This window comes from Aquarana catesbeiana, linkage group LG04, assembly GCF_042186555.1.
Source record: "Aquarana catesbeiana isolate 2022-GZ linkage group LG04, ASM4218655v1, whole genome shotgun sequence".
NCBI classification, from domain to species: Eukaryota; Metazoa; Chordata; class Amphibia; order Anura; family Ranidae; genus Aquarana; species Aquarana catesbeiana.
Genome location: NC_133327.1, coordinates 508,618,924 through 508,891,098, shown reverse-complemented (window position 1 = coordinate 508,891,098; position 272,175 = coordinate 508,618,924). Strand labels below are relative to the sequence as shown.

Here is a 272,175-nt window from a genome sequence, read left to right as displayed (position 1 = left end):
CAGCTCTCTCTACTGACGGCGCTGTGATTGGCCAAGCATGCGGGTCATAGTGCATGCTTGGCCAATCATCAGCCAGCAATGCACTGCGATGCCGCAGTGAATTATGGGCCGTGACGCGCCACACGAATTTAGCGCGAACGGCCCATAACGTTCGCAATTCGGCGAACGATCGAACAGCCGATGTTCGAGTCGAACATGGGTTCGACTCGAACACGAAGCTCATCCCTTTTATCCAGTAAAGCTATCTGGACCAGGAGACTTGTTCGCTGGGAGGGAATCGATTACTTTATGTATTTCTAATGAGTTGAAGGGTGAGTTTAATGACATTAGTTGTTCTTGAGATAAGTGTAGAAGAGACAATTTCTGTAGGAATCTATTGATCAGGTCAGTGTTAGGTTGGCAATTCCTTGCGTCATCTTTTAAATTGTATAAAGTGCCATAATAATGACTGAAGGTGCCTGCTATATACTGGGGGTGATACAATTTGTTATTAGTTTGGGGATGTATTATAGAAGGTATCTTAGTTTTATACCTTTGGCCACGTAACTTTTGCGCTAAAATTTTTTCTGCCTTGTTTCCATTAGCGTAATATGTCAGTCACGGCCTGCTTATCATAGGGGCTATTGGAGTTGCAGCTCCAGGCCCCTTACCTTAACCACTGGGCACTTAAACCCCCTTAATAACGAGACCAATTTTCAGCTTTCGGTGCTCTCACACTTTGAATGACAATTACTCAGTCATGCAACACTGTACCCAAATTAAATTTTTGTCCTTTCTTCACACAAATAGAGCCTTCTTTTGGTGATATTTAATCACCGCTGGGTTCTTTATTTTTTGCGCTATAAAAGAAAAAAGACAGAAAATTCTGTAAAAAAATGCATTTTTCTTCGTTTCTGTTATAAAATTTTGCAAATTAGTAATTTTTTCTTCATATATTTTGGCCAAAATTTATACCGCTACAAAAATAACCCAAATCGGTGTATATTATTTGGTCTTTGTGAAAGTTATAGAGTCCACAAGCTATGGTGCCAATCTCTGAACATTGATCACACCTGAAGTACTGACGGCCTATCTCATTTCTTGAGACCCTAAAATGCCAGAAAAGTACAAATACCCCCCAAATGACCCCTTTTTGGAAAGAAGACATTCCAAGGTATTTAGAAAGATGCATGAGGAGTTTTTGAAGTGTCATTTTTTCCCACAATTCTTTGCAAAATCAAGATTTTTTTTTCTTTTTTTCACAAAATTGTCATATTAGCAGGTTATTTCTCACACACAGCATATGCATACCACAAATTAGACCCCAAAACACATTCTGCTATTACTCCCGAGTATGGTGATGCCACATGTGTGAGTCTTTTACACAGCGTGGCCACATACAGAGGCCCAACATGCAGGGAGCACCATCAGGCATTCTAGGAACACCCAGGCCAATTCTGACATTTCTCTCCTACATGTAAAAATCATAATTTATTTGCTAGAAAATTACATAGAACCCCAAAACATTATATATATATATATTTTTTTAGCAAAGACCCTAGAGAATACAATGGCGGTCGTTGCAACTTTTTATCTCGCACGGTATTTGCGCAGCAATTTTTCGAACGCATTTAAAAAAAAACAAAAAAAAAAAAAACAGTTTTGTGCTTTAAAAAAAAAACAAAACAGTAAAGTTAGCCCTATGTTTTTGCATAATGTGAAAGATGAAGTTATGCCGAGTAAATAGATACCTAACATGTCACCCTTCAAAATTGCACATGCTCGTGGAATGGCGCCAAACTTCGCTACTTAAAAATCCCCATAGGAGACGCTTTAAAATTTTTTACTGGTTACATGTGAGTTACAGAGGAGGTCTAGGGCCAAAATTATTGCTCTTGCTCTACCGATCGCAGCGATACCTCATTTGAACACCATTTTCATATGTGGGCGCAAATTACGTATGTGTTCGCTTCTGCATGCGAGCACACGGGTACACGGGGAAAAAAAAAAATATTTTTTTTTTTATTGTTCATTTTACTTTATTTTAGTTTGAGGCTTTTTTCCAAAAAATAAATTTTTTGATCACTTTTATTTCTATTACAAGGAATGTAAACATCCCCTGTAATAGGAATATGGCATGACAGGTCCTCTTTACAGTGAGATATGGGGTCAATAAGACCCCACATCTCACCTCTAGGCTGGGAAGCCTGAAATAAAAAAAAAAAAAAAAAAAAAGATCCTGGCTTTGATCGTAGCAGTGAGTCGGTAGAAGCACCTGAGGGCGGCGAGAGGGGGGGGACATCGTCAAGGACGTCGTATGACGGCCGTCGGGCGGGAAGTGGTTAAAACACTTTCTTTTAACACAAAGTTGTCCATTTATACAATGTTTCTAACACATAGCATGTACATACCAAAAATGACCCCCCAAAATAGATTCTCCTACTCCTCCTGAGTACGGCGATACCACATGTGTGAGACTTCCACAGCCTGACCACATACAGAGGCCGAGTACATCCAAGTATGGCTGAGCATGGCAGAGTATAGCCGAGTATGGCTGAGCATGGCTGGGTATCACAGAGTATGGCTGGATATTGCAGGGTATTGTGGGGTATTGCAGGGAATTGCAGAGTATTGCAGGGCATTGCAGAGTATTGAAGAGTATTGCGGGGTATTGCAGAGTATTGCGTGGTATTGCAGAGTATTGCGGTTCATTGCAGAGTATTGCAGGGTATTGCAGAGTATTGCGGGTCATTGCAGAGTATTGCAGGGTATTGCAGAGTATTGCGGGGTATTGCAGAGTATTGCGGGGTATTGCAGAGTATTGCGGGTCATTGCAGAGTATTGCATGTCATTGCAGAGTATTGCACAGGGTATTGCAGAGTATTGCGGGGTATTGCAGAGTATTGCACAGGGAATTGCAGAGCATGGGGGGGATGGCTGAGCATGGAGGGATGGATGGATGGATGTGACTGCATATGTCACTGAGCAGCGCTGTGGGCACTACACATCCAGCCCACAGCGCGGCTCCCATCCGATCTCCCCCCTCTGTACCGATCAGTACAGAGAGGGGAGGGAGGAAGCGGCGTCATGACATGACGCCGGCTTGTTTACATGTGATTGCTCCGTGATTTTTAGGTCTCTCCAAAGATGCTCAATTGGGTTTAAGTCAGGGCTCTGGCTGGGCAATTCAAGAACAGTCACAGAGTTGTTGTGAAGCCACTCCTTCATAATTTTAGCTGTGTGCTTAGGGTCATTGTATTGTTGGAAGGTAAACCTTCGGCCAAGTCTGAGATCCTGAGCACTCTGGAGAAGGTTTTCGTCCAGGATATCCCTGTACTTGGCCGCATTCATCTTTCCCTCAATTGCAACCAGTCGTCCTGTCCCTGCAGCTGAAAAACACCCCCACAGCACGATGCTGCCACCACCATGCTTCACTGTTGGGACTGTATTGGACAGGTAATTAGCAGTGCCTGTTTTTCTCCACACATACTGCTTAGAATTAAGGCCAAAAAGTTCTATCTTGGTCTCATCAGACCAAAGAATCTTATTTCTCACCATCTTGGAGTCCTTCAGGTGTTTTTTTAGCAAACTCCATGCGGGCTTTCATGTGTCTTGCACTGAGGAGAGGCTTCCGTCGGGCCACTCTGCCATAAAGCCCCGACTGGTGGAGGGCTGCAGTGATGGTTGACTTTCTACAACTTTCTCCCATCTCCCGACTGCATCTCTGGAGCTCAGCCACAGTGATCTTTGGGTTCTTCTTTACCTCTCACCAAGGCTCTTCACCCTCGATAGCTCAGTTTGGCCGGACGACCAGCTCTAGGAAGGGTTCTGGTCGTCCCAAACGTCTTCCATTTAAGGATTATGGAGGTCACTGTGCTCTTAGGAACCTTAAGTGCAGCAGACTTTTTTTGTAACCCTGGCCAGATCTGTGCCTTGCCACAATTCTCTCAGCTCTTCAGGCAGTTCCTTTGACCTCATGATTCTCATTTGCTCTGACATGCACTGTGAGCTGTAAGGTCTTATATAGACAGGGGTGTGGCTTTCCTAATCAAGTCCAATCAGTATAATCAAACACAGCTGGACTCAATTGAAGGTGTAGAACCATCTCAAGGATGATCAGAAGAAATGGACAGCACCTGAGTTAAATATATGAGTGTTACAGCAAAGGGTCTGAATACTTAGGACCATGTGATATTTCAGTTTTTCTTTTTTAACAAATATGCAAAAATGTCAACAGTTCTGTGTTTTTCTGTCAATATTGGGTGCTCTGTGTACATTAGTGAGGGAAAAAAAAGAACTTAAATGAGTGAAAAATTTAAGGGGGTCTGAATACTATCCGTCCCCACTGTATATGTTATAATATAATAATGTATTATTTATCTATTTACTGTGAAATTACTAGTTTGAAGTTATAACTTCAAACTTCAGTAATTTGTCCATTTGCCTGAGGACAGTTTTTGAAAATATAGTAAATTACCTTAAAAACAATATATAATAATTATTTGTATATTAATTATTAATGGTAATTAACCCCTTGTCACTCAGGCCAATTCTGACACTTCTCTCTGACATGTAAAAATCATATTTTTTTTCCTAGAAAATTACTCAGAACCCCCAAACATTATATATTGTTTTAGCAGACACTCTAAGGAATAAAATGGTGATCCTTGCAACTTTTTATGTTACATGGTATTTGTACAGGAATTTTTCAAACGTGTTTTTTTGTAAAGAAACTGTTTCATGAATAAAAAAATAAATAAAAAAAAACACTAAAGTTAGCCCGATTTTTTTGTATACTATGAAAGATGATGTTACACTGAGTAAATAGATACCCAACATGTCACGCTTTAAAATTGTGCACACTTGTGAATGGCGCCAAACTTCAGTCCTTAAAAATCTCCATAGGCGACGGTTTAAAATTTTTTACAGGTTACATGTTTAGAGTTACAGAAGAGGTCTAGTGCTAGAATTATTGTTCTCGCTCTGTTTGCGGTGTATGTAACCTGTGTTTATCTGGCTCTGATACTAGAAAGTGTCCAACCAGCCACTGACCTCACCGCACGTTCCTGACCCAAATCTTAAAAGTAAATTTGGACAGGGCTGTACGAATGCCATAGCTGTGATGCTTTAGCTTTTTGTCATTTCTTTAGCTGCAGCATCTTTAACTCACCTTAACTGTCAAACTCATCTATTGATTTCAATAGGGCCACTCTGCAACTGCAAGCCAAAATCACTCGCAGTAGCAGCATAGTCCAACAATGTAAAAAAAAAACAAAAAAAAAAAACAAGGAGGCGGCAGTAGCACCTCATGACCGCCTGTCAGCTGCTGCTATACCACTCAGATATCTATACCACTAGATATCTATGTAAACAAGGCATTTCCCTGTTCTGCCTAGCAACATGACAGGTATCTACTGCTCCCAGTAATTGGGAGCAGTGATCTCTGTTATGTTCTAGTGAGCCCAGCCCCCTACATTTAGAACATGCTGAGGGAACATGGTTAACCCCTTGGGTTGCCCTCTAGTGTTTAACCCCTTCCCTGCCTGTGACATTTGCACTGTAATCAGAACATTTTTATAGCATTGATCGCTGTATAAATGTCAATGGTCACAAAATAGTGTCAAAAGTGTCCGATCTGTCCGCCTCAATGTCGCAGTCATGATAAAAATCGGAGATAGGGGGCGGAGCTTGCCACGGAGGAAGATGGGCGGTCAATAGAGAAGCTCCACAGCACTCAGGGATAAACCGGCACACATCGGGCTTCAAAGCTACCGGAAACTGCACCAGTGTAACCACCAGAGCTGAGGCATAGCCCGGGGAATCGACCGATCATGACACAGCGGAACAAAGAGCTCTGGAAGAGGCAGAAGCTCACTGAATACTACCGGCTGGGGCCTAAGCAAGATATAAACAAAAAAGTCAGTGCTACTACCTATACATCACATGTAGAACAGAGCTCTCGGGTGCTCGATCCACAGTCGCTGGCTGAGTAGAGAAATGAGGAAAAGATGATCCGCACTCCGGTGATTGCTCTTAAAATATGTTGTATTTATTGTCAAGCCACAGTGACCAACTTGCCTAAGCAAGATGGCGGCGGCGGACCAGCAGCACGAGGCATGTCCAGCACTCAACAGGAACCATCTAAAAGGTAATCCTAACAAAAGGAATGCCCCACAAAAGAGCCCACAGTCTCCTATCCACACCCCTACCTCAGGGAGCTCAGAGAAAGCGAGATTAAGGCTGGATGCAATGGATTCAAGCCATGAGCTAACCCAAGGCCTAGATTCAGGGGAAGACACCAGGAATCTCCCTGACTCGATTGATCTCTTCCCCACAAATAATCAACCGGTCCTGGATACATTTAAAGACATGTTAGTTTCTCTCAGAAGCTTGCTGCATGCTGACATGCGTGCACAAGTTTGGGGTGGAACTGAGAGAAACTTCATCCAGAGTAGATCATATAGAAAACAAGATGGGGGAATTTGCAACCACCAGCAATGATCTTGTGGATGCCCACGATAGCAATGCGGATGAAATGGATGCCATCAAGGCTAAATTGGCGGACATTGAAGACCGCTCCAGGAGAAATAACTTAAAAATAAGGGGGGTCCCTGAATCGGTCCAACAACCTGATCTGCGCACATATGCAGCCTAACTTTTCCAGGCCATACTGCCTGACCTGACAGACCTGGACATTACAGTGGACAGGATCCATCCCTTACCTAAACCAGCTCACCTACCAATCAACATAAGAGATGTCATACTCCGGCTTCATTTCTTTCAAATGAAAGAGCACCTGATGGCAGCTTCACGCAATAAGGATCTATTTCCGCCATAATATAAAGATCTGCAATTTTTCATTGACTTATCACAATTTACCTTGCAAAAACGTAGGAACCTGAACACAATCTCCAAGGCATTGAGAAATCATAAGATCACCTAGAAATGGGGGTTCCCTACAAAATTGATCATCACTAAGGAAGGTAGGGATCATGTTGTGGAAACTCTCGCCAAAGGGATGCATTTACTCCAAAAGTGGCACATTATCCTGGAAGATATGCCAAGGGCCCACAACTCACGGAGTCCTGACCGCATTGTGGAAGAATGGAACCTGGTCACCTCCAAAAATGCCCGCAAACACACATGAATCAGCCGCATCGTGTAAGGATAGAATCTACTATTCCCTGAGTAGGAAAAAACTGCTAAGCTGAACTGTTTTTTTGTTTACCCCCCAAATGCAATATGAGTGGCTGTATGTCACACCCAGGTCGCACTGACCTATACATGTTTTTGGTTAAAACAAAAGCGAACCAAATTCCAGATAACAGCGGTATCAGACACTGGACAATGATCCCATCAGGCTCCAACACCTTAAGCTGTAAAAGTGGACCTGGTTTTTCAATGGACGCAGGAAACACGGTATCTTTGGAAAAGCTGATATCCAATCTGGCAGCTCAAGGATAAATCCCAGAGCATAAAGGAAAAAGAGGATAGACTTGCAGTGTAATATATTTCAACAAAAGTTTTATTAAGACAGCACACTAAAAACTTACATCAAGGCAACCAAACATCAGCAAAAATAAATGCACATAAAAAAACAGAGCTTAAGGTGTTTCTGGTAAGAAGTGAATCTATGTGGTGATGGGATATTAAAGTCTTTGTGTTTTGAAGAGCACCAAAGTTCCCTTATATCTGGTTCGCCCAATTTCCCTTGAAGAGCACAGAATTTTTCACATATTTGGTTCACTCAGTTCCTTTTTGTATAAGGGTTTGTCATTTGGACATTTTTCATGCACATCTTTTTATGCACATTTTATGAACTGAATCGTATATTTTTCACTTTGAGTAATTTCATCCAATTTTTTTTATTTTTATACACTTGTTTTTGTAGGAGCGAACTTTATGCCCTCAAATTTTTGTCATGTGAATTTTTGCACTGTGAACATTCTTATAGATTAGCGCACCTGTTTCTTTTAATTATTATTATTATTATACAAGATTTATATAGCGCCAACAGTTTGCGCAGCACTTTACAACATCGGGCAGACAGTACACTTACAATACAAATCAATACAGGAGGGATCAGAGGGCCCTGCTCGTTAGAGCTTACAATCTAGAAGGGAGGGTCAAGTGGAAACAAAAGGTAATGACTGTGGGGGATGAGCTGATGGAAAAAATGAAAATACAGTTGTTAGGTGTGGGTAGGATAGGCTTCTCTAAAAGAGAAGGGTTTTCAGGGATCGTCTGAAAGCTAATAAAGTAGGAGACAAGCGGACAGATTGGGGTAGGGCATTCCATAGGATTGGAGAGGCTTTGGAAAAGGCCTGGTGGCGAGCATGGGAGGAGGTGACAAGGGAGCTAGAGAGCAGGAGGTCTTGAGAGGAACGAAGAGAGTGAGTAGGTTGGTATTTAGAGACTAAGCTAGTGATGTAGCTGGGGGGCGAAATTGTGGATGGCTTTGTACGTAGTTGTTAGAATTTTGAATTTAATTCTTTGGCCGAGCGGAAGCCAGTGGAGGGATTGACAGAGAGGAGTGGCAGACACAGAGCGATTGGTAAGGTGGATGAGTCTGGCAGCGGCATTCATAATGGATTGAAGAGGTGATAGACTATGTAGAGGTAAGCCAATGAGAAGGAAGTTGCAGTAGTCGAGGCGAGAGATGACCAGCGAGTGAATTAAGAGCTTTGTTGTGTCACTGGTTAGAAAGGGGCGTATTTTGGAGATGTTGCGGAGGTTGAGGCGGAAGGATTTGGACAGTGATTGGATGTGTTGCTTGAAGGAGAGTTCAGAGTCTAGTACTACACCTAGAACCTTGGCATGTGGGGATGGGCTTATAGTTGTGCCATTGATTTTGACAGAGAGATCAGGGGAAGAGGCATATGGGGGAGGAAAAATTATAAGTTCAGTTTTGGACAGATTGAGTTTGAGGAAGTGGTGTGACATCCAGACTGATATATCTGAGAGTAAATTAGTGATACATGAGGAGACAGAGGGAGTGAGCTGAGGGGTAGAGAAATAGATTTGGGTGTTGTCAGCGTAGAGGTGGTATTGGAAGCCATGGGAAGCTATCAGTTGATCTAGGGAGGCGGTGTAGATTGAAAATAGTAGAGGTCCAAGAAAAGAACCCTGAGGGTCCCCAACAGAGAAAGGAAGAGGAGAGGAGGAAGTAGAGATATAAGAACGCTAAAGGTGCAGTTGGATAAGTAGGAAGAGAACCAGTGAAGTGTATAGTCACGGAGACCAAAGGCGTGTAGTTTTTCTTTGAGGAGGGGGTGGTCAACATTATCAAAGGCAGCAGAGAGGTCCAGGAGTAGGAGTACGGAATAGGGTCAATTGGTTTTGGCCGTTAGTAGTAATTATCTATGCTTATGGTAGGGGTTCGGACCTTTTAGGTTTCGGCTTTTCTTTATCTATATATTTTCATTTATTTATGAGCTTGATTTCTCCATTTCAATAGTCACACTTCCCTTCACCAGGAGAGTATGATAAGCACAGGATTTTAACCCTTTTTTGACACCTTTACTACGTATATCACTCGTTGAAAAGCAACCCACCACAAATCACTTTTTAGAGGGCAGTAAGCATTACCGCAAATGTGAAAGAAACTTGAAACACATCATCCATTTCACACTCACCACCAATCAGGTCACTCCCCAGCCACTTCTCATATTAGCCACCTCCCTTCAACTTATATCACAGGTGACCATTTCCCAACCTGCAGATGACAGACCCTACTCCAAAAGATATCACTCCCAGTTACTCCCCCCACCCGCTGATTGATATCCCTCCATGACCACCTCACACCTCCTTGCTGACAGATCTCTCTCCCACACACCCTCCCACCTGCTGATCTGAGGATGGGGGAATCACTCCCGCAGTGTTATTGTATTCTGCCAGTGGGGATTCTTCCCTCTACCCACAGAATACAATGATCAGTTTTGCTAACTATAGCTTGCAGCATTGATTGTTTTGGGAAAACCCTGACAGGCCGGTTGTACTCAAGTTGATTAATAGATTGACTTGTGTACAACTAACTAGCCCATACATGGATCAACTATGCCTGGTTTCTGCTTAATTGGCTTAATTTCAATCCATGTATGGCCCGCTTAACCACTACGCAGTCCCTATACATCCTTCCACAAACCTTTACATTTTTCCTTCGCAGATTCCTTCATCCTTCTCACCTGTACATAATGCCCACTGTAATACCCTCCACACTCCTCTCTTGTACATACTGCTCACTGTCATACCCTCCACACTTCTTTCCTATACATATTACCCACTGTCAACCCTCCACACTCCTCTCCTGTACATAGTGCTCACTGTTATACCCTCCACATTCCTCTCCCTCACCTGGACATACTTTCCACTTTTATACCATCCATGCTCCTCCCTCATGCCTCTCACAAAAACAGTTCTTTAAAATTATATTGAATATCCTCAATGTTACCAGTTCTAGAATGGGCACACTTTTGTTAGTTCAACTAAAGGAAATCTTCTCAGTCCTCATATTCTTTTTGCCCATTATTAGTACTCATTTAATTTTGTGATTACTATTGTAATGTATAGAGGAGCATAGGGGATGCCAGTTACTCTAAATAAAACACTGGTAAAAAAAAGTGTCCCTGAAAATAATTTTGAAATGTTGGTAACTATGCACTTGGGCACTGCCCAAGGGCCACTCGGTCATGAGTGGCTCCTGGGATCCTGTGATATTAAAGCAGTATTAAACTTCCCTAACATTACTACTTTTTAGAGGCCCTGAGGTAGGTTATGCCATAATGTACAAGTATGCACAGCATATTAGCACGTTAGGGTACACTGACTGAGCCCGACTGAGCCCTCCAGCGCTGCGCTGTGATCAATCCGGGCAGTTCCATCTTCACCCGGTCTTCCTTCTGGGTTCTTTGCCTTCAGTCACTTGCCTTGGCCGGGCTGTGTTGATGTCACTCCCACGCATGCTCATGCGCATCCTCTAGCATCCTCCCTCCCTTACCCCTCACCCTTCTCTCATCCTCCCTCTCTCCATTTAATTTAATTTTGTTATAACAAAACATTATTTGCAATGTTTTTTTTTATAAAAAGCCCCACAAAAACATCAGCACCAGGCCCATGATGTCCTTAATCCAACCCTGATGTCAGTCATTCTTAGCCTTTTGATTGTTTTTTCAAAGTTCTCCAACAGGAGGAGTCTGAGATCGTATCTTAGTTGAGTTAACTTTTGGGACATTAAGGGGGAAGATTGTTGTTTATTTTTGGTCTCTAGTTGAAAAATTTTGATAAGATCTCGCATACGCATTTGCAGCTGCCTCTTGGCCTTCGCACCCAGTTTTTTAAAGATACCTCTGATATACGCTTTATGAACGTTCCATAAAACAAATTGATCTTGCACAGAAGAATCATCATTGGAGAAAAATTCTAGTATATGATTTTCGAGTGTCTGTTTATATTCCTCTTGTTGCATACCATCTGGATTGGCTCTCCATATTGGAATTGAGTTAGTAGCTGCAGAATCTTCTATTAAAAGAGTTAAGGAAGCGTGGTCTGACCACATTATACTATTTATGGTAGAGGAAACAGACCTAGATAGGATCTGTTGATCAACTAAAAATAAGTAAATTCGTGTATACACATGAAGTGGTGGGGAAAAGAAAGTGAAGTCCCTTTCACCTGCGTGTAGACACCTCCAGACATTAAATAAATCCTGGTTGTGAAGAGATGGGCTTGTGCGTTTAGCACCTGATGTAGAGTCAATAGAAGGGAGTGGTGTTAAAATCTCCACAAAGCACTAGAAGGCCCTTTTGGTGTGTGCGTATTTTCCACATTATTTTATGGAGACATCGAACTTGGTGCTTGTTAGGGGAGTAGACATTCACAATTGTGTATGTAACCGAGCTGAGATAGCATACTAGGATCAGGAAACGATCCTGGGGATCTTCGATTTCCTTATGTAGAGTAAACGCCACAGAGTCTCTGATAGTTGTGAGAACTCCTTTTGTTTTGGAATCTGCATTAGCAGTGAATACATGAGGAAAACTTCTGTGGGAGCAGATAGGAGGAGATTGGTTGCAAAAAATGCATTTCCCGTTGCATTTATTAGAGATTGCTTCTTTACAAAGGGATTTCCGCCTTATGGGTTGATTGAGGCCTTTTGAGTTTATTGAAAGAAACGCAATTCTCATTTTGATAGGGTTAGTGGTTTTGTGTTAAATGGAGTTAATATTTTCATTGCTATAACAAGTGCCCCCTCTTGTGGCCAGATTAAAAATAGCAGGAAGGTGGTGAAATATTTCTGGAAAGGATTTACAACATACTCACTGAGTGTTATGCACATCATGTATTCAGACAGGTAGGTGATCTTCCTGGAAGATGATACTTCAGATAACTTTGCTGTGATGAGCTTACCATAAGTCATGAATATTCTGTGGCTTTCGACTGTTAGTAAATTAAATAGAATAGAAAAAGTCCAGAAAAATAAAAGAGAAAAACAGATAACCATTCGACATATATAGAACAAACCTTTAGGGAAATTTCCCAAAACAAAAATGGGTAGGCGATACCTGTATGCAGCACTGTGCTTGTCAGGTCACCTGAGTCCAGGTGACAGATGCTCCCCATTGGGGTCTGGAGTGCACCACAAGGTATTGGACCCTATGGCTGACTGCTGCGGATGGAACTCTGGGTGGTTCAGGAAGGCAGGTCCACTAGAGCAGGGATATGCAATTAGTGGACCTCCAGCTGTTGCAAAACTACAAGTCCCATCATGCCTCTGGGTTTCATGCTTCTGACTGTCAGAGTCTTGCTATGCCTCATGGGATTTATAGTTCTGCAACAACTGGAGGTCCACTATTTGCATATCTCTGCACTAGAGCAACAACACAGATCCCACTGGGAGCTGGAGCATAAGATTCCCCATGGCGCGGAGTCTAAGAGCCAGTAGGTGTTCCCCAGAGCTTCTAGTGGTGAGGATGTACTGCGCTGCAACTGGCTCCAGGTCGCGGCCCCCAGCTCACAACAGGCTACAGGAGGACAGAGAGGAAAAGCAGCAGTCCAGGACAACAAGGTATAGTAAGGAGTCAAGCCAAAGGTCAGGGCGACTAGCAGACAGGAATAGACAGAGAACACGCCAAAAGGTCAGGGTCACAAGCAAGCAGAGATAGCCAAGAACAAGCCAAGATCAGTAAACAGAATCAGACGTAGGACACAGAGCAACGAGCACACGGAAGCCAAATCACAATATTGATCAGCAGAGCTGGCTTGCAGTGCACAGGTTAATATAGCGTTCCCTGATAGGGGCTGGGGTGGAGACATGCTCTGAGGAGAGATTTAAGCACCCAGGTGAGAGTGGCTGGCCTCTTAATCTGAACACATGGAGAGGTAAGCTGACAGACAAACATTACTGCATAACCATGACAATGCTACTCAAGTTAGGTGAGGGGTGAGTTCAAGCCTAGAGACTTTCCTCTGTCTCCTCTTAGGGGACTCATATTAACTCGCAATGCCCAGGTTTAGATGTGCGATTTGGCGTTTTTGTTCATTACTCTTTTCCAGTCAGATTCGACCTGTCGCACAGGTCTAGTGGTGTTATTGGCATTGATAGAATCAGGAAGGATCTTCCATTCTTTAAACAAGAAGAGACCTTTCACCAGAGTCTACAACATGCGTTTGGCCTTCTTTTGTGATGTTGATTTCAGTGGGGGTAGCACCATCTGTATATAATCTTGTGATTCCTGAAAACTTTAGTGACAGTATTCAAATTTTTCCTCTTTTGCAGGGTATATTGGGATAAATCTGCATAGAATTGCAGATTTTGGTATTGAGAGGGTATTTGATCTTGCTTGAGTATTACCATCATAAGTTTCTCCTTAATGTGGTAGAAGTGAAGACGCAATATCACATCTCTAGGTACCCGATAGGTACGTTGGTGTGGGCAGACGATTAATTCTGTCAATGGCTACATCTAAATCAGAAAGGTCAGGTAGGAGAGATTTGAACAGTGTTGAAGCATAGGATCTCAGGTCTGTTTGCTGAATAGATTCAGGGATCCCACTTATTTTCAGTATTATTTCTTCTTGACCTATCTTCCATATCTGCTCATTTACTTTTAATCCATTTCTGTCTTTCCTTCCTTTTCCTCATTTGCATCCACTAATTCATTTATGGCGGAGGCATATTCCCCAGTTTTATGCTCTATGTGCTCCACACTTGTGTCCATAGCCTGAATTTCACTGTTGAACCTGTGCATGCAAGTCAGCATATCTTTTAGCACAGTGTCCATAACAGGCTGATTCATAGTGGGATATAAAAAAAGATTTTTTAGGGTGCTCAGAGCTTCAGGATAGAACAGACAATGTCTCTGTAAAAAACAAAAGTCCAATGGTGATGCAATGGCAGTGATAGTGATGTTTCTTCAGTACTTAGGGCTGCAACTTACACATAGATGCAGTCTCTATGAAACACAAGCAGAAAAAAAGGCGCCTCTAAGTGTAGAAGTTAAAACAGTTTAACATCCCCAGTGGCATTAAAAACACTTACAAAATCAGAAGGCAATAAAAGCACATAATGACAGATGGCTAGATGGTAGGTTATTCAGCATCAGAAGGGTTCACAGCGGAAGAAAATCCCAAGGCTGTTTGTGTGTGGTCACACCGAATCCAGTCACCAGCGGAGTATCCAGGACACTGAGGCTGCCAACGGAAGTAACGTAGTCCGAGATCAGGAAGAGAGGACCCGGAAATGATGTCAGCGTTGATGGACAGCAACCAGCCTGGACCACAAACTGGACATGGTCATAAGAAAGGGACGCGTTTCGGAACTCTATCTGGTTCCTTTATCAACCGTTGCCTTCTGATTTTGTAAGTGTTTTTAATCCCACTGGGGATATTAACTGTTTTAACCTCTACACTTAGAGGCGCCTTTTCTTCTGCTTGTGATTCATAGTGGGGAATAATTCAATGGATTCAGGGAGCTCCCGCGTGTCATCCCCTAAATCAGTGACAAGACTCACTGCAGGGCTGCATCCAGCTCCATCCATCCGAAATTTTGCTTTAGCCGGGCTGCCTGATGTTGGGGTAGGATTGTGGACTGTTAGAAGAATCACCATTTTGTGGCAAGATGCAAGTTTTGGATGTTTTTTTTGAGCTTTACCTCCCGGGGTGGATGATGACCCGGCACCATCTTGCCTACCTTCATGCTGTGTGTGGATGAAGAAATCCATCAGGCGCTGTGACTTTCTGTGCTCCTTTCCTTTGTCATGATCCCTGGATGTCCCCGAGTCAGATCGCCAGCATAAGGGTGGAAAAGGTTTCCCGTGAATTATGTGCCGCTGGGTCCCTTAGGTGACTGGAGCTCAAGCTGCCATCCGACTCCGTAGAAGGCCGCGCCCCCCTGGCCAAAATGTATTCTGCTATATTGTCTTTGAAGTGTAGAATAATTGGTTTGTGTGCAAATTATAAAGTCTACAAACTATGATATATGTATCTATATAAATCTCTCTCTCTCTCTCTATATAGCATATATCTATCTATCTAGAGATATATATACCGTATTTATCGGCGTATAACACGCACCCCAAGTTTAGGAGAGAATTTTAAGGAAAAAAACTTTTAGGAGGGAAGTTTAAGGAAAAGAAACTTACATTAAAATGCCCATCAATGCAGCCTCATCAGTGTTCATCTGCAGCCTTTTCAGTGTCATTGCAGCCTTTTCAGTGTCAGTGCAGCCTTGTCAGTGCAGCTTTGCCCCAGTGCAGCCTTGTCAATGCAGCCTTGTCCCCAGTGCAGCCTTGTCAATGCAGCCTTGTCCCCAGTGCAGCCTTGTCAGTGCAGCCTTGTCCCCAGTGCAGCCTTGTCAATGCAGCCTTGTCCCCAGTGCAGCCTTATTAATGCAGCCTTGTCCCCAGTGCAGCCTTATCAATGCAGCCTTGTCCCCAGTGCAGCCTTATCAATGCAGCCTTGTCCCCAGTGCAGCCTTGTCCCTGCAGCCTTGTCCCCAGTGCAGCCTAGTGTCCATGCCTCCTGCCGCCGCCGCCATACACATAGAAGTAGTTTTAAATATGGCGCCGCGGAGTTCGGAGAGACTCGGCGCGGGCGGAAGTGAACGAACGCTGCCGAGATACACATAGCCGAGGGTTCTCGGCTCTTTCCGGCGCCGCTCACAGTCCCGCCCAGTCCCGCCCTATGATGGACATAACACAGGTCCAATGGCGGGACTGGGCGTGACAGTGAGCGGCGCCGGAAAGAGCCGAATACACCCGACTATGTGTATCTCGGCTCTGTGATTTCGGCAGCGCTCGTTCAGCACCGCCGAGTCCTTCCGAAGTCCGCGGCGCCATATTTGAAACTACTCGCTATGTAAATGTCGGCGGCGATCGCCGACATTCACATAGCGATAGCGGGGATCGGCGTATAACACGCACCCACGACTTTCCCCTGATTTTAAGGGGAAAAAAGTGCGTGTTATACGCCGATAAATACGGTATATATATATATATATATATATATATATATATATATATTTGAAAATTAATTAATCCTGATGTACAGAAGGCCTATCTAATTTCTTGAGGCTCTTAAAAATGCCAGGACAGTACAAATACCCAACAAATTACCCATTTTTAGAAAGCAGTCTGGGGTATTTAGTAAGAGGCATGGCCTCTTGAAAATTTGAAAATTTTTGTCACAATTTTTTGGATAATGAAGACATTTAAAAAGTTTCTTTTTCTTTTTTTTACATGCTGTCAACAGTGCAGTACACCGTCCTCATATGCATCATTTCACAGCATCACTATAGGAAACACAGCTGACATTCATACATAACAGCTTTGTTGACGTTGTCATGAGGTGATCCCCTGGCTGCTGCAATCCGCTATGTCCGGGGGACACAGCGTCCGCGGGAAAGGAACGATGCTATCCCGGAAGAGGTAGAACGACGTACATGTACGTGATTCTGCCTACCCGTGCCGTCCTGCCACAGTAAATGTACTGTGGCCAGGCAGCAAGTGGTTAAAGTAGTTGTGAACATACAATGTTATAAACACTTTCTAACAGTTATAACTATGCAGGTACCAACAGCTTTTGCTTAGTTTCAGAAATTATTTTTCTTTCACAAGGTTAAAAAGTTCTGTCATGTGACCATTCATCCATTCATCTCTTCTTCTTGATATGGGGGGGGGGGGGGGAGTTGCAAGACACTATGCAAACATACAGTGTGCCTGTATTCTATAGTGTGTTCAGCCTGAGGCAAGATACAGGCTGTGCTAGACAGGGGGAGTGTTCAAGAAGCAGGCTGTAATTGTTTGGGGTTGTGTACCAAAGGCGGGCTGTGATTGGGCAGGGAGAGCAGTGGCTAAACAAACTACCCCACTACAAAGTAAGCATTACTACAAGACACTGTTGATTATTCGGCATCAGCAGGATCTCTCTCAAGAAGTTTGTCTGCCGCTAGGGTAGCCCTAATGTGATGTTCAATCTCTCCAGCAGATGCACGAACTGGCAAGATTAATGACTGGCAACCCAGTTTGTCTGCCACAGAAACTGGCTGCAACAATGAATACATTGTTTACTTCTCATTTAAAATCAGATGTCTAGAATCACTATAGGCCTAGAAGGTAGTACAGTCCCTGACAAAAGTCTTGTCGCTTGTGTACAAATTGACCTGAAGTGCCGCTAAAATATATTTCTAATCAAGATTTTGTTACAAGAAATGGGTCATTTTAATCCCGACAGCTTTTGTAATAATGTTTCAGTGCAAAACGAAACTGACAAAAAGTATTCTAATATTCACAGCTTGGTAAAGCCCATTGAGTCAATTTTTGCCAAGACATAAGTGTTGTCGCCTTGTTATCTGAGCTTTACCTGTGACTAATAATGGATCAGTTAGGTCTCAGGTGTGTATAAAAAGAACACCAGTACACTAGACCTTCTCAACTGCAACTAGACCTCTGCAAACATGCCTAAGATTCACCCGGAGACTAAAGTGTTGATTATCAAGAGGCTGAAGACCAGATCCACTGCTGATGTGGCAGACACCTTCAATGTGTCTCAGTGTCAAGTTCAGAGGATAAAAAAAAGATTTGAAGAGACTGGAGACGTTTTGGACAAGACCAGGTCAGGCCGACCCTGCAAGACAACTGCTCGCGAGGACCGTTTGTTGGCTCGAAAATCCAAGGCCAGCCCATTTTCCACTGCAGCAGAGCTCCACGAGACCTGGTCACCTGAAGTCCCTGTGTCAACCAGAACAGTTTGTCGGATTCTGTCTCGAAATGGCCTCCATGGTCGAATCAGTGCCCATAAGCCAGCACTAAACAAAAGGCAATTGAAAAACCGTGTGGCATTTGCCAAGGGCCACAGCCTGCTAAAAGGATGGACTCTGGAAAAGTGGCAGAAGGTGGATTTTATAAGATGAATCTTCTGTTGAATTACACCACAGTCACCGCAAATATTGCAGGAGACCTACTGGAACCCGCATGGAGCCGAGATTTACCCAGAAAACAGTGAAGTTTGCTGGAGGAAAAATCATGGTCTGAGGTTACATACAGTATGGGGGTGTGCGAGGGATCTGCAGGGTGGAAGGCAACATCAATAGTCTAAAATACCAAGAAATCTTAGCTACCTCTTATATTCCCAACCATAAAAAAGGCCAAATTTTGCAGCAGGATGGTGCTCCATCGCATACTTCCATCTCCACATCAAAGTTCCTTAAGGCAAAGCTCTAGGATTGGCCAGCCCAGTCACCAGACATGAACATCATTGAGCATATGTGGTGTAGGATGAAAGATGAAGCATGGAAGACGAAACCAAAGAATATTGATGAACTCTGGGAGGCATGCAAGACTGTTTTCTTTGCTATTCCTGATGACTTCATCAATAAATTGTATGAATCCTTGCCAAACCACATGGATGCTGTCCTTCAAGCTCATGGAAGTCATACAAGATATTAAATTTGGATCTCACAGCACCACTACTTAATTTGCTGACACATTTTTGGATTTTCAGTAAAGTTGTTCAATTTCTGTATAGGCGACAAAACTTTTGTCTTGCCAAAATTTGACCTGTCTTGATTAAATGATAAATCTTTTTTTAGTGAAACTAATTTATTTCAGTGCATTAAACATCATTTGGGGGGCTTTAGCTTTTCACATATGCTATTTCTAACACCAATTGATTAATTAAAAGTCAGGTTAATAGCAGGAGTTTCTACAAAATAGAGAAGCGACAAGACTTTTGTCAGGGACTGTATATCCAAAAACAAAACATAGATGAATGTCTGCCAGATACAGTGAATCATATTGGAGGTTCCGTGAGTTTGGGCAGCATTTCTGCAAATTTGGTCACAAGTGATGGCATCCCCACTGTTAAGATATAAAGGCAGATTCTTAACCACTACGCAGTACCTCTGGGGGCTTAGGATTTGTCATAACTTCAAGCTGCAGTAAGAGAAAAGTCGTCACACAGAATATTGATTTAGTTTGATATTCTGTTTACTGTACTTTATAGAAAGTTCCTTATTTACTTAAAAAAAAATTGTCATGGGATTTCTGAAGACATTTGTACTTGGCAGCATTTTCCCCACAAATGCTTTAATGTTTTGCAAATCTCCTGACCTGAAAATTCAGTGTCACCATTATCAAATTTGATGTTCATTTCAATGTCATGTCAAATGGCACAAGTTGGGAAATATAGGTAATTAAAACACAGTAATATCAAATGGGAGAAATTGACAGATATACAGGGTATGGTGTAATATTTGTTTTCCCATACATGAGGGGTCCTATTTTTTTAAATTCCCTTAAATAGTTAGAACCAAAGAATGGAAAAAAAGAAACAAAAATGTTTGAGGTGTTTTTTATATCTATTAATATCCTGTTTGTTATTACTGAAATGACTTGAAATGAAGTCAAACTATTAATGTATGCACTTTAAACATTGCTTCATGAAAAATGTCACCCACTCTAGGTACATGACGCTTGAATAATCCATACCAGATAAAGTAGATCTAAATTCAAATCACTAAAATATCAAAATTATGTATATGCAAAAGCATAAATTAATCTTTCTAAATCTGCAGCTTTCATTAAAAGAATACCTGGTGATTCTACAATATTGGTCCTTACTCACACATTTCCAGTTATAAGGGGACAATGCTCCCCCAGTTGTGCTTCTGTACTGTCATCCTGTCACAAGTGTTCCTACAAGCAGTAGTACTGACATACAAGCATGGACCACCATTGTCACGATCAGTAAACCAGACCAGAAAAAATATGTGCCGCAAACACTGGAGGCTTGAGAGGATCAGCAGCACTGAGATGTAAAACAAAATAAAAATTTTATATAAACAAAAAACATGGAAATTGATTATAATACACAGGTCTTAGCAAATTGTGTCATCAAGTTTAGAATAAAGGTGAAAGCTTTGAATGGCATTTTTGTTAAATGCACATTGATTAAAGTAAATTCCAACAGAGCTGATGATTACTACATCTTGGCAAAGTGTAAATGAATGAGTATTGCCAGTTCTTCTGGAGAGATTTTCCCAATTATCTTATTTTCTAGGGATAAAGCACATTAGATCAAGACCATGAAAGAATCTTGGCATTGTATAGTTCTTTAAAGTGCAACTCCTGCCATAAATAAGAATGTTGTACTCACAGTAGTTAATTAGCACACACAGGATCTTCAATGTGTGGGCATCACTGCTGCCTTCAGGACAGGATGCAAATAAAAAAATGGGCCCAAACCCTCTAAGCGACTATATTCTACTATCCCTACTCCAGCTCAGTTGTAGCAAAAAGTAAAAGGAAACAGCCCATACTTAACAGAAATAACTTGAGAACAGGCAACCAATGAGAACAGGCAATATAAGAGTGCCCCAAAAGAGGGTAGCAGCTGGGTCTTGTAAAACTACTGGAGAAATTAGAAATCAAATTTGTGGAGTCCATTAACCACTTCAGCCCCGGAAGGTTTTACCCCCTTCCTGACCAGAGCACTTTTTACAATTTGGCACTGCGCTGCTTTAACTGGTAATTGCGCGGTCATGCAATGCTGTACCTAAACAAAATTTGCGTCTTTTTTTTCCCCCACCAATAGAGCTTTCTTTTGGTGGTATTTGATTACCTCTGCTTTTTTTTTTTGCGATTTAAACGAAAAAAAGACCGAACATTTTGAAAAGAAAATATTTTCTATTTTTTGTTATAAAAAAATACAATAAAATCAATTTTAGTGATACATTTAGGCCAAAAAGCATTCAGCCACATGTCTCGGGTAAAAAAAAAAATAAAAAAATTCAATAAGCGTATATGTATTGGTTTGTGCAAAAAGTTATAGTGTCTACAAACTAGGGTACAATTTCAGGAATTTACACAGCTTTTAGTTTGTGACTGCATATTTAATTTCTTGAGGTGCTAAAATGGCAGGGCAGTACAACCCCCCCCCCCCCCAAATGACCCAATTTTGGAAAGTAGACACCCCAAGGAATTTGCTGAGAGGCTTGTTGAGCGCATTTAATATTTCATTTTTTGACTGAAAAATATCAAAAAAACACAAAGTTGTCTCTGAAATGCTATATTGCTCAAACATGTAATGGGCCTCACTACCTATCACAGTTTTGGAGGCCATGAAATGCCCAGATAGCACAACCCCCCCCCCCCCCTCCCAAATGACCCCATTTTGGAAAGTAGACACCCCAAGCTATTTGCTGAGAGGTATGTTGAGTCCATGGCATATTTTATATTTTGCCACAAGTTGCGGGAAAATGACAATAGCTTTTTTTCACAAAGTTGTCACTAAATGATACACCAAAATTACCCCATTTTGGAAAGTAGACACCCCAAGGTATTTGATAAGAGACATGGTGAGTATTTTGCAGCTCTCATTTGTTTTTGAAAATGAAGAAATAAAAAGGAAAATGTATTTTTCTTTTTTAAAAACTTTGTGACAAAAAGCGAGATCTGCAAAATACTCAACATGCCTCTCAGCAAATAGCTTGGGGTGTCTACTTTGCAAAATGGGGTCATGGGGGGGGGGGGGGGGGTTGTGCTACCTGGACATTTCATGGCCTCTGAAACTGATAGGTAGTGAGGAGTGAAATAAAAAATGTATGCCCTTAGAAAGCCTAAAAGGCGGTGCTTGGTTTTCAGGGTCCTGTACGCGGCTAGACTGTCAAAAACTCCCACACACGTGGTATCCCCATATTCAGGAGAAGCAGCAGAATGTATTTTTGGGTGTAATTTCACATATTCCCATGGCATGTTTGAGCAATATATTATTTAGTGACAACTTTGTGAAAAAAATTAAAAATAAATAATAATTTATTGTCATTTTCCCAAAACTTGTGGCAAAATATAAAATATTCCATGAACTCAACATGCCTATCAGCAAATAGCTTGGGGTGTCTACTTTCTAAAAAGGGATCATTTGGGGGGTTTGAACTGTCCTGGTATTTTATGCACAACATTAGAAGCTTATGCCACACATCACCCACTCTTCTAACCACTTGAAGACAAAGCCCCTTTTGACTATTTTTGTTTACATTAAATTTTTTTTTTGCTAGAAAATTACTTTGAACCCCCAAACATTATATATTTTTTTAAAGCAAAGGCCCTACAGATTCAAATGGTGGGTGTTTCTTTTTTTTTTTTACACAGTATTTGCGCAGCGATTTTTCAAACGCAATTTTTTTGGAAAAGAAACACTTTTTGGAATTTTAATGCACTAAAACACACTATTTTGCCCAAATGTTGGGCAAAATATAAAAGATCATCTTATGCCGAGTACATAGATACCAAACACGACATGCTTTAAATTTGTGCACAACCGTGCAGCGGCGACAAACTACATGCATTTGCGCGCTAGGATTGCTTTTACATGACAGCAAACCACTGGCTGAAAAGAATGATACCAAGATGATACCTAAAACCGCAGGCATTATTCTGGTATAACCACTCAAAGTCCAGCAATATACCAGTACGTTGCTGGTCCTTATTGGGCATATATTATAATGTTCTTTTTTTTCCATGCAACCTGTGGGCTGAACGAAAAAAAGATTGATCGGTGGGTATGCCCACCATTAGAATACCGCCCTACACTCACCCACTTCCAATGATGGGCATACATGCACCATTTTTTTTTAACTGTGGTGGTGAAATCACCTCCTACAACGCTGGAGTCGCTGATTTTTGTTTCGTGAGAGCAAACCCTGTTGCTGTCAAGATAAATAAATCAGTGCTGCAGCTGAATGGCTTACCTACAAGGAAAATAATGGTTAACAATAAAACACAGTAAACAGTAAAGTATAAAAGAATTACATACCTGCAATGTAAACATAATAAAACATAGTAACATTAAAACATTGCAGTTATAAAATACAGTGAAACAGAGCAGAACAATAAAGAGAACAATAGAGATAGAATAGAGAGAGAACAATAAAAACGACAACTATTTTTGGCTTTTTTATTTTATCTTTTTTTTTTTACACTTTTATTTGTAACTGTAAAGGTTCCAGGTTCAGGTCTCTAAAAATGCGATGGCCTCTTTGGAGACCCTGTGAAAGTGTGTCCTATGACTGTGCAGTGCTGTACCCTACGCTAATACTCCACTAGTTTATGGTAGCGTTGGAAACATTTACTGATGCAGAGACCAGGTTGGTTAGGACAGGAGGGAAAATAAAAGCGGGTGTCACGCCTGTATCCGCATTTCCTACAGACATGGCATCTTTTTTCTTCTGGGACTTCTGGGAAGTGCCTCCCATGCAGCCGGCTCACTGCATTTGCATTGGGAAGTTGGGCCACAGCACCATCTGAAACAGAAGGGCTGTGATGATCTCTTCCTAGAATTTAAGCAAGGATCCAGTTCTCCTGGTGCCTTGTATAGCACATAAGCATTCAGCAGAGCCAATTGAAAGAGGTACACAGACACTTTTGTACCAGTGTCTGGCCTTCAGGCAATTAGCTACGGCACCAACAACTGGTCGTTGAGGTCCACCCCTCGCATATTTAGGTTGTATTCGTGGACACAGAGGGGTTTCTCCACAACACCAGTCGCCGTTGGAATTTGGACTGTCGTATCTGGGTGAAGGGAGAGACAGAAAACTGTGAGCTAGCCAGTACAGAATATCAGACAACTAGCATGTTTCAGTTTTGTAGAAAAATAGCACTGACAGCTTAATCATTAACAGAGACGCATAGGATCATGACCCTCAGTGGACTCACCATAAGGATTTTACCAAATGAGTACAAAACAACATGTTTTACTTCCCGTCCATTAAGGGACACAGGTCTTCTTAGGCTTTTGTGATGTCTGAAAACAGTCTACAAGAGGGGCAGGCAACAACTGGTAACAGATGGATGATGGTCTGCCTAAGTCATTTAGAGATGGTGGAATGAGAAGCTGGTGTATCTTTACATCATTTTTTTTTATAAAAATGAAGCAGACTTCCTGAAAAAAAAAGTGGAGGCTGGAAAAAAAAGTCTGTCAAATGCACAGATAGGGTACACTGGAGCCCTCCCTAGCCCAAAAGGCTTGCATCAGTCCTGAGGCTCTTCCAGAAGATGGGAAGAACAGACTTTTCTTATTCCAGAGCCAGATTCCAAAGCAATATTTTTTTTTTAAAGAAGTACAGCCAAAGCTTGTTTGGCTCTACTTCTCGTGTGGATAACAGGAGTGCAGTTCTTTCTGTGACCCATTTTCAGCAGACAGCAGGTTGAGCCCGCTGTCGGCTGAAGTCACAGAGCCAGTACAAGGCTGGGGCAAGATCATGATAATAAAGTTGGGATTCGCCCGCAACCCTGGACCGCCACATGACTCAGCCTCTCAGTGAGCCCGAGCCAGCTGCTCCCACCCCCTCCACAGCCCAATTTTTCAGTGAGAACGGGGGGGGGGGGCAGAGCTGAGAGACAGTGACTTACAGTCGTCAGTTCTCTGCTCACGGAGCTCCGAGAACCGAGTTATCAGCGGTCTTTCATTGCTCAGTTCTCAGTCGTAGAGCCAACGGGGGACTGATGTTGCATCCGCCTAGGTAAGTATGGTTTTGAAAATAAAACAAAAAACAAGTTGAAAAAAAGAACAACCCTTAAGCAAAAATAAGATTGGCTTGCAAAACTACCTTACCCTTGCTTTGAGGAAGGCTACATTCTGGGAAAGAGAGAAGGGAATCTGACAAACAGGTTAAAAGGAAAGATATACTAGAGGTGACTGAAACATGAACACCAAGGCAAAGATTTGTTCCTTGATAGTGCTTGAAACTCAGAGGTGGCCGTGGACAGGGGGAGGATAGAGGTGGTTGTGGACAGGGGAAGGATACCTAGGTGGCTGTGGACAGGGGGGAGGATACAGAGGTGGCTGTGGACAAGGAGGGGGGGATACAGAGATGGCTGCAGACAGGGGGATACAGAGGTGGCTGCAGACAGGGGGATACAGAGGTGGCTGCAGACAGGGGGATACAGAGGTGGCTGTGGACAAGGAAGGGGGGGATACAGAGGTGGCTGTGGACAAGAAAAGGGGGGATACAGAGGTGGCTGCGGACAAGGGGGGGTACAGAGGTGGCTGCGGACAAGGGGGGGATACAGAGGTGGCTGCGGACAAGGGGGGGGATACAGAGGTGGCTGCGGACAAGGGGGGGGAGATACAGAGGTGGCTGCGGACAAGGGGGGATACAGAGGTGGCTGTGGACAGGGAAGGGGGGGATACAGAGGTGGCTGTGGACAGGGAAGGGGGGGATACAGAGGTGGCTGCGGACAAGGGGGGGGATACAGAGGTGGCTGCGGACAAGGGGGGGGATACAGAGGTGGCTGCGGACAAGGGGGGGATACAGAGGTGGCTACGGACAAGGGGGGGATACAGAGGTGGCTGCGGACAAGGGGGTGATACAGAGGTGGCTGCGGACAAGGGGGTGATACAGAGGTGGCTGCGGACAAGGGGGGGGATACAGAAGTGGCTGCGGACAAGGGGGGATACAGAGGTGGCTGCGGACGAGGGGGGGGATGCAGAGGTGGCTGCGGACAAGGGGGGATACAGAGGTGGCTGCGGACAAGGGGGGATACAGAGGTGGCTGCGGATGGGGGGGATACACAGGTGGCTGTGGACGGGGGAGGGATACAGAGGTGGCTGTGGACGGGGGGGTGGATACAGCAGTGGCTGTGGACGGGGGGGTGGATACAGCAGTGGCTGTGGACAGGGAGGGATAGGGAGGTGGCTGTGGACAGGGGGAGTGTGGATACAGCGGTGGCTGTGGACAGGGGGGACACAGAGGTGGCTGTGGATGGGGGGTGGATACAGTGGTGGCTGTGGACAGGGGGGATGCAAAGGTGGCTGTGGACAGGGGGGATACAAAGGTGGTTGTGGACGGGGGGCATACAAAGGTGGCTGTGGAGGGGGGGATACAAAGGTAGCTGTGAACAGGGGGAATACAGAGGTGGCTGTGGATGGGGGGATACAAAAGTGGCTGTGGACAGGGGGAATACAAAAGGTAGCTGGGGGGGATACAGAGGCGGCTGTGGATGGGGGGGATACAGAGGTGGCTGCGGACAGGCGGGGGGATACAGAGGTGGCTGCGGACAAGGGGGGATACAGAGGTGGCCGCGGACAAGGGGGGGATACAGAGGTGGCCGCGGACAAGGGGGGGGATACAGAGGTGGCCGCGGACAAGGGAGGGGGATACAGAGGTGGCTGCGGACAAGCAGGGGATACAGAGGTGGCCGCAGACAAGGGGGGGATACAGAGGTGGCTGCGGACAAGGGGGGGCACAGAGGTGGCTGAGGACGGGGGGGATACAGAGGTGGCTGCGGACAAGGGGGGGATACAGAGGTGGCTGTGGACGGGGGGATACACAGGTGGCTGTGGACAGGGGAGGGATACAGAGGTGGCTGTGGACAGGGGGGTTACAGAGGTGGCTGTGAGCAGGGGGGGGTACAGAGGTGGCAGTGGACGGGGGGATACAGAGGTGGCTGTGGATGGGGGGGTTACAGAGGCGGCTGTGGACAGGGGGGATACAGAGGCGGCTGTGGACTGTATTCCTATTATTCACTCAGATTAACCGTGGCCGCCCGCGTAACATCATATGATATCGCAGAATTTGAACGGTGATATCTGAATGAGGCCTGCAGCTACAGGCCTTATTCAGATATCTTCTATTAGAGCTGGTGATTCCCTTCACCATAAGAACAATCATAGCTACTGTTCAGTCGTTTGATCGTTCTTACAGGCAGCGGGAGGGGACACCCCTCCTCCCGCTGCCCCTCCCGACTGGCCCCTGCGTTTGAACCAGAGAAGGTACCGTTCGGCCCTGGATGCTGACCATAGAGATTTCCAGGGGGCCAGATGGTCTCCGGAGTCTCTATGATCGTTCGGAGGCCAGGCGCGATATTAGGACGTCACATCCGGCCTCTGCATTTGAAAAATTGCCTCCGCATCGGCTGGGAGGCCAGGATCGTTTTTTTTATTTCAGACTTCCCAGCCTAGAGGTGAGATCCTATTCCTATCACAAGGGATGTTTACATTACTTGTAATATGAATAAAAGTGATCAAAAAATAAATAAAAAATGTAAAAGAGAAGTGTCAAAATTGAAAAATAAAAGTAAAATTAACAATAAAAAAAAAAAAAAAGTAAAGCGCCCCTGTCCCCACGTGCTCGCTCACAGAAGCAAACGCATACATAAGTCGCACCCACATATGTAAATGGCATTCAAACCACACGTGAGGTATCGCCGCAAACGTTAGAGCAATAATTCTAGCACTAGACCTCCTCTAACTCAAAATATGTAACCTGTAAAAAATTTTAAAGCATCGCCTATGGAGATTTTTAAGTACTGAAGTTTGGCACCATTCCACAAGAGTACGCAATTTTAAAGCATGACATGTTGGGTAGCTAATTTCCCGGCGTAACATCATCTCTCATAGCATACAAAAATATCGGGCTAACTTTTGAACCGGAGAAGGTACCGACTGGATCCGGATGCTGACCATAGAGATTTCCAGGGGGCCAGATGGTGCCCTGAGTCTCTATGATCGTTCCGAAGTTTGGCGCCATTCCAGGAGCGTGTGCAATTTTGAAGCGTGACATGTTAGGTATGTATTTACTCGGCGTAACATCTTTCACATTATACAAAAAAATTGGGCTAACTTTACTGTTCTGTTTTAATGCATGAAACTTTTTTTTTTCGCCAAAAACTTGCATTTGAAAAATTGTTGCACAAATACCGTGCGAGGTGCAATGACCGCCATCTTATTCTCTAGGGTCTCTGCTAAAAAAACATATGTTTGGGGGTTCTGTGTATGATTTTGTGATATGATTTTTACATGTAGGAGAGAAAATGTCAGAATTGCCCTGGGTAGCAAGTGGTTAAGAATGTAATCTTTAAAAGTGTCTCTTATATAATAAAAATGCAGCTATATACCTCAATAAGAGTGCCGCTCGGCACTCACGTGACCCAACGCCTATCTATTCCTCATCTGACAATTGCAGCAGGAGGGGCCGAGAAGGACATCAGTCAGGTGAGGGAGGAGAGGAGGCGGCGATTTACCTCAGCCCCAAGCAGTGCTCTTAATGAGGTATATAACTGCATTCTTATTATATAACACAGACACTTTTGCCGATGACATTTTTAAACAGACATCCACTTGTCTGTAGGCTGGGTGCCCATAAATTGATCACCGGCCGGAGCTGGCCTGCAGGTTGCCGCCCCTGCTTCAGAGCAGGGCACAAGGATGGCAGAACAATGTCCTCATTGAGATGGAATGCTGAAACCACATTTGGAAGGAAAGATGGTCTAGGGCATAATAACCTTGACATTGTGAAGTATGAGGAAGGTCTCTGTAAGAAAGAGCTGCTATTTCTGGAGTACATCTATCAGATGTGATGGCCACCAGAAAGGCTACTTTGGAAAAAAAAAAAACAAAAAAAAACCCACAAAAAACTAGGGATGCACCGAAATTTCAGCTATTTGCCGAAAGAGGAAAATGGTTGATAATGGAGCCTAAATGGGGCGGGGCCTGGGCACAGGGCTCCGCCCCCACCCCTGGTACCACCTATCACGGGGGCTTCCTATAGCGTAGAAGAGAAGCGAGCCGCCGCCGCCTGGTTGATTAGAGCGCCGGGAACATCACAGCTTTCATTTCAATAGCTGTGTTCCCCGCCGTCACATACAGCCCCTCCCACTTGTCTGGGGAACTTTGATAGACAGATCACCCATCCCAGGATTGGGCAGGTGATCTATCAAAGTTCCCCAGACAAGGGGGATGGGCTGTATGTGACAGCGTGCGGCGGGGAACACACAGCTATTGAAATGAAAGCTGTGATGTTCCCGGCGCTCTAATCAACCAGGCAGTGGCTCTCCTCTCTCTTCCCCTGCACAGGCTGGCTGTAATGGAGACACTGGCTGCAATGGGTGACACTGGCTGCAATGGGGAACCCTGGCTGGCTGCAATGGGGGACCCAGGCTACAATGGGGGACACTGGCTGCAATGGGGAATTCTGGCTGGCTGCAATGGGGAACACTGGCTGCAATGGGGGACACTGGCTGCAACAGGGGACACTGGCTGGCTGCATCTGATGGGCACTGGTGAAGCTGCATTGATCTCCTGTACCATGTCCCCAGTCTCTGACCATCTCCTGTACCATGTCCCCAGTCTCTGACCATCTCCTGTATAAAAATATTTTTAAAAACAGTCACTTTCGGTATCGGTGCTGTTTCGGTATCTGTTTTCGGCCTAGTGTATTTTTCATTTTCGGTATCGGTTTCGGCACCAAAAAAACCCATTTGGTGCATCCCTACAAAAAACACAAGTTAAGATTCCAGGGGAGCCCTGGGTGCTCCAAAGATGTGTATGTGAGTGGAGAGGCTAATACGAGAAACACTTTGAATAAAGAATTTTATGAGGGAATGTGAAGCTAGAGGCCTTTGGAAAAGGATGAATAAGGTCGCAACTTGCTCTTTTATGATGCCAAGAGCTAGATTCTGGTCAAGACTGGTTTGTAGAATGGCCAGAACTCGGGGTACAGAGTAATCTCTGTGCCTGAATTGAAGTAGGATTTCCAAGCATGATAATAAATCTTCCAGGATGTGGCTTTTTTTTTTGCCTTCATCAACACTAATAGGCTCAAGAGACCACTATCTTTTAGAACCTGGGTTTCAACACGTCATTAAAGCCAGAGACTATAAAAGCAGAACGATTAATAGGGCTTTGAGATAGTAGGTCCAGTCTGTTTGGAGGAAGCCAGGAGCCTTCTGCAGAAAGTCCAAGTATGTCTGCGTACCAGGTTTGCCTGGGCTAGTTTGGTGCCAGAAGAAATCACTGAATTCCTCTCCCATTGCATTTTGTGGAACAGGCAAGGTAGAACGCTCAGTGGAGGAAAGGCATAAACTAGCATGAACTGAGACCAAGGGATAACTAAAGCATCAGAGGCCAGAGTTAGATCTGGTGCTGGATACAAATAGAGGTAGCGTGTTGTATCTGGAATACCCCATTTTGGCATATCTGATTGAATTGGATCATTGCTCTTGGTCCTGGTGGTGGAGATAATCCACCTGCCAATTGTCCACTCCTGGGATGTGGTCCGTAGGAAATGCTGTACAAGGAGCTTGTCCACAAGAGAATCTGATTTACTTCCTTCAAGGCAGCCAAGCTCCTCACGCCCCCTTGATGGTTTATATATGCCACAGAGGCGGCATTCTCTGACTGCACCTGATTTGGGTGTCCCTTTAGAAGAGGGTCCAGTGCTGAGCTCCAAGATGTTGGTGGGGAGTTTGATCTCCTTCCATGTTCCTTGAATTATCAAGAATGAAAGGACTCCTCCCCGGCCTGACAGACTTGCGCCTGTTGTATGAACTTATCGGTTGTACGTGAGGAATGATTTTCACTCGTCAGAATTGAAGTGCTGCTCCACCAGAATAAGGAATTTCTTGTTTGAGGTCACAGAAGCATGGGTAGATCCGGGGAAAGAGCCTGCTTTTTTCCCCATGCTGAATGTAGGTTTTAGAGAGTTCTTGAATGGAATTGAGCAAAGAGTACTGCCTCGTAGGAGACCACCATTAACTCAGAACTGTCATAGCGAATCTCATTGTGGGACTTCTTTTGGATCTCAATTGTCAAGCACAAGCTCTTAGAGAAAGAACCTTCTTTTCTGTAAGACAGATCTTTGGTTGAGACCTATCTAGAATTAGACACAAAATACGGTGGGTGCACACAGGGCTGAAAAGCAGATGAGAAGCTGAAAGGCAGTGCGACAAACTAAAAATGGTCATCTGCCACTGCAAAACATAGAAAACACTGATGTAAACACTGGAAAATGGGAACTTGTAGATATGCATCCTGTATGTCCATTGATGCCATGTGTTCTCCTTGTCTCAGAGAGGCAATTACTGACCTTGCTGATTCCATACGAAATTTGGGAATGTAAAAGAATTTAAGGGATTTTAAGTTCAGGATAGAACAGATACTTCTGTTGGGCTTGGTACAGTGAACAGGTTTGAATAGAATCCCTTGAACCTGTTCTGTGGCCTTTTGCAAATCTGACTGCTCTTGGACAGCCTTTGGGTGAGGAGGTAGTGTTTAGAACACTATCCTATATCCTTTAGAAAATGCCGATTGAACCCACTGGTCTAGGATGAATGGGAAGGGATAGAAACTGCAACACTCTTAGGGGTGAGGGTGCCCTTTCATTGTTAAAAGTGCTTTGCGGAGAGTTTGGTGGCCTTTGTGAGCCTAGCCCTGTGCCGAAAGGAAGGGCGGAATATAGGCTCTGAAGTTAAAGCCTGGGAAGACCGTGAAGGTGCTCTGTATTTAGGAGGAGCTAGAACCACATGAACAAGAAGGCTTTGTTACCTTTCTCTCTGATGAAGCAAACCTTTCCTCCAGTGACCATTTTAATGATCTGGTCAAGTTCCTCTCCAAACACGTATCTTTCTTAAAAGAATATATGTGTAAGGCACCTCTTGGAGGCAGGTTCTGCTGTCCAAGCATTTAACCAAAGAATTCTCTGCATATGACAAGATGGGGACCATTCTGAATATTTATCTCATGCTGTGGTCCAGGACATCTACACAGAAAAGAGCAGATGGAAGTAGTTGTAACTGTTCTCCAACTGCCATATCCAGAAAAAATATGGCTATGTTGGTTGTTCATTGTCTTGGTCCAGTTAGCTTTGGTTTGATATACTGAAATAGCAGCAAGAGTTGGTTGCACGACTGGGCCTGGCAGGGGTAAAGAGCTTTTAAAAGCATCTCACATTTTCTGTCCAGAAAATCTTTAACAGATGGATTATTTTCACTGTGTACAGTGCAGTGTTTGTTTAGGACAGAGACAGCAGGGTCAATCACAGAAATAGCTCACTATTTTGTAAACTCTTTTTCAACTAAAGTTCAGAAAAGATTGCTGCTAGTGAAAATACTTTCAGGCGTGTCATCCTAGACTGCACATTCTGTTTGTGAACAGGGAAGGTTTTGCCAGACTTAGTAGGTCTCTTTGTGCCAAAACAGGGGTGGGGACATGCCCGTCGCGACAGGACAGGCAAAACAAGCAATTACTTGGGGCCCCAGCCGTGCTGCCGCTTCCTATAAGCTGCAGCCTGTAGTGTGGCCGAGCTCCTCTTCCTTCCTCCTGCAGTCCGCGCGGTACAGGACTCAGGAGATTCAGTTTCATGTTCCCATCCGGACTGACAGGCAGTGCACACACTGAGTGCTCACTTCCTTTCAGTCTGGCCGGCCGGGAACAGAAAACTGAATCTCCTATCGCGCGATAGCCAGGGAAGGGGGGGGGGGTTAAAAAGAACACGGGGGGAGTAGTAAGGGGGAGGCAGTCATCAAGACCCATTTAGTAATAAAAATATGGTAGCTTGCTGACCATAATAAAAACATTTAATTATGTTGGATTTAGTTATTGTGCACTTTTTTTAATATATATTTATTTGATTTTATGGTACAGTGGTGTTTTTTTGCAAATGTTCAATTGTTAAAAATGTTAAAATTTTATGCACATTATATGCAACAGCAGTATTTGCACTGTAAACCTTTATTTATATAAAGTGTTGGTGAACTTAAACTGTATCTCTATGCTGTGCGTCCTGTAGGCTTTGCGTGCATGTGGGGGGGCTCCATGTCCATTTTGTTTGGGGGCCCCAAATTCCTTCAAACGGCCCTGGGTGGGGAGACAAAACAGTATACTTTTTCAGAGGAATTAAGCTTTTCAACATTTGCAAGCATATTGTGGAAAGCTCCCTCTTCAATAATGCAGGGGAGAGAAACTTTTCTGCAGCTTCCTCCAACACTGCCTCTACATACTCTTCATTACCCTCTGAATTAGCATCCTCTATAACCAGCATTTTTAGGGACATGACTAAAAAACAGGAGTAGAAGAAGCCGTGTGAGAAAGCACGTTTGTGCGAAACGCGTCCACTGCGCACCTTATTGGATCAATGTATGTCATGTTCCTTGATTTTATGGACTGTCAAACTTTTTTGATTTTATTTCCGGATGCGCCACCATTTTTCTCTGTTTTAATTAAAAGAGGCGGGATGTTTTTGAGCTATGGACAAAGCTTGCTGAATTAAGGTCATAATCTGTCTGTGAATTTGTTATACAGATGCAGACATTTCTTCTTTTGTCAAATAGGCGGCTTGTTGCATGCCTGAAATAGAGCTAGGATCAGATACTAAAACCAATGTTAAGCCCAGTTTCTGCTCTGCTGCAAGGGATGCATCATTACGGAGTATTGTGCAGACTTTCAGCAGAGGGAATGTTTGCCTGCTGTTTGGAGTGGGCTTCCTTTTACCTGGTCTCCGCCCTATCTACAAGTGAAGGTATTTCCCTGTGGGATACTCATGAGGTAGTGTGTGGGAGATAGGGTAAGCCTGTCTAGTAGGAGTAGGCAGTAATCCAGGTGTAAACCATTCTGGAAGGGGTCTTCAGGGACTGGGTTCAATTGTGAACTGAATCGAACCATGTGGCTATCAACGCATTATGCCAAGGTGAGCATCCCACGCAGAATCCCATGGCAGAAGCAACAAATACAGGCCATCCCCCCCAGTGTGGGGTCCAGGTATGGCTTCCAAGGTTTTAACGAAGTTGCACTGATCTGGATACATGGCTTCAATAGACAGTGATGGTTGATTGAAGAATTCTTTAGGAAAATAATAAAGTAGTGAAATTGGTTTCTCTTAGAAGGAGAACATGTTCATTACCTACAAACTAGCAAAGAACTGAGGACCCTCAGAGTGGGGTAGGGTTATGGGGGGGCACTCCTCAAAGACTTGTCGGTGTTCAGTCACCTGAAGGTACAAGCCTTTAACTTAGGGTCTATGAGTACTCTGCCTGTGTCCTGTACAATTAAGATAAAATGTTTGCCTGGCTTTAAAGAAAAATCCACCAAAAACAGATAAGAGTTTTTGGCAGGATTGGGCTAACCAGATTGCTCATAGGAATTTGGGTTGGTTCATCCAACTGTGAAACTTCTTGCCCAGCAATAGCCTGGGCACTGGTAGCATCCTATAATTAATTAATTCTCAGTAGATTAGGAACAGAGGCTTTCTGCTGCTACATTAGTGCTCACTTTGTGTTATTAGGGCCTGGAACTACTGACCTACCGAGACTGCAGTGCTCATTTCTGCGGACTGCCTTACTGAGGCCTATTGTGAAGGCTGTCAGGGCAGTGCAAACCAATGACACTTGGTTTCCCAGGTGGCAGTGCCAATCTTCTGTCCTGCAACTATTTTTTATATATATATATATATATATATATATATATATATAATATGACACAGGCAGGCAAATGGGCATACCTGTACGTCCCTTTGAATTTGCCACCTATCGGGCACATGCATCCACCGCAGGATCGTGCCCGCAGGTCCCGCAAACTCGATGTTCGTCGGTGGCCCGCGACTGCGGTGAGGAGAGGCAGAATGGGCAGATGCCTAAACAAGGCATTTCCCTGTTCTGCCTAGCAACATGACAGGGATCTACTGCTCCCTGTCATCAGGAGCAGTGATCTCTGTCATGTTGTAGTGAGCCCATCCCCCCCCCAGTTAGAATCACTCCCTAGGACACACTTAACCCCTTCCCTGTCATTTATACAGTAATCAGTGGCTACTTGTAGCTCTGATCGCTGTATAAACGACAATGGTCCCAAAATAGTGTCAAGTGTCTGTTTTGTTTGGGTACGTCGTCGATCAACCGTGCAATTGTCAGCTAATACGTCGCAGTACAGAATCGTAAAAAATTCTCTGGTCAGGTAGGGGGAAATCCTTCAGGGGCTGAAGTGGTTAACAATAGAAAAGGGCTCTAAAGTGCAGCCTGCAAGTCACAGGAGGAGAGCCCTCAGGGACCAGGGTTTCCCCCCTGCTCCGACTTGGTGAGGTGAGAGGAACAGCAGCCACAGGTTACTGGGAATAGTGGAGAAGACTATACATTGCAGGGAAGAAAACATTGTTGAGAGGAAATAGAGGAGAGTTCTGGCTAAAAACGTAAACGCACATGCCCTTGTGTTGAAACCAGAGATGGACTTACCACATTATCTCTTGATAAGAATAGGAATGCAGCTTTCACTTTTCTGTACCATTAACAAGAAATAAAAGTAAATGAGACTATAGCCAGGCAATCTTTATTGCTCACCTTTCACACAAACAGCATACATTCAGCTAGCTTCCTTCACAGCTTAACATGGCTTATTTACACAGTAAACCCAGCAAAAAGCATAATGTAGCTCTTGGAAAAGATCACACGTCCACAAAGGTTTTGCTTCTTTTTAAATATTCCGGGCATAAACCCACTTTGCTCACAGAGTAGTGCATTCCTTGGGAGGCAGAAGAGGAAAAAATGGGGATAAAAGTGGTGTGAAATCTTGCACACACATGGGAGGAAAAAAAAAAGTTTAACGGTTTTCAAGTAATTTATCTGAAAATATTAGTGTTTTATGAAAGCAGCCGAGTCCTTTAAGGCAGCCACATTTGACATTTGAAGACCACAGCTATGACTTGCTTAAGCAGCGCTGATCCCCTTGAGCTGAATGTGATGTGCAATTGTTAGATGAAAGATGGAAGGCTTGATTGCCCTAAATACTGCCGTAGAGCTCATGTAATAATGATTACCTCATCAGAAAAACAATAGCAACACAATTAAAAAGAGTAAGTGAACTTTAAAATAAAGGGAGGTTATCTTTTTTGCCCCCTTTCCTTGACTTAACCTAATCCACACCCTGCCCCTCCAACACACGCATACTTAAGTCAATCTGATGGGCATGGTTTCATTGTTTGTTGGCATCTAGTCTTCCCTGCTCTGGTCGCACCTGCACATTATTTTCCCACAGACTTATACAGGACCATCTCAGGACTTGAGTAAAGGCGCTCAGGCGCAGCACTGCTAGATGTAAACAAACAGTGGAGCCACAGTCTTTAGATCAAGGTTTGTACACTTCTCTGAAGGGGGGAGGGTGGGTTAGGTCACGGTAAGTGGACAAAAAGAAAATACGCACTTTGTTTTAAAGTGTACTTGTACTTTAAAATAAAATGAAAAATCTCACAATTTAATGCATATGCATTTGAAGGCAGTGTAAAACGTACACATTCATCATATAAACATTATGTCAAAACCACAGAAGAAAAGCATATGGAGCTGCTAGTCTTTCATCTGTAATGCAAGAAGGAAAAACATGCTAAGGGCATACTTGATAAGTAAAACAACAAAGTGCGGTAACCAATGCTGATCATCTTTTTCTATTCTGTTAGGAAATTTGACTGTTATTAAACCTCTCTAACTGTCCTTTATGGTAGAATATGGTTGACATGGACACATCTCCTTTTGTTTTTATATCCATTTTTCATCATCATATGCATGTGTGAAGAGACTGGCAACATATTTTCATTGTGAAACTTATATGAAATGCTGGATACCTTAAAACTAAAAAAGGAGCTCAAAGAAATCCCAAACAAGGTTAAATATATTTTCACTTTACTTAGAAAAATATTTATATAAAAAGATAAAACATAAAAACAGCCCATTTATAAAAAAAGAATGAGAAAAAATGCAAACAGAAGTGGAGGAGTTGCCCATAGTGACCAATTAGGATGTATACTATTCTTAGGGAAAATAAAACAAGGAAACCTACTTGTCATTTTGGGCTGACTCCACATTTGTTACAATGTGTTCCCCCCTCTAATTTTTTTTCTTTTTTTTTTATAAAGATGCCCTAGCTTTGCAACAGAATATACTATTAGTACATTCTAATTTTACAGTTAACAACCATTACCATATTTACTTCAAAGAACAACTTTTTTTTTTGAGATGTAGGGTGATAATGGCATCTTATGTATAAAGTCACACTTACAGATCTGTGCTATGAAGTTACCATCCCAGCAAGATTATTTACTTGTATAGTGCTCAATAGGCTATCCTTGCCTAAAAAAATCAGGCTGATTTAAATTTTACAGACTGAAACAAGGAAAGGAGTATGCATTTGTTTTGTAAAGCAGATCTTTAATGGGGGTTGTAAAAAAAAGAAAAAAAAAAAAAAAGAAAAAAAAAAACTGTCCTGAGCCAAGCAACTTAATACACACATTTACTAAACAGGGCACTAATCACATTTCTGGGTGGAGCTTTTTATTTAAACTATGAATATTACCACTGTTTAGCCATCTCTGCAAACAGTATTTTCTTTGAGAATTTTGGAGTGAAAAATATAACCTCAACAAACCGCATCTGAATAAACCCAACAGTGCGAACACAATTTTGTTATGTCCACACATGCATCAAAGCTATGGGACAGCGTAAAACAAAACAAAACAAAAAAAAAAACAAGAAACAAAAATAAAAAAAACCTTTCTGATCAGGTTGTCACAACTATTACGTGAGCTCTACTTAAGGTGAAACTAGAATGATCTCAACTGGTGTAATGTCTTCCTTGTCCAAAACCAGACTGATTATATTGATAACCTCCATGCTGAAAGTGCTGCTCAAACTGACCACCTTGGTTGTATGTTTGTGCACCACGGCCACCCCAACCCCCACCTTGCCCTCCTCTTCCACCACGACCACCTCTGCCTCCTCTTCTATCTCCACGGCCACTTCCTCGGTCATTGTGATGGCCACCATCTTGAAATCTGTTGTCTTGTTGATAGCCTCCTCCTTGATAACCACTACCAGAGTAGGATGAACCTTGGTAGCCTCCATAGCCTCCTCCCTGGTATCCACTTCCACCTTGATATCCACCACCTCCGCCTTGATATCCACCTCCTTGATACCCTCCTCCGCCACCCTGGTAGCCTCCAGTTTGATATCCAGAATCTCTAAAGCCTCCATCTTGGTAATGTCCACCAGAACCACTGCCACCACCATCTGTCCAGCCTCCTTGTACTTTACTTCCTCTACCTCCTCTGTTTCCTTGATCATAGTTACCACGTCCTCGTCCTCCACCTTGCTCATAGCCACCACGGCTACCTCCCTGTTCATAACCACCACGGCCACCTCCCTGTTCATAGCCTCCTCGGCCACCATAGGACTGTTCATATCCACCTCGTCCTCCACCTCTACCACCACCTTGTTGTGGGCCATCTTGTCTCTTCTGCCAAGGTGGCATTTCTGGTGGAGGAGGTTCTATTTCATTGGGTCTACCACCTCTGTCAGGAACTCTTCCCATTAACACCTGTAAAAAAACAAAAAAAAACAAAAAAAAACATTGTTTGTATGAACTGTGCAATATTAAAGATAGTACAGCTCTCATCATAAGAAGACAACAAAAATGGTATGGCTTAATACACAATGCACTTTATAAGAGGGAAAACATGCTCAGCCGAAAAAAAAGAAACTTGGGTTGTATCTTGCACTTATGACTTTGTAGGATGCAATTATTAAGCATTCCAGAACAACAAAGTTCCTCAAACAGTGTAGATTCAATCACAAGTGCAGTAGCGACAAAATAAGCGTGGGAAGGGGTAGAAACTGTGCATTAAAGGAAGTCAACCATTGAGCTATGACTTGTATTCAGTAGGTCACCTTGTGTCTACTGCTGTGATTGAAATGCAATAAAACATGTTCTGCTGTAAAAAAAATTTCAGTAAAGACAAGCAAGAGTAATGCCCCGTACACACGATCGGACTTTCCGCCAACAAAACTGTGGATTTTTGTTCGAAGGTTGTTGGCTCAAACTTGTCTTGCATGCACATGGTCACACAAATGTTAGCCAACAATTACGAACGTGGGAATGTGGTGACGTACAAGATGTATGACGAGCCGAGAAAAAGGAAGCTCAATAGCCAGTGAAGGCACTGCCACCAAATATGGAAAAGGGTACAAAGGTACCAGTCCACACCTACAGTGCATTGAAGAAACCCAGGATTCCCACCTACATAAGCGCATTGGTTCTCTGTACCAATAAGCTACAATTTTAACCTTTTCACTGCCACCAACATATATCATAGTGCCATAGCAGCAGGGGGTTTAACAATACAGCAGCTTTAAAAAGGAAAGCCCCCCCCCCCCCAAAAAAAAAGAAAAAATTAAGCAAGCTCTGCCACTATGTGCATGCACATATGAACGCAAAGACACACGTATGAAAATGCCAATTATGCTACACATTGCATATCACCACACTCACACCAGTGTGCGAGCAATAATTCTAGGGCCAATATTCATTATTAACTCTAAACTGATGACCTGTAGGGGCTTTAAATGCTTAGCCCATGGAAAATTGTGGATACTGAAATGAATCCTAATTTCACAATTTCACAGAAGCATGCACTTTAAAGGCTTGACATTAACTACCGTATATATTGCCGTGTAACACGCACCCCAAGTTTAGGAGGGAATTTTAAGGAAAAAAACCCAAAAAAAACCCCTTACATTTAAATGCCCATCAATGCAGCCTTATCAGTGTCCATCTGCAGACTTGTCCATCATTGCAGAATGATCAGTGTCCATCTGCAGCCATGCCCAGTCTCATTGCAGCCTTATCGTTTAAAATTAGCGCCGCCGAGATACACAGAGCCGGATGTCCTGTGTACTCGGGGCCTCTCGCAGTCCCGCCCAGTCCCACCCCTGGCCCACCTTCTATGATGGACATAACACAGGTCCAATGGCGGGACTGGGCGTGACTGCGAGCGGAGCAAATTATTTTTAAACAGGAGCAAAAAAAATAAAACAAAACCAGGCTCTGGCTCAAGGGTTAAAATGCTTCCTGATATATTGGTATTGACAAAGAAAAAGTGATTAAAGACCAGGAATTTGTCAGAGAGGGTGTTACTGATCCCAAAGGGCCAGGTAAACTCAAAGATATTAATTTGCAGCGGCCAGTAACAGTTTGTACAGCAGTAAGTTTACATGCAAAAGACCTGATGTAAGCAGTAATACTTCTATTTGATTTAAATGTTGCCATGGTTTTGGAAGGCTCTTGATGAAATTACAGAGTTGAAACCATCCCCAAAAGTCTAGTGGTATATGTCTCTATTTAGCTCTTATTTCCAAAAGATAAAGTGCCTCGACACCTTTGTAATGTCATATAGTCCTAGCAGGCCCTCTGTAGATCAGTGTTGGAAAGCTCTCTCATCCAGACCTGGAGGGAACTGGGGATTGTCAGGTAGTGGCATGAGGGGATAAGTACTAACACCTTGGCTCAATAAATAAATCCATGAAAATCAGATGTAAACTCACTTTCTCATTACCCCCGTTGACTCTGAAAGTCCTACTAGATAGATTTTACCAGTTCTCCCAGAACGAAAATCTCACAATCCTTTTTTAAAAAGGAATATTTTATATATATTAATATACAAGGAAAGATATCAATGTTTATCAGACAGGTGAATTCCGAAGTCTAGGACTATCCGAGGACCCAGGATTATTAATAGTCATGAGATGTTGGCTTACAGACTAAATCATTCCCACCCCCAAATAATACAAGCTTGACAGTTCATCAATATGGTGACCGGATTGGCTTCCTTTTTAAGGTTTTTCTTTTTGCTTTATTTTCACCTGGTAATCCTACCAGCACTCACTTCCTGTCCAAGGAGGAACAGGATTGTCATCCTAAGTTGCTCTTCTGGTTTGGACAACAAACACCTCTAGGTTATCTAATGTGCACATGTACGCCATTTGGTTTACAGGTGTATGTTACATCAGCTTTCTGTGCCATACAAAAAAAGTGCCCCAAACTTGGGTTCAGAGGGGAGTGTAATTTACGTCAGTACATGCGTAAAGTGGTCTAAATGCACATATGAATGTAAATTTATTCCAGTGGCTAGAATTAATGAATAGTTTAGCCAACAGAATGATTTTACTCTCATATGCTTCTAGACACCATACGCATATGCACAACACACACACCAACACTTAGGGCACTTTCACACTGGCGCTGTGAAGTTTTCCCGTACCACGGGGGCAGTGCACCTGCGGGTTTCCTGCGCTATACTATACATGTCTTTTGCACTGGGTGGTTTTAGTGCGCTTTCAGAAAATGCCCCAAAACCACCCAATGCAATAGAAGTGTATGGCAAAGTGCAGGTAACCCACACAAAACCCCCAGGTACACTGCGGGTAAACTGCACCAGTGTGAAAGTGCCCTAATTCAGTAGCTGCATCTAGACTGGTAAAGTGCAGTAAATTACATTTTTATTAATAGATTTATACATGTCAACACCAAAAATTGGGTTCACCGATAAAATGGTGACGAACTTTGGTGGAGCAATTTTTTTCACAGGCAATGCATTAAAAGCCCCTACAGGTCATTAGTTTAAAAGTTTACTGTGAATAAATGTGCCTGGAATTATTGCTCTCTCAGACCTAGAGTGAACAGATGCACGCTATTCACCCATGAATTGAAGGGAGGCCTGGGGGTCCCAGATTTGACTAAATATTATCCCGCACAACTGAATCGTTTTTATTCCCAGCGGGTCAATCCTTTGTGGATACAGTTGGAATCTTCTCACCTCTCCTCTACTCCAATTAGTCACTATATGTGGCTGAAAGACAGACCGGGTATACCATGATCGATGCTGTCTTTTTCCCTGGGGCTATGGGACAGATTTGCAAAAGGTTACAGATTCTAATCCTCTCAACGGCCCCTTTGGTGAGCAATCCAATGTTTCCTCCGGGTCTCAGTCCTTCTACATTTGAGTGGTGGATGATTAAAGGTTTTCTCCATCTCTCAGATTTCGGCAACCATAGAGGAAGGCTATCTAGAAGTACATTATTGGAAAAGTGCCTCCTCCCTACCGGGGAGCTATTTAGATATTCCCAAATAATGCATTTTCTGAACACTCTCAAACTCTCTAGTGACTTGACCTCTTCAACCTCAATGGAATATTTGTGTAGCAGTGTGGAGTAAATTACTTGCAGTTCCTGAGTTACGAACACCCGAGTTACGAACGACTCCTACTTACGAACAGCCTCAAATGCCGGCCACTTGTGCTCCACGCTGGTCCTGGATACCTCCGGACACATCCCATACTGCAGTACTACATGAACTGTATGGCCAGAAAAGCCCCAGATAACATAACAAGCCCCCGGAACATCCCACATCCATGCACACTAAGATGTTACACTTACAATGCTGTGTTCCGACTGGAAGTTACACTTACAAATGCATCGTTGCAGCTTACGAACAACTTCGACTTACGAACAAACCTACAGTCCCTATTGTGTTCGTAACTCGGGGACTTCCTGTACTGGTCATATCTATGATATACACTATACCAGCCCTCAAAATTTTCACTCGTCTGCACGCATTTTGCGAGTGAAAATTTGCTGGAGGCGAGTGGAGAGGGGGCACAGAGCAGATGAGTGACACTGAGTGCCCAGCTCTCCAGCTGCCTGAATGATAGGAGTGACGCTGCTGTCACTCCTATCATTCCGAGCACCACACAGTGCAGGCTCCGATGGCTGCTAGAGGAAGGAAGGATTTTGCTCCCACTCCCTCCAGCTTCAAGACTGGCAGTTTCAGGCACTGGCTGCTTGTTGTGTGGGTGGGATGATGATGCAGCAATCTTCTGAGATCCCACCCACTTGCCTGACTCGTCCGCCTGCTGAGCCGCCCACTCATCTTTCCATCTGTCTGAACCGCCTGCTTGCTCACCCGTCCACCTGCCTGCCTGCACTCCTGAAAGAGGGAGATTTGAACTTATCAGGAGCGAGTGCGTGCGGAGGTAAACACAGCTAACTACTTGTTTCAGCTCCCTGTCCAGCACCATAGCATTAGGGCAATGGGACTGGAACAGGCTGAAATTGAAAAAGGGGTTAGCATTGCCATGTCCACCGATGCACGTGGGGGATGTGGGGGGGGTTGCAGTGAAATTTTAGCTCACCACCCCCTTCTGCATTTGTGGTAATGTCAGTGAAAGTTAACCCCCTCTGGGGTTCATGGGGGGGGGTTACATTTCAATGCTACAATCAATGTAGGAGAGGGGGATTTTAATACTGATACCTGTACTAGCGGTTATTAATGCATCCACTGACTTAAATGCTGGGAGTTACTAATGCATCCTCTGATACCAGTGTTGGGGGTTATTATGATGTCCACTGACATCAATGCTAGGGGTTATTTAGGCGTCTGGCACCAGTGCTGGGGGTTTTTAATGCATCCGCTGACATCAATGCTGGGGGTTATTACCACAGCCTCGGATACATGTTTTGGAGATTATTATAGCGTCCACTGACACCAATGCTGGGGGTTAAAAATTACATTGTAATTTAATTTGAGTTTAGGGGCGGGGCAAGGTAGGGGTTGGGTGGGGTAACTGGTGGCGAGTAACTAAGGGCTGGCTAGTAGCTCATGACTTTAAATTTTGTGCCATGCACTATACTAGATGAAGGGTCCACCACCAAACTGACTCAGGATAAAGTTTTTTTGTTTTGGGTGCAATTTTACACTTTTTTCCCTATTTAAAAAATATGATCACATAGGCAACAAAAAGTACCCTACATGATATAAAGTTGTGGTGTCAGGTTCTCTTTAATAAGACACCAGGACTCCTTTAGACCCCTGATGTCTCACCGCAGATTTCGCTATACTAGATTCTTCCCCAGCCACAGAGCCTGAAAGTGACAGCAGATAGACAATGTTATACAAGTTGCTTCCAGGTTCTTACTGGGTAGGGAAGATCAGCAAAAAAACATTCACTGGTCTCCCTTCCCTCTATCTGAAAACACCATATGGGTACGATGCTTGAAGGTGGGACAGCAGAACCCAGGATGCATTGTGGGGGGCTAACTTCCTGCACTCCGTGAAAGCAATTGGGCAGCTGTATCCTTTAAAGGATAAGTCCACCCTAACACTAAATTCTCTACATCTACAGACATCCATGATCTAACACTAACCTATCTAACCCTGTGAAGAAGAAATCAGTATATATATCTTTTTTTTTAAGCCGATCCTGTCCGGTCTCCAGCGGTGGAAGCTCTGCAGAGGACTAGGGCTGAAACGATTAATCGATATTATCGATAATAATCGATAATGAAAATCGTTGTCAACGATTTTTATTATCGATTAGTTGGTCCGCACCTTCCTTCTGTCCGTCCATTTTAAATCCTCCCTCCCTGTGTCCTCGGCGCCGCCATCTGTGACCAGGCACGTCTGCGCCGCCGCACGTCCACAGCGCGCCTCTCCTCCTCCTCATTGACGTCACCCCCCTGATCTTCTCGGCCCCGCCCGCTGCCTCGAGGGAACAGAGAAAAAATCCTCCCTCCTGTGTCCTCGGCGCCGCTGTTTGTGACCAGGCACGTCCGTGGCGCACCTCTCCCCCTCCTACTCTTTGCAGACGTCATCCCCACTGATCTCAGCTCTGCCCGCTGCCTCAAGGGAAGAGAGGCGAGGGCAAGAAGCGAGGAGAGCCGAGCTGCACATTCATAGTGAAAGGTAGCAGCTAATAATAACACAGTGAAAACAGCACATTTTTATGACCGGGCACCATCCTAACAGTATTACTGGGGAGGGAGGGGGGGAATGCCCCATCATTGGTGTTCTTGGGAGGGAGGGGAATAGACATAGTGCCCCATTGGTGTTCCTGGGAGGGGGGGGGGATAGTGCCCCATTGGTGTTCCTGGGAGGGGGGGGGAATAGTGCCCCATTGGTGTTCCTGGGGGGGGGAAATAGTGCCTCATTGGTGTTCCGGGGGGGGGGGGAATAATGCCTCATTGGTGTTCCGGGGGGGGGGAATAGTGCCCCATTGGTGTTCCTGGGAGGGGGGGGGGAATAGTGCCCCATTGGTGTTCCTGGGAGGGGGGGGAATAGTGCCCCATTGGTGTTCCTGGGAGGGGGGGGGAATAGTGCCTCATTGGTGTTCCTGGGAGGGGGGGGGGAATAGTGCCTCATTGGTGTTCCTGGGGGGGGGGGGGAATAGTGCCTCATTGGTGTTCCTGGGGGGGGGGGGAAATAGTGCCTCATTGGTGTTCCTGGGAGGGGGGGGGGGAATAGTACCCCATTGGTGTTCCTGGGAAGGAGGGGGAATAGTGCCCCATTGGTGTTCCTGGGAAGGAGGGGGAATAGTGCCCCATTGGTGTTCCTGGGAAGGGAGGGGGGAATAGTGACTCATTGGTGTTCCTGGGAAGGGAGGGGGGAATAGTGACTCATTGGTGTTCCTGGGAAGGGGGGGAATAGTGCCTCATTAGTGTTCCAGGGAGGGGCGGGGGGATAATTCCCCATCATTGGTGTTCCGGGGGGTGGCTGCCTGGAGTAGTAGTTCCCCATCATTGGTTTTCCTGGGTGGGAGGAGAATAGACATAGTGCCCCATTGGTGTTCCTGGGAGGGGGGGGGGGAATAGTGCCCTATTGGTGTTCCTGGGAGGGGTGGGGGGGATAGTGCCCCATCATTGGTGTCCCCGGGAGGAATAGCGCCCCGTCATTGGTGTCCCCGGGAGGAATAGCGCCCCGTCATTGGTGTCCCCGGGAGGAATAAAAAAAAGGCACATTACGATTTTTTAAATGATTTTATCCGATTAATCGAAAAAATAATCGGCCGATTAATCGATTATGAAAATAATCGTTAGTTGCAGCCCTACAGAGGACACAGCCGACAATGGCTGTGAAATGAATGGGAAGTAACGTCACCCATAGACTTACTTTGGGGCTTCTGTTGTCGGCTGCGTCTTCCACACCTGCCTCCACAGCGAAGCCACAGCTGACAGCTAAACGCGGGTTCAGGTTTTTTTCTTTACAGGGTTAGATAAGTTAGTGTTAGATCGTGGATGTCTGTAGATGTAGAGGTTTTAGTGTTAAGGTAGACTTTTCCTTTAATGCAAGAAAGATTATACGGGTACAGAAAATCTTATTTTTTTCCTCGTCTATTGAGGGACTGAGTCTTTAAAGCGGAGGTCCGCCCACTGCTGCAAAAATTAAAAGCCAGCAGCTACACAAACTGCAGCTGCTGACTTTTAATAATAGGACACTTACCTGTCCTGGAGTCCAGCTGATGTTTTCATCAGCTGTCATGTGCTGCTGCTGCAATTGCCAGTAAGGGAACCCAGTAGTGAAGCATTACGGCTTCACGCCGGGTCCCTACTTCGCATGCGCGAGGCACCCGTTGCGCTCTCCTACTAGCCCAGTGGCAGGGGAAGGAGCCAAGCGCTGACGTAATGCGCCGTGGCCGAGACCCCTGGAAGTGGAGACACAGGATACCTGGCAAAGACAGGTATCTGACCCCCCCCCCCCCCCCGAAAGGTGCCAAATGTGGCACCTGAGGGGGAAGGAGACAAACAAACTGAAGTTCCACTTTTGGGTGGAACTCCGCTTTAACCTTTGGAACATCCAAAAGTAGTCCAACTGAGGAGTATGCAACACAGCAAGCAAACGCTAAAAGGCCCAAGAAAACAGGGGACTGTCTGCAGCTCAAAGCACCACCTGAAGGACCTTATGCTCGAAGTTGTCAGCAGATGAGGATGAAAATGCTGATCTGGTAGAACTAGAGACTGCGTGAACAGAAGACCAGATGGCAGCCTTGCAAATCTGGAAAATATTTGCTTGATGCCCAAGAAGCACTCACAGATCTAGTAGAATGTGCCTTAGCAAAAAGGTTAACAAAAAGTAAACCAGATAATTCTGCGCTGCTCGCAAGATTAGCAGCTAACACACCACATTGAAAAAATGGTATACAAAAACAAATAAAGTGTAGCGCTAAATGATGCATCAGCAGCAGAGAGAGATCAGCCCTGTGCAGTGCCCCGGGAAACCTGGAGGAAGCAGATTTTTCAGCTTCTGTCTGCCTGTGGTACTACATTTCCCATGATTCCATCTGGCTGCCATCTGTATACACCTGTCTGACGACACTGATCCAGGGTCCATCCAAATATACTCAAGCCTGTTTGACACGCAGAGCGTATGCTCTAGCGTGTTCAAACGATCTGGTAAGCCTCCCCTATATTTATATAAATAATTTATATATAATAATAATATTAATAATAATAATATTTGGTGGTGATTCTCTTCACAAGTGTATACATTCACTGCTAGATTTCCTCGCACTCAGACTGGGAATAGATTCGTATCTACTATTATTTATGGAATTTTTTTCATTTTAACAGTATTGATTGTGCATATTATTTTATTTTAGTATATTTATGCTGTTTTTCCAGTGTCATTTTGATTTATGTATGGATTGCACTGGGCACAACATCATTTAGCGCTACACTTTGTTATATTTAACAAAAAGGTTAAACCCGATCTTTGAGACGATAAGCTTGGATGATGATCTGCCTAAGTCACCTAGAAATGGAGGAACAAGAAGCCTGGAGTATCTTTGCAGGGTCCGTCTGGGATAACAAAAAAAAAGGAAGAAAATCAGTCTGAAGGAAGTACAACTAGATCCAAACAATAGAGATAGATTTATTTTGGGCGAAGATGGACAGAGGAAGGGAAGGACAATATCCTGGTTGAGGTGAAACACAAACTGGTTGAGGGAAAAAGGAAGCCCTGAGGACTCAAATCTAGCAGTTCCTAGTAGGATATAGCTGCCAGTTCAGATACTCACCCCATAGAGGGGGAACTACATGTGAGACCTCTGTACAAAGGTCTCAGGGAGAGAGGCCAATGGTCTCCCTCACTAAAATGTTAAAAAAAAAAAAAAAAAATCGCAAAGGGGACTCTATGTAATATAATGGTATTGTGACAGGTTTTTAATAATACATCAGGGGACCCTGATGTCTCACCTGCTCTCCGCTGAAACCAATGCTGCAAAGATCATGCTCCATTAGCATCTTCCCCTAGCCACAGCTAAACAGAAATATCTGTACACCCAAAATATATTTGTAGACCTACTTTCATTTCTACCAATATCCCATAACTTAACTACAGACTGTAGAAAATGACATCAGATAAAAGTAGTGAGGGGAGGTACATGGGGGACCCCGTGTACAAGAGCTCCAGGGAAGTGAGTTGAATGGCCTCTGAAAAAGATAGAAAGAGCATAAATGGACTATCTGGAGGAGCCTACAAAGCATCCATCAGAAGTCTTGACAGGTGGGTGTATGGCATCAATCTGGGCCAGTCTGAAGCCATGAGGATCACTGAAAATTCCCTCAAAAGCAGACAAGGAATACGTTTCAGGGGAGGGAAGGCATAGATCAAAGTGTACTGGATCCTACAGAGCCATAGGAGCATCCACATCCTCTGCTTTAAAAACTATGCTTGACTTATTGCTGAACACAGGTCCTGGAACACTTCCAGGTATAGGGATCATTCCTGAAGGCCCAGGTGGATGAAGGAAGAAGGTTCTGTCTGCCAACTATTTGTACCTAGTACGTAAACACTGGACAAGAGATCAAGTTCTCCCCAGCACAGGATCCAATCTACCTCTTCCCTTGGTGGGACTTCTCCTTCCTGATGTGTTGTGACAATGTATGCCTAAATCCAGATTGGATGAACCTCAAGGAGGATGGTCCAGTGCTGCAGAATTCAAGAAGAAAGGTAATGAAAGATTTGGTGAATTCCAGAAAGAATTTCTGGGCTTGAATGAAGGTCTTCAGAGGTTGGAGATCCAAGATGGGGCGGATAGGAGGTGGCAGAGATGCAAGCGTCTGAGATCCAAGTTGTCCAAGCATCTGACATAGTTAATAAAGGTCCCCCACTCTTGAAAATGGAAGGTTGCCATTATGCAGAGGACAGCTTGTCTGAGGATTTGGCAGACTGAGCAGCAGACCTTGTGGACAGAGTGGGAGCCAACCTTGTGGTACCTAGACAAAGAGGTTGGGGGAGCAACATTCAGAGAGGACATTGCAGTCTGTTAGTTAGGCTGAGGAAAACGGCTACTCTTGCTACCTGTAGTGTCCTTGATAATATCAAAAATTTGCCTTAAGAGATGTTGTCCCTGGAAGGCCATGCCACTCAAACTCTGCTTGCACAAGGGTTTTCACAGCCCAGAACTTCAACCAAAGTGACCTACACATAAAACAGCATATACTGACATAAGGCTAATTTGATGCATTTAATAAGCCAGGATCAACTGCAGCAGTAGTTAGATCTCTGGTAGAAGCAAGAGGCTGAAAGATCGGGTTCCACCATATTCTGATAAGCCTGCTGCTAAGGCTGCAGTCTAATAAGATATGGAATCTACAGAAGAGGATTTGTACGCTTGGGGCCTCTGTGATCAGAGTCCGCAAATAACTGGATGATTTGGTCCCTTGCATAATTGTTTAAAAACTATAGCTGAAAGGGTAGAGGATGCAGCCAGACCTAACGGAGCTAAAGAGGACTGATGATGGAATAGATTCCAGGAGTGGATAGCAACACAACTCTAGGCTGCTGACATCAGCACTATACATAGGTGTGCTGCAAGCATCCTCAGAGCTGTTGGTAGCGTGTGAGCTGGAGGCTCACGTACAGCAGGACTATCCCTCCTCTGTCTAGAATCAGAGTTGTTGTGACCGTGTAGCTGCAAGACAATGTACAGGCTCAGGGTAAGGCTTCAGGTACTTACGAAACAGAGAGCTGGTAGCAAGTGAGGATCGGATGGCCAGAGGGGTTTACAGTACAATATGCAGCATTTTCCAAGAATTGTGGTTATGATGAAGCTAGATGTCCTAAAATTTAAAGTGGTTTTAAAGGCAGAAGCTTTTTTACCTTCATGTATTCTAAACACGAAGGTAAAAAAACCTTCTGAGTGTGGCATTGTACCATTTCTAAGGTGTGATGGCTGCCTTCATTTTTTTTTTGGCTTTCTTTTTTCTATTTTTATCTGCTGATTTGCTGTATAAAGTGAGAGCTAAAAGTTTGGCTTCAATTTGTTAGTGTACTTAAATCTACTAGTATATCTAAAACTCCTTACCCCCCCCCCCAGACTGACACTACTACTTTCCAAAAGGTGCCCCCTGTGCTCCTCCATCCAGAGTGGAGAGGCACTCATACAGCAGGTTTGTTACTGGCCAGATTATCAGATGAAAACAGAGGAGAAAAAGTCTAAGAAAGGAAAACTGATGCAGCCACCACATCTAAGGGTTGTAAAGCTGCAAAATTTTACACTTTTGGTTTTAGGTTCAATCCCGCTTTCAGTGATTTCCAGCAGCATCGGCCAGGTATAGCATAGTTATATTGGACATGTAACACTGGATTGGTTACAAGCTGGACCAATCTAACCATGTATACATTCCAATGTCTAGCTTTATTCTTTATTGCCATCCCATATTTTTACACTGTTTATTTTTATTTCACATATTTTGATACAAAAAGTGCTTTTACGGACGATGCTCGCATAAGTCTGTTTTAGAGACACCCACCACAAACCAAACTTTTACCATTAAATATTGGAAGACAGTGACTACATTTCAAATGTCAGTCAGTTGGCAATTACATGAGCTAGAGGATCAGTTAAGGAAATGGAAATTAAATGCCAAGTTCCTTTTTTGCAATAAGCTTTACTGCTTGATGCTCTCCAGGGCCTAGGGACAAGACTCTCAAGATATAAGCAGTCATTACAGGTCAGTTTTTCCACATAATGAAATATGAAAATTAGGCTGGTTGTTATGAATAATAAAACATTTACTCAGGAATTCACAGGCCAATTACACTAAAATGTGTTATCTTAGAATCATAATAATGCAGACTTGTAATAAAACCATATATTGACAAATAACTATGGATAGGCCAACTATAATGCAGTCAGATCTAAAAATATAATGGAACTGGTAAATCATGTTTTTTTTTCTCTCTCTCTCTCCTGGCTCAACCTCATACTGGATGTTAATACCAGTGTTGTGTGTAGTCCACAATGTGCCACCTTTAAAATCTTCAGTGAAACAAATGTCAACTGCATTCCATGACAAAAAGATCTGTTCAGCTTTTAATTCCATAGTCAATCTAGAAGATGAAATTGACATCTGGCATATACATTTACAGGCATCCTCATTCAAAACAGGAAACCATGTCACAGCAGTTACACTGTCCGGTTATAAATTCTTATTAAAAATGTTCAAATTAGCAGCTGGGAATTTTATTACTTAGTAGAAAATTAATTTACACTTGAAATGTCAGTTAGCGGGATGCCTTATGAAATCAAAATTAAAAATCTATTATAGTTTCCCTATTTTATCGGTCAGTAAAATGTATTTCAAGTTGTTTTTTAAAAGGAGATATTACTTTTTTTTTTTTAATTCACAAGTACAGAGCAGGTAGCTCAGTGAAAGGTGACTATATATTGCTCAGCCCAGCTTCACAGATGAGGAACTTTGACCTACCTTAAAGTTTCATATGTTAGAGTACAGTACAGGACATGGGCAGAGTATTCATACACCATGTTACAGGCGTTTACCTTCAGGGGATTGGACACTAGCAAAGCTTTAGAGGATTTGCAATCTTGATGAACACCCTTCGAGATGGCAAAGGGCAGGGCCACAAACTGGTAGTGTAGGGGCCCCACAGCAAAGCTTAGGAAACCCCAAATGCACTAAAAAAACGGGGACATGTAAACATGCATCCTTGATGTCCACAGGAGCCAGAAAGCTCCCCTGCTGAAGGGAGGTAATGACAAACCTGGTGAATTTTATATGTCATTTCTGAGCTTAAATACATTCAGAGCTTTAAGATTCAAGGTGTCCCCCTTTAGGCTCCATTCACACCAAGGCTTTTTGCCCTTTTCAGAAATGCAGGACATTTTTTAACATGAGTTCCTATGGAACATGCTCACATCCATGCATTTTTGTGCCTCTGCGTTTTTGGAAAGGGTCAGGGACTTTTTTTAAAATGCAAAACAGTGCATTTTTTGGTTCAATAGACTTTCAATGGAGAAGCTGCAGAAAAGCATGTAGTGCGTTTTTGCAGCAATTTTCTTTTTTAAATCTGCCCAAAAAAAATTTTACAAAAAGCATAAAAAACGCAAAACGCTGCAAAAAAAAAAAAAAAAAAAAAAAAAAAAAAAAGCACAGAAAGCATAGCAAAAAGCACTGTAGAAGCGCTCAAAAGCAACATGCATGAATGCTAATCAAGCCTTTGGAAGGTGAACCAGTTGGAATAAAATCCTTAACAATTTTGCCACAGAAGCATGTGCAACTTTGGTCCAAAAGAGCCAAGGGGGCTCAAACGAGATTTACCAAAACTGGAGCACTCAGAAACTGATTGACTACCATGCACAGCTGCACCATATTCTAACGTCAGCTTGTTCAATTAAGCTTTGACAAAAAAAACTGGAAGCCGATTGGTTTCTATGCAGAGCCAGACGGTGGTTCCATCTCTTCCGCACTGGCCAAAACTGCAAAAATAAGGTTTGCTTAGTGATGAGCATTTAAACCCAGAAAGTGTTGTTTACCAAAAGGTAACTAACCTTATTTATAGCACAAGCAGTCTTCTCCCGGATCGATCCACTGCTAGTCCTCAAGATTTTTGACAGATCATGCCGCGCTGCCAGAAGATGAGCAACAGAAATGGTGCTTTTGCTTAATAAGGATGCTCGCTTCGGCTGGTAAACCTTGCCCAGTTTGTCAGACTGACTCTGTTCAAAATGAAAAATACAGACATTACACAACAATCCTTCTGCTTGTGTTTTCTGTAGCATCCTTTAATCTCTTGTTCCTCTGTAATGTACCATTCCTCTGCACCATTCACTTCCTGTAACCTCTTTTCTAAAACTTGATATTTTCACCTCACCAAATTTTGTTGACTGCGCTCTGAGGTGTGTCATGATACACCAAGCCCCTTAAAGAATTAAATGTACTCTTCTGTCTATTACTTACCCTGACCAGCTTCTCAAGCATTGCGCCCTCTGCTTCCATTGTCCTGGTCCCACAATTGCTGTAGCACCAAACCTCTGGCCTGTGACGTCTCCCCTCTGTGCAGCCTGAGTACAACTGGTTGAAATGCACAGTGCCATATGAAGCACAGTCAGAAGGGGGAGTGACAAGTGACAAATAGAATATTAGCCTTTTCATGCCTAAGGTCTCTTTCACATGAACGATCCGTTCAGGTCCGCCTGTCAGTTTTTTAGGCGGACCTGAACGGACCCTCCATAGACCTCTATGGAGCGTCGGATGTCAGCGGTGACATGTCCGCTGACATCCAACCCGCTCCGATCCGAAAAAGTGTAACGTTGGAAAAACCTACTTTTCCATCCGTTTTCGGATCGGATGATGACGGACTCTACAGTCCTTCGTCATCCGATCCCCCATAGAGGAGAGCGGCACTGTGACAGGTCCGTCGCTGCACAGTGTGCGACGGACCTGTCATCTGCCTGCTCAGCGGGGATGCACTCCCCGCTGATCCGCTCCGTGGATCCCCGCTGAGCAAGCGGATGTTCACGGGCGGATCATCTCAGGTCCCTCCCATGTGAAAGGACCCTAAGCCTTTTTCTGACATTTGTTGCTCACAAGTAATTTTTTTTAGCAGAGACCCTAAGAATAAAATGGCGATCACTGCAATATTTTACACACTGTATGTACGCAGTGCTCTTTCAAACGAAATTTTTTTGGAAAAAATACACTTTTTTTTTTAGATTTATAAAACAGTAAAGTTAGCCCAATTTTTTGGATAATGTGAAAGATGAAGTAACGCTGAGTTATGCTTTGAAATTGCACACTCATGAGACAGCGGCAAACTACGGTACTTCAAATCTCCATAGGCGATGCTTTAAATATTACTACAGGTTACCTTTTTAGTTACAGAGGTCGTCTAGTGTTAGAATTATTGCTCTAACGATCATGGCGATACCTCACATGTGCGGGCGCAACTATGCGTTGGCTTCTGTGCACGAGCTCAGAGGGACGGGGCATTTTACATGTTTGATTTCTTATTTTTATAGCAAATCACAAGGAATGTAAACATCCCTTGTTACAGTAATAGTCAGTACTCTCACTTTTAAAAATGTGGCACCTTTAAGTCTCCAGTAAACCAGAAGTGATGTCATGACATCGCTTGCGGGTTACTAGGTCCGAGACCTGATCAAAGCAGATTCCGGCTTCGTTTAGGTCTCCGGCCAGCTGGTGGACGTGCCGGATGGTCGCCGGTGGGACAGGAGAGCCCCAGAGAGCCACCGAAGACACAGGAGGGGGGGACCCCCCTCCTGCTCCTTGGGATAACAGTCGAGCAGCTGCTAGCCGTATCGGTTGTTATCCCATAAAAGCCGACCGGTTTCTCTACAAAACGGTATAGGGGTGATGCGTGCAGCTGCATGCATCACCCCAGTACAACCCCTTTGTGCTGAGGCCGCATATTTGCATACGGTCGGTGTGAAGGGGTTAAGCTTTTGTAGCCCCAAAAATCCAGAGGAAAAGAAGAATTATTGGCGCCCATTGGTTTGCTACCTTACCTTAGATATGCCCTTACTCTGCAACCTTCTTTACTCTGCATACTCTGACCTGCTTTACTCAGTGTCCCTTGCTCTAGATCCAGTAAGCAACAGAAAAGTCAGTCAGTTCTACATGAATCCCAAATCCTCCTTATACCAGTTACTCTAGCCACTTGTTTAGCTCTCAAAGCCCCCTGCTGTCTCTGACATGGTTCATGATACAGTCAGCATTTTTAAGACTACCACTTAAGTATCTAAAATCATCATTTTTAAGGATTCTTCATCTTTCTCTGACTTAAGTAGTAATTAGCACCAATATGAACTGTGACAGCTGGGTCGTCCTCAGTCCCACTTAACAATCTGTCCATCTGATCTGCACTATAAACCTGAGCGCCCAGTCAACAACATACTGTTCAGCAACCCCGGTCTTTGTGAGATTACCCTGTCTGCCCCCTCTTAGAATATCCAGCCACCAAGACCCATGTTTTTTTTTCTTTTTACAGGGTATGTCTACCCATGCTTAACTATTTTCTGCCCAGCCTATAGTCAAATGACGGCTGGGCGGGACATTCGTTGATCCGGGTGGACGTCAATATGACATCCTCCCAAATCAAGCCACGCTGCAGCGCGATCTGTCACTGGCTGTGTCCATCAGACAAAGCCTATGACTGATCAGTGTACCTGCCCACTGCCGGTACCAGGTGACCACTGTAACCAATCAAAGCAGGTGATAGTTGTAAACAATGGACGGCTTCCTTTCATGCCATCCATTGTGTAGAATTGTGTTGCTAGCTGTGATTGGTCACACTGATCACATGGTACAGACAGGGCCAATCACAGTCCATCTGTACTATGTGATTAGCTGTGACCAATCACAGCTAATCACAAAAACAAAACAGATTGAGTGAATTTGTTTCATTCAGTAAAAACGGTTTCTTATACCAGTGAAATTCACAGTTATAAATGTGTAAGGTGTAAATTAAAAAAAAAAAAAAAAAAAAAAAAATCTGATCACTTCCCCAGAGTAGCACCAGTGTTACTATGGTAACACTGTATTGCTCTGGTCAGTGTGAAAAAAAAGTTTTTTTTTTTTACATACTGTCACAAGTCACTGTCCCTGATCACCGCCACCCCCCCCCCCCCCTTATATGATAACACTGTACTGCACTGGTGACATTATTTTCCCAAAATTGTGACAAAAAATTACAACTTCAAAACACTCACCATGCCTGTTACTAAATACCTAGGACTGTCTACTTTCCAAAAAGGAGTCATTTGGGAGTTATTTGTACTGTTCTGGTGTTTTCAGGCCTCAAGAAGTAAGATGTCAGTATATCAGGATTGATCGATTTTCAGATATAGATTCTATCTATCTATCTATCTATCTATCTATATATATATATATATATATATATATATATACACACATACACACACACATAAAGTGATATACACACTTCACAAAAGTGAGTACACCCCTAACATTTTTGTAAATATTTTATTATATCTTTTTCATGTGACAACAGTGAAGAAATTACACTTTGCTACAATGTAAGTATTGAGAGTACAGCTTGTAAAAAAGTGTAAATTTGCTGGCCTCTCCAAACAACAACACAGCCATCAATGTCTAAACCGCTGGCAACAAAAGTGAGTAACACCCCTAAGTGAAAATGTCCAAATTGGGCCCAATTAGCCATTTTCCCTCCCCGGTGTCATGTGACTCATTAGTGTTACAAGGTCCCAGGCGTGAATGGGGAGCAGGTGTGTTATATTTGGCGTTATCGCTCTCATTCTCTCATACTCGTCATTGGAAGTTCAACATGGCACCTCATGGCAAAGAACTCTCTGAGAATCTGAAAAAAAGAATTGTTGCTCTACATAAAGATGGCCTAGGCTATAAGAAGATTGCTAAGACCCTGAAACTGAGCTATAGCAAGGTGGCCAAGACCATACAGCGGTTTAACAGGACAGGTTCCACTCAGAACAGGCCTCGCCATGCTCGACCAAAGAAGTTGAGCACACGTGCTTAGTGTCATATGGTTGTCTTTGTCGAATAGACGTATGAGTGCTGTCAGCATTGCTGCAGAGGTTGAAGGGGTGGGGGGTCAGTCTGTCAGTGCGCAGACCATACGCCGCACACTGCATCAAATTGGTCTGCATGGCTGTCATCCTAGAAGAAAGCCTCTTCTAAAGATGATGCACAAGAAAGCCGGAAAACAGTTTACTGAACACAAGTGGACTAAGGACATGGATTACTGGAACCATGTCCTGTCGTCTGATGAGAAAAAAATAAAAACTTATTTGGTTCAGATGGTGTCAAGCGTGCATGGTAGCAACCAGGTGAGGCGTACAAAGACAAGTGTTTCTTGCCTACAGTCAAGCATGGTGGTGGGAGTGTCATGGTCTGGGGTTGCATGAGTGCTGCCGGCAATGGGGAGCTTGAAGACAAGCAGACTAAGGACATGGATTACTGGAACCATGTCCTGTGGTCTAATGAGACCAAGATACATTTATTTGGTTCAGATGGCGTCAAGCGTGTGTGGCGGAAACCAGGTGAGGAATACAAAAACAAGTGGGTCTTGCCTACAGTCAGGCATGATGGTGGGAGTGTCATAATCTGGGGTTGCATGAGTGCTGCCGGCAATGGGGAGCTTGAAGACAAGCAGACTAAGGACATGGATTACTGGAACCATGTCCTGTGGTCTAATGAGACCAAGATACATTTATTTGGTTCAGATGGCGTCAAGCGTGTGTGGCGGAAACCAGGTGAGGAATACAAAAACAAGTGGGTCTTGCCTACAGTCAGGCATGATGGTGGGAGTGTCATAATCTGGGGTTGCATGAGTGCTGCCGGCAATGGGGAGCTTGAAGACAAGCAGACTAAGGACATGGATTACTGGAACCATGTCCTGTGGTCTAATGAGACCAAGATACATTTATTTGGTTCAGCTGGCGTCAAGCGTGTGTGGCGGAAACCAGGTGAGGAATAAAAAAATAAGTGGGTCTTGCCTACAGTCAGGCATGATGGTGGGAATGCATGAGTGCTGCCGGCACTGGGGAGCTACAGTTCATTGAGGGAACCATGAATGCCAACATGTACTGTAACATACTGAAGCAGAGCATGATCCCCTCCCTTCGGAGACTGGGCCACAGGGCAGTATTCCAACATAACCCCAAACACACCTCCAATATGTAAAAGGAGAAAAACCCTGATCATTTTTTATATTTTATTATATCTTTTCATGTGACAACACTGAAGAAATTACACTTTGCTACAATGTAAAGTAGTGAGCGTACAGCTTGTATAACCATGTAAATTTGCTGTCCCCTCCAAACAACACACAGCCATTAATTAATGTCTAAACCTCTGGCAACAAAACAGAGTACACCCCTAAGTGAAAATGTCCAAACTGGGCCCAAAGTGTCAATATTTTGCGTGGTCACCATTATTCTCCAGCACTGCCTTAACCCTCTTGGGCATGGCGTTCACCAGAGCTTCTTCACAGGTTGCCACTGGAGTCCTCTTCCAGTCCTCCATGATGACATCACGGAGCTGGTTGATGTTAGAGACCTTGCGCTCCTCCACCTTCCGTTTGAGGATGCCCCACAGATGCTCAATAGGGTTTAGGTCTCGAGACATGCTTGGCAATCCATCACCTTTTCCCTCAGCTTCTTTAGCAAGGCAGTGGTCGTCTTGGAGGTTATTTTGGAATACTGCCCTGAGGCCCAGTCTCCGAAGGTAAGGGATCATGCTCTGTTTCAGTAGGTCACAGTACATGTTGGCATTCATGGTTCCCTCAATGAACTGTGGATCCCCAGTGCCGGCAGCACTCATGCAACCCCAGATTATGACACTCCCACCATCATGCCTGACTGTAGGCAAGACCCACTTGTTTTTGTATTCCTCACCTGGTTTCCACCACACACGCTTGACGCCATCTGAACCAAATAAATGTATCTTGGTCTCATTAGACCACAGGACATGGTTCCAGTAATCCATGTCCTTAGTCTGCTTGTCTTCAGCAATCTGTGGGCTTTGTGCATCATTCTTTAGAAAAAGCTTCCTTCTGGGACAACAGCCATGCAGATCAATTTGATGCAGCGTATGGTCCGAACACTGACAGGCTGACCCCCCACCCCTTCAAACTGCAGCAATGCTGGCAGCAGTCATACATCTATTTCCCAAAGACAACCACTGGGTAGGACGCCGAGCATGTGCAGTCAACTTCTTTGCTCAACCATGGCGACGCCTGTTCTGAGTGGAACCTTTCCTGTTAAACCGCTGTATGGTCTTGGCCACCGTAGTGCAGCTCAGTTTCAGGGTCTTGGCAATCTATTTATAGCCTAGGCCAGTGATGGTGAACCTTGGCACCCCAGATGTTTTGGAACTACATTTCCCATGATGCTCAACTACACTGCAGAGTGCATGAGCATCATAGGAAATGCAGTTCCAAAACATCTGGGGTGCCAAGAATCACTATCACTGGCCTAGGCCATCTTTATGTAGCGCAACAATTCTTTTTTTCAAAACCTTTAGAGAGTTCTTTGCCATGAGGTGCCACATTGAACTTCCAGTGACCAGTATGAGAGCGCGATAACACCAAATTTAACACACCTGAGACCTTGTAACACTAATGAGTCACATGACATTGGATTTGTCACATTTGGACATTTTCACTTAGGGGTGTACTCACTTTTGTTGCTAGCAGTTTAGACATTAATGGCTGCGTGTTGAGTTATTTTGAGGGGACAGCAAATTTACACTGTTATACAAGCTTTACATTGTAGCAAGTATTTCTTCAGTGTTGTCACATGAAAAGATATAATAAAACATTTACAAAAATGTGAGGGGGTGTACCCACTTTGGTGAGATACGTTTTTATATATACAGTATCTCACAAGAGTACACCCCTCACATTTTTGTAAATATTTTATTATGTCTTTTCATGTGACAACACTGAAGAAATTGACACTTTGCTACAATGTAAAGTAGTGAGTGTACAGCTTGTATAACGGTGTAAATTTGCTGCCCCCTCAAAATAACTCAACACACAGCCATTAATGTCTAAACCTTTGGCAACAAAAGTGAGTACACCCCTAAGTGAAAATGTCCAAATTGGGCCCAAAGTGTCAATATTTTGTGTGGCCACCATTATTTTCCAGCACTGCCTTAACCCTCTTGGGCATGGAGTTCACCAGAGCTTCACAGGTTGCCACTGGAGTCCTCTTCCACTCCTCCATAACGACATGACGGAGCTGGTGGATGTTAGTGACCTTGTGCTCCTACCCTTCCGTTTGAGGATGCCCCACAGATGCTCAATAGGGTTTAGGTCTGGAGACATGCTTGGCAATCCATCACCTTTTCCCTTAGCTTCTTTAGCAAGGCAGTGGTCGTCTTGGAGGTGTGTTTGGGGTTATGTTGGAATACTGCCCTGCGGCCCAGTCTCCGAAGGGAGGGGATCATGCTCTGCTTCAGTATGTCACAGTACATGTTGGCATTCATGGTTCCCTCAATGAACTGTAGCTGCCCAGTGGCGGCAGCACTCATGCAACCCCAGACCATGACACTCCCACCACCATGCTTGACTGTAGGCAAGAAACACTTGTCTTTGTACTCCTCACCTGGTTGCCACCCCACACGCTTGACACCATCTGAACCAAATAAGTTTATCTTGGTCTCATCAGACCATAGGACATAGTTCCAGTAATCCATGTCCTTAGTTTGCTTGTCTTCAGCAAACAGTTTGCAGACTTTCTTGTGGATCATCTTTAGAAGAGGCTTCCCTCTGGGACAACAGCCATGCAGACCAATTTGATGCACTGTGCGACATATGGTCTGAGCACTGACAGGCTGACTCCCCCACCCCTTCAACCTCTGCAGCAATGCTGGCAGCACTCACACGTCTATTTCCAAAAGACAACCTCTGGATATGACGCCGAGCACGTGCAGTCAACTTCTTTGCTCGACCATGGCGAAGCCTGTTCTGAGTGGAACCTGTCCTGTTAAACCGCTGTATGGTCTTGGCCACCATGCTGCAGCTCAGTTTCATGGTCTTGGCAATCTTCTTATAGCCTAGGCCATCTTTATGTAGAGCAAAAATTCTTTTTTTTCAGATCCTCAGAGTTCTCTGCCATGAGGTGCCATGTTGAACTTCCAGTGACCAGTATGAGAGAATGAGAGCAATAACACCAAATTTAACACACCAGAGACCTTGTAACACTAATGAGTCACACGACACTGGGGAGGGAAAATGGCTAATTGGACCCAATTTGGACATTTTCACTTAGGGGTGTACTCACTTTTATTGCCAGCGGTTTAGACATTAATGGCTGTGCGTTGTTATTTTAAGGGAACGGCTAATTTACACTGTTCTACAAGCGGTGCACTAACTACTTTACATTGTAGCAAAGTATCATTTCTTCAGTGTATGAAAAGATATAATAAAAAGTTTACAAAAACGTGAGGGGTGTACTCACTTTTGTGAGATATGGTGTGTGTGTGTGTATATACACACACACACACACACACACACACACACACACACACTATCTATTATGGGTATCTGATCCCCTGCTGATTTTGTACATTTACACACTGACAAAGAAAAGATCAGTCTATAATAATTTTAATGGTAGGTTTAATTTTAACAAAGAGACAGAACACCAAAAAAAATTCAGAAAAAAGCATTTTAAAAAAAGTTATAAATTGATTTGCATTTTAATGAGTGAAATAAGTATTTGACCCCTTCACAAAACATGACTTAATACTTGGTGGCAAAAGCCTTGTTGGCAATCACAGAGGTCAGAAGTTTATTGTTGGCATACATCTCAGGAGGGATTTTGTCCCACTCCTCTTTGCAGATCCTCTCCAAGTCATTAAAGTTTCGAGGCTGACGTTTGGTAACGCGAACCTTCAGCTCCCTCCACATATTTTCTATGGCATTAAGGTCTGCAGACTGGCTAGGCCAGACCAGGACCCTAATGTGCTTCTTCTTAACCACTTGATATCCTTAGGCCGTCATGACAGCCTCGACTTTCCGGGGCTAAATCTGAATGATGCCTGAGGCTACAGACATCAGATACCAGCATTCAGGTACACCATAAGAACGATCATAGCGGCTGCTCCGCCGCTTGATCGTTCTTACGGGCGGTGAAAGGGGACGTCCCCCCCCTCCCGCCGCCCTCCGGTGCTTCTACCGACTCACCTCAGCGATCGGTGAGTCGGAGAGCGGATCCGCCGGCGCCGGATGTAGATCATAGAGATTTCCGGCGGACCAGATGGCCGCTGGAGTCTCTATGATCGTTCGGAGGTCGGGCGTGATGTTATGACGTCACGCCCGGCCTCTGCATTCAAAAAAACGGCGCCGCCTCGGCTGATCGTTTTTTTTTTTTTATTTTAGGCTTCCCAGCCTAGAGGTGAGATGTGGGGTCTTATTGACCCTATATCTCACTGTAAAGAGGACCGATCATGTCATATTCCTATTACAAGGGATGTTTACATTTCTTGTAATAGGAATAAAAGTGATCAAAATTTTTTTTTTTTTAAAGTGTCAAAAAATAAATAAATTTTAAAGCGCCCCTGTCCCCACGAGCTCGCACGCAGAAGCGAACACATACGTAAGTCCCGCCCACATATGAAAACGGTGTTCAAACCACACATGTGAGGTATCGCCACAAACGTTAGAGCGAGAGCAATAATTCTAGCACTAGACCTCCTCTGTAACTCAAAACATGTAACCAGTAAAAAATTTTAAAGCGTCGCCTATTGGGTTTTTTTAAGTACCAAAGTTTGGCGCCATTCCACGAGCGTGTGCAACTTTTGAAGCGTGACATGTTAGGTATCCATTTACTCAGCGTAACTTCATCTTTCACATTATGCAAAAAAAATTTGGCTAACTTCGCTGTTTTGTTTTTTTTTAAAGCATGAAAATGCTTTTTTTTTTTTAAAAAAAAAACGCGTTTGAAAAATTGCTCCGCAAATACCGTGCAAGGTAAAAAGTTGCAATGACCGCCATTGTATTCTCTAGGGTCTCTGCTAAAAAAAAAAAACATATATAATGTTTGGGGGTTCTATGTAATTTTATAGCAAAGTAATGATGATTTTTGACATGTAGGAGCGAAGTGTCAGAACTGGCCTGGATGCAAAGTGGTTAAACCCCACTCCTTTGTTGCCTTGGCCGTGTGTTTTGGGTCATTGTCATGCTGGAATACCCCATCCACGACTCATTTTCAATGCCCTGGCTGAAGGAAGGAGGTTTGACGGTATATGACCCCATCCAATGTCCCTTTGATGCGGTAAAATTGTCCTGTCCCCTTAGCAGAAAAATTAAAAGTTACACTTACCGGTAACATCTTTTCCAGTAGTCTCTCAGGACAGCTACAATGAGACCCTGGCTCCTCCCCTTCCTAGGAAACACTGCGCCAGCCCATAAAATTCCACTTCCCCCTTCTGGACTTCAGTTTTTTTCTAAGAGCACCTCCGGCCAGCTGGGGAGACACAACACCACATTAAAAACATACCACCACATATTACTACCGTGCCTGTGTTGAGGTCTTCCTCAAGACCCCCCATAAATTCGGGTGGGTAACTAGTGCTGTCCTGAAAGACTACTGGAAAAGACATTACCGGTAAGCGTAATTTTCCCTCACCGTCTTTCAGGACAGCCACAATGCGAGGATAGAAGAGCACTTATCACTTAGGGTGGGACTACGGCTTGCAAAACCTTTCGCCCAAAGGCTTGCTCATTTGCCGACATCAGGTCCACCCTGTACTGTTTTACAAAGGTGGCAAAACTGGACCACACTGCTGCTTTGCAAATTTGCTCTGGCGTCGCTCCAGCCTTTTCCGCTTGAGAAGCTGCCATAGCCCTAGTAGAGTGTACTTTTATACCAACAGAAACATTTTTTCCTGCTAACGTATAGGCCTGGACAATGGTTACCCTGATCCATCTGGCAATAGTGCGTCTAGACGCTTTATACCCCTTTCTTGCCCCCGAAAACAAAATAAACAAGGAATCTGACTTCCTTACTGCTTTCGTCAGCTCCAAGTACTGCAGGATACATCTCCATACATCTAATGTGTGAAATTTAAACTCCCTTTCTCCTGAGGGATTAGGGGAGAAAGTGGGTAAAACTATCTCCTGGCTTCTATGAAACTTCAAAGCCACTTTAGGCAAGAATGACGGATCCGTTTTGAAAACTACCCAGTCCGGAAATGCAACACAAAAAGGGGGGTCTTCTGACTGACGAGGCCTCTAATTTGCTGACCCTCCTGGCAGTTGTCGCTGCAACCAAAAATAAATATTGTCCTGAAAGTAAGATCTTTTACATAACAATTCTCTAAAGGTTCAAATGGGGGCTACGTTAGGGCTTGTAAAACCAAAGAAAGGTTCCACTTGGGGAAAGGTGGGCCTTGAACTGGCCTGTGCCTCCCTAGTGCTTGAAAAATCTAACCACCCAAGGGTTGGCGGCCAGAGGTCTTTCCAAATATGCACTAAGTGCTGATACCTGGCTCTTTAGGGTACTCATGGCTAACCCTTTATTTGCCCTGCACTGCAAAAACTCCAAAACTGCTATGGGGCTCTGCACCTCGAAGGAGTTTCCTGCTCACCATTCATTAAAGCCTACCCAGACCTTTTTGTAGGTCAGGTGCGTCTCCTTTCTGCTATTGAGGAGAGTGGATACCAGCCTTTCTGAAAACCCCTTGGATTTTAGTAACCCCTCCTCAGAAGCCAGGCAGCGAGGTTCCATCGATGCACCTGGGGACAAAGGACCAGGCCCTGCAAAAAGAGATCCTCCCGGAGCGGTAGGAACCATGGATGTTCTACTGCTAATTGTTTGAGGACCGAGAACCAGAACCTTTTGGGCCAATGCAGTGCCACCCAGATCAGAGAGCTGTTCTCTGTTTGAAATTCTCTCAGCTCTGCTGGTAGCAAGACCGGTGGTGGGAATTTTGTGAAACGCCAGCTCTGTGTTAGAGCATCCACCCCAATGCGTCTTCCCACCTGTTTAAAGAGAAGAAACGGGGGTTTTTGCATTGTCCTTTGATGCGAAGAGGTCCGCCTCCGGGGGTCCCCATCTTTTTTATACAAGATCGAAGACCTCTTGGTTGAGGACCCAATTGCCCTATCTCTGCTGTTTTCTGTTGAGAAAGTCCACCACCACATTCTTTTCCCCTTTTAGAATAACCACCGATAGGGACAGTGCGTTGGTCTTGGCCCAGCTCAGGACTTCTGTTGCCAGGGTCAACAGGATTCCGCTCCTCGTGCCGCCTTGCTTGTTTACATATGCGACCACCGAGGAATTATCTGAGGGCACTTGAATGTGGTGACCTTGTAATTCCCTCCTGAAGGCCCTGAGTGCCAACCCGATGGCTTTCAGTTCCTTCCAATTGGACGACCTTTTGAGCTCCTCGTCCCTCCAGGTGCCCTGTGCCCATAGGGTTCCTAAGTGCGCGCCCCAGCTTTTGCCGCTTGTGTCCGTGGTCACCACCCTGGAGACCGGGATGAGCCACAGACGACTCTGCGACAGGTTTATCATTTCCATCCACCACCAGAGGGATCTTTTACCTGAGGTGGAATATATACTAAGGTGTCTAACGACGCCTGACAGTGGTCCCAGATTTTTAGGACAAAGGTTTGAAAGGGACGAAAATGTAGCCCTGCCCACTGAACTGCTGGGATGGTTGAAGTTAGCAGACCCAGTGTTGACATTGCTGACCTTAGAGACCCGCTGGTTGTTCTGGAGGCCACTGCTTTGTCCAATTTCTGTAATTTTTCTGCCGGGAGAAAAACCCACAACCGAGTGGAGTCTAGAAGGTACCCCAGGTAGGTGCACTGATATGGACTCAAACTGGACTTTTCCAGGTTTAGCAGCCACCCCAGACCTCTCAAGATCCTCTTTGTCAGTTCCAGATTTCTGGTTAACTGTTCTGGAGATGCTGCAAAGAGGAGCAGGTCGTCCAGATATACAATTATTGAGACTCCTTTAAACTGCAGAAAGGCCATGGCTTCATGATCTTCATGAAGATTCGGGGTGATGAAGATAGGCCTAATAGAAGCTCCTGAAACTGTAGATGGATTGTGTCTCCTATGTTCACCGCTAGACAGAGAAATTTCTGGAATGCTTCTGCGATAGGGACATGGAGGTAGGCGTCCTTGAGGCCAACAATTCTGGGGTAGCAAAGCTCTGACCGTAAAGATCGATTCCATAGGGAACCTCTGGGTAGGATACGACTGGTTCAGGGGTTTTAGGTTCAGGATCAGTCTATTTTCCTGAGGGTTTTTGTACTACAAAAATGTGTGATTAAAAACCCCCACCTTCCTTCCCCTTTGGAACCCTGAGTACTATGTTTTGTTCCTCCAATTCTTTTAATGCCCCCAATAGGGCCTCGGCCTTCTCAACACAACTGGGAAGGTGTGTGCGACGAGGAGTCTTAGTGGGGGTGGTCTTGTAAATTCCAGGCGGTACCCCCTCCTTCCAATCCCCAAGATAAATTGACTGGAGGAGACTTCCTCCCACTGTGGGAGGAAGGCCCCCAGTCTTCCTCCCACCGTGTTTGTAACGTCATTGGCTTTTTTGGGGCTGTTCAGGAGGGCAAAAAAAAAATCACACCCCCTCTGCCCCCAAGCTTTCTTTTCCCCCTCAGGCTTAGGGACCCCCTTTAGTTTCTGCAGAAAAAACCCTTTGTTTGAACTAGGGGTTTGCATTTAACCGCTGTGCTGTGCGGTCTAGCACTGCTTCCAGTCCTAGGCCGAAAAGCAAATCTCCCGTCAATGGGATACCGCACAGCTGAACTTTAGAGGCACTATTGCTCTGCCAAGTTTTTAGCCACGAGGCTCTTCTGGCCGAGTTGGCTAGGGCCGCGGTTCTGGCAGACATGAGGACAGAATGACTAGCTATACAGTATATGCCACGCCTCGCAGAATAGTAGGGAAAGATGACAATATAGTTTCCTTGGCAGTTCCCGCTTCAATATGAGCCTGAATTTGGGAAAGCCAATGCTCCAGGTTACGGGCCACTACTGTGATAGCCATTTCCTGTTTCCTATGGTTGATTCCCAGGAATATATTCTTTTATCCATAGTATCTGCTAGAGCTCCCATAACTTCAAAGGCCAGATCTGTATGTCTGGAGACCTGGGAGAAGGCAGCGTCCAGTTTGGTCTTCTGAAAACAGAAACCTTTTCAAAGATCTAGAGAAAAAAGGTTTCTGTTCAGGATCATGCCACTCTTACTGCTTCCACCAGGACATCATGGACTGGGAATTTATTTTTTTCTGTTTTCCCATGCCCCTGTACATCTGGTCGTGGAGTGTCAGGGGTTTCTTGTCCGCCTGAATTCCAAGGGTGGTGTAAATTGACCCCAAGAGGTCCTCTACCTCTTCCAGGGAAAGCTTATATCCTGAAGAATTCCTGGACTCCCCGTCTCGGTCCTCCTCCTCCGATTCCTGCCGGGGATCCTGAGGTCGCACTATCCGGCCCCTCCCTAGTCTCCCCTCTGGAGGCCCCAGGAACTCCTTCCACTGTGGCAAGGGTGGCCGTTTGGGAAGGTGCAGAGCCCTGTGCTTGTGGAGGGGTTGTAATTTGGGGTGCAGGTGAAGGATTTGCAGGAATCTGAATCCCTTCAAAAAAGGATTTAAATGACTAAGGTGGAGAAAAACTCCTTCACTGAAGCCACTAATCCCGATTCCTGTCCTGATGCCCTTTCTCTGACTAATGCATCTATACAGTCTTTGCATAATACTTTTGTCCAAGATTCCCCTACAAGAGGTGCACTTTCTGTTAGAGCTATGTGACGATTAGTAGCTTTCTGAAATACATGTAAGAACAAATAAATAATATCACCTTTCACCCCCCCTCCATAAAGGTTACAAACCTGGGGAGTGCTGCAGGCTTTCTAAAAAGGTAAGTATCTGAGCCTTCCCCCCTCTGACCACCCAGAGGGACCCCCCCACACCTAGGAACCATCCGTGGAGGGGGGAAATCCTAGATAGAGAGGACCCCTCCCCAGGGTACCCTTACTTTTGGATGGACGGAGCTAGTATCACTGTGCACTGTCTGGGCATCCACTTCAGACATGGCCATGCTGGTGGTTGCTGTGGAGTCTCAAACTGCCTGTGCCGCATTCCCGACTCCTCTCCAGTCTGCGCCTGGCCCGCTATCAGCCCCGTAACCTGGAACCGGAAATCACGGGTCAAAGGCAAACATCCACCCTCCGCCGGATATGAGGTCACCTGCCGCTCGACCCGCCTGGTTCCACTGCGGCCTGCACCCGTGTATAGGCAGAGCGGAGCTGCCTCCCTGTGAATGCGATGGCGGGGCCCCCAGATCTTCCGCCCGCATGCGGCAAAGATGGGGTGTCGGACTGTGCTGTCAGGTATGTATCCCACCACGTTCCCTGGGAGGGCCCCGGCCTCCCCTACAGGACTTCAAAGCCACAGTCCCCCTGACTGTCTAGCCAGGTTCCTAACAGTGTCTCCCCACCGGAGGAAACACAAACAACTGAAGTCCGGCAGGGGGAAGTGGAATTTTAGGGCTGGTGCAGTGTTTCCTGGGAAGGGGAGGAGCCAAGGTCTCACTGTGGCTGTCCTGAAAGACGGTGAGGGAAAACACCCTCAAAGCATAATGTTCCCACCTCCATGTTTGACAGTGGGGATGGTGTTCTTGGGGTCAAAGGCAGTATTCCTCCTCCTCCAAACACGGCGAGTTGAGTTGATGCCAAAGAGCTTGATTTTGGTCTCATCTGACCAAAACACTTTCACCTAGTTCTCCTCTGAATTGTTTGGATGTTGATTAGCAAACTTCCTGTATATATGGGCCTGTATATGTGCTTTAAGCAGGGGGACCTTGTGGGCGCTGCAGGATTTTCATCCTTCACAGCGTAGTGTGTTACCAATTGTTTTCTTGGTGACTATTGTCCCATCTGCCTTGAGATCATGGACTAGATTCTCTCGTGTAGTTCTAGACTGATTCATCACTGTTCTTATGATCATTGAAACTCCATGAGATGAGATCTTGCATGGAGCCCCAGACCGAGGGGGATTGACAGTTACAGTGGGGCAAAAAAGTATTTAGTCAGCCACCAATTATGCAAGTTCTCCCACTTAAAAAGATGAGAGGGGCCTGTAATTGTCATCATAGGTATACCTCAACTATGAGAGACAAAATGTGGAAACAAACCCAAACAATCACATTGTCTGATTTTTGAAAGAATTTATTTGCAAATTATGGTGGAAAATAAGTATTTGGTCACCTACAAACAAGCAAGATTTCTGGCTCTCACAGACCTGTATCTTCTTCTTTAAGAGGCTCCTCTGTCCTCCACTCATTACCTGCATTAATGGCACCTGTTTGAACTTGTTATCAGTATAAAAGACACCTGTCCACAACCTCAAACATTCACAATCCAAACTTGACTAAGGTGAAGACCAAAGAGCTGTCGAAGGACACCAGAAACAAAAATTGTAGACCTGCACCAGGCTGGGAAGACTGAATCTGCAATAGGCAAGCAGCTTGGTGTGAAGAAATCAACTGTGGGAGCAATAATTAGAAAATGGAAGACATACAAGACCACTGATAATCTCCCTCGATCTGGGGCTCCACGCAAGATCTCACCCCGTGGGGTCAAAATGATCACAAGGACGGTGAGCAAAAATCCCAGAACCACACGGGGGGACCTAGTGAATGACCTGCAGAGAGCTGGGACCAATGTAACAAAGGCTACCATCTAGATATGCTGGGGGCGTGACCGGATGTGGGAGTGAGCGGGTGTGCGAGATCTCCTCTCCCTCCGCTCTGACCAGCTAAGCTACAGGCTGAGGAGACTACCGGTATGTCGGCGGCAGCGTAAGCAGCGGAACCCGGCTAAACTACAGCGCTACTGAGCACACCTGATCCCGGCGCAGACTCGGTGGATGGAGCTGAGGTGGGGTGTGAGAGACCCTGCCAGCGGGCCAGCGGCCAAATGAGGAGACGCTTCGGTGGCGGCTACAGCAGCTTCAGCAGCGGTGGTGTCAGTGAGTGTGGCAGTGAGAGAGCCAGGAAGACGGAGCCATAGGGGTGGTGTGAGAGGCCTCCCCCTGGCTGTCAGTAGCAATCGAGCAGGCCGAACACAGTAACAGCAGAAGCAGCGAACGAAGTAAGTCAATAAAACTAACAACGTAACGCTGTGAAACTGGAGAGTGACCAAGAAGACGCCAGATATAGGTGAAAACTTTCCTTTTTTTTTTCCTCATATACCATGTTCTCTGTGGATGACTTTCATTCCTGGTTCTTGGTTGAAGAGTTGGTTCTTGATTGGTTCTTGAAGAAACTTAACTGAGTTTGCAAGGTGAAACCCTGGTTAAATAGAAACTTGTTGCCTCATTACTTATTGATCTTAAAGAGGCAGCATTTGAAATAGAGGAAAATAGCAGCCCCAGTCCGAAGTGGGAGACGGACGGGGAGCTGGTGTATGAGGCCCCTTTTTCTTACAATATAAATAGAACCAGTGGAACGGTGGATGCAAGCTGCTTATTATAACATCAGCTGTAAGTGAAACTGTGTTGTCCATGTGTCTGTCCACTGCCCCATGAGCTATTGGGCTGATGTTGTGGTAACAGAGATAAACGGAGTGCTACCTTGGCGATACCATTTTTAAGTAAAATCAGCAGACCGGGACTGCAATAATTATACATTATATCTCAAATTACTAAAAGGAAAGGCTTTTTTTTGTTTTTCTTTCCCTCCTCCTATTTTTTTCTTCCCCAGGATATAATAGCATGGCTGGGAAGCGGGCAGCAGAGGAAAAATTAAACCAGCACCAGTTACAAAATCAGTCACAGCAAGTAGGAGGTCAGGTTACACGCTCTGCAAAAAATCAGACAAACCAAGTGAAAGTCGCAGCTGCAGCAGCGGCAGCAACAAAGTTAGAGCTTTTTACTAGGACCTCCCTATCACCAGTAAAATCCCAACAATCAATTCAAACAGGTACCTTGGCGGGTAGGAAAAGCCAAAGTAGCGGGTTAATATCGGCCGTAACAAGTCCAATCGCAGTGCCGCCCACAAAAGGTCACGGGGTGGGAAAACTTTATACTACAAGTGGTGACACAGAATTCAAAAGGCTATCTAATATAACCGAGGCAGATATGGAGGGAGGCCAAAGTGGAGGAGTGGAAGAGCCAACAATGAGGGACCTCCTGTATGCAATTACTGCATGTAAGGAATCAATATCTGGTTTGGCTACTCAGTTAAAAAGCATAAGGGAGGAACTGGTAGTGATGGGCAGCAGACTGAAAGAAACGGAGGGAAGAACAACAGCCCTAGAGGAAAGATTAAGTTCTGTGGAAGACGTGCTATCCCCACTTAGACAAGATATAATTGATATGAAGAAATACATAAAAAAATCAATCAGCTAAAATAGATGAACTAGAAAATAGAAACCGGAGAAATAACATAAGAGTAATAGGCATGCCTGAACGGAGCGAGGGATCTGACCCTATAGAATTTCTGGAGGGATGGATCAAGGAGACATTTGGGACTACATCTTTTTCTCTTTTCTTCGGCATTAAACGTGCCCATCGAATTCCCTTTAAACCCTGACAGGGCAAGGAGTACCCGAGACCTATAATTATGAAAATGTTCAATTTTAGAGATAAAGTATCTTTGCTTCGGAAGGCGATAGAAATGAGAGAGATCCTATATAGGGGGGTAAGAATTTCATTATATCAGGACTTTTCTCCGGACCTGCAAAAACTCAGGGCGGCATACATGCCGATTAAACGTGTGCTACAGCAAAAAAAGATAGACTATGCATTACTGTACCCCGCCCGCATGAGAATAACTACAAGGAATGGGACACTTTTTGTTGATTCCCCCCAAAATGTGGAAGAATGGCTGGAGAATAAAGAGAGAACAATACGGAATGTAGGAGAAGAGAGACTAGAGACTAATTAGATTTTGTTTTTTGTTTTTTTTCTCCTCCTGAGGTAATAGGGAGGAGGGAAGGGAAAGGGGAAACAGAGACAATAAGTAACACATCAAAGAAATAAGTAAATAACAAACCACAAGTAAAAATAAGAATCAGGGAGTGATGTAGGGACAGATTATAAAATAGCAAAGGTTAGAATACACTTATTAAAACACATTGAGTCGACATGATAAATTATTTTGCTTATGAACATAAAAAATTAAAACACATGAATAGCACTAATAAGGTTGAAGGAATAGGATTATAAATTAGCAAAAGGTTTGATATACACTCTTTAGAACACATTGAGCTGACACGATAAACTGCTTTGTTTATAAGTACAAAAAACTAGAACACATGAATAGCACTAACAAAGTCAGAGAGGGGGGGAGGGGGTGAGATAGGGACCCCTGGGGCAAGGGGGTATTGAAATGTATGGCACAGGTAAGGTATGCCAGTGCAGTTTGGGGAATGAGAGTAAGTGGGAGGTCAGGAACATAGCCCCTAGGGTAGGCCCAGTTGGGCAGGGAGGGGAGGTAGGGGGTGGGTGGGAGACAGGGTGGGGGAGACAGGAGGGTAAGGGGGGGGAAAGGGGGAGGAGAGGGGAGGGTGGTAAGGGAGGTAGGGGAGGAGTGGGTGGGAAAGGCACAACTCAAACAAATAGTGAAAAACACCACAAACATAAGTTTATTCACAAATACCTCTTATGTTTCACCACTGATGGTGGGGGGATTAGGGGGAAGGCTGATAGATATGTATTACACACTGAGGGGATCCAAGGGGTAGGTAAAACTCAGAAAGACAATTGTATTTTCACTTTTTGCTTATGTTGTTGTCTTATAATTATTTGAATTGGCATGATTCCCTATAAGAGTAAGGAAAAGGGGAAAAATAAGGGTCTACTTCTAATGACATGGAATGTGAGAGGGTTGAGGGATAGAGACAAGAGAAGTGCAATGTTTAGATATTTTGATAAAATGAATCCTCAGATAATCTGTCTACAAGAAACACATTTGTGTCCAGACTCTGTTCACTTACTGCGTTCAAGGAGATACCCGATACAGTTCCATTCCATGCACACCTCATACTCAAGGGGAGTTAGTATAGTGGTCTCCTCGGATGTCTCCTTTGAATGCATAGAACAGAGGGTGGATAAGGAAGGAAAATGTGTCTTTTTGCTATGTAAAATTAACGGACTAATGTGCATAATTGCATCTATATACATACCCCCACCATTCTCACCAGTTCCACTTGGGTGTCTATCACAATTTATAGCCTTACACCCGGATGTCCCGGTGCTAGCACTGGGTGACTAGAATAACATTTTAGATAATTCCAAAGATAGAATGTCCTTGACACCTAGAACTATGAGACAGACAGTTGGCAGGACGGCTTTTGCTGCCCTGCTTACGGAAATAGGACTCCGGGATGTATGGAGAGAGAGACATGAAAAGGACAGATGCTACTCATGTTATTCTGCAACACACGATGGTTTCTCCCGTATTGACCTGGGTCTAGGGAATGAGGCACTCTTGCAGCTAGTAGAGGACTCAGCATATTAGCCACGCCTACTATCTGACCATTCCCCATTTTGGGTACGGTTAGACACCACAGGAATGCTGGGGCGACCATTATGGAAGGTGAACCCCTACTGGTTAACTTTGTTCCCGCAGGTAGATAGAACAAGAGAGGCACTACGGGAGTTCCTGCAATTTAATAGGGGATCTGCTAGTGCTGTGGTAGTATGGGATACACTCAAGGCATTCTTGAGGGGATGTCTCATTAAAGAAATTGCGGGAATTAAAACACGTTCCAGGGAATGGGAGAACAGGGTACGGGAAGAACTGAAAGAAAGGGAGCAGGCCTTAATAAGAGATCCATCAAAACCTAATCAAGAATCCTGGAAGGAGGCACAAGCAGTATATAACTCGGTTTGGTTATCAGCAGCAGAGAAGAGAAGATACTTTCAGCAACAAAGTTACTTTGAAGAAGGGGAAAACACTGGCCGTCTTTTAGCTTATAGCTAGAGAGCAACGAGACTCTACTAATATCCTGGCCGTGAGGGCTAAATCTGGGGAGAGGCAGACCCTTAGCTCAGACATTCTGAGCAGCTTTCAACTGTTTTACAGGGATTTGTACTCCAGTAAAACTAGTTATATTCCATCTGATTTGGTACAGTTCTTACAAACCTGTCCGCTCCCGCAGATATCGGAGGCGGACAGGGAATTGTTAAACTGCCCAATAACATTAGTGGAATTAAGAGAAGCACTAGAGGGGACAAAACACCACAAATCACCAGGCCCAGACGGGATTCCGGCAGAGGTATACTCCCATTATAGAGAGGACCTCTTACCTATATTATTGCAGGCCATAAGGGAGGCTGAGGAAGTGGGCTACCTACCAGATAGCATGCAAGAGGCAATAATAACAGTAATTTTAAAGCCCGGGAAAGATAAACTCCTATTGGACTCATACCGCCCAATTTCGCTATTAAATGCGGATGTAAAATTGTTTGCCAGTGTTTTGGCTAAAAGATTATCTCGAGTGATTGGCAAGCTGGTCCATTGTGATCAGTCTGGTTTTATACCTACCCTCTCTACATCGGATAACATAAGGAGACTCTACATGAACCTACAGATGCCAGTGGACAATCCGGGGGTAGAGCCATTCTGTCACTGGACGCCTCAAAAGCGTTTGATAGTGTGGAGTGGCCCTACCTCATGGAAACACTGAAAAGATTTGGATTGGGAAGTAAGTTTGTATCTTGGGTAGAGATACTTTATTTTAAACCCAGAGCCAGAATACGCATCAATAATAATCTCTCGCCTCCATTTGAATTGTATAGGGGGACTAGACAGGGGTGCCCACTGTCTCCATTGCTGTTCGCCTTGGCAATAGAGCCATTAGCCATAATGATCCGGAATTCAACGGAGGTGGTGGGGTTCCGTAGATATCAGAGAGAAGAAAAAATATCTTTGTACGCAGATGATGCACTTATATATCTGGGCGATACGACCTCACCTCTGCGGGCAGTAATGGAGATAGTGGGAGAATACGGCAGTTTTTCAGGCTTTGATATTAACTGGTCAAAATCAACTCTAATGCCCATAGACCAGCTGAGGGACCGACTACCAGTGGGAGCGGAACAAATAGCAATAGTTAATAGCTTTAAGTATCTGGGAGTAGTGGTGTCCCCGAATCCGGCCGAGTATCTTCGGTTGAATTTGGAGCCATTGCTCTCTAGACAGAAAGAAAAAAGCAATAGCTGGTGTAGGCTCCCCCTATCAGTTATAGGATGAGCAAACTTAATAAAAATGGTGTGGGCACCACAGCAATTATATGTCTTACATAATTCACCGATATGGATACCAAAAAAGTGGTTTAAGCGAGTTGATACACTGAGGGAACTGATATGGAAAAAAAAGGCACCCAGAATTAGCCTGGAAACACTGCAATATGAAAAGGATAGAGGAGGGCTGGCAATACCCAATTCTAAGCTGTATTTCCTGGCATCACAGCTACAACAAATGGCAGGGTGGGGTCGAAAGGGGAATGAGGACCCTACATATAAACTGGTGACCATATTGGAACCCACGCTAGAAGCGGCCTCACATTTGGAAATGGACTTGCCAAGTATGAAGGGGGTAGAACCTATAAATACGCTTTTTAAAAAGGTATGGGGAGAGGTTCGGAAAGCGCTAAAAATAACAGGTGTGCTCCCATTCATGCCAATTTGGCATAATAGAAGATACCCTGAGATCCAGGAACTACAAGGGTTTACACACTGGAAAGAAAAGGGGATTCAGTTCTTCCCACAATTATATGAGGGAGAGGTGTTGAAGACATATGAACAACTATGCAGGGAATTCCATTTGAACCCGAGGGGTTTCTATCAATACCTCCAACTTCGACATGCGTTACAGGTACAACAAATAACACATTCTCAGACAGTACCAACAGTATCACTCTTGAGTGAGGTTTTTTTGGTAGACACAAGGAAAGGGTTAATATCAAAAATATATAGGGAGTTGCTGAGGTCTGTTCAGGATCATACTCTGTTAAAGTGCCGAAATAAATGGGTAGAGGATATAGGAGAGATAGAAGAAAAACAATGGGAAATGGCGCTTGAGGCTATTCCGGTGGTGTCGCTTTCCGCAACCCAAAGACTGTCACAATTATTTATTCTCCACAGGGCCTATAGGACATCAGTACAGCTTTATAAATGGGGACGAGGAGATTCCCCACTGTGCCCTAAGTGTAGAGTACACAGAGGGGATTTCATCCATCTAATTTGGAGGTGCCCAAAGCTGTATAGATACTGGGATGAGGTCTCCCAGCATATTTCAAGGTTGGCGCGGGTTCCCATCCCCCTAAACCCGACCGTATACTTGCTTGGAGCCATAAATGCTAAAATGTTTCCGTGAGGAAAGTACTTTTTGTTAACTAGACTGATGTACCTTGCCAGAAAACTTATTGCAAAGTACTGGATGGCCCCAATGGTGCCTACAGTGAAGCAATGGATTGCCTACGTCAATTCGCTTCTCCCCAGAGAACTACTGGCTTATAGCCGTAGAAGTGATAGGGGTAAATTCGATAAGATATGGCAGTCATGGTTGGGGGATGTGGACCTGGCCCCGCACCAATTGATAGTAGAAAGGCTTCAGATGTAGAGACAGGGGGGGGAAGTGTAGAGAGGAAGAGGGAGATAGAGACATCCGAGGGAAAGGAAGACGAGGAGGAAGTGTGCAGGGAAGGGGAGAAGGGAGAGAGAGACAGAAAGATGGCCTGTAAAATCAATGATAATACAATTAGATAATCAAGAACATTGGATAGGGGGGAAGTTAGTGGCAATTGTGAGTGTGGTGAATGAAACACCAAAGGTAATAGGAAAGTTTTGTTGTGATGGAGGGGGGGTACAGGGAGGGGAGGGGAGGAAGGGTGGAATAAAATAAAGAAAATGGAGTAATAAATTAGTAGTAGAGATACAATTTTGTATGGAATGAGGGTAGAAACACAAGAATGGGCTTGTATAAACCACACATTTTATTCTATGTTTTTGTATTATTAAATAATATGAATGATTGAACCTATGTTTCTTATGTCGCCAGTCTTAGCCCCTGCGTGGGCTGACTTGGCGCTTGTCTTGTATTACTGCAAATTTTCTGGTATATTTGCAATAAAAATGATTGAAGCAAAAAAAAAGTTAAAAAAAAACAAAAAAAACAAAACAAAGGCTACCATCAGTAGCACACTACGCCGCCAGGGACTCAGATCCTGCAGTGCCAGACGTGTCCCCCTGTTTAAGCCAGTACATGTCCGGGCCCATCTGAGGTTTGCTAGAGAGCATTTGGATGATCCAGAAGAGGATTGGGAGAATGTCATATGGTCAGATGAAACCAAAGTAGAACTGTTTGGTAGAAATACAACTCGTCGTGTTTGGAGGAGAGAATGCTGAGTTGCAACCAAAGAACACCATACCTACTGTGAAGCATGGGGGTTGCAACATCATGCTTTAGGGTTGTTTCTCTGCAAAGGGAACAGGACGACTGATCCATGTGCATGAAAGAATGAATGGGGCCATGTATCGTGAGATTTTGAGTTCAAACCTCCTCCCATCAGCAAGGGCACTGAAGATGAAACGTGGCTGGGTCTTTCAGCATGATAATGATCCCAAACACACCGCCCAGGCAATGAAGGAGTGGATTTGTAAGAAGCATTTCAAGGTCCTGTAGTGGCCTAGCCAGTCTCCAGATCTCAACCCCCATAGAAAACCTTTGGAGGGAGTTGAAAGTCCGTGTTGCTCAGCGACAGCCCCAAAACATCACTGCTCTAGAGGAGGTCTGCATGGAGGAATGGGCCAACATACCAGCAACAGTGTGCGACAACCTTGTGAAGAATTACAGAAAACGTTTGACCTCTGTCATTGCCAACAAAGGATATATAACAAAGTATTGAGATGAACTTTTGATATTGACCAAATACTTATTTTCCACCGTAATTTGCAAATAAATTCTTTCAAAAATCAGACAATGTGATTGTCTGGATTTGTTTCCACATTTTGTCTCTCATAGTTGAGGTATACCTATGATGACAATTACAGGCCTCTCTCATCTTTTTAAGTGGGAGAACTTGCACAATTGGTGGCTGACTAAATACTTTTTTGCCCCACTGTATATTGTGTTTCTTCCATTTGCGAATAATCGCACCAACTGTTGTCACCCTCTCACCAAGCTGCTTGCTGATAGTCTTGAAACCCATTCCAGCCTTGTGTAAGTCTACAATCTTGTCCCTGACATCCTTGGACAGCTCTTTGGTCTTGACCATGGTGGAGAGATTATTTGATTGATTGCTTCTGTGGACAGGTGTCTTTTATACAGGTAAAATGAGTGCTCCTAATCCCAGCTTGTTACCTGTATAGAAGACGCCTGGTAGCCAGAAATATTGCTGATTGATAGGGGGTGAAATACTTATTTCATGCAATAAAATGCAAATTGATTTAAAACTTTTTTCAAATGCGTTTTTCTGGATATTTGTTATTCTGTCTCTCACTGTTAAAATAAACCTACCATTACAATTCTAGACTGATCATTTCTTTGTCAGCGGGCAAACGTACAAAATCAGCAGGGGATCAAATAATTTCTTCCCTCACTGTGTGTAATTATAGATAGAATATATATATATATATATATATATATGAATATATATATATATATATATATATATATATATATATATATATATATATATATGAATATATTTTAGTAACATGGTCTTGAATTAATTTGTTAGGAAAAATTACCTTTTTTTTTTTTGTGTGTGCAAATTAACAAATCTTGGTTACAATCAATGGATTGCATTTGTGGGAGTATTTTGTAGTATAGTGTCCCATAGAACTGAATATATATATATATATATATATATATATATATATATATATATATATATATATATATATATATTCAGTTCTATGGGACACTATACTACAAAATACTCCCACAAATGCAATCCATTGATTGTAACCAAGATTTGTTAATTTGCACACACAAAAAAAAAAAAGGTAATTTTTCCTAACAAATTAATTCAAGACCATGTTACTAAAATGAAATACACCCCAATAAAAGTCTTAGGAGCAAAGCTAAATTTTAAACAAAATCCTAACTAACAAGAATTCAACTACAGACGAGTCTAATTATTCATGAAACAGGTGTCCAGCACACAGTTAATTATAAAAGGGCGTTGCCTAAAGAAAACCCCTTCCCATTTCATGCTGTCAGCAATTGCACCACATGGAAGAGAAATGTCAAGGCCTGAGAAAGTAAATTTCTTTACACAAAAAAGGTGAAGAAGATCAGCAAAGCTTTACTCATTAGTCACAATACTGTAGCAAAAGTGATACAAAAATTTGATGGAACTGCAACCATCTCACAGAGACGTCCAGGCTGTCCACGGAGATAAACACTTGACAGGCGCGTCTTCTGATGAGAAGGGTTGAAAGCCATGCAAGTTCACTGCAGTTAGCTAAAGAAGTAAAAAGCCAAACCAGACACTGCAGAGGAATGGCATGCATGGTTGTCCTCCACGAAGGAAGCCTCTCCTAAAGCCCATGCACAAAAAAACCTGCCTAGAATTTGCCAGGGCCCCATGTTGAAAAAGAAGACTACTGGGACTCTGTACTCTGGAGTGAGGAGACCAACATAAAAGTTTTTGGAACTGATGGCTTCAAAACTGTATGGTGTTGCAAATGTGAGGAGTACAAAGAAAAATGCATGGTGCTTACAGTGAAACATGTTGGTGGCAGTGTCCTCCTGTGGGGCTGCTTGAGTGCTGCTGGTGTCGGGGAGCTGCATTTCATTGATGGTATCATGAATTCACAAATGTACTGCTCTATATTGAAAGAGAAGATGCTACCTTCACTCAATGCCCTTGGTTGTCGTGCACTTTTCCAACATGACAATGATCCAAAACACACATCTAAGGGCACTGCTGAGGAAGAACAGGGTGAAAGGGATTCAGTGGCCAAGTAGGACTCCTGATCTGAACCAAATCGAACACCCATGGGGAATTCTGAAGAGACAAGTTGCGCATCAATCTCCATCCAGCATCCAGGCTCTAAGACCCCTTTCACACCGAGGTGCTTTTGTGCTTAAAAAAAAAAAAAAAAAGCTCACGAAAACCTATTTCCATTAAAATCAATGAATGCTTTCACACGGAGGCGGTGAAAAAAAGTCCTGCAAGCAGCATCTTTGGAGCGCTTAAAAAAGCACTTTAAACGCCCCTGTCCATTTAAAGGAATGGGAAGCGCTTCAAAAGCACCGCAAAATGGCTCTTTTGAGTAATGTGACCATAAAAAAGTGCCCTTCTAATGCTGCAAAAACGCCTGACGTTTTTTTATGGGCAGTTTGAGCGCCTCAGTGTGAGAGGGGTCTAAAAGAGGTCATTCTTGAAGAATGGAAAAAGATAGATGTTGCAATATGTTGCCAACTTGTTCATTCCATGCCTAGAAGACTTGGTGCTGTCCTTACAAATCATGGAGGTTAAACAAAAGTTTTTGTTGTGGTGTGTATTCATTTTTGCATAAATTTGAGTAAAACTGAAGACTTTGAAATCCGAGTTATATTATTAACCCTACTTTCATCTAATGAGCTAAACAAATGTTCTATAAAACTCAAAATTTTGGAAATGATTGTGTTAATTCAGAGATTGATTAAAATCTTACTTTTCAAAAGGGGTGTACTCATTTATGCTAAGCACTGTACCATAGTCTGTGGACTCTAACTTTTCTACAGACTAAATAACACACTGATTTGGGTTATTTTCACCAAAAATGTAGCAAAACATTTTGGCCTAAATTTATGGAGAAAGTTTCTTTTCAAATTTTAGAACAGAAAATTAAAAAAAAATAAAAAATAAAAAAAGTTTTAGTTTTCTTTTTTAGCAAAAAATTAAAAATCCAGTGGTGATTAAATACCACCCAAAAAGAAGCTGTATTTGTGTGAAAAAAAAAGATAAAAATGTCATATGCAGTGTTGCATGACTGCGTATTTGTCAAAGTGTGACAGCACCGAAAGCTGAAAATTGGCCTGGGCACGAAGTGCCTGGTATTGAAGTAGTTAGACACCTATTCCCATCCACACTCCCCTGGCAGGTAGAGGACTCATTCTACCCCAGTAATGCTACCCCTGAGCAGATATCCTCATCATCATGCAACCGGGCATCTTTACTGGGGTGCATCAACTCAGGACTGGCCTCTCTGACACACTTTTTCCTCTTTCCTGTATTCTAACTGTATCCCAGCTACCTACCTCTGGGTCCTGAACCTTCATTTCCCCCCTCTCCCCGGTGGGACACTGATGTAGGCTATGCGCACCCTGCTTGGAGATTATTATCTCTTAACACCCAGATCTGTCGGTCTGCATTTCGCACAGGTGATAAGATATCTGTGACACTGATATTTTTGAAGAAAGGACAACCTGCCAGTGTAGTGCAATTTGTGGTTGTTTGTTTCTGTTATTCCACTGGTGACATGTTCCTGGTTTCCAGTGCCCTGAGCTGACACTGTATATTAGGCATCTAGCTAAACATCAATATCATTTCTTCTACTCTTTTTTGACACCCTACTCCTTAAGAAGCTTGTTGTGAAACACAAAGAGGTGCCTTATCCACAATCAGAGCGATCCTTAGCACTATGACCATACATTTAAAAACCATACTTTGTAATGAAGGATTACATTGTAGCAATGCATGGCTGTTGCGGTTTCGCCCCATAAGGGTGCTTGGAATACTCAATGACATACTTTTAACTGGCTTTTAATATTCGTGATTTAAATAACATTTTGGGTTTTATATAATGTTTTTTTTGACTATGTACTTTTGTTGAGAGGTTACACCATGAAAGTCCCATATCTACCCCTATCTCTGTTTTTTGTGGGATACAGATGACATGTTCAAATTGTTAACGTTCCACAAGGTTACCAGATATTTCTTTGGCTCCAGAATCTGCGCTCCTAAACAACTAGCTCACACATGATTCTTTCACAGCACCCTAAAGACTTTTTTTTTTTTTAGTAAAAAAAACAAAAAAAAAAAAACAAAAAACAAAAACACACTATAAAATAAATCTACTTTTCAAATTTACAGTATATTTTTTTTTTTCATAGACACGTTTTTCTTTTCTACACAGAGAAATGCTAGACCTTCCAGCCACTGGGGTCTCTCCTTATTTACGGTGTGTACCAACAGGCATACTTTTGCTATTACATTTGTATAGGGCTTATTGTAAACTGAAGTACATTTCTACTTTCAGCCAAGGAAAAAAATAAATACAGCATTGCCCTCTAGTGGCCTGAGCTTGGACAGTTTTTTAAGCAATACAAAAGGTGTAAACATAAAAGGTTTGTTATAAGTAGGGAATTAAAGTGGTAGTAAACTGCGGCTTTAAAAAAATATATATACCCTGCAAGCATTGGCATAATGTGCTAATATATACCCATCTTCGGAGCTCCCTCGGCTACGGCACGGAGCTCAGAAGGTCCGGTACGGTAAACTGGATCTTCAGAACGTATGCACCGATGACATCACTGGCTGCATCCAAGGTGAATACTTCCTAAACACAGCAAGTTTAGGAGATATTTACTGTGCCTATAATAAGGCTTCCCTGTAGGTACAAGATCCAAAAATGTGTTTACTACCGCTTTAATGAGGCTACTAACTTCCAGGTGTCACTTTTTGCACAAGCTAAAAATGCTAAATAATCTGGCTAGTTACTACTTAATTTCAATGTAGACATTAATTCTTAGGAACAAAAACCTGAATAAAATGATAATAGGCTTTAAAACTAGACGTTCATTGACTTCGTATGTACATAAAAAGTCACTAACAGACAAATCTTACATTTGGTAACACTTGATTATTTTTATTAAAGAGAACTTCAAACATGTCTAATTACCTACAGAGATTTCAGTTACTATTTACCCATAAACATGGTTGTACTTTTATAGTAAGCCATTACGTACATGGACTTTAACCTTACTGAAATCAATCATACTGAGGTCAACACAAGACTATAGTAAACCAAAACCTTGCTGCTAGGAGTTACTTCATTCGGCACACCAACTGCTTTTTGCACAACTCACATTTACTTTAAAGCGTAGCTCCACTTTTGTTGAGAACAAAAAAACATTCCCCTCTGGGTGATCAATGTACACTGCAAGTATTATAACAACCTTTGTTACAAATTTCCACCTTTTGTTATTCTGAAGAAATCCTTGCATGTTCCTCTGTGCTGAGTGAGTCTAATGGGAGAGGTTTCATAATTATCTATCAAGTGTGCACCTGCAGAGCACTAATGAGGAAATCTGCTGGGCCTGCATCCCTTAAGACATGTTCCTACGGGGAGTATCTCACCAAAAATGAGATTTTTGTTGCAGGGGACGCCTGAAATGTGACTTACATCTTAGGCAGACTTCTAGGAAAATTGGTGAGCCAATCACACAAGCAGAAAATTATGTTTCTGGGTGGTGGTCAGTACACACTGTGTACAGAACAATTCCAGGAAGCCATATTGCATTGCATTTACAGAAAATTACAGCATCTGCAGATTGAAAAGGAAAGGTCATTTTTTAATAACATTCAATTAGAATATAACTTGTGTGGCATTTGTATACACTATATTTTTTCTTTATTTACTACTTTTTTTTCTCCACGAAAATGGAGTTACCCTTTAACTGAAATTTAGAACATCACTTCACATGGGCAAGAGTAACCAAGTGAGATGGTGCAGCAAGCCATAACTGCAATGGTATAAACTAGAGGTCGACCGATATGGGTTTTTCTCTGGCTGATGCTGATTTTTTTGGGCTGATATGTTAGGGCGATTTTTTTTTTAACCCCTTCCTCGGCCGCTAGCAGCTGAATGGCGCCGCTAAAATGACGATAAAGCGCCGCTAAAACTAGCAGTGTTTTAACGTCAACGCATTCCTGCTCCAGTGTGGGAGCAACCTTAAGTGATACAGAAATTTTTTCACATTTAAACATTAAACAAACCTCCAATCAGTACACGTGTATGTATAATTTAGATTAAAAAAAACAAAAAAAACCCCCCAAAAAACCCACTATATCTTAAATATTAAATACACAAAAACAGGTAATCAAAACTTTTGGATGAAAAAAAAATGGGCTAACTTTACTGCTTAGTTTTTTTTTTAAATCATTAGTGTATTTTTATAAAAAAAATTGCGTTTAAAAGACCGCTGCGCAAATACCGTGTGACATAAAATATTGCAACAACCGCTATTTTATTTCCTAGGGTCTCTGCTAAAAAAAAAATATATATATATATATATATATATATATATATATATATATATATATATATATATATAATGTTTGGGGGTTTGAAGTGATTTTCTAGCAGAAAATACAGGATTTTTACTTGTAAGCAACAAGTGTCAGAAAAGATTTAGTCTTTAAAAAGGTTAAACTGAGAGCTTCTACACACAGAGTTCAGTTTATTCATAAGTGTAAACATTGTATCTCTTCAGGTTCTTTTTATCAGATTTGGCAGGCTGCCCAGAGGAGGATAGAAGTCGCTTCACAGAAGTCAAGTCGTGCTGAAGTTATAATCGGCACAATCGGCGGATGCCGATTAAATAAAAAACGCCAAATATCGGCCGATATATCGGTCGACCCCTAGTATAAACTGCAACACTCCACAACTTGTAGGAACACTGTTTCACTAGAACGCTAACACAGGCTTGCTTGACCTATATTTAAAACAATAGGCTTACCTTTGCTCGGTCTGACCAACCAAATGACTGTATAGTTACATCCAAACGTTTAATCAACATTTTTCTCCGGACTTCATATTCATTACTTATGGCTTGGTTAATTGCTTCTATTTTCTCCTACAAAAAAGAAAAATACCTTTGTAATCAAATGCCAAGTTTAACAGGCATTGAAATTTAAAGCAGCTTTTAGGCTGGGTTGACACTGAAATCTGATGTGGCTCACAGCAGGGGTCTGGTGCATCCATTCTCCATTTCAGGGACAAAACAGGCCCAAATTTTTTGCCTGACTTCGGACCTGAAACAGAGCCAAAGACGCACAGGACCCCTGTGCAATCCGCTTCACAGCCACCCCAGGGATGTGTGAACCGGCTCCATTGAGAGCTGGTCAGTCTCCTGTAATGCTAATTGGATATGGGTAAACCTGCATCCAATTTGCGTAAGTGTGAACCCAGCTTTAATGTGCATAAACACACCTATAGCGTTAATGAGCATCTCAGATGCATTGCACAGGCTCCTCAGGAGCCCTATTTTTCTTTTTTATTTTAATCGGGAAGTGATCAATTGACTCTTTGCAACCATGCCTTAAGATGCACTTTTGATAGATGTGGTTGCAAAGCATCAACGCCAGAAAACTACGCAGGCAGCGTTATTCCTGCCTTGTCAACACGAGGCAACACCAACGCTGCTATGTGTACAACTCTATTCACTTCCTGTTTTACACAATCAGTATTTAGGAACACTGTATTCATGATTAGTCATATATGCATTTGCAATTTTTTTTTTCTTTCGATTTCCCTGCTTTATGCTTGCTCCTCATACTGTCCCCCAGCTGAATTGCCTATCTGGACCTATGGAGTCCTGCCAGAGTCTCCACCTCGTGTGCACTCCTGTTTTGAACCACAGGCTTACGTATAGCCAATCCCAGTGCCTTACATGCAGGCAGTGCGAGAGATACCAAACCAAAGCTCAGGAACTGCTGTCAATCACTGATGAGGAGAAGGAGAGGCATGGCTTTGGTTGTATGCCTGCATGTGGGACACTGGGAGCGGCTGTACATGAAGCTTGTAGTTAAAAGGGAGGCACCTACATATGTCAAGCAGGACAGCCAGGGGACAGTATACAGAAAAGATTAAAAAAATAATATTTAAAAAAAAAAAAAAAAAAAAACACACAAAACTGAATAATTTTGTCCAGAGACAAAATCATAGCGGCTACCATACATTTGCTTTTTTGTCTAGAGACCGAACTGATTTGTCCCACAATGAAAGAATATTGCACTGTGGAGGTCTGGGACAAAATTGGGCAAAGAAAACCTCTTGAAGGCTACCACTGGCTCCAAAACACTCCAGCAGAAGCACTGAGACGGATGACTTCTGAACTAAGTAATGTAAACTTGAGATTGTAGCGTCTTAAGTCCCTACTGAGGAAGGAGCCTTTTAGCCCGAGCAATGCCCATGAGAGGGCACAGATACATAAAGTGATGAGTCTGTTCTAGTGATAACTCCTGAAGCATTCAGGATTCACCCAAATCGCTGCTATCTCTGGACAGTCAGAGATACATTGTCTGACAGAGCCCTTGCTGATGGTTATCACAAAAAGAGGATGTCTATGTAACGCACAATTGAGATATGCATAATAGGGCCAATGCTAGAGCCAGCACCTTGATGAACACTCTAGGTGCAGAAGATAGGCTTAAGTGCAGGGCTACAAGCCAGTAATGTAGTAGTCTCACCAGAAAGCGTAGAAGGCATTGGTGTACTGGGCACATGTTAGTAAGCATCTTTGATATCCACAGAAGCCATAAAGTTTCCCTTATGAGGAAAAGCAATGAAACATCTGGTGGATTAAATCTGGAATTTTTGGACCTGAATGTAAATATTTATTGCCTTGAAGTAAAAGATAAGGGATAATGGGATGAGGGATGAGGGATAATGGCCCCTTTGGGTTTAGGAACAATGTTGGAGTAAAACCCCTGAAATCATTCTGCTGCAAGAACTATGGCAATGATGCCTTGATCCAGAAAACCCAAGAGAGTCTGATAAAGATATGTTAGCCAGCGTGTGGCGACACAGGTAATTTGGAAGTGAGTAAACAATGAGGTGGAAGAAAGCAAAACGTGATTTTGCAGGCCTGGGACACTCCCATCTATTCAAGCATCTGCAAAGGTCAACAGACATCCCTCCACTATGGAAAGTGAAGGCACACTTTCATACAGAGAAAGGCTTGTCTGGGGATTTGTAAAACTTGAAACTGCAGAATTTACACTTCTTAGAGAGGAGAAAGAGAGAGAGAATTTTGCAGTCTGCTACTTGGGCTTCTTCCACTGCGGGAAGATGACCTTTCTACCAGTAGCGTCACTGATACTATCAAAAACTTGTTCAAAGAGGCACTGGCCTCGAAGGCTATGTGGATCAAACACTTCTTACAAGAGAACTCTGTAGTCTAGCACTTTACCAAAACATGTAGCAGGAGGAGCATGCGAGAATAGGATGGGAAGCTTACTGTGAAAACTGTAAACTGTCACAAATGTAACTCTACAGCCATTAGTTTCACATGTTAAACGAGGAAAGGATGAACAACTGTGTTGGTTAGATCCATTTTGACCAGTCAGACAAGGTTTGACAAAGTATGGAAATAAATGAAGCACAGGATCTGATCTAAAGAAGAGCTCTGGAAGGGGCTTCCAACCGCTTATCATTTAGGTCAGGTGCGTCCTCCACTGGTATGGTAGTCAAATTGGTAAATTGAGACATGACCTAATCCTGGGTGGGAACAAACCACTTCTGAACTAAATCCTTGCTGAAATGAGAAAACTGGTCCCTGGTGAACTGGCCTAAATTTGTTCCACCTGTAGCTAATGTAATAATTGAAACATCCCCCTTTAACTTGGGAGAATTAGCAGTACACTGTGACCCCTCAGGGGTAGGTTCTTAGGTCTAGAATTTAAGTGCCTTAGAAACAAGATCTTCATGTTCGACGGAGACGGTATTAGAGCATGCTTTGGCCTTTACATTCGGAGTCAGTAAACAACTGCGTAATTTGGGTCACAAAGTCCTGAGTGACCTTGGTGAATATCCAAGCTAAATGAGCAGAAAATCTGGTCACACCCAAGAAAGTCAAGGATTCAGAGATAGCAAATGACATCAGAAGACAGCAGGATCCCAGGCTGCAGATGCTTGCATGATCAGTAGGCGTGCTGCATGCAGCCCCCCAAACCACTGAAAGAAATTGAACTGGAGGCACCTGGTACAGCGGGACTGTACTTTCTCATTGGAATCAGACATGTTGTGGCTACAGAGCAGACATACAATGTACATGCTTAGAGTAAGAGGCATGGCCATATGTATGTATAAACCCAGCCAGCTGATAGCAGGTGAGGTCCAGTGACTAGAGCGTTGGATGGCCAAAGGTGACCAAAGCCTCTCTAGGCAGGCAGCAGAGATCAAACTTTTTTCAACAGGTGCAGCAGCAGGGAGAGGTTACCTAAACAATATATGGAAGGAAAGAGAATGGAAGCATGTGCAATAACACTTCACCCAGCAGGTGACACATCAGCGCTCTGCTCCACACCTTTAACCCCTTCTACAGCAAAGCCTGCAACAAAATGGAATAATGGTGCCCAGCAACAAAAAAAAAAAAAAAAAAAAAAAGAAATTCTCAGTGCTCTACCATATCGGCCTATTCCCAAAGTAAGTTTGCAGAGGCAGGGCAATTGCAGATGTAATGTTGGTGGCTGTGGACATAAGTGCAGCTAAATTAACCAGGACTGAGTCTGGAAAGCGCCCCATGTGGAACCCAGTGCCAAGGGTCAGTTATAGGCTAGCCCGGCAATGCCCAGCCCAGCAGGGTCTAGTTGGAGTAGAGTTCAAAAACCAGACTAAGATTGGATAACTGCAAATCAGAGGTAAAATATCCAGCTGCAGTGTAGAGAAGAGACTCGATTGGAAAAAAAAAAAAAAAAAAAGTGAAAAAGAAAGAATGGTTTGAAAATCACGGGTCAGCCTTTAAAAACGGCAGAGCCTAAAAAGGTGATTGTAAAGTCAGACTTTTTTTTATCTTAATGCATCAAGATAAGCCGCCTTCTGTGTGCAGCAGCCCCCCTAATACTTACCTGAGCCCACTCTCTATCCAGCAATGTTGTAGGATTGTCTCAGCTGCCCGGGACAATCCTCCTCATTGGCTGAAACAGCAGTGTGGCGCCATTGCCTCCCGCTGCTGTAAATCAAAGTCAACCAATGAGGAGAGAAAGGGGACGGGGCCGGGACGCAGCTCCGTGTCTGAATGGAAACATGGAGCTGCAGCTCTGCTCAGGGTGCTCCCATAGCAAGCTACTTGCTGTAGGGGCACTCGTCAGGAGAGGGGGCCAGGCGAGCCCAAGAGGGACCCGAGAAGAGGAGAATCCAGGCTGCCCTGTGCCAATCCACAGCACAGGGCAGGCAAGTATAACACGTCTTTTTTTTTTTGTTAAATATACATCACTACATTACAATCACTTTAAGAAACGATCATCCTCCTAAATACTACAAAAAAATCAAGTCAAATAAAACACTGGTCTGGCCTACAGCTTGCCAGTGTCCAATCCACCTGAGGACGGAAAACTTTCTGTGGATGAGAGAGAGAAAGGTCCTCTGGTGACCAAAAAGTAGTTATCGATTGATGATTAGGAAAGACAAAGCTCAACTTGGTGGCAGTACTAATCCCAGTTGAACAATCCATTAAAATTTAGCATTTTCAGAAGAACCTGAATGAGTATTACAAGTATATGCTGAACTTATCCTTGAGCTCCAGGTAGTTGCTGCTCTACAAGCAATGATGGACAAATTGTCTCCAACATGACGCCAGTGCCGACTAATCCACAAGAGATTAAACAATGAGGCAAAATAGGAAAAACCCTACAACCTGCTCTAAAAGAGAAAGGGGAAAATGGGTCAGCTGGATTGGAGGACTAATTTTTTTGCCTTATATTAAAATTGAGTCAAATGGGAAAACGTACAGATAGCAGTTATGAACCACAAGATCCCTACCATAATAAGGGTTAACATGGAGAGACACCTCTGTTTTATCCTAATAAAAAATCCTATTTAGCATTCTAAAAAAAAAAGCAAAAAAAAAAAAACCCTATTATGCATGGAGATGAATGCAGGATGCTCTGCCATATCCCTAACACATGGTAGTGCTGGCGTTCAAATAAAGTCCATGTTTGAGAGAAAAAAAGGTGTGGAAAAAGTCCAGCTTGTCCACTTTCAGCTGTACTGACCCTGATAATTTCAGTTGGAGGACAAGGCATTGATAGAAGGGTTCCCTCTCCTTTAGCTTCTCTAAAAATGGCAATGGGAGGTGGCCAGAGCAACCACATCTTAGCACCTAACCGCAACAGCTTGCTATGAGAAGGAATATTTGAACACAAGCCTCACTTCTGTAGTCAAATGGATTAAACCCAAATACCACCATCAGAATTGATACCCAAGGAGCATGGAACAAAATTAAAAAGTTCACCAAGCTAAAACTGAGCCCTTACTTCTGGTCTAGAAGTGTATGATTCATAGGGGAGGAGCAAACACTTTTGTTTTTACATTTACCCAAAGGCCCAATGAGCATTCTAAGAAAGCCCATCTTAAAATAAACCTGTGGTTTATCCATGTACAGATGGCTGCTATTGCAAGCAAAGAAGGAAAAAAAAAAAAAAAAAAAAAAAAAAAGGAAGATCTAATGTACAAACTAAAATTGATCATTCAAAAAAAGGTCATGAAAGGTAACTGGAGGCTGAAGAAAAATGAAAAAAATATATAATTTCTGCTCTATATTCAGATGTTAACTACAGGTACAACAAGACTAAAATGGGCCAATCATTTGGAAATTTGAACAGATGTACAAATATTTTTGGCGACTTCTAAAGTACACATATACTTTTTAGGCTATGAAAAACTAGTTCAAGAAACCCAAGGCTAGAATTGTGCAAAACAAATTCACCTTGACAATGTGCTTGTGGGTAAGAACAGACATCTCGTATATAATTTAAATCTCAACTCATCAGACATTACTGTTTATGCTTCAGACGAAGCATGAAAATATAACTGGAAAAGCACGCTTAGAGGCATTCACTTTTGAGCGGGGAATAAAAAATCTATGCAGTAAAAAATTGTTTTAGGAGTCCAACAGCCTGCACAAACTTTCCTAACCAATATTACTAAAAAAAAAATACAAATTAAGAACTTGGATTGAGAGAAGCCCATATGCAATTCTGGGCATATACTTATGATAGTTGCAAAGTAAGGATCACGCAAAGGGATAAATAGCAATTAGATGCTGAGAAAGTCAATAGTGTCTACTAAAGATTTGTTTTAGGTATTCCACAAAATATGTCAGACTATATTTGAGGTACTTATTCTTTCACCAATAATGCAGGTAAAATTGCATCAGGTGTTCTACAATATCTCTGGTGACTGGATGATCTGGTAAATGTAATATGTTTAGGGACAGTTTTTTCTTCTTTTTAACCACTTCAATATATGGCACTTTTCCCCCCTTCCTGCCCAGGCCAATTTTCAGCTTTCACCGCTGTTGCGCTTTAAATGAAAAATTGAGGCATTATGCAACACTGCATCCCAATTAAATTTTTATATATTTTTTTGAGACAGATAGAGCTTTCTTTTGATGGTATTTAATCACCACTGGGTTTTTTTACACTTTTTTGCTAAATGAAAAAAAGATAGAACATTTTGAAAAAAGAAACAGATTGTTTGGGTTATAAAATTTTGCAAATAACTAATTTTTCTTCTTCACTGATATGTTGCACTGATGGGGCTGCACTGATTACCAGTGTAAATGTCCCCTGTAACTGGACACTGACAGCGCTGAGAAAAAGCATTGCCGATAACCAGCATTTGTTTATAAGTGATCAGCTGTAATTGGACACAGCTGATCACATTGTAAAAGAGTCTACATAATTGGCTCATTACACTAACCGGTGTTCATCACTGATCGGCGCTAGCACACGACGTGATGTGAAGAAAGCCATAGGACGTTCAGTCAGGATGGCATAGCAGATTGATGGCCAGGCGAGGGCTTTGCCATTCTGACTGGACATAAAGGTGTTCATTTGCAAGAGCTACAGTATATTAAAAAAAAGGAATAAAAACTTAAGGTTGGTTAATTTTGTCTTTTTAAATCAACACCAGGGACACCAGCCATACCATCACTTCCCGCAAAGAAAACGTTCCATTAATGGCAGATAGGAGTTTAAATTAAAGGTTGCCATTACCAAGAGGTATCACGCTACTTGCGGCATTTATTATATAACTTCCATGCAGACAAAGTGTTAAGAACTATGGTGGGAGGATCTTGCGGCTGAAAGAATCAAAGGCATTAGAAGCCAGAAGCTAACTCAGCCACCATGACCCACCTATAATCAACAGCGACAGCATCCAATCAGACGCAGTCAGTGTTCAGCAGTGCCACTGAACTCAGGCAGCTGCCACACTTGCAAAACACACCACTGTGTTGATGGTTGCGTGCGGAGACCAGATTTGCTCTTACAGCCTTATACATTTCTTCTGAGCTAATGCCCGCAAAAAGGCTCCTTTTCTAGTGCTCAATTAAATATCTTTCGCCAGGAGCTCATTTAAGTAGAAACACAGAACAAATAGTGCAGACCCAGGAGTACCACCTGATACTACATCATAAATACCTTACATATTTTTTTTTTTTTGCTGGGCTACCTCCTTTTCCTATAACTTTTCCAAGCATAATGGTCTTTTACAGTGAGCTTGTTTTTCTCCTTACAAGAAGAATCCATTTTGTTTGTTTTCCTTGTACCCATGAAAAACATTCTGGATGGAGATAGCTGTAACTTATCTCAATTAATAATCCAGAGAAGTTAAGAGGTCACATACATGAGTTACCTTTGCTTCCAGAAATGTCTTATGATATTACAGCTAGGGTTGCACCGATATCGATACTAGCATCGGTGCCAATAGCGAGCATTTGAGTATTTGTACTTGTGTAAATGCTCCGATGCTTAATCGATATAACGGAACGAAGAGGCATCACTCCTGGAAGTCAGTGGGCGGAGAGGGAGTCACTGCTTGCAGGTAAGCTGGCCCGGGCAGGTGTGCGGGGCGCAGCCGCTATGTTCCCAATGCCAGGTGTTCAGCTCAGCACAGTTCAGTGTACAGCAGCAGACAGGTAGGTAAGAAACTAATAAAATTCTGAAAAAACTACCGCGCTGATGTTTGAACAAAGCAACAAGCACCACAATTGACAATTATTGTGTAAAATCAGAAATATAAAAGGTGCTGCGCTAAAAAAGTGCAGTATGGTTATCACAACTTGCAATGTGAACCTAAAATAAATCCATACATATAAATGCAAAAGGTAGACTCGGGTGATGAGACTTTACTTTGTGTAAAAAAACAAAAAAAGTTCATATATAAATAGTTCATAAAGGGACAACTATTGTGTACCCGTGCAATAACGCAGTGCATAAAAGTGCATATAAGTGCATATAAGTGCTTAGGATGGTGATCTTTGAACATGGATGGCCACCAATGTGAGAATCACACCACCTTGGGTGATGAGGGTACGCTTACCAGAAAATGTGGACCCAAATACACTACAGCAATGAGTCACTCAGGCAGAGGTAAGTAGACATTCAACAGGCAAGATGGATCTCCCAGGTGTTTCTGCAGAATAGACCACTCAAATCCCCACAGCTCTGGTGCAAAAAGACTTGACCATGGACCTGCCGTTTCTCCCAGAACCGATGTACATGTGGAAATACACCAAGCATCATGTAAAACCATCTTCAATTAATTTATTTAAAAGTGCAAAAAACGTACATGGATAAAAGGTATACAGCGCTCATTACAATAGTGCAGTGACTTAGGCAGATAGCTGGACCCAGACACATTTAGTCAAATATGATGACATCCTCGTAGGGCTGAAAGCCCCCCGATCATTGCATTTATAGATCAGTACTAATAAAACAAATTACATTCAGCAGTGCACAGCGGTGTCCTAAGTTGCAATGGCAGCTGGAACTGGAGCAAGATGGCGACTAGCGTGCGCTCCAAGCCTTGCTCCAGCCGCCGCTAAGCAAAAGCACGGACGTGCAGCCAAACACAATAGTGCTGTGTGCGTTTCAGGGCTCGTTTCCGGGGTTAACCACCAACGAACGGAAGCGTGCTGCCATAATTCGCAATTTCCAACCAGTGCATATGCGATCTGCAGGTAAAAAAAACCGCCTACCTTGATAGCCATCCCCAGAATCGAACACAAAAATACAACCAGGCCTCCTTCTAAAAATACCCCAGTGTGTGCATGAGAAGAATGGACCGACCAATGAAAAATGGAGATCAAAATAAAATAAAAAAAAAAATCATGAAAAAAATTATTATGCATTAAAGGTGGAATGAAAAAATACTCAGGACATAAATAATAATAAAATGTGGCTGGAAACTGGGCAGATGTGAGTAAAAACAAAACACCTGTCATCGATAATGAATTACATATAAAAAAACAATAAAAAAAATAAAAAACATGAAAGAAATATATGCTGTATAACAAAATGCTCTTTATATAAACAAGTAAATGTTTAAGAAGCAGGTGAATGGTATACAATTACATGAATTTAAAAGGACAACACCCGGGAAAAAAAAAAAGAAAGACCACAACCTAAAACGGAGGGACAACCAGGAAGATATCCCAAATTGGCAAATCTATAATGGCCGTATGCACAAATCACCTAAACAAAAGAACAGTACCGCGAAAAAAGGAGGGGCAAAAATGTGAAAAATATGTAAAAAATGAATAAGTATGTAAAAATGAATAAGTAAAAAATATATAAACTGACAAAAAAAAGGGATTGAGCCCACATGGCATGCAATTTGACATGTCAAGTCGCATGCCAAATCGGTGGCTATTGCCGGCAATAGCACCATCTGAATCATTGCCACACCAACTCCCAAAGTTTTTGTACTACTTTTGGCAACTTCGGGTCAATTTGAATAGTTATCTGTGCAGGAACCCGCACAGAAGGACTTTAATTCATATATCAAAAAGGTCTCAAGTCTTGAAACTCCCTTCTTAGTAGAACCCCACCCCCTTCCATGGGGCTGTAAAATAATCTATTATAAGGAACTGTGTACCAGTGGGATCTCTATTATGATGACATAGATAATGTTTGGGAACACTGATTGGTTAGCCCCTTTTTGACATTGCAAATGTGTTCATTAACTCTCTGAATATGTGCCTGTGGTTCTACCAATATTCAAACAATATTCTTGGCACATGTAAAAAAACCTTGTTAGAATATGTACAATTAGTGACCATGGACCTAAAAGACTCAACCTTCCTGGCAAGAATAAATGTTATACCGGCATACGCTACATTTCTCATATGGATAATAACCAACCATGTTATGAAAAAAAACACGACTTAATTGGAGGGTTGATTAAGTTTGGGGTCACCACACCCTTAAGTGAAGGTGCTCCTCTAAAAGACACCTTAGCCCTATCTGGAATGACTAGACACAAAATCTGATTGTTTTTCAAGACATTCCAGCACTTATTGAAAATGCCTTTGATCTGTTTGTGTTGAATAGAGAACCCAGTAACAAAAGACCACCTGGCCAAATCACTGAAAAGGTCCCTCTTATCCAACTCCGACGCTCTAGCAATCTCAACATCGAGATCTAATGGATTATAATCTTTTGACAAAAATCTGTTTTAACACACAGGTGTCTTCGGAAATCGGAAAAATTGGTACAATTTCGACAGAGCCCAACAAACTGGCTACGAGGAACTGAATGGGGCCAGGCCTGATGGTGGACACTATCAGTAGTTAAAATAGAGTTACAGTCTGTATTTTTAAAGCAGGGGTCTCAAACTAGAGGCCCTCCAGCTGTTGCAAAACTACATGCCTCTGCCTGTGGGATCCCTGTTTTAAAGTATGTTTTAGTGACCAGTTTATTCTTTACCTTAATCTCAAGATCCAAAAAATGTATGGAAACATGGCTGGCCTCATAAGACAGGGTTATACCCCGATCATTTGCATTAAGTTGGGTCATAAAAGGTGTCCAATGTTTCCCTGCTACCATTCCAGAGGAGGAGGGTGGCATCTATGTGCCTGGCCCATAGGACCAATTCAGGTCCTGCCTGGACATAGACATCGTCGAAGTCATCCTCCTCTTCCCACTTGGCCATGAATAAATTGGCCAAGCTTGGGGCAAATTTAGCGCCCATAGCTACCCCACGTTGTTGCAAATAGAACTTCCCATCAAAATTATGGCTTGAGGCTAACATTAGTAAATCCATAATAAAACTCCCATTGGTTCCGGGGCACAGTCTCATCTTGAGAAAGGTAATACTCTACCGCCTCAAAGCCCAAAAGGTGAGGGATACAGGTGTAAAGAGGAGACATCTGCCATTACCAACAAATAATTATCCTCAATATTATCCTTTACAATAATCTGATGGCATCTTTGGTATACAGTGCCTTGCAAAAGTATTCACCCCCATTGGCTTTTTATCTATTTTGTTACATTACAGCCTTTAGTTTAATTTTTTTTAATCTGAATTATATGTGATAGATCAGAACATAATAGTCTAAGTTGGTGAAATAAAATATATACATAAAACTATTTTTCAGAAATAAAAAAAATGATAATTGGCATGTGCATATGTATTTACCCCCTTTGTTATGAAGCCCATAAAAAGCTCTGGTGCCACCAATTACCTTCTGAAGTCACATAATTAGTGAAATGATGTAGACCTGCCGCTCTACTGTAAGAGCGGCAAGGATGTAGAATTTCCTTCCACAGGCGGTGGTCTCAGGGGGGAGCATCGATAGTTTCAAGAAACTATTAGATAAGCACCTGAACGACCACAACATACAGGGATATAGAATGTAATACTGACATATAATCACACACATGGGTTGGACTTGATGGACGTGTGTCTTTTTTCAACCTCACCTACTATGTAACCTGTGTGCAATCTAAGTGTTACATGATCTGTTATTACATATACACACCTTTTTTGAAAGGCCCCAGAGTAAAGCTGCACGATTCTGGCTAAAATGAGAATCCCGATTTTTTTGCTTAGAAGAAAGAGGACGATTCTCTCACGATTTTCACGGCGTAACATCTTTCACATTAAACAAAATAATTGGGTTAACTTTACTTTTTCGTTTTTTTTAATTCATTGAAGTGTATTTTTCCCCAAAAATTGTGTTTGAAAGACCACTGTGCAAATACAGTGTGACATAAAATATTGCAACAATAGCCATTTTTATTCCCTAGGGGGTCTGCTAAAAAATATATATATTGTTTGGGGGTTCCAAGTAATCGAGCACAAAAATCTGATTTTTAACTGTAAGAAACAAGTGTCAGAAAAAGGTTTAGACTTTAAGTGGTTAAACTTCCTGCATATTCACACAGAAGTTTTCTCTCTTTGATCTAAGACAGAAGAGTTACAATGTTGTTAACAACTTAGCAGACTCCCAGAGTGAGTAGCGAACGCTATACTTGTTACATGAAAGAATCGGGAAACACTGCAATACAGTTCGTCACAGGGGGTAAATCGAGATCGCAATTTTTTAACGATTAATTGTGCAGCTCTACCCCAGAGGCTGCAACACCTAGGCAAGAGGCACCACTAACCAAACACTGCCATAAATACCAAGGAACTCTCCAAACAAGGAACAATGTTGTTGAGAAGCACAAGTCAGGGTTAGGTTATAAAAAAATATCCAAATCTTTGATGATCCCTAGGAGCACCATCAAATCTATCATAACCAAATGGAAAGAACATGGCACAAAAGCAAACCTGCTAAGAGACGGCTGCAGACCAAAACTCAGACTGGGCAAGGAGTGTATTAATCAGAGAGGCAAGCACAGAGACCGAAGGTAACCCCGGAAGAGCTGCAGAATTCCACAGCAGAGAATGGAGTATCTGTACATAGGACAATAAGCCGTACGTTCCATTGAGTTAGGCATTGTGGCTAGAAGAAAGCCATTACTTCCAGCAAAAAACAAAATGCCACGTTTTGAGTTTGAGAAAAGGCACGTGGGAGACTCCCAAAATGTATGGAGGAAGGTGCTCTGGTCTGAGGAGACTAAAATTTAACTTTTTGGCCAAAGAAAACGCTATGTCTGGTGCAAACCCAACACATCACATCACCCAAAGAACACCATCCCCACAGTGAAAGATGGTGGTGGCAGCATCATGCCGTGGGTATTTCGGGACTGGGAAACTGGTCAGAGTTGAGGGAAAGATAGATGGTGCTAAATACAGGGATTTTCTTGAGCGAAACCTGTACCACTCTGTGTGATTTGAGGCTAGGACGGAGGTTCACCTTCCAGCAGGACAATGACCCCAAACACACTGCTAAAGCAACACCTGAGTGGTTTAAGGGGAAACATGTAAATGTGCTGGAATTAACTAGTCAAAGCCCAGACCTCAATCCAATAGAAAATCTGTGGTCAGACTTAAAGATTGCTGTTCACAAGCGCAAACCATCCAACTTGAAGGAGCTGGAGCAGCTGTTTTGCAAGGGGAAATGGGCAAAAATCCCAATGGTAAGATGTGGCAAGCTCATAGAGCATATTTTTGTCCTGTTGTTTGCTTCACAATAAAAAAAAAAAATAAACATCTTCAAAGTTGTGGGCATGTTCTGTAAATTAAATGATGCAAATCCTCAAACAATCCATGTTAATTCCAGGTTGTGAGGCAACAAAACATGAAAAATGCCAAGGGGGTGAAGACTTTTGCAAGGCACTGTATTTAAGATATGAAGGCATCCTACCGACCAAAGGCTGGAGATGTAAACTTCTATCGCCCTATCTTAGAAGTAATGGAATCTAGCCCACAAACTATGGGACGACCTGGTGGTTGGATGGGATCCTTGTGTACTTTGGGAAGGTAGTACATATATCCAGGACCCTTGAAGCCAGGGTCACCAAATAAGCGTGCTCTTTTTTGTCTATAATATGGTCATTAAAACCTCTATTAAGTTTAAAGGGGTTGTAAACCCTCCATTAAAAAAAAACAAACAAAAAAAAAAAAAACATGTCATACCTCCACTGTGCAGTTCGTTTTGCACACAGTGGCCCCGATCCTCCTCTTCTGGGGTCCCTCAGCAGCACTGGTGGCTCCTCCCCGCATCGAGTGTCCACGTTGGAGAAGCGCTCTCCTTGGTGGACACCCGTGTGGGTGCGCTCCTGGGTCCCGCATCTGTGTCCATTCACAGAGAATGCAGGATTTGGCCCCGCTCCTTGGCGTTGCGTCACTGGATTTGATTAACAACAGCGGGAGCCATAGGCCGCACTGTCATCAATCAGGACACGAGACACCAAATAGAGCTGGTATGCTCGTTCTTGGCCGGAGAAAGATTGGGGTCAGGTAAGTAAAAAGGGGGCTCGGGGGGGGGGGGGGCTACAGCACAACAGAAGGTTTTTCACCTCAATGCATAGAATGCATTGAGGTGAAAAACCATGAGGTTTTACAACCTCTTTAACCAGCTCCCTCTTGTATTGCACTGTGGGATTACTTAAAAGTTCTATGTATGTGTCATGGTCACTTAGTATACATTTTAACTCATTGAGCTAATCGGATTTATCTAATACCACGATTCCGCCCACTGATAACAAGGTTTTTCCTTTCACAAACGGTTTTTAGGCCAACATTCACTAAAGGTTGTACTCGAGGTTTTTTAAGGAGTAAACATTTTAAATCTTTAAGGACTAGATCCCTAAACAAACTAACGGAAGGGGCCATTGGCCCAGGAGGGTTAAACAGTGAAGGGTTAGAAATCCCAGAGTGTTTAATATCAGAAGAGCACATTCGTGTAAAGTTGGTCAAAGGCTTAGACATTAGATACTTTTGGACATTCAATTTGCAGATTATTTATGAATGTCAATAAACGTATATAATTTTTTTTTTTTTTTTTTTTTTTTTTTTTTTTAGGGGGGGGATATATTTCAGCCCTTTATCTAATGTAATTTTTCCACTTCCGGTTAATTCCACCTTACTTAGATTAAAAATACCCTGGATGACCAAGTTGTTCTTTTTCCTTTGGCTCCTCCGCCCCACTCGGATGCCTCTCTTGGTTTTGGACCCCTTTTTCTGCTTTGGATTTCTCTGGGAAAATCCCAACCATTCTTGGGGCCAGGGTTACTCTGATTATAGTTGTAAGATGGACAGTCAAATTGTCATATTCCCTCCTCATGTAGGGGTATGAGCCATCATAAAGGTCATTATCTCCCAAAGGTGAGAATCTGTTATGAGTGTAAACAGAGTAACTCCCTCCCGCGTACCAATGAGGATCCCCCTCCATTACTGGAATAAGATAAAAAAGGAGTAGAGGGCGTTAGGCCTCTGTTTAGGGGGGCCATATACATGGGAAGTTAACATATTGTACTCACGCCCGTAGCTATAGGGGCCACCCCTATAGTTGTTGGCCAAGGGTGGATTCCTGTTTTGACAGCCAGGGGTATGAGAGCTATAGTTTTCCCCCCTCTGTTGGGGAACATTCCTCAGACCAGATTTCCCTGAAGTCTTAGAAGGTAATTGAGAAGCACCTTCCTGTGTATTGTAGGTATCGCCCATGTTCTCAGACACGTCGTTGGTCTTTGGTGGGGTACTATCATTCTTCTACCAACTAAATACTATACCATTTTTCGAATCCTCCACATTGCGGGAATACTTTTTTTGTTTTTTTTTTTATTTCTGTTCATGTTCCTCCTTTTCTAAATGCTTTTGTAAATTAGAAGATAAAGATTTATAATTAGTAGAATCTTTATAAAAAGGCAAAAGTTTATCTTTAACATACTTAGTCTCACGGTCTAGTGATACTAATTTAGCCCTTTTCCTCTCCACTAACAATTTAAGAAACTTGACTGCCACCTCAATAAAGTATTTGAAGAGTTGAGTTCCAACTCACCTTTTTAAGGGTGTACGTTCCATGTAGGCCGGACCACCAGGGCCCTTAATGTTAGGTTAAAACATATAGCAATATTATGAAAGGCTATCCAAATCATAGTGTTTCATGTCATTATGATATGGTTCATAAGAGGGATCCACATAGTACTCTATTTCTGGGGATAGATAATTTTGTCCCTCACTGGAGAGAACTCTCCAGAATGGATATTTATTTTCAAGAGCTACATTCCCCATGGTTTAAATGTAGATTGGGATGTGAATTGCTTTTTGAATAACTCCTAAACCTGCCTTTAATTTTATTTTGAGTTTATTTATCTATTATGATATTATTAATTTTGATCATGAATTGTTTTTATAATGTCTACATACCAGCCACGTCCTGTTTATTAGCCATAAAGCCACATTCATTAAAGTGTTATATGTACGTTTTTCATTAAGCGTTAATTTTCAGATTGGTTTATTTGATATATTCCCTTTATGGGGACACCGATATGGCCGGGACGTCATGTCCGGCGGTAGTAATTTATCTATTTTGACCCCGCTATTATAGGTAAGGCGTGAGGTTGTCTATTTATATTCAGAGTGAGGCTTGGTCGTCTACTTCTTGATTATGAACCTATAACTGAAAATGAGGCTTGGTTAGACTTCCTTCTTTCATCGTTACGAGTGAGGCTTGCAATTGCTTGTTGCTCATAGTGAGGCTTGTTACGAATTGACGGGTGAAAAACAAGGCTTGGCTGGTTATGTTGGACGTAAATTGCGGTGACAGGAAGTGTGCCTCATGCCCCGGAAAAAGTCCAATTGTGACAAAACCGGTCGGGTGAGGATACACTTAGCAGTCACTGCAAGTTTTTTTTTATCATTGTGCTGTAGCTTTTTTTAGCTATTTTTTATATAAGCACTATCTATCACCATCAGTTTGATTGCATCGCTCTCTCAATAAATACCCGGGTGTCCGGATGATCTATACTGAGTGTGGGACAGACGGCTGGAAAGACCTACACCATCTGCACTGCATGTTCCTGGGACACGTTACAGCTGATATTTCCCATTGCGCTTTTGACCTTCCATAATAGAGGGTCCACCTGTTGCGGTAAGGGCACATCCTAACTTTATGTTGGTGACGTCACATGGTGAAGGATTTCTCTGGATTGTCTACTCACAGGCACTTGATTCAAAACTATATTGTTTTTGTACCTTCTATCACTTTTTATTTCGACTGTTTTGAATACAATTTGGACTTTTATATTATTTATGGAATTTCAGCGCAACTTCTTTGTTTCATTATTGTTTATTGTGTTATTTCTCACATTTTATTGTTGCCGCTATTACTAGTTCACACACAGGCACAGTATTGTTTGTTGTTTTTTTGTACGTCCCATCTAAGACTCCTAGGAACCATTGCTTCAGAAATATAATGTTCTAAAAACACTGTATCCCATTCTGAGTGTATTTCTGTTACCATTTTTGAGACGCATTCCTCCAAGTTCCGTGTCAACACCTATAGGGATAAACACCCCTTCATTAAATTAATTGAAGATGGTTTTACACGATGTGCGACTACTTGGTGTATTTTCACATGTACATTGGTTCTGACAGAGGAGGGCAGGTCCATGGTCGAGTCTTTTTGCACCAGAGCTGTGGGGATTTGAGTGGTCCATTCTGCAGAAACACCTGGGAGATCCATCTTGCCTGTTGAATCCTTACCTCTGCCTGTGTGACTCGTTACCATAGTGTATTTGGGTCCACATTTTCTGGTAAGCGAACCCTCATCACCCAAGGTGGCAGAATTCTCACATTGGTGGCCATCCGTTTTCAAAGATCCCCATCCTAAGCACTTATATGCACTGCGTTATTGCACGGGTACACCATAGGTGGCCCTTTATAGACTATGCTGATGCTTCCCCTTCTTTTCATTTCCGTCAGCCCCATGATTGACATCCCTGCTTTCCAGTTTGCCTGTGTCTCTCTCATGAAACCCTTCTGTAGCCACCCCTTAGTGTACACTACAGCCTAAGGACGTTGCCTGCACAGACATGCACTGGCAGCCCAAGAGGACAGCATACAGAACATCTACCTCTGCTTCTCTTCCATGAAAAGTGATCGATCCTTTGAAGGAGGGGCAGAGGGGTGTCTACTGTGTTTTCTCCTTTGGGCTGCCTGTTCGTTGTGGCTCAGTTAGCATCCTCAGTCTAAATTTTCTCAAAGGAGAATGCATGTGCACTGGCTCTATACATGACGGCATATGTAGCCTCAATGAATCTGAATCTGGTGAATGGTAACATATGGTAAGTTATGTGTGTGCGTGCTCCTCAACAGCAGTTCATGGTGGTGGCGTACAAGAAACAAGAGTACACTGCTGTAAAATGAAAAGTGTTTATGAATTGCCAGTAAAGGAATCATTTACTGTAATACGCTCAAGTAATACTAAACTGTTGTTGTTAAAATAAGGTGAGGCTTTAGGACTACTCTATACATTATAGAATTAATCCAGAATGGAACATATGGAAACAGTAACATGGAAGCAAACAACTTACCCAATGAGTTGGCCCCAAAGTCTTGTTCAGAAGAGGCTTTCCTAAATGATTAGGTGGCACTTTTGCTAAGGTTTCTTTTAACTAAGAAAAAAGTATAATGCACCATTAACGCATAAAACTGCAAGAAGAAAGGATATACATTGAAGAACTGTTAAAGAAGACTGTTGAAAGTTAAAATATGCATGAAAACCTTCAAATCAATTATGGAATACTACTACTGATACCACCAGAAGCTGTACCAGGCATGTCTAACAAGGAGGAGGCATAAGGACTGTCTTAAAACACTTTGGTGGTATTGTATCTCTTATATCTGTAACACTACTAGCATTCCCCAGAAAACCTGGAGTTTGCTGCAAGACAAACAATATACATGAACAGAGCTGTTTAAAGTGGAACTAAGCTGTATCCACAAACTGAAAACGCAATTTAATTCATTTTTAATATTCAACGCAAACTCCCCCATCCATGCATATCTCTGGGTTTTATTTTGTTGAACAACAATGAAAAACACTCCCTAGCATTTCTAACTGCTGCCATCTTGAATAAGGGAACTGGATTCAAGTAGCATTTAGATCCTGGATCCCATCTGCCCTTACCACTGGCATGCAGGCAGGAAAGATAGTGTGCTTAGCTGAGAAAGCCCCTCTTCCCCATGAAGAAATGTTCATGAAGAGTCATGGGATGTATGACAAGGCTTTTCCTTCCTACAGAAACATTTGGGAGACTAACATATAAAGCACTATATAAAAGCAGAATATCTTACTTTTTTCTCTATTCCACTAAAAAACTGGAACATGGTTATATTGGCTGGGGGTTTTGACATTCCCAGAGTCATGCATATTGTCTTCAGTTCCTTAAAGACCTCACTGCCTCCTCCATCCTGTTCCTTCTTTACAGGTATATTTACAGTCAGCATTCGTGCAGCTTCAAGTTCTGATATCAAATATGCTGTAAAAAGATTGAGATGACACTTTAGAGACAGAGCATTTCCCACAACAAAAGTGTTATTTTGTTGCCTATGGTTACAGCACAATAGGATTTACTTTCAAAAACCCTACACCTCAAAGTGTCTGTACTGCCCACAGTAACTTACCACATACTTCCTTTTCATAAATTTACAATGTTCATTCTTCAATACACTTTAATACTGTACGTGAGGGCCTGCATTTAATGTCCAGAAAGCCTTTTCAGTGTGCTTTAGGCATAGTAGAGAATTAGTGTGAATTAACAATAACTAAATATTATAAGGTATCTACATTCCTTGAAGTTAAATTACTTTCACTTTTAATCTAGCATTGCATAAAAACAAACACAGAAGAGTGATGGCAGCAAAAAAAGTGGTCCATTTTGATATTATATAGATTTAGGTTTGTCTCAAGCATGTTTGAATCCACTTACCATTGACTGACTCACTACCTCTCTGCTGGAATTCTATTCCAAGCATCAACTCCTTTTCAGTAAAATACTACTTTCTAAGGCCCCTTTCACACGATCGGACCGTTCAGGTCCGCCTGTCAGTTTTGACGGCGGACCTGAACGGGCGCTCCATGTTAGCCTATGGAGCGACGGATGTCAGCGGAGACATGTCCGCAGACATCCGACCCGGTCCGCTAAAAGCGGACGGATGCCTCTACGTCCGGATCCGTCGCTGGCGGATCGGATCGGGTGAGAGCTGATGAAAACGTACATGCTGTCCGCTTTCGTCCAATCTCTCCATAGGCAGCAGCAGCTCTCGACAAGCCCCTCCCTGCTCAGTGAGCAGAGCGGGACCTGTCATCCGCCGGCTCAGCGGAGATCAACGGAGAGATCTCCCGCTGAGCCGGCGGACCGAGGTGGGCTCTGTGGAAGCGGAGTCCGCCTCGTGTGAAAGGGGCCTAAGACTAATTTTAAACTTACCTCCAGCTAGTTTGAGGTCATGTCCCTGTGTGCATTCCAACAGACTCTAGCCACTTCCTGATTCTAGATAAGGCATGAATTACACTTCATAGCAGCAAATGAGAGTGGAGGTGGTTCCTTGATCTGGTCACCTGTGTCACATATATACACACACACACACACACACACACACACACACACACACACATATATATATACACACACACACATATATATATATATATATATATATTCTATAATATTAAAAATAAAAAAGTGTACACACCCCTGTTAAAATGTCAGGTTTCTGCTATAGCTACGACGGCTCGTGCCGACCTGCCACAGTAAAAGGATGGAGGCTGGTCGGCAAGCGGTTAAGTGTGTGCACACGTATGCAACCATATTATTTTCGTTTTTTATTTTTACTTCCCTCAATCACAATGATTTCAGTTTGTAGTTAAACTGAGTTGTACAGTTTATAGGTCACATTAAAGATGGAAAAAAATTCTGAAATGATTTATCTTTGTCTCTTTTTTTTTTTTTACGTCACAGAAACCTGACATTTTATATCGCTCGTGCGTGTGCGCGTGTCTCTATCTTGAATATTTGTGAGAATGAAACTGCAGCACTCTACCCCTATGCGGGCAACTGATATGAAAAAATAAAAGCAATATAAAGGTGTGCTGTCCCTTTAAAATGCTGATCACAATAAATAATTCATTAGATTATAAATAAAAAAAAAGGTAACTTCATAAGTATAGTTATACATAGTATAAATACAGTGCTTAATAAATCATCAGTGTCCATCATGAGGTTGTTACACTGGTGGATTAATATCAGTTGCACAAAGTGCAACATATAATAGGGTGGGTTCACTCCCTAACAGCCTCAAGGTGTGAGTCTGATACAGCTCAAGGGACATCCATACAGCCACCAAAAAATGATACCAACCCCAGACCCAGCAAACTCCCAAATAAGTTGTGGTGGTAAAGTGATGCTAATCCAATCAGAGGGCATGAAGGTACAGAAAGATCCAAATTGGGCCAATAATTATAGTCCATAAAATAACATAACAGAGAGACTTAGCAGCACCATCACAAGATCCTATCTGTAGGCAATTTGGATCTTTCTTGATCTGTATCTTGACGTCCTCTTATTGGAATAGCACCTGTCAGGAGCGTGTAACACTCTTGTTCTTGATGAATCCTGATTTAAGCCAGCCAAGCCTGCATTCTCATGCTTGTTATATAGTGTTTGGTACACGTGCTCCAAGCTCCCCGTTTGCACTGCTAGATTGGATTCCCCCGTTGATGACCTCGGATCGTATATCAACCTGCCTTTTGACTACGTATTTGACCCCGACTATTCTGAACCTTGCCTGTCTTGTCCCTGGACTGTCATTGAATCACTCTGCATGTCTGCCAACCGCAAGTACCTGTTTGTTGTACTGAGTTTGCACCTTCCCCAGCATGGTAGCCATGCACTATAGCATTGTGTATAAGTCGTGGGTGCAACCGAGTACTGGTAGGCCTGCTTACCTTATGGGAAAGGGGGCTGCTATAAGTGAAGAACACAGAAGCCAGCTATAGTATCTGACCACCTGTGTTAGGTGTAAGCTTGACAGCACCACTTTACCACAACTCATTATTTGAGAGTTTGCTGGCTCTGGGGCTAGTATAATTATTTGGCGGCTCTATGGTTATCCCTTGTGCTGTATTAGACTCGCACCTTGTGTCATTGGGGAATGCATCCACCCCATTACATGTTGCACAACTGCTAGTGTAACAATCTCCTGAAGACGACTCACACCAATAAAAGCTTTGACAGCCATTTTTTGCACCAAGAATATTTACAGTGGGTATAGAAAAGAATCACCACCTTTAAAATAATCACATTTTGTTGCTTTGCAGCCTGAAATGAAGACAGACACAGTGTTTGTTTTATCTCAGTGCAACTTATAACATCCAAGTAAAAGATATGTCAGAAAAAACAAAAAACAAACAGTATTACAAAATTGGAAAAAGGATCACCTAAAAATGACTCAATCAGTTGCAGCTAATCCCCTTTCAATGGCACACAAAGCCATTTGACTCAATTGTGATCAGTAGTGGTCATTTTGATTAGCTCATCATACAAAGATCTTTTCTTGAGCATTTCAATACCTGGTTGTACAACTGAAGCAAACAATCAAATATAGGTGGAAAGGCACTGTCAAAAGTTTTCCGGGAAAAAAGTTGGACAGGCACAAGTCACGAGATGGATACAAAAAAAATTCAAAGGCTTTGTCAATGCCTAGAAGCACATTGAAGTCTACTAAGAAGTGGAAGGTATTTGGTACAACACAGACCCTCCCTGGATCAGGACGTCACTCCAAACTAAATGAAAGGGAGGAGGAGTAGTCATTGTGTGCAAGTGACAACAATATCACAAATTCTCCACAAATGTGGCTTGTATGGGAGGGCTGCAAGAAAAAAAATAGGATTTTTATAACAGCGTACACTGCGCCCAAAGGCGATGTCCTCATGCCTTTTACATCTACTTGATACAATCTGGTAAATGTATGATAAATGTCCATAATATATATATATATATATATATATATATATATATATATATATATATATATATATATATATATATACACATACACACATATATACATACACACACACACACACACACATACATATACAGGGCTTTTTTTCAGGGGGAACTTGGTGGAACTCAGACCCTTTGGTGCCTGCTCACCAGAATCACTTATAAAACACAGAAGTCTGGTTTCTGTGTTTACAAGCGACAGCTTTGCACTCTGTATGTAATGCAATCCTGGTATTTAATGCCCCTTCTACTGTTTTCGTGAAATTTGACTGAACATACCCACTATTTGATGTGATTTGGAAGGTGTGTGTAGGGGGAGGGGTTTTGTGGGGCTGTGGTTAAGTTCCAGCACCTATTGTTTGATAAAAAAAGCCCTGTGTGTTATTATATTTATATATACATACATACACTCACACACACAAAAATTATGAAAGATCCGGTGACTGTGATCCCTCCACCACAAATACAGATGGCCTCTCACCTCCAAAATTCGACCTGAAACAGGTCACAAAGCAGTACACAGATCACCAGGCAAAGCCCAAATCTCCACTCTGGTTGCTGTCCTCAGATCCACACTCAGTGAGATAATCAATCGTGTATGTATAAAACAGAACAAAGCAATCTAATGCTCTCCGTATAATATGTTTATTAGTAAAAAGAAATAACAAAATATGCACTTACATTAAGCTGCACTCAAATCCGAGTGGCGGCACATAAGCATGCAGTATTATCTAACCAACGAGATGGCCGCGGGTGACATCATACGTGACACCTGACCCCCCATACTCGTTACGTCCATAGGCGGGACTTCCTCAGCGCGGGGCAGGATACACGCAGACGGCCCACTTTGTATATATGTTGTCTTAGTAACCATCAATTAGCAAATGGGGTTCTAGGATACAACGGTCGAATCACCACTTGTATCACAAATACTGCCCCGTACAACCGCTAGCAAGGATACATAGGAAAAACAAATGCAAAGTGCATAATGTCCAAATAAATACATGGGACTGGTGCTAATTTCTAAAAATGACATAAAGGGAACCCTCATTCCTCATATGTAAAAATATAACAGAAAAAAAGAAAAAGAAAATGCGCCTCCATTTATATTCACATAAAACAAAGGGAAAGGAACATAGTTAAAGGAGCACTCTACTAATAATTCCCAAAATATATCTAAAAAATATATTAAAATATTGACGTCAATCCACGACCATCTTAAGGATTAAAAACTACAAAATATCAATTCCATAGATAATTGAAAATACATAAAAATAAAATGCATAAAATATAAAAATGAAAAAAATATACAAAAATAAAAATGGCAAAAAATATATAAAAAAAATGTATAACTGTGACAAAATATGACAAAAATAACATAGGAATAGATAAAAGACCCAAATAAAACCACCTATCTGTTGGAGATAAAGCAATTGAGGTCAAAGTCCACATTCGTCCCCGCAGGAAACATCACCTTGGTCTCATAGATCCAGAAGGATTCTCTGCGACTCAGCTGTCGGATGTAATGTCCTCCTCTCCAATGTCGAGGGACCTTCTCCATACCCCAAAACTTCAAACATTTGGGGTCCCTATGGTGACATGCTAAAATGCTTGGATACACTGAGTCTTAACTCCCCTTTTAATATTGCTGATGTGCTCACCTACACGTACACGAAGTGCTCTTGAAGTGCGACCAACATACTGTAAACCACAGTCGCACTCGAGCATATACACCACTCCTACTGATGTACATGTGATGAGACCCTCTATCTGATAACGTTTTTGTGTGACAGTTGGAATAAAATCTTTCCGCTTTTTAATATTTTTACTGGCTTTCCTGCAAGTGGCACACCTGCCACATGCATAAAAAACAGACAAAAAGCTAAATAGCCTATTATCCACCATTTTGGGTGGATTAACAACTCTTAGTGCCAGACGATCACGAAGTGAAGGAGCTTTATGGTAGATGAACTCAGGAGGGTCCGGGAGTACTGGACCAAGGTCCGATCATATTTCAAAATCAGCCAATGTTTGGCTATAATTCTCTCAAACTTCTTATACTGAATACTATAATCCAACACAATTTTAAATCCAGCAGTATTGTCCTGGACATCAGTATTCAAAGTCCTATCGGCCATGATAGTACTTCTATCGGTAAGCCTAACCTTCTCAATTTCAGAATCTATCCTGGACTGTGAATACCCTGTCTAAACCGGGTCGCTAAAACTTGAGATTGAGATAAAAACTCATCCTCCGATGTACAATTAAGTCGGAGCTGGATGAACTGACCTCTGGGGATATTGCACAACCATGACCTATGGTGGCAACTGTTTAATGGGATGTACGCATTGCGGTCAGTGGCTTTACAATGGTTACTGGTTTGAAAACCAACGTCACTCTTAAAAATTTCCAAGCCTAAAAAAATAATCTGCTGACGATCTATGTTCCAGGTGAGTTGTATATTTTTATTATTTAATTTATCCATAAATAACTGTAAACTAGACATATCTCCTACCCAGATCATTATTAAATCATTAATGTACCTCTTGTAACATGACAATTGGGGTGGGCGATCTTGAAATATATTATCTTCCTCCCAGTGGGCCATAAAAAGATCAGCCACACTGGGATAAAAATTTGCGCCTATTGCTACGCCGCGTATCTGTAAAAAATAGTCCTTATTAAACCAAAAATAATTATTCAACAAGCAGAACTTAATAAAGTGAAAGATATTCCTGCGCTACCCAGTTGGAAAAAGAAAAGAGGAATAGGTAAAAAAGATGAGAGCTGTGGAAGATCTATGCAACCGGACAGCTGCACACACCATAAAAGGGCCAAGCATGAACCCAAAAAAGCAAAGTAGAAGAGGGAGGGGTGCTGCGCTAACCAGAAAAGAGTGCTATAGATCTCCGTATGTGGTCATTTCCTATGTGCTAATACCCAACAGCACATAGAATCGCATAAATAAATAAAAATAACAAAGTCGCAGGGAAAAATCGCATAGGTTGGTGTTGGTTGCTAAAAACCTTGTGAAGTGTAAAAATGCTAAAATGTAATAATAATCCAGGGAAGTGATGTAAATAAACTGGTTGTGAACAGTACAACGTAAATATATCTAAAAATCATACAATGCATATATATAATCAATAGTGCAAAAAACCATATAATAAAGTGCTAGTGCTCAGGTGACCTGAGTGTAATTATTCAGACAAATTCGAACAAAGCATAAAGTGAATAAATAAATATTATAAATCAATATTGCAGTGAATAGTGGCCAAAATTGGTATTAAAATGCCTCAATACAGTGATTAAGAGTGCTAGATGTCCAAAGGTAATAAATGACATGCCAGTAATCCAGCAAAAAAATGTGCAAAAAAAAAGTCTTATAGAAGTGCACAGACAACAGTGCTCAAAAAAACAGCAGTGAGGTGTTTTGGGATGCAATACACCCTGTGTCCTCTTCGTGCAACATACACTAGTGTGGGTAATGGCGCCTTACCTAGCGGTGCTAGGTCAACCGCAGAGATAGTCGCTAAAAGCGCAGGATCTTGAGCCTCAATCACGTCCCTATGCCCACGCTTGCCAGCGTTCCAAGATCCTTATGGCAGCTGGATGTATATAGCTATGGTCCTAGCTGGGGTCCTAGACCAGTGCGGGTCTGTCTTCTGGGGATGAAGTCACGTGATCGGTGACATCACGCGTAGGGACGGAATAGGCTTGTTCATACTGCTGGAAGCATTACGAGCTCGCTGCTCGTAGGAGATAGGCATTTGATCTGTATACTGCTCAATTTGTGGAGGAGGAGCTAGGACCCGCACTGGTCTAGGACCCCAGCTAGGACCATAGCTATATACATCCAGCTGCCATAAGGATCTTGGAACGCTGGCAAGCGCGGACATAGGGACGTGATTGAGGCTCAAGATCCTGCGCTTTTAGCGACTATCTCTGCGGTTGACCTAGCACCGCTAGGTAAGGGGCCATTACCCACACTAGTGTATGTTGCACGAAGAGGACACAGAGTGTATTGCATCCCAAAACACCTCACTGCTGTTTTTTTGAGCACTGTTGTCTGTGCACTTCTATAAGACTTTTTTTTTTTTGCACATTTTTTTGCTGGATTACTGGCATGTCATTTATTACCTTTGGACATCTAGCACTCTTAATCACTGTATTGAGGCATTTTAATACCAATTTTGGCCACTATTCACTGCAATATTGATTTATAATATTTATTTATTCACTTTATGCTTTGTTCGAATTTGTCTGAATAATTACACTCAGGTCACCTGAGCACTAGCACTTTATTATATGGTTTTTTGCACTATTGATTATATATATGCATTGTATGATTTTTAGATATATTTACGTTGTACTGTTCACAACCAGTTTATTTACATCACTTCCCTGGATTATTATTACATTTTAGCATTTTTACACTTCACAAGGTTTTTAGCAACCAACACCAACCTATGCGATTTTTCTCTGCGACTGTTATTTTTATTTATTTATGCGATTCTATGTGTAGATATATTTACGCTGTACTGTTCACAACCAGTTTATTTACATCACTTCCCTGGATTATTAATACATTTTAGCATTTTTACACTTCACAAGGTTTTTAGCAACCAACACCAACCTATGCGATTTTTTTTTTTCTGCGACCTTGTTATTTTTATTTATTTATGCGATTCTATGTGCAGTTGGGTATTAGCACATAGGAAATGACCACATACGGAGATCTATAGCACTCTTTTCTGGTTAGCGCAGCACCCCTACCTCTTCTACTAAGCAGAACTTAAGACTTTCTAATAGTATATGATCACTAGAGAGGTCTGTGGCTGCTAAGGCCCATTCAACTAAAGTTGATGCTTCCTTGTGATCTATTATGGTGTACAATGATTCCACGTCAGCAATAATCAAAATGCTAGATGGGGTACATGGAAGAGTATCCAAAATTTGGATTATCTGCTTAGTATCCTGTAAATAGGCCTTGGTCTTAATAACAAGAGGCTGCAGAAAAAATCTAAATACTGGCCTAACCGTGAGGTCATGGAAGCAATGCCACCTGAAGGGAGGGAGACACAACAAAGTAGGGCACCAAGAGACTAGAGGACTCATACTGCAACTTGCAGTACACTGTGCCCAAAGGCGATGTCCTCATGCCTTTTACATCTACTTGATACAATTTGATAAATGTATGGACTGAAGACCAAGTTACGGCCTTGCAGATTTAAGCTATGGAGGCTTGGTGATGCACTGCCCAAGAAACACCAACAGTCCTTTTGGAGTGGGCTTTATTATGAAAAGGAGGAATTTTCCTCTTAAAAGCATAAGTTTGAACAATCACTTGACGAATCCATTAAGAATTAGTAGATTTCGATGCTGCCTGTCCTCTTTTAGGACCATCTGGCAAAACAAACAAAACATTTGTTTACGAATCTGAGTGGTCACTTTCAATAGACCTTGACCGCTCTCACCACATCAAGAAAATGTAGTGACCTTTCTTCCACAGAAAGGAAGTTCTGGAAAAAAATGAAGGCAGAACAATATCCTGGTCTAAATGAAAACTTGATACTACCTACGGTAAGAATTCAGGATGAGGCCGCAATACAGCCTCATCCTTATGAGCAACCAATACGGCTCCTAGAAAGAGCAGCCAACACTGATACTCTTCTTGCAGAAGATATGGCAACCAAGAAAATTATTTTTCCCCCCGTCAAGAGGACCCAGGGAATATCTCATACTGGCTCCAAAAAAAGGCTGCTTCTATAAGCCAACAGGACTAAAATTAAGTCCAAAGGGTTCAGGGGTGACCAAACTGGAGGATTAATCCGCATTACCCCCTAAATAAAGTTACGAACCAGAGAGAGGGAAGTAAGTGGTTGATGAAAAGAAAGACAGATAAGGCCGACATCTGGCCATCGATAGTACTAGAACTTCAATTCTAATTCTATCTGTAGGAATTCAAGGATCCTACCTATGACATATTTCCTGGGGTGCCCACCCCTGGATTTACACCAGGAGACATATGCCTTCCAGATTCTTGACTCTGGAAGCCGGCTTCCTAGCATTTACCCCAGTAGAACTACTGAGGCTAACCGCCCACAATCTTTCAGAATGTGGGTCTTAATAGCCAAACCACTAAATTTAGCGTTTGTAAGGTAGGATAAAATACCGGACCTCGCGAGAGAAGGTCTGACCATAGTGGTAGGGTCCAAGGGTCCCCCACTGCCTTCTTTACGATCATGGCAAACCAAGATCTCCTGGGCCACAAAAATCACCTCCTGTGAAATCCTGCGAAAAAGGCACGGAAGCAGGAGAACTGGAGGGAACGCATAAATCAGGAAAAAACTGATCCCACGGAAAAAAAAAAATCAAGGCATCTGTTTCGTATGCCATCGGATCCCTTGTCCTTGACACAAAATTACACATCCGGAACTCCCCATCTTCTGGTATATCAACAGAAACATGTTGGGGTGAAAGGATCATTCTCCCAGGAACAATTGTTGGCGACTAAAGTAGTCCGCCTGCAAATTCCTATTCCTGGAATGAAAATTGCTAATAGGCAAAGAATGTTGTTTACTGCCAAGATAGAACATGATTCACCTCTTTCTGAGCCACACGACATCTCGTGCCCCCTTGGTGAATGATAAAAGCCACAACTGTGGCACTGTCGGATTGGATCCTGGTAGGACAATTCCGTAGATTGGGCGTCCAGGCCTCGAGGACCAGGCGTATGAGCATGGTCTACTGGACAAGTCAGGTTTTTGTTTACAGAGGCTATAGCAGCATTAATTGCTGGAACTGCCCATAAAACCCTTCCTCCATAGAATAAAGTATAGAGAACTTTTTCAGAGGAAAAAAACTGTATCTGGGTGCTCTCACTCAGAATACATAAGCTTTCTTAGGCATGAATGGATAGAAAAAGCATGAACAGATTGGGGGGGGGGGCTTTTAGTGAACCCAAAGCAGAAGTGGGCTCATCGACTGACTGCGTTACTAGCAGTAATGTGGAGCGGACCAATTCAGTGAGCGACTGTGAACAATCTTTCCTGTGAGCTTGATACTTCGCATCAGGTTCTTCAGAAGAGGAGACATCAGCCTTTTCCTTGTCCTAGAGAGAAATTCGCCATCTCTCGCTCCTTTTTCTCAGTATAAGGGTCCTGAGCAATGGACGGGGACCTGTTACGCTTAGTCCCACTCTGGGACGCGATTAAAGCATCAAACTTTTACTTCAAGCTTAAAATGGTTGAAGAAAAAACCTCCTTAGTAATATACACAGGGCCAGTGTTTAAGAGCAGCTGCAACACTTGCCCCTCCTGACGGCTCACTGTGACCAGCCATATTACTCTCAGGGGAGGATGCCATCTTACTGGGATGGATCTAGGCTTCCGTGTGACTAAATAAGTCTTTCTAAAGCCCTTTATTGAGGTGTTTTTACCCCCCCTTCTGCCATAGCCTGATGCACAAAGCAGAGGTACTACCAGGAGGAATGGCTTCTGTGGAACTAAAGTCTTTCTAGAGCCCTTTATTGAGGCGTATTTACTCTTCTGCCATAGCCCGATGCACAAAGCAGAGGTACTACCAGAAGGAATGCATATACTGCTTGAGCTATAGTCGTCTAGCACAGTTGCTGCTATTAATGCCCAGCCTGACGCAGCAGTAAAAATGTGTCAAAGGAAATGCCTGTGTCACCAAACCTCTTAATGCCACCTTTGCTCTTGTGTCCCTCCACAGCCTGCAGCAACACAAAAGGTGCTTTTAAAACCTTGCCTCCTCGTGTTGGGCATCTGAGGACGCCGACGCCGCTAAGCCCCGCGTTGCCTACAGCTTTTTCCCTTTTTCTTTTTAAAGAAAACTTTATCCCGCGCAATCGGCAGACTACAGCTCCTCTAGGACCTACGGGAAAGAGCAGCATGGTGCGGGGGTCTGTAAGCCGCCAAACTGCGCACTGATCGCGCTAGTTTTCTTCTTCCTTTTTTTTTAAAGAAAAACTTAGAAAGCTTTTTCCCCCATGAAGAGGGGGAGACTGTCAGCACAGGGGGGCGATAGGTGGGGAGAAGAACCCCCCTCAAGCTTACCGGAGGTCCTGCTGTCTGCCTGGAGCAGGGGTCTTCAAACTACGGCCCTCCAGTTGTTCAGGAACTACAATTCCCATCATGCCTAGTCATGTCTGTGAATGTCAGTTTTACAATGCCTCATGGGACGTGTAGTTCTGCAACAGCTGGAGGGCCGTCGTTTGAGGATCCCTGGCCTGGAGGAAGAAGCATCTCAGCTCCCTGAAACAGCGTGTTCTCTCAGCGTGAGGCTGTGAATGCTCAATACAACCCCAAGTGGAGACACATAGGCATGACAACATTTACTAATCTTAAAAGTAGACATTAATAAGAAAATTAAAAAAAAATTGTAGAAAGCTCCACATACCTTTCCCGCTGCAGGGTTTTCTGTGGTAAACCAACAGACCCAATCTTCACCCTTCACGGTGGGTTCCGTCAAACCTTTAGGAGCTGGGGATCCTCAGGAAACGCACTATCCTGGACCTGTAACAGCACCTCCGCCAGTAAAACTTTATGGCTTTACTACCAAAAAGTACTGGATCCCGGGGTCCAGCTCTCTAAAAAGAGAAGCATTTACAGGCAAAACCTAGTTTCTTCGGATACGAGGCCCGGGTACCATACAATTTGGCCAAAAGAGACACTGAATGGATCCGGTCAGCATGGCTAGCCCCAGCAAGGATTGCTCCAGAGGAGCACAGAACATCTTTCCTCGTGACCAACACCTTAGACACTGGCAAAAAAACTGAGGTACTCCCACCAGTGGGAGGGGTTATATAGGGAGTGCAATTTTTAATTTAGGGCTTGCCAGTGTCCATCACCTGAAGGTGCCCTATAACCCACATACTAACTACTATGGATCTGTGTCCCATGATGTACGATAGGAAAAGCCACTCCTCAACATGCAGTCACGAATGAGCTTTGCCAAAATGCACCTTGAAGATTCAAAGGCCAATATGGACAAAAGGTGTTATGTCAGATGAGAATAAAATTTAATTATTTGGCCTCAGCAGCAAACGATACAATGCCTTGAAAAAGTATTCATACCTGTTGAAATTTTCCACATTTTGTTATGTCAAAAACGTAAATGTATTATATCAGGATTTTATGTGCTAGACCAACACAAAATGGCACATAACTGAAGTGGAAGGAAAATGAACAGTTTTCAAATCTTTTTACAAATAAATATCTGAAAAGTAGGGATGCAACGATATTTTGGTGGTCGAAAATGGTATTTTCGGCATTATGCCGAAAGAAAAAAAAAGTGCTGATAAGGCACCGATAATAGCACATGCTCAGTAGCGGTGGCCGCGCCGCCAGGTGCCACCCATTGTGCAGTGTCATTCTGGTGGCTCAAGGTTCTGTCCTCCCCTCCCTCCTACTACCTTTGCAGAGCGGTGATCTCCGTGTGTCAGGCAGCTGAATTGTCTGGGTGACCATAGTAACAATGTCCCGCCTCCTGTGAGAGATGGCACACTGATCCAATGCCGGGACATTGAATCAGTGTGACATGATCACAGGAGGCGGGACATTGTCACTGCGACCCGGGCAATTCAAATACAGCTCCGTGACACAGCAGGAGATCGCCGCTCTGATCCGGGCATTGGCAAGGCTGCATTGATCTCTTGTATCATGTCTGCAGACTCTGACCATCTCCTGTATCAGGTCTGCTAGAGGTGCAGCAAATGGAAATTTTGCTAATACTATTAGCAGTGTGCTTAAGTTTAAGTAAGAGAGATTGCAGACATGATACAAGAGATGGTTAGAGACTGAAAACTGCATTTTTCGTGAGCTTTTCTTCACTAAAAAGGTGCCAATAATGGCCAACAATAAATTCATATTAATTTAAAATTGATAAGATCAATTATATATAAAAATTAAAAAAAAAAAAAAAAAAACTGTCATTTTCTGTTTCCTGCATTTTCGGTACCAAAATTTCCATTCGGTGCACCCCTACTGAAAAGTGTGGCGTCCATTTGAATTCAGCCCCCGAGTCAATACTTTGTAGAACCACCTTTCGCTGCAATTACAGCTAAAAGTTATTTTGGGTATGTCTCTACCAGCTTTGCACATCTAGAGAGTGAAATTTTTGCCAATTATACTTTGCAAAATATCTCAAGCTCTGTCGGATTGGATGAAGAGCGTCTGAAGAGCAATTTTCAAGTCTCGCCACAGATTCTCAATTGAATTTAGGTCTGGATATGGACTGGGCCATTTTAAACACATAAATATGCTTAGATCTAAACCATTGCGGCTCTAGCTGTATGTTTAGGGTCGTTGTCCTGCTGGAAGGTGAACCTCCACCCCAGTCTCAAGTCTTTTGCAGACTAACAGATTTTCTTCTACGATTGCCCTGTATTTGGCTCCATCCATCTTCCCATCAACTCTGACCAGCTTCCCTGTCTTTGCTGAAGAAAAGCATCCCCACAACATGATGCCGCCACCACATTTCATGGTAGGGATGGTGTGCAGTGTTAGTTTTCCACCACACATAGCGTTTTGCTTTCAGGCCAAAAAGTTAAATTTTGGTCTCACCTGACCAGAGCACCCTTCTTTCACATGTTTGCTGTGTCCCCCACATGGCTTGTCGTAAACAGGATTTCTTATGGCTTTCTTTCAACTATGGCTTTCTTCTTGCCACTCTTCCATAAAGACCAGATTTATGGAGTGCACGACTAATAGTTGTCCCTGTGGACAGATTTTCCCACCTGAGCTGTTGATCTCTGCAGCTCCTCCAAAATTACCATGGGTCTCTTGGCTTCTTCTCTAAATAATGCCTTCCCTGTCAGTTTAGGTGGACGGCCATGTCTTGGTAGGTTTGCAGTTGTACCACCCTTTTTCCATTTTCGGATGATGGATTTAACAGCGCTCTGCAAGACGTTCAAAGCTTGGGAATTTTTTTTTAGAATTTAACTCTGCTTTAAACTTCTCCACAACTTTATCCATGACCTACCTGGTGTTCCTTGGCCTTCATGATGCTGTTTTTTCACTAAGGTTCTCTAACAAACCTCTGAGGGCTTTACAGAACAGCTGTATTTATACAGAGATTAAATTACACACAGGTGGACTCCATTTACTATTTAGGTGACTTCTGAGACAATCGGTTCCACTAGATTTTAGTTACGGGTAAGAGAGTAAAGGGGGCTGAATACCATGCACGCCACACTTTTCAGATATTTGTAAAAAAAATTTAAAAAAATTTGAAAACCATTTACCATTTTCCTTCCACTTAATTATGTGATACTTTGTGTTGGTCTAGAACATAAAAGGTCAATAAAATACATTTAAGGTTTTGGTTGTAACATAACAAAATGTGAAAAATGTCAAGGGGTATTGTGATAGACTCACCCTGGCATTTGAGGGAGCTACAAGCATTTAGGAAGATGCCATGTAAGGCAAGAGGACATAAAGGCCATGATGGTCTCTGCCAGTTTGGGACTCATAGCTGATGTCGATGTCATCAGCAAGCCACCTGTCTGGGGCCCCCGGCCATAATGAGTTTATTGAAATTAGGTCTCCTGCTATTGTCTGAAGGTGTTCTGTGTTTATACTTATGATAATGTGTATTGTACCTTCTGAGCTTGGAGCCGGCAAGTCTAACCTACAATGAGACCTCCAGGTGTCTAATTATCATACTGTTTATAGTATATGTCGGTTGTTGTAAATGTATTCCTGTGTGCAGTCTGTATTGTTCAGGTAATATGATCAGGAGGGGGGAATGTCCTCCTGGGGTGTATAAAAGCCTGTATTCTTGTTCAAACTGTTCTTATTGTGATTTACTCCAAAGTTCTTGTGCTAACTCTAGCCAGATTTGCTGGTCTGGGGTTCCAGAGCTTAGGAAGCAGCTTCTTGGCGAAGATACCCAGTCACGGTGTCCGGATTCCGTTACAGGTATGAGTACTTTTTTCAAGGCACTGCATGTCTGGCGGAAATCCAATACAGTTCACCATCTAAATAACACCATTCCTACAGAAAAGCATGGAGGTGGCAATATCCTGTTATGGGTGTGTTTCTCTGCAGCAGGGATCGAAGCACTTGTCAGGATAGAAGAAAAATTGACAGGGCAAAATACCATCAAGTTCTTGAGGAGAATCTGCTGCCCTCCAGCAGAAAGTTGGGAAGAAGGTTTACCTTTGAATATGACAATGACCCAATACACACAGCAAAAACGACCACACAGTGGTTAAACTAGAAAAAGGTATATCAAAACAACGGCACACTGCAGTGGGACATGTTGTCATGGTGATCCCAAAACGAAAGTGAGGCTTGGCTAAGAACCATAGTGAGCATGTGCAAGATTATATATCAGAATAGCAGGAAGGGCGGAAGTAAATTGCTAAACGGACTCGGAAGACAGCAGTTAAAATGGAGCTGCCTTTTCCCAGGAAGAAGCAAAATGATAAGAGACACAAGATTGGGGGTTATTATTAATGTGGAATGTGTTAGAATACATTGCTATACTATCTTATTTAAAAAAACAGCTTCATAAGGAGAGAGTTTACTTCCTCTTTAATAGACTAAAGGCTATCATTAAAGCAAAAGGTGGTTCAACAAAATACTGAAACAGGGCTATCCTTTTTCCAACTCAGGGATTCGTTTTTTTAATATAAAAATGTTGGTGTTCTATCCTTTACTTGGATGTTATACATTGCAGTGAGTAACTACAGTTGGATAAAACAAAAACTGTCTTCATTTCAGGCTACAACAAAATTCGATTTAAAAAAAGGGGGGGGGCGATTCTTTGCTATACCCACTGTAAAGGCAAGTAGAACATTAAGCAAGTTAAGCTCTGCCAAAGAGGGTTTATCCCATTAGGCCCCTTTCACACTTGTACGACCAGAAAGTCACGTGACTTTGCCGTGACTTGAAGCAATGCCTGTGTCATCTTGAGGTCTATGGTCCTCAAGTCACACTAAAGTAGTGCAGGGACTACTTTGAAGGCGCACAGATATGAACTGTACTCGTTGGAAATCATGGGGCAAGAGTTGGCATGCAACTTTACAGTCCCAAGTCGCACAAAATGGTGAAAGGGACCCAAAACACATTAGCATACCTGCTTTGTGCAATAGGTACTGCAAAAGATCTTCTCCAGGCATTAGAAGCGCCACAAGGCCCTGTCTTATAATTTATTCATGTCTGTAGATATACAGTTTTATTAATAAGTGGTCTCTGAGGAAATGCACTAGGCTGGTGCGCCCTTCTACATGGAACTGGCAGAATCGACCAGGCATTTATAAAAAAAAAAAACAAAACAGATGGATAATAACTTGCATATGAACAATATATATATATATATATATATATATATATACATATACATATATATATACACACATATATATATATATATATATATATATATATACACACATATACATATACACACACACAGTGGATATAAAAAAAAAAGTCTACACACCCCTGTTAAAATGTCAGGTTTCTGTGATGTAAAAAAAAAAATATGAGACAAAGATATATAATTTCAGAACTTTTTCCACCTTTAATGTGACCTATAAACAACTGTACAACTCAAATGAAAAAGAAACTGAAATCCGTTAAGGAAGGGAAGTAAAAATAAAAAAAATATAATAATAATGGTTGCATAAGTTACATATTAATTGAGGTTGAAGAAAGATACAAGTCCATCAAGTCCAACCTACGTGTACGATTATGTGTCAGTAGCACACCATTTTATAACTGGGGTTGTAGCTGTGTTCAGAATTAAAAAATCCCATTCAAACTGATGTTAAATAGGGTCAGTACACACTTGTCATCCTTTAGCCCCAGTTCACACAGGGGAGACTTGTCAGGCGACTTAGCCGCCTGACAAGTCGCGTCCCCTTCTGTACTACGGAACCGTTCTAATAGGAGCGACTCAAGTCGCTCCAACTTAGAAAAAGGTTCCTGTACTACTTTTGGGGCGACTTCAGGCGACTTGCATTGACTTCTATACAGAAGTCGTTTTGCAAGTCGCCGCTGAAGTCGTGTGCAGGTCGCCTCTGTGAGTTGACCTGAAAGTCGTGTTCCCCCTGTGTGAACCGGCAGTTAGAGTGCCTGTCAGGAGAAGGGTACAAAAGAATTTCCAAGGCATTAGATATACCATGGAACACAGTGAAGAGTCATCATCAAGTGGAGAAAATATGGCACAACACTGACATTACAAAGAACTGGAAAATTGATGAAAAGACGAGAAGAAAACTGGTCAGGGAGGCTGCCAAGAGGCCTACAGCATCATTAAAAGTAATTGGCTGTGTGGTACATGTGACAACAATCCTGTATTCTTCATATGTCTGGGCTATGGGGTAGAGTGGCAAGACAGAAGAGCTCTTTCTTACGAAGAAAAACATACAAGACCTGCTAAATTTTGCAAAAACACATCTGAAGTCTCCCAAAAGCATGTGGGAAAATATGTTCTGGTCTGATGAAACCAAGGTTGAACTTTTTTGGCTATAATTCCAAAAGATCAGTTTGGTACACCGTTTTTGCACATCACCAAAAAACACCATACCCACAGTGAAGCGTGGTGGTGGCTGCATCATGCTTTGGGGCAGCTTTTCTTCAGCTGGAACAGGGGCCTTAGTCAAGAGGTAGAGGGAATTTTGAACAGTTCCACATACCAGTCAATATTAGCACAAAACCTTCAGGCTTCTGCTAGAAAGCTGAATGCCTTTCAGCATCAGAACGACCCAAAACATACATCTAAATCAACAAAGGCATTGCTTCATCAGAAGATTAAAGTTTTGGAAAGGCCCAGCCAGAGCCCAGACCTGAATCCAATTGAAAATCTGTGGGGTGATCTGAAGAGGGCTGTGCTCAGGAGATGCCCTCGCAATCTGATCGATTTTAAATTTTTTGCAAAGAAGAGTGGGCAAAATATTGCCAAGTCAAGAGGTGCCAAACTGATAGGCTCATACCCAAAAAGGCAATGCCATAATAAAATCAAAAGGTGCTTCAACAAAGTATTAGTGTAAGGGTTTGCACACTTATGCAACCATATTATTTAAATTTTTATTTCCCTCCACCTAAAAGATTTCAGTTTGTTGTTAAACTGAGTTGTACAGTTTATAGGTCACATTAAAAAGGTGGAAAAAGTCGGGAATCTCCATAAATTGGAATAAGTCAGTAATTTTGCCATTGGACGCACTTCGTTATCCACTCCCGGAACGCGCAAGGGCAGTGGAGGTGGTTTCCAACTTCAAATATCTGGGAATACAGATCTCACCCGACCCAACCGAATATATCCGTCTGAACTTACTGCCAATTATAAGTATGTTTTGTCAGAAATGTTCGGTGTGGTGTAAGCTTCCCCTATCAGTGATAAGAAGGCTCACTTTGATAAAAATGGTGTGGGCCCCCCAGTTGCTATACACCTTTAACCACATGCCGACCGCCGCATGTAGATATACGTCGACAGAATGGCACGGACAGGCAAATGGGCGTACAGGTACGTCCCTTTAAATCTGCCGCCGTGTGGTCACGTGTGTGCCGCGAGCTTCGCGATCGTGCCTGCGGGACCCGCGGACTCAATGTCCGCAGGTGTCCCGCGATCGTGTCATGGAGCTGAAGAACGGGGAGATGTCAGTGTAAACGCAACATCTCCCCGTTCTTCCTAGTGAAATGTCACTGATCGTCTGTTACTTCTCATCGAGAGCAGCGATCAGTGACGTGTCACTCGTAGCCACGCCCCCTAACAGTCAGAATCACTCCCTAGAACACAAACCCTTACTAGTGGTTAACCCCTTCACTGCCAGTCACATTTACACAGTAATCAATGCATTTTTAATCGCACTGATCGCTGTATAAATGTGAATGGTCCCAAAATAGCGGCAAAAGTGTCCGATGTGTCCACCATAATGTCGCAGTCACGATAAAAACGGCAGATTGCAGCCATTACTAGTAAAAAAAAAATATTAATAAAAATACCATAAATCTATCCCCTATTTTGTAGACGTTATAACTTTTGCGCAAACCAAACGCTTATTGCGATTTTTTTTTTACCAAAAATAGGTAGAATACGTATCGGCCTAAACTGAAATAAAAAAAAAAAAAAAAAAAAAAAAAAAAAAACGGAGTTCGCCTTACCGGTAACTCTTTTCTAGGCGTCTTCCAGGACAGCCTCAAACATAGGGCTCCTCCTCCGGGACAGGAAACACGTATACCAATTGCCTTAAAAAGGTGGTCCTCCAGGCCTCCCTCTTCAGTTTACCAAAGAACTACTGGAAGGCTCTGAAAGACATAATACACTAACACCACATCAGTACATAACTCCAACACCAGTTAAATACAAAACACCGGGTGGGAAACCAGGCTGTCCTAGAAGACTCCTAGAAAAAGAGTTACCGGTAAGTCTAACTCCGGTTTTCTCCTTTCGTCTTCCAGGACAGCCTCTGAGATGATAAGCAAGAAACTTACTTTGTCAGGGTGGGACCACTACCTGGAGGGCCTTTCATCCAAATGTCTGCTCTTTGTCAGACAATAATTCCAGACGGTAGTGCTTAGCAAACGTTGAGTAGCTGGACCATGTTGCTGCCTTACAGATGACCTCCAGAGGCTCCGGCCCTCTCTGCCCATGAAACCGAGACTGCCCTGGTGGAATGTGCCTTAACTAACGGTGCTTGTCTACCTTCCAACTTATAGGCTTCTATGATTACCATTCTTATCCATCTAGCGATGGAAGATTTAGAGGCCCTGCAACCCTTGCGGGCCCCCGAAAAATTAACAAAGAGAGTCTGAGTTCCTAAAACCTCTAGTGACTTCTAAATAAACTAAAAGGCTTCTCTTAACATCTAATAAACTTAAAGATTCCTCCTCATTTTCTTCTGAGGTGTAACGGAAAGTCGGCAGGACAATGTCCTGGGATCTATGGAACGTAGATTCTTCTTTAGGGAGAAAACTGGGATCTGTCTTAATGATCCTGTCCTCCCTAATCAACAAAAATTGCTCCCGAATAGAGAGAGCCTGCAAATCACTCACCCTTCTGGCTGATGTGATAGCTATCAGAAAAACTGTTTTGAGTACCACCCATTTTAGCCCAGAATTCTCCAGGGGTTCAGAGGGACTACCAGTAAGTGCTCTGAGGACCAATGCTAGATCCCAAGTAGGGCAGGCTGTAACCCTCACAGGCCTCGACCTTGACAGGGATTTGAAGAAATTCCTAAAGAATCGATCTTGCTGAAGTGAGGTCTGCAAGAAAATACTCAAGGCCGTAGTCTGAACCTTCAGTGTACTAACAGAGAGGCCCAGTACTACACCTGTCTGAAGAAAATCCAGAACTGCCAGAATCCCAGGATGACTCAGCCCCTGCTCTACCAACCAGGAATTAAATCTTTTCCATACCTTGATATAAATTGCCCTGGTTACCGGTTACGGCACTCGAGAAGAGTGAAAACCCTTGAGCTTTCAACAGCTGTTCCTCAGATACAAGGCTGATAGCTTGAGGCTCTCCATCTGAGGGTGTAGAATTGGGCCCTGGGAAATCAAAACCTCTCTGGCCGGGAGGGGTAAAGGAGGATAGCCCACGCTTCTCCAGAATGTGGGTCTCAATGCCAAACTGTTAAATTTAGCGTTTATAACGTAGGATGGAATACCGGACCTTGTGAGAGAAGGTCTGCCGTGGTGGTAGGGTCCATGGGTCCCCTACAGCCATCTTTACGATCTCTGCATACCAAGATTTACTGGGCCACAAGAATCATAGACTTCCCTTCCTGCTTGATCCTGCGAAGAAGTCGCGGACGCAGGCAGAATAGGAGGGAATGCATAAATCAGTAAGAACCGATTTCACGGAAATAGCAAGGCATCTGTTCCACATGCTAGCAGATCCTTTGTTCTTGACACAAAGTTGTCGATTTCTTTGTTAAACCTGGACGCAAATAGATCTGTGTCTGGGATCCCCCATCTTTGACATACTGACATGAAGATATCAGGGTGAAGGAACCATTCTACCGGGAACAACTGCTGGCGACTCAAGTAGTCCGCCTGACAATTTTCTATTCCCAGAATGAAGACTGCCGATAGACAAAGTACATGTTTTCTGCCCAAGATAGGATATGATTCACCTTTCTCTGGGCCGTACAACTTCTTGTGTCCCCTTTGTGATTAATATAGGCCATTGCTGTGGCATTGTCAGATTGAATCCTGGCAGGAAAATTCTGTAAACTGAACGTTCAGGTCCTCAGGAGCAAGTGCTCTGCCCGAATTTCTAGAATGTTAATGGGCAAGGCTATTTCTGATCTGGGCCACTTCTCTGGGACAGTTGCCTCTTCTAGGACTGCTCCCCAACCCAAAAAGGTTGGCATATGTTGTTACCACTTCCCAGGTAACTGAAGAAAGGATTTCCCCTTTGCAGATTTTTGGTTATTAAGCATAAACTGAGGCTCAGGCGCACCCAGCCTACAGCACCTGGTATTTCCAGGTGGTCTCCCATCCAAGGCACTAACCAGGCCTGACCCTGCTTAGCCTCCAAGATCCGACAAGATCGGGTGCTTTCAGGGTGATGTGGCTGTAGGCTTTGGAGTCAGACACATTGGGAATCTAGAGCTTGAACCCTTTGTTCCAAGCCGATAGGATACTGTTTTGCAGCAGTCTCGAATGAAAGTGAGCATAAGGAACGGCCTAAAATGAAGCCACCATCTTTCCCAACAACCTCATGCAAAGCTGAATAGAAGAATTCATCTTGCTTCGACCACCCTTTTCTGGGTGTATCTATGATCAGACCCAAAGTATTTTAGCCTTCTTCATGGTTTTAAAGAAGATTTCTTCTAAGTTGAGAATCCAACCTAGATATTCCAGGTAGTTGAATGTGGTGACATGAGGCAAAAAGGAAGTTCTGGACAGCCGCACTCCAGAATATAGCCTTTATTAGTAAAAATTCAGACAGATACAAGCCCCAGCAAAAAAAAATGGGACAAACGAGCTGACGCGTTTCACACTTAACAGTGCTTAGTCATAGCTGCCCTACCACCAAAAACAGTGCAATATATATACTAAAATGTTTCAAATATGTGACTCCATGTGTAGTTAATTGAGTCTAATTACTCAATTAGATCTTCAATTGGAAGAAACCCTTGATTAACAAACGTGTTCAACGTGTGTGAGTTGGGGGAATACACACGAATATGTGAGTTCAGTGCAAAGGTGAAGCAAATGCTTTTTAAAGAATTAAATTAAATTTAAACCAACTAAAATAAAGTGTCTAAATAACTTATTTTGTTTTAATGAATTGTTCAAATGAACTGTAAGCTGTAAATATGTCCAATGAATATGTGAACACCTGAATAGTTGGTGAAAAAATGAAATAAAATAAAATAAAAATAAAATGTGATAAGAATTAAACATTTAAATAAAATGAGTGACTATATGATAATAAATCTGTATTAATGATAATAGTATATTATATATATATATCAAAACATACTTAATCACAGAGGTATATGTAAATGGATGAATGAATAAGTGCTGTCTAACACCAACTGTGTGTAAGGAACGTGTATATATATATCCCATTTGTAGACTTTTATATGGGATCCACCAGATCTCTGTTGTTGTATATGCAATAGGTATATCATGAAGTACCATATGTTCCAAAGGATGTATACATGAGCCTATGTACACATATATACACATATAAACATAATCCTTGTTTGCACAACTAACTGTGGACGTAGACTCCAAATATAAGTGAACACTTAAATATTTATCATCATATAAAAAAATAATTTCCTATCCAATTAAACACTTATTGAAAAATTCTATATGTTATTATCACAAAATTTAAAAAATATTTAATGTATATATGAAAGAACTGTATCATAGCATATACACCAGATGAATATATATATATATATCTATATATCTATCTATCTATCTATCTATCTATCTATCTATCTATCTATCTATCTATCTATCTATCTATCTATCTATCTATCTATCTATCTATCTATCTATCTATCTATCTATCTATGAGCATTCTAGTGATGTCCAAAAGAACTGTTGAGCAAATCCAGTCTATGAATCAAATGGTCATGGGGAGAAAGTATAGCAAGAATCCTCATTTTAAATATGACGACGATTTGGGAGATCCAGGAACTACCTTTAGCGAAAAAAATAAGTAATAATAAAGTAGTAAAATTGTAGCTGGTCAAATAACCAAAAACATAAAAGCCACCATACCACAAGTACAAAAAAATCAATAAAAAGGTAAAAAAAGCACAAAGAAACCCCCAGAAAAACCCTATACGGCAAAGGAATAGAAACCAAAGAGAAGTTCAAAAAGGAATTAGCATCGTAAACCACAAGATCAGAATTATACTGTAATGAAAAACCTCCATATACCCATATGTAAATATGACAGTGGGTATCTATATGTCCGCTTTCCAAAAATACCACAATTGTCCTAATATGTAGGGGCCGCTAGTGTTCGGCATACATGCAGCATTCTGCAATGTCGTCGATACCGCAACCATAGTGAAACTATAACTATTGGGGTGCTGGATAAGAAACCCACATTGTCATGCTATAAGGCTGTAAATGTATCTAAGCAAATGTGCATGCAGGATATCTATAGGAACAAACCTATGTAAAAAAAAAAAAAAAAAATTACATTACTACTCATATCAGACACGCAAACCACAGTCTAAACCCATGCCGGCATTGCAAGCCTCAAAGAATTGCAAGATGTCAGCTACTGGTAAAAACAGTTTGACAAAATATGGGACATTGTTGATAAGTGTGTCCAACATGAAACAGAATCCAATTATATAAATGGATATAAATGAATGCAAAACCAGATAAACTACTATACACTAGCATAGGGTAAAGGGGACAAGAAAAAAGGGAAACAAAAACCAAAAACCAGGCAGTAAGAAAAGAGGAAACGAGGGAAAAAAATATTGTTAATGAGAACAGACAGCGGAAGACATAGCTATGTATGGCCAATCACATTTTAACTAGTAGACATATCCTCGCTCAAACCTCCCAATAGTCCATGGTGTTTAAAACATGTACCGTTTAGAGTCCTGATGACTACCTAAACTGCCTACATGTAGGTAAAAGCCATCTAAATGTAATACTCCCACTAATGTCCACAACACTATGCGAACAGAGTGGTCAGTATCAAGACGGCCAAAGTATTGCCACACTTCCCGGTTAAAAACGGGCATACACATGACAATGTTAATTGTATGAACCATAGTAAACTGAAGCCTGAATGGCAAATCTTGTCTCCACTACAACCCATATACACCACCATGAATCTAGTCATAATAGTGAGAAACGTCCCACTCAAAGTTCAATCCTGTCGGGATTCTGGTGTGTAGAGGAAATATGCAGAATACTTTGCGATCTTTCACCCTACGTGTAGTACGGCCAACATACTGGATCTGACATTGTTCGCATGTGATAACAGATGAGAAATCTGGAATTACAGTCAAAGGAGGATGTGATGTCAAAAGTTTTACCGTTTACACTAGAGGTCACAACTTGGCCTCTTTTTATATAGCAACAATAGTCGCATCCTTTAATACCACATTTAAAGTTACCTTTAAAGTAAAGCCAATTGGAGGCCGATTGTGTGCTGGAGAACAAACTGGGTGAAAGGAATCTTCCCAGAGTAGGGGCTCTACGAGAAACCGATCTTATACCCTTTGAAAGAATTTCATTGTAAATAGGGTCATTAAATAAGACAGGTAGGTATTTAATTACTATATTACAAATTTTTGAAAATTCTGTACTATGGGGTGTAGAAAAAAAATAGGAACATTGCCCATAGAAAAGGAAAGTTTCCGTTTGTTGACATGATTTGTATCTTTATTCTCCTCCAGTAAGGGGTTTCTAGTGACCTTATTGGCTGCAGAGAAGACCCTAAAAATTACTCTCTCTGGGTACCCTCTTATCCTTGAACCTTTGGGTCATGTTCATGGCCTCTTTTTGAAAAGTTTCCGGTGTGCTACATATTCGCTTTAATCTGAAGAACTGGTCAAATGGTACACCTCTGATGGTGTGTCTCGGATGGGCAGAATCGGCTCTTAACAGCATTTCCGGCTGTGGATTTCCTGTATATACCCGTTGTCACCTCACCATTGATACCAGACAATTTCACATCTAAAAATTCAATGGAGCTCTCTTGGAGGTCCCCAGTGAACTTTAGATTAAGGGAGGAGGTGTTTAACCACTTCAGCCCTGGACCATTATGCTGCCTAAGGACCAGAGGTCTTTTTCCAATTTGGCACTGCGTTGCTTTAACTGCTAATTGCGCGGTCATGCAATGCTGTACCCAAACGAAATTTGCGTCCTTTTCTTCCCACAAATAGAGCTTTCTTTTGATGGTATTTGATCACCTCTGCGGTTTTTATTTTTTGCACTATAAATGGAAAAAGACTGAAAATTTTGAAAAAAAATGATATTTTCTACTTTTTGTTATAAAAAAAATCCAATAAACTCAATTTTAGTCATAGATTTAGGCCAAAATGTATTCGGCCGCATGTCTTTGGTAAAAAAAATGTCAATAAGCGTATATTTATTGGTTTGCGCAAAAGTTATAGCGTCTACAAACTAGGGTACATTTTCTGGAATTTACACAGCTTTTAGTTTATGACTGCCTATGTCATTTCTTGAGGTGCTAAAATGGCAGGGCAGTACAAAACCCCCCCAAATGACCCCATTTTGGAAAGTAGACACCCCAAGGAAATTGCCGAGAGGCATGTTGAACCCATTGAATATTTTTTTTGTCCCAAGTGATTGAATAATGACAAAAAAAAAAATAATATTAAAAAAAGTTGTCACTAAATGATATATTGCTCACACAGGCCATGGGCCTATGTGAACTGCACCCCAAAATACTTTCAGCTGCTTCTCCTGAGTACGGGGATACCACATGTGTGGGACTTTTTGGGAGCCTAGCCGCGTACGGGCCCCCAAAAACGAATCACCGCCTTCAGGATTTCTAAGGGTGTAAATTTTTGATTTCACTCTTCACTGCCTATCACAGTTTTGGAGGCCATGGAATGCCCAGGTGGCACAAAACCCCCCCAAATGACCCCATTTTGGAAAGTAGACACCCCAAGCTATTTGCTGAGAGGCATGGTGAGTATTTTGCAGCTCTCATTTGTTTTTGAAAATGAAGAAAGACAAGAAAAAACATTTTTTTTTCTTTTTTCAATTTTCAAAACTTTGTGACAAAAAGTGAGGTCTGCAAAATACTCACTATACCTCTCAGCAAATAGCTTGGGGTGTCTACTTTCCAAAATGGGGTCATTTGGGGGGGTTTTGTGCCACCTGGGCATTCCATGGCCCCTGAAACTGTGATAGGCAGTGAAGCGTGAAATCAAAAATTTACGCCCTTAGAAAGCCTGAAGGCGGTGCTTGGTTTTTGGGGTCCCGTACGCGGCTAGGCTCCCAAAAAGTCTCACACATGTGGTATCCCCGTACTCAGGAGAAGCAGCAGAATGTATTTTGGGGTGTAATTTCACATATTCCCATGGCATGTTTGAGCAATATATCATTTAGTGACAACTTTGTGCAAAAAAAAAAAATTTGTCTCTTTCCCGCAACTTGTGTCACAATATAAAATATCCCATGGACTCGACATGACTCTCAGCAAATAGCTTGGGGTGTCTACTTTCCAAAATGGGGTCATTTGGGGGGGTTTTGAACTGTCCTGGCATTTTATGCACAACATTTAGAAGCTTATGTCACACATCACCCACTCTTCTAACCACTTGAAGACAAAGCCCTTTCTGACACTTTTTGTTTACATGAAAAAAATATTTTTTTTGCAAGAAAATTACTTTGAACCCCCAAACATTATATATTTTTTTTAAAGCAAATGCCCTACAGATTAAAATGGTGGGTGTTTCATTTTTTTTTTTTCACACAGTATTTGCGCAGCGATTTTTCAAACGCATTTTTTGGGGAAAAAACACACTTTTTAAAATTTTAATGCACTAAAACACACTATATTGCCCAAATGTTTGATGAAATAAAAAAGATGATCTTAGGCCGAGTACATGGATACCAAACATGACATGCTTTATAATTGCGCACAAACGTGCAGTGGCAACAAAATAAATACATTTTTAAAAGCCTTTACAGGTTACCACTTTAGATTTACAGAGGAGGTCTACTGCTAAAATTACTGCCCTCGATCTGACCTTCGCGGTGATACCTCACATGCATGGTGCAATTGCTGTTTACGTTTGACGACAGACCGCCGCTTGCGTTCGCCTTAGCGCTAGAGCAGGGGGGGACAGGGGTGCTTTTTTTTTTTTTTCTTTATTATTTTTTTGCTTTTTTATCTTATTTTTAAACTGTTCCTTTCATTTTTTTTTTTTTAATCATTTTTATTGTTATCTCAGGGAATGTAAATAACCCCTATGATAGCAATAGGTAGTGACAGGTACTCTTTTTTGAAAAAATTGGGGTCTATTAGACCCTAGATCTCTCCTCTGCCCTCAAAGCATCTGACCACACCAAGATCAGTGTGATAAAATGCTTTCCCAATTTCCCAATGGCGCTGTTTACATCCGGCGAAATCTAAGTCATGAAATGCTCGTAGCTTCCGGTTTCTTAGGCCATAGAGATGTTTGGAGCCACTCTGGTCTCTGATCAGCTCTATGGTCAACTGGCTGAATCACCGGCTGCATTCTCAGGTTCCCTGTTGAGACAGGAGATCCAGAGAAAAACACGGAAGACGGTGGGGGGGGTCATTCCCTCCCACGGCTTGTAAAAGCAGTCTAGTGGCTAATTGGCCGCTAGGATTGCTTTTACATGAAAGCCGACCACTGGCTGAAAAGAATGATACCAAGATGATACCTAAACCTGCAGGCATCATTCTGGTATAACCACTCAAAGTTAACAATAAAACACAGTAAACGGTAAAGTATAAAAAAATTGCATAACTTAAAAACAAACGTGATAAAACATAATAACAATAAAACATTGCAGAATAGAATACAGTAAAAAAGAGCAGAACAATAGAGAGAGAATAGAGAGAGAGAGAGAGAGAGAACAATAAAACGACAACTTTTTTTTTATTTTATATATTTTTTACACTTTTTTTGTAACTAACTTTTATAACTGTAACCGGTTCCAGGTTCGGGTCTCTCAAAATGCGATGGCATCTTGGGAGACCCTGTGAAAGTGTGTCCTAGTCTGTGCAATGCTGTACCCTACGCTAATACTCAACTAGTGAATGGTAGCGTTCAAAACATTCACCAATGCAAAGGCCAGGATTGTCAGGACAGGAGGGACAATAATAGCGGGTGTCATGCCTATATCCACGCTTGCTGCAGACACGTCATCTTTTTTGGGGGGGTTCGCTGGGTAGGGGTACTCGGGAGGACATAAAAATGCCTCTCATGCAGCCGACTGCATTTGGTTGGGGATGTGAATGGGGGAAGTACGGGCGCTGCAGAAGTGGTGGGTTCCCAATTAGGATTGGCGAATGCAGCAGGAAGGGCACTATGGGCACGACGGGGCTGTGTTTGTCTTCTTCTCTGGGTGCAGCGGGACACTACTTGTGCTTGCCACCATACCAGCTTGAACTGCACTTATGGGACTCGCCACGTCACCAAGTGTTACTGCAGTGCTGGTTTGACTACGACCGGGGTGTACTAGGCCGCTGGTGCTTGCCAGTTCACCAAAATGCTACCAAAAAAACTGTTAGCGATCGCAGGGATCATGCCTGACTCTGCGAACGCTGCAGTTATGCGTTTAGTGTTTTGTGACAGTGATCGATCGATACTGCACTTGGGTGGGCTGGGCTGGGCGGAGGGGGCAAAACGCAGGTGCTAGCAGGTATCTGGGCTGATCCTGCTAACACTGCGTTTTTGGGAACCCTAACCTGCTGGGGACGCTAGTATAGATCTGATCGGATCAGATATTGATCCGTTCAGATACTATACCACTAAGGGAGGCGTATGCTGCGTGCGTGGGTGTTAACGGTACTGGCGCTAATCTGATGCTGCCTGGGGCGACGCATATCACCGCTGGGCGATCAGGGGGCTAAACCTTTATTCGGTAATAAACGGCGGGTGCCCTGACACTATAAAAAATAAACTAACCAGCGTCACCCGTAACACTTATACAGTGATCAGTGGTGAAAGGGTTAACTAGGGGGCAATCAAGGGGTTAAAACATTTATTAGATAGCATATGGGGGTCCTTGTCGCTATAAAACGCTGACGGCGAACCTAAATATTTACGTCCCTAACTAGCGTCACCAGTGACACTAATACAGCGATCAGAAAAATGATCGCTTAGCGACACTGGCGACAGGGGGTGATCAAGGGGTTAAAACTTTATTAGGGGGGGGTTAGGGGGGTACCCTAGACCTAAAGGGGGCTAACCCTAACTGCCCTAACATAGTAACTGTCACAAACCGACACCATGCAGTAATCAGGAAAAAAAAAAACCTGCTTGGTGTCAGTGTGACAGGGAGGGGGGAGGGGTGATGGAGGGGTGATTGGGGGGTGATCGGGGGGGAAATCGGGGGTGTTTTGTGTGCCTGGCATGTTCTACTGTGTGTTTGCGTTTTACACTCACAGTGATGTCTTCTCTCCTCGGCGCCGGAACGGAAAATACCGTTGACATCATTTCCTTTGCTGCTGTTTAGCATACAGCAGCAAATGAATGTTCTGATTGGCCGGCGGCGATCGCGAGGGGGGGGGCCACGAACGGATGACCTCCCCCTCACCTCCGATCGCCGGGGGACAAAAGAGGACCGCCTCTGGCACCGGGGGAGGTGGGTCTGATCGGACCCCGCGGGAGGCAGATCACGTACATTTACGTGATTTTGCCTGCCCGTGCCGCCTTGCCGACGTATATCGGCGTGAGGCGGTCCTTAAGTGGTTTAATAAGAAAGCCAGTTTTCTAATGAAACATTATCGTCCGATGTGATAAACAGGTCATCTATGTAGTGACAGAAAAAAAACTTATCCGAACGGCGGGGGCTATCATGTCCAAACAAAGAAGGCGGCTCCTCTCCCACCAACCCATATATAGGTTGGCCAGTGAGGGTGAAAATTTCGCCCCATAGAGGTATCACATCTCTGAAGATAATAGCCCCCGTCAAAGAAATGTGTTAACAGAAACTCTAAAGACAGTAAAATAAACTCCTGAAGTGCCAATGAGAATTTCCCAGATTCTTTTAAGAAAAACGCAACTGCCTGTATCCCCAGGACATGCAGAATGCTAGAATATAGGCTTGTCACATCACAGGTAATCCACCTGTAATTGTCTATTGTATACCTTTTAGTTTGTTGAGTAATTGTTTGGTGTCCCTGAGAAATGTGGTGACCATACTTTGGTCTAAGCGGGCTACCAACTGGTCTATCAAGAACAGATTGTCTAGGTAAACCATAATTGTTATACCTTGGACCCTTAATCTAAACCTTTGTAAACACTCAAGGTGCAGTAGCTAGACCGAAAAGCAGAGCTACACACTGAAAATGAAGATTTTCCACCTTGAAAAGTAGATGTTACTAGTGAGCGAGGAAATAGGCACATGGAGGTTTGCATCTTTGAGGTGAATTGACGCCAGAAGTTCTCCTCCTTGTAGGATGGAGATAACTGATTGGATTGACTCCATGCAAAAAAAGAGTGGTTATTTTCAGGAATTGAATTTAGATTTTTGAGATCCAGAATGTCCATTCGGTTTTGGAAAAAAAGGTTTGAACTAAACCCCAACCTCTGCTCTTACACAGGGACCACCATGATCATTTTTTGCCACAAGATGGTCCAATGCTTGAGAGAAAGACCTCTTTCTCTGGATCCTTAGGAACGTTTGATCTAAGAAAACGAGGAGACGGGAACCCTCGGAACTCCAGGTAATACCTTGGAGCGATTAAGGAAGTCCCCCATCTTTCGACACTCTTCCTGCCAGATACTTCAGAACTGCAGAAGAATTCCCCCCATTCGAGCGCGCAGGGGCGCCTCCTCAAAAGAGGCTTCAGTATTTGGTAGGTTCCCTCCCCCAACACCTCTTTTGTCCCTGGGGTTGACCCTGAGGATTACCTTTTGAACTTGACGGCAGAGGCCGTCGTTACTGCCTGGAGGCTGATGCCCCTGGCACAGGAGAAGGATACAGTTACTCCTTTACTTAAATGGCAAAGGAGTACTTTTTCCACTAGAATTTCTTTGGATGTATTACCAAAATCACCCCCAAATAGCTACCGCAAAAGGAAGACTTCTTGCATGGTGCTTAGCAAAGGACACAAGGCTTGAAGGATAGAATCTCTCATAGCAGCTATTGCAAACGTAAAGCTGCTAGTAGCTTGCCAGAACCTGAGCCTGCTGAGCAGGATAACCTTAAACACCTGTTTAAACTGGTCTCTCAATGATTAACCAATTACTATCAGTGCAGGCTGAGACACTCAATCTGCCAGAGAAAAAAAGTTTTGTTTTTTTTTAATAATAGGAATTCCAACTTTTTATCCATTGGATCCCTAAGCATTTGAGCACTGTCTGCCGGACAAGTCAAACTCTTATTTTGCAGAAGATATAGCAGAGTTAATTGCTGGTATACCCCAATTTTAGTGAACTTTCTCCATCATAAAGTGTGATAAAGTGTGAAAACTTTTTAGGAAGGGAAAAAAATGCTTATCTGGGTGATCCACTCAGATACAAAAAAGCCTTTCCAGCAATGAATGGACAGGAAAGGTATGCACAGTTTGAGGAGGCTTTAGCGAACCCAAATACTTAGTTAAGGGTACATAAATGTGCAGCGGACCATTCAGCAAGAAATTGCACCATCAATCTTACAGATTGTGAAAGCTGATCCCCCCCGCATTTGACACCTCAGTCATTAGCCTTACCACGGTCTCCTGAGGGAACTCATCTTCTCCTGCCCTTAGTTCCTCAGTTTGAGGGTCCTGGGTAATGGAAGAGAACCTGTCGCATTTTGTCCAACACTGGAATGCCATTAAAGCCGCTATCTTTTTTTTTTTTTTTTTTTTCAATCCTATCATGGCTGAGGAAAAAAAACTTTAGTAACATAAGCAGGGGCTGCAGTGTTGAAAACAGTTGAAACATTTCATGGCCCCGATGCTCACTCTGACCAGCCACCCCCTCTCAGGGGAGGATGCCATGGTAGAGAGGAGCAGGCTTTCCAGAGCTTGAGGGAGACCCTTTTAGCCCTTTTTTGGGGGTGCTTCAACCACCCTTCTGATCTTAGCCCAATGCACAAAAGCAGAGGTACTATCAGAAGAAATCGCATCCACTGCTTGAGCAATAGTACTGCCGCTGCTATTAATGCTTAGCCTGAGGCAAATAGTAAATGTGTCAAATAGGAAATGCCCGTGTCAACAAACCTCTTTCACGCCCCTCTTAGCTGTTGTGTCCCTCCGACAACTTGCAGCCAGCACAAATGGAGTTTTTACAACACAGCGTCACACTAAGCCCCCCCCTCCATTGCATCACACCGCCCCCCCCTTTCAAAAAAAGTTTTCCCGCGCAAGTGCAGGCCTCCGATCAGACGGGATCGGGTTGTGTATGAGGGAGGGATGGCATGGCGGAGACCTGAAAGCCGCCGCCATATAGGGGCGGTGAAAGAAAACGGCATCGCCTATTGTTTTTTAGCTCTCAAAATAGAGAAGCGTTGCAGGCAAAACCTAGTTTCTTAGGAAACGAGGCCCGGGTACCATTCATTTTGGCCCAAAAAGACACTTTGAATGGATCCCGCTGTATAGCTAGCCCCAGCAAGGATTGCTCCAGTGGAGCTCAGCACAGCACATCTTCACTTGTGACCAACCTTAGACACTGGCGAAAAAACTGAGGTACTCCCAGTAGTGGCAGGGGTTATATAGGGAGTGGACTTCCTGTCTTAGGGTGTGCCAGTGTCCATCACCTGAAGGTGGCCTATAACCCACACAGTAACTACTATGGCTCTGTGTTCTGTGATGTACGATAAGAAACTTATATTGACAGCACACCCTATCATAGAAGAGGTATTCATGGCTCCTGACAAGAAAGGCATGATCTTCCGGGCCTATTCTATGCTACTAGGTGCTCTGCAGGGGACAGCAGATATGCCCTGCAAGAGGGGTTTGGAGAGAGATGTGGGCAATATAAATGGAGAACTCTGGGGGGCTTTCCTAAATGCTGCTCCCTTGGTGTCTGTCTCAGCCTCGCAGAAGTTATCCCATCTTTCTTCTCCACAGAACTTCTAGAACACCCCAACAGCTGCATAAATGGGGATGTAGAGATAGCCCATTATGCCCGAAATGTCAAAGGGAACATGGGGACTTACTACATATGCTATGGAAATGCTCCAAGCTTTTTGGTTATTGGACAGAGGTTCTTATCTACAATATCCCAGGTTCATAACTACCAGTTGAAGAGAGATCCCATTGTCTGTCTGTTGGGTGAACTGGTAGAGGATACCCTGAATCCAAATGAACAAATAGCTATATTGCAGTTACTGTACATCACACAAAAATAAATTGCGAGGTGTTCGATTTCTCCCAGGGTGCCTACCAGGGGACAATGTATAGAACAGGTTAATATTACGATAGAGAATATTGACCTACCTACATGGAAAAGCCCCTAAAAAAATTCTTCTCTATTTGGCAACCATGGTTAGATGTTCCAGGCTTTGCACCACATCAACTAGTGTTGAATAGATTTATTGGAGGGATGAGACATATTAGGTGAAGACATAGTCAGATGAGAGGTTGGTATGCGCGACTGTTTTTCTATTCCGCAAATGTTCATAGTTAATAATAGTTCATTGTTTCTCCCTTTTCTTTTTTTCTTCCATTTTCTTTTTTAATTGTAGAATCTATTTACTCACTGAATAATTTTATAGAGCCTGAAAAAAATTTGTTTTACCTACCAGAAAAAAACATGCATATTTCTGTTGTATAACATCCGGGCGTTATTCATAGGTTGGACTTGATGGACTTGTGTCTTTTTTCGACACCACTTACTATGTAACTACGTATAACTTTTGTCGAATAGTTCTACAGAGGTTCTGTACTGGGGCGTATTTTTGTAATATTTCGATGCAGTCTTAAAATGCTATGTGTTTCTTTCACAATAAAACCTATTTTCTGATAAAAAAAAAAAAAAAAGTGGAAAAAATTCTGAAATGATTTATCTTTGTCTCATTTTTTTTTACATCACAGAAACTTGACATTTTATAGCCACTATGATAAATATAAATAAAATATAACCCTTCAATTGAAGTTTCAAATTAGTGTGAATACGATTCTTAAATTTTATTATGCACATCACAAAATATACCACAAAATTTGCAGCAATTCATGTTAACAAACTCCAGGAAAATTGTTTTTCGTCTTCCACCCTGCACTGCATGGGTTAACTGCTTGTTTTGTCCAGGGGCGCACGAAAAGCTATACTTACTCGATCTTTCGATCCTCCGGACAGCACTCCCTCATGTCCAGCGGTGGACTGTTCGTACCATCTTCACGTCCAGAGCTGGTCCTATGGGCATGACGACATCAGGAACAGTCCAGGCACAAGACCACTAGTGTGCGGGGAGGGGAGCAGGAGCGAGAGGAAGGATCGCATTTGGAGGATTGGAGGATTAGGTAAATATATCTCCACTCTTCTCACCTCTAGGCAAAAGCGAGCAGTTAATCCATGCACAGTCCCTCTGCATGGGAGAAAACCTCCCCCGAAGTTCTTTAAATATACTAACATAAGTGTCCACACAAATGAATAAATGTTACTTACTTAGCAAAAGTAGGCAGTTCTTCTTGTCTAGAAGGCGTTTATTGACATCTCCAGATGTCAAAGAGTTGTATGGGCAATTCATCTCTGTCAAAAGACCACTAACTTCTAGTTGAAACCCTTCTGCCTCTGTGGGGCCTATAAAAACACGTTAATTTAAACATTTTATTTATCTATTACAGTATAACAATCCTAAAGCCTATTTCAGCTCAAGAAGAAAAACCATGTAATCCTTGAATGCAGTGGGGCTGCCTTCCTACTTTTTTTAGGCTTCCTCATCTTCTCCCCCCTTTTTTTAATAGGCTAAGCCTACCAGTAACACTTCCTGTTCTAGGGAGGTGCTCACTCTATATATGAAGGTGCAGCACTATCACCCTAGCACAGGACTACAGAACACCTCCCCTTTGTCTCTATAATCTAGGGGGCATGTTTTTTAGTCTACAGACACGGCTAAGGGCTCCTTCATATTGGGTGCGGTGACTGGTGTTTTCCTGTATCATCACTGGTCACAAGAGCACACAGAAAACAATTGTTTTCTATGTGCCCCGTTCACACTCCAACAGAGCCCCTGGGTGCAGAGCACTGTGGTACAAAAAATACATACTGTATGCATTTATCTGGAGCTCACCTCACAGCTCTGTGTTTTTTGCAGAAGAGGCAGACAAAGAAATTTATTAGCTCAGAAGAATCCTGGCAGGATCAACAGGTATTGTTCTGCACTGATTGAACAGATAGGACACTTTCAATGGTGTATTTTCCAAAATAAAAGGGAGTAAAACAGACGTTAACCAACAGGGTTTATATATGCTACGGGGCTGATTTACTAAAACTGGAATGTGTTAAATCTGTTGCAACTATGCGCAGAAGCTTACCTGAACAAGCTGAACTGATTGGCTACCATACAGCTTCACCAGATTTTGCACTTTCCAGTTTTAGTAAATCAACACCTATGTCTTTTATAGACTGAGCATACTTTCTGCATATTTAAGTAACTTCTGCCTGTGCATAACAGTGTCATTCAACATGCATAAAGGGGCTCATTTCTTCTTTTTTTTTTTTTCTTAAAATATTTTATTGAGAAAAGGTAAGAGTAATGAACAAGTATACAGGTGCAAGTACAACTAGCACAAGATGTCAACTAGGTAAGAACATCACGCATAGAGATAACCATGCAGGATCAAGAAACAAGTAGTATTTAGCATGGGAGGACAATTCCTAACAAAGACAAAGGTACGGATACAAAAGTAATGTAGGTATTCAAACATGTGTAAGGAGAGGGATAAACCGGGGAATGGTTTCATGGGGGTACAAGCATGTAAGGGCAACCCAACAGGTGCCCAGCAGTTTGGCTCACCCCCTAGGGGGAGTGTCAAAAAGTCCAAGAATCCCGGGAGACTGTACTCTGGGGTGAGCAGTAATTAGGCACTCGGAGGAAGGCCTACCTAGGAGGCTAGAGCCAGGCAGAAAGGGCTGCATGGAGGCAAAACAAGGAAAGGATAGGAGGCAGAAGGAGTGTAATGGAGCAGTATGAAAGGAGGGGAGAAAAACCATCTGAGGGATGAAAGATGGGAGGACGACTGTAGAGCAAGAAAGGGGGAGGAACATAAAAAGGAGGGGGCAGAAGGTGTGTGTGTGTCACGGGCTTTGATGTGCAAATCAGGGTTTAGAGCAGAGGGTCCATGCGCAGTGGATTAGGGGAGCAGTAGGGTGTCATCAAATCTAGGGGGTAGGTAATGAGTAACACAGGGTCTCCAAAGTTTCTCAAATGTGTGCACTTTTGTCCAGGATGACTGCTTCAAGTTTAGCGTGAATCAGTGCGCGAGTAACTCTAGGTTTAGTAGCTAGTATGCATAAGGATGGAGATTTCCAGGCTGAGCTGTTTGGCAGCTCTAGTGATGTGGAGAAGAAGCTTAAATTGGCAGTGGGTTAGAGCCTCAGGTTTGCTGTTTAGGAAAGCTAGTTGGGTCTGGCAGCAAAGGTATGGTGAAAAGTTTTGAAAGACTTACAAACACCTCTGACCAAAATGAGCGCACTACAGGGCATTCCAATAAATGTGGAGGTGTGTGCCTGCCTCATTACAACCGCGAAAACAGAGGTATCGCGGGAGGAATTTGACAATCCTGACAGAGACCAGATACCACCTGGTAAGTACTTTATAATTCGTCTCCAAGGCAGCAATATTGGGAAAAGAGGATTTAGCAGCCTGCCAGATATATGACCAATCAGCAGGGTCTGTTATAATGTTAAGATCCTTTTCCCACTTACCAACGTAAGACAGGGGCTTGGGGGTTAGGTGAGCGTCTATCTCGGAGATTAATCCTCGTTTGTGGGGATCAGATTTGCACGTTCGTTCAAATTGCCTAAAGTCTGGATTCGTTGAGTCTAAAGGGCCTCTTTTCCAATTATGTTACTATTGTGATTATAGAAACCGGCAAGGTAGATTCTTAAGGAAAGGTTGCCACACTAACAGTCTTTTTTTTTCACAAGAGCTGCAGTAAATTGCTTGTACTACTGCTCTGTACTCATCAATTTATTACTCATCTTTACATGGACCGATGTTCAGATTAGTAAAAAAATGTATTTTTTACTCTCGTGTGCAAGAAGTAAGAAAAACGGTTCATCACTGGTTTACAATGTGGCTATTTTTTTCGGAAATCACAATCATTAATTTTTATTTTAAATTTACAATATTTAAATAGCTAAGACGGCCCTGGTTAGGTCACACTTTTATGACTTACTATTAGTGGCTTCCACACTTTCTTCTAGTTTGCAGAACAATTTCAGCTCCGCAACCAGCCATGCGCAGAGCTTGGTATATTCAGGAGAAAGGGCTCCTTGAGCAGCAGCTTGGATCAAGGCACCATCATCCATTAGGGATCCTTTGTACCTAAAAGAATAAAACTGTTGAATTGACAATTGAATTTGAAACATAGTGCTGTAGAAATTTTATCAAGATGTATTCAATATGTATTGTCACAGTATCTCCCAGTGTTAGTTCTACTTGCGGCTCGCTCAGAAGAGCGAACTGGTACCGGTGAAGGACCATTGGTAGTGAAAAGCTTCCTGTGGATGTGGAGAGATGTTTACCCTATGTCTGCCAGCGAGGGCCCCTGCATTATACGCAGACTTGTTCGTTTGGAGGGGATATGTTCGCTCTGCGAAGACATTATCGGTTTGATACCCATCTGCCTTTGTGGAGGGATATACGCTCAAGTCTTTCTATGTGTTGGGTCAGCACATGGAGGGACCATGAGCGTGTCCCTGCAGATAGCCTTGCATCCATAGGAATGGTAGTATAATCCGGCTATGCATTGTTCTCTGAATAATGCAGAATAAGGATTTGCATCAATGGTAGAAGCGGGACCGTGTGCGCACTTGGCCGGGCAGCATTCACGATTTCTGAGGCGCCAATCTCATTACATGTGGGTTCCCTTGTTAAACTGTAGAGCACAGTTTAACAGGTACAAAGGGTGGGAAATTGTACACACTGGTCTGCAAAGACATGCCCGGTCACTCCCCTAGTCATTGTTCCATTGGTTGAGCTTTGTATAACACCTACTGTTTGAAGGAATGCCTGGGCTTGATTGGCTGAACTGAATAGCCACCAAGCCTCCATTGTTACCCCTGTTCTATAAATAAAAATGGAGCTCCCATAATACAGGGCTGTCTGTGGAGCTTGCAACATGAGAACAACAATTGTGTCTGTCTTACTTGGCAAGCATGAGTGCACTCGAAATGCATTATCCAAAAGAGCTGGAAAGTGCGCTTAGTAGCGCAAGAAAAATTGATTACGCATACCGTATATATTGATTCCCACAACAATACAAACAGAGCCATATTCACAAAAAGGAATGTCCTCTTGCCTATACAAGTGTGGAATGTAATGAAATCTGACATTTATAACTGCACTGTAAATTCTACCACAAAGGAAACAATACTTGTTAATTAAGAGATCCCCGGCCATTCATTTAAAGCGGAGTTCCACCCAAAAGTGGAACCTTCGCTTTAGGTACTTGTGACCCCCTGACATGCCCCATTTGGCATGTCATTTTTTTTTTTGGGGGGGGGGGGGGGGGGGGGGGGGGAGCAGGTACCTAGTTTTCACAGGTACCCAGGTCCCACTTCCTCTCCTGGCGTCGCTGAGCGAAAGCTCACGTCTCCCCCCTCCCTCCCTGCAATCTTCTGGGACACTTCACAGGTTCCAGAAGATTGCTAGGCCATTCATAATGCGCAGTGCGCGCCCAGCTGTGAAGCCGCAGCCAGCCCCCACACTTGCACTGCCGGCGCCGCAGAGAGGAAGGGGGAGAGAAGCGAGGATCTGGGCGGCCACATCGCTAGACAGAGGGACAAGTGAGTGTCTGCTTAATAATAGTCAGCAGCTACACCTTTTGTAGCTGCTGACTTTTAAATGGCTGGAACTGAGCCTGGGTTCACACTTGTACGACAAACACTCTGATGTTGGGAGCTCATGTCGCATGACGTGTGAAAATCAATGGTTCCTTATGAGAGCTGTCTTAACTGGTCCGACTTTGAAAATGCTCCCTGCACTTCTTTGGTCCAACTTTGATCCTACTTCAGCCCATTAAATATCATTGAAGTCAGATCAAAGTAGGATCCTTGTCCTAGCAATCCGACTTGTGACATCTGACATGGTGATTACAGCAGTAGTAAAAAGGAATTTATGTCACACTGGGATTGTTTTGATTGGTCAAAGGACAAAATCAGACTATCACACAGTTGGATCAAAATAGTATCCTGTTCATTCAAGTCAGATGGATGTAGGACTGATGTTGCAGAGCAAAGTAGGATGGGGGGGGGGGGGTGAATGGGGAGCAAGTGTGTTAATTTTGTTGTTAATCCCGCTAACTCTTATACTGGTCACTGGAAGTTCAACAGGGCACCTCATAAGGATCTGAAAAAAATAATTGTTTCTCTACATAAAGATGGCCTAGGCCAGTGATGGCGAACCTTGGCACCCCAGATGTTTTGGAACTACATTTCCCATGATGCTCATGCACTCTACAGCACCATGGGAAATGTAGTTCCAAAACATCTGTGGTGCCAATGTTTGCCATCACTGGCCTAGGCTATAAGAAGATTGCCAAGATACTGAAACTGAGCTGCAGCATGGTGGCCAACACCATACAGCGGTTTAACAGGACAGGTTCAATTCAGAACAGGCCTTGTCATGGTCGACCAAAGGAGACATACGAGTGCTGCCAGCATTGCTGCAGAGGTTGAAAAGGGGGGGGTGATGAGCCTGTCAGTGCTCAGACCATACGCCGCACACTGCATAAAATTGGTCTGCATGGCTGTCAGCGCAGAAGGAAGCCCCTTCTAAAGATGCACAAGAAAGCCTGCAAACAGTTTGCTGAAGACAAGCAGACTAAGGACATGGATTACTGGAACCATGTCCTGTGGTCTGATAAGACCAAGATAAATTTATTTGGTTCAGATGTTGTCAAGCGTGTGTGACGGCAACCAGGTGAGGAGTACAAAAACAAGTGCGTCTTGCCTAATCAAGCATGGTGGTGGGAGTGTCATGGTCTGTGGCTGCATGAGTGCTGCCGCCACTGGGGAGCTATAGTTCACTGACGGAACCATGAATGCCAACATGTACTGTGACATATTGAAGCAGAGCATGATCCCTTCACTTTGGAGACTGCGCCACAGGGCACTATTCCAACATAATGACCCCAAATACACCTCCAAGACAACCACTGCCTTGCCAAAGAAGCTGAGGGTAAAGGTGATGGACTGGCCAAGCATGTCTCCAGACCTAAACCCTATTGAGCATCCTCAAATGGAAGGTGGAGGAGCGCAAGGTCTCCAACATCCACCAGCTTTGTCATGTCATCATGGAGAAGTGGAAGAGGACTCCAATGGCAACCTGTGAAGCTCTGGTGAACTCCATGACCAAGAGGGTTAAGGCAGTGCTGGAAAATAATGGTGGCCATACAAAATATTGACACTTTGGGCCCAAATTTGGACATGTTCACTTAGGGGTGTACTCACGTTTGCTGCCTGCGGTTTAGACATTAATGGCCCTGTGCTGAGTTATTTAGAGGGGACAGCAAATTTACACTGTTATACAAGCTGTACACTCACTACTTTACATTGTACCAGTGTGTCATTTCTTCAGTGTTGTCACATGAAAAGATAATAAAATATTTACAAAAATGTGAGGGGTGTACTCACTTTTGTGAGATACTGTATGTTTTAAGTACGGTGCATAAAAAAAAAAAAAAAAAAAAGTCCTGCATGTTCCACATATGATGTTCTTTCATCAAAACACATTCTATAAAGTTCAATGGTTACATCCCTAAAAAGTAACACACAGAGGAATCAGAAGGCAATAAGTATATAAGTTAGCTGATCTGCATAACTGATCAGTGGATCTAGAGAAAGGGCTATTTTAAGCCATGATCACCCTACTAGTTTTATTCAACCCGCTGGGTTGAACAAGAAAAAAAAAAAAACCTGACAGCTCAGGTCAGAGCCGCTATACTAACAATCTGATGTTAGTTCATAGCTCTTTAATGGTCGTGCGTATGGGGCCCACAACTAACTCATCTCAGTCATGTGAAGGGCATAACCACAGTGACCATGCCCCCCCCCCCCCCACCTTTTTCTTTCAGTTATAACATACACAAACTGTTAACTGATGTCAGGACCTTATGAGTCCATTGATCTGACACACATAGATGCTTTCCATTAAACAACCCACATTCCCATCTGGAAACACTTATAAAACTGTCACCCTTGCAAGCTAAGCAATCCAGAGAACTAATAGATACCGGTCGTAAATAGCTCAGTTGGAGGCAAATACCGATATCTGCAGATAGGTTAGCAGTTGTAACTCCTGAACTAATAATTGCACAGCCAGAATATGAACGTATTTACTTTCCTAGGTTAATTTGTAACATTTCAAGTCCAGACACCCCTATGTTAGACCATATGGGAGCCTGTGGCACCCCTTATCCCACCTAGGTAAAGTAGACACCTGAAACCTGCCATATTTATATTTATTTTAAGCAAAATTCACGCTGGACGGAGATAATCAGAGATATGAATACTTATCGAAAAAACTGTATCTGGGACATGGTCAAACATAGTGACCTTCCAGCAGCGCCCCTTAGACCAGCTGGTCTCTATGATCCCAGAGAAAAGGGAGATGCCAGGACTGTTAACCACAAGGACACAGCAAGTATTCTTACCTTTTCAGACCATTTTTAATTTATTTGTTGTTATATCGTCTCTTTATTTCATTGTAACACCATTTTGGCTGTAATTATTTTATTTGCACTGATTTGACCTTTTCATTATTAAACCTGATTTTGAAAAGCGTGAAAACTATCTTTAAGGATTTTAACACAAACTAAACTAATCCCTGTCTTTTGAAGAGTGTTACCGCACAGTAAAAGAACCTCTCTAAATACCTGTCTGTGGTGACAGTGTGTGTTACAGATGTTTATTCTAAAATCATAGTTGGTATTGCTAAGATTAGGAGTCCCTTCTCGGTCAAAAGGGGATGGTGATGGTTACTTAATTGATTTAACCCAGTGACAATTACTCCCAGGCTGATGGCACCTAGACTGGGTCCCGCAAGCTGGAAAATCTTTGTGCAGGGTGCAGCTGAAAGTGACATTGTTATACAAGTGACAGCGCGACGTGAGATTAGCCAGTCCTTTGTCACGAGTTGGTGAGGAGGACAGGGGTCTGATATCCGCTTCTGTCACAATCTCCCTTGCTGTTCTTTTGTGTTCTGACAGGGGGAATGGAAAAAGGTTGGGACTTTGCGTGAGGCCCAAGACAGTTACGTCAATTTGCCTCCATTCCTGTTGACACTGAAGAAAAAGGTTGGGACTTTGAGTGAAGCATGCATTTAGGAAGCAAAAATGTGATGTATAGGTTTGATAATGTCACTGTGCCTTTTATGTATATAATTGTGTAGTATGTATTGATGCACCAAAATTTCGGCCGAAAATGGCCTTTTCGGCAAAATATGAAAAGGAAATCGCCGATAACGGCGCCGAAAATGGGGGCAGGGCCTGGATGGGGCCCCGTCCCTGGTGCCGCCCATTACGGGGGTGTCCTTCTGGCACGGCGCGCCGCAGTCCTCTTCTCCTCCTCCCCTCCCTCCTCGCGATCTCCGTTGTGTCACGGAGCTTAACTACACAGACCGCAGTAACAACGTCCCGCCTCCTGTGACAGACGGCACACTGATCCAATGGTGGGATATTGAATCAGTTTGACATGATTACAGAAGGCGGGACATTGTTACTGCGACCCAGGCAATTCAAATGCAGCTCCGTGACACACAGAGATTGCCGCTCTGATTCAGGAACTGGCAAGCTGCATGACGGGCACTGGCAAGCTGCATCTTATGGGCACATGTGGGCTGCATCTGAGGGGCAAACGCAGGGCAGCATGACGGGCACTGGTGAGGCTGCATTGATTTCTTGTATCGTGTCCCCAGTCTCTGACCCTCGCCTCTACCGTGTCCCCAGTCTCTGACCCTCGCCTCTACCGTGTCCCCAGTCTCTGACCCTCGCCTCTACCGTGTCCCCAGTCTCTGACCCTCGCCTCTACCGTGTCCCCAGTCTCTGACCCTCACCTCTACCGTGTCCCCAGTCTCTGACCCTCTCCTCTACCGTGTCCCCAGTCCCTGACCCTCTCCTCTACCGTGTCCCCAGTCCCTGACCCTCTCCTCTACCGTGTCCCCAGTCCCTGACCCTCTCCTCTACCGTGTCCCCAGTCTCTGACCCTCACCTCTACCGTGTCCCCAGTCTCTGACCCTCTCCTCTACCGTGTCCCCAGTCCCTGACCCTCTCCTCTACCGTGTCCCCAGTCCCTGACCCTCTCCTCTACCGTGTCCCCAGTCTCTGACCCTCTCCTCTACCGTGTCCCCAGTCCCTGACCCTCTCCTCTACCGTGTCCCCAGTCTCTGACCCTCTCCTCTACCGTGTCCCCAGTCTCTGACAATCTCCTGTATCATGTCTGCAGTCTGACTATCTCCTGTACCACGTCCCCAGTCTCTGACCATCTCCTGTACCATGTCCGCAGTCTCTGACCATCTCCTGTACCACATCCCCAGTCTCTGACCATCTCCTGTACCACGTCCCAAGTCTCTGACCATCTCCTGTACCACGTCCCCAGTCTCTGACCATCTCCTGTACCACGTCCCCAGTCTCTGACCATCTCCTGTATAAAAATATTTTTAAAAACAGTCACTTTCAGTATTGGTGCTGTTTAGGTATTGGTTTTCGGCCTAGTGTATTTTTCATTTTCGGTATCAGTTTCGGCACCAAAAAACCCATTTGGTGCATCCGTAGTAATATGCATTAAAATGTAACATTATCAAACCTATACAGCGCATTTTTGCTTCCTAAAAGGCATGCTTTGCTCAAAATCCCAACCTTTTTCTTCATAGCCAGATACATCAGCACTGGCAATTTGGGCTGAAGTCCCTGCTGTACCCAGGAAACATTATAACACACGCACTCCTAGAAATGGGTCAGAATGTTTAGAATTTGCTTCAATGATAGGCAGAGAGAAACAAATGGCTGCAGGGCCTCACTGGGAGGCGAGAATGAGATTAGAACTGTTGAGACATAGTTCAGCACCCGTGTATGCTGGGACTGCTGGGAATTGTAGTTCCTTACTAGCCTTAAGATGCTATCGGGAAACCAAGTCTCCATCCTGTGCCCATGAACCAGAAGCTTCTTGTGCCCATCTGCCTGCTGTCGGCCCCTTCACGATCAAGAGACAAAAAAGTGAGTGGTCCACCCTCTACCCCAGTGTTAATTTTAATGTCAAATGTCGATTTAGTTTTAGTCATAGTCTTGCCTAAAATGCTAATTTAGTTTTAGTCGTATTTTAGTCAGCTGAATTGTTTGTCGTATTTTAGTTGACTACATTTTCCAGTACATTTTGATCAACTAAAATCTAATGGGTTTAGTTAAATTATAATGCATTGCAAGCATTTCTCTTGAACTTTCACATATTGCTTTGACATGCTGTGATTTCAGTCAATGGTTTTGGCTGAAACCTGCACAGAACTTTGTGTGCATTGGAACAGCAATTTGGCTGTTTCTTCTCCCTGAAAAGCAGAGAGAAAAAACAACCAGATCAGAAAGAAAAAGTAGTACATATCACACATTGTTCAGCACACAATTAACTCCTTGATTTCCCCTAGATGATAACCCCTTTCCAGCCAGTGTAATTAGTAGAGTTTACAGTATTATCACTAATCACTGTATTAGTGTCACAAAAGACATCAGTGTAAGTTAGTGACCCTTTCAGATAGTGTCTGTAAGGGTAGGGTGCAATCTGGCCCCATCACACTCCCACTATAAGTTGCTAATCACCACCATTACAGAATAGCTTCTATAGCTGCATACAGTGCCTTGAAAAGGGGAAAAAAAAAAAAAAAGTATTCATACCCCTTGACATTTTCCACATTTTGCCATGTTACAACCAAAAACGTAAATGTATTTTATTGGGATTTTATGCAATAGACCAACACAAAGTGGCACATAATCGTCAAGTGGAAGGAAAATGCCAAATGGTTTTCAATTTCTCTTTTACAAATATACGTGAAAAGTTTGGCGTGCATTTGTATTTAGCCCCCCCAGTCAATACCTTGTAGAACCATCTTTCGTCGTAATTACAGCTGCCAGTCTTTTTGGGTATGTCTCTGCCAGCTTTGCACATCTAGAGAGTGACATTCTGGCCCATTCTTCTTTGCAACATAGCTCAAGCTCTGTCAGATTGGATGGAGAGCGCTTCTAAACAACAATATTGCAACATTCTCAATTCGATTTGGGCCATTCTAACACATGAATATGCTTTGATCTAAATCATTTTATTGTAGCTCTGGCTGTATGTTTAGGATTGTTGTCCTGCTGGAAGGTGAACCTCTGCCCCAGTCTCAAGTCTTTTGTACTCTAACGCTGCATTCACACTACAGTATTTTGAATCATGAGCAGATTTGCCGCGGATCTGTCCGCGATTTGATAGCACCAAGGTGTGAATGACAAAAAGCGGGACTCGCATTCGAGATGCCATTCATTTGAATGACACCTCAAATCGCGGTGTGCGTCTGCAACGTGCTGCAATTGTGGGATGCATGTCACCCAAAAATAGTTCAGGAGCTACTTTGTAGCATCCCCACAACATGATGCTGCCACCACCATGTTTCACAGTGGGGATGGTGTGTTCGGGTGATGTGCAGTGTTAGTTTTCCACCACACATAGCGTTTTGATTTTAGGCCAAAAAGTTCAATTTTGGTCTCATCTGACCAGAGCACCTTGTTCCACATGTTTTGCTGTGTCCTCCACATGGCTTATCACAATCTGCAAAAGGAACTACTCATGGCTTTCTTTGAATAATGGCTTTCTTCTTGCCACTCTTCTATAAAGGGCAGATTTGGGGAGAGCACGAATAGTTGTCCTGTGGACAGATTCTTCAACCTAAGCTGTGGTTCTCTGCAGCTCCTTTAAAGTTACCATCTTGAATGCTTCTCTGATTAATGTTCTCCTTGCCCGGCATGTCAGTTTGGGTGGACTGCCATGTCTTGGTAGGTTTGCAGTTGTACCATACGCTTTCCATTTTCGGATGATGGATTGAACAGCGCTCTGTGAGATGTTCAAAGCTTGGGATATATATTTTTTTTTTTTTATAACCTAACCCTGCTTTAAACTTCTCCACAACTTTATCCCTGGCCTCCATGATGCTGTTTGTTCACCAACATTCTCTAACAAACCACTGAGGGCTTCACAGAACAGCTGTATTTATACTGAGATGAAATTACACACGGGTGGACTATTTACTAATTAGGCGACTTCTGAAAGCAAATGGATCCATTAGATTTTTAGATTTTTGTTAGGGGTATCAGAATAAAAGGTGGTAGAATACAAATGCAGGCCACACTTGTTGGATATTTATAAAAAAAAAAAAAAAATTGAAAACCATTTATCATTTTCCTTCCACTTCACAATTATGTGCCACTTTGTGTTGGTCCATCACATAAAATCCCAATAAAATACATTTACGTTATTGGTTGTAACATGACAAAATGTGGAAAATTTCAAGGGGTATAAATACTTTTTCAAGGCACTGTATGCATCGCATATTAGCACATTATTATAATAGAGGATTTATTCAGCACCAACTTTCTTTAGAACAAGCTCTCCAGCAGCGTGCTGTCACTGCTGACAGAGCTTCCTGTCTTCTGGGAGCCCTCGGCTATGGCACAGAGCTCTAAAGGCACTGTAAATTCCAGTATATACACCATAAGTTGAAGACACTATGACTTTCGCACAAATTAACATACAGGTACACATAAGCTTTATTCTTATACCAAATACATGTAGTAAAATACATTTCAGCCTACATTTATAAAAGAAATATGATTTTATTGACTATGTTTTATAACGGAAAACAGTTATTTTTTCTTCAAAATTTTCTGTAATATATTAAAAAATAAAATTCCAAGTGGTTATCAAATACCACCAAAAGACAGCTCAATTTGTGTTAGAAAAATTATATAAAATTTAATTTGCATGCAGTGTTGCATGACTGCGCAATTGCCAGTTAATATAGCACAGCGCTGAATAGTAAAAAATGTCCTGGTCATGAAGGGGGTTAAACCTTCCTGAGGTAACCTGTTAATTGTCTAGTGTCTTTTGGGATAAAAGGTATATACATCTCCTAGGTAACAAGCAAGGCTTGATTTACTTTAAAAAAAAAAAAAAAAAAAAGACTAAGCCCCATGTTTTTAATTTGAGCACACACAATTATCTATAGAAGCAAACATTTCAGAGGAGCAACATCTCCTTTGACGTACTGAAAAATGCACGAACTGCATGTTACATGTACACGCAAAAGTATATGCAGCTTTCCCCATCCCTTGAATGATTGGTGCTTTATTTTTTTCTTCATCTATAAGTACTTAATATAATGGCTTTTATCTTAAAAGCTCTCTTCATACTGTAGTGAGCCAAAAAAAGAATGTGACAATTCAGTAATTAATAGCTCATATATTTCAATGTCCTTGATTCACAAAAACTAAAGTTTAAAAGTTCAAAAACGTACGGCAGTTAAAAAAAAAAAATTAAAAAATTATATATACAGTATCTCACACTGGGAGGGCGTCCAGGCTGTGGAAGTCTCACACATGTGGTATTGCCGTACTCAGGAGGAGTAGGAGAATCTATTTTGGGTGTCATTTTTGATATGTACATGCTATCTGTTAGAAATATTGTAGAAATGGACAACTTTGTGTTAAAAAAAAAAAAAAAAATGCGTTTTAACCACTTCCCGCCCGCCATATGATGTCCTTGACTTTGCGCGGGGATATCCGAATGCCTGCAGCCACAGGCATTATTCAGATATCAGCTTTTTCAGCCGGCGATTCCCTACACCATAAGAATGATCATAGCGGCTGTTCCACTGCTTGAGCGTTCTTACGGGAGGTGAGGGGATGTCCCCCCCTCCAGTGCTTCTACCGACTCACCACTACGATCGAAGCCGGGATCGTTTTTTTTTTTTTTAGTTCCCAGCCTAAAGGTGAGATGTGGGGTGTTATTGACCCAATATCTCACTGTAAAGAGGACCTGTCATGCCATATTCCTAATACAAGGGATGTTTACATTCCCTGTAATAGGAATAAAAGTGATCAAATTTTTTTTTTTCTTTTTGGAAAAAAGTGTCAAACTAAAATAAAGTAAAATGAATAAAAAAAAAAAAAAAAAAAGAAAAAATTAAAGCACCCCTGTCCCCGTGTTCTCACATGCAGAAGAGAACACATACATAAGTCCCGCCCACATATGAAAACGGTGTTCAAACCACAAGTGAGGTATCTCTGCAAACATTGGAGCGAGAGCAATAATTTTGGCCCTAGACCTCCTCTGTAACTCAAAACATGTAACCAGTAAAACATTTTAAAGTGTCGCCTATGTGGATTTTTAAGTAGCGCCACTCCACGAGCGTGTGCAATTTTGAAGGGTGACGTTAGGTATCTATTTACTTGGCGTAACTTCATCTTTCACATTATGCAAAAACATTTGGCTAACTTTACGGTTTCGTTTTTTCTTTAAAGCACAAAACTTTTTTTTTCCAAAAAAAACGCGTTCGAAAAATTGCTGCGCAAATACCGTGCGAGATAAAAAGTTGCAACAACCGCCATTGTATTCTCTGGTGTGTGTGTATATATATATATATATATATATATATATAAAATGTTTTGGGGTTCTATGTAATTTTTTAGCAAATAAATGATGATTTTTACATGTAGGAGAGAAATGTCAGAATTGGCCTGGGTGCTCCAGAACGCCTGAAGGTGCTCCCTGCATGTTGGGCCTCTGTATGTGGCCACGCTGTGTAAAAGTCTCACACATGTGGCATCGCCATACTCGGGAGTAATAGCAGAATGTGTTTTGGGGTGTAATTTGTGCTATGCATATGCTGTGTGTGAGAAATAACCTGCTAATAAAAAAAAAATCTTGATTTTGCAAAGAATTGTGGGAAAAAATTACAACAACTTCAAAAAAACTCACCATGCATCTTTCTAAATACCTTGGAATGTCTTCTTTCCAAAAAGTGGTAATTTGGGGGGTATTTGTACTTTTCTGGCATGTTAGAGTCTCAAGAAATTAGATAGGCCATCAGTACTTCAGGTGTGATCAATTTTCAGATATTGGCACCATAGCTTGTGGACTCTATAACTTCACAAAGACCAAATAATATACACCAATTTGTACTTATTTTTAGATATGTAGCACTATAAATTTTGGCCAAAATTACGAAGAAAAATTACTAATTAGCAAAATTTTATAACAGAAACAAAGAAAAATTCATTTTTTTACCGAATTTTCAATATTTTTTCTTTTATAGAGCAAAAAATAAAAAACCCAACGGTGATTAAATACCACCAAAAGAAAGCTCTATTTGTGTGAAAAAAATGACAAAAGTTTCATATGGGTACAGTGTTGTATGACTGAGTAATTGTCATTCAAAATGTGAGAGCACTGAAAGATGAAAATTGGTCTGGTTAAGAAGAGGGTTTAAGTGCTCAGTGGTCAAGTGGTTAATGTCTAAACCGCTGGCAACAAAAGTGAGTACACCCCTGAAAAAGTGAAAATGTCCAAATTGGGCCCAAAGTCTCAAGATTTTGTGTGGCCACCATTATTTTCCAGCACTGCCTTAACCCTCCTGGGCATGGAGTTCACCAGAGCTTCACAGGTTGCCACTGGAGTCCTCTTCCACTCCTCCATGACAACATCATGGAGATGGTGGATGTTAGAGACCTTGAGCTCCTCCACCTTCCGTTTGAGGATGCCCCACAGATGCTTAATAGGGTTTAGGTCTGGAGACATGTTTGGCCAGTCCATCACCGTTACCCTCAGCTTCTTTAGCAAAACAGCGGACGTCTTGGAGATGTGTTTGGGGTTGTTATGTTGGAATACTGCCCTGCGGCCCAGTCTCTGAAGGGAGGGGACCATGCTCGGCTTCAGTTTGTCACAGTATAAGTTGGCATTCATGGTTCTCTCAATGAACTGTAGCTCCCCAGTGCCAGCAGCACTCATGCAGCCCCAGACCATGACACTCCCACCTCCATGCTTTACTGTAGGCAAGACACACTTGCCTTTGTACTCCTCTCATCTGGTTGCCGCCACACACGCTCGACACCATCTGAACCAAATAAGTTCATCTTGGTCTCATCAGACCACAGGACATGGTTCCAGTAATTCATGTCCTTTTTCTGCTTGTCTTCAGCAAACAGCTTGCGGGCTTTCTTGTGCATCATCTTTAGAAGAGGCTTCCTTCTGTGATGACAGCCATGCAAACAGATTTGATGCAGTGTGCGGCGTATGGTCTGAGCACTGACAGGCTGATCCCCCAGCCCCTCAACCTCTGCAGCAATGCTGGCAACACTCATACCTTTATTTCACAAAGACAACCTCTGGATATGATGCTAACCACTTGAGCTCCAATAGGTTTTACCTCCTTCATGACCAGGCCTTTTTTTTTTGCTATTATGCACTGTGCTACTTTAACTGGTAATTGTGAGATCATGCAACTCTCTACCCAAGTGAGATTGATGTCATTTTTTTTCCACACAAACAGCTTTCTTTTAGCGACATTTGATCGCCACTGGGTTTTTTGTTATAATAGAAATTTTAAAAAATGACCAAAAAAAAAAAAGAAGGTTGAAAAAAAAAAAACCAAAACAATATTTTTTACTTTCTGCTATCAAAACACATCGAATAAAAAATAAAGAAAACATCAAAATTATTTTTAAATTTAGATCAAAATTTATTCTGCTATATGTCTTTGGTAAAATAAAAACCTAATAAGTTATATTGATTTGTTTGTGTGAAAGTTATAGCATCTACAAACTATGGTATATATACTAGAATTTTATAGTAGTAATGGAGGTGATCAGCGATTTATAGTGGGTCTATGACAGTGCGGCGGGCAGTCAGGCACTTGGTGGGAACTGACTGACATTGACGTCAGCAGTGACACTACAGTGATCAGTGCGAATACTATAATAACACTGGTTTGGAAAGGGTTAGCATGTCAAGGTAAACAAGGGGTTACGTGCTTAACAAGTGTTAATGTGGGTATTATGTGCCGCTTTTTACTAAAAATCTATTAGTTCCTTCTCTCTGCGCGCCCTGTACCCAGAAGAGACCAGCGACATACAGGTACATTGCTGTGCCTGTAGCAGCTGCCCGTCTGCATTACAATGCCAAACTAAACAAAAATGCAGACACGCCAAGTTGAAAAGGTGCACCCCTATATTTACCACCAATTTAAATCCCTTAAGTTAATACTAAGTGTTCTAGATTAGGTGCCAATGATTAGAATCTCACTATGCAGGCAGATCTGTCTTGTTTAAACCTCAGATATCTAGAGTCTGATGTTATCTCTGCTATTGATGTGTGTGGGTTCAACCTACACAAATTAAAAGAAGTATTGCCTAGGTGGATGCAGCATCGGCCCAATGCTGCATCTGTCCCCGGCGTCTCTTTACTGAGATCCGAGCCCCTAAACATCACCAATGGCTCGGTTCTCATCTCCCCAAGAGGAGAGCTGCTGACTGTCAATCAGTATCACTCCTGCTCTGCTCCTCCATACTCATTGGAGCGCTGAGCTGTGGAGGGGCGGGGAGCGGCCGTCTCAGCAGCTGGCTGAGACTGCCATCAGTCCAGGCATCTGGCAGATCCAGACTTCGAGTCAGGTACCTGGTCTGATCTGTGTGACTTCACCAGAGAGCGAACTTCAAACTGCTCTCTGCTGAAAATGGGTTACAGGAGTGCAATTTTTTGGGATTTGAAAAAAAAAAAAAAAAAAAAAACACACAAATTGCCTAATTATTTAAAATGAATCATTCCACTGTAAGGAAGATAATCCACAAGTGGTGTATGACTACTATTTTGTCCAGGACTGGCCAGCCCAGTAAATTCAGCACAATAGCTGTCTAGTGCTAAACAGAACTGAACATTAAAAGAAAGACTTAAACACGATTTATGAAATTTCACCACATATATCTATAGTGTTTACTTAACTCACTCCAAAGACCTTAGTCACATGTCTTTCTGCTGTTTCGTTGCCGTTTTAGCCGCATGATAACTTCTGACAAGTTCTCCTATCAACCAAGCTAAAACCAGCCTGAATTTTGCGTCAGGGTGGGAGTTATAGTTTAGCAGATAGCCTGTCTCGTCACAGCACAGCTCTGCACAGTCCTTCCTTCCTCTACCTTAGTGGAGGGGGTGGGGTGTGACTTTCCTCCAATTAGCTGTCTCCCAGTGCATGCCAAGAATCCACTCCTACTGCTAAATGAGGAAGTAAAAATTCTAACCCGATATTAGAATTCTATAGAATATAGAAAGCCAAAGACAGCAGATATACATGTAAAACTTATGTAGGGAGATTTGTTTCCTCCCTGTGCATCATCTGAGGCTGTTCACTTCACTGGGTATATGTGAGGGTTTACATCTACTTTAATTTTAGTCTTTTAAGGCCTTCTGGACATGTTTGGCACAAACTGAAGACAGCATTTCAGGGGAACCTCATACCAACTGTGAAGCATGCTGGTAGAAATTGTTATGGTTTGGGGTTGTTTTGGAACCAGGGCACCTTGCAGTGAATTCTGCATCCTATCAATTGTACTTGATGATAATGTGAGACCACCTGTACAAAACATGAAGTTGAACTAGAAAGTGTATTTAGAACACAATAATGACCTGACAAAATTAGCAAATCCACCAAAAACTGAAAAAGGGAGTTAAGGCCTGGGCTAGTCAGAGCCTCAGTTTGAATCACATTGAAAGGTTAGGTGTTGGGGGGGGGGGCCAAAATTGAAACATGCAAGGAATCCCACAAACATTTGTAGAAATCCAAAATTTTAGAGTTGTTACCAGAACAATAAAAAAAGTTTTGGTTATACATACACTTTCATTTGTGGGGGGGGGCTCTTTTACCCTACATGTGAAAAAGTAGGTATTTAAACAGTGAAAAAAAACACAATTGATCAGCAGTATTTATATGAGTTAGGAAAGCTTTGACAGCATAGCTAACCTGAACACATTGCCAAAAATAGGTCGCACCATAAACAACAGGACAGTATAGGATAACCTTTGACACTGGATACCAAATGGTTATGGCCAAAAAAAAAAAACCAAAAAAAAAAAACCAAACACACATTCCTCTGTAATTACCTTGAGGGGTCTAGGATAGTCAATACTGAATTCCAGATTGAGCAAATATTATCTAAATACATTTGTCATGTGTATTCTTACTTTAATCTAGGTGTGCTTTGTGTATTTCTGTGCAGTAACCCTATGTGAAATGTCACCACTGTGCAGGAGCTTCCTGTAATAAAGACCAGTCATTGCTGCTCGCTTTCCTTGTGTGGTTACTAGTCTGGTCTCCCCCTCCTGTTTCGTACAGGCAGCCTATAGAGGATGGATGATACGGGTCCTTTGCACAGCTCTGCTCAGGCTATGTACAACACAGTGATGATGTATCTGCTACTTTCACAAGGCAATACAGTATCTGGGTTTACAAAGGCATTTGGGGCACACAAAGTGGACTTGTGGCTACTGATGAATTTATTTAAGGAAAACCTTTTGTGACCAGAGTTCCGTTTTAAAGAGTAACTCTACTTTTGTTCAGAAAAAAAAAAAAAAAACATTCCCCCTTTGGGTGATCTATGTACATTGCAAGGATTATAACAACCTTTGTTACAGATTCCTACCTTTTGTTATTCTGAAGAAATCGCTGCTCGTTCCTCAGTGCTCCTGTGCTAAATGAGTCTAATGGGAGTGGTTTCACAAATATCAATCAGCTGCAGAACCTGCAGGGGCTGCATCCCTTTAGATGGGCTTTCCTATTGGGAGTATCTCACTAAAAATGAAATTTTTGTTGCAGGGGATGCCAGAAATCTGACTTGTATCTTAGTACAGACTTCTGGGAAAATGAGGGAGCCAATCACACAAGCAGGAAATTATGTTTCCGCGGGGGGGTATTCTGTACACATTTTGTGTACAGAACACCTCTAGGTAGCCATATTGCATTTACAGAAAATTACAGCAGATGCAAATTGAAAAGAAAAGGTATTTTTTATTAACATTCAATTACAATATGACTTGTGTTGCAATTGTATACGCTATATTATTTTTTCTTTATTTGCTATTTTTTCCCCACAAAAGTGAAGTTATCTTTTAAACAAACACTAAACCTGAGTAGCTGTAGCTATATGCGTCCCTTCTAACATGGCAAGCACATAAAAACCCATTCATTAAAACTCCACCTACACAAACATAGTCTTTAGCATGACAGAGAGAACATGACCATATCAAGCAAATGGAGACGCATGCACTAGTAGGTTTGGCAAGTGTAAAGAAATTTGGGACAAATAGTAATAGTAGAGTGATGCACGTGAGTATAAGATATGTGCACTGATCACATACACAGATAGGGCATGAAGGTAAGGAAGACTGACAAACGATTTTTGAAAAGCTGAAAAAAACAAAACAGTATGTTAATAATTTACCAAGAATAACAGCGTCGAGATGGGTATAGTACATTGAGAAGGATTGAGATTTGATTTTAACAAGCAGTGTTTAGTATACCTGCATGTCATTGTACAGGGTGGACTTTCTGATGACAAGTGCATGTGACAGAAGAGCATGTGACAACGCAGGAGGGTAGTTGGGAGAAAATGTTGTCACTCGATTACAGAAGTCCTCATACAGAGTGTTTCCTCTAAAAAGCATACTTTTCACTTATATGATCACTCTGCAAGTACATTTTTCCCTGCACACCTGGCAGCCAACTCCAATACAGTGGCCATGTCCCCACCCCGTGTGCTCTCTGCCATTGTAAAAACCCTGACTGTGATGACACTGCAGCACCATCACAGTCTTGGTTTTCTGAATGACACTGCGGCGCCATCACAGTCTTGGTTTTCTGAATGACACTGCAGCACCATCACAGTCTTGGTTTTCTGAATGACACTGCAGCGCCATCACAGTCTTGGTTTTCTGAATGACACTGCAGCGCCATCACAGTCTTGGTTTTCTGAATGACACTGCCGGGCCATCACAGTCTTGGTTTTCTGAATGACACTGCCGGGCCATCACAGTCTTGGTTTTCTGAATGACACTGCCGGGCCATCACAGTCTTGGTTTTCTGAATGACACTGCAGCACCATCACAGTCTTGGTTTTCTGAATGACACTGCAGCACCATCACAGTCTTGGTTTTCTGAATGACACTGCAGCACCATCACAGTCTTGGTTTTCTGAATGACACTGCAGCACCATCACAGTCTTGGTTTTCTGAATGACACTGCGGCGCTGTCACGGAACGTCCCTCACTCCGCTTGAGTGCTTCCGTCAGTATACCGCTTCCTAAGTTCTGGAACACGAGCCCAATGGATCTGGCTATAGGAACCCCCAAGAACTAGACAACACCAGTCTTGGAGTACATCAGAACTAACTTTTTATTTGAGATCTCACACACATTTATACACAAGGCTGACTCAACGCTAACCTAATTAACATGAGCTCCAATAGGAGTCGTCCCGTCTCCTACATTGTATAGAGGACAATGTGATCAGCTCATTCAATTAACATACATTACCATAAACATCAACACAGGGTTAATTAGAACAAACAATGAGTTGAATACCCTTAGAACCTAGACTAAACTTATTTACATTAAACCCATTATAGCTGACATCAGACAGGTGAGTGGAGTTGATGACATTAGCATCTCCTCACAGGATGTGTCCCAACAGTATAATTCAGTCTTATCATTCTAATATGGCATATAACGGGTTCCAGAGTCTGTGTGTTTTGGGGGGACATGGAGCTGAATCCAAAGTAACACCAACCCCAGGGTCCCCAGGCATACAGCTCACAGAGAGAACCATTCCCCCAAATGCTAGGGCCCATAATCGGTGAGCAAGAGGCTTGGGTTCAGTCCCCTCCAATAGCCTCTGTCCCGGGTGAGTTTGTCACAGGCGCCATCACAGTCTTGGTTTTCTGAATGACACTGCAGCGCCATCACAGTCTTGGTTTTCTGAATGACACTGCGGCGCCATCACAGTCTTGGTTTTCTGAATGACACTGCGGCGCCATCACAGTCTTGGTTTTCTGAATGACACTGCGGCGCCATCAGTCTTGGTTTTCTGAATGACACTGCGGCGCCATCACAGTCTTGGTTTTCTGAATGACACTGCGGCGCCATCACAGTCTTGGTTTTCTGAATGACACTGCGGCCTCATCACAGTCTTGGTTTTCTGAATGACACTGCAGTCCCCATGCTGGCTGCGATTTAGAAGTAGTGCAGGGACTTCAAACGAATGGGCTGTCATGCCTGACCAAACAGGGGACGCACAAATGTGAACCTTGCAATGTAAAGGTTCACAGCCCTACACTGTAACTTGTGCTGTAGAGGGCCTGGCTGCCATACTGCATACTGACCAAAGCTGGTTGCTCGCTTTACAGAACACTTTACATTTTTCATGAACACAAGGCGTTCTCTGAGTGGACTAGGTGAAGATTGTAATATCACCACTGTGCTTCTCTACTTCATCCAATCAAAAGACGCTTTGCTTTTTATGAAAAGATACTAGGTGTTCTATGAATGGTGGTGGTGCAGGAAAAGTGACCCCCTGTGATCAGGATGCAGGGAGACAGACGCTCGGCACAGGACCTTAGGATCGCAACTAGCACTGTAGTAGTACCAAGTACTACAGAAAATGTCAGATTGAACAGTGGCATATGAGATATGAGATATGCATTCTTACGTGCCTGACCAATGAATTATGCAAATATAACAAGTAACAATTAAAGTAGAAGTCTAGTCAAATACTAAGTTTAAAACCTACTCCCTCCCCCATTCTATGCCCTATACTAACTACTCTGTAAAGGAAAGGTGTCTATACTTACCTATTCTGAAGGTGCTCCGGTCACATGATTGGCTCCCAGTCACCAATTTAAGTGTAGAGAAGGACAGCCAACAGATGGCCCATAGTAAGCCTATGGATGACGTCATCACCGAGGCACTGCAGTCGTTGTTGGCAATCTCTCCTCTGCACTGTACCGGACTCTGGGGAGATCATGTGACCGGACTGGAGCATCTTGAGAATAGGTAAGTATAGACATCTTTCCTTTACAGGGTAGTTAGTATAGGGCTTGGAATGTGAGTGGGAGTAGATTTAAGCTTACTTAGTATTTGACTGGACTTGAGTGTAAACCTCAGACAGCTGTATGGAAGAGAAGACTTTAGATAAATAGGTACAACTTATGTTAGCAGGATTTGTTTCATTCCAGTGCATCACCTGAGGCCAGTCACTTCACTGGTTATATGTAAGTGCTTACAACCACTTTAAAAGCAGAAATGTAGCTGTAATCTTAAATTAGAACTGCAGACAAACCGCTAAATGTGAAGATGCAATACAGAAATGTGATTGGTTTTTCCCTTTATTCAGTCCCAGGATCTATACAGCTCTTCCACACATTACAGGCCTGTCTAGTAGCAGTGAGGACCTGGTTTTTCTTTGCTGCAGTTTCACTCTCCAGCTTGACTGGACAGTGAAAAGAGCAGCAGCACACAGATGAGCTCACTTGTCACTTTGTTTGCTCCTCCTAACCACACACTCCTTGCACTGCATCACACCTGATTGGTTCCTTATGTTTCCCTTTCTCTGATTTCTGCTGTAAATAAACTGCAAGAGACTGATACCAAGTCATAATCAGATACTTGGGTTACATTCACACGGCTGAACAGCAGCGGCCAGGGGCAGCCTGCAAGAATCAGACTTTTGCTGGCGGTTATGAACACTGTCTGCATGCACCGTGAGCGGCAACTTTCAGATTTGTACTATATACAAAAGCAATGGCCGGGGCCGCTGCTGTTCACACGTAACCACTTATCTGAACCATTACATGTATGCCACAGACCAATTCTAAATGTTTATAGTGTGCATCCAGGGTCAGCGTTTCTGCAGAGTTCTGGCTGTACAAAAAATGAGCTGCAGCTAATTGAACACACAATTGAGCCACAATGGCTCAAAAGTGATATGGTCCAGAAATATTTAGACAGAATAAAAGGTGTATAAAGCACCTAGACCAGATGGCATCCACCCACGGATCATAAAAGAATTGAGCTCTGTCATTTCAAAGCCATTATATTCGATTTTAGGGACTAGTTAATCACTGGAATAGTACCACTGGATTGGCATAGGGCCAATGTGGTGCCCATATTTCAAAAGGGAACAAAGTTTTTACCAGATAACTATAGACCTGTTAGTTTAACTTCTATAGTTGGGAAGATACTGGAGAGTTTAATAAAAGACCACATAGATGAGTTCTTGCTAGAAAAAAATATTTTAAAGCGGGATTCCAGCCTTAAAATAAAAAAAAAAAAAAAAAAAAAAAAATTATTAAGTCAGCAGCTACAAACACTTTAAATAAGTACTTATGTCCTGGGTGCCCGCGATGTCGGCCGCCCGAGGCCGACCCGTCCCTCGGCACCGCCATCCTAGGTAAGGGAAACAGGAAGTGGAGCCTTGCAGCTTCACTGCCAGTTTCCTACTGCGCACGCACGAGCGGCGCTCTGTGAATGGCCCCGTGGTGTTCTGGGAACACACACACAGTTCCCAGAAGACAACGGGGGCCGCTCACCGAGGAGAAGAACACGCCACGGAAAAGGAAGAGGCAGATTAGGAAGACTAACAACAAGGATTTAGGTAAGTTTAACATTTTTTTTTTATTCAAATGTTTTTTTTTTTTTTAATTTATTTTAGGATTTTTGGTGAATTTTTTTTTCCACTTTAAATAACAGACAGCATGGATTCATTAAAGACAAAAGTTGTCAAACAAATCGGATTTCTTTTAATGAGGAGGCAAGTAAAACCTTGGACAGAGGGGTGGCTGTGGATGTGGTATACTTGGATTTTACAAACGCATTTGACACAGTTCCCCACATGACAAATGTGTAAGGTAAAGTCTACAGGCTTGGCAAGATCAGTTTGTAAATAGATAGAAAACTGGTTAAAAGACCGAATTCAGAGAGTAGTGGTTAATGATTCTTACTCTGAATGGTCTAAGGTTATCAGTGGTGTATTTATATTTATTTATTTTTATTTGTATTTATATTCGGTGTACTTCAATGCACTGTCTAATTGGGCGCCTGTGTGGAAGATGAGGTTTAATGTTGATAAACGTAAAGTTATGCACTTGGGGGCTAAGAATATGTATGCATCATACATACTAGGGGGAGAACAACTGGGGGGATCTATAGTGGAGAAGTATCTAGGGGTTTTGGTAGATCATAAGCTCAATAACATGCAATGCCAAGCTGCGGTTTCCAAAGCGAGCAAAGTCCTTTCTTGTATTAAGAGACGTATGGACTCCAGAGAGAGATATCATTTTGTCCCCCATACAAATCATTAGTAAGACATCTGGAATATGCAGTTCAGTTTTGGGCACCAGTTCTCAAAAAGGATATGGGGGAACTGAAGAAAGTGCAGAAAAGGGCAACCAAACTGATAAGAGGCATGGAGGAGCTCAGCTATGAGGAAAGATTAGAGGAACTGAATTTATTCTCTCTTGAGAAGAGGAGATCAAGGGGGGACATGTACAAATATATAAGGGGTCCATATAGTGAACTTGGTGTTGAGTTATTCACTTTACGGTCAACACAGAAGACAAGGGGTAACTAAGTCTAGAGGGGAAAAAAAAAGATTTCATCTCCAAATACGGAAAGGTTTCTTCACAGTAAGAGCTGTGAAAATGTGGAATAGAATCCCTCCAGAGATGGTTCTGGCCAGCTCAGTAGATTGCTTTAAAAAAGGACTTGATTCTTTCCTAAAATGTAAATATCATAACTGGGTACTAACATTTATAGGTAAAGTTGATCCAGGGAAAATCCAATTGCCTCTCGGGGATCAGGAAGGAATTTTTTCCCCTGCTGTAGCAAATTGGATCCTGCTTTTCTGGGGGTCTACACCTTCCTCTGGGTCAGCTGTGGGTGTGGGATTGTGTATATGGGATTGTATGATATTGTTTTTTATTTATTTGTTTTGTGGGTGAACTGGATGGACTTGTGTATTTTTTCAACCTGATTAACTCTGTAATTGGCCAGTTTGTTTGCAGCAAGAGCACACAATGCTGCTGTATCCTGAGATGGCATTTAGCCACCTCTGAACGCAGCAAACTATTTGCAGATATGCACCCATATGAATGCGTGAATGTAGCCTTAGGCTTGATTCACACCTATGCATGTTGCTTTTGAGCGTTTTTGGAGGTTTTTTTTTCATGCTTGCCACGTTTTTGAGCAGCGTTTTTGCGGCGTTTTTTTTTTTTTTTTTTTACAGTTTTTTTTTACAGTCTTAAAAAAAATAAAAAAAAAAAAAAAACAAAACAAAAAAAAAAAACTGCAAAAACGCTGCAAAAACGCTGCACTTGCGTTTTTGATGCTTGTCCATTGAATTCTATTACATGCAAAATGCTGCATTTTGCATGAAAAAAAGTCCCTGACCCTTTCCAAAAATGCAGAGAAACAAAAAGGCATTGATGTGAACATGTTCCATAGGAACCCATGTTAAAAAATTCCCGTGCATTTCTGCAAAATGCAACAAAAAACGCGCTAGTGTGAATGGAGCCTTAGATCCCATACACACTATTAGATTTTCTGCAGATTTTTGTCTTCGGATTTACCAAAAACATGTAGTGCAAGGGCCTGCGTGATTGCATACAAATTGAAAGGCTTAAGGTTTGACCTCATATTAAATGGTTTTGTTAAATCTAAAGACAAAAATCTGCAGAAAATCTAATCGAGTGTATGGGGCTTTAGAGCGCTTTGCAATAACCCCTTTAGGCTGTCAGGAGTTGGCACTTTAAACTGGAACTAAACTCTCCCATCCACTACAGCCAATGAAGTAGCCATCTAAGCCTCTGTTTAGATCTGCAGTTGCTGTATGTAATGCTGCTGTACATCTGATCAATTTTTCTAACATGAAGGATTTGATGACTTGACAGTGCAGTTGATAACTGTCAGAATTGGTTGTGCTCTCATTCACAACATGCCTTGAATGTAAAGGTTTTGGGAAACAGCCTCAGTTTACACCATGAACCACTTGTGAATCACACAAGAACTGCACCGCATTCCTGTTCAATTCACATGCAATTCAGTGCAGTGCGATTTGAGCCCATTAATTTTGAATAGGCTTAAATCAAACCACATCGCACCAAAGTTGTGCATGCAGCAATATTGGAACTGCACTGCAACTGGATCGCATGGCCATTTTGGGGTGTCGTTAAGATTGCACTGACACCCACTGCAGATCACAAGGGCAGAGCAAGAGATTTGAATGCGGTGAGGGAAACCGGTACGAATTATGGGGTTTCCACACCGCATTAGTGTGAATCTAGGCCTAAAGCAGAACTGAAGTCCTGCTGTCACAAACTATGAGCTTGCAGTGTCCTTTGGCATGAAAGCTGAGCTGTGCCCCCACAGCTCAACTTATATCCCTGGCACAGTCCCTGTGCCAAAATGGCTGACTCCTGCGCATGTACAAAGTGTGACATCATCCTGTGCTGGCCAATGAAGACAGCCGAAGACTGAAGAGGCTGGCGAGGGACAGGGACCATTCAAGTAAAAGTAAGTTAAAGTAATACTCAAGTCTAGTTTTTTTTTTTCCTTTAAAAATAACAGACATGTTATACTTACCTCCTCTTTGCAGTTGGTTTTGCACAGAGCAGCCCAGATCTTCCTTCTCAGGTCCCTCTGGCACTCCTGACTCCTTCCACCTGTTGAATGCCCCCTCAACAAGCAACTTGCTATGGGAACACCCGAGCCAATCCGCAGCTCTGTGTGTCCATTCAGACATGAAGCTGTGGTTTGGTCCCGCCCCCAATCTCTTCTGGGTGGCTAACTGACTTTGATTGCCAGCAGCAGGAGCCAATGGCACTGCTGCTGTGTCTCAGCTAGTCAGGAGGGAGAGTCCCAGACAGCCAAGGCACTCGTGCACATCACTGGAAGAGGAGGAAGATTAAGCTCAAGTAAGTATTAGTTGGGCTGAGGGGGGCTGTTACACACAGAAGGTTTTTTTTTATCTCAATGCATTAAGATAAAAAAAACCTTCTGACTTTACAACCACTTTAAAGCAGAGTTCCACACAAGTGGAAGCTCCGCTGATCTGCTTTCTCCCCCTCCGGTGCCACATTTGGCACCTTTCAGGGTGGAGGGCGGGGGGGGACGGGTACCTGTCCCCACACTTCCGGGAGACCAGGCCGTGGCGCCGTCCCTCGAAAGTTTGGTCCCCCTCCTCCTTCCCCCACTGCCAGGCCAGTTAGGAAGCACAGCACGCTTCATGCATGCACAGTAGGGAACCGGCAGTGAAGCCGAAAGGCTTTACTGCCAGTTTCCCTTGCAATGAATGACGGCAGCAGCACCCGAGAGCCAATCCCAAAATTGGCTGGGGTGCCGACATCACGAGCTCCCTGGACAGGTAATTGTCATTATAGTAAAAGCCAGCAGATACAGTATTCATGGCTGCTGACTTATTCCCACCCCCCCAGGAAGAACACCTGTTTTAAAGTCCCTTTATTTCTGCTATAAACTGGCTGTGACATCTGAGGCCAGTAGAAGGGGATCCCGATCATGCAGTACTGCGATTGGCTGCAGAGTACCGACGTCAATGGGAGTCTAGCCTCACGGCCCCCAAACACCAGTTATTGATCGTGATCCATCAGCGACAGCTCAGTCACAGTTCTGAAGGCAGCAATGGAACACACCCCACAACAATGCATATGTGCTGAAGCTGGGTGTTAAAGTGAATGTAAACCCGATTCGTGAAATTTGAGCTGGGCACAATCTGTAGTGTTTTCTTATCTCTCTCCAAAGCACTATGTCCTGTAGCTGTCTCCTGCTCTGTTATCAGCCTGATAACTTCTAAAAAGTTTTACAACACAGAATATAAAAGCAGCCTGAAGTATGTGTCATAGGAGGTTTCTATAAATAATAATGCTAATAATAGATTAGCAGGCAGCTTTACTTATCAGAGCTCTGCACATTCCTTTCTTCCTTTGCCTATGAGGACGGGGGGGGGGGGGTGCACCTTTCCTCCAATCAGCTATCTTGGCTTTATGCCAATAATTCACTCCCTTCCTAAACAAGAAGAGAAAATCTCTAAACACAATGTGCACATTTTAAAGAATACTTACAGCTGAAGACAGCAGATATACATGTAAAACTTATATAGGGAGATTTGTTTCATCTCTGTGTATTATCTGAGGCTGTTCACTGGGTATATGTGAGGGTTTACATCAACTTTAAAGCAGAACTTCGGGCACAGAAAAGGTCATTAAAATACTGTTTATTGGCTTATAACACGCACTATTTTCCCCTGAAAATAGAGGGTAAACAGTGCCTGCATGTTATACGCCGATAATATGTTTTACCAACAAGGGGCGGGGATCGGGCGGTCTGCCCCGGGAGCCACCCATTGGGGGGTGTCAGGCCAGCCGCCCCACCTTTCCTGGTCCTGAGACAGCTCTCCCTGCATAGTCTAAAGTTGAGAAAAAAAAAAAAATCACTTGCCAACCCCTTCTCCTACACTACTCCTCCTGTGTCAGTGCCATTGTAAAATTCTAAATATCTCAATAGTTCTGTTTTTTCTGGCTGCTCTCCTCCTCTGAGTGTAGCTTTAGATTGGAAGAGGAGATCGGTCACATGACTATCTATGTAACGTCAGAGGAGAGCAATCATGTGATCAGGTCAATAAAAAAAAAAAACAGAGCTAACGAGGTACATGGAAGCTTTGTTTTACAATATGAGTGACACAGGAGGAGCAGTGTGAAAGGGGCTGGCAGTGATTTTTTTCTTAACTGTAGAGTATGCTGGCAGTGCTGTCCCAGGAGACTAGGGGTCTCCTAGGAGTGCAGGGGGCTGCGTAGTGGATGGGGGAGGAGGACTGTGTACTGTAAAAACATGTTTTCCTTAAACTTCCCTCTTAAAATTGGGGTGCGTGTTATACGCAGATAAATATGGTATATTCCTCAATAGCCACAAAGGCTATAAATTCAGTTGTTTGTGCATCAAATACCTTTGCAAGCCCAGATATTACCTTGTAACAGTAGCAGCATCACTGTGCAGAGAGCAGAGCTGTGGGAGGAGCTCAGCAGGCTCCACCCACTACAGGTTGCCTGCAGAAAACTACAGGAGAGGCGGAGACAAGGCCAGTCACCCTGATCAAGGGGAGAGAGCAGTACTGACTGGTCTTTATTACAGGAAGCTCCTGCACAGATCTGGAAGAAACACACACAGCACACGGAGATTTAAGGAAGAAAACACAAGACTTGTATTTAAATATTCACTTATCCTAGAGTTCAGCTTTAACCCTTCTCTCCCTTACAGCCAAGGAAGCTGCCATGTTGGCCTCTGTCTGATCTGCACATGTGATCAGTTTTGGGATGATAAAGCGATTCAATGATATATTCCTGACAGATCTGCCTTCCTGTGTGTGCCTAGAGTTCAGCTCTAATGATAGTTTTACACCCACCATAAGCACACACTAGGATCATGGCTGTCATTTCTAACATGAGTTCTCTCTCTCACTGACAAGCAGTCACCCAATCAGATCCCACACCCATACCCTAAGTCTTCCAGGGCCTCCAGGACGTCATTTTCCATGTCACTCTCCATGGTGTGAGCGCTGTCTGTGCTGGTAGGTGATCCCCGGGGGAGAGAGGCTGACTGCGGCGGAGGAGAAGCTTGGAGTCCGCCCGGGAGTGCTGTACAGGACACCCGAAAGACCAACGTGGAGCCGCCCGTGTCACCCAGCTGTCTGACAGCAAAGCACGGCTGCCGGGCTGGCAAGTGCGAGGACCCCGCTTTCTCACTTTCCTGTCCTCTTCCACTCGTTGGGGTGTCCTTAGTGCTGCCTGCTCATTGTAAACCATCTAACCGCAAAAAAAAGCAATTTTTTCCGTTTGCACACTCTGATAAATTAAACATCTGAAGAAAAATTGTGAAATCACGCAAATGATCTGTGTTTTGTTCAGTTAAAAGAGAAATAGTTGGATCAGGCAATAGCATGATGCTCCTCGAGTGACAACCATATGCTGCGCTTTGTAACACGCGGAGAGGAAGTGAGTGCAGGTCACGTGGGCTTCAGGCAAGCTTTAGCCATACGTGAAGTGTGGGCAGTGCTGGGGCAGGGAACGTGTAGGGAAGGTTCTGATCGGGGCTGAACGATTCGTTATCGGAAATTACCAAGAGAAATAATGCCGGGGTGGGATGTTTGAGACTTGGTGTGTGACAGAAATCCAGCACATGCCTTTCTGTTCTTCTGCATGCAACAGCTGTGCTAATACATAGCCCCCAACTGTCCCTGATTTGGAGCAATGTCCCTCTTTCCTCCTCACTTGTCCCTCATTTTGGTCTGATCTATAAAGTTGTATATAAAACGCTCTTTTTATCCTTCAGAAAGTTTTCCATCGCTAAACCTTTCAATCCGATTTCTAAATTGCTGCATTTGTAAATTCCAAAAGTCAATATAAAGGAATAGTAATGGTAAGAAAAGCACTTGTGGGTTTAAAGCGGAGTTCCACCCAAAAGTGGAACTTCCGCTTTAAATCCCGGTTCACATTGATGCAATTTGACATGCCAAATCAGCGGCAATGGCAGCTGCCGAATCGGTGCGGCAGCGCACCAATACCCAAAAGTAGTATCTGTACTACTTTTGGCGATTCAGGGTGCGATTTACATTGACATCTGTGCAGAAACCTGCACAGATGTCTCTGAAATTGCCCCCAAAGTCAGGACTGACATGAGTGAATGAAATTGTGCAAGTTCATTCCCGTAGTCAGTGTGAACCAGGGCTAAAGGGTAAGTTCACCTTTACAGAAAAATCTGTAAGGTGAACTTACACATAACCCCCCCCCCCGAAGTCCTGCTAACCTGGAGCATGGCGATCTCCCGCTATGAGCCCTGATACAGCCGCGTCACCAGTCCGGGGCTTAGAAATGCTCTTGAGCTTAATCTCCAAAACGCACCCTAATAGGAGGTACGTTATGGGGCACTCTAATTGGTTGACGCAATCACATGGGGCAGTGACAACCAATCAGAACCTGCATAGCCCATCCTGTCAGCAGGGGAGAAGAGAGAAAGCAGAAGGGATTTCTATGTCCCGGACTGGTGACACGGCTATACCAGGGCTCATAGCGGGATATCGCCACGCTACCAGTCAGCGGGACTGGGGGGGAGGGAGACCTGTGTAAGTTCACCTTTTAAGGAGCCCTAAACCCCTGACACGTTTGGCATGTCATTTTTTTTTTTTTGGGGGGGGGGGGGGGGAGGGAGTGGGTACCTAGTTTTGACAGGTACCCAGCTCCCACTTCCGCCTGCGCTGCCTAGGTGACTTCTCCTCTCCCCCTCCCTCTCTGCAATCTTCTGGGACACATCACAGGTCCCAGAAGATTGCTCCGCCATTCAGGACAGTGCAGGGTGACTCGTGCATGCGCAGTGCGCACCTGGCTGTGAAGCCGCAAGCTGTGCCCACACAAGTGAGGCGGGGGGGAGAACCGAGGCTTCAGGCGGCCGCATTTCTGGACCATGAGACAGGTGAGTGTGTGTTTATTAAAGGATATGTAAAGGTTCCGTTTTTAAAAAAACAAACATGTCATACTTAAATCCTCTGTGCAGTTGGTTTCGCACAGAGTGGCCCCGATCCTCCTGTTCTGGGGTCCCTCAGCCACGCTCCTGGCTCCTCCTCTTCTCAAGTGCCCCATTGGAGAGACGCACTCCCGTTTCCTGCTGCTGCGTTCATTGATAAAGACAGCAGGACTCGGCCCCACCCCCGGCTCCCGCATCATTGAATTTGATTGACAGAAGCGGGAGCCAATGGCTGCGCTGCTACCAATCTATCCAAACAGGACCGAGACAATGGCTGGAGCTCGTGTGCTCGTCCCAGTCGCTAGAAAGACTGGGTTCAGGTAAGTAATAGGGTGGCTTCTGCATCACAGGAGGTTTTTCACCTCAATGCATAGAATGCATTAAAAGAGAAGTTTTTTGTTTTTTTAATTAAAGATTCATACTTACCTAGGTGGATGTAGCATCAGACCGATGCTGCAGCTGTCCCCCGGCTTCTCTTCTCTGAGAACCGAGCCATCGAACACCACCGATGGCTCAGTTCTCACAGATCCCTGAGAGGAGAGTTGCTGACTCTCAGTCAACGTCTCTCCTCTCTGCTTTTCGACGCTCATTGGAGCAATGAGCTGTGGAGGGTTGGGGAGCGGCCGTCTCAGAGGCTCACTGAGACTGCCATTAATCAAGGCAGCTGGCGGATCCAGACTTGGAAGTCGGGATGATGCGGTAGCTGGACTGACATTGGTGACGTTAGCAGAGAGCGGACTTCAGACCGCTCTCCTCTGAAAACGGTTCACAGGAGTGCAAAACAAATTGCACTCCTGTGACCCAGGGGAGAAGCCCAGCCTAAAAAGCTCAGGCTGGACTTCTCCTTTAAAGTGAAAAACCTTGAGGGTTTATAACCCCTTTAAAAGTCAGCAGCTACAATTTTTGTAGCTGCTGACTATTAATAAACTGAAAAACAAGTGGAACTCCGCTTTAATTAATTTTTTTGTATAATTCTCCTTTACGGGGGCATGACAGGGGGTGTGTCCTATGCCAATATACTTTTGCTAACAGGTGTCCCTCGTCTCAATCTCAGAACGTTGGAAGGTATGCTGATATGCAGATGGCATTAGGAGAGAATATGACAGCCACTGAGCAAGCTCTTAAAGCAGTATTCAACTTAAAAGAAAACATTTATTATATTGCAGCTTACCAGTTTAATTTATTTTAATCTGGTGATCTGGCCAGTAAGTCTATAGCTTCTCGAAAGAAAAAGTTCCTCTGCAGATGTACCAGTTAGAGGGATGAAACAAACCATTTATCACTGGTAGTGGTGATTACAATGATCAGTTATTATTTATTTATGTAAAACTTTTATCCTAAACACAACTGTTGCTGTAAATCAGGGGTAGGCAACCTTAAGGCTGGGTTCACACTGATGCGTATTGGATGGGAGTTTCACCGTATCCAATTTGCATGTCAAGAGACTGTGACAGGCTTTCTATGGAGCAGATTCACACATCTCCGGAGCGAATTGCACAGGAGTCCTGTGCGTCTTCTGCTCTGTTTCAGGTCCGAATTCAGCCAAATATTCGGACTGAAATCGGACCTGAAACAGTGAACGGGGAAGCACCGGACCCCTGCTGTGAGCCACTCCATGCGGCAGTGTGAACCCAGCCTAAAGAGGTGGAGATCTACTTGAACAACATGGGAGAAGTCCCAGATCACCCAGCACAGTGTCGCCCCCTGACACCTGATTTAAACCTCTAATTGCAGTACTACCGTGACGCAAAATCCTGCACTGCACGGCAATCATGGGTTTAATTCAGGTGGTGAGAAGGCAACACATCACCTCCTCACCACCTGTCAAACACACTTGGATCGCTTTTTTAGAGGAGCAGCAGTGCCTGCTGCACTTGTGAATGAGCCCTTCGTGGCATTCGGTAGCACATTAGTGTAAAAGCAGCACTATACTATTATGCCCAGTGTGTTGCTTTACACTGATCTAAAGATCTCTTCTTTCCTGCTGCTGGCACCACTCTGGGGACCACTAGCTGGGATAAAAGGTGGAGTGCAGTTGGTATAACTCTACATGGGACAGGAGCCAGCAGTAGAGGAGGCATCGGCTTACACAGCTCTTGCTCCCTACTACAGCTCCACACAGCATTGCATGTGGAGCATTGCGTGTGGCCAATTCGCAAGTACTTAATGCTGGGTACACATTAGGGGGTCATTTACTATAGCGCCAATAAGTGATCCTGAAGTCCCGGAAAATAGCGCCCAATTAAGACTTCAACTCTCAGAAACTGAGCTAATGCAAATGGAAAGCAGCGCTATTGCCAGGGAATATGCCTGTCAGATTACATATGCGGGAATAGTGGAAGTCAATGGGGCTCGAACCTGCAAAATCCAAAGTTCTCACTGAAGGCTTATATGCAAGTTCTTTGCATAAAAATTGTATGGGAACCTGGGTCCTGCCCCAGGGGACATGTATCGATGCAAAAAAAGTTTTTAACCACTTGAGCCCCGGACCATTATGCTGCCTAAGGACCAGAGGTCTTTTTCCAATTTGGCACTGCGTCGCTTTAACTGCTAATTGCGCGGTCATGCAATGCTGTACCCAAAACGAAATTTGCGTCCTTTTCTTCCCACAAATAGAGCTTTCTTTTGATGGTATTTGATCACCTCTGCAGTTTTTATTTTTTGCGCTATAAACGGAAAAAGACCGAAAATTTTGAAAAAAAAATGATATTTTCTACTTTTTGTTATAAAAAAAATCCAATAAACTAAATTTTAGTCATACATTTAGGCCAAAATGTATTCGGCCACATGTCTTTGGTAAAAAAAATGTCAATAAGCATATATTTATTGGTTTGCGCAAAAGTTATAGCGTCTACAAACTAGGGTACATTTTCTGTAATTTACACAGCTTTTAGTTTATGACTGCCTATGTCATTTCTTGAGGTGCTAAAATGGCAGGGCAGTACAAAACCCCCCCAAATGACCCCATTTTGGAAAGTAGACACCCCAAGGAAATTGCTGAGAGGCATGTTGAACCCATTGAATATTTATTTTTTTTGTCCCAAGTGATTGAATAATGACAAAAAAAAAAAAAAATATTTACAAAAAGTTGTCACTAAATGATATATTGCTCACACAGGCCATGGGCCTATGTGGAATTGCACCCCAAAATACATTCAGCTGCTTCTCCTGAGTACGGGGATACCACATGTGTGGGACTTTTTGGGAGCTTAGCCGCGTACGGGGCCCCGAAAACCAAGCACCGCCTTCAGGATTTCTAAGGGTGTAAATTTTTGATTTCACTCTTCACTGCCTATCACAGTTTCAGAGGCCATGGAATGCCCAGGTGGCACAAAACCCCCCCAAATGACCCCATTTTGGAAAGTAGACACCCCAAGCTATTTGCTGAGAGGCATATTGAGTCCATGGACTATTTTATATTTTGACACAAGTTGCGGGAAAGTGACACTTTTTTTTTTTTTGCACAAAGTTGTCACTAAATGATATATTGCTCACACAGGCCATGGGCATATGTGGAATTGCACCCCAAAATACATTTAGCTGCTTCTCCTGAGTATGAGGATACCACATGTGTGGGACTTTTTGGGAGCCTAGCCGCGTACGGGGCCCCGAAAACCAAGCACCGCCTTCAGGATTTCTAAGGGTGAAAATTTTTGATTTCACTCTTCACTGCCTATCACAGTTTTGGAGGCCATGGAATGCCCAGGTGGCACAAAACCCCCCCAAATGACCCCATTTTGGAAAGTAGACACCCCAAGCTATTTGCTGAGAGGCATGGTGAGTATTTTGCAGCTCTCATTTGTTTTTGAAAATGAAGAAAGACAAGAAAAAACTTTTTTTTTTTCTTTTTTCAATTTTCAAAACTTTGTGACAAAAAGTGAGGTCTGCAAAATACTCACTATACCTCTCAGCAAATAGCTTTGGGTGTCTACTTTCCAAAATGGGGTCATTTGGGGGGGTTTTGTGCCACCTGGGCTTTCCATGGCCTCCGAAACTGTGATAGGCAGTGAAGAGTGAAATCAAAAATTCACGCCCTTAGAAAGCCTGAAGGCGGTGCTTGGTTTTCGGGGTCCCGTACGCGGCTAGACTCCCAAAAAGTCTCACACATGTGGTATCCCCGTACTCAGGAGAAGCAGCAGAATGTATTTTGGGGTGTAATTTCACATATTCCCATGGCATGTTTGAGCAATATATCATTTAGTGACAACTTTGTGCAAAAAAAAAAAAAAAAAATTTGTCTCTTTCCCGCAACTTGTGTCGCAATATAAAATATTCCATGGACTCGACATGCAAATAGCTTGGGGTGTCTACTTTCCAAAATGGGTTAATTTGGGGGGGTTTTGAACTGTCCTGGCATTTTATGCACAACATTTAGAAGCCTATGTCACACATCACCAACTCTTCTAACCACTTGAAGACAAAGCCCTTTCTGACACTCATTGTTTACATGAAAAAGTTATTTTTTTTTGCAAAAAAATTACTTTGAACCCCCAAACATTATATATTTTTTTAAAGCAAATGCCCTACAGATTAAAATGGTGGGTGTTTCATTTTTTTTTTCACACAGTATTTGCGCAGCGATTTTTCAAACGCATTTTTTGGGGAAAAAACACACTTTTTTAAATTTTAATGCACTAAAACACACTATATTGCCCAAATGTTTGATGAAATAAAAAAGATGATCTTAGGCCGAGTACATGGATACCAAACATGACATGCTTTAAAATTGCGCACAAACGTGCAGTGGCAACAAAATAAATACATTTTTAAAAGCCTTTAAAAGCATTTACAGGTTACCACTTTAGATTTACAGAGGAGGTCTACTGCAAAAATTACTGCCCTGGATCTGACCTTCGCGGTGATACCTCACATGCATGGTGCAATTGCTGTTTACGTTTGACAACAGACCGCCGCTTGCGTTCGCCTTAGCGCGAGAGCAGGGGGCGACAGGGGTGCTTTTTTTTTTTTTTTTTTTTTTTTTTTTTTCTTTATTATTTTTTTGCTTTTTTATCTTATTTTTAAACTGTTCCTTTCATTTTTTTTTTTTTTTAATCATTTTTATTGTTATCTCGGGGAATGTAAATATCCCCTATGATAGCAATAGGTAGTGACAGGTACTCTTTTTTGAAAAAAATTGGGGTCTATTAGACCCTAGATCTCTCCTCTGCCCTCAAAGCATCTGATGACACCAAGATCGGTGTGATAAAATGCTTCCCCAATTTCCCAATGGCGCTATTTACATCCGGCGAAATCTAAGTCATAAAATGCTCGTAGCTTCCGGTTTCTTAGGCCATAGAGATGTTTGGAGCCACTCTGGTCTCTGATCAGCTCTATGGTCAGCTGGCTGAATCACCGGCTGCATTCTCAGGTTCCCTGTTGAGACAGGAGAGCCAGAGAAAAACACGGAAGACGGTGGGGGGGGGGGGCATTCCCTCCCACAGCTTGTAAAAGCAGTCTAGAGGCTAATTAGCCACTAGGATTGCTTTTACATGAAAGCCGACCGCTGGCTGAAAAGAATGATACCAAGATGATACCTAAACCTGCAGGCATCATTCTGGTATAACCATTCAAAGTCGTGAATGGCGTACCTGAAGACAAAAAAATGGTTAACAATAAAGCACAGTAAACGGTAAAGTATAAAAAATTGCATACCTGAAAAGCAAACATGATAAAACATAATAACAATAAAACATTGCAGAATAGAATACAGTAAAAAAGAGCAGAACAAGAGAGAGAGAATAGAGAGAGAGAGAGAACAATAAAACGACAACTATTTTTTTTTATTTTATATATTTTTTTTTTTTTGTAACTAACTTTTATAACGGTAACCGGTTCCAGGTTCGGGTCTCTCAAAATGCGATGGCATCTTGGGAGACCCTGTGAAAGTGTGCCTAGTCTGTGCAATGCTGTACCCTACGCTAATACTCAACTAATGAATGGTAGCGTTCAAAACATTCACCAATGCAAAGACCAGGATTGTCAGGATAGGAGGGACAATAATAGAGGGTGTCACGCCTATATTCGCGCTTGCTGCAGACACAACATCTTTTTTGGGGGTTCGTTGGGTAGGGGTACTCGGGAGGACATAAAGAAAATGCCTCTCATGCAGCCGACTGCATTTGGTTGGGGATGTGAATGGGGGAAGTACGGGCGCTGCAGAAGCGGTGGGTTCCCAATTAGGATTGACGAATGCAGCAGGAAGGGCACTATGGGCACGACGGGCCTGTGTTTGTCTTCTTCTTGGTGGCAGCGGGACACTACTTGTGCTTGCCACCTCACCAGCTTGAACTGCACTTATGGGACTCGCCACGTCACCAAGTGTTACTACAGTGCTGGTTTGACTACGACCGGGGTGTACTAGGCCGCTGGCGCTTGCCAGTTCAATAAAAAAGCTACCAAAAAAACTGTTAGCGATCGCAGGGATCAGGCCTGACTCTGCGAATGCTGCAGTTATGCGTTAAGTGTTTTGTAAGTGACAGTGATCGATCGATACTGCACTTGGGTGGGCTGGGCCGGGCGGAGGGGCAAAATGCAGGTGCTAGCAGGTATCTGGGCTGATCCCGCTAACACTGCATTTTTGGGAACCCTAAACTGCTGGGGACGCTAGTATAGATCTGATCGGATCAGCCTGGCATGTTCTACTGTGTTGTGTAGTGTTGGTGCACTCACATACCTGTCTTCTCTCCTCGGGCCGGAACGGAAATTACCGAGCCGAGGAGAGATGACATCATTTCCTTTGCTGCTGTTTAGCATACAGCAGCAAAGGAATGATGTGATTGGCCGGCGGCGATCGCAAGGGGGGGGCCACGAACGGATGGCCTCCCCCTCATCTCCGATCGCCGTGGGACAAAAGACGACCGCCTCGGGCACCGGGGGGGGGGGTCCGATCGGACCCCCCACCCGCGGAAGGCAAATCACGTATATGTACGTGATTTTGCCTGTCCGTGCCACCTTGCCGACGTAAATCGGCGTGAGGCGGTCGTTAAGTGGTTAAAACGGCCATTTTTTCAGGAGCAGTGTTTTTAATAATGCTTAAAGTGAAACAATAAAAATTAAAAATTCCTTTAAATATCGTGCCTAGTATGCCTGTAATCTTTCCCGTGTTTATTACTGTACCACAGCAAAATGACATTTCTAAAGGAAAAAAATGTCATTTACAATTGCTCGCGGCTCTAATGAATTGCCGGTTCCCGGCAATATAGAGTAATAGAGTAAAAATCAAAGAAAAACTACGGCGTAGGTTTCCCCCACCAGTCCATACCAGGTCCTTTGAGTCTGGTATGAATATTAAGGGGAACTCCATGCCAAATGTTTTTTTTTAAATGGCGTAGGGGTCCCCCCCAAAATCCATACCAGACCTTTATCCAAGCACGCAACCTGGCAGGTCAAGAAAGGGGGGAATGAGCGAGCGCCCCCCCCTCCCCCACCTGAACCATACCAGGCCACATGCCCTTAACATGGGGAGGGTGCTTTGGGGTCCCCCCAAAACACATTGTCCCCATGTTGATGGGGACAAGGGCCTCATCCCCACAACCCTTGCCCATTGGTTGTGGGGGGCTGCAGGCAGGGGGGCTTATTGAAATCTCAAAGCCCCCTTTAACAAGGTACATTGTACCCCTACACATTCACCTAAAAAAGAAGTGAAATGTGAGAAAAGACAATAGCCAGTTTTTGACAATTCCTTTATTAAAAATGTCTTCTTCTTTTCCCCGCTTCTTCCTCCATCTTCCTTCCTCCGGTCTTCTTCATCTTTCTCCGGCTTCTTCTTCCCCTGCTTCATCCTCCGGTGGGGCAGGGTCTCCTGCTGACGTCATCCGGCGGCCACGCCCCATACTTATATATGAAATCTGCACTATGGAAGCGGGCAGATCAGCTGGCTCAGCGTCGGAGGAGGTTCGTTGTTTTCATGTTCAGCAGGTCGGTGGCGGGAGCGGTGGAGGAGAAAGCCCGGAGGACGAAGTGGGGGAAGAAGAAACCGGAGGAAGATGGAGAAGACTGGAGGAAGAAGCGGAGGAAGAAGCGGGGGAAGAAGAAGCTGGAGGAAGAAGGAGAAAACTGAAGGAAGACTGGAGGAAGATGGAGGAAGAAGCAGGGGGAAGAAGAAGACATTTTTAATATAGGAATTGCAAAAAAACGGCTATTGTCTTTTGTCACATTTCACTGCTTTTTTAGGTGAATGGGTAGGGGTACAATGTACCCGATACCCATTCACATGGGTGGGCCGGGATCTGGGGGCCGCCTTGTTAAAGGGGGCTTCCAGATTCTGATAAGCCCCTCGCCTGCAGACCCCCACAACCACCAGGCAAGGGTTGTGGGGATGAGGCCATTGTCTCCATGAACATGGGGGCAAGGTGCTTTGGGGGGGACCCCAAAGCACCCTCCCCATGTTGAGGGCATGTGGCCTGGTATAGTTGGGTGGGGGCTTGCTCGTCCCCCCCTTTTCTGACCTGCCAGGTTGCGTGCTCAGATAAGGGCCTGGTATGGATTTTGGGGGGACCCCATGTCAATTTTTTTTAATTCTGGTGTTGGGTTCCTCTTAAAGTCCATACCAGATCCGAAGGGCCTGGTGTGCACTGGGGGGAACTCTACGCCGTTTTTTTCTTGATTTTTGAAAAGCTGGATTTTTGGAATGGAATGCCACACCATAATATTATTGAATAATTACATACTATTGCATGCATTTGAAGAGTTAAAATGATGGAATAAATCAAACTGATGTGCATTCGCTAATTATGCTGCTGAGTATAATGTACATTTTCAGGAGATGTGATACCATTGGTGGGATTCAAACCCATGGCTTAGAACCTTTGAAGGTAGCAGGGCAGACCACTACGCTATAGAGCTGAACACAGTCATATGTAGAAAATACTATTAGTAATGTTTGATTATTTTCATTCTATACAATAATGTTTTGCATTTGAGGCATTAATATTTTGGTACCAACCATGCTCATGTGCCATTGGCTATTGGGTAAGGATGAGGTGAACACCCCTGGTTCGGTTTGCATCAGAACTTGCGAACAGGCAAAAAATTTGTGTGAACAACGTTAAAGTCTATGGGACATGAACATGAAAAATCAAAAGTGCTAATTTGAAAGGCTTATATGCAAGTTATTGCCATAAAAAGTGTATGGGGACCCAGGTCCTGCCCCAGGGGACATGTATCAATGCAAAAAAAGTTTTAAAAATGGCAGTTTTTTCAGGAGCAGTGACTTTAACCCTTTCATGACTAAGCCTATTTCTGACATTTGGTGTTTACAAGTTAAAATCTGTATTTTTTGCTAGAAAATTACTTAGAGCCCCCAAACATTATATAGATTTTTTAGCAGAGAATCTAGAGAATAAAATGGAGATTGGTGCAATATTTTATGTCACACGGTATTTGTGCAGAGGTGTTTTAAACACAACTTTTTGGGAAAAGGGACACTTTCATGAATTTAAAAAAAGAAACCGCAAAGTTAGCCCGATTTTTTTGTATAATGTGAAATATGATGTTATGCTGAGTAAATAGATACCAAACATGTCACGCTTTATAATTGCACGCACTCGTGGAATGGCGACAAACTACAGTAAAGGAGACGCTTTACATTTTTTTACGGTTACCAGGTTAGAGTTACAGAGGAGGTCTAGTGCTAGAATTATTGCTCTCACTCTGACGATCATGGAGATACCTCACATGTGTGGTTTGAACACCGTTTACATATGGGGGCGTAACTTCCGTATGCGTTTTCTTTGCTGCGTGAGCTTACGGGGACGGGGGCGCTTTAAAATTTTTTTTTCTTATTTATTTTATTTATTTTTATATTATTAAATTGTATTTAAAAAAAAAAATGGATCCCTTTTATTGCTGTCACAAGGAATGTAAACATCCCTTGTGACAGTAATAGGTGGTGACAGGTACTCTTTATGGAGCGATCAGGGGTCTAAAAAAGCCCCCAATCCCTCCTTTGCACTTCAAAGTATTCAGATTGCCATTTTCGGCGATCCTGAATACTGTATATTTTTTTAAAACTGGCACCATTGGCAGCCGAGTAAACAGGAAGTGACGTCGTGACCAGGCCACATGCCCTCAACATGGGGAGGGTGCTTTGGGGTCCTCCCCCAAAACACCTTGTCCCCATGTTGATGAGGACAAGGGCCTCATCCCCAAAATACTTGCCCGGTGGTTGTGGGGGTCTGCGGGCGGGGGGGCTTATCGGAATCTGGAAGCCCTCTTTAACAAAGGGGCCCCCAGATCCCGCCCCCCCCCCATGTGAATGGGTATCAGGTACATTGTACCCTTACCCATTCACCTAAAAAAAGCAGTGAAATGTGAAAAAAAACAATAGCCAGTTTTTGACAATTCCTTTATTGAAAAATAGCTCTGAGTGGTCTTCTCCCTCGAGCCATGTCTCTTGCAGTCATCTTCTCCTGGTGCTGTCTCTCTTGCCGCCATCTTCTCTCGCCGTCTTATGTCGCCGTCTCTGCCTACTTCTACCGCTGCTTTGTTCTTCCTCGCCACAGTCTTCCTCCATTGTGATATCACCCGCTGTCTAGTGTCTCTTACACAGCCATGGGGCGTGACCTTCCTTTGACGTTACATGGAAAGCCCGCCCCTTTTTTTCCCCCAAAAAATAAAAGGGGCGGGCTCTCCGTGTGACGTTAACGGATGGTCACGCCCCAAGGCTGTATAAAAGACGCCAGACAGCTGGTGACAACACAACGGAGGAAGACGGTGGTGAGGAAGAACACGGCAGCGAGGAAGAACACAGCAGCAGAAGAAATCGGCCGTGGCGAGAGAGAGGCGACAGAAGATGGCGACAAGAGAGACAGCACCAGGAGAAGATGACAGCAGGAGACACAGCTCGGGGGAGAAAACCACTCAGAGCTATTTTACAATAAAGGAATTGTCAGAAACTGGCTATTGTTTTTCACATTCACACATTTCACAGTTTTTTTTGGTGAATGGGTAGGGGTACAATGTACCCGATACCCATTCACATGGGGGGGCGGGATCTGGGGGCCACCTTATTAAAGGGGGCTTCCAGATTCCGATAAGCTCCCCGCCCACGGACCCCCACAACCACCCCGGGCAAGGATTGTGGGGATGAGGCTCTTGTCCCCATCAACATGGGGACAAGGTGTTTTGGAGGGGACCAGGTTGTGTGCTCAGATAAGGGTCTGGCATGGATTTTGGGGGGGATTTTTTAAAAATTTTGGCGTGGTGGGTCCCCTCCGGGTCCATACTAGACCTGAAGGGCCTGATAAAGACCTGGGGGGGATCCCATGCAGTTTTTTTGCGATTTTTTTTTTTGGGGGGGCTGGCATTTTTTTTTTACTTTCAGTGGGGAAGCCGCTGACAGCTGATAACTCATTGGTTGTTAAGGATGCGGAGGCGGGCTTTCCAGCCCCCCGATTAGCAACCAGCTATATACAGTGTTAAAATAAGAACCGCAAAACACATAAAAAAATCGCATCACAAACGCAACAGTCGCCTTTCTGGTGCAGTTTCATTGAAATCAATTACCCGCAAATTGCAAGAAAAAAGTCCCCGACCATTTCCAAAAATGCACTGACCGAAAAACGCATAGATGTGAACTATGCTGAACTATAGATGTGAAACGCATAGGAAACCATGTTAAAAGGACTATAGAGTGTTTCTGCAAACTGCAAAACCCACTAAAAAGTGCATAGGTGTGAACCTAGGGTCAGGGCTAGTTCACATTGGAGCCATGCGGGAACCCTGCAAATCCAGTGCGGGTTCCCGCATCACATAAAATTCGCAGGGCAGTTCACACTGCCATATGCGAACTGCTGGGAGTGTCAGTAGAAAGCTGACACCCCCAAATCAGTTCACATATTGCAGAGCGAACTGCAAATTCAGACAACACCCATGCGATCCGATTCTACTGCGGACCAAAAAATGGTCCTGTGCGAGTTTGGTCTGAATGCGATGCAAATTCAACCATACAACCTGTATGGCTGAGTTTGCATTACACAGACATCGCATGTGATTTGCAGTGCAAGGCAAATCACATCTGATGTTGGACAGAACAGCAGTGTGATCCGGCCCTAAGGCCCCTTTCACACTTGTGTGACTTGTCCTGCGACCCCTGCATCCATAGACCTCAAGATTACACCGGCATTGCTTCAAATCACATCAAATTTGCGGCAAAAAGTGCTGCAAAATTGTGGGACTTTCAAGTCGCACAAGTGTGAAAGGGGCCTTATGGACCTCAAGTTGTATGAAAAGTCGGCCAAGTGTTAAAGGAACCTAATGAGATTCATTGATAACACCTTTGAATTAGGCCTCATTTGCACTTGTGCGATGAATGCCTGGGTAATCTTGCAGTATATGGACCTCAAGTCGCATCAAAGTCAAACTAAAGTAGTGCAGGGATGAATATGACCCACTTGCAGGATGCACAAGTGAGAATAGTGCCTAATTCAAAGGTATTATCCATGAATCTCATATAGTTGCCAACAGTCCCGATTTTCCCGGGACAATCCCAAATTTGGGACCCTCGTCCCGATTTAAGCTTGTCCCGATAATTTTCACGGGGTTTTGCTTTTGTCCCGAGAAAATCGGGAATGCTTTTGCTAACAAACGGCAGCGTTTACACAAACATGGCCACCGCCTCCGCCACGAGTGCTGTTTCCCCTTGTTTTCAGTGCAGAGGAGAGGGGCAGCCAAACGGCTTCTCTCTTCCTGCCATTTTTGAAGTCTCCGCCCGGAGCTGAGTCGCTGTGTCACGTGCCCGCTATGGCTTTACGTGTCCGATCTGGGAACCGACCTCCGGACAGAGAGGACCCTGGCACAGTGCAGCACATGGCTGAATGGAGCCGGACCCGAGCTGCAGTGCGGGAGCTGGAGGGGAGACTGCGCTGCTCTGAATGGTAGGAGATTCATTCCTGGGAAGGTCCTGTGTGTGATCTATACTATGGTTGATGCAGTCAGAGTGTACATGCGACCCCTCAGAGTGGACACTTCTCCCATACATCTCTGTGAGGTCACCGGGGATTGGAGGAAAGAGATCCTCAGATCCATTACACCCTGTCCTCTCTGCTTGTAAAACCAGTAGTGTTCCAGAGGTGAAGGAGGAATACTTCACCAATCATAGTACACATATTGGTCAGGACTCTGTAAGGCCCCTTTCACATGAGGCAGACTCTGCTTTCACGGAGTCTGCCTCGGTCCGCCAGCTCAGCGGGAGATCTCTCCGTTGATCTCCGCTGAGCTGGCGGATGACAGGTCCCTCTCTGCTCACTAAGTGGGGAGGGGTTTGTCGCGCGGCTATGGAGGGATCGGACAAAAACGGACAGCATGTCCATTTCCATCAGATCTCACCCGATCCGCCAGCGACGGATCTGAACGTAGGGCCATCCGTCTGCTTTTAGCGGATCGGACGGGTCGGATTGTCACCGCTGACATCCGTTGCTCCATAGGCTAACATGGTGCGCCCGCTCAGGTCCGCCGTCAAAACTGACAGGCGGACCTGAAGGGTCCGATTGTGTGAAAGGGGCCTAACACACCCTGGGAGGGGGAATACACAGCCAGAGTGTTGGACCAATTGCACATCAGGCTTTTCTGGCACTTTCTGTTTACATGCAACAATCAGTATTTTTTGCTAGAAAATTGCTTATAACCCCCAAACATATTTTTTTTTTTTAAGCAGAGACCCTAGAGAATAAATTGATGGGTTTTCCAATTTTTTATGTCACACAGTATTTGCGCAGCATTTTTTCAAATACGTTTTGGGGAGAAAGATACACCTTTTTAAAAAAAACTTTTAATTCAAAAAAACAATACATAACCCGATACTTTTTGTAAAATATAAACGATGTCACACCGAGTAAATAGATTTAAAATTGTGCACGCCCGCACAACAGTGACAAACAATGTAAATTTTACTATCCCCTTGCATCAGGTGTCCCCGTCAGAGCGCCCCCCCCCCCCCGCATCAGGCGTCCCCAATTGGCCCCTCCCCGCTCGCCACTGAACACAAGGATGTGATCATCCGCCGCCATTGCCGCCGCCCTTCCGCCCCATGTGTCAGGCGAAATTTTTTTTTTATGTACATTGGGTGCATGTGCTGCCGGGTGAGTACATTGCAGAGCCCGCGCGTTGGGGGATGTGTGCCTGTCCCTGTGTACCTGTCAAATTCGGCTGTGCAGGTGAGTCCATACAGCTGTCTGTCCATTCACAAATAAATAGGCCACCCGCACGAAGCCCAGTACTGGTACAAAAAAATGAAGTGTCTTCATGCTGTATGAGGCTCTTTACCTATGTGAATGAGCCCTGTGCGTTGGGGTGGTTTTCAGAATGAAAGCATTTTACCATGCTATGGCAATGTATCCAAATAAATGGACCCATACAGTTTACTGCTACAAAGCTACTACTACATCCATTTATTTATGTGAAGTTATATGGATGAAAGCACAAGGCACACCATGAATGCTTGTTGACATGAGCTGCATTCATCATATGAAAGGGGACAGATGACAGTGGTCACTGCACAGCAAAAACATCTCCCACTGATTGCCATTCCTTTTTATTTATGACAAGTGACATGTTGGTACATCCACTATCTGCTCTGACTATACACACTGTGCTGTAATCCATTATTGCTGCATATTGGTTACTGTTTATGCACTTTGTTTTTTCATTTATTACTGTATCACTGATTTATATCAGTATTCAGCACATACACTTATTGCAGGTTGTTGATAGCACAATTGTATGGTTTATATATATATATTGCTTTCAAAGTGGTACAATATTATATCATTGAATTACTGTTATCTAATCCAGTGTTTCTCAACTCCAGTCCTCAAGGCGCCCCAACAGGTCATGTTTTCAGGATTTCCATTATTTTGCACAGGTGATTTGATCAGCTTCACTTCCTTAGTAATTACCACAATGGTTTCATCTGAGGGAAATCCTGAAAACATGACCTGTTGGGGCGCCTTGAGGACTGGAGTTGAGAAACACTGATCTAATCCATTACAGGTTGTATGATCATTGCACATTTGCACTTTACTTTATAGCGCCCCCTTACCACCATACACCCCCACATTACAACGTTTGTTATTTATAACACTTTAGGGGAGCAGGTTTATTATTATATTTTTCTCTGACCGTAGCGCGGCGAGTCCTTTTTATATTTTACCATCTTCTGGACACGGCTCTGCTGGGTATTGCTGCGTAGTGGATAGTGTAGTAGTAATCAGTGTAGTGTAGTAATCAGTGTAGTGGTGTTGTGGTATTTAGTGTAGGGTGTGTTGTAGTAATTAGCGTAGTGGTAATCAGTGTAGTGGGTGTTGTGGTAATCAGTGTAATGGGTGGTGTAGTGAACAGTGTAGTGTAGTGCGTGTTGTAGTAATCAGTGTAGTGCGTGTTGCACCTGATGCAAGGACGGACTCTGCTGGGGAGGCACCTGATGCAAGGACAGATGCTGGGGAGGCACCTGATACAAGGACGGACTCTGCTGGGGAGGCACTGTATGCAAGGACGGACTCTGCTGGGGAGGCACCGTATGCAAGGACAGACTCTGCTGGGGAGGCACCGTATGCAAGGACGGACTCTGCTGGTGACACGCTCAGGGCTTCCACTGATTCTGCATTATGGTGAGTTGAATGATTTAATTTTATATTACGATGTAATAATAGAAATAATGTGCTTCAATCACCCTGACACCATAACAACCATGGTGCCGGGATGATTGAAGCGCTAACTCCAGGTGTTTGGAGTATCTTTATCTGCAGATTTGTTAAACTTTCTGGAATACACACATTTCTATTGTGGTTTTCTTTCTTTCTTTCTTTCTTTCTTTCTTTCTTTTCTTTCTTTCTCTTTCTTTCTTTCTTTCTTTCTCACACCCACTATTTTGCGTAAACGACGCCCATTTTTCGCATTTTCCTTTCTTTCATTCTTTCTCTCTCTTTCTTTCTCTCTTTCTCTTTCTTTCTTTCTCTCTCTTTCTTTCTCTTTCTTTCTCCATCCCTCATTTATTTCAGACTCTAACCACACCCCTTCCAAGACACGCCCATTTAAGCCACACCCACCATTTTGCGTAAACCACGCCCATTTTTCACATTTTCATATTGGACTATGCCACACCTACAAATGAATGCCCCGCCCCCTAATTATAGCAAGGCTCCGCCAACATGCAAAAAAGTGTCCCAAATTTTTTTTTTTTGCAATGTTGGCAACTATGATCTCATATACACTGCTGCGACCTCAAGTCACACCAAAGTAGTATAGGGACTACTTTGAAGTTGTTGCAACTTGAAGTAGCACAGATATGAATGGTTATCATTGAGAATCATGGGGTACAACTTGTCACGCAACTCGGAGGTCCAAATTTGCTGGAAAAGTCACCCAACTGTGAAACAAGTCATATATATTTTAATAGAAAGGTGCTCTCATTTATATTTGCATAGTCCTTACTGATTTACATCAGCAGAACAAATGCAGGAAGTGATGTGTGCACATGGGCTAGAAGCAAATGTGTGGTGATGCCAAACAAATCAATGAACTCCACCCACACCAAATCTAACTACCACACCCACCCCCACACAGAGTAAGCACAAGTACATATCCTACAGACCTACACTTACCCGGCAAATGAGCAGAACCTACTCTTTGCTAAAGAGGGAGATCCTGACCAGCACAGGAACTTCTGGGTGATTACAATGATTCATTTCCGGGTCATAAGGTGAAACCACGCTCTTTTGATTGCAGCTGCGAATATTTGATCGCAACCATGATTAGATTTTCTTTATTTTTGTTTATTTGCAGATATGCAAATCTGTATTTCTACATATGTTATTTGAAGGTAAACTTAAGGGAGTTCGATAAGAAATGGTGTCCCTGGGATAGCAGCAGGTGAATTGCAAAGACAAAAGCCCAGTTTGAGCCCTGGTTCACACTGACAGTGGCAGGAAATCGTGCAAGTTCAGCTGAACTCACACAATTTCATTCCCACATGTGAGTCCTGACTGCGGGGGAAATTTCAGAAACATCTGTGCATGTTTCTACACTAATGTCAATAAGAATCGCACCCCGAAGTCACCAAAAAGTAGTACAGAAACTACTTTTTGAAATTGCGGCACTGCACCAATTAGAATGGTGCAATTGACGCCGATTTGACATGTCAAATCGCAGGGCTGACACATACAACATTGCCTATCCACCAGCTGGAATAATTTGCTGCAATTCTCCACAGCAGTTTATATATAAAGATTCCACCTTCATCATTTACTTGCAGGTGTGCTGAAGAGATTAATTTTTTTGGTGCACAAATACATATAGAAATTATAAGGTATAAAAGAAAGATATTGCACTTCCCCAAAACCACTACCCTCAAAACGAATAATAAAGTAAAGAGAAGAGAAAAAAACACAACAAACAAGCTTAATAATGTCCTTTTATTTTGCCAGCAGAAACAAAATTATGTACATTCATTTACTAGCTTCGAAAAATATTCTACAGGATATATGGTCCTACATTTAGCAAAACAGTTAGCAAGTGGGTTTTAAGGACCCTGCTCATAGCTTACAATCTAAAATTTGTCTAAACCTTAGAGTGGAGTACAACTCACCCACCAGCCCACGCTTTTATCTGCAAGATTATAGAAACAGTCATTCTTACAAAGCATTCCAACATAATATTAAAAAAGGCACATATTCAAAATATAACACCCACCACCAGCCCACAATCCACACACATTGGTGAGTATGTTCTACTGGAAGCTGCATTTCTGTCACAGTCCCTACCATGCCATGCAGACGGCCAGGGATGGTCACGCCCCAAGTTGCTCAAAGATGTATTGAACCTATGACTGCCTGTTAGTGCTCCTGTTACTTTGCCTCTGAGCCACACCTCAGTTCCTTTCAGCCTGCTTTCCAGCTTTGCACAGTTCTGCAGGAAATACTAGGGCCATACTCTGGATCTTGTTGCAATTAGTACCTGTCACTCCTGGTTCAGCTGAGGCAGTTTATCCAGTCAGCTGGGTATAAAACACTGCCTCTCTCTGAGGGCTTTGTCAGTTCATTGTCTCTATCATTGCCAAAGGTTCCTGTGTCTCTTGTTTTGCCTAAATATTCCTGTGTTTAAGTTACAGTGTTCCAAGACTGACCCTGGCTTGTTTATCGTTTATTCTGACTTCTGGTTTCCCTGACTATGGCTTTACCTGGACAATCCTTTGGCAAATTCCTGTCAAGCCCCCCGTGCACAGATTCACAGCCCAGGTAGCTTATCTCTTTGTTACCGTGGGCTGTGTCTATTTGCAAGGGTAAGCGTACATCTCTGCGCCATGGACTCCAACCTAGGTAAGCCCTTACAATTTCTGTGTACATGATTAAGCAAAGAGTAGAAGATCAGCACATGCTCCCAAACCATGTTTGCTTGGTCAGACAGGAACAATACACACACACAACATTGACAGCATGGCCATATAAACCAATTTTTGATGGGGAAAAAAATGCACAAGAATTTCAGCAAACAGCCCTAATTGGATGTTTGTCAATATGCACAAAATTATTCCTTCTCCCCTACAAATCACAGCAAAAAAACCTTGCCTTCTCAGGCCAAATGACACCCCCCCCCACTGCAGCCTTTTAGATAAGATAGGTTGTATTGTTAGCACACTGACACACACCCAATAGAAGTACATGCCCACCAGTATCTTTCAATCTGTCTCTTCATGTACGTCTAAAGTGATTGCACCTGATGAGCAGGAACACATAATACTATTGGCAACTGTGTTAGCCCTTGGCTACGTGCTTCAAATCTCCAACTACAGGCCAAAGATCAACGTCCATTTGGATGCACCTAAACAAAGCAACAGTTTTCTAAGCATATGTACCTGTGCAGTGTAAACCCTACAATTTTAAATGTCCAAGTCCCTGGGCTTGATTAGTGCTAACAAACATTATCATCAGTCCCTGATGAGGCAGGTGTCCCAATACTTTTGGCTAGATAGTGTATCTGGCAAGATTTACAATGGTGGTGGAACATAAATACTACATTCAGACGTAGTTTCAGGACCTGAGTCAGGAGTTATGTTTAACCACTTAAGCCCCGGACCATTTGGCTGGCCATAGACCAGAGCATTTTTGCGATTTGGCCTTGCATCGCTTTAACTGACAATTGCGCGGTAGTGTGACAAACAAAATTGACGTCCTTTTTTTTCCCCACAAATAGAGATTTCTTTTGGTGGTATTTGATCATCTCTGCGGTTTTTATTTGTTTTACTATAAACAAAAAAATTGCAACAATTTTGAAAAAAATGCATTTTACTTTTTGCTATAATAAATATCCCCCAAAAAATATATAAAAAAACATTTTTCCTCAGTTTAGGCCGATACGTATTCTTCTACATATTTTTTGGTAAAAAAAATCGCAATAAACGTTTATTGATTGGTTTGCGCAAAAGTTATAGCGTTTACAAAATAGGGGATAGTTTTATGGCATTTTTATTAATATTTTTTTTTTTACTAGTAATGGCAACGATCAGCCTTTTTTTTTTTTTTTTTTTTTGACCGCGACATTAAATCGGACACTTTTGGCGCTATTTTGGGACCATTCACATTTATACAGCGATCAGTGCGATTAAAAATGCATTGATTACTGTGTAAAGGTGACTGCCAGTGAAGGGGTTAACCACAAGGGGGCAGTAAAGGGGTTAAGTGTGTTCTAGGGAGTAATTCTAGCTGTGGGGGGGCTGGGCTATGTGTGACACGACACTGATCACTGCTTCAGATTACAGGAAGCTGTGATCAGCGTCACTAAGCAGAACAGGGGAAATGCTTGTTTACATCAGCATTTCCCCATTCTTCCTCTCCGTGAGACGATCGCGGGTATCCCCGCAGACATCGAGTCCGCGGGACCCGCGATCACACTCGCGGAGCTCGCGGCGGGCACGTGTCCACAAACCGCTTCTTAAAGGGCAACATACAGGTACGTTACTATGCCTGTACGTGCTCTTCTGCCGACGTATATCGGCCTGTAGATGCTGGAATTATCTCCTAAACCTCCATGATTTAGGAGATATTTCCAATAAAGCCGTGCGCCGATGCCTACGGCGCACGCGCACTTTAGAAAGGGCAGATTGTGCCGTTTCTAAAGGGGTCATGCTGTGACTGGCGGCTCCCACACGCATGCGCGGGAGTCACGTCACGTGATTTCGGCCAGTCACAGAGCTGGAGTTCGCGGCCGGGAAGGAAGAGGGGTGAAGATGGACGCTCGCTGCTAGTGGGGACAGCGGTGACATCGCAGGCTTCGGTTTCAGGTAAGTGATGCTTTATGCTTTACCTTTGCAGGGAAATAAAACCCATCAGGATTTACTTCCTCTTTAACAACATAGGGAGATGAGACAACTTCTCTACATGAAGCAGCACGTTTGGGATTCAAACCCAGACACGCAAGGATGCTAAGCAGAAGTTCTAACCTCTAAGCCACGGAGCTGCCACATGTGAAAACCTCCTACACGTAAATACTGCATTTCTTTGGACAAACTGTACAGGTGATGGAATTACATTACTCAAGAGTAAAGCTATATACACACAATAGGATTTTCCGACAACAAAGCCGTGGATTTTTTTCCGAAGGATGTTGGCTCAAACTTGTCTTGCATACACACGGTCACACAAATGTTGTCAAATTCCGAATGTCAAGAACGTGGTGACATACAACAGGTACAACGAGCCGAGAAAAATGAAGTTCAATAGCCAGTGCTGCTCTTCTGCTTGATTCTGAGCATGCGTGGAACTTTGTGCGTCGGAATTTCCAACAACAAGTCTTGTTGTCGGAAAACTTGAGAACCTGCTCTCAAACATTTGTTGGCGGAAATTCTGCCAACAAATGTTCTATGGAGCATACATACACGGTTGGACTTTCCGACAACAAGCTCACATCCAACATTTGTTGTCAGAAAATCCTATCGTGTGTACGACCCATAATTCTTGATTTACTCTGTGATATTTGGTGGTTCTTTGTGAGTGTAGAATAATGATATTACCCTCAAATTTTGGGGAATTACATTTTGATTTCTGATGTTGGTACACATATCACATTTTTTTTTGGGCTCAAATTATGATTATTTGGAAATAATAAATAGCACGAAAATTGTGACTCATTATAAATTAGCATCAGCAATGTGGATTGTAAAGACACCTGTGTGAGTTTGGGTAAAGATTGTTGTGAGATGGAGAGTAACAAGTGAAAGTGACAGAGAAAAATATATTTTACCATAACATTCCACATTCCACAGTCTAGCATTCTTAAAAACAAAATAGATTAAGTAGAAGCAACAATGTTGCAAAGGAAAATTTATTTCAGCGAAAGATACATTTCATCTCAACATGAAAATGATTTATTTGGGGAATTTACACTTGTACCATTAGAATCAATGGCTAAAACTTGCATTGGACTATAATAGCGCAGATTTTCACTCCCAATAAATGCTCTTTAACACAGCGCTCCTTTTGGTATTTGCTATAGCGCCTTGTATAAAGGACATTGGAGCTAAAATGAGAGCTATTTGCAGGTCTGAGCATGCTTAGTGGTGTTGGCACCTAGTTGTACAGAGACAGGGAAATTATCTCTTCTAAGACTTTTAAAGAAAGTTCAGTGTAGAAATCACTTTTTCACAGTTTAAAAGCAGATTATCTTTAAACAATATACCGCATATTTCAGTACCATTTAGGCAATTATATCATGCTCTAAACATTATTTCCATGTGCACTACTCCAGGTTTTAGCAGAGTAAGGGTTTGGGCGCTGTTTGTTTTCAGGGAACTATAGTAAATTCGATTTTGGGAGTATTTTTTTTACTAGCGCTTTAGTGAATACCATATTAGCGCAATAAGCCCTAATTCATTGTAATTAGCTTAATTATCGCGGTGGCGCTATAGTAAATGACCCCCACTAAGTTTTTTTTTTTTTTTTTTTTGTTCTTTTCTTTTCAGTCAACCAGTGGGCTGAACAAAAACAAAACTGACATTTCCCATCAACACAAGCAATGTTGATGGAGGGATCACCCCAGCTCTACTATTGTATTCTGACAGCTGGACCCCCCCCCCCCCCCTGTTGGAATACATTGATTAGCGCTCCTGCTGCTGATCAAAGAGGTATTAAACTCAAAAGCAAAAATTTAATATATTGCAGCTTACCAATCATTAGATGCTGTGACTGCATTTGTTTTCTTTTTTTGGGCTTTCTTCCTTTTGTTTTCACCCAGTGATCTGGCCAGTAACACATCTCCTGCATTAGAGTGTCACCACTCTGGAAAAAGGAGCATGGGGGCACCTTTGGACGGCAGCATTGTCAATCTGAGGGGAGGGAAGTGTTATATGTGCTAGCAGATTTAAATACACTAACAAATTGAAGCCAAACTCCAGCTCACACTTTATAAGCAGTTACAGAAAACTGTTTTTTTTTTTTCCCTTTTGGGATAAAGGTTTTACATAAATTAATAAAAGCTGACCATTGTAGGCACCCATGTCAGTGGTACATACAACATACAGATAGGGGACAAAAGTGAGGGATGACTATTTATTTATATTTTTTTTGCACTAAAACGCCCCTCCACCTTAACTGATAATGCCCTCCATTATTGCATTGTATATTTAAATATAAACATTTAAAGTAAGGTGACCAGATTTTCTAAATAAAATTCGGTGTCCCCCTACTGGCCATACCTACGTTTAAGGGGGGTGGGTGGGGTAGAGCAGGGGGTGGGGGTAATAGCAGCACATGGAGAATGCTACATCAAATGTTGGGTGTGGCTAAATTGGGCTAACAGTGGGAGTGTTTTAAGAGAAAAATGGCCAAAGCTTTTGTGGCCATACTTCTCTTGTGGGTCACTTTTGTTTCTCTTTGACCCAAAGTCAGCTTATAGCAGGCTATTGCACTCCAGGCTCTGGAAGGATCCTAACAATATTTTCGCCATCAATTCAGCTGCCTGATTGACAGCTAGCTCTGGCTCTCAGCGTGCATCTGAGAGCCAAAGCCAGCTACTCTTCCCCCTCTCCAGCCTGGCGCTCCCATGAACGCTGAAGGAGCAGAGTGGTGCCTGACAGTCACTGCTCTGTGCTCCAAATGGACTGAGAACTAAGCGATCAGCGGTCATGTAATTGCTCAGTACTTGGGCTTAGAGCCGAAGTTGGATAGCTGCAGCATCACACTGATGTTGCATCATAGAGGTGAGTATGTAGGTTTATTTTTTAAACCTGTCTAAGCCTACTTTGCTCTGGGTTTAGAGTGCATAACACACCAAGTGTAGAGGACAACAGTAGGTAAAGCACAAAGTGCCTCCCAAACAAAGGTTCCCCCCAATACATTTCCCCCTTACCTCCATGACAAAACCATCTCCAGCACAAATTCCCAGCTCCTTGAATTTTACTCACTGGACCTTGGCATGGCGTTTTTAGTGAGTCCCCATAGTCCAACATCTGCTGGTGATTTCCATTGCCTCATGTCTAGGGGTAGCACCTGTTCAGCTGCAAAATGCACCATATACTTGCAACATGCATATATAACAAGCCATGTCACAGGCTGCATTTAGAGGTGGCTGCAAGCAGAGGGCTCTCCAGTCACAATCCATTTCAGTATAGTAACATCACAAAATGTCATTGGTGTCTGCTGCCAAGGGTTTACCAAACTTCCTCCACATTAAACACTGTGCATGGGGCAGCTGCTCCTCCTGGATAACCACCCACCCCTTTGTTCTGGCCTTGTATCTTAGTGTAGGGTTGACTTACTGGCTTCAGGCCCAGATGTGCACTGCAAGTCACCATCACAAAGAAGAGCAGGGGGCAAATAATCCATATTCTTACAATCCAAGAAAAAGTTTTCACAAGCCCAGAGGGGAGGGACCGGGTAGACCACGTGATATTGGCATGTTGCATCATCAATAACCCCAGACTTAAGCCAAAAGCAGATACACTACTCCCCTTCCTCCTCTTGCTTCAGACCAATCAGAGAAATGTTGCTAAGAGAGAATACCCCACAGCTACCTGGGCCAGGAACGCCTTTATTACTGCTTTTTAGGAATATGTGACTACTTCACTCAGCATAATCTGGCCAGAGGTTATATGCGACCAAATGCTTATCAATAATGCCATGGGGAAAGAGCATGAAGAGAGAATTTTTTGAAGATGCTTATTCCTCTTTCGTTATCATGAGAGGTGCTTATTATTTAACCCCTTCCCGCAGACAGTAAGCATATATGCGGCCTCACTGAACTGCCCTTTTTTCCATGGGGCTGAATATATGAGTATTTGTCTTTGTGCTGGTAGGGCACCTTACAGCGCACTCCCAGCACAGGGACCGGGCTCCTACATGGAGCCCCGGGTCACGTACTAATGATTGGGACGCATAACTCCTGGTTCTGGGTCACCTGATTGCCGATTGGCTATCACAGTAATCAGTCACTGTGCAGCTCGCCCCTATGGTTTTTTTTTTTTTTCTCTCTGAATGGATGGATCACACAATGCATATAGATTAAAAAGGTTCTTTATTAAGTTTATAAAGATAAAAGATGTAAAGCGGAGGGGGGAGAGGGATAGGAAGCACACAAATTACCACATGTACATGGTCAAATACATTAGATGACCAGTGTTAAACCTAAACCCGTTAGGGTATTGTTGTCGTAACCATAAGCATATAAATAAAGAGTGGGGGGAGAAAAGGGGGAAGGGATTTAGCCCTATAGAGGTGAGCTAAAAAAGGGGTTACTATTGGCATCAATTATCATTTATAAAAGTTTGCAAAAAATAACAGCTTTATTCGGATATCACTTGAAAAACTTATTTTAAAAAATTGATGGATAGAAGTGCAATACAATAACATGATTAGTTTCAAACAAACATTGAAACCGATCCCTCAAACAATGTAAACATACAGGACAAACATAAAACACACAAGTGCAACTGGCCAAGTCTGGGCGTATTGTTTTAGTCCTCTGCTACCCTACACCATTATATAATTAAATTGGATAGTATAGGATCATAATGTGTTCCAAATCTTATCGATAATTAAATGGATGATCACATATGTAATAGTCACTCAGTGGCATATATCTGAAGCAAATGGCGTAATTCAGACAATATAGCAAGCTAGCTTATATAGGTGTTTAACAGGTGTTTAGCCTGTATAGCGGTACATTACCACCTCATTCCGGGACTGCACCGTATGTAGTTTCCACGGCTCCTATGTGCGGTTAGTTCATAATCACTTCAATGATAAATGATATTATGTGGAGGAGAGGAGGTAAATCAGGCTCATCGCCTCCTGCTGTGGCAGCCAATATGTGCTTAGGGCTGATCGGTTATGGCTAGTTGTTGCTGCTATCAAAGTTGATAAGCTGTGTTCGTAGTCTTCTCACTCACACTTCTTACTTCGCATGGTGCTCCATGCCTGTAACGTCCACGGACTAGGCAGCATTGTGACGTCAACACGCCTTGCCATGTCTAATGGCGTAGCTTCATCTCGGACGTTCATTGGATTGGCTTCCACACACCCTTTTTATCGTAAGCTTTCTAGTAGTAGCTACCAATGGAATTTTGATGGTTTAAAAGGGACAGAGTCAGAGACAAGAGAAAAAACAGAGACAGAGAAAAAAAATATTTCTCCTTTTTTTTCCTTACTTTGAAAATCGCCTGACTTTCTCCTGGGGGGGACTTCCTTGATGCAAGCCGTTGTTACTTGTTGTTCAATGTCCACTCATCACAGCATGCGATTTTCCTAGCCTTTCCTCAAATTCCCCTCTATTTCCCTCACACCAACTCTATCTTGTTTTTACCCCCCTGCGTCTACAAAATATGACAGCCTTCTCTACAAGCTTTTGAAAATTAATCTCACACTGAATTTTGACTGAGTTACAATAGATTTAAGCCATAATGATGAACAACCAAGCAGACAATTTACTTTTACTAACAGGACTCTGTCCCTTTTTAAACCATCAAAATTCCATTGGTAGCTACCACTAGAAAGCTTATGATAAAAAGGGTGTGCGGAAGCTAACCCAATGAACGTCCGAGATGAAGCTACGCCATTAGACATGGCGAGGCGTGTTGACGTCACAATGCTGCCTAGTCCGTGGACGTTACAGGCATGGAGCACCATGCGAAGTAAGAAATGCGAGTGAGGAGACTACGAACACGGCTTATTAGCTTTGATAGCAGCAACAACTAGCCATAAACAATCGGCCCTAAGCACATATTGGCTGTCGCAGCTGCTGCAGCAGGAGGCGATGATCCTGATTTACCTTCTCCCCTCTGCATAATATCGATTATCATTGAAGTGATTATGAACTAACCGCACATAGGAGCCGTGGAAACTACATACGGTGCAGTCCCGGAATTAGGTGGTAATGTACCGCTATACAGGCTAAACACCTGTTAAACACCTAATATAAGCTAGCTTGCTATACTGCCTGAATTACGCCATTTGCTTCAAATATATGCCATTGAGTGACTATTACATATGTGATCATCTGAGTTTAATATTGGTGCACAGACCATCGCCGTGATCAGTGAACCTTTTGTATGTTTTGAAAATTAAGCTGGAAAGGATTGGACTTGTGGATAAACACATGAACACACTTGCTATTAGCCACAGTCAAACTTAAACCTGGAGGGGGCTACTGTATGACTCTATTGGTGCGCCCCCCTTGTCTGATCTAATCTTTTTTCCTCAGCCCCACTCAAAGGAAGACCGCACCACTTGACTCAGTCAGTTGCTAGCTCCAATCATCAATGATCATTTGATTTATTTACCAATTTTATTTATTCTTAATGACTAGCACACTTTCTCCTCCTCTCCTTACTCCACAGTTGTCTTAGCCCATTGCTGACCATTTAATTATCGATAAGATTTGGAACACATTATGATCCTATACTATCCAATTTAATTTGTATAATGGTGTAGGGTAGCAGAGGACTAAAACAATACGCCCGGACTTGGCCAGTTGCACTTGTGTGTTTTATTGTCCTGTATGTTTAAATTGTTTGAGGGATCTGTTTCAATTTTTGTTTGAAACTAATCACGTTATTGTATTGCACTTCTATCCAATCAATTTTTTAAAATAACTTTTTCAAGTGATATCCGAATAAAGCTGTTATTTTTTGCAAACCTTTATGATTGATAATTGATGCCAATAGTAACCCCTTTTTTTAGCTCACCTCTATAGGGCTAAATCCCCCCCCCCCCACTCTTTATTTACAGCTAAAAGATGCCTAATAGCATAAAAAATGCAGTTAATACCATACAGTGGTATTAGAGTATAGTGTGTATATATAATGAGAGCACAGAGGTATATATTCAATAAGAGCTTGGTCTGGTTGACGCGTTTCGTGGAACTCCTGTTTCTTCAGGACCATTTAAGCATGTGTAATATGTAACTCTTAACTTTAGTGAGAATATGTAGCGCCTGCAGGCATCATAAGAATAAAATAAAAGGTTGACATGAATCCCCAAATGGGGATATCGCCTACCGGCCCATGGGTATAGCTGTCAGGGATATGTCAGCACCAGACCGGGACATTTGCGTGCGCCTATGCGCCGGCGCACCCCTGTTCAGATGATGCAGCAGTCTCCAGCTGTTACTGTGCGTCAGCGTGGCATTCGGGTGTGCGGCGCGTGTGTGTGCGCGTTCACGTTAGCGCCGTTTTGGCGCCAAGGAGCGCATAAGAGTCCTCCTGCTGCAGGGGTGCACTGCTGTTTCGTCTCAGCTCTGTGAACCTGTTAACCTGCACCTGATTGATCGATTACCTTATTGACCCAGCTTGTTTGACCATTCCTCCTTCTCCAATCCGACCCGGCCTGCCTGACTCTGCTGCTCTTTCTACCAGTACCGTTGCCGACCTCTGCCTGCCTACCGACTCTGCTTTTGCCTGCCGTTACTACCTGTCTTGCCTGCCTGCTGATCCGGACTGTCTGACCTTGCTTGTGCCTGCCCTTCTGTGCTGTCTGTCAGCTCCAGCTCCAGTGATTTCTGCATCTGCATCTTCAGTGCTGCTGCCTGCTGCTCTCTGGTCACCACCTTACCTGCAGTCCAGCCATCCCTGGAGGGATCTCCACTCTGCTCCAGCATCTGAGACGTCTACCTCAACAGGCACTCCTACCCCACTGTGCTCACGAGTCCACTGTCCCCACTCCAGTGGCTCCTGAATCAGCGTTGTATGAGAGGTCTTATCCTACAGTCAGGCTCTACTACCAGGTACCTAACAATAGCCTACCACATCCAGATCTGTGGTAAGAGGTATAATATATATGGGACCGGAAATTCTGAACGCACAGAAGGCAGCAGACACAGGTATTAATCTGCATATATAGTCAGTAATGCTAACACTCCCAAAGTGGTCAGTGCCCTGTATCCAGGGGTCTCCCATGAATCACTCCATTAGCAACCAAAGTCCATATCAAGCAGATGGGAAGTCCCCGGATTACAAACAAGATAAGGTCTGTGTAGGTTTTTAAAGGAGTTGTAAAGGCAGAAGTTTTTTATCTTCATGCATTCTATGCATGAAGATAAAAAGCCTTCTGTGTGCAGCAGCCCCCCTTATACTTACCTGAGCTCCAGCTCTATCCAGCGATGTTCATGATTGCTTCGGCCGTCTGGGACTCCTCTCCTCATTGGCTGAGACACAGCAGCGGCACCATTGGCTGTCAATAAAAGTCAGTTAGCCAATGAGGAGAGAGAGAGGGCAGAGCCAAATCTGAATAGATACAAGGAGCTGCAGCTCAGCTCGGGTGCCCCCATAGCAATCTTCTTTCTTTCTTCTTCTTCCATTTAGTCACCATTATATAAGCTGTAGGAGCCCGGCCTCTATCTCCTGAGGAATTCACGTGACTGTGACGATACATGTGGAGAGCTGCCGGGTGATGTTGTTTACTGGCAGGGCCGGCCCTACCATGGGACCCAGTGGGCCCATGGTCCCAGGTGGCATTTTAAGAGGGGTGGCAGCCGGGAGTGACAAGTTGTACCTGGACGGTCACCCGTGCCAGCTGTCTCCCGAGATTTGCCTGTGGGACTGCTGTGAAAGCCTGCATCCAATGATGTCACCTGTCAATGCCAGTGTTTCCAATCAATGCCACCTGTCAGTGCTAATCAGTGTTTCCAATCAGTGCCAAACAATGCCACCTATCAGTGCCAGTGTTGCCAATCGGTGCCGCCAGTGCTTCCAATCGGTGCCACCGATTCCCACACCACAAACAAAAAAAAGTGCAGCGCTAACTTACTGATCAATAACTTAACAATAATGGTGGAATCCTCTAATGTATGGAAATCTCAATGGGCTTCAATATTATGATAATACCGGCCTCTGATATGCAACTTCAAATATAATACACATCAAACTGAAAATAAGACATACTGTATAAAATGAAACTTAGCAGGGATGGTGAAAACCCCTCTTATAGATTAGCTATATAGATTAACTTCAAGTACAACAACTTTTTAGTTGGGAGGTTCACACCATTATAGCACTTTTGAATTTTTATTTTTTAGATTGTTACACTTAATTTTGTGTTTTAGTTACTATTATAATGTGAATTTTTGCACTTGAAGTACATTTTCCCCCACTCTTGCCAAGTCCATGTCTTTATGGACCTTGTTTGTGCACTGGTGCGCAGTCATGTTGGCACAGGAAGTGGCCATCCCCAAACTGTTCCTACAAAGTTGGGAGCATGAAATTGTCCAAAATGTCTCGGTATGCGGACTCCTTAATGCCCCGTACACACGGTCGGCTTTTCCGACGGAAAATGTGTGATAGGACCTAGTTGTCGGAAATTCCGACCGTGTGTAGGCTCCATCACACATTTTCCATCGGATTTTCCGACACACAAAGTTTGAGAGCAGGCTATAAAATTTTCCGACAACAAAATCCGTTGTCGGAATTTCCGATCGTGTGTACACAAATCCGACGCACAAAGTGCCACGCATGCTCAGAATAAATAAAGAGATGAAAGCTATTGGCAACTGCCCCGTTTAGAGTCCCAATGTACGTGTTTTACGTCACCGCGTTCAGAACGATCGGATTTTCCGACAACTTTGTGTGACCGTGTGTATGCAAGACAAGTTTGAGCCAACATCCGTCGGAAAAAATCCTAGGATTTTGTTGTCGGAATGTCCGATCAATGTCCGACCGTGTGTACGGGGCATAAGAGTTCCCTTCACCGGAACTAAGGGGTCAAGCCCAACCCCTGCAAAACACACCCACACCATAATCCCCCTTCCACCAAATGATTTTGACCAGTGCACAAAGCAAGGTCCATAAAGACATGAATAGGCGAGTTTGGGGTGGAGGAACTTTACTGGCCTGCACAGAGTCCTGACCTCAACCTGATAGAACACCTTTGGGATGAATTAGAGTGCAGACTGTGAGCCAGGCCTTCTCGTCCAACATCAGTTCCTGACCTCACAAATGCGCTTCTGGAAGAATGGTCAAACATTCCCATAGACACACTCTTAAATCTTGTGGAAAGCCTTCCTAGAAGAGTTTAAGCTGTTATAGCTGCAAATGGTAGGCCAACTCCATATTGAACCCTACAGACTAATGCCCCGTACACACGGTTGGATTTTCCGATGGACAATGTCCGATCGGAGCGTGTTGTCGGAAATTCCGACCGTGTGTGGGCGCCATCGGACATTTTCCATCGGATTTTCCGACACACAAAGTTGGACAGCAGGAGATAAAATTTTCCGACAACAAAATCTGATCGCGTCAATTCCGACCGTGTGTGGCCTGTTCCGACGCACAAAGTGCCACGCATGCTCAGAAGAAATTCCGACACGGGACAGCTCGTTCTGGTAAACTTAGCGTTCGCAATGGATACAGCACTTTCGTCATGCTGCAATGTTCAAAATGGTTTAATACAGCGCACTCTCTTCTTCTTTATAATGTGACAAGAATATCTTAGTTTTGCTGCTCATATTCACACACACTTCTCACAAACTTATTTCGTTACTATTTATCGGGATTCCCTCAATATATTTTGATTTCTCACATCTGACAACATATTTTTGTATCTTTTTTTTTTTTTTTTTTTTTTTTTGCCTTTTTAATGTAGAATCTTTTTTTGTGTTTCTTTTTTTTCTTTTGGTCATTTTGATTTGTACTCCCGAAAATGTTTGTGTGTTTTTTGTGACAAGTTCCCACAACACCATTGATATGTTGTTCTATTTAATCTGTAGGAGATTGTTTGGTGTTGTCTCTTGTTAATTTCACATTTTATGTTAGAAATGTACCTGAATCGTCACCAACAAACTGTCCTTTTTGGATGAAAACACACACAGGAGAGTAGAATTTACCTTTAAAAAATTTTATTAAGGGGTCACAACTATAAAAAAACAAAGAGGGAGGCAACACTGGAGAAACTGCAGAAATTGGCGAAGCCTTGGACCCCCAGGGCAGACATCAATTATTTAAAAGCAAAATTGGTGGCCTGAGGAGTTCATATCTAAGGGAGGGCAGTCTGGTCTAGAAGTCCCAGAGATCCGGAAAGCAGCAGATGACATCTGTGTCCCCAGGATGTGGTCATACGAGAGACTGCGGTCATACGAGAGACTGCATCTTCTGTCAGACCAGACTGAACCCAGGGCCATCACTCTCTGGTCTTCTTTCCACGCCTCCTTCCACGCGGTGGCTGTGGTGGTGGAGTTGTGGCAGCAGGAGGAGGAGGAGGATCGTCGATCTCAATGACATCCGTCTTGGGTGTCAGTTCCCCACTCTCCCCCTTACGTAGGACTTTATAAATCAGGTCCTCAGAGATCCTGCATTGGCCCTCCTGCATGCCCTGCAATTTGGTGGCAGCCATGCAGGCAAAGGCCTCTGCAGGACTGGAGAAGGCTCTGAGGGACGCCAAAGCCTCCTGGATCAGCCTGTATGCTGAATCCTGCACAGGACTGGGAGTGGCCTTCCTGGCTCGTTTATGTGGCAGGCGAAGGGGAGGGACCTGAGACTCAGTCAGGCTGCGACTTGTCCCAGGCTTCTCTTGGCTGACACTAATCCCCGCCTCCTCCTGGCTGACACTAATCCCCGCCTCCTCCTGACTGCCACATTCCACAACCTCCTCCTGGCTGAGGTCTTCCTGTGTATGAAAAAGGGACATAGTTTTAGTATTGTTTTCATCAATCACACACAATTTTCACCTCCTGACTGCTGCAAATTTAATGTTAACAAATATAACAGACTATCCTTCTGAGCCCAGCATTTTGCATTCTTGTCCCAATTTTGGGTGCCCACTACTGTCTATTGATATGTAAAACACTTTTTTCAATCAGCAATTAGTGATCAATAATAACATCTAGTAAACATCATTTATTTATTGCCCAGAAATCTGTAGAAGAATGCTATACCTGACTCCAGCTGGGCTCCTCCACTTCTTCCTGGCTGGAAGTCCCAGGTTGGACATCAGAAGCCTCAGCTGGTATGGAAGGAAGTGTGGAAGGAAGAGTAGAGAGGGATTCCCTGACTTCAGTGTGGTCTGACAGAAATCGCAGTCTCTCGTAGTACCACAGCCTGGGGACATAAACGTCATCTGCTGCAGCTCCGGACCTCTGGGAATCTGTGACCTTCTTGCGCTCCCTAAGATACGTGCTCCTCAGGCCACCAATTTTAGCTTTTAAATAAGGGATAGTTGCTGTGGGGACCACCGGCTTCACCAACTCCAGCAGTTTCTCCAGCGCTGCCTGCCTCTTCTGTTTGTGATTATAGTGGGGGTGTCTGACCTGCCACAGACAGGGCAGCTCCCTGTACTTGTCTATGAACAGGGGCAGGAAATTGTGGTCTTTGAACCCATCCATTTTCTCTGCAAGACACAACACAAGACAAACCCTAATGTCAGGCCAAACTCCCCTAATCTTGTTACAATATAGGCTTCCATTTCGAAGCAGTATAGGCCCAAGTTTAGATCCTACCTTCGTTAGCACAATCGGCATCTCCGATGCTTCTTCCTCCGCTCACAGATCGTACGTAAGACGCGCGCGTTACGATTTATACACACTGCGCATGCGTATAACTCCGCCCGCCCCTGACGCTTTCTAGTCTATTCCCCGCCCCTTTTCGTTCGGCGCAGTGGGCGAAGAGCACATGGCGGATAGAGAGCAGGATCGTGCTAATTGTAGCAACGAGGAGGAGGGGGAGGAAAGGCCGGAGCCTGAAACGTCCCGATCCAGAAGGAGATTAAAGGACTCAAATATGTCCTTTGGGGAGATGTTGGAAATGGTGGACATCCTGAAGAAGGCCGACTATGATGGAAAGTATGGGCCTTACCCCAACCCCAATGTTCGAAAGGCCAAGATAATGGCAAAAGTGGTCAGAAGTCTGCAACGGAAATTCGGGGTACGACGATCGAAAGATCAGCTCAGGAAGCGGTGGTCGGACCTGAAATTACGAGAACATGAGCAGTACAGAAAGATCCGGAGAGTGCTGCAAAAAAGTAAGTATTTGTGCTGTGTTCCTATTCTTTTTGTGTTTATTACGTTCGTGCTGCTCCATGTGCTTTTAGGAACTGTTGTACAGTTTAAAATGGCAACTTTCATGTTCATGGGCACATTATTCGTTCGGATCACACATTTTTATTTCGGACGATAAAATACCATTGTTTAGGCCATATGCATTTGGCCACCATTTTGACGCCCTATACTTGGCTTCAAAGAATTGGGTTGTGTAGATGGGTTTGTTACTAGAATGAAATGCAAACTAGATTGTGTGTAAGGAGAGGACACTCAGCAGCTGTTTTCACATCTGGACACTGGAGCACTAGTGTGGGACCCCAGAACACCATTTTTATTAGGGGGCCACACAGGTGCTCCAGTGTATACCATCTGTGAAGCTTGTACCAAACAGGTAAAGTATTGCAGCTTGACAAAGGACACTAAAAAAGCTACATCTTGGAACTCTGCTAAAATAGATCATTGTACCCCACTTCCAAGCAATGTTTCATCTTTATAGTTCTGACATTAAATATCTGTGTGCTAATTATACCATTTTTGTTTTACATAGGGGAGAAAAGACTCGGAGGACACCCCTCATCCCAGGAGACCAGAGCCACCCCCCCCCCCCCCCGGAAGAAGGGGAAATCCCAACAACACAAGATGAGCAGGAGGATGAAGACGTGGTGGAACTAGTCACCACAACAGGTGAGTGTCTGCAACCACAGGCTCACGTAAGAGATGGATGGCGGCATTTTTTTGCAAACCTAATTTATTTTGGGGTTCCTCTCTTTTTAGGTGATCGTGAGGTTGTGGATGAAGATCCTTTCACATCCGAAAGTGCCCAGATCCTGATCGGGGAGATCATGGGGTGTAATTTACAATTGGAAAACATCAAGCAAAACATCAATGATATTCCAAAATATAAAAACATCATTGATGTTTTGGGGCGAGTTTAAAGCCCCTCCAAATCACTTTCTTCTTTTGTGTGCTACAATGTGCTAAATGTTTTTGTGATTTTTTTTTCCCAAAGCCAAATTTGGAGGATGCACACAGTGTGTCAACATGTGCTATCTGCCATCACGGGAGATCAATGGATGCGTTTTGGGGGTGCAACCCCTTCCTCAATTATAAAGTAGCGGTGAGGAAGGGCTTTCTCCCCCAAAACACGTCCCTTGATCCCCCGTGATGGCAGATAGCACATGTTGACATTGTGAAATTTGTGTGCATCTTCCAAATTTGGCTTTTCCTGGGGTGATTTCCCCCCCATCTGAACGCAATATCAAACACAGTTCCTAAATACTCATGTCTGATATTGCCTTCCAGTTCTACCAAATGTGTCTTTTCTTGTGGGTTTTACACAGGCCTGTTTTCTATAAAATGCACATTTTGATTTTTTGAAGGTTACACAATCACGACATTTTCTGGACTCCACACATTTCTGTTAGGGTCAGCTAAAACAAACACAAGCAGTAAATGTCCACAAAGAAGAGCCTGGGGGGAGATGCCTGTCGAGAACTTCAAGTCCTGCAGGCTTCTCCCTGTGGCCAAATACCGCAAGGTAGTGACCAACCTCTGCTCCGCAGTGATGGCTTGCCTCATGCAGGTATCCTGCCTGCTGATATAGGGGGTCAGCGAAGCCAACAAACGGTGAAACACGGGGTCCGTCATCCTGAGAAAGTTCCTGAAATCATCAGGATTATTCTCACGGATCTCACGGAGCAAAGGCATATGACAGAACTGGTCACGCTGAAGCAACCAATTCTTGGTCCATGAACTCCTCCCCACCCTGTTCATGGACTGGACTTGTGTCAAGGTCAGGACCCCAACACCAAGCCCCCGCACAGCACGAACTCTACGAGGAGTACGCATACGAAACATGGCTAGAAAACGGTCGGCTGCTCAGAACGAAGTAACAGAACGCACTGAAGAACAGCAAGGCCTGTGAAGAGCGACCTGAAAACCAGTAACGAACGAACAAGAATACAATGACTAAGTCACGCGGAACTTGCTTGCACGCACTGAAGAGCAGATACAAACCCACAAGCACAAACTGAACGGCAGAAAACGATCTGAAAGCCACGAGTCTGAAAGCGCGAATCGTCTCTCACCAAACTTTTACTAACACGAGATTAGGAAAAGGAGCCCAAAGGGTGCCGCGCTTGGTTCTGAACTGGCCTTTTCTAGTCTCGTCGTACGTGGTGTACGTGACCGCGTGGTTGTCGATCGGAAATTCCGACAACTTTGTGCGACCGTGTGTAGGCAAAACAAGTTTGAGCCAACATCCGTCGGAAAAAATCCGAGGATTTTGTTGTCGGAATGTCCGAACAAAGTCCGACCGTGTGTACGCCCTATAAGATGCAATTAAAGTTAATGTGCGTGTAAAGGCAGGTGTCCCAATACTTTTGACTACCTCTCTATCTCTCTATTATATAGTCAGGTGTTTGCTCCAAGTGTAGTGCTTTAAGGATACCATCACTCGCTTTTATCTGTTTCAGGGTTTGTTTTGCCTACTTTAATTTAAAAGAAAGTTCAAAACAAACACAGAGGATTCCCTCGCAGGAGTATTCAGTATTTCAGTCCTGCTACCAAAGTAAACAATTTTCAGTCCTCCTGGCTTATAAACACAGCTCTCTATCTCAGGCCTAATACTTTAGGGCAGGGATATGCAATTAGCGGATCTCCAGCTGTTGCAAAACTACAAGTCCCATCATGCTTTTGCCTCTGGGTGTCATGCTTTGGCTGTCAGAGTCTTGCTATGCCTCATGGGACTTGTAGTTCTGCAACAGCTGGAGGTCCGCTAATTGCATATCCCTGCTTTAGGGCCTTGGTCTGTCTCCCACAGACCGGACACTCAGCACCTCTGTGCGTACAGCAAGTAGCCTTGTGCTACACTGGCTCCCACCTCTCTCTCCTAGGTGAAGCCCTACTGACTCCCATGCCCAGACCTCCTGTCTGCAGGGTGAAGTCGTCTCCAACTGGGAGCCTAGAGCCTTGGTCTGGTGATTACTTAATGCCCAGAACACAGCTGACTTATTAGTGAACTGGCTGTTTATTAGACCTGTATCCTGGCAAGGTACCGCTCTGCTAGTGTGTGTGTGTGTGTGTGTATGTGTATATATGTATATGTATATGTATATGTGTGTGTGTGTGTGTGTGTGTGTGGTTAGATAGATAGAGAGGTACGTATGTATATATCTATATATATCTCTATCTCTTTTTTTTTTTTTTTTTTTCTCAGAGAATAGGTGCAAGAACCCTTCCTTTCAGAGTTAGCCCTTGTTTCTGCCTACCCACCTCCGAGCATCATTACTTGGTTCTACTCCCTATCCACCTCCCAATACTGCCCCTTTTAGAAAATACAGAACCAAGTAACATTTGTGGTACTAAGTATTTTGTATGAAATTTGTTAATGATAACAAGAAAAGCAGTATAAAAAAGATCCCCTGCAGACACCAATAGACCCCTTCTCGCCCACCCTAGCAACAATAGACCCCTGGCAGCAACAACAGATCCCCCCCCCCCCCCCACAGACAGCATCAATAGACCCTACAGCAGCCAGCTACAATAGACTGCTCCCTCAACAGTAAATCCCCTCAACAACTGACCCCCCCCCAGCAGCAATAGATCCACCACCAGCAACAACAGATCTCCCCCTGCAAAAGTAGATTGCTTCCAGTCACAATAGGTCCCCCAGCAGCAACAATAAACCCCTGCAAAAAAAACCCACCTCCAGTAACAATAGACCCCCCAGCAGCCAGCATCAATAGACACTGTAACACAATCCAGCACCCCTTGCCATTGCATACATTCGGTGCTGAAGGTGCCGGAACAGCGTTCCCCCTGAAAAAAGCTATATACACGTGTGTTTGAGCTTTGGAGTGCACGCCCTAATGTAATAGGCTGCCTGCTCATGCCTATGCCCGTACCTTAGCAGTTAGAATGGCCTGCCGCCCCGCGCCTACCAAGCAGTGATGTCAGAGGCCACGGCCGCCTCAGCATTCAGAGCGTTCAGCTTATGCGCCTAGTCAATTAGCTCCGCTTCCACCCACCTCTTCCATATTCCATCTTCTTCAGCGTGGCTCAGAGCCTGAGGGAAGGGAGCACGTCTGAAGTGAGCTGCCTGTGCCCGAGTGTGAGCTGAGTAGCTGTCCACAGTCCACCTGCATCACACCTGCCGCTGCCTGAGGTGTTGCAGCCTGTCACTGTGTCCATGTTCTGGAGGCTCGGCATTGATCCTCACCCTGTCCATTCTGCCACCAGTGAGTTCTCCATAGCAGCATTGTCTGCAGGAGTCCAATTCTGAGTACTGTAAGTACACTGTCACACATCACAAGTTGTATGAGACATGAGAGCCTGAGAGGAACGTGCCTTGCCCAGCCCAGATTAACCACTTCAGCCCCTGAAGATTTGCCCTCTTAATGATCAGACCATTTTTTTGTGATACAGCACTGCGTTACTTTACCTGACAATTGCACGGTCGTGCGTTGCTGTACCCAAACAAAATTGATGTACTTTTTTCTCATAAATAGAGCTTTCTTTTGGTGGTATTTGATCACCTCTGTGGTTATTATTTTTTGCGCTATAAATAAAAAAAAGAGCAACAATTTTGAGAAAAAATTTTGAAAAAAACCCAATATTTTTTTACTTTTTGCTATAATAAATATCCCCCCCCCCCAAAAAAAAGTCTTCTTTAGTTTAGGCCAATATGCATTCTGCTACATATTTTTTTTTTATAGCGTCTACAAAATAGAGAATAGATTTATGGCATTTTTCATCAGATTTTCTGATCAATTTAATTTTAGGTATCGTGATATAAAATAATGAAGTTGGGGGCTTTTGGTGGGCGTGATTTTTTTTTTTTTTTTTTTTTTTTTTTTGGGGGGGGGGGGGGGGGCAGCATTTCATTCTTGGGCCTAGGTAGCCCTGTTGACAGGCAATACCGGAAGTGGCGCGGGAGCCACGGACCTGCTATCATTTTGAAGTGCATTTATTTCTCTTAAGTGCAATTTTTATTATAATAAAAGCGATTTTACGTCATACTGCACTATGAGAGGTCCCTATGTCTTGTAAGCCTGGTTGCAGAGTGGAGGAGGTGATGAGCCCAATATCTTAAAGGGACCACACACCCTTAATTATGTACAAGGATCTATATACCAAGTCCCACCATTCCTGAACATGTGAGGAGGAGTATTATTAATATCAGTGATGGAGAGTGAGCAGGAGTGATCCCCAATGGGGAAGGCACTTATGACCTGCGTTTATACAGTTCCATATGTGAAGGTGAGCGTGTAGGCACAAAACTGATTCATCAAATATTTTTGTGGAGGATATATTTGAGCACGGTGTGAATTCACAGAACTGCATATTTATTTTTGTTTGTTTGGAACATTCTGATTGGGCATGGCTATGGCTATGTGTAAATTGCATGAAATATTGTGATCACATGGAGAGAAATAATTTTAGATTTGTTTGTTTACAACGTGTGTTTATTATTTATATTGATTTGTATTAAGTAGCATGGATTTAAGAGGTGGCGTAACATATTTATTTCTTACATTATGTTATACATATTATACATTATATGATAATTTGACAGCCCTATTTAGCAACTAGAAGGTTCCACTACTGATACAAAAAGTTTCCATCTACTGTACCTTTTCCATTTGCCATTTTATAATTCCTATGCCATCTATCACAAGTCCAAAAAAAGACCCACCTTCTTTCTCAAATTTCAAGAGGATACTATCACAGCCCTTATTTACCAGCATGGCCCTCCACCAGAAGACATTTGATGCACTGTGAGCAGGCTACATGAGTGATATTTCCAGAGAATATCCCACACATAGAAACAGGTTAAAGAGGAGTTCCACCCAGGGGGGCCGTCAAAAAAAAAAAAAAAAAAATTAAGTCAGCAGCTACAAATACTGCAGCTGCTGACTTTTTAATTGGACACTTACCTGTCCCTGGGTCTAGCGATGCCGGGGATCGAAGCCCCGCTCGTCCCCCCCCCCCCTCCGCTCGTCGGCGCCGGCATTTCAACTGTGGGCGCCGGGCTGTGGCTTCACAGCCTGGCACCCACTGCACATGCGCGAGCGGTGCCGCGCGCCGTGATTGGCCACTCAATCACCTGGGACCTGTAATGGGTCCCAGATGATTGACAGGAGGGAGGGAGCAGAGCGGAGCCCTTCCTGTGCCTGGGGGGAAGTGATGTCACCAGCCCAGGCAAAGGAACAGGCAGACTACGAGGGACCACCTAGCAACAGGCATTTAGAGGTAAGTGAAAAAAAAAACAAATATCCAAATGTTTTTTTGTTTTTTTTAGAATTTTTCCAGGTATTTTTGTTTTTTGGGTGGAACCCCACTTTAAAGATGCCCAAAAAAAATGTTGAGTATGCAGCAGAGAGGGAGTTAAGTAAGACATCCATTTTAATTGTTACCAATGTCCCTCCCAACCAGGTCTATGCTTTGGACTGTTTCTAATGTCCTCTGTGCTAAAGATTTGCCTACTGCCTCGATGGACCATGCCTCTGCTTGTCGCCTGAACTGACCTGTTAATCCACCATGGCTCTGCCTACTGCTTGAACTGACCTTGGCCTGTTAATCGACCATGCCTCTGTCTTTCGCCTGAACTGACCCTGGCCTGTTTATCATCAATACCTCTACCTGCCACCTAAACTGACCATGACCTGTTTATGGACCATGCCTCTGACTGCCGCCTTCATTGACCCTGGCCTGTTTACCAACCATGTTTCTATCTTTCATTTCGACTGATCTTGGCCTGTTAATTGACCATGGTTTTTAACTACCGCTTGGACTGACCTTTTGCTCTGCCACTGTAGTAGCGGGATTCAGGATAACACAAGGGTCTCACGTATGTGAGATGCTCCAGCCAGAGTAGTGTTTCCGAGTGGAGAAAAACTTCTTTTTTGTTTTCTCCAGGTTTTGTAATTCCTGAATCAGGGTCTGGAGTCCGAAGGCTTTAAAGAGCTTTGGGTGGGAGGAATCCTCTACCCCTATGTCCAGGTCTGAAGCCATAAGCCTCATGTTTCTGCTTGCTGCCATCTGACCCTGGCCTGTTTTTCGACCATGCCATTGCCTGCCACCTGAACTGACCCTGGTCTGTTAATTGACCATCCCTCTGCTTGCCTCCTGAACTGACCATGGCTTGTTAATTAACCTTTCATCTGCCAGCTGCCTGAACTGACCCTGGCCTGTTTATAGACTCCACCTCTGCCTGCTACCTGTACTGATCCTGGCTTGTTTATGAACCATCTTCCTGCCTGCTGCCTAGACCAATATTTTGGCTGTGCTGACCATGTCTCTGCCTGTTGCCTGTATTGATCATGGACTGTTCATGGACCATGTTCCTGCACACTGCCTGGACTAATACTTTTTCTGTGCTGACTATGTCTCTGCCTACTGCCTATACTCACCCTGGCTGGTTTATCGACCAGGCCTCTGCCTGCTGCCTGTACTGATCCTGGCTTGTTTATGAACCATGTTCCTGCCTACTGCCTGGAACAATACTTTGACTGTGACCATGTCTCCTGCCTGTTGCCTGGCCCAATACTTTGGCTGTGCTGGCCATGTCTCTGCCTGCTGCCTCTGCTTGCTGCCTGTACTGGCCCTGGCCTGTTTATGAACCATGTTCCTGCCTGTTTCCTGGACCAATACTTTGGCTGTGCTAACCATGTTTCGGCCTGCTGCTTGTATTGATCCTGGACTGTTTGTGGACCATGTTGCTGCCTGGATGTCAGCCTGCTGCCTGCACTGATCCCGGCCTGTTTATGGACCATGTTACTGCCTGCTGTCTGGGCCAATACTTTGGCTGTGCTGGGCATGTCTCTGCCTGCTGCCTGTACTGACCTTGGCCTGTTTATGAAACCTGTTCCTACCTGCTGCCTGGATCAATACTTTGGTAGTGCTGACCAGGTCTCTGCCTGCTGTCTGTACTGATCCTGGACTGTTTATGGACCATGTTCCTGCCTGCTACCTGGAAGTCAGCCGGCTGCCTGCACTGACCCTAGCCTGTTTATTGACCATGCCTTTGCCTGCCACCTGAGCTGACTATGACCTGTTTATCGAACCACACCACTGCCTGCTGCCTGTACTGACCCTGGCCTGTTTATGAACTATGTTCCTGCCTGTTGCCTGGACCAATACTTTGGCTGTGCTGACCATGTTGACCATGTCTCTGCCTGCTGCCTGTACTCATCATGGACTGTTTATGGACCATGTTCCTGCCTGCTGCCTGGATGTCAGCCTGCTGTCTGCACTGACCCTGGCCTGTTTATGGACCATGTTCCTGCTTGCTGCCTGGACCAATCATTTACCTCTACCTGTCGCTTAAACTGACCTGTAGCACCATAGCTGCAAAGGGTGGGCCAACTCAATATTGAACCCTACAAACTAAGACTAATGCCATTAAAGTTCATGTGCATGTAAAGGCAGGCGTCTCAATACCTTTGCCGCCTCTCCGTCCCTCCTCTGTACTCCTGAAATATGAAGAAAGATTTTAACACTTTTTTTTCTGTCCTTTTGAAGGGTTGTAGAGAAGACTGCAGATAAACAAACAAAACCTGTGTAGGGAGATTTGTTTCATCTCTGTGTATCATCCGAGGCTGTTTACTTCACTTGTTAAAAGTGGGGGATTACAACCACTTTAAGGCACGCTTTTTAAAATAAAACAATGTGCATGAACCCTAAATGTATAATTACATTTCTGACAGTCGAAGCTTAAAACTGCTGTGTTGATTATCTCCAGCCACAGCAGATATATTATGAGTCACTTCTGTTGTTGCCCACTTCGGCTTCCTGTCATAATGCTTCAACCACAGTGCATACATGCCCCCAACCATTGTCATTTTCATTCTTCTTTCTTTTATAAGCACGTTTCTAAATACAAAAAGGGTGCAAAATGTTGGATGAATAAAAGAAAGCATTAACTAGCACACTCTTAAAAAGCCATAAAATTGAAGTAAGGGCAGAGTTCTTTAAAAGCTGTTCAAAAATTCTATTTTATTTAAATTAAAATTGTAAAACTCTGAACTGACCTTATGATCACTGTATTATTTAAGTGGGAATCAGTGGGAGATGCTTTTTCCTGGACTCTTTTATGGAAAAAGATTCTTTTGTTCGACAGGATTACAGAATGAAAAGCTGTGATGTGACCCTAGTACATGTAGGGTTTAAAGTAATAGATGGATTTTATTTATTGCTAGATAATCATTTATTTTTAAGCTTAAAACTAGAACACACTAAATTACCTTAAACTCTTACAAACAGTATATTACAGTATAAAACCTCCTCCTCCTCACATGTCAAAGTGTATTGGGTGAGCGAGGAGAGGAGGAGGCATGTTGTGTGTTGCAGGAGAGGAGGAGGAGACACGCTGTGGGGTGTGGGGGAGAGGAAGGGGAAGGCTGTGAGTGAGGGTGCGGGACAGGAGAAGCTGAGGGCACTGGGTGTCGAGTCTGTGAGGGCATGGGACAAAGCTGTAAGGACTGACTGCAGGGGAGTTGAGGCAATTTGGAGGCTCTGGGAGCACTGAATTAGAGAGAGAAACTGAAGCACTGTGAGTAGCTTGGAGTACTGAGAGTAATTTGGAGTTTTGTGAGTATAGAGAGTAACTTGGGGCGCTGTAAATAACTTGGAGTACCAAGAGCAATTATGGAGTAACTTGGAGCACTAAGAGTAATTTGGAGTACTGTGAGTATAGAGTAACGTGGGGCATTGCAAGCAACTTGGAATACTGTGAGTAATCAGGAGTATCTTGGCGTATAGGGAGTAATTCGGGGCATCGCGAGTAACTTGAAGTACTGTTAGTGATTTTGGAGTATCGTGGCGTACTGTGAGTAATTTTGGCGTTTCCTGCCCCTGTTGAAGACTGTGTAGTCGAAACGCGTAGGGCTGGCGTTCTCAGCTTTCCACATTGCTATTTTTTATTCGCCTGTGATCACTTTTATCTTGTAAAGGTTTTTATTTATTAAAACCCCTCGTTTTGACCTACACTATGTGGAGTCCCCTTTTTCTCTTTCTCCATGGTTCCATTTCCAATTAGTTCCTCCTGACCCTTCTGTTCCGGAATTGGAGAGTGTGTGCGATAGTGGTTCAGCTCCCACCCAGGACAACTACTCCTCAGTGGTGACCGTGATCTACAGGATATCACTCAGGTGGACATCACGGGAGGTTAGCTCCTTATGCCTAAAAAGACGTACTGCTATATGGCAGATACGTCCTACGGATCCGGTAAGGGTACCCAACCTCTTTCATTGAAGATTTGTGTGGCTTGTTACCTGTGGTCACCTTCCATTTGAGTGTCAATTCATCTTCCAGGGTTTATAGTACCTCCTTCCTTTGAGAAGACCTCCACTGATCCTATTTGTATGGACTTTGGTCCCTTTGTTACCTCACATTTCACCATAGACATTTTGATTATACCTGTCTGGTCATTTTTTCACCTTTGTCATTTTATTTCACTTTTTCACTGGTGTATATAATTTTTCACCCATGTTTCAAGTCCATGCTGGGTGATCTTAGCGCTGCACTTAATTATTTGTATATTGAGTTGACTTGGTTTGTTTGTGTGACAGCTGCTTTTTTATTTATTTTGTTTCACTTGTTTTGAGGGCTAGAGCAGCATTTCCTATACCTTGTAGTAACTTTGGAGTACCTTGGAGTAACTTAGGGTATTGTCAGTATAGTGAGTAACTTGGGGCATTGCTAGTATCTTGGAGCATTGTGATTGACTGGGGCACATAATACACTCAATGACGCCCCAGGAGCAATGGGTGACTGAGTTGGAGAGGCTGGTCCAACAGGAGATAGAGCTGGACAATCGTTATCGGGCTCTGCAATGGCACGCAGAGCAGGGATATTTAGGGGAGACAACAGAATGCTCTCCGGAGGGATATGACTTTGGCGGCCCTGGATTGCTGTGGGAGAGCCTTACAGATCGTTTTGTGTTTGGCGATGAAGGGGAACCTACCTTTGAGGACCTGCGAGATTATAGAGAGGCTATGCTCGGTTTTGCAGGGGTTTCAGAGCTTAAACCTGATCTGGACCATTTGCTAAGGAAGGAACAGCATCTGGAAAGGGCATACAGGAAACTGCTAGAACACGTTCAGCAGCATGCCAGAGAATCGGCAGTGGAAAATCTGGAGATTGCCGTCCCCAAACCTGAAGTGCTGACAACAGGGCAGAGCTCTGCAGCTCATTAGCTGCGTAAAATAGTCATGGCTGCTATGAGGTCTGGCGGAACAGGGGGCCCTATTAGGGGGGTTGTTAAGGTAATTTAAACATAGAAAATTGATGCACATGTGAGGATAACACAAGCATTACTGCATTATTAAGGATTGCTAAGGTTACTCTTGACACTGACCCTGTACCCCCTGTTATCCAATCAAGAACAGCTGATATTAGACCTACAACAGGAGACATCAGAATGGCCATTGCTAATTACAAATTCCCTTTGCAGACTGCAGTAGGGACAATTCGTTTAGAGGTCCTAGTTTAGATTTATTGCCCCCAGAGCTGCTGGTCATTATTCACAGCACTGTTATCAACCCTGTATGCCTATGAGTCTTTATTAAACTAGAAATCCCAGAGTAACTCCTCAGCTAAAAATGACAGCTGTTTGTAGTTCTGCAAAAAAAAAAGCCACAACTGTCTAGGCCATTTTTCAGTCATGCAAAACATACTGTATATGCAATTAAATAATATTTCTTCTTACATTTAGGCCAAAATGTAGCCTGCTACATTTCTTTGCTTAAAAAAACACCCCAAAAAGTTTATATTATTTAGACTGTGTGAAATTATACAGTCTAAAGTAGTATAGCGTTCAAACTATAGTACTCAAATTTAAAATTTGTCAACCTGGATGCAGTGACTGCCTGCCTGAATTTTTGAGGCCCTAAAATTCCAGGGCAATAGAAACGCCCCAAAATTACCCATCTTTTGAAAGTAGACAATTAAGGTATTTATTAAGAAGCATGTTGAGATTTTTAAAGTTGTAATTTTTTGCCACAATTTTTTGTGAAATGAACAAAGTAAATAGAATGAGCTTTTATTTAAAAGAAAAAAAATGTAATTTTTTAATAAGTTATTTCTTGCACACATCACGGGCATACTTACAATTACACCACAAAAAATATTCTTATACCACTCTTGAGTATATGGATACCACATGTGTGAGACTGTTTTGCTGCCACCAGGGATGCCCACAAAGGACGCCCACCAGCTATGCCACCCTGGACAACCAGGCAGATGCCAATCAGTGCCCATCAGCAATGTCTGCCAGTGCCATCAGTGATGCCTATCAGTGCCGCCTATCACTGCCACCCATAAGTACCCATCAGTGTCGCCTATCAGTGCCCATCAGTACCCACCAGTGCCTTCTATCAATGCCCATCAGTGCTACATATCAGTGCCGCCTATCAGTGCCCATTAGTTCCGCCTATCAGTGTCACCTCATTGATGCTACCTTCTCGGTGCCGCCTTATCAGTGCCCATCAGTGCAGCCTCATAAGTGCCCATCAGTGAAGGAGAAAACTCCATGATCAAATACTACCAAAAGAAAGCTCTATTTGTGGTAACAAAATTATAAAAATTTTGGGTACAGTGTAGCATGACCGCACAATTGTCATTTAAAAAGTGACAGCGCTGAAAGCTGAAAATTTGCTTGAGCAGGAAGGGGGGTGTGACGGGAGGGCCCGTGGAACTCAGAATCCCTTGGAAAGTAGGGGGTGTCCTTGTTTCCGCTCCCCATACACCTCTTATGTCTAAGTCACCCTGTGCTATCCTGGCACAGGGTGAGTGAGAAAATATATCTTGGACTACTTAAAATGGGACAGTAATATTTGTCCACAATATCTCCCAGGATGTATGTAGAGACTATTATTGGTTTGTTTGATTCTGAACTCAACCTGTTAATTGAGTGAGCTGATCACATTAGCCTTCAGGACTGGCTAGGAGACGAACTGTTGATGACTAGGCTGAGGAGGGCGGAGATTGTTGTTTGTATTGTTAATTGTAATTAGCTCCTCCCTATTGTGTTTATACTACTGTGTGAAGCTCGGTGCCCACAAGTCTGTGTCCTACAGGTAATTTCTCTGAGTCATCTGGTCTGGGTAAATGATTGATTTAGTAAATTAGCTCATGTTAATTAGGTTAGCTTTGAGTCATCCTGCTGTATAAATTTGTGTGAGATCTCAAATAAAGAGTTAGTCCTGATGTACTCCAAGACTGGTATGGTCCAGTTCTTGGGGGTTCCTATAGCCAGATCCATTGGACTCGTGTTCCAGAACTTAGGAAGCTGTATACTGACGGAAGCACTCAAGCGGAGTGTGGGACGTTCCGTGACAGGGGGAAAGTGCCTGGTATTGAAGTGGTTAACATTAGTCCCGTTCTATGCATAGCCTGTCATTCGCAATTTAGCTATTGGCAACCTGATAGTTAATTGGCCAATTAACTTCCTTTTTGTGCAGAGCATATAAAACTCATTCCTTTCCTTTCCCCATATCACTTGAGAAAGGAGCGAGGATCACCTATCACACTTCATGAGGTCCTGAAGTGCCAGAACAGAAGAAACCCCTACAAAATAACCAGATGTTGAAGGTATAACCTTCAACATATTTAATCAGAGGCATGGTGAGTCTTTTCAAGACAAAATTTTTTTGTCACAAGTTTTTGGAACATTAAGAAAATGTATTTTGTTTTGCACACACGTGGAAGACCTTTTGCAGCCTAGCCACAAGGGGCCCAAAATCCAAGGAGCACCTTCAAGCAGCATAAATTAGGCATCTAATTTCCTAACTACCTATTACATTTTTGGAGGCCTGGAAGTAGACATTAGAAACATTCACAAAATGACTACTTTTTAAAGAGTAAACACCCAAGGTAATGTTTAAGAGGCATGGGGAGGCTTTTGAAGACTCCAGTTTGAAAAAATGCAGAAAGAATATACATTTTTTTTTTTTTTCCCACAAAGTTGTAATTTGATAAAATCTACCACACGACATGGACATAATTCAAAGTACACACTACACCGCAACACATTCTGCTACTTCCCCTAAGTATGGGAATACTACATATGTGAGACTTTTCGCAGCCCTTCAGGCTTTCAAGGGGTGTACATTATGCATCTATAGCTTAGTGCAGCATCACCCATAGCAGTTCCCATACCTAATAAGCCAAGCAAGCTTAGGCTACTGGTATGTGGCTGCCCCAAGGAATGCCATGTTTACTGGTCAGGAAGTACAGGGGACTAAACAAAGGGTGAACAAAATAGTTCCTGTGGTTCCAAAAGTGCAGTAGTCTGCAGGGGATTGCTGAGATCTGTGTCTAACAGGAATGTTATCAGTGGGATGTGCAAATGTGTCAGTTCAGGCAGCAGGCAGAGACATGGATCAGGAACATTGTTGCTGGCTTACACTACCCTGGTGACACTGGGACTGTTGCGGTGGTGATCAGGAACACTGCTGCTGGCTACACTGGTCTGGCGACATTTGGGCTGGTGTGGCGGTGATTTGAAACACTGTTATTGACTTACACTGGCCTGGTGATACTGCGAATGGTGTGGAAGCGATCAGGAACACTGTTGGTGACTGCATTGGTCTGGTGATACTGGGCAGGGCCGGATTTCCCACAAGGCCACGAGGCCAGGCTGCCCGTTAAAGTCCATTAGGGGCACCGGTGCCCGTAGAAAAGATGGCCGCGAGCTGACCACGCAACTGCACATGCGCCGTTCCAAAGCTGGCCGGGCTCGGGAAAGCTCTATGTGCTCAGCCACGCGGCGCATGCGCAGTATCGTGATTGCGCTGCCCGGCGCCATTTTTGAAGAGATCGAGAGTAGATCTCCAACCTGTGGGCCGCGGCACCTCTGCTGCCGGGCCGCGGAGGAGACAAGTAATGTCAGCGGTGCAGCGGCAGGGGAGAGATGACATCTCTCATTGCCCGCACCGATGTTCCTTACAGGGCCGCAAAGGCTGCTCTACACAGAGGTGCAGCTGTGACCCAAAAGAGAGAGAGTGACATCATCTCTCACCGCCCGCCCTCACTCTCATCTCACTCGCATGTGCCTGTGTTTCACTTGCAGCTAATGTACCCGCACTGAGGAGAGGCTGCCAGAGTTGTACCTGGCTGCAAGTACTCTGCAATGCTGGGGGGAGATTGATTTTACATGTAACTGAATTCATGCCAAACTGCTATTTTTTGGGTGGCAGCCAGGTAACTGTGGCAATCTCCATGATGCTAGCAGGCAGTGTGGCAAGTGACATCCCCATCTGGTGGCAGGCAGCATGGCAAGTGATATCCCCATCTGGTGGCAGGCAGCGTGGCAAGTGACATCCCCATCTGGTGGCAGGCAGCGTGGCAAGTGACATCCCCATCTGGTGGCAAGCATAGTGGCAAGTGACATCTCCATCTGGTTGCGATATGGAAATAAGTATAGCGCTGCACCAAACAAAATTAAAAAAAAGAAAAAAATATAGTGTACAATTAGCAGCTAACACACCTCTAGACACAGGCAAAGGCAAAAGATAATACAAAATATAGTGTAGCGCTATATGCACATGTAAACAGTGTATCAGTTTTACCTTAACAGACAAAAAAATGTTGTAACACTAAGTGATACAAGTTGACATAAAAAGTGACTATAGTGAATAAATAACGTGAATCAAAAATATGAAATTAGACAATGAGTCCAAAAAACATACATGTGTGGCAAATCAAATAGTGTAGTCCATAGAAAATTAACAATAATGTTAATGATAAATAGTGGAATAGGAAACCACCACCAAAAAGTCCATAAATATTAAAGTGCTAAAAAATGAAAAACTCCCGGGGTTTCCACGTAAACGGAATTGTTCACTTCTGGCAGAAGAATGGGTAGAAAATCACAGATGGGTGGAAGGTCAGAATAAGTGACAGGACCATCACCGGAGCATCAAAAGAGGCTTACCAGAATCAGATGACTTGAGAAGACATACGTCTTACAAGTCTCAGAAGGCTTAATGACCACCAGGTCTGGCGAGATGAATCGTCAAATAATCCTCAGCTTCCAACAGGGGGGGAGGGGAGGGGTCTCACCACAGCTTTAGTCGTCCCCAAAACAGTCCAACAGGCCCAGTGGATGTTTTCAAAAAATCATGCGAGGAAAAAAAAAAGCTCACATGGCATGATAACGTTTAAAAGCAACAATTTATTAAAATGGTAAAAATAGAACACTCACATGGTAGGAGATCAAAAACAGCTCATATAAAATCAGTCGCGGTAATCGTGAGGGGTCCACCCGACATGTTTCGGCGTACAAAGCCTTCATCTGGGGTGTGGAGCCCCCCCACCTCACCGCTATTTAAACAAGAAGTGACCCCCGCTGGGGGTGTCACGATACCGGATGATGTAATTGATATCAAAGGCGGTGGCATTGTTTTACTAAATAAATCCAGATTACATCAACGAAATGTATCGTATTTTAGGAGATCAAGAGACATACATCGAACTATCTAGTAATCCTACACAGAAATATAAGAAGGATTTGCATTGTCTGGTTTCTAAAGGTTTTAATTCTTGTATTTTAAATAAGAAAGAGAGATCATTTCTAGTTCCCCTAGCTGTTATGTATTACCTGCCTAAAGTCCATAAGGACCCCCTACACCCCCCAGGTCGGCCAATAATTAGTGGTATCGATTACTTCAAAAATCGGGAAATATATTGACTTTTTCCTTCAGCCATCTGTAATGAAGATGCCGCCTTATCTAAAAGACCCCAGAGATGTCATCAGAATACTTTCCAACGTTTCTTACTCTGGTGACCTCATTATGGCAACTGCGGACGTTACATCCCTCTACACCTGTATCCCGCACCGTCAGGGTATAGATGCTGTCAAATGTTTTCTTAATAGGGATGTCTCCCTCGCCTCACCCCAGGTGGATTATATCATCGAACTAATTGAGTTTGCAACTCAGCACAATTACTTCTGGTTCGATGGTCGATTCTACCGGCAACATAAGGGGGTCGCGATGGGAGCTAAGTTCGCTCCCAGTCTGGCTAATTTATTTATAGCTAAGTGGGAGGAGGATGTCGTCTATGCCATGAGTAACCCACACCTCTTGTTGTGGGCCCGGTACATAGACGACATCCTCCTCCTATGGACTGGTAGTCCAGACGATCTAGCCGATTTCATTGCGACCCTTAATAATAACAACAGGAATATTGTTCTGTCATTTGAATCTAGTACTACCTCAGTCCATTTTTTGGACTTGGTTATTGAAAGAAAAGAAAGCCAATTTGTATTCAGCACCTACTTCAAATCTACCGATCGGAACGGGTACATACCCACCGATAGTTGCAGGGCTGTGTTTTGGCCTAGGCCAACAAGGCCTAGGCCTAGGGCGGCACTTTGCGGGGGGCGGCGAAAAGGGCAGCCCCCCCGCATGAGAGGAAGCCCCCCCCACCCGTCTTGCCGATTCCCGGCTGCCGCCTCCCGCACACATGCAGCCCACGGCGGCCGGCTTTCTGTAACGGCGCCGCGGTGTATGGGCGTGCTTGGCAGAGGGTGGGGGCATGTACCTCACGCCCCCCCACTCTCTGCCAAGCACACCCATACACCGCGGCGCCGCTACACGCCGTGGGCTGCATGTGTGCGGGAGGCGGCATCTGGGAATCGGCAAGACGGGTGGGGGGGTTTTTCTCATGCGGGGGTGGGGGGGCGGCGTGTGTCACTCACGCCCCCATAAGCAGCAGGTGACAGGTGGAGCCTTAAGCTCCGCCTACCCTCCCCTGCAGTGAATCTTCTCCTCAGCCCTGGGGCGGGATCTGGCTGTGACGTCAGATGGAGGAGAGAGAGGAGCACGAGGGAAACCCCCATGACAGCAGGTATAATGATTAAATAAATTATATCAGTGTTATGGGCACTGGCAGTGGCAGCATTTGATGGGCACAGTGTTAGCATTTGATGGGCACAGTGGCTACGTTTGATGGGCACAGTGTTAGCATTTGATGGGCACAGTGGCTACGTTTGATGGGCACAATGGCTGCGTTTGATGGCACAATGGCTGCGTTTGATGGCACAGTGGCTGCGTTTGATGGGGCACAGTGGCTGCGTTTGATGGGGCACAGTGGCTGCGTTTGATGGGGCACAGTGGCTGCGTTTGATGGGGCACAGTGGCTGCGTTTGATGGGGCACAGTGGCTGCAATTGATGGGCACAGTGTTAGCATTTGGGCACAGTGTTAGCATTTGATGGGGCACAGTGGCTGCGTTTGATGGGGCACAGTGGCTGCGTTTGATGGGGCACAGTGGCTGCGTTTGATGGGGCACAGTGGCTGCGTTTGATGGGGCACAGTGTTAGCATTTGATGGGCACAGTGGCTACGTTTGATGGGCACAGTGGCTGCGTTTGATGGGCACAGTGTTAGCATTTGGGCACAGTGTTAGCATTTGATGGGGCACAGTGGCTGCGTTTGATGGGGCACAGTGGCTGCGTTTGATGGGGCACAGTGGCTGCGTTTGATGGGGCACAGTGGCTGCGTTTGATGGGGCACAGTGGCTACGTTTGATGGGCACAGTGGCTGCGTTTGATGGCACAATGGCTGCGTTTGATGGCACAATGGCTGCGTTTGATGGGAACAGTGGCTGCGTTTGATGGGAACAGTGGCTGCGTTTGATGGGGCACAGTGGCTGCAATTGATGGGCATAGTGGCTGCGTTTGGCACAGTGGCAGCATTTGATGGGTACAGTGGCTGCGTTTGATGGGCACAGTGGCTGCGTTTGATGGGCACAGTGGCTGCATTTGAGGGCACAGTGGCTGCATTTGAGGGCACAGTGGCTGCATTTGAGGGCACAGTGGCTGCATTTGAGGGCACAGTGGCTGCATTTGATGGCACAGTGGCTGCATTTGATGGCACAGTGAGGCTGCAATTGATGGGCACAGTGAGACCCCCCCCGTGATAGCATTAAAACTCAGCAGCTACAAATACTGTAGCTGCTGACTTTTAATATTAGGACACTTACCTGTCCAGGGATCCAGCGATGTCGACGCCTCAGCCGATTTTTGGATTGGCTCTCGGGTTTTACCACTATCATTCATGGTAAGGGAAACCGACCGGTTCCCTACTGCACATGTGCGAAGCGCGTTGCACTTTCTGAATGGCCCAGTGGAGGAAGGAGAAGGGGGGCAAACTTCAGAGGGGACAGCGCAATCTCCCGGAAGTGGGGAAGGGTACCTGTCAAACAGGTACCCATTCCCCCCCTGAAAGGTGCCAAATAAGCCTAAAGAGGAAGGGGCGTAGTTTACAGATGATAGGGTGGGTCTTAAACAGGAAGGGGTGTGACCTCGACAGGATGGGGTGGGTCATATTTAAATTAGGGGGGTGCATGCGTTTAGTCAAGCCTAGGGCAGCACAAAACCTAAATACACCACTGGATAGTTGCCATCATGCGCCTTGGATCAGATCAATTCCCAAAAGTCAGTTCCTACAATTACGTAGGAACTGTACTGATCTTAACACCTTTAGGATCCAAGCTGCGTCTCTTAAGGATAGGTTCCTGGAGAAGGGGTACAACCCCTCCGATTTGGATAAGGAGATTAACAATGCCTCTCTGATAGACCGCTGTGACAGACCTAGCCAGAACAGAGGCTGTTGGAGAGGACTGTATGCAAGCCTGTTGCCTTTTGATTATGGGCCCTGGATTCTCAATGGAACAATACTCTTTGTGAGGTGAATGAGAAATCCAGGCTGAACTGTACTAATCGGACTCAGTCGTGTATATATGTATATATTGTATGGGGACTCCTTACTGTAGATTTGTGTCCCTGAAGAGGGAGGGGGGATTCCTCCAGCAGCCCCCTGCTGATAAGACTGATTCATTCTGTTGGGACACATCCTGTGAGGAGATGCTGGTGTCATCAATTCCAACTACCTGTGTTTATGTTAATTGAATGAGCTAATGACATTGTCCTCTATACAATGTAGGAGACGGGACGACTCCTATTGGAGCTGCTATTGTGTTGATATAACTGTGTGAAGCTCGGTGACCACAAGTCTGGGCGAAAGGTCATGTCTCAGTCACCTAGGCTGTATAAAGGATTAGATAATTAGCTCATGTTAATTAGGTTACAGTTCTATTGTTAGAGGAGGTTCCAACGGCATATAAAGTCTTGTCATTTTGATTCTAAATAAAGTGAGTTCTTGGTAGCAACAAGCAAGTGTCGCCTTGTTTGTGCTCAGAGAGGTTGGGATATCTGTATACAGACTGGGAGGAAGTGGTATATGATGGAAGCACTCAAGCGGAGTGTGGGACGTTCCGTGACAACCGCCAATTACTACTTGAGGATAAACCTCGGCAAAAAAATGAGGACTTTAAATGGTCTTTTCTGACGTCCTTTTCCATCCAACATAAACATGTCAAAAAAATGTTCGAACACCATTGGGATGTCCTTAAAACTGATAAGGTTTTGGGCCCCTTGCTGCCCGAAACCCCTAAGGTGGTTTTCAGAGGCGTTCCATCTCTCCGAAATAAGCTGGCACCCAACGTTATCAACCCCCCGAGCAAACCTTCCTTTTTTCATAATTTGATCGGTTTCTACCCCTGTAAAAAAGGTTTGGTTTGTCAGTTTAACATCAGTGGCAGGAGGGCTAGTCACAGTTTCTCTTCTACTGTGACTGGCCGTTCCCACGAGATCAAGCGATTTTGTACTTGCGCTACCATGGAGGTTGTTTACCTCTTGACTTGCCCATGTGGTAAACAGTACGTGGGACGAACTATTAGATCGTTCACCACACGAGTTTCCGAACATATTAACCTTATTAAAGCAGGTAGCACCAAACACACCGTGCCTCGACACTATAGGGAATTCCATGACAGAAATCCTGAGGGTACGCAGTTTCTCATCATTGATAAATATGTTGCCCCCTGGCGGGGTGGTTCGACCCTTAGGGGTGTCTCCCGTCTGGAGACTTATTGGATTTACGAATTGGGGTCCCACTTTCCGCAAGGTATCAACGTGGAGTGGGACATTAATTCTTTTATCAATCAAGCATAGTTATCTAGTTCTTAGTCTCTCTTTCTCCCTTTTTTTTTTTTTTTTTTTTTTTTTTTCTAATTTTTAGTGAATTTTTGTTCATATAATTTTACATATTTAATCACCAGTATTGGTACCAATATTAGATCTGGATTTGCCTATAGATATATATTTAGATCAATACTTGGAATATTAATGTTAATCCATCTGATATTAGTTTTATTTTAGTACTTTCATGATTTTTATAGTCATTATTACAGGAAAGATGTCTCTTCATGTTGAGATCTTGTCATGTTTATGGTCTATTATGTACGCGGTGCCCCTCACTGGCGGTGTCACTCCTGAATTTCAATCCATATTTAATATCTTCAATTATTATTTGGCCATGTTTGCTGTCCCTTTTATCACTTTAACTAATCATGTCATTTAATTCACGATGTTATTATACCATTTAAACATCACTTTTTTTAATTCCACCTTTGCTGACACTTGTAATGCGGTCTCAGATCATCATGACCTCTTTCCGGCTCCCTCTAGCCTATCAGCGCCTTGTTTTCTATTCTAGGAAGCGTTGTGATCGCTGATATGAGAGAGAGGCTTGGTCCTAACAGTGGAGCGCACTGGCGCCGCAGTAACACAGCGGATGACGTCTTCGCGCATACGCCGGATCTATTGGTCGGCGCGGGACGGCGCTTCGGCCAATGAGATCCGGCTGTATCGAAGTAGAGGCTTGGCACGCACTTGGTTCGTTCCTGAACCTGAAGACCCAGCGTCCAGCCTAATTGTTTATCACACAATTTGAATTTCTATTTGCAAATGATAGCGGTATTATACCGCTTATTGCCCCTCTCACTTTGCATATACAGATGGCCAAATATCACTATCCTGAATTACCAGGAAGTGATATCAATTACATCACTTCCGGTATCGTGACACCCCCAGCGGGGGTCACTTCTTGTTTAAATAGCGGTGAGGTGGGGGGGGGCTCCACACCCCAGATGAAGGCTTTGTACGCCGAAACATGTCGGGTGGACCCCTCACGATTACCGCGACTGATTTTATATGAGCTGTTTTTGATCTCCTACCATGTGAGTGTTCTATTTTTACCATTTTAATAAATTGTTGCTTTTAAACGTTATCATGCCATGTGAGCTTTTTTTTTTCTCACATGATTTTTTGAAAACATCCACTGGGCCTGTTGGACTGTTTTGGGGATGACTAAAGCTGTGGTGAGACCCCTCCCCTCCCCCCCCCTGTTGGAAGCTGAGGATTATTTGACGATTCATCTCGCCAGACCTGGTGGTCATTAAGCCTTCTGAGACTTGTAAGACGCATGTCTTCTCAAGTCATCTGATTCTGGTAAGCCTCTTTTGATGCTCCGGTGATGGTCCTGTCACTTATTCTGACCTTCCACCCATCTGTGATTTTCTACCCATTCTTCTGCCAGAAGTGAACAATTCCGTTTACGTGGAAACCCCGGGAGTTTTTCATTTTTTAGCACTTTAATATTTATGGACTTTTTGGTGGTGGTTTCCTATTCCACTATTTATCATTAACCACTTGACGACCGCCTCACGCCGATTTACGTCGGCAAGGTGGCACGGACAGGCAAAATCACGTACATATACAAGATTTGCCTTCCGCGGGTGGGGGGTCTGATCGGACCCCCCCCCCGTGCCCGAGGCGGTCGTCTTTTGTCCAGCGGCGATCAGAGGTGAGGGGGAGGCCATCCGTTCGTGGCCCCCCCCCTCGCGATCGCCGCCGGCCAATCACATCATTCCTTTGCTGCTGTATGCTAAACAGCAGCAAAGAAAATGATGTCATCTCTCCTCGGCTCGGTAATTTCCGTTCCCGCCCGAGGAGAGAAGACAGGTATGTGAGTGCACCAACACTACACAACACAGTAGATCATGCCAGGCACACTAAACACCCCGACCCCCCCCCCCCCCCCCCGATCGCCCCCCAATCACCCCCCCCGGTCACAAACTGACACCAGCAGTTTTTTTTTTTTTTTTTTTTTCTGATTACTGCATTGGTGTCAGTTTGTGACAGTTACAGTGTTAGGACAGTTAGTATTACCCCCCTGTAGGTCTAGGATACCCCCCTAACCCCCCCTAATAAAGTTTTAACCCCTTGATCACCCCCTGTCACCAGTGTCGCTAAGCGATCATTTTTCTGATCGCTGTATTAGTGTCGCTGGTGACGCTAGTTAGGGACCTAAATATTTAGGTTCGCCCTCAGCGTTTTATAGCGACAGGGACCCCCATATACTACTGAATAAATGTTTTAACCCCTTGATGGCCCCCTAGTTAACCCTTTCACCACTGATCACCGTATAACTGTTACGGGTGACGCTGGTTAGTTTGTTTATTTTTTATAGTGTCAGGGCACCCGCCGTTTATTACCGAATAAAGGTTTAGCCCCCTGATCGCCCGGCGGTGATATGCGTCGCCTCAGGCAGCGTCAGATTAGCGCCAGTACCGCTAACACCCACGCACGCAGCATACGCCTCCCTTAGTGGTATAGTATCTGATCGGATCAATATCTGATCCGATCAGATCTATACTAGCGTCCCCAGCAGTTTAGGGTTCCCAAAAACACAGTGTTAGCGGGATCAGCCCAGATACCTGCTAGCACCTGCGTTTTGCCCCTACGCCCGGCCCAGCCCAAGTGCAGTATCGATCGATCACTGTCACTTACAAAACACTAAACACATAACTGCAGCGTTCGTAGAGTCAGGCCTGATCCCTGCGATCGCTAACAGTTTTTTTGGTAGCATTTTGGTGAACTGGCAAGCAAGCACCAGCCCCAGGCAGCGTCAGGTTAGCGCCAGTAGCGCTAACACCCACGCACGCACCGTACAGCTCCCTTAGTGGTATAGTATCTGAACGGATCAATATCTGATCCGATCAGATCTATACTAGCGTCCCCAGCAGTTTAGGGTTCCCAAAAACGCAGTGTTAGCGGGATCAGCCCAGATACCTGCTAGCACCTGCGTTTTGCCCCTCCGCCCGGCCCAGCCCAGCCCACCCAAGTGCAGTATCGATCGATCACTGACACTTACAAAACACTAAATGCATAACTGCAGCGTTCGCAGAGTCAGGCCTGATCCCTGCGATCGCTAAAAGTTTTTTTGGTAGTATTTTGGTGAACTGGCAAGCACCAGCCCCAAGCAGCGTCAGATTAGCGCCAGTACCGCTAACACCCACGCACGCACCGTACACCTCCCTTAGTGGTATAGTATCTGAACAGATCAATATCTGATCCGATCAGATCTATACTGGCGTCCCCAGCAGTTTAGGGTTCCCAAAAACGCAGTGTTAGCGGGATCAGCCCAGATACCTGCTAGCACCTGCATTTTGCCCCTCCGCCCGGCCCAGCCCACCCAAGTGCAGTATCGATCGATCACTGTCACTTACAAAACACTTAACGCATAACTGCAGCATTCGCAGAGTCAGGCCTGATCCCTGCGATCGCTAACAGTTTTTTTGGTAGCTTTTTATTGAACTGGCAAGCGCCAGCGGCCTAGTACACCCCGGTCGTAGTCAAACCAGCACTGCAGTAACACTTGGTGACGTGGCGAGTCCAATAAGTGCAGGTCAAGCTGGTTAGGTGGCAAGCACAAGTAGTGTCCCGCTGCCACCAAGAAGACAAACACAGGCCCGTCGTGCCCATTGTGCCCTTCCTGCTGCATTCGCCAATCCTAATTGGGAACCCACCGCTTCTGCAGCGCCCGTACTTCCCCCATTCACATCCCCAACCAAATGCAGTCGGCTGCATGAGAGGCATTTTCTTTATGTCCTCCTGAGTACCCCTACCCAACGAACCCCCCCAAAAAAGATGTCGTGTCTGCAGCAAGCGCGAATATAGGCGTGACACCTGCTATTATTGTCCCTCCTGTCCTGGCAATCCTGGTCTTTGCATTGGTGAATGTTTTGAACGCTACCATTCATTAGTTGAGTATTAGCGTAGGGTACAGCATTGCACAGACTAGGCACACTTTCACAGGGTCTCCCAAGATGCCATCGCATTTTGAGAGACCCGAACCTGGAACCGGTTACCGTTATAAAAGTTAGTTACAAAAAAGTGTAAAAAAAAAAAAAAAAAAAATATATAAAATAAAAAAAAATAGTTGTCGTTTTATTGTTCTCTCTCTCTATTCTCTCTCTCTTGTTCTGCTCTTTTTTACTGTATTCTATTCTGCAATGTTTTATTGTTATGTTTTATCATGTTTGCTTTTCAGGTATGCAATTTTTTATACTTTACCGTTTACTGTGCTTTATTGTTAACCATTTTTTTTGTCTTCAGGTACGCCATTCACGACTTTGAATGGTTATACCAGAATGATGCCTGCAGGTTTAGGTATCATCTTGGTATCATTCTTTTCAGCCAGCGGTCGGCTTTCATGTAAAAGCAATCCTAGTGGCTAATTAGCCTCTAGACTGCTTTTACAAGCCGTGGGAGGGAAAGCCCCCCCCCCCACCGTCTTCCGTGTTTTTCTCTGGCTCTCCTGTCTCAACAGGGAACCTGAGAATGCAGCCGGTGATTCAGCCAGCTGACCATAGAGCTGATCAGAGACCAGAGTGGCTCCAAACATCTCTATGGCCTAAGAAACCGGAAGCTACGAGCATTTTATGACTTAGATTTCGCCGGATGTAAATAGCGCCATTGGGAAATTGGGGTGGGGAAGCATTTTATCACACCGATCTTGGTGTCATCAGATGCTTTGAGGGCAGAGGAGAGATCTAGGGTCTAATAGACCCCAATTTTTTCAAAAAAGAGTATCTGTCACTACCTATTGCTATCATAGGGGATATTTACATTTCCCGAGATAACAATAAAAATGATTAAAAAAAAAAAAAAAAAATGAAAGGAACAGTTTAAAAATAAGATAAAAAAGCAAAAAAAATAATAAAGAAAAAAAAGAAAAAAAAAAAAAAAAAAAAAAAGCACCCCTGTCGCCCCCTGCTCTCGCGCTAAGGCGAACGCAAGCGGCGGTCTGTCGTCAAACGTAAACAGCAATTGCACCATGCATGTGAGGTATCGCCGCGAAGGTCAGATCGAGGGCAGTAATTTTTGCAGTAGACCTCCTCTGTAAATCTAAAGTGGTAACCTGTAAAGACTTTTAAAGGCTTTTAAAAATGTATTTATTTTGTTGCCACTGCACGTTTGTGCGCAATTTTAAAGCATGTCATGTTTGGTATCCATGTACTCGGCCTAAGATCATCTTTTTTATTTCATCAAACATTTGGGCAATATAGTGTGTTTTAGTGCATTAAAATTTAAAAAAGTGTGTTTTTTCCCCAAAAAATGCGTTTGAAAAATCGCTGCGCAAATACTGTGTGAAAAAAAAAATGAAACACCCACCATTTTAATCTGTAGGGCATTTGCTTTAAAAAAATATATAATGTTTGGGGGTTCAAAGTAATTTTTTTGCAAAAAAAAAAAAACTTTTTCATGTAAACAATGAGTGTCAGAAAGGGCTTTGTCTTCAAGTGGTTAGAAGAGTTGGTGATGTGTGACATAAGCTTCTAAATGTTGTGCATAAAATGCCAGGACAGTTCAAAACCCCCCCCAAATGACCCCATTTTGGAAAGTAGACACCCCAAGCTATTTGCTGAGAGGCATGTCGAGTCCATGGAATATTTTATATTGCGACACAAGTTGCGGGAAAGAGACAAATTTTTTTTTTTTTTTTTTTTTTGCACAAAGTTGTCACTAAATGATATATTGCTCAAACATGCCATGGGAATATGTGAAATTACACCCCAAAATACATTCTGCTGCTTCTCCTGAGTACGGGGATACCACATGTGTGAGACTTTTTGGGAGCCTAGCCGCGTACGGGACCCCGAAAACCAAGCACCGCCTTCAGGCTTTCTAAGGGCGTGAATTTTTGATTTCACTCTTCACTGCCTATCACAGTTTCGGAGGCCATGGAAAGCCCAGGTGGCACAAACCCCCCCCCAATGACCCCATTTTGGAAAGTAGACACCCAAAGCTATTTGCTGAGAAGTATAGTGAGTATTTTGCAGACCTCACTTTTTGTCACAAAGTTTTGAAAATTGAAAAAAGAAAAAAAAAAAGTTTTTTCTTGTCTTTCTTCATTTTCAAAAACAAATGAGAGCTGCAAAATACTCACCATGCCTCTCAGCAAATAGCTTGGGGTGTCTACTTTCCAAAATGGGGTCATTTGGGGGGGTTTTGTGCCATCTGGGCATTCCATGGCCTCCGAAACTGTGATAGGCAGTGAAGAGTGAAATAAAAAATTTTCACCCTTAGAAATCCTGAAGGCGGTGCTTGGTTTTCGGGGCCCCGTACGCGGCTAGGCTCCCAAAAAGTCCCACACATGTGGTATCCCCATACTCAGGAGAAGCAGCTAAATGTATTTTGGGGTGCAATTCCACATATGCCCATGGCCTGTGTGAGCAATATATCATTTAGTGACAACTTTGTGCAAAAAAAAAAAAAAAAAAAGTGTCACTTTCCCGCAACTTGTGTCAAAATATAAAATATTCCATGGACTCAATATGCCTCTCAGCAAATAGCTTGGGGTGTCTACTTTCCAAAATGGGGTCATTTGGGGGGGTTTTGTGCCACCTGGGCATTCCATGGCCTCCGAAACTGTGATAGGCAGTGAAGAGTGAAATCAAAAATTTACACCCTTAGAAATCCTGAAGGCGGTGCTTGGTTTTCGGGGCCCCGTACGCGGCTAAGCTCCCAAAAAGTCCCACACATGTGGTATCCCCGTACTCAGGAGAAGCAGCTGAATGTATTTTGGGGTGCAATTCCACATAGGCCCATGGCCTGTGTGAGCAATATATCATTTAGTGACAACTTTTTGTAAATATTTTTTTTTTTTTTTTTTTGTCATTATTCAATCACTTGGGACAAAAAAAAATAAATATTCAATGGGTTCAACATGCCTCTCAGCAATTTCCTTGGGGTGTCTACTTTCCAAAATGGGGTCATTTGGGGGGGTTTTGTACTGCCCTGCCATTTTAGCACCTCAAGAAATGACATAGGCAGTCATAAACTAAAAGCTGTGTAAATTACAGAAAATGTACCCTAGTTTGTAGACGCTATAACTTTTGCGCAAACCAATAAATATATGCTTATTGACATTTTTTTTTCCCAAAGACATGTGGCCGAATACATTTTGGCCTAAATGTATGACTAAAATTTAGTTTATTGGATTTTTTTTATAACAAAAAGTAGAAAATATTTTTTTTTCAAAATTTTCGGTCTTTTTCCGTTTATAGCGCAAAAAATAAAAACTGCAGAGGTGATCAAATACCATCAAAAGAAAGCTCTATTTGTGGGAAGAAAAGGATGCAAATTTCGTTTGGGTACAGCATTGCATGACCGCGCAATTAGCAGTTAAAGCGACGCAGTGCCAAATTGGAAAAAGACCTCTGGTCCTTAGGCAGCATAATGGTCCGGGGCTCAAGTGGTTAACATTATTGTTAATTTTCTATGGACTACACTATTTGATTTGCCACACATGTATGTTTTTTGGATTCATTGTCTAATTTCATATTTTTGATTCACGTTCTTTATTCACTATAGTCACTTTTTATGTCAACTTGTATCACTTAGTGTTACAACATTTTTTTGTCTGTTAAGGTAAAACTGATACACTGTTTACATGTGCATATAGCGCTACACTATATTTTGTATTAACATCTCCATCTGGTGGCAGACAGCGTGGCAAGTGACATCCCCATCTGGTAGCAGGCAGCGTGGTGGCAAGTGACATCCCCATCTGGTGGCAGGAAGCGTGGCAAGTGACCTCTCCATCTGGTGGCAGGCAGCGTGGCAAATGACATCCTCATCTGGTGGCAGGCAGCGTGGCAAGTGACATCCCCATCTGGTGGCAGGCAGCGTGGCAAGGGACATCCCCATCTGGTGGCAGGCATAGTGGCAAGTAACATTCCCATCTGGTGGCAGGCAGCGTGGCAAGTGACATCTCCATCTGGTGGCACGCATAGTGGCAAGTGACAAGCGATGGTGGCAAGTGACACGCTCAGGGCTCCCAATGATTCTGCATTATGGTGAGTTGAACTATTTCATTTTATATTACAATGTAATGATAGAAATAATATGTTTCCATCATCCTGACACCATAACAACCATGGTGCCGGGGATGATTGAAGCACTAACACCAGCCATTGCCCTGAAAAATTGCCCGTGAAAAATCCTTACCCCCGAGCGCTTACCCTGAAGTATTTTCAGTCTGTACAATTAAAGCCAGTTATTTTTAGTGTTCTCGTGTGTGGAGATTGGTTGTGTGTGTGTGTGTGTGTGTGTGTGTGTGTGTGTGTGTGTGTGTGGGGGGGGGGGGGGCGGGGGGTGGCATTGAAGGACTCGGCCTTGGGGCGGCAAAGGGAGTAAATCCGGGCGTGATACTGGGACTTCGGCCAGTGATCAGGAAAATGTTTGGCTTAAACTGGTCTTGTGACACTGTTCTGAAGTGGCGGTGAACAGGAACACTGATATGGCGACACTGGAACTGGGTTGGCGGCGATCAGGAACACCATTGCTGGTTTACACTGGTAATGTGGCACTGGGAGTGGTGTGGCAGCAATCGAGAACACTGTTGCCGGCTTAACTTGGTCAAGTGACATTGGAACACTGTTTCTTGCTGCACTGGTCTGGTATGTTGAGGATTGGGAACGCTGTTGAAGGCTTACACTGTTCTAGTGACACTGGCCCTGGTGTTGTGGCAATCGGGAACAATGTTGCCAGCTAACATTTGTCTGCTGACACTGTCATTCGTGTGGCAGCTATCAGGAACCCTTTTTTTTGCTTACACTTGTGGGTGACACTTATGCCCTGTACACACGGTCAAACATCGATCTGACATTCCAACAACAAAATCCATGGATTTTTTCCAACGGATGTTGGCTCAAACTTGTCTTGCATACACGCGGTCACACAAAGTTGTCGGAAAATCCGATCGTTCTGAAGCGGTGACGTAAAACACGTACATCGGGACTATAAACTGGGCAGTAGCCAATAGCTTTTGTCTCTCAATTTATTCTGAGCATGCATGGGACTTTGTGTGCCGGATTTGTGTACACACGATCGGAATTTAACCGATCAGATTTTGTTGTCGGAAAATTTTATAGCCTGCTCTCAAACTTTGTGTGTCGGAAATTCCTATTGAAAATGTGTGATGGAGCCTACACACGGTCAAAATTTTCGACAACAAGGTCCTATCACTCATTTTCCATCAGAAAATCCTATCATGTGTACAGGGCATAAGAGTGGTTTAGCAGCAATCAATAACACTGTTAAAGGCTGCACTGGCCTGGCAACACTGGCACTGGTGTTGTGGCAATCAGGAACACTGTTGCTGGCTGCACTGGCACTGGTGTAGCAGCGATCAGGAAAACTGTTGCTGGCTGCAATGGCTGTGGGGAGACTGGCACTGATGTGACAGTGATAAGGGAATACTTTTGCTGGCTTACATTGTTCTTGTGACACTGTGATTGGTGTGGCAGGTATCAGGAACAGTGTTGCTTGCTGCACTGGTCTGGGGATGCTGGGACAGGTGTGGCAGCGATCAAGAAAGCTGTTGATGACTTACACTGGAATGGAGACAATGGGACTATTGTGGCGACAATCAGAAACACTGTTGCTGACTTACACTGGTCTGGTGACACTGGGTTGAGTGTAGCTGTGATCAGGAACACTGTTGCTTGCTGCACTAAGCTGGTGTGTTGGTGATCAGGAACACTCTGACTGGCCATACTGGTATAGTGTGATGATGAGGAAGACTGTTGCCCACTGCACTGGTCTGTCGACACTGACTGGTGCAGTAGTGATCAGATTGCTGTTGCTGGCTGCACCAGTCTGGTGTGTAGGTGATCAGAAACACTGCTGCTGGCTGCACTGGTCCAGTAGGGTGACGATCGGGAACACTGTAGCTGGCTGCACTGGTCTGGCGACACTGTGACTGGTGTGGTGGTGATCAAGGACACTGTGGATGGCTACACTGGTATGTTGACACTGTATTGTTGTGGTAGCGATCAGGGACACTGTTGCTGGTTGCACTGGTCTGGTGGCACTGGGACTAATGCAATGGTGATCAAAAACACTGTTACTGGCTGCACTGGTCTGGTGTGTAGGTGATCAGAAACACTGTTACTGGCTGCACTGGTCTGGTGTGCTGGTGATCAGGAACACTGTTGCTGGCCACACTGGTGTAGTGTGGTGATGATGAGGAAGGCTGTTGCCTGCTGCACTGGTCTGCCGAGACTGTGACTGGGAAGGCGGTGATCAAGGACTTTGTGGCTGGTGGCACTGGTATGATGACACTGTATTGGAGGGGTGGCAGTCAGGGACATTGTTGCTAGCTGCACTGGTCTGCCAACACTTTGACTGGGGTGATGGTGATCAAGGACATTGTGGCTGGTGGCGCTGGTATGGTGACACTGTACTGGTGTGATGATCAGGGACACTTTTGCTGGCTGCACTGGTCTGGTGGCACTGGGACTGGTGTAATGGTGATCAGAAACACTGTCGCTGGCTGAATTGGTTTGGTGTGTAGGTGATCAGAAACACTGTTGCTGGCTGCACTGATCTAGTGGAGTGACGATCGGGAACACTGTTCCTGGCTGCACTGGTCTGGTGACACTGTGACTGGAATAGCAGTGATCAAGGACATTGTGGATGGCTGCACTGGTTTGTTGACACTGTATTGGTTTGGTGGCGATCAGGGACACTGCATTGGTATGGGGGCACTGGGACTGGTGTAATAGTCTGTTGTGTAGGTGATCAGAAACACTGTTGCTGGCTGCACTGGTCTAGTGGGGTGACAATCAGGAATACTGATGCTGTCTGCACTGGTCTGGCGACACTGTATTGGTATGGTGGCGATTAGGGACACTGTTGCTGGCTGCACTGGTCTGGTGGCACTGGGACTGGTGTAATGGTGATCAGAAACACTGTTGCTGGCTGCACTAGTCTGGTGTATAAGTGATCAGAAACACTGTTTCTGGCCGCACTGGTCTAGTGTGGTAGCAGTGAGGAAGACTGATGCCTGCTGCACTGGTCTGCCGACACACTGACTGGGGTGGTGGTGATCAAGGACATTGTGGCTGGTGGCACTGGTATGGTGACACTGTACTGGTGTGGTGATCAGGGACATTCGTGCTGGCTGCATTGGTCTGCTGGCACTGGGACTGATGTAATAGTGATAACAAACACTGTTGCTGTCTGCATTGGTCTAGTGGGGTGATGATCAGGGGCACTGTTGCTGGCCGCACTGGTCAGGTGACACTGGGACTGGTGTGGTGGTGATCAAGGACATTGTGGATGGCTGCACTGGTATGTTGACACTGTGTTGGTGTGGCAGCAATCAGGAATACTGAGGCTGGCTGCACTTGTCTGGTGACACTGGGATTGGTGTGGTGTTGATCAGGAATTCACCCCACTCTGCGATCTGCTGTGCCCGAAGGACATGGTGATCACAGGGTGCGTGACTGTGCTCACTAGAGATCACGTATAAGCGGTTTTAAAATGCCCCCCACCCTCAAGAGTGAGCCACCCAGCTTTTAAAGTACACTTGTCAGATGGCAAGTGGTTAAAGAAGCTTGTATTAGAGTTATGGAGTAATTATGTGCAAGGGTACTAACAATTATAATATAAAACATTAAATATAAAAAATTGTGATGGTCATTAATATTGCTAGTACAAACGTTTGTGTTTGTTTGTTGACCCCCTACCTCCTTATTGTGTTCTGTGACCAGGAATCAGCAGGCGGAACCAGAACGGCTAGAGGGGGTGACTTGCTACTTGACACACTATATATTAGTCAATTGGATTGGCAGCTGTGACTTGGATCTAGAGCAGACTTTAAGTGCAACAGCTGCTGAACAGGTAAGTATAACGTTGTTTTCTTCACCGGGTCCTGCTGATGTATTTTTAGCCCCTTGAAAAGAAAAGAAAATAAAGAAATATTTCTTTTAAAAAGTAGCATGTATTTATGAGAAACTGTGCTTTAGGAAACTAAATGTCATTTAGTTATGGTTTACATCTACATTTATTTAGTAGAAATGCAAGGGTTTTAGAAATATCACTTATATAATAATATACAGTATGCATATATAAATTGTATGCCAGGCATTAAGCCTATTAAAGGTTAATAAAAATGCACAGTAAAATCTTTTAGTGTTCTCTATTTTTAAAGCATTCCAGAGTTCTTTTAACAATGTGGCTCTACTATAAAGACTGGACTAATTTTCATGCATAAGAACTAGTGTGTGTTTTGTGCAGTTTACATACACGCTCGTTAGAGGGCACTTTATCACTGTTCTATGCAGTTTGATTGACTATTTTCCATGCACTTTCATCCTGGCAGCTGATGGAATAATATTTTTTTTAAAACTTGACATTTTTAAAATGTGAATATGCCGTACTGTCTTGTTGAAATTGCATATGCATGCCTGGAATAGCAAGGAGAGTTATTGATTTTTACAAGTTGGAATTTCTGTATAGTCTGCAAGGTGAGTATGTTAAAAATGCAAAGAAATCAGTTTATCCAAACCATAAGAGACCTAAAAAATGTAAAAAACTGCAAATATTGGGACTCCTTTCTTACACATTGGCTCACAAAATCAAGAACAAGGATCCTTAAACTTAAAGTGAAACTCCGCTTTCAAATGTAATGCATGGCAGGGCTAGCATGGGGTGTATTGACTCCCAGTCCATTAAGTTATCCTCTAAAATCTTCTAGATCTCTAGTTATAATTCCTGATGCTTAACAGTCAGTGTCGCACAGGTGTTTCTAGTCCCAGCAGACTGTCTTGTTATTTCTATAGTTAAAGCATTTGTTAACCCCCCCCAAAAAAATATGGATCCTGCTCCTTAAAAAAAGTTTGATACAGCACAGCGCTTGCTCTATGTAATTTGGCCCCCTGTAACACCTAAAAAACCTGTCGGATCCTGCCAGTTTCTCCCCACCCCTATGCAAACAGACCACGATGATCATGGCTGCTGAGCCCAGACATTGTGGTCTGTTTAAGTGCCACAGTCATCCGCAGCCTGCTCCCCTGTGTCTGTCTCCTCTATCCCCCCCTCCCCTCTCTGCGTGTCACCTAGTGACAGTGCCGCCCCATCCCCCTCCTGCTGCAGGAATATCCAATCTATTTGAATACTATCCCTTTTGTTTCCTAATAGAGGGCCCCCCTGTCTCTCTGTTTCTTTTTTAAAAAATCCAACTTTACGGTATCTCATGGCGGCTCCCGGCGGTCACGTGACCGGCCGTGTCTCCTCTCTCCTCTCCTCCTCGCGTCACGCTGACATCAGCAGGGAAACCTTAGCCCTGCCTGCGCTTATGTCAGACGGGCAGAAAGGAGACACTGCCAGTTACATGAGCGCCGGGAGCCGCCGTGAAATACGGTGAAGGAGGATTTTTTTTAATCAAACACAGATGGGGGCACTCTGTTAGGAAACAAAATTGATTATATTATCATGTGAAAGTGGTTTAACAACGACTTTAAAATTTTAAAACAAAAAAATTTAAATCAATTGAGTTTTAATTATTTTTAGCCTACTCCTAATTATCCGAATGCCATTAAAGTTTGTAAACTTAGTTTGTGAAGATCCCACACATTTACTTCCTTGAATTTTCTGACACATATTCACTCTGTCCTGTGGGTAGGCACTGCTGTGTCAGATCACAGAGCCTGCCTTCTGAACTATAGAGGTGCTGTAGAACCGGAATTACCGCTAGCAGGCATCAAGGTACCATGGCATACGTAGTCCTTAATTTTTGAAAGTAAACCAAAAGAATGAGCCGAGAATAAGCTGCAAAGTATGCAAGGAATTCAGGAAGTTATGGAAAGAGATGGCCAGCAGACAGGCAGCACTCATAAAATGAAAGGAGATTTTTCAAGAAAGATTATTTTGTATTTTCAAAAATAACTATTATTTGTACTGCTATTACAATGCTGATGTTAAAAAAAATGAAAGTGTATGTTGTGACTATAGAACTCCTTTAATGCCCCTCTGTCACTCTCCAGACAACTGATATCAGCACATTGAGAGCTCCTGCTCCCCCCAGTCCTCAGTGAACAAGGGGGAAAAGGATAAAAGTTATATGAACATAACTTTAACGTTTTTAAAAGATCAACTGAAAAGATAGCATACATTGACCAGAAGTAGAGATGAGCTGATGGTTTTGTCTGAACCCTGGTTTGGACTGAGTTACCAGCAATCAAAAAATTCAGTGACCATCTGAATTAAATAGGTGTTTGGCCCTGCTAAACCTCTGGCTGCAGCGGGGATTGATACACTCAGCAGAAGTTTTACTACAGCTGCTAATTGACAGCTTCCTGCTCCAGGTTGTTGGGGAGCCAGCAGCTGCCGACATCCTAACAACCATGATTCATCCCCTTGGCTTATTCAGCTGTTTGCAAGGGATTCCCGACTGACAGCTGATTGTAAACAAAGGGGGTGAAGATAGTGTAAAACAAACAAAAAATGCCATGTTGTCACCCCCAACATTCATACAAAGAACTTCTGATATGGGGCTTAAAGGAGAGCAGCCCCCCATTTTCCATTCCCCCCCTTTCCTGGCCTTTTAGACTGCATGCTCAGATAAAGGTCTGTTATGGATATTGAGGGGGAACCCCACAGAAGACAATATTAAAAAAAAAAAAAGCATCCCCCGCCCCCCAAATCTGAGACCTCTCTGGCACAGCTCCTTGGTGAGGAGAAGGAGCTCCCTGGCCCAATGATTGTGGGGTCTGCAGATGGGGACTTATTGGAAACTGGACCCCCCTTTCAAAATAAGGTGGTCCCTGAATACTGCCCCTATGTGAATGTAAATATTAAATAAACACAACACACTTTTTGATGTCATAGATGAAGTATTTCATGATGGATTTATATCATGGAACATTTTTTTCCTTTTTTTTATTAAAGGACTTCTCAAAAAGTGTATCTTAGTTTACTACTTAAATTTTTTTGTGAATGAATAGGGTACATCTTACACATTCACATGGGGGAGGCAGTATCTTATATGCTTTGGATAATCGCCCCCCCCCCCCCCCCCCAATCTGGCTGTTTAAAAATTAGAGTCCATTCATACGCTGGCATCCTGGTGCATTGCATGTACATGGTGCATCAACGTGCATTGTAGTATGGCAGTCCAAATGAATGGGCCCGCAATGCACCAAAACATCCAATAAGTCAACCATGCATCATTTTTTGTAACTTAACATACTGTAACACACAGTAGTGTATTGCCAGACATTACTGTGCACTGCAGCACATGTGCATTTCCTTAGTGTGTTGAGGTGCCATTAAAAATGGGTGGCAATTAACATGCGTTGCAGTAACACAACAGTGTGAATGGGCCCTTACAAGTAATTAGTTCCAACAAGATACAGCATTACACTTTATCACAATTAAGGATGAGCTAAGATTTGAAATGAGCTCAGTTCGGCCCAAACCTGTGTGAAGCTTTAAAGCCACCCTTTCTCCCTCCGCTCTATCCAAAATGAAAAAAAAAAATGTTGCCTCTAGTTACACTTTAAGTTTAGATATACTTTAATTTCCATCATATTGTAATGGGAAATCACTGATTGTGATTAGGCAAAAGCTTAGGTTTCAGCTGAACTCAGTTCATCCTGAACCAATGGGAAACTGTCATAGCATGTCAGCGTCCTGCTGTCATGTGACAGTTTCTCACAGGTTTGGGCCGAACCGAGTTCAATCCAAATCGTAGCTCATTCTTAACTGTGTGACACATGATTGCAGGATGCAGACATGCTATTATTTGACAGTTGGTTCAAGATGAACTGAGTTCAGCTGAAACCTAGAGCCGGCGGAGGACAGATACAACGGACTGGTGCTGCATCCTCCAGCTAGGTAAGTGTGATTACCAAAAAAAAAAAAAAAATTTTCTCATACTTCTCTTTTAAGTTGCTTTTGCATTCTCAGACCTGTTTAAGGAAAGAGACAGTTTTGATGTGAGCAAATGCTAGTTCACACGGGACCAACAGGTAATGAAATTAAGAAAAATTCAAACATGTTACTGACTGCGCTTCTGCTTGCTCAGCTCCTGGTGAGGCGATCTTGAGGACCGCCACCTTATACTAACCATAGCAAAACCCATCTCCACCATCAGGAGCCCTGATGAATACCGTTTAGTGCAAAGATCTTGCACCTCGGGTGATCCAACATCATCCACCAGGGTGACCTACTTGTATACTTATCCTACTGCTCGGTGAGAGCCTCTTTACTGCTATAGCTACTGGTCTCTGGGCCTGATCCGTGACATAGGGAATGGTGTTTTGTGTGTGTGTGTGTGTGTGTGTGTGTGTGTGTGTGTGTGTGTGTGTGTGTATATATAGCAAGTATAGGAAAAAAAATATGCTAATGATACTAAGGTTGGCAGAACTGACTCTTTTAATCATATATTGACAGCTAATTATTCTGGTTGATGGGTTTACCAGGGAGTTCATTTTGCTATTTGGGACTCTGGCATATCTTAGCTGGTATATTTTTAACACTATCATGTGATTATTTTTGCACTGTTTATTGAATCTGAAGTGTCTATTTAAACAGAAATTGATCCCATTGTATGCAAAAGCACACTTACAAAGGATGAGATACTTTTAAAGCCAAACCCTGGAAATAAAAATATTATTGAAATATTTAACATAATGGCCACAAACTATAAAAAAAAAAAAAACACTTTGCACAAAATTCCCTTGAAACCCAGCTACTACCTAGTAAAAATAGCAGTGACATTATCACTATGCTACACATAGCCTATGCAAATAGAGTTATAGGAGGGACCCAGCAGCCCATTACAGGCTGCCTGCAGAATATATATATATATATATATATATATATATATATATATATATATATATATATATAATTAGCCAAAGTGCAAATGTGCGTGTGAATCACACACTGTGATACATCCAGTAACTAATGACTGTAAAAAGTGACAATAGTGCAACAAATAGTTATGAACACTTAAAATGAACATATAAATGAAAATAAATAATCATACTAGTAAAAAGTGCTATAACACGCATCCATATGGTGATTGGTTGTATCAAAATTATTGTTCATAAACTCATAGTGTTCATAAAAATATATAATGGACTCAATCCACTGAAACATATAGGTGAATAAAAAGTGCTTCTATGTGCATATGTGTCATCCAATTATTTCAATTCAAAAGATCCATTCAAAGTGTCTTTTCAGGCCAAATTGAATGGTACCCGGGCCTTATGTCAGAAGAAACAAGGTTTAGCCTGTAACGCTTCTCTTTTTAGAGAGCTGGACCCCGGGATCTAGTGCTATGGCTGAAAAAAAAACAAATTTCCTGGCGTGGTGCTTTATGGGTCCAAGGGCGTGAAACCCCGATCCTTGAAGGTTTTCTAACGAAGCCCACCGTGAGGGGTGAAGTTTGGGTCTGTTTTGGTTTACCCTGCAACAGGATAAGGTAAGTGGAGATTCCTAAGGAATTTTTTAATTCTTATGGGTTTTCTCCTTTAAGTAAATATTGTCATGCCTAAAGTTGCCACCGGGGGCTGTCAAGAGCATGTACCTGTTCCATGCTTGTCAGTCTCGCTCTGTGTCAGTAGAAGCTGCAGGCTTCCTCCAGTTGCAAGCTGCGGATAAGATGTTGGAAGGGGGCTTTTCTTTTTAAACATCCCTCACCTGGACAGAAGTTTCTCTTCTCTCTCCACGAGGCAGAGGGAGCATGAAACAGTCTGCAGTATGCCGCGCCGCTCCTGCTTCCACCGCCATAGCACAGCGGTTCTTCTTCCGTCGGCCCTCCTCCACCCCGCCCTCCCCCCACATGTCGATCCGGTCAGATCAGAGGCCCGCTTACACGGGAAAACAGTCTCTTTTCAGAGAAAAAAGTGGGGGCGCGATGGGAAGTCGGAGGGAGGGGGCGGGGCTTAGCACAGCCTCGGCGTGCTTCAGCATCCACAACGAGGGGCTGTGTATATAGGTGCACCTTTTGCAGCATGTGACTGTTGGTGATGCACATTCCCAAGGCACGTTTACATAGCAGCGGCAGTTGCTGGACTATTTGCTCAGCAGTGGGTGCATTTTTTTGGTAGTACCTCTCCATTTGTGCTTAGCATTATGGTTGGCAGAAGGGGAAGTACAAATACCCAAAAAAAGGGATCTCCCTCAGGCTCTGAGGACCCTGGTCTTGCCTCTGTGACACCATCCCCCCGAAAGGCCTGGGGAGGCTGGTCAGAGTGAGCCATCGGGTTCATCAGAGGTTGCAACTGTTTCCAACATTTCAGCCCCTGTCTATATTGCTGAGGAGGTTTTTTTCCTCAGCCATGTGGGGGAAAAAAAGGTTAGCGACTTTAATCACATCTTCCCAGAGTGGGAGAAAATGCATTAGGTCCCCTTCTACTACCCAGGACCTTCAAACAGAGGAACAGTGGGAGGGGGAAGATGAATCCCCCTCAGGGGACTGCGAAGAGACTGATGACTCCTCTTCTGAGGGATCAAGTGGGGAGCGACCTTCAGCTTTACAATCTGAGAAATTGCTGGTGCAATCTCTTACTGAAATGGTCCGCTCCCAGTTAAGCTACCCTTAACTGAGTCGGCTGAAAAGCCCACTTCTGGTTTGGGTTTGCTAAAGCTTCTTCAAGCCTTGCGTGCCTTTCCTGTCCATTCATTGCTGGAAAAGCTTATGTATTCTGAGTGGGATCACCCAGATAAGCATTTTTTTCCTCCTAAAAAGTTCTCAACACTTTATCTTATGGAGGAAAAATTTACAAAAACGTGGGGTATACCAGCAACTGACGCTGCTATATCCTCTGTGAATAAAAGTTTGACTTGTATGGTTGACAGTGCACAAATGCTTAGGGATCCAACCGATAAATTGGAATTCCTGTTAAACATTTTCTCTTTGGCAGGTTCAGTAGCTCAACCTGCAGTGGCGGCATTTGGGGTATGTCAGTCCTTGAGAGACCACTTTGAAACCGGTGCTCAAGGTTTTCCCTGAGCAGCAGGCCCACGATTTAGCAGAACTGCCAGGGGCTTTGTGTTTTGCAATTGACGATTCTATTCTTCAGACCCCTCGCCTCAAGCTTGAGTTGGTGCATATGCGTAGAATCTTATGGTTAAAAAGTTGGTCAGCTGAAGCGCCATGCAAAAAGCTCCAAGCTGGTTTTCCTTTCTGTGGTGAAAGGCTGTTTGGGGATGATTTAGACAAATATATCCAAAAATATCAAGTGGAAAAAGTACCCTTTTTCCAGTTAAGAAAAGGAGTAAACATCCCTCATTTAAACTAGCTCCTTCTCCAGGGCCAGGGGCATCAGCCTTCAGGCAGTCTCGACGGCCTCCACCATCAGGTTCAAGAGGTAAACCTCAGTGTCAACCCCAGGGACAAAAGAAGTCCTGGGGGAGGAAACCTACAAGACAGAACACTAAAGCCTCTTTATGAAGGGGCGCCCCTGTTCGCTCAAGCGGGGGGCAGTTCTCAAGGGTCTGGCAGGAAGAGTTTCGAGACAGATGGGCGGTCTCCACAATAGCTCTAGGTTACAAACTAGTTCTGAGAATTCCCGTCTCCTCGTTTCCTCAGGTCAAACGTCCCCAAAGATCCAGAGAAAAAGAAGTCTCTCAAGCATCAGACCGACTTTTGTCTCAAAAAAGTGATGGCGGTCCCCACGAAAGAGCAAGGGTTGGGGTTTTATTCAAACCTTTTCACGGTGCCAAAACCAAATGGCGATGTCAGACCCATGCTAGATCTCAAGGATCTAAACAGATTCCTAAATATCCGCTCTTTTCGCATGGAATCAATCCGATCTGTTGTCTCCATCCTACAAGGAGGAGAACTTCTGGCATCAATCGACATCAAGGATGCATACCTGCATGTGCCCATTTTCCCCGCTCACTAAAAATATCTGATTCAAAGTAGAAAAACTCTATTTTCAGTTTGTAGCCTTGCCTTTCGGTCTAGCTACTGCACCTCGGGTGTTTACAAAACTTCTGGTCCTTCCTCTGGCCAGATTAAGGACTCAAGGTATAACAATTATAGCATACCTAGATGACCTGCGCTTGATAGACCAGTCGGTAGCCTGTTTAGACCAAAGCATGGTCACCACACTCAACTACTTGGAATACCTAGGTTGGGTCCTCAACCTAGAGAAATCTTCTTAAAATCCATTAAGAAGACTAGAGTACTTGGGTCTGGTCATAGATACAGCTCAGAAGAGGGTGTTTTTACCCCAGGCAAAGATCATCACCAAAAAAGGAGCTGGTTCAGGTGGTCAGGGCGAAGAAGGGTCCTTCTATTCGCCTTTGCATGAAGTTGTTGGGAAAGATGGTGGCTTCATTCGAACCGTTTCCTTATGCTCAGTTTCATTCGAGACTGCTGCAAAACAGTATCCTATTTGCTTGGAAAAAGAAGGTCCAAGCGTTAGATTTTCCAATGCGTCTGTCGCTAAAAGGTGCGCCAGAGCTTCAGTTAGGAGAGGATATCCAAGAATCTGCAGAAGGGGAAATCCTTACCAGTTACCTGGAAGGTGGTAACAGATGCCAGCCTGTCAGGTTGGGAGCAGTCCTAGAAGAAGCGACTGTCCAAGGAAAATGGTCCAGGACTGAAAGGACCTTGCCCATCAACATTCTAGAGCAGTGTTTCTCAACTCCAGTCCTCAAGGCGCCCCAACAGGTCATGTTTTCAGGCTTTCCATTATTTTGCACAGGTGATTTGATCAGTTTCATTGCCTTGGTAATTACCACAGCTTTTTCACCTGAGGGAAATCCTGAAATCATGACCTGTTGGGGCGCCTTGAGGACAGGAGTTGAGAAACGCTGTTCTAGAGATTCGGGCAGCGCGCCTAGCCCTAAGGGCCTGGACATTCAGGTTGCAGAATTTAGTCCGACAATGCCACAGAAGTGGCTTATATCAATCACCAAGGGGGCACCAGAAGTCATGCAGCCCAGGGAGAGGTAAACCATATCCTAGCCTGGGGAGAAAAGCATGTGCCATGCATACCGGCAATCTTCATTCCAGGAATAGAGGGATAGAGAATTGGCAGGCAGACTACTTGAGTCGCCAGCAGTTGTTCCCAGGGGAATGGTCCCTTCACCCCAACATCTTCCTGGCTATATGCCAAAGATGGGGGATCCCAGATGTAGATCTGTTTGCGTCCGGGTTCAACAGCAAAGTCGACAACTTTGTGTCAAGAACAAGGGATCCACTCGCATGCGGAACAGATGCGTTGGTGACCCCGTGGGATCAGTTCTCACTGATTTATGCATTCCCTCCTATTCTGCTGCTACTACGGCTTTTTTGCAGGATCAAGCAGGAAAGGAAGTCGGTGGTGCTTGTGGCTCCAGCGTGGCCCAGAAGATCTTGGTATGCAGAGATCGTAAAGATGGCAGTAGGGGACCCATGGACCCTACCACCACGTCCAGACCTGCTTTTGCAGGGACCAGTAATCCATCCTACCTTACAAAGCAAAATTTAACGGTTTGGCTATTGAAACCCACATTCTGAAGAATCGCGGGTTTTTGTCTCAGTGATATCTGGCTTGATTAATGCAAGGAAGCCAGCTTCCAGTGTCATTTATTATAGAGTCTGGAAGGCATATGTTTCCTGGTGTGAATCCAGGGGTTGGCATCCCAGAAAGTATGTCACAGGTAGAATCCTTGCCTTTCTGCAAATGGGGTTAGAGATGAAGCTGGCCTTGAGTACTATCAAAGGTCAGGTCTCGGCCTTGTCGGTATTGTTTCAACGACCGCATTCTTTGGTCCGTAGCTTTATACAGGGGGTAACACAGCTTAATCCACCGGTTAGGTCACCCCTGAACCCTTGGGACTTGAATTTAGTTCTGTCGTAGGGATGAGCCAAAGACCCCCCTGTTCGGTTCGCACCAGAACATGCAAAAAATTTGTTCGAACACGCGAACACCGCTAAAGTCTATGGGACACGAACATAAATAATCAAAAGTGCTAATTTTAAAGGCTTATATGCAAGTTATTGTCGTAAAAAGTGCCATTTTTTTTTTTTGGCAGGGGTTCCCCTTAATATCCATACCAGACCCGAAGGGCCTGGTATGGAATTTAGGGGGACCCCCCCCCCATGTTATTTTTTTTTTAAATTTTGGTTTGGGATTCCCCTGTGGGGAATTCCCATGCCGTTTTTATCAATGAACTTTTATGTGTATTGTCGGACCGGCAATTCATTAATAGCCGCGAGTAGTTTTAAATGACTTTTTTTCCTTTGAAATGTAATTTTGCTGTCAGACTGTTATAAACACGGGAAACATGCGCCCCTTTACAGGCATACTATAGACACCCCCCCGGGTACGAAATTTAAAGGAATATTACACTTTTATTGTTTCACTTTAAGCATTATTAAAATCACTGCTCCCGAAAAAACTGCAGTTTTTTAAAACTTTTTTGCATTGATCCATGTCCCCTGGGGCAGGACCCAGGTCCCCAAACACTTTTCATGACAATAACTTGCATATAAGCTTTTAAAATTAGCACTTTTGATTTCTCCCATAGACTTTTAAAGGGTGTTCCGCGGCTTTCGAATTTGCCGCAAAAACCCCAAATTGTTCGCTGTTCAGCGAACTGGCGAACAGCCGCTATTCGAGTCAAGCATGAGTTCGACGCGAACTCGAAGCTCATCCCTATTCTGTCGGCATTACAGAAACAGCCTTTTGAGCAGATACAACATATTCCCTTGGTCCTTTTGACAAGGAAGCTAGTTTTTCTGGTAGCCATATCTTCTGCAAGAAGGGTATCAGAATTGGCTGCTCTTTCTTGTAAAGAGCCATATTTAATTATTTACAAGGATAGAGTAGTATTGCGTCCTCATCCTAGCTTTCTGCCGAAGATGGTTTCAGGTTTTCATCTAAACCAGGATATTGTTCTACCTTCTTATTTTCCAGAACCCTGTTCTACGGAAGAAAAGTCACTACATTCTCTGGATGTTGTGAGAGCAGTCAAAATCTATTTGAAGGCGACTGCTCTGATTCGGAAAACAAATGTTTTGTTTGTGTTGCCTGAATGTCCTAGAAAAGGACAGGCAGCGTCAAAATCTACTATTTTTAAGTGGATTCGGCAAGTAATTATTGAAGCTTTTAGTTTGAAGAGGAAAGTTCCACTTTTTCAAATCAATGCGCACTCCACCAGGGCTGTTAATGCTTTGTGGGCAGTGCATCACCAAGCCTCCGTGGCTCAAATCTGCATGGCCGCAACTTGGTCTTCAGTCCATACATTCACTAGATTCTATCAGGTGGATGTAAGAAGGCATGAGGATATCGCCTTTGGGCGCAGTGTGCTGCAGGCGGCAGTATAGGTCCTCAGGTCTGATTGCACCCTACTTTTGTTTGTATCTCCCTCCCCTCAGATAGCATTGCTCTGGGACATCACATACTGTTATTACTGTGGTCCCGTCATGTACGATAAAGAAAATAGGATTTTTATAACAGCTTACCTGTAAAATCCTTTTCTTAGAGTACATCACGGGACACAGAGGTCCCTCCCCTCTTTCTGGTTACACGTGTATTGCTTTGCTACAAAACTGAGGTACTCCTGGTAAGGGGAGGGGTTATATAGGGAGTTAAACTTCCTGTCTAGGGTGTGCCAGTGTCCATCACCTAAAGGTGGCCTATATAATCCATACAGTTATTACTGAGGCTCTGTGTCCCGTGATGTACTCCAAGAAAAGGATTTTACAGGTAAGCTGTCATAAAAATCCTATTTTTATATCATCTAGCTGTAAACCTCTGAGTATATACAAAGGGACATACATGCAAAAAAGAATATGATTATTGAGCAACATTCTTGCTTAAAGTATGACATTTAGTTTACTAAAGCATTGTGTATTATAAACAAGTGCCATTTAAAATATTTTTCACCTTCTTCCATCCTTTGTCTAAAGCTGATATGAGATTTTATATATACTAACTAATGAGGACACAAATGTATGCATTGCTAAAAAGAACTATTATTAACAATTATTATTAACTATTATTAACTTTTATACTATTTAATACTATAAAAGAAGTATTATTGCACATTGCAAAGTATTAAAAATCATGCAGTAATAATATATTGTCAGTCAACAAATTAACTTAGTGGTGTATGTTAACATGAATAAAACAAATTTACTCAACCTGTCAGCAGTTCCATCATGCAATTATTTCACTTTAGTGCATGCAATAACCATATCTGGGGTCAAGTCAAACCATTTAGGGCCCTTTCACACTGGGGCGGTTTGCAGGCGCTATTGCGCTAATAATAGCGCCTGCAAACCGACCCCGAAACAGCCGCTGCTGTCTCTCCAGTGTAAAAGCCCCGAGGGCTTTCACACTGGAGCAGTGCTCTAGCAGGACGGGTAAAGTCCTGCTAGCATCTTCGAAGCAGTGAAGGAGTGGAGTATACACCGCTCCTTCACCGCTCCTGCCCATTGAAATCAATGGGACAGCGCAGCTATACCGCCGGCAAAGCGCCTCTGCAGATGCGCTTTGCGGTTTTTAACCCTTTCTCGGCCGCTAGCGGGGGTAAAACCGCCCCGTTAGCGGCTGAATACCGATGGTAAATCGCTGCTTACAATAGCGGCGCTTTACTGCCGACGCCGCCCCCGCCCCAGCGTGAAAGGGGCCTTAAGGGGCGGCACAGTGGTGTAGTGGATATCACTTTCGCCTAGCAGTAAGAAGGGTTGCTGGTTCGAATCCCAACCATGACACTACCTGCCTGGAGTTTGCATGTTCTCCCTGTGCCTGCGTGGGCTTCTTCCAGGTACTCCAGTTTCCTCCCACACTCCAAAGACATGCTGGTAGGTTAATTGGGTCCTGTCTAAATTGTCCCTAGTATGTATGATTGTGAGTTAGAGACCTAAGAGTGTAAGCTCCTTGAGGGTAGGGACTGATATGAATGTACAATGTATCTGTAAAACACTGCGTAAATTGACAGCGCTATATAAGTACCTTAAAGAACATAAATAAAATTAACACTGACATGGGTACTTACAATGATAAGCTGGAGTTTAACCTCAATTTTTTTGTGTATTTAAATCTGCTAATACATGTAACATTACCCTCCAGACTGGCAATGCTGCTATTTGCTGTGCCCCCTGTCCTCCTCCATCCAGAGTGGGGGCACTCTAATACAGGAGGTGTGTTACTGGCCAGATCACAAGGTGCAAACAGAGGGAAAAAGCCTAAAAAAAGAAAACTGATGTTACTACTACATCTAAGGATTTGTAAACTGCAATACATTACACTTTTGGTTTTAGATTTAATACCTCTTTAAGCTATCTTACCACAATTGGATCAGGTATAGGGATCACACTTTCAGCTGGGGAAGCAGAACAGGGATGGATCAAATTTGGCAAGTTGTCCCCCTATGGCTTTGGCAGCAGACATGATTTTTAACCGCTTCAGATCCGGGCCATTGCCAAATGACGGCAACAGCGCGGATCTAAATTGCCGGGACAACGTCTATTGACGTCGTCCCGTGCACGAGCAGCCTGCGCGCCCGGTGATCAGCGAGTCTATGAGACTCGCCTGATCACAGATCAGAGTAAGGGGTTGGTCCCGACCCCTTACCACATGATCAGCTGTCAGCCGGTAATCGGCTATTTTTCCTCCTCGCGCTGACAGCGTGAGGAGGAAAAAAAAAACCCGATCACCGGCGGCCGTGATCGGGACATTAGTCCCGATCACGGCAATCTTATAACACAAAGCAATAGGCAGCAGTGCTGCCTACCAGTGCCCACCAGAGTCACCCATCAGTGCCCACAGTGCCATCAATCAGCGCCACCCATCAGTGCCCACAGTGCCATCCATCAATGCCACCCATCAGCACCCACATCAGTGCCACGCATCAGCACCCACATCAGTGCAACCTATCAGTGTCACCTACCAGTGCCCATCACTGCCCATCCGTGCCGCCCATCCGTGCCGCCCATCCGTGCCGCCCATCAGTACCGCCTTATCTGTCCCCATCAGTGCCGCCTTAACTGTGCCTATCAGTGCCGCCTTAACTGTGCCTATCCGTGCCCATCAGTGCAGCCTATCGGTGCCCACCAGTGCCGCCTCATCAGTGCATATCAATGAAGGAGAAAAATTACCTGTTTGCAAAATTTTATAACAAACTATTAAACATGGTTTTTTTTTTTTCAAAAATTTCCATTTTTTTTGTTTGTTTAGCAAAAAATAAAAACCCCAGCTGTGATTAAATACCACCAAAAGAAAGCTCTATTTGTGGGAAAAAAATGATAAAAATTTCATTTGGGTACAGTGTTGTATGACCGCGCAATCGTCATTCAAAGTGCAACAGCGCTGAAAGCTCAAAATTGGTCTGGGCAGGAGGGGGGTTTAAGTGCCCAGTAAGCAAGTGGTTAAATGTAAGGAGGGGTTAACTAAAGTCAACCATTTCTCTATAGCGGGTGGTGAGGGAGACATCCAGTGTGTGGCTCTTATTTTTCTGATCATAACATTTAATTCAATGAAGAGAGTAATGTTGCGTGGGCCTGATAAACTGTAATCAAGTCTTACTTATACTTTATATATAAATTGGGTTCTTGGCAATGACATTTTTGGGACTGCCAGTCTCTCTTCCCATGCCTTTATATCCAAATAAGGGATATCCTGTCTTCACACTTGATATGATTTTGCTTTGGGTACTAATAACTTTAATTAAGCATGGCTTGGTAGTTTTATTAGGAATTAATAGCCATTTTTAGGTGTTTGACCAGGCTTTAGTGGAGCAGGGGAATTATAGGGTTCTATCTGTAGGTTTGGGCAGAACCTCAATCAGTGCTTTTGTCATATAGGAAGGCAAACTTTCCTCTGTTAATGCTGTGTTGTACATAATCCGCAAATGTGGGAGCAGGATAGAAGAGTAGTGCTTATAGAACTTTATGGGCAATGCATATACACCTGGCACATTTCTGTTTGAAAATAAGGCAGTGACGTTTAGATTTACATCTAGATTAAGTGGGGAATTCAAAAATGCTGTCTTTTTAGAATTTTCTTTCAAAATGGTCAGTGCTGACTGCATCTGTTTGTGATGTCTTGGCTGAGGTAGTAGACTGCTGCCTATAAGACCCCATGCACTCTATTAGATTTTCTGGAGATTTTTGTCTTCAGATTTACCAAAATCATATAATATGAGGTCAAGCCTTAAAGCCTTGTACATGCGCTTTGATTTTCGGACAACAAAACATCTAATTTTTGTGGCATGCTAGTCTCATGTCGAATATGAAGAGGTTACTAACAATACGAGAATTTTCATTTGACAGAATGTAATGGGTTGAATAGTTTTTTATGTATTCTTTTGTTTCTGAGCATGCGTAGTCTTGCTCTTATGATTTTTTTCGTACGAAAACCGTACTAATGAAACGAAAATCAAATGTTGAGTTCACATCCGCCAAAAATGTTATAGTCTGCACATCCAGCTTTTGTCTGAAGAAAACGTGAAATCGGCTGTCGAAAGCACCGTACTCACGGTAAGATTTGCGGATGATCGTTCGTCGTAACACAATTGACGTCCTAAAATCAAAGCGTGTGTACGAGGCCTTAAGGCCTCGTACACGCGATCCAAAAATCAGAAGGGAAAATTCGTAAGACGAGCTGTCTGCGGATTTTTGGATCGTTAGTACGGTACTTTTGACAGCAAAATTTCACTTTTTCGGCAGACAAAAGCTGGATTTGCAGGCTATAAAATTTTTGTTGGATGTGAACACAATGTGTGATTTTCGAATGGTCAGTACAGAAATCGTTACACAAGTCGAAAATGTACAAACACGCATGATCGGAATCAAGGAACGAGCCGGAAGAGTTTGGTCTTGTAAACTACCGTTCATAATCTAGAATTAACATTTGTGACGCGGCAATTGATGAAATGTCAAAATGCAGCGCACATTCTCATCTTCTCCCAGGGATAGATCCTCATAGGGAAGAAATAGGGCTCCCATAGTGTAGCAAAGGGTAATTTATTTAAAAAATCAGAATAAAAACAAAAAACAACTTCCCAACAAGTGGGTAAAACACCCTTAAAAACTGCTACAATCTACGGTCGATACAATGTATGCAGGGGCTGGTTCACAGCGTACGCTCCAACTGCGTTCCAGGCTCCCTGCTACCTTACCGGAAGTGACGTGAGTGCGTGGCTCCATCTTATGCGTTTCATTATTGATGTTTTCAAAAGCGGCGCCATCTTACTGCACCTCATGGCTTATAAGGCGAGCGGCCATGTGGGTACCTCCCCCTCATAGGCTAATTAGTATGCAACATTCATTGCCATGGCTAGAGGACAGATTCCCCCCATGTACAGCCTTAATAGGTAAGAGTAATGTGGGAAAGTATTGCACACATAATAGTGGTGTCCCCCTAGTGATAACAAATAAAAACCACTGTATCTTCGCTCGCCCCTACATATCAACAGACATGAATTTATAAAAAACTACATGATATTGCCAAACTGATATTTAACAAAAAATCAAATAGAATGATTAAATATTAAAACCGGATAAGCCCTATATGTGTTAGGAGCTCATCCCTAGCCTAAAGTAAAGTACTAAAGTAAAAGGTCAACCCATATTTGCCACCAGATCAGACCCAGACTCCATCCAAGAATTGGAAAAGATGTATATATAGCCCCTATAAATGATGTCGCTGTCGTATAGGGTACTAACCACCCCAAGGAGGGTAAGATGATATAATCATGGGCAAAAAAGGGCGGGGGGAGTTGGTTGGGTTGCTTTCAATAAGAAAAAGATGACTACGAGAGCATTAATACCTATGAAGATCCACTACCCCCACCAAGGGACCCCTCCCCTTCTGTGTATATAAAGGATAATAATGTACAGAGATGAACTCTTCTACTAGACCGTCCCATAAACATAAGTTATGGGTTGGCTATGAAACAGTTTAGATCTATGTCAAGATTGAGACCTTTAGGGGCAAGAGACCGCAACCGGTATATCCAGCCTGTTTCGTTCCTTGAGATGAGGGTTTGTTTGTTCCCCCCTATCCAATGATCTTCAACAGTATCAATTCCATAAAAGATAAGGCCAGTAGGGTCCCTTTGATGTACTTGATCAAAGTGTCGTGATAAATTGTGCTTAGGGACCCACTTCTAATATTGTTAATATGCTCCCATATCCTTATGAATAGGGGGCGAGTAGTTATACCCACGTACTGAAGGTGACAGGGACATTCAAAAATGTAAGTAACATGGGTACTATGACATGTGATTAATTGTTTAATCTGATACTCCTTATGATCGGTATAAGATTTAAATATTTTCTTTTTTCTCGGCTGTTTTTTACTAACCCTGCACGCCAAGCATCTTTGGCACCTATAAAAGCCCTTCATATCGGAAAAGATTTTGACCGGTTTAGGGAGATCGATCACATTATGTACTAGATAGTTATGAAGGGTAGGCGCATTCCTGTACACAAATTTCGGTTTTGCAGGCAGGATTTTGGATAGAACACTATCTTCTTTCAGGATGGGCCAGTACTTTTTCATAATGCGCTCAACAGATTTATATTGGTTATTAAACCCTGTAACAAAGGCCATCTCCATTTGATTATCCTTCATCCTGATTTTTTTGTCAAGTAGAATATTTCTCTCCATTTGCATGATTTTTAGCTTGAGCTTGACAAGATTATCCCTTTTCTTGGAATCTTTGAATTAAGACATCAGCCTGTACTTCAAAGTCCTCAAGTGTATCACAGTTCCTACATCTCCTTAATAATTGGCCTTTCAGTATGTTACATTTCCACTTTGGATGATGGCAACTAGAAGTAAGTATGTACCCGTTCCAATCAGTTGTCTTATGCAGCATACACACGGTCTGACTTTTCGACCGGACTTGTCCGACGGACGCCGACGGAACAAATCCGGCGAACAATTAGATCGTGTGTGGGCTTCACCGGACCTTCAGTCGCAAATCTGACGGACTTTAGATTTGGAACATGCTTCAAATCTTTACGCGTAACTCCGCCGGACCCAGAAATACGCTCATCTGTATGCTAGTCCGACGGACAAAAAAACGACGCTATTGGCTACTGGCTATCAACTTCATTATTTTAGTCCGGTGTACGTCATCATGTACGAATCCGTCGGACTTTGGTGTGATCGTGTGTAGGCAAGTCCGTTCGTTAAAAAGTCTGTCGGAAGTCTGTCAAAAATCCGTCGAAAGTACGCTGGAAAGTCTGTCGGACAAGTCCAGTCGAAAAGTCTGCCCATGTGTACATGGCCTGTAAGAATGTACAGGTACATAGAGCTTCCCTTACCTTGAAGATTTCCAGATCCAGATAGTCAGTCAGTCTGTTGATGTTCCATTTACCCGTAAAGGTAATCCCGTATCTATTTGTATTCAAATCCTCAAGGAACCTTTAGAATGTTTCAGGTGTGCCATCGTAAAGTATAATGAAATCATCTATGTACCTTCTGTACAACTTGATTTGGGGAATCTTCTTCCTATAAACATGCTCATGAAGAGGTTCGCTACACTAGGAGCATAGCGAGCTCCCATAGCAACCCCTTTTGTTTGTACAAAATAATCCTTGTTGTACCAGAAGTAGTTACACTCCATAGCAAGTTTTAAGGCCTTCGAGGATGTAGCTAATCTGTTGTTCTTTCATCCCTGTGTTCTCATGTAGTGCCTTTTCAACACCAAGTAGTCCATCTTTTTTGTACAATGCTCATTATTCCAGGTTTCCCTATCTGCTGAAACATTGCATGTTTAGGGAAAAATCCTTTGGATTTTTGAAGTGAGCTGTGCATGCCTGTTGCCAAGCCAGTTAGGTTGGGGTGGAAAGTTTAAAGCCTCATACACACGGTACGATTGTTGGCCAACTGAGCGTCTGATTTTTGTCAAAAGGGCGTGTGCCAGGATCTTGTCTTGCATACTAGAGGCTCATACACACGGTACGATTGTTGTCAGGGGATTGCCTGTTCAGACTGTTGTCCTAAAATATTACCGTTAGTACACTCCTTTCGACAATCCAACTTTCGGCCAACAAATGTTGGATGGCAGGCTAGTAAATTTTCGGAGGACAACGGTTTGACATCAGATTTTCGTATGGTCAGTACACAAATCCATCACACAAAAGTCGAATGTACAAACACGCATGCTTGGAATCAATGCTCACCAAACACGAAATTAGCAGAAGGGGCCCAAAGGGTGGCGCACAAAAGCTGAAATTCCTCGTAGTACGTCACTACATTCATGTTTGTTGCATGACAATTATGTACCGTTAGTATGCAAGACAAGATCCTAGCAACCCTTTTAACAAAAATCAGACGCTCGGTTGGACAACAATCGTACCGTGTGTATGAGGCTTAATGGTACACAATTGTCGTGCAACAAACTTGAATGTAGTTTTCAATGTTAGTAATTCACACAGTTCTTTTTAGACTGAGGAAAATACAGAAAACAGGACCTGGTGGTGCACCTAGAGGAGTGAAGAAACACTGAGTTCGGACATTAAACTTTCTCATTTAAAAGTCAGAAAAACATGGTAATATTAAAAGTGCAAACAGGAGCCAACAAGTGGAACAAGAAACTTCCGACAAGAGGAAATTAGAATTTGGCAAGTGTGTCTACAAAATCACGGATTCTTCCCTGTAAAGTAGTGGTAGTCTCCTTTATTTGCTCCAGATCCTTCAAACAATGCAACATATCTGCACTCATTCGGCCAATTGTGCATCTTGGAAGATCATGACCTAGTAACTTGACAAAAAAGGGAACGATGGTCAAGTGGCTGAGGCCCTACATAGTTAGTTATGGTCAAGTTACTAGTCAAATTCAGGAAATACTTACCTACCCAGTCTATTGTTGCTTGCAACCTGCTTTCCTTTCAGACATCTACACTACTAGGAATGTACACACTGCAACTACTCAGTAATCTTGGCCCTGATGCCTGGGTCTCCAAAACTCGGGTACCTAGCAACACTGACAGCTCCTTCCCCCTCTTCCTTCTCCATGCTAATGTTAAGGCACTACATACTTTGCTAATGTGTGGAGTGGGTGTTTTGTTTGTTCAGCTAAATACTCGACATGTATACACATTTGAAGCCAGATTCCAAGAATACTTAACTTGTGCAAACAAGAGGCTCCCGAATACTTTCTTCCTCTTCAGGGTCGCTGGGTCCGGGAGTCAGATCTCATGCCTCCAAACCAACATCCTGCGTGAGCTAACCACACTCCCTTTCCTCTAAAAAGAAACCATACGCCATTCGTTAAGCCACTCCTTGTCTCATCTGTTTCTAGCATTCATTTTGCTACATTAGTTGACCAACCTTGCACTTGGTCTGATGACAATGTTTGCGCCTGACTAGTGGACTCCACCATGCTGCACTGTGTTTTTTTTTTTTACTTTGAAAAATGCATAGAAAGGGGAAGGTGATGTCATTTTACTGAGGGCAAACACTGGACAAGTGCCAACATTGAAAAAGTCCTGCAGTTACTCCCCACCCCTCTTGTCTCCTATGGGATTGGGGTTATATGATGATCATTCTAGTAGGCGTGACTCTGTGTGACTGAGATCCCCGGGGCCTCTCCTCTACCCATGTCTACGCTGGCAAGGCTGCATTAATGGGCACTGATGTGTCAGGCAGCAACCAGAAAGTGTTCTTTACCTGTTAAGTTCTGCCCTAAACCCATGGCCTTTGGCCCACCTAGAATCACCCCTGTCGGTAGCTAAATGAGTGTGTCTGAAGTTGTCACTTACATTTTTGGTGGGAAGATGGCTTCATACCCAACACGGGAGGCCCGAGGGAGGGTAGCCTCCCTTCGTCCCTTCTGGTGGCTTGGCTGTTGCCTCATTTTTTTGGTGCCTCCCTGTTGAAAGAAGAGAAAAAAATTAGGTACCAAAATAAAGAAATGTCAAAAAACAGAACCAAATAAGAATGTTCATATCTGCTTTCTATTTTAATTCATCTTTAAAATAACAATTCAGACAAAGATTATAGAAAACATTATATATAATTTTCTCGAGCTACTTGGAGAAAGCACATATACAGACAGCTAATTTACACATATACATATTGGTCAGATACAAATATTGCTTACTTTTTTTTGATCTTATGTATGGGCTCCATCTGGTCTTGCTCACGGTGTTTGAGATCAGACCATCGCTTTCTGATTTGGTCCTTTGTTCGTTCCAATTCGCCCTGCAAAACGGCGGTGCCCTTATCCAAAATGCTGTCCTTTTGGCTGTTGGGCCTTTCGTTATTGCGCAGCTTGCAGTCCTAGTCGTGCTTCTCTAGGATGTGCACCATCTCCACCATCTCACCCTTGCTCATGGGGGTTGCTTTGTGCCTCTTCTGAGCTCCACCACCGCAGGGATGCCTGAATTCCGCCGATTCCTCCACGTTGTCCCTCCCAAATGTTCTGCCATGTGCATCGTATGCAGAAGAGAGATGGTCACGCCCCAGCGTCATGACGCACTGAGAGTGCAGTTTGCCGCATGCGCAGAGTATATAAAGCCAGAATGCACGGTCGATGGAGCGGCCATAGGAACGATCTTGGAGGAAAGGAACTTCGCTCGCAAACGCAAGAAAGGAGCCATAAAACAAAGGGACGATTTAAATTTTGGGCATAGGTGGTTAGTGGTCTATACTGCTTAGATTAAGGCCTATATTGGGACCAGCTTATGAGTTAAGCCAGACATTATGGTTTGTCTTGTGTTCTGTCTTTCAGGCATCATATCATTTAGCATGGTGGATAAATTTATAGCGCCTGATTTCTTACCACAATTCATCGACCTTTACCGGGAGCTGCCCTGTCTCTGGAAGGTCAAGAGTCGAGATTGCTCCAATAAAATCTTGAGGAAGGCAGTACCCAGGCCATTGCTGTCTATGCTCCCTTCGACATCTGCTGGGGCCACAGCTCCAGAGGTCCACATAGGTCCTGCTGCACAGGTGGAGAAGCCTAGCTTGACCCAGGTATAGCATTGTTGAACATATTTGTATCCAAAAATACAATGATGATAACTAGACTTTATTGTTCAAATATTTCTGCCTTAACACAGTGGCTTCCATATCAATAGACAGTAGTGCCCAAAAATGATTTGAACAAGAATGAAAAAATATGGGGTCAGAATGATAGTCTTTGCTATTTGTCCACATTCAATTTGCAACAGTGAGGAGATCAAAATTGTGTGTGATTGATGACCAAACCCTAAAAAAAAAAATCAAATTATGTCCCATTTTCATACACAGGAAAGTGTCAGTCAGGAGGAGCCTGTGGCCAGCAGCCAGACGGAGTCCCAGATCCCTCCCCTATGCCCTCCTGCTAAAAGGGCCAGGAAGAGCAGGAATCTGGACGAAGCCACAGCTTCCTTTCTCAGCCAGGCCACAACCGCCATCCATACTGACCCAGATGAGTGCAAGGGATTTGGCGTGGTGACAGTCAATGGGTTAAGGGGGATGGCCGGTGACCAGAGGAGAAGGTGCGAGGAGCTCATCCTGCAGCTCCTCAACAGGGGGGCGACGGGCGAGATCTATGCCACCACCCACCTATGTGATTTTGTGGGCCCACATACACAACCTCCACAGCCAACCCACCCACCACGGCAGCATGGTGGTCAATGGCAATACCAGCCCCTAGACCCCCAACAAGGACGCTGGTCTGGGGATTTTCACCCCTTCCACACTAACTAATTATTATTTTATTTTCTGATTGAAAAATGATTTGATTTGTTATATTTTCTATATTTTTGGATGCATAGAATGCATTTTTTGGTTAAGTTCTATTGGCAGATAGCATGTCTAATTTTATTTGTTTTCTTTTTTTAATGCACAATAAAAAAAAATTGTGTAGAATAATACTTGGCTATGCGTTTTACTTAAAATGACAGTTTGGGAGTAGGCCAGTACATTTTCAAAAATACAATGTAAACTTAACAAGGGACAAGAACATAGTTTTATCTTTGAGATTAAAAACTACAGGATAATAGTGTTGTGGTAACTTGGCCAAAAAAACATAATAATATTATTGTTAATATCACTAGAAAACAAAAGAATTTTCAAATACGTTTGCCATAACTCCATCAGTATCACCAGCAAAGCAGCTTCATTATTATCCCATTAAAGAAGAAGAGAATTGTGCGCTGCATTTTCACAATTCTTAATTTGCCGCATCACGAATGTTCAATCTCCATTACGAACGCTAGTTTACAAGACCGACCGCTTCCAACTCGTCCTCGCTTCTGAGCATGGGTGTTTGTAATTTAGACTTTTGTGTGCCGGATTTGTGTACACACAGTACGAAAATCTGACAACAGACCGTTGTCCATCGAAAATGTACTAGCCTGCCATCCGTTTGTTGGCAGGAAGTTGGACAGTACAGCAGTACTAAGAATACTCCAGATAGGTCAGTCGCAGTTAACAATCAGTCTGCTGTAACAGATAGATGAAAGTACATAGGGATTGGCGACATGACAGCCGAGGACAATAAGTCCAAAGCATTGGCTGACAAATAGTTACACGTTACTGAGTGCGCAGCCACCAACCACCACCATAGTGGAGGGTGCCGCTAGCATACATCACAGTTTGTGTGTATTTAATAGGAGACTTACCACAGCCAGCCACTCTGCTAGACTTGCCCCCGGATGCAGCTGTCTGACTGAGGGCTGCTGTATGCGCCCTATAAGTGTCTCCGACCCAGCCCACACCAGTGGTGCCGGCTGACAACGGCATCTGACGTCGCCGGGTCCATCTATCCACACCGCGCATGCGCGGACGATGCCACGCACACATGTGACCAAGAGAGGAGGAGACTGAGAGCCGTCCCCCAAGGTAGGAGGGGAGAGCCTCCCCCAAGGTAGGAGAGCAGAGCCTCCCCCAACCGACATGGAGGCACTCCCCCATCCTGGAGAGACGCATGCCCACCAAGGGGGAAATAGTAAGCCTCACACTGCAAGCTCACCCAGGGATTGTACAAAGGCGAAAGTAGGTAAACATAATACCAGGAAGTTACAACAAAAGTTTGGATGTCGAACGGTAGCTGCAAGGCATAACACATTGCAGTAGCGTTACGGCATCCTTACAATACTACAAGTAAAAAATACATATAGATTAATCCTCAATCACAAAATCTCACCGCAGAGATCACATATAATAGTCATACGGACCCTAAATGAAAAAAATGGGACAAAAAGCTAATCGGAATAGATACTATACAGAAAGTCACTGCACATAAAGGTAGGTATAGATTTTTTCTCCCACCTCTTTTCTCCCCCCCTTCCCTTTCCCTTTCCCCCCTCCTTTATTTATTTTTTTTTTTTTTTCCTCTTTCGCCTATTCCCCTGCCCCCCCCCCCCCCCCCTTCCCTGTCCCTTTCTTCCCCTTTCTCTTCCCCCCTACCTCCCCCCCCCCCCCCCCCTCCTTTTGTACCATCCCTTTTAGTGTTGTGTCCACAGATAATAACACAGACCCATTGAATGAACAAATTGAAATGTATCATCACACAGAGTGGTACTGTGGATACAAAAGGTACAAGAGTGCCACGTACTATAAATTATTTGTATAGATGAAGGGAGGGGCTATGGACTTTTTAGGCACAGTCACGAGAAATTATTACAAAAATATTTATTAAGCTCCGTACAAGGAATGGGGGGGGGGGGGGGAGAGGATAGTTGTAGCAATAGAGTGACCTTGTCAGGGAGCGAGCTAAGATAATCCAGCAGTGTCAGCTCAGCTGACACTGCTGATTGTCGCTGGATTATCTTAGCTCGCTCCCTGACAAGGTCACTCTATTGCTACAACAACTATCCTCTCCCCCCCCCCCATTCCTTTTTACGGCGCTTAATTCTCCTATATGTATACCCTAATATACTTACTGGACTACCTATATAGGACTAATTGTCCTTATTATGACTCCTTGTGGGTCTCCTGGTATCACCTTCCCATTCCCTCCTTTTCCTCTCGTCTCTACAGTATCTGCTGTTTATTTGAATCCACCTTCTAAAGTGGTAGCGATTAATTAGTGCTTATCCTGGACCTTGCACTATACATACCTTCTTCACTACCTAGCGCCTCTGCAACCGTTTTTGTAGGCGTCCTTGACCTATTACTTGTTTTTAAAATCTTCCCACTTAATACTCAACATATACCACAATACTCTATGCTCCTGAAGAAGCGTGTACACACGCGCAACATGTTGAGCACACTTCTATGTTGAAATACCTTACTGCTTGTCTGCTGTTCAGCCACATTCTCGGATTCTCTTCTACTATGGAATGATGTCCACATTTCCGAGCTTCTCTATAAGTACAGTGGGGCAAAAAAGTATTTAGTCGGCCACCAATTGTGCAAGTTCTCCCACTTAAAAAGATGAGAGGCCTAGAAACAAGCAAGATTTCTGGCTCTCACAGACCTGTATCTTCTTCTTTAAGATGCTCCTCTGTTCTCCACTCATTACCTGTATTAATGGCACCTGTTTGAACTTGTTATCAGTATAAAAGACACCTGTCCACAACCTCAAACAGTCACACTCCAAACTCCACTATGGTGAAGACCAAAGAGCTGTCGAAGGACACCAGAAAAGAAATTGTAGACCTGTGCCAGGCTGGGAAGACTGCAATAGGCAAGCAGGTTGGTGTGAAGAAATCAACTGTGGGAGCAATAATTAGAAAATGGAAGACATACAAGACCACTGATAATCTCCCTCGACCTGGGGCTCCACGCAAGATCTCACCCCGTGGGGTCAAGATGATCACAAGAACGGTGAGCAAAAATCCCAGAACCACACGGGGGACCTAGTGAATGACCTGCAGAGAGCTGGGACCAACGTAACAAAGGCTACCATCAATAACACACTACGCTGCCAGGGACTCAGATCCTGCAGTGCCAGACGTGTCCCCCTGCTTAAGCCAGTACATGTCCGGGCGCGTCTGAGGTTTGCTAGAGAGCATTTGGATGATCCAGAAGAGGATTGGGAGAATGTCATATGGTCAGATGAAACCAAAGTAGAATGTTTGGTAGAAACACAACTTGTCGTGTTTGGAGGAGAGAGAATGCTGAGTTGCAACCAAAGAACACCATACCTACTGTGAAGCGTGGGGGTGGCAACATCATGCTTTGGAGCTGTTTCTCTGCAAAGAAAACGGGGCGACTGATCCGTGTACATGAAAGAATGAATGGGGCCATGTACCGTGAGATTTTGAGTGCAAACCTCCTCCCATCAGCAAGGGCATTGAAGATGAAATGTGGCTGGGTCTTTCAGCATGACAACCGCCCGGGCAATGAAGGAGTGGCTTCGTAAGAAGCATTTCAAGGTCCTGGAGTGGCCTAGCCAGTCTCCAGATCTCAACCCCATAGAAAACCTTTGGAGGGAGTTGAAAGTCTGTGTTGCCCAGCGACAGCCCCAAAACATCACTGCTCTAGAGGAGATCTGCATGGAGGAATGTGCCAACATACCAGCAACAGTGTGTGACAACCTTGTGAAGACTTACAGAAAACGTTTGACCTCTGTCATTGCCAACAAAGAATATATAATAAAGTATTGAGATGAACTTTTGATATTGACCAAATACTTCTCTTCCACCATAATTTGCAAATGAATTCTTTCAAAAATCAGACAATGTGATTGTCTGGATTTGTTTCCACATTTTGTCTCTCATAGTTGAGGTATACCTATGATGACAATTACAGGCCTCTCTCCTCTTTTTAAGTGGGAGAACTTGCACAATTGGTAGCTGACTAAATACTTTTTTGCCCCACTGTATATGGTTCTATACAGCAGCAATCACATCGAGTATTTATGTATCGAGATTTTTTGTGGTTTTTATGCAAATGTATTTTTATATGTTATGTTTTTTCAATAAATATTTTTGTAATAATTTCTCGTGACTGTGCCTAAAAAGTCCATAGCCCCTCCCTTCATCTATACAAACACAGACCCATTGTTACTTTATTGTGTTTTTCAACTATAGTTTTTATGCTCATAGTGGCTCCCGTGTCTGCCCTGGGGGGATTACCTTTTGGGTGCCCCTTTTGGTACTGCGTGGCGCTTCCAGGGCCGTCATTGGTAAGCATTATATGACTCTATAGATTCTCCAATATTAATCTACTATGTATTGTATCCTAAGTGATTGACATACTTAAATCTATCAACTATTGGAATGTGTTTATAATTGCATATTTATGAGATTGCATTTACTCTTGTAGAGGTTTTTGAATGACTCCTCCCGAAGAAGCGATTGTAACCGCGAAACATGTAAAGGATTTCGTTAGGATACACATCTCAGCTCCCCTTCATTGGGGTTTATTTGTCTATTACCTGCCTTCATTACTGTGCATGGTTTTGAGTGCACGTTGTATGTAATTTTGTACCAACTGTTTTTAACCATGTCTGTTCTTTAATAAATTATGAAATGTATTTTAAACTGGTTTAATCCTTGGGTACCGAGATAGTCCTTGATTTTTAGTGCTGTGGGGGCATGTTTGGAGCAGCTCCAGGCACTTCCCTTTCTTTCCAATATACAGAATTATATAGGATGCTATTGCTTTCGTTGGGATACACTCCTCAATGTTAAGCTCCAAACTTTCTGAGGTCGTCAGCAGGGAAGAGAAAGCTGTACACCGCTTATTTCACAAATATAATATATAAGTTATTGTGACAGAAAAAGAAAGAAAAACATTAAAAAGTAAACCCTTCCTTACAAATCCTGCTCCACAAGCAAAATAGTCCTTTTTGGAAAATAGAAGAACATTATACAGTCTATATGGAATCCGTTTTGATTAGTAGAGTCGCTTATTTTTGCACACACATTAACATTTTGAAAGTGTACGTAATGTGGTATACGGTGTATTTTGTAAGAGCAAATACTGCTGAATAAATATGAGGTAGTTTTACTTTGGATGCACTTATATTTAAAAATGATACCTGATTTCTATTTTTTTTTTTGTTAATTTTTTCTTAAGCAGAGCTTTAGTCAAAAATAAAGAAAACAATTTAAATAAAATAATAAATAATAAAAATTACACTTTGTTGCAATACCGAATCTTCAGTCTGGCCTCGTTACTTCTTTTACACCTCTGATGTCCTTCCTGGGTTAGAAGGTAGCCAACATTATTCAACTCACTTTCTCTAAACCCAGGCCATCATGGATCAACTCAGGGGCGAATCCAGGGCCCCCCCCCGTGAGAATGCGGGTGAGTGGGCAGGCTGCTCCGCGGGTGAGAGAGTGGGCAGCCCCGGCTCCGCAGGCGAGAGAGTGGGTGGCTCCATGGGTGGGCCGAGCTGTCGGTTGGTGAGCGAGCGGGAGGCTTGGCGGGCGAGCAGCTGGGTGGCTCAGTGGGTGAGCGGACGGCTGGCCAATCAGGGAGCCGGCGGGTGGGGGAGCAGAGAGATCACATCATCTCTCACCGCCCGGCCCCTGCCCTGCATCCCCCCAGTGCAGTTCTGCCCTCACTGTGCAGGCAGCCACAGGAAGCAGAGAGATAATATCATTTCTCTGCTGTCTTACTGGTAATCTGCTGCCTGACTCCGAGACACAGCAAAAGACCACCTTAGCCGGAAAGTGACACAGCAAGAGACAACCTGCAACGTGTGGCAAGTGACATGGCAAGTAACAATCTGCGATGTGTGGCAGGTGACGTGGCAAATGACAATCTGCATCTGGTGACAGGCAGTGTGGCAAGTGACAATCTGCATCTGGTGACAGGCATCATGGCAAGTGACGATCTGCATCTAGTGACAGGCGACGTGGCAAGTGACAATCCGCATCTGGTGACAGGTGACGTGGCAAGTGACAAGCTGCATCTGGTGGCAGGTGACGGTGGCAAGTGACACGCTCAGGGCTCCCACTGATTCTGTATTTTGTTGAGTTGAGCTATTTCTTGTTATATAACAATGTAATAATAGAAATAATGTGCTTCAATCATTCTGACACCATATCAACCATGGTGCCGTGATGATTGAAGCGCCAACACTAGCCATTTCCCTGATAAATTACCCCCCAAAAAAAGTATTTTCTGGTAGTGCCCCTCCCGAGACTAGACTCTGGATCCGCCCTGGTTGGGTGCTTGTTTGTCTTTAATTTTATTTTGTGGTTGATTTGAGCTCACTTGGAGCTGCTGTCCCATTAATAACATGTTTTTTTTATTTGTTGCTGCAAGGCTAGCCTTAGGAAAATTGGGGTTTTGTTCCATGAGGTGGTGTTTTGGGCTTTTCATTTATTTTTGTGATATATTGTTTTTTTTTTTTTTTTTTAATGTTCAAATTCTTTTCAGTTAAAAAAAAAAAACTTTTTTTTCCTTTTGCTGCACGACCTTCCTCTAAAAAAAAGTGTAAAAAAGTTTTTTTACATTACATTTTTAGTCCTAAACGTGAGATTTTAACAACATAATGTGCCCCATAGACAAGTGGATCACCTACGTTGAGTGTGTGCTAGATTTCAAACAAGATTCGCAGAACCATTGGTGAATTGAACCCAGCCACATTTTCCCATCACTAATGTCATGTAATCACTGTGCTCTTTTAAACCAAGGGATGAATGAAATCCAAAGGAGAAACTACTTTGATAATGAAAAACAAATGTGTAAGACTGGATACTCTAACTTTTCAGAATGTCTGACAAGTAAACACAATAGGAATCATGAAAACAGATTGCAATGCTATTTGACATAATTATAGCCAATGCTGGAAACCATTGTGTGTCTATAAGATAGTAACAAGATAATCATCTAACAAAGCATTTGACATTACCATTTTGTGTTCCCATTATCACAGTGTGTTATCTGTTTTCGTGCATCTCTGAAAGTAATTGAAAAAGAACAATTAGATGATCTGAGTATTATAGATGAAGAACATTACTTTGTCTTTGTGAATCCACTGAGTCTCATCCACTAATACATCAAAAGCTATAGTATGCCCGAGAATATAATCCTTTTATTCTATTATTTTTAGGGAGTGTGCTCTGCAATATTCAGTTTGTTCTGAACTATAATTATAGTGTGTAAGCTCCTGGCTTGAGCCATTGTGCTCACGTATTCATTGTAATAATACTAGCTATGAGGCATTTAATTTAGTGTAAAAAGTAACAATGAATAGGCCATGACTCACTGCTTTTACCTTATTTAAACTACTATACCAATATGCCAACGAGAGAGGTGGATTTTTAAAAAGTTCTGTGAATACAGCTTTCAAATTCACTGCTATGTAACTTACAATGCCTTTTATATTATATCAAATGGAAATACTAATGTATCCCTGATTAGTAATGCTTAACAAGACATTTTTTTTTATCTGACCACACATTTGGCTGTTCTCTTTTGCTAGGTAGTGATGGTTTATTTCTGGTCAGCCATTAATAATGAAACTTAACTGCATCTGAGCACCACAAACTGAAAATGCTATTTAATATTTTGTAATATTCAGAGCAAACTCACCCATCCATCCATGTCCCTATGTTATTGTTTTGCTAAAAAATCACTTTGAAATTTCTAGCCGTGGCCATTTTAAGAAGGTGCAAATGATTTACATTTGTGTGTGTGTGTGTATATATATACAGTCAGGTCCATAAATATTGGGACATCGACACTATTCTAATCTTTTTGGCTCTATACACCACCGCAATAAATTTGAAATCATTTTTAAGGATATTCCAAACAGTTGATTTGGCTATCTCTCTGATGTGTTTGTTTTGTTTTTTCAGCCTAATGATGGCTTGCTTCACTGATAGTGACAGCTCTTTGGATCTCATATAGAGAGTTGACAGCAACAGATTCCAAATGCAAATAGCACACTTGAAATTAACTCTGGACCTTTTATCTGCTCCTTGTAAATGGGATAATGAGGGAATAACACACACCTGGCCATGGAACAGCTGAGCAGCCAATTGTCCATTACTTTTGGTCCCTTAAAAAGTGGGAGGCACATATACAAACTGTTGTAATTCCTAAACTGTTCACCTGATTTGGATGGATATACCCTCAAATTAAAGCTGAAAGTCTGCAGTTAAAGCACATTTTGTTGATTTCATTTCAAATGCATTGTGGTGGTGTATAGAGCCAAAAAGATTAGAATTGTGTCGATGTCCCAATATTTATGGACCTGACTGTAAAAATGTATAATGTGTCAGTACTGTGTGCTGCCAGGGTTTAAATTGAGCTTATAACCCAGGATTCGCAACCAGACAGGTTGAGGGGTTCCAGGGGGTTTGCTTAATGCAGAGAAAACTTGCTTTTCAGTTTCCTCATTGTCTTGTAAAATCCATTATGGGAGCTGGAGCCTGGAGATTTCTAGGAGATCCAGGTGGGATAAAATCTCCAATCCTGGGTCCAGGTTTTTGGAACCACCAGCACACTGATCTGACTGAGGGTCAGAGCAGCAAGGGACTGCTATTTATGTGGACAGCGTTGGCAAGAAAATGGTCTGTGGGAGACAGACCAAGGTCTAAAGTGAAAGGCCTGAGCAGCACTGCGGTATGTGTAAGCAAGGAAGCTGCATAACTATTTCTTTACTAAAGTGAGCCAGGAGGCTGGATATTATTTTTTTTTTCTTGTGTTAATGGTGAAGTCCCCTGCATAGGGAACACATGATTTACAAGTTCTGGGACTTTGTGTGAACTTTTCTTTAAATAAAAGCGGGCTAACAAGCCCTTAAATAGAAATATTATAATAGTGGGCATTACCCTTGAGCTATACAATTCCAAACTTTACTATATATATATATATATATAAATAATATACACACATATTGCCAAAAGTATTAGGATGCCTGCCTTTACATGCACACACATGAACTTTAATGACACCCTGATCATAGTCCGTAGGGTTCAATATTGAGTTAGCCCACCCTTTGCAGCAAAAACAGCTTCAACTCTTCTGGGAAGGCTGCCCACAAGGTTTAGGAGTGTGTCTATGGACATGTTTGACCATTCTACCAGAAGCGCATTTGTGAGGTCAGGCACTGATGTGGACGAAAAGGCCTGGCTCGCAGTCTCTGCTCTAATTTATCCCAAAGGTGTTCAGTTGTGTTGAAATCAGGACAGTCAAGTTCCTCCACCCCAAACTCGCTCATCCATGTATTTATGGACCTTGCTTTGTGCACTGGTACAATTCATTTGGTGGAGAAGGGATTATGATGTGGGGTTGTTTTTTAGGGGTTGGGCTTGGCCCCTTAGTTCCAGTGAAGGGAACTCCTAAGGCATTTTGGAAAATTTCATACTCCCAACTTTGTGGGAACAGTTTGCCAATGACCCCTTCCTGTTCCAACATGACTGCGCACCACTGCACAAGCAAGGTCCATAAAGACATGGATGAGCGAGTTTGGGGTGGAGGAACTCGACTGGCCTGCACAGAGTCCTGGCCTCAACCTGATAGAACACCTTTTGGGAGAAATTAGAGCAAGCCAGGCCTTTTCGTCCACATCAGTGCCTGACCTCACAAATGTGTTTCTGGAAGAATGGTCAAACATTCCCATAGACAGTATATTAGCATTTGCTTTCTGGAATCCATCTGCCTTAGCTCAGGCATGCTGACAGATGGGTGTGCTTAGCTGAAAAAGCCCCTCCTCACCTCCAGATAAAAGAAAAAAATGCCCATGAAGAGTTGAAGAGTCATAGGATGTATGACATGATTTTGGCATAGTCCAGAAACCAGGAAGCAACTGAAAAAATTGGTTTTAAACAAATTTACTTATATTAACCTTTTCACTGCAGGGCCCTGAGCTACAATTTTAAACTCAGTTGGCCGGACCCTTTTTGTAATTTTTCCTTTGCTTTTTTATTTTTCACTTATAGCTTTCAGAGTTTGTAAAAGACCTCCCAAACCAAATATTTTCTGAAAGCATAGGACCAGTACAATAAAAAGAAGGTGCTGCTGATTTTTAAGGCCCCACGATATTTGCGCAAATGTTTATCAAACAAATATTTTTGTTAAAAATACACTAAAATTGTTAATAGCAGAAAAAAACACTGCAAATTTTACAAAATTCTTACTTAATATAAAAACTTAACCTGTATTGAGTTAGAACACGACAAATATTTGTAACTTTTAAACTGCGCACTTTTTGAAAAATGGTGAAAATCGAACAGACGCAAAAGTGTAATTATCCAAATTTCTTCAAAAATCTGAAGGTTTAATTTTTCCCTTATACCGCGTACACACGACCGGTTAAGCCGTCATAATAAACACCGAAGGCTTCTCCGACGGAATTCCATTCAAGCGGTTTTGCCTACACACGGCCAATCCAAAGTCTGACCAAAGTCAGACCATCCAGAACGCGGTGACGTACAGCACATACGACAGGACTAGAAAAAGGAAGTTCAGTAGCCAGTAGCCAATAGCTTCCATCTCGTACTTGCTTCAGAACAAACTTCGTTTTTGGTCCATCGGAACAGCATACAGACGAGCGGTTTTTCCATTAGGAATTGGTTCCATCGGAAATATTTAGAGCATGTTCTATTTCTAGGTCCGTCAGAATTTTAGAAAAAAAAAGTCCGATGAGGCACACACTCGATCGGAATAGACGATGGAAAGCTTCCGTCGGACTTTTTCTGTCGGACATTCCCCTCGTGTGTACGCGGCTTTACAGCTTTAAGAGTTTGTAAAAGACCCCTCAAACCGTATGTGTTTTGAAAGCACATGACCTGTAGAATAAAAAGAAGGTGCTACTGTTTTTTAAGGCACCGTCATATTTGCGCAAATGTTTATCAAAACAATATTTTTGCTAAAAATACACTAAAACCATTATTAGCAGTTAAAAACACAGCTAATTTTACTAAATTCCTGCTAAATCCCTACTAAATATAAAAGCTTAACCTGTGTTGAGTTAACAAATAACAAATATTTGTAAATTTTAAATTGCGCCTTTTTGCAAAATGGTGAAAATCAAACGTACCCAAACATTTCTCAAAATCTGGAGGTTTTAATTTTTTCACTTACAGCTTTCAGAGTTTGCAAAAGACCCCCCAAACCATACATTTTCTGAAAGCACATGACCAGTAGAATAAAAAGAAGGTGCTACTGATATCAAATCATTATTTTCACAAAAAAAACCCACTAAAATCCTTATTTGCACACATTAACACAATATAACTTACGTAATTCCTGCAAAATTCCTACTAAGGCTTTGCTAAGTGGGGTGAGCTAAAGTGTGCGACCATATAGGGTCATGCTTTCCTGCATGGGGATGCATAGGTATTCTGCATCCCTGTGCAGGCAGTCCTATTCATGTCAATTGGGACGCAGCAGCTGCAAGGACAGATCTGACATCTGTGTGGGTGTAGGTACATGGACCCAAACACAGACAGTGTGAGTTCAGGGACATGCATTCACACAGGTGTCAAGTTGGGAGCAGTTGCTGTGCCCTTGCAGCTGCTGTCTCTACTGAAATGAATGGGACTGGCTGCACAGGGATGCAAGGAACACCTGTGCATCCCTCTGCAACTAAACATAGCCCAGTAGTAGTATGCCCCGCGTGAACAAGGCCTTAGGCTTTGTTTAGACCAGGGGTCTCAAACTCAAATTGCCTGAGGG

At 43.4% G+C, this 272,175-nt stretch overlaps 1 protein-coding gene and 1 pseudogene across 1 annotated transcript; both read right to left on the bottom strand.

Moving 5' to 3' along the window:
- Positions 1 to 35,545: 35,545 nt before the first annotated feature.
- On the bottom strand, positions 35,546 to 169,511 carry FAM98A (family with sequence similarity 98 member A). Its single transcript, XM_073627723.1, has 8 exons — positions 169,237 to 169,511; positions 141,791 to 141,939; positions 139,056 to 139,190; positions 103,605 to 103,789; positions 102,842 to 102,922; positions 84,367 to 84,483; positions 52,681 to 52,848; positions 35,546 to 38,597 (listed from the first exon to the last, which is right to left on the bottom strand). Exons 1-8 carry the CDS (start codon positions 169,284 to 169,286, stop codon positions 37,836 to 37,838), a joined length of 1,647 nt encoding a protein of 548 aa, XP_073483824.1. The 5' UTR covers positions 169,287 to 169,511; the 3' UTR covers positions 35,546 to 37,835.
- Positions 125,755 to 125,874, bottom strand: LOC141141684 (5S ribosomal RNA; annotated as a pseudogene).
- Positions 169,512 to 272,175: the final 102,664 nt, after the last annotated feature.

Bases quoted from the DNA above. Each gene is read 5' to 3' on its own strand.
- FAM98A (XM_073627723.1), bottom strand. From the start codon at position 169,286: ATGGAGAGTGACATGGAAAATGACGTCCTGGAGGCCCTGGAAGACTTA. The intron at 141,940-169,236 runs GTATGGGTGTGG...TTATTCTTTTAG, and splicing joins GAGGCCCTGGAAGACTTAGG to GTACAAAGGATCCCTAATGG. The intron at 38,598-52,680 runs GTTAGTTACCTT...GTTTTTTTACAG, and splicing joins CTGCTTGTGCTATAAATAAG to GTGTTAATGGGAAGAGTTCC.